General features: G+C 45.7%; 5 protein-coding genes across 14 annotated transcripts; 1 reads left to right on the plus strand and 4 right to left on the minus strand.

Moving 5' to 3' along the window:
- Nucleotides 1-36,556: 36,556 nt before the first annotated feature.
- On the minus strand, nucleotides 36,557-72,540 carry LOC142564327 (alpha-parvin-like). Its single transcript, XM_075675295.1, has 14 exons — nucleotides 71,327-72,540; nucleotides 70,033-70,384; nucleotides 63,148-63,572; nucleotides 60,959-61,218; nucleotides 59,263-59,352; nucleotides 58,862-59,035; nucleotides 57,148-57,291; nucleotides 52,785-52,900; nucleotides 49,531-49,589; nucleotides 47,230-47,249; nucleotides 43,008-43,069; nucleotides 42,855-42,923; nucleotides 41,373-41,547; nucleotides 36,557-37,021 (listed from the first exon to the last, which is right to left on the minus strand). The coding sequence occupies exons 1-14, from the start codon at nucleotides 71,365-71,367 to the stop codon at nucleotides 36,948-36,950; spliced, it is 2,061 nt and encodes a 686-aa protein (XP_075531410.1). The 5' UTR covers nucleotides 71,368-72,540; the 3' UTR covers nucleotides 36,557-36,947.
- Nucleotides 72,541-81,418: 8,878 nt separating this feature from the next.
- On the minus strand, nucleotides 81,419-120,870 carry LOC142564547 (uncharacterized). Of its 5 annotated transcripts, XM_075675572.1 has the most exons (17): nucleotides 120,767-120,870; nucleotides 115,163-115,400; nucleotides 112,003-112,107; nucleotides 111,240-111,314; nucleotides 110,858-110,935; nucleotides 106,036-106,152; nucleotides 103,942-103,995; nucleotides 103,688-103,741; nucleotides 101,130-101,186; nucleotides 100,966-101,028; nucleotides 88,422-88,448; nucleotides 88,276-88,332; nucleotides 87,583-87,642; nucleotides 87,431-87,499; nucleotides 84,194-84,253; nucleotides 83,466-83,522; nucleotides 81,419-81,659 (listed from the first exon to the last, which is right to left on the minus strand). In XM_075675572.1, the coding sequence occupies exons 2-17, from the start codon at nucleotides 115,394-115,396 to the stop codon at nucleotides 81,570-81,572; spliced, it is 1,257 nt and encodes a 418-aa protein (XP_075531687.1). In that variant the 5' UTR covers nucleotides 115,397-115,400; nucleotides 120,767-120,870; the 3' UTR covers nucleotides 81,419-81,569. The 5 variants fall into 5 exon arrangements, with proteins under 5 accessions (XP_075531687.1, XP_075531691.1, XP_075531688.1 ...); XM_075675576.1 differs by lacking the exon at nucleotides 112,003-112,107; XM_075675573.1 differs by lacking the exon at nucleotides 103,942-103,995.
- Nucleotides 120,871-123,290: 2,420 nt separating this feature from the next.
- LOC142564639 (TNF receptor-associated factor 6-like) lies at nucleotides 123,291-172,464 on the minus strand. Of its 4 annotated transcripts, none has more exons than XM_075675708.1 (13): nucleotides 172,312-172,464; nucleotides 164,004-164,256; nucleotides 162,039-162,143; nucleotides 160,936-161,097; nucleotides 151,233-151,307; nucleotides 150,121-150,198; nucleotides 137,538-137,639; nucleotides 134,655-134,738; nucleotides 132,766-132,852; nucleotides 131,120-131,173; nucleotides 130,986-131,036; nucleotides 126,529-126,774; nucleotides 123,291-123,933 (listed from the first exon to the last, which is right to left on the minus strand). In XM_075675708.1, exons 2-13 carry the CDS (start codon nucleotides 164,241-164,243, stop codon nucleotides 123,700-123,702), a joined length of 1,518 nt encoding a protein of 505 aa, XP_075531823.1. In that variant the 5' UTR covers nucleotides 164,244-164,256; nucleotides 172,312-172,464; the 3' UTR covers nucleotides 123,291-123,699. The 4 variants fall into 4 exon arrangements, with proteins under 4 accessions (XP_075531823.1, XP_075531824.1, XP_075531825.1 ...); XM_075675709.1 differs by lacking the exon at nucleotides 172,312-172,464 and adding an exon at nucleotides 168,023-168,178; XM_075675710.1 differs by lacking the exon at nucleotides 162,039-162,143.
- Nucleotides 172,465-188,096: 15,632 nt separating this feature from the next.
- LOC142564640 (TNF receptor-associated factor 6-like) lies at nucleotides 188,097-238,498 on the minus strand. 2 transcript variants are annotated; one of them, XM_075675713.1, is made up of 12 exons: nucleotides 238,352-238,498; nucleotides 230,845-231,097; nucleotides 228,879-228,983; nucleotides 227,750-227,911; nucleotides 221,458-221,532; nucleotides 220,436-220,513; nucleotides 205,620-205,721; nucleotides 202,821-202,901; nucleotides 201,292-201,378; nucleotides 199,540-199,590; nucleotides 191,799-192,044; nucleotides 188,097-188,348 (listed from the first exon to the last, which is right to left on the minus strand). In XM_075675713.1, exons 2-12 carry the CDS (start codon nucleotides 231,082-231,084, stop codon nucleotides 188,115-188,117), a joined length of 1,461 nt encoding a protein of 486 aa, XP_075531828.1. In that variant the 5' UTR covers nucleotides 231,085-231,097; nucleotides 238,352-238,498; the 3' UTR covers nucleotides 188,097-188,114. The 2 variants fall into 2 exon arrangements, with proteins under 2 accessions (XP_075531828.1, XP_075531829.1); XM_075675714.1 differs by lacking the exon at nucleotides 238,352-238,498 and having other exon boundaries at nucleotides 230,921-231,012.
- A 3,449-nt stretch (nucleotides 238,499-241,947) lies between these two features.
- Nucleotides 241,948-258,320, plus strand: LOC142564542 (uncharacterized). Of its 2 annotated transcripts, XM_075675565.1 has the most exons (10): nucleotides 241,948-242,053; nucleotides 243,272-243,531; nucleotides 246,558-246,656; nucleotides 250,119-250,277; nucleotides 252,454-252,528; nucleotides 253,736-253,813; nucleotides 255,052-255,144; nucleotides 255,851-255,913; nucleotides 256,302-256,367; nucleotides 258,001-258,320. In XM_075675565.1, exons 2-10 carry the CDS (start codon nucleotides 243,298-243,300, stop codon nucleotides 258,127-258,129), a joined length of 996 nt encoding a protein of 331 aa, XP_075531680.1. In that variant the 5' UTR covers nucleotides 241,948-242,053; nucleotides 243,272-243,297; the 3' UTR covers nucleotides 258,130-258,320. The 2 variants fall into 2 exon arrangements, with proteins under 2 accessions (XP_075531680.1, XP_075531681.1); XM_075675566.1 differs by lacking the exon at nucleotides 252,454-252,528.
- The last annotated feature ends 11,429 nt before the right edge of the window (nucleotides 258,321-269,749 follow it).

The raw sequence follows: 269,749 nt of genomic DNA on the forward strand, positions 1-269,749 counted from the left end.
GCACGGCGACGGGCTCTCTTGTCGATCGCACCGACAAAATCAGTGTGCCGACCATCGTTCGACCGGACCCTGCACGGTTTTCCATCGAACTGACAATGCGATATAGCGACAGTGCCTTCGCTTGTATATTTAATAATTCGCGCTCAAAGTGAGTCAGAACATGCCTACGAAGTTGAAGTGCACAATCTTCAACCCTCTCAAGCCGTGCACATGAAGTTTGAACCAATGTTGATCCTGTTCAGCGAACGATAACCCTGGTGCCGGCGTGTTCGGGCACCCACTACCGGCGGACTCGAACTGAAATGTAAACGGTTAGAACGAATGAAACTGCTTTTATAGCTCAGTTCTGTCCTTAGGGATTTGGAATCGACTATATTTCACTTCGCATGGCGCGAACACAATAAGCAGCAAGCGGCGACACACAGCTGTGCCAACATCTGTACGTCGCCGTACCTGCAGGCTGCCGGTCGCATTCGCTACGTAGGTGGGTGGGTTTTTACTTGTTGTTATGCTGACTCATTTCTCAATTACTTAGATGTACTGTTTACCTGTGCGTCAAACACGGAAGAAGAGGCGGTGCATTCGGTATGCAGCAGGATAAGCAACTGTCTCGCTGAGTTATACCAACGGTGTCAGTGATGGTATCCGCGTTCTCGAGAAAGAACACAGCCTATAAAGGAGCACTTAATTTATGCGAGCATAGTCTTCTCTAATAATGTTTTATGGCACGCGCAATCTGTAAGTGTGATGGAGTTAAAGAAAAATGAGACCCATAAATAAATGAACAGGAGGTAATATATTATCTGGAACATAGTTGCCGTTGTTTAAGTGGTTTGGCCGCTCATATTATTTCCTGTTTCATGTTTTCCACAATATTTTACGCTAACAATGAACTGCGTCCGTAGATGTCGACGTAAACAAGTGCACCACTGTGATAAATCCGGCGTGGAAGGCTGCTCTCGAAGAATTCTTGAATATGGGAAATGTCAAAGTAACGTTTACGCAGAATACAAAACGCGAGCTCCAATTGCAGAAATCAGCGACAAAAAACTCCAAGGCAGCCGCGGGAACTCAACGGGCCTTTACCGGCCGCAGTGTTTGCACAACAGCGCACTCAGGCCTGCTCACCCAGTAGTCACTGAGTGCTTCATGGCTTCCGGGGACGACATTCTGCCGCGGAGAAGCCATCAATAACGATTCGCGATCCACGAAACGCACAACTGCCACGCACTCAAGATGGGCGCAGGTACACAAATCAACCGGCGAAAGCCACCGGCACCCTTCCAGAACGTTTCCAGCGGCGTGCGCCAGAGGGCAACACAGGAAAATGAAAAAAAAGATGGATTTGGTGGCGACTTCGTTGTGTGTTTCGTGATTTGTCGACGCTGAGCTACAACATGCTCGTCCACAGACAGAACTGGCGATCCTTCCGGTTGCGTCAATCCTGCTTTACGAAGCTTGCTTTAAGCGTGCGCCCAGGCTGCACGTGTTATATGGACAGGGAAATATGGTCTCTTGGGCAGAGTTAAACGCCTCTGACAAAAGTTGTTGGTGTTATTGTTGAAGTCTTTATTTGAATTAAGATGTCTCCTGGGCAGAGTTAGAAGCCTGTGGCAAAAGTTGTTGGTGTTATTGTTGAAGCCTTTATTTGAATTAAGATGTCTCTTGGGCAGAGTTAGAAGCCTGTGACAAAAGTTGTCGTTGGTGTTATTGTTGAAGCCTTTATTTGAATTAAGAGGTGGACACTCTTTACGACATGCTAGCTTCATGTAGAATCACTAAGTGAGCACACAGGATACCAACAAACACCCAGAAGCGGCTAAAATTTACGAGGCACTCACTAATCCGTGAAGAACACGCGTGGAAACATTTGCACGGCCTTGAAAGAAGGGCCGCTGGTGATGGGCTTTATGTAGGCAGTAGATGTTCTGTTAAACAACCTTCGAACTTTACACGCTGAAGGGCCGGCGTCATATTTAGAAGGTGACGCTTTCGTACGGTAAAATTTGCAGTGATCAGACTGCCTTTTGCGTCAACGTACGCCTGAAGTAGCGTTATAACACATGGAATGGCGCTCGCATGGTTGAACACCGGATTTTGCAAAGCCACCCTTCATTATGTTTAATAAACGCGTCTATTTGAGTACGGGTCAGATTTATACACATATCATAAACAAATATTGAGTGGTCCAATCTCTAATGTGCTTACCCACGCGTATTTCAGTGCATGTGTGCCTTCGTAAATTTTTTTATATCTTCTTTTTGTGTTTCTCCGCTTTTTATGTTTGGCTTCATGTTTTCTTAAAAGCTTCTGGTTAAAAACAGCGCTTGTGTGTTTCCTTCCTTCCCCGTCAGTGTCAGTTTCTTGAGGGGGCTGCCGTATCCTAATCACAATAACAGCCCTGTTCATGTCTTCCGTTGAGCTTTCTCCTCGATGTACCAAGCATCAAGAGAAATAAGTGCTCTCTCTTCCTCTCCATGCCTTGACCTGACGCCAGTGACCACGCATATTGCAGGAACGGGAGTGAACTGCGAAAGAGGCGCTTGTCGCTGTATCGAAAAAAAAGAAAAAGAAGTGTCTTATTGACAAACTAGAATGGAGGGACGCGGTGGAAGTCTCCGACACTCAGACGTTTCTAAGACACAGGTGAAAGTTAAAGCCTCCGTGTCAACTCTCGGAACATGAAAGAGGCAAACGTGAAACAAAGGAGGTTTTTGTTATTCTCCCAACAGCACTGCCCGAAAAGCCACGTGAAAAATGAAGAGGGTAAGCGAAAACTGACGCCCCTTCGGTGCGGTGTGAATTGTGGTTTAGCTAGCGGACAATCAACAGGAGGGCGCCGGAATATGTTGGCTTCTCGTTGTTTTTTATGCGCCGTTGGCAGCTGGTACTGCAAGCTCAAGCAGTTTCCGGAACACGCCTTTGTCAGTGCCAAGTTCTTGGCAGGAATACTACTAGATGCTCTAGAATGAGGAGCTAAGTGGAATTCTGTTAGCTGCAGCCATTTTGCCCCTTTCTTTCGGTCATTGCCTTCTCCGCTGTCCCCTTTCCAGATATGCCTTCTTTAGGTAATACCGCGTCTACGTCCATCGCTCTCACTTTTCCAGCAGCCAGTCTCTTGCACCACACTGCTGTAACTAAGCTTCCAAGTGGCCAAGTGAACAAGCGTGCACTACTGGCTCAACGCGAGCGAGGACTTGAAGCAGGGCGAGTTAGTTGTGCCTACTGAGGGTTCAATAGATTCACCCGCACTCTCTGCACTATAGTTCAGGGGAAGCTGCACTTCTCCAATCGTTTCGCTAGCTTAGCATGACGGCGTCAACACATTTCATTTCACACAATACAGGTATCATGAAGGACGAGTCCATTGCACTCGTCGTGCCAGTGGTGCGGCGCCGGTTCTGCACGAGCAATAACTGGCACTGAACTGGTGTACTCTAGTTCACGAAGTGCAGGTTCTGCGAATGGACCTCCCAAACGAATGAACCTCGAACAAATGAAAACATCGAGCAACAAGAGAAGCGACAGCCTGAGTATGTGTTGGATTGTTTCGTGTCATCCTTCGAAGCGTTTCTCATGCTTCTTTCTGTCATTTGGTTGCGAGCTCTTATACACCTAACCAGCAAAAGTGTGGAAATATACATATCGACATATCAGCTGCCAACGTACAGCATTTAGTTGTAGAGCGCCTGTTGCGTTGGTCTGTGGGAAGACAACGCTTGAAGTTGTAGAAACGGGCCTTGAACATATTTATAGCAAAATGAGTTTCATCGTTCAGTTCCTATTCTGTATGGTATTACGCTCACTGGTGATCTGACCCTCAGAGATTTCGGACATATGCACATTTACATCTCAGAAACAAGGATACCACAAGCCATGAGCCACTGAAGGTCTTTTGAAATGGTCTACCGGGAAATAAAACGTCGCATTCACAAACATTTTCGTTCGTATGTGCTGTTTGCCTTGGCCGGCCACCTTCGATAATATTATGTCCATCATCACTATTGGCTGACATCTGCCCTCACAAAGGGTTGTAGCCTAAGAACTTTTTTTGTGAATATAGGTGAAAGTTTCCAGTTATGCAAACGTCCGGCAAATATATTGACGTGCTAAGACAAAAAGAGTTTTAATATTAAGTTATAACAACAGTATTACGACGGTTTCGTAGCCGAACTGAATATGCCACGACAGCGAGATATCCGTTGAGTGGCAGTTCAGTAAGAGTTTCGGCGGTAAAAGTAGCGACGTTGAGTTGCCTAGGCCGAAGAAGGTCACGAACCTGTAACCCATCATGATTTGCAACGAAATATCTCACAAAATATCGCCGTAGAGCTAGCAGTGAAGGTGATAAAGGGCGGCAGTACCATACGGTCAAATCGCGTTCGTGATCTACACAGCGCGCCTGGTACAAAATATCGCCATAAGGTCCACAGTGAAAGTGATGAAGGGTTACAATGCTGTAAGGTCAAGCAACTTTCCACACCTTCAAAGGTTTCGCCTGCGAACTTTCGCTGCAACTGAAAGACAGCACAACCAAACCACGCAAGATTTCTGGCATTATAAGATGAAACAAATCGTCCACGTCCTGACTAGCCACACACCTGTTGGGAAAAGAACAAATAGGCAAGCTGTTCTTTATTTTTCAGAGCGAAATCCATCAGCACTTGCTGCATTATACGACACCGATCTTCTGAACGCGGCTATCCACAGAGCTATACATGACAGATGGGGACGTCTCGGTTGCAAAATGTCATCCAGACCAAAGCTTCGGCGACATTCCCTCGCGTCAGCGGCTCCTGAATTTCCTGCAGATGCGTGGCTACGCACACTTGTCCGTTGTACTTGACCTTTGTATGCGCCAGCACACAACCACGTTGTCCATCAACGTGCCAGCTTCCCCTTCGAGCCCTAACTGCCGGTGCTCGCCTGATTCGTCTCCTAGTTCCATTGTTGTGTAAGTCGTTTGTATCGGGCGCGTCGTTTCGTTGTTTGGTCTCTGCAAACATGATACTGATTTCGACCTGTAACTACTATTCTCCGCGGCATACGTCGCTTGTGACCCATAAGAAAGCCGTCGAGAATAATCTTCACGCCTCTTGCTCTGCCCGCTCAAGTTCATTACACTTTGTCCGAAGAAACTGCTCCACGATAAGACGCCGGGTTCACGTCCATTTCGGTGTTGACGTCGTCTTGCTTCTAACAGAATGACCTTTTGGCACTCGGATTGTTTGAATCTTGTCACAAGCTGTCGCTCCTGTTGCAATGCCGCTGACCGCAGTTTCAGGCCAACCTTAAATGTCGGTCGCCTGTCCAAATGTTCTTTATTGTGCTTTTTTTATAGGAAAAATTAAACTTTAGCTTCGCATGTACAGCCATACTATCGCGCATTTTCCTCTGCATAAAACATGGGAAATAAGCTGAATTAACTGCGAGCCACAACACCTTATTACAGCCGATAGCTACTTAGGCTACTTCAATCATTTTCATCGCTTCTATCGCAGATATAATATAGTCACCATATTATCACGCTCTTTTTTCGGCAGAAGAAATCGCCTGCAAAAAAAAGCTTCATTTGTGGTCACAAAAATTTTCCCCCCGTATTCATGATTAGTGAAGTATGCGGTTTTCGGAGTTTACAGTTGTAGCTTTTAAGGCAGCTTCTGCTATACTTCAGCCAACTTTCGTAGCTTCATTTGCAGCCATAATAATTATCTTTATCGTGCGTCCCTGCAATAAATCAGACAGAAAAAAAATACCCAAGATTTGATAATGGATTCGACTACGTGTGAGCTGTCGCGCCGTTTTCAGGGTTACTTTATCGCAGCGATAGTTCTTCTGTCATCACTCCTGGCTCCTGCCGCAGGTATTTTCGTTACGTTCATGACCACGCTTTTTTCGCAGAAGTGGCCAGAAAAAAAGTTTTTGCTGCCATGGTTTGATCCAGTGTCCGCGAAGTGTCAGGTGTCGCGCCGTTTCAGGGGTTGTCGTGACGTTGTTGTCGGACGGCATGACCATCTATGGTCATGCCGTCCCGTCTTCTTCCTTGTCTTCTACAACTTCGCTGTCACCCTTGTTGAGCGCTATAGTCCTCATGATTGTCGATGTCGTTCTGTCATCCTTCAAGCACGCGGGATCAGGAAAGCATATGCCACCATAGCCAGAAAGAGCCCACATCGCATGCAGCTGTTTAACGAGGTGCTAGTGAGCACAGAAAGGCAACAACCGTAGATAACGAACGCTGCTGGTCACCCGGTATATACAGAAGTCACCTACCTCCACCACAATCTATACAGATGTTGAACGCACTTGCAGAATACTGGAGGCAAGATCCCTGTCAACCCAGTTAAAAGAATCATTTCGCAAATACATCAGAACACCAACAGATAATTTTTGGGTACCTAGACATGCAGGTCTATCAGGGAATTAATGGGCTGACGAGCTCGCCCGAACAATGCTACTCCGGGTGACATAGATCACCGATCCTACCCTGATGCCTGTTACAACCCGTGCCCCTCACATTAAGGCAGTATCAAGAAGCCAGACGATTGTTTCCGAAAATATGCGCAACACTACAACGCAGACAGGGTGCACTTATAAGCAAACACAAACCAACACTACCCGCACCTGCTGGATTCCACCATTTCTGGAGCCCAGCAGACTCACCCCCTTCCAAAATGTAAATATTGCGGACAACGACCCAACACAGAACACATACTTTGGTACTTCTATCCCACCCCACCCCACTTCACATCAGATACCCAACTCCCCGTGGCCCGTAACGCTGAGTCAAGCCTAAAAAATTCTTGCTGTGTTCATCGAATTGGCACTGGCGAACGCAGCAAGCCAGAATATGGACTGAGGGTTCCTGATTAATCTCAGAAAATCTGCGATCAAGTTTTCTCTCCCTTTCCTTGTCGGCGTTGTCCACGAGTTAGCTATCAGTGCTTTTAGTGGCGCCTAAAGATTTCCATTAAGAGGAAGCTTCAGCAAAAGACTGACTCCGATTTCCTTATTAAGATGCCTGTAAAACAGACAAATGCTTTTATAAGGCAATCACTTGACCGACTTGAATGAAATTTGATGCATTAGAGCAATGATTTTAAATTCTTGTAACATTATGAAGCATATTTTTGATCTAGGACCTCGAAGTTGATTTTCCATTCTCTTTCATTTCGCTTGGCCTTATCATTTGCACATTTCAATTAACAAAAGTAATTTCCCTAACGTTTTCCTTGGCTTCACTGCGTGTTAGCTTAGCATGATTGTGAAATCCAGCCGGATTAAGTCTCTCTTGTGCGTGTGTATGTGTGTGAGTTTGTGCGTCTGTGAGTGTGAGTCTGTGTCTGTGTGTGCTTACGTGTGTGCTGAATTTTAGTTTGCTTCAGAATAGACTGGAATCTTATGCGGGGTTGGTTGGTCGAGAGCATTGCACTTGTGCATGCCTGAATATTCCGGCACACGTGACAAAAGTGATCGCTGCGTCCTGAAAAACAGGCGCGCATGGTCACGGTAAAAAGGAAAATCGAGCACTTTGTTGGTAGCCCGTTCAGTGTCCAAGGGCAATTCAAGAATACTCAGCGCGACGAAAGCGAATGGGATCGGATGTTGGTGTAGGCACTTCTTAAGTAAATAAGGTCTTTAGGCATCCCAAAACATTGCGCTTCTCCTCTTTGGAACTATGTTTTTTAACGATTAGATTATTTCACCCATAGCTTCAATCACGAAACGTGACGCAAATGGCAAAACAAAACGAGAACAGTTGCTCATTAAAGCGAAGCTTAATTCTTTGAGAACACTTCCGTACTTTGTTGACCATGGCTGCTGTTGCTGCTTTCTCGCGAAGCAAGGTTCTCAAGAGTCTTGATGTCTTGCACGGCTATGCTGCAAAACACGGCAAACAGTTTAACAGCATCGAAAAGACCGTATCACCAAAGCTTCGCGTCATATAGGTGCTGTGCAATATGTGCGCGATTGATCTGCATAACTTTTATATGTTTTTTTTTCACCGTACGTTAAGTTTGCTTGAGGAGTAGGCGATGCAAGAGCACAGGCGTATAACCCACATAATTCACATTACTTTTACGTCGCAACAACTGCTGATGAAAGAAAATTCTTTTCATACAAGAGTGAGCCCAAATAATTTTTTGAATAAGTGAAGCGTGAAGGGGGCTGAAAAAAAATAAAGCGCACAAGTGGCCACGATGTGTACAGAATTGCAGGGAGAATCACAATACAAGCATACAGGATAAAAGAAATTTGAGAAAACACCGCACAATACACGATGATATCCTGTACTGGTGCGTAATGTCACAGATGCGCATACCAGGCCAAGACAAATATAACGTTGCAACCCAAAGGAGCGCCGATCGCTGCATTGTGTAAGCCGATCTGACAAAAGAGACGACAAAAAAAAATGCAGCATCTCCGATTTCTGTCCCTCAAGCAATAGCATAGCAACGCGTTAGGAAATTGAGAATATGTTGTTTCTTTTGCAGCCTTTTAGGTACATCAGTTCGCTTCTTCATTCGAATGAGCAAGCTTATACGCGTCAACGATAGTGCTCGTTTGTTAACCTTAAACCAAGCGACTTGAGTGTCTGCTTGTTGCCACCTCGAACAGCGCAAATTAAACCAACGCAGCATGACCGTTTCATAAAAACTTTCGTTCGGCTGTGTGGTGAAGCGAAATACGTCAAGAGCAACAACTTTATAAAATAAACTACCTGAACTTTACAAAGGCAAGGGGTTCAGATACGTTGAAAAGGCGGATGTGAAGTCGAGATTGCAGTCAACTTCTCAACAAAAGGAAATTGAAAATAGATTTCGTGGTTGCGTCTCCAAGTGAACCTTTCGTTTTTCTAACTTGAAACGTAGCGGACAAGAAGGAAACATGTGGCCAGCCTTCTCGCCCTCCCGTCAAGTCGTGTAGAGACCACATTACAGGTAACCAACCGTTACGAAAAGCTGTCACTAGCTCGGTGATGCGATGTGGGTCTTCTGAAGAACACTCGGTTCCACAAGTGGGTGGGCGCACAGAAGGAAGTGCAGCGACCCACGATGTCAGAACCAGAGTATAATTCTGCTGATTAAATCTGTGTTTAATAAACTTCGGTGCACAACAGACGACTTCCAATGAATTCGAAGTGACTTCCAATGACTTCGTTCGCAACGTCAACGTGCCAGACAGCAGTGATAAAATTTTGATGTCGGTCAAGTGTACCACGAACCGTTGAACGTTCTTCTTGTCCTTGTCAGTCTGCGGCGCGATTTTGTAATAATATGCATGTGCTAGCCGTCAACCTGGCTGTTTGGAAGCACACATGTTGTTTAAATGATGACACCGTGGAAAGCTTAGTCACCGAAAGGGCCCACAGTCCCCACTATCAGAAATAAACTCCAATGATTAAATAATGTAGAAAAAATAAACAGAAGAAAAAGGGAAGAGAGGGCAGAAAGAAAAAAAAATAGCATAGGAATGCAGCATCACCTAACTACGGCACAGCCTACAATATGCATAGCCAGAGCGCCCTGCACGGGTACATGCGAACGCCCACTGATTGTGTGCGTTGCAGGACAGTATCTATATGTACAGTCACTGCATGAATTACGAACACTATTTCGATGAACTCGATATTACTGTGAGAAGGCAGCTACTTCCCACGTTGAGGCACGAGGAAAGGCTAGCAAAACAAACCTGTCAAGCGTGTTGCTTGATTATTATAGGTACAGCAAGCAGAAATGTTAACTTACGCCGCATTATACACAGAAGATAATGCTTCTTCAATATCGCGTGGGTGAGTGCTACGCCGTGAACGGAGGCCTGACAAACGTAAAACGACGCAACAGCGAAAGGCGCGTGGCGATGCCTCGCTAAAGCTCTCGCGCCAGAATCCAGAGACGTCATGGAAGTTTTGCAGTTTCTACACGGTGCTATAGCGCCAAGTGCTTATAGGTAGGCAATGAATTGCGTAAATTGCAAACGCGAACTCTGCCTTTACTGTTTTCTTCTGATAATAGTCAACAGCTTGCAGGCGAATAAATACATGCATGCATGAGTTTTGAAAGAGATGGCAACCCCGTCTAAACTGGTCTAACATTTTCTCCTCAGAGTCCCTTTAAAATTGTCGTAAGGCTGACTATCTGAGTGCATCCACGCAATCGCGACGCAATCTCACGATTGCATGCATTATGCTGTCCGACCACGTTGGGAGCAGCCAACCAAGGCGCTGTCATAGTGCGATTGCGACGGCCCGAAGCGAAATCCAGGAAGAAACGCAGCACATCATTCCCGGTAACATATAAAGAAAGAAACGACATCAAGAAACTCTTCGTCGCCCTGTCGTGGAGTCCGCAGCACAGCGATGGTAGCGTGCGAGGCCCAGCCATATACCTGCCTCGGCATGCCCAGATGTCCAAAGTCCACTTAGCAGGTAGCCAGCCGTTGCGATTCTCCAGCCTCCACGTCGGCGATGCGAGCCTTTTCAAGAACAAGAGACGTTGCCAGACAGGTCGGCGTCAAGTACGAGGAAGCAAGAAACAACTGCGGAAACAAACAACAACATCAACGACGAGATTGTGCACCCGAAAGTCACGGATCCCGTGGTCTTCGTTCACAATGTCAACGCACCAGACAAGGCGCATCCTTCTATGTTTAGGCAGGCTCCCGGTGTACACGAGACCACCGAGATAGAGCACGGAGCTTGCTTACGACAACGTTGGCTTACTTCAGAAGAAAAAGAAAGCGGAGACGAAAGAAGCGAGCAACAGCCTGCATTTCGCTCTGGAAGTGGTTTCTTCCCCGTCATTACCTTCAATTACGCTTCTCGTGAGCGGTCTACAAGAAACGGATACGGCAGGGAGAAACCGGCGGAATTTCATTATACACGCACTGGCGACTGCCTCGTGTTGTACAGACTGAGGTGACCCCCCCCCCCCCGCTCCCACTCCCAATTGTCGAGGCTCGTCCGTCCGTCCGTGTTGTCAGTCATGGTTCCTTGGTTCCACTGACGCTCGGAGCCCGCGTTTTTCGAGACAGCCCCCGTTGACAACAGCGGTCGGCATGCGATGAAGATGGTTGATCATGGCGTGAGCAGCGTACGCATGTCAAAGTAGTAACCTGAAGAGGGATGTAAATGGGATGTCCAATGGATTCGTTTCGACACAGGCGTCCAAGGCGGAAACTGCCGAGACTGCAGAACGGCGTGGGGGCTCCGACAGAAGGATTCCTGCTTAACATACAGAAAATTTGCTTGCTTGTCTTCGTGTAAGGCAGTACAACTTGTTTGAGGGATGCTACCGCGCATTTATATAGAACGGAAACAACGCAAAAAGAAGGTCAAGAAACAGAGATAGACGCAGCGCTTACTTGCGACTTGCAGCTAAATGAAAAAGATGGAGGTCAAAGTTCAAATTTTCGAAATTCGCGCCAAAGCCCCAGAATTGGCAGTCATTGTGAGGTCAAAGATTCCGAAGCACTTTTCAAGCGAAGCTTGTATTGGCGCACAAGTGGCGTTGTAGTGGTCACGCAGAAAAACCCAGTTCCTCTCAGGGCAGAGCAGCTGTGGGAAAGGGCGGTATGATGAGTTGACAGCTGCGCCAGTGCCGGAGCGGGATTCATTAGCAAGGATTCCGCAACCAATCAACGCCGTTTAGCTTCCGCGGGGGAGGGAAATGGCAGGGAAGGGTATCGCGCGCTGCGCCGGCTTCGTTTCCGTTCAATACACTTTCAGAAAACGGATGGGACCACCACGCATTGTGTGTTCCCCCGAGGAACTGGCAGCGTTCGACGAGCGGCGGCGAGAACTCGCCCTTGAAAGGGCTCGCCGTTGGCGCGCCGATCCAGGCCTAAATAAAGCCCGACGTAGCGTGAACGCGCGCATGCGTTACGCCATCTTGTCGAGAACAACAACATCTATAGTTCGACCGATGGTTCGACGCACTGTCGCCGCCAACCTAACCTGACGCTGCCAATGCGTTCCGACGCGCTCGGCGTCTAACGACGCTCGCCCGCACGCCAATAGCGTCGGTCTATAAATGCGCCGCCCGAGCCCAGGCAATCTGACAGAAATGAGAAGACCCAAGCTGAAAGAGCGCGAGGCCGAAGCAACCCGGCACCGTTACCTGTGGGTTACTTAACCGTGACGAAGGTCAGGTGAACGGCGGACAAGCTTCGCTTACCCCCATTTTCCGGTATAGGGGAAGGGTTCGTGATTTTTTTTTGGCGGCTCGTATTTGGCTCATTTTGGTTCAGTAAAAAATTCTAGAAACTTTGTAAGTTCTGCGATTGACTTAAAGAAACACAGTGTAGTCCACCTTTAGCGATAAAGCCTTAACGGGCCAGATTAGACGACGTCAAGATGTACGAAGTTACGGCGAGGTGATGCGGCAACTTCAAGACGGCGACACCACCCGTCCCGCTTCTGCGTACTTTCTCACTTGCCAAGCCTATCATGACGATGTGTAACTGTAATTTGCTACTATGTCTTGAATAATTTATTCTCCTTTGTGTCCCTGCACACACAAACGCACACACACAGACACTCACACAAGTACGCACACAAAGAGCCTGAAGAAATTTCTTAGTTGAAGATATTTACACTGTAATAAAATGAAATGATTCAGAGTAGACTGGTAGTCTGCCATCTCGAAATGTCATCCGTGTCTTCTTTAGGGTAAAGTATGGCTAAACTTAGCGGGGAAAGTGTGGCAGAAGCTTGCGATGATCGCTGTAACATCTGACGCAATGGGCGACATTTTCGTACACTTGAGTCACTTGTAGGAAAAGTGGATAAAGTTTTTCAAGGCAGTGTTTTCGTTGATTCTCTATTACATTAGGATTTTCTATGACAAGTAAATAACTAGCTTTGGTATAATGTTTTAAGAAAATCATGACGGAGCTGGCGCGGCAAATCGAAGACGGGTTACCCCTTCACATTTCCGCGAACAGGTCCTTGTTTTCCCGACGAAGAAACGGAGAAAGAGTTTGGAAAGACCAACCATCTATCTAGTTCAGCTTGACCTAGTGTTTGCCTTTGAAGTCCCCTTCACTTTTCCGAGAAGACAGCGCCCATCAACTGTATAGGTCACAGAGTGGCGGTAATGCGGCAACAAGTTAACGCGTATATAGGTCAAGCTCGACACTAAAAAAAAAAGAAAGCCTCCATATATCATTCGATGCTCCCATAGATGTCGAATACGGGAGGCGGGGGTGGGGGTGCTCGAGCCCCCCCCCCCCCAACTTGTCCATGGGGGGAAGTGTATCCTCCCCCTAGGCAGCAAAGCTAACTCGGCTCCAATTCCCGGCTGGATTTTCATTTTACTTATTTATTTATACTGAAGACCTACAGCACCCGTATAACATTACACTAGGGGGAGAGGCAGAAAAATTATACAAACGAAATGACAAAAAAAGACGAAAGCAAACGCCCAACAAAAGGAAAACAATGCGGCTAAAAGTACAATCGGAATGCAAAGTGCTAGACAAGAGCAAAAACAGGATTGGTACAACAGTGTAACATTAAACTGGGTACATCTTACTAGGTTCACTCCATACCGTCAAAGTCGTATAAAAAATTTAGCCATACATACTGACTCATCAGATTTAGCTGTGTTTCTGGTGATATTTCTCTGCGTTGAAATGCGTTACCGCCGGTCACACGACCTTCCTATCTTATATAAATATCTGTCTACAGAATTATACAATGCGCGTGATATGACGATACACAATATAGTCGTCCGAGTACAGCCTGACGGAACATCGTTGGTCAAGGTCTAGGTCATTTATGAATACCAGAAACAATAAGAGCCTGAGTTACATCAGCAGGTGTTATCTATACACGATTCAGAACGACGCGTTGGGGGCGCGCCGCTAAGATAATCCCTAATCTGTCTAACAAGATAACCAGGTGTTCTTAGGAAATACATTTTGTACGGGAGAAGGTCATGCGATTCGACATCAAAGGCTGCTATAAAGTCTAATAAAACTGCGCCAACTGCAAACCCTTGACAAAACTCAACGGAAAAGCTCATGAATAAACTTGGCAAGTTGCGCCGCGCACAATAACCCTTAATAGAAGCGATGCTGGGAAGGCGTCAAAAGGTTGTGTTCTTGTAAACGTTGTTGGATCTGGATGACAATCTCAATTGCTGTCCCCCAGATTTTTGGACTTTGAGATGAAAACTGGAGGTTTATTTACATTATTTACAGTGAGAGTCATTAATTAACAGTCATAAAGTCATCACGGGCCGGCAGCAATCGGACGCTGCGGCTCGTGCCAAGAATCTCGAAAGAGCTGAGTGAAGGAATGCTCTCTTGCTGCTCCCGGTCTCTGGCCTTTAACCCCTCTGGTGTCTCGAAGTCACGTCACGTTCGGCCAATCGGCAAGCCCGCTCAGGTGGCGTCATTTTCGGCCAATGGTAGGCGCCCGTGCGAGTGTACGTCACATTCGGCTCAGAGGGTCGCTCCTTGGGCTCCAATTGTCCCAGGGATTACTTGTCTGCGATACTGCCTTCCTGGTCTGCAACTGCCGTCACAAAGGCGGACGGGGGGATTGCTGCCAGGGCTTAACGGTGCATTACGGCCGTCGTTGCCTCGCGGCTTGCAAGCGCTGTCACAATAGGCGGATGGGGGGAGACGGTTTGTCTTCAAGCGACCTTTCGGAGGAGCAAAGCAGCTTTGCTCGGGACCCACGTTACCTGGAACCGCGCCAGGCTCTCGCTACCCTTTCGGGAAGAGTCAAGCAGTGAATAGCTCCACATGTGGCGCACGAGGTGGGGTACGCCAATTTGTTTGGACGTGCCGCTCCTCGGGAACGTGGTAGATGTGCTTCTGCGCTACTTAATTAGGTGTGACGTGATTCGATGGGGTCTGGTGAACTCGAAGTACGCTCAGGAAAAGGTCCCGTATCTAACGTTTCAACAGATTCGTATATATCGCATGTGCCATTGTTTTACAGGAGAAGGACCTATATAGTTGCATACTTTATCAGGGTGTCCACATTTATGTGCGGGTGCGGCATTGTCGATTTTTTAATCTTGATATTTTCTGATTGCTCAATGATTTATCAAATAACGCAACTAAGAAGAGAGAGATACGGCACTTCGTTCGGGACATGTAGCATACTGTGGTAATCTTATCACGTAGTATGATTCACGGTGGTTGCCGGGTATGCAATTGTCAAATAACCTACATGCAGCTATCAGCAAGTGGACTTTGTAAAGCACCGTTCTTACTATTTTGATATTCTTGTGGGTGAAGTACTTTAGAAACTAAGCAACAAGCTCCGGCGCATAATTGAGGGCGAACCAAGGATCGAATGTATCTTAGCTCTTTTGTTTGGTGGCTATGGGCTGTTACTGAATTTGCAAGGAGATCCTTCTTCTACAAAAATGAACACGTCTTCTTGCACACTTATTTTGACAGGACGCAAGAAAGACGACACTTTGCCGAGAGTCTACTGATAATGTAATTCGCAAGGGTGGCTGAACGGGCGTGTTGGTAACGTCGCATCTTTGATTAGCAGCGCGACGATCTACACGGGAGATGAAGTGATGCCTGGTTTATGTACGCAATAACAATTGTCGTAAGTGAGCGGCTCTTTCCTGTCGCTTATCTCGCTCGCCATGTGGCGCTGCTAACCAAAGATGCTACGGGTAAGAGTCGGCTGACGTCGCGGAATGCGCGAGCCAACTAGTTCAGCATTATAACTATATATGGTTCAAATACACAAAAGTGCTTCCTTTCGTGACGTTAAAGATATGCTTGCACGACGTCAGGAAAACGTGCATGCCGTCAACCTCTTATTAGGTACGGCATAAAGTAACGTGGCAAGAGCTCTATCATAACATTTTTCCGCTAATACGTAACTTTTCGTATGAAAAAAAAAAACACTTGTGTAGTCAGCTTTAAAATACGTTAAAGAAACACGTCTGGTAAAAGATGATCCGTAGTCCCACACTAAGGCGTTTCACATAATGAGATTGTGGTTTTGGCGCGTAGAGCTCCAGAATTTAATTTAGGTAACCCGTTCCCAACAGCGCACGGAGAATTGGAGAAGGCACAAGGCAAGCAATCTGTCTCGACCTCGTACTTGACCCAAGCGCTCCGTTTCGGGTTTCTGAGAAAGCGGGCACCCGTAATCGGTACATCCGAAACGCTTTGTAGTTCAAAGAGCAACGGTGTAGAGCGGGGCAACATCTGCAACGCGTGCAATAGGTCAAACTCGGGGACTTTCCGACGACGCCCCCCCCCCCCCCCGGGGCGTCATTGGGAGCCCGTCTCTTCATTGTCCCCGTGTCCACTTCACTTGTGTCGTGCCGACGAGCGACGGTATACGGCGCAGAAGGGGGGCGAACAATGCGTGTCTCGAGATGCGCGATGCTCCCCCGAGAGATGGATCTTTTTGTCCGATGACGGGGCGCCGGATCGCGTTCGGGCTGTAGCGTCGCGCTTCTCGAAAAACAAGTGGTAGGCAGTGGCAAAGGAGCTCGCAGGAAACGCGATATCGCGGTTTGTGTGTGCGCTCGGGCCACTTTGTACGGGCGCGAAAGGCGTCGTCTTGCGAATGTGACGAGCCCCGACGGCAAGAAGACGTTCGGTTTGTCGACAGACGAATTCTAGCGCTGTTGCCATATGTGGTGTGCCCCCTCCGTATTCGAAGGAAACGCGAGAAATATAGCCTGCCCCGACAGGGGCTCAGCGTGCGCCATTGATCTCGTTCCGCGCAAGTTGCGCTATAACGAGTGGAAACAATTTTTTTTTCATTTCCTAAATACGTGCCACTCGTTTGGTCGTCCGCGTGTGGAACAACATCGACGTGTTCCACTAGGTGGAACGTTGTGCGGAACGAGATGAAGATAATAATAATATTTGGGGTTTTACGTGCCAAAACCACTTTCTGATTATGTGGCACGCCGTAGTGGAGGACTCCGGAAATTTTGACCACCTGGGGTTCTTTAACGTGCACCTAAATCTAAGCACACGGGTGTTTTCGCATTTCGCCCCCATCGAAATGCGGCCGCCGTGGCCGGGATTCGATCCCGCGACCTGGTGCTCAGCAGCCTAACACCATAGCCACTGAGCAACCACGGCGGGTAACGAGATGAAGAGCGCGCGCGATCGAAGAGCGGGATCTGCGACATTGCGCACGCGTGGACGACGAAACAACCGGCTTTTGTGTGAAGGGCGGTTAGCGTATGATGGCATTAGGTGCACTGTTTCTAAAGCTCCCCATTAGGGAGTTTTAGAAATAGCATTTCCCAAACAAGTTGGCGTGCACAAAGAGTCCCTTTATTACCATCAGTGACACCGCGCATGCGCAGAAACTAAGGCCTCAGGCTCTTTTGTGTAAAGACTGATTAACGCATATGGAACTTCTAGGTGCCCTGTTTCTAAAGCTCCCAGATGGAGAGTGTTCTTAATAACGCGCCTAAGCGGCTTAGCGTGCCTCGGGAGCGTGAAACCAATATCTAGTGTTCTTTTGTATGGAGGGTGGTCAGGCGTATGCTAAATATCAATGCGCTTGCTAGTTTCTGCAACTCGCCCATAGAGAGAATAACAGAGAGAACAGAAAGTGGCCTGGAAATTTTATCTTTGCCTAAAATGCCTGCTGCAGAAGAATTCGACCAGAGAAATAGAGAAAAGCGGCTAAAGCAATTACACTAGCTAAATGTCAATCAGTCAGTCAGCCGGCATGCACACCACTCATCACCAGCACCATTCGCCCCCGCAATCTGCATCATGTACACGCTGAGCTCATAGCCCTGTGACCTTCTTCCAAAACCCCCGTCGGCAGACAGCCAGAGGGGCGACGGCCCATTCCAGACCAGGACTGTTGGTTTTTCTTGGCCCTTGCAGAAACAAACTGTCGCTTCGTTTTCTTCTCTCTCTTTTCTTTCGCGCGAACCTGAGCCAGCACGCAGCCTGAAATAATACCGGTCACTTTTAGCGTTAGCCGAGCAACGTCATGAAAGGGCAGCTTTGTTTGCTTCAATGTTCCGTAAATATGGCACTTCGTGTAAGCCACGCGCAGACTTCAAAGGATGTTTCCGGTTGTATAGGAGAAACATTCCAAGGCTTTAACCGTACAACGGGTTCTCCCAAGTCTATTATATATAGTTAAAGATTAATCGATGTGCGAGAACAAGCGTAATAAGGTTACCAAAGCCATTTGATTAAGCGCTTTGCTGATTTCGAAGAGTGAGCGAATATTCGAAACTTTCGAATAACGAATCGAACATTGCCTTATTCGATTCAAATCGAACAGTCACCATATTTTGTAAACACGAATATTTTTCGAAAAGCTTGTGAGCATCTTAAGTGCGCGCAATGAAGCATGAAATCGGAGCAAAAGTTCGATAAATTTGGTCCCAGTAACCACAGTGGACGTAAAACCCGATAAGTTATAGTTGAGCCCACGAAGTTTGGTTCACCACAGTCGCACTGCCGTCTGGCTTCCTAGTTGTTTTGCGTTTTCTTTTTTGCCGTTTTGTCAACGAGAATTGTCAAAGACCTCGGACGACTCGCTAAGATAACTTCACTACCCGAAGTCGGGGGGGGGGGGAGGGGGCGGGGTGCTTTCCCCTCCCACCGCTTCGACAGGAGCTTGCAGAAGAGCCCGATGTGACAGCAGTGAGAGCTCAGTCATGACTACGCTGGACCTGAAACCGGGCCATAGGCTACCAATTGACTCTGAATGCAACCGTGAATGTAAGCGATATAAGGCTGCAGAAACAGACGACGAGTCTGCGCTTATTGATGACAGTGATACAGCGGATATCAGTGATCTGGAGGATCAAGGCTTCAGTCTTGTGCACCGCCACAAAAAAAGGACCGCCGGAATCCTACTGATAATTACATCTGTCACGAAAGGATGTAACATGAAAAAAAGTTAATCCCATTGCTCAATCACGGACGTTGAAGAAATTCTTGGCGCATTGCCAGTTAGTTGCCGATTTACTGCTCAAGGGGCTCCGTTTTTGGATTTACAGACAGAAAAGCATGTGAACGCCCTTCTCAGTTGCAACTCAATCTCAGGGATTGCGATATCGGCCCGAGTGCCCAACTCTTACCTGCAAAATACTTGTATTATTAGAGGAGTGTGGAAGTGCTACACTGACGAGGAACTGTTGGACTACCTAAAACCACAAAGGGTTTATCACACAAGGAGAGTCCCACGATGCGTCCAAATGTCTGATTCCGACTGAGAGCCCAGGCGAACCAACACCGTGATTTTCACATTCACTGCAAACACGGACCGTTTAAAGAAGATCAACTTGCGCTTCACAATACATGAGACCATTGACTACGTTGAGACACCACCTCTATGCATGAAGTGTCAGCGCTATGGACATGTGGACAGCATGGACATCAGCGATGTAAGAGATGCAGAGGCCCACATGATTTCAAAACACGCACGCGCAGCGACAACTTCCTTCGTGCAACTTATAGTGGTGCCTACCCAGCTGCTTAAAACAAGTGTCCTACACGGGTAGTGGCAAAAAAACGAAAGAGAACATTTATCTTGGGACCGAAGGCAATGGATGAGAAGAATAAAACGAAGAAAAAGACAGAAAGTCGCAGAGAGTCAGACGACATCAGAGGAAGCTCCAAAAGAGATACTGAATTCCCAAGCCTGATGCCTACACCAGGAACCCTGGACACAATGGTGACATCGAACAGCGAACCGGCTAAAGCAGCCAAACATTAAACGGAAGCCCTGTATACGGGAAGACTGCTGAACAAGCAGGACAGCGACGATATGTATCTGCACTGTGAGCCCATTCGCAATGCGGTGAAACAATACCACGGCAGGACTGCCAGCAGGTGCTACGTGCTCTCTTCAAAGCCCTGCGATCACACATAGAGAAGATGCCGGCGGGCTCCATGAAGGACATGCTAGGAGTCCTGGCTCTTGAGCCAGTAATTCTAAGTTCTGCCTCCTCTTAAAGCAGCTAGCAGCATGGATGCGGTCAGGACACAATGTTCACTGTCTTGTCCAAAGATGCCGCTTCTTGTACGAGTCTTGCGTGTCATTTACCTGAACTGTCGCTTTTTTTACGTAACATGCCTGCGCCAATACTAGCCCTGTCCGAGGCTGGCCTTCCAAGTTCCAGATCAATTGCTGGTTATGTCGCACATGGAAACCAGAGTATTCCGACATTTCCGGACGGAAGCGCCATTCTGTATGTCAGACGTGAAATACCACATTTCGTCCTACCAGTTCAAGAACTTTACAGCAGTGCTTTGGAGGTCACTGCTGTACAAGTGCGGTTGGGAACCCGAAGCCTCAGCGTGGCGCCCGTATATGTGAGCTCTCGTCAGAAGATCTCGGCGGGAGAAATAAGAGATCTCTGCAGCCGCTGGCCTGCTCCGAGGATTATATGTGGGGATTATAACGCGCACCATGCTCTCTGGGGTGACAAGGTGATTGATATTCATCGGAAACAAATTGTCAGTGCTTTAGATACTGAGGTACTCTGTGAATAAAGGGAAAATCAGACATCCACCAGTTCGTAGCGATTGCTACAAAGGAAACCCATACGGGTTCCTCGAAAGAAAAGCCTCATAGCTGAAGAAAAATTCGTCCTGGTCCGGGACTCGAACCCGGGACCACCGCCTTTCCGGGGCAGCCGCTCTACCATCTGAGCTAACCAGGCGGCTCCGAGGTTAGCGCTGCCATCTGCTAGCCGCCTGGTTAGCTCAGATGGTAGAGCGGCTGCCCCGGAAAGGCGGTGGTCCCGGGTTCAGGTCCCGGACCAGGACGAATATTTCTTCAGGTATGAGGCTTTTCTTTCGAGGAACCCGTTTGGGTTTCCTTTGTAGCAATCGCTACGAACTGGTGGATGTCTGATTTTCCCTTTATTCAATACTTCTCTCCACCTTGCGGGTTTCCGCAGAACTAGTACGTCGAGGTACTCTGTGTGTCGAATTACAGACACCCAACGTTTTTCCGACCACTGGCCTCTTACAGCGTCATTGATTTGACATTACACTCAGTGGACATTCTTGCATCATCAACGGCGAGTAAAGATAGAATGGGCAGCGACCATTTTCTTGTCTTCGTCAACATTGCTGGATTTCAAACCAGCGGCCGAATATCCTGTCTTGTGACGCATGGGGATACCTACAGGGACGGTCTAAGACAATCTTCTGGAGACCTGTTCACTGATATGCTACGTAGCAAGATATTAGCTAACTTGCAAGATTAAGCTACTCGACTGCTTCCCCGCTCCAGGCTTAAAGCTCAAAAATCTGAGCGGCCCGTAGAGGAGCGGAATGAAGGCTGACGAGGACGAAAAGCGACCCACCAATGAAGACAATATATAACAGAATTGACGCAGTGATTCGTCTTTACACAAGGAAACTAAGAAGAGAGGAATGAGCAGAATTTCCTGGAAGCCTCTCGGTCTTCAAGCCAGTACCAATGATATGCTGGCTCATAAATAACGTTACTAGAAAGGTTCGACCAATCAAGCCATATGAAGGCCTATAGCATTGAAGTTAGGCAAGTCGCTCGCTTTCCTTGTGAATGCTTTTGCTAAAGTATACTCTTCCGGCAGGTGGGCAGGCACAGCCAACCCGCCTCCGCCGCTATCGTCGTCTCTTATGGATGCTCCTTTCACACTGAGTTGGAACTAGCTATGAGCAGTCCCCGACGTCTCTGTGCGGTGGGGACTCGTACAGACCGGTATCGCTGACCTCATGTGCAGCGAATCTAATGGAGAAGATGGCGCGCACAAGACACTTCGTACGTCGAGCAGGGTCGGAAACTACCGTCGTACATGACTGGGTTTCGGCAGCGTCTAATTGCTCAAGGCAATGTGCTGGACCTGCTAAGTCACATAGAACATTACAATGCAGACGGCCTGTCGACACTTGCTGTTTTTATGGGTGTCTCAAACAACCATCACGAGTCAGTTACAAGCTATAGGCGTTACGAGTCATCTCGTGAACTTTATGCACATGTTTTTAATGATCGCCGCATCAGAGTTCGTCTTTGGGAGACTTTGAGCGATGAAATTGGTATATTTCGAGGCGTGCCACAGGGGAATGTGCTAACTCCTTTATTACTTAACATCGCCATGGCGGCTCACCCAAGAATGCTAAACCATAGAAGACCCATGAAGATGTTTATATATGCCGATTATATTTGCGTGTGGGTCTCCGGCTACCAGCATCGTCGCCTCGCACCAATACCTCAGGGAGCAGTATATGCCTTTAAGGGCTGTGTGGCAACGCTTGGGTTATCACAATCAGCTGGTAAATCATCATTCATACCATTTCTTGGAAGTGAAAGAAAATCTACACGCTTGAAGCTGAATTTGAACGGGTACCACATTCGACAAGTCACCAACGTCCGGTTTCTTGGCATTACCTTGGATCCCAAGCTACTCTAGCGCCGCGCTGTTGACCACGTTGTGGCGTCATCGTCAAAGAGGCTTTATGTGCTCAAGCGAGTAGCCGGCATACGCTGGGACGACTAGCCGACGTCGATGCTACGGATACATACAGCGTTGGTTACAAGTCGGATCCTATACCAGCTAGCTCTGGTGTCACACTCAGATGGCCAATACAAACACTTAGAAACCATACACAGAAAAGGTCGCCGATTGTGTTTGGGAGTCCCTCAGCTGGAATTGAACAAAAAAGTTCTGTACAAAGTTGAGTTACGCCCTCTGCGACTTCGGGCGCTTCCCAGACTCTCATGGTCCAACTACTACGTTTGAGTGAGTCTTCGCCCGGCAAAGCCCCCTTAGGACGTGTAAGTAACAGGCCGCGCTCACATTTTTTATGCAGCACTGAACACGCTTCGAGTCTTAGGGTTACGCTGTTGGAGACAAGAAAGGTAGACCCTCCATGGACATTCACGGATATAACATGCAACTTAAGTGTACCATAACTGCAATCAAAGAGCTGCATTCCAGACGCAGAAGCCAAGTCACTAGTTCTTGAACATTTGAGTACGACCTTCCCGAACCACCTCCAAGTATACGAATATGGCTCTGCCAGAGTAGATGAAGATCGCTCCGCAGCTGCATTCTATATTCCATCTCTGAGATATGCGTGATTTGGCGTGATCTGGCGCAGGACAGGGAGGGATAATTGGAAATCACAGGGAGTGGCCTTCGTCATACCGTGGACATCAAATAGCCTGATGATGATGATAGGATGAAGAAGGCTCACGCGGGACAGGACTAATTAAAGACCACAATCTTGAGAGGCCTTCATTCGGCAGTGTGCATTCCTGTAAATATGCCAATGGTGATGCAAGCATCCATGTCCCTGTTTTACTCTCACTCATTCTAACAGAGCTGAGACGACAGTTTGCGCGCCATCATTTCATCGCAGAGGTGCCGCGGTGAAGTCCCAGTTGGAAGGATGCAGTCTAAAATAGACTGCACGAGCGCATTAAGATGCCCACAGTCGAAACGGGCTTCACAAAGCGGCTGCGACTCGCAGGCGTGCACGTCAGTGCTTGCACGCTGCTCCAAACAAAAGCGCCGCGGCGTTTTGCGGCTGGGGCTCGCGCGCGGCACGGGCGTCGTGCCGCCAGAACAGCGAGGTGCTCTTCGCTCCTAACCACGGGGCAAGCCCGAGCAACGGTCTTGTGTAAATCGGGACTCGGCGCAAGCAAGCGACCGCGCGTGCGTGCATGCCAGGCGTCCGAAGGCCTAGGCGCACGCAGATGGGCCATCTGTGTTTACGCTGCCGGGTTTCGACCCCAAAGCGGACCGACCCCGAAGCACGCGCCTCGTCTTTCTTTTTCACCGGGGCAAGCTGCCTCTTTCCCCGCACCCCTCCCATCACGGCTTGGAGCTGACACGCTCCGGTTCAGGTTTTCATTGCAGGACCGCGGCTTGCACGATATGTCTCATTGCAAGCGACGTTGTTGCTACCCGTAAAAAACTACATTTCAACCGTGCTGTATTTATACGTCTTATAGACGTCCTTACGCACATTCCTGCTGTCGTCTGCGCGTAGACAATAGCCGATAGAATTACTACCGTTGTGAAAATAGACCTCGAAAGTGCAGGCTTTATCACAACTTGGGACTGACACGCCCCGGTTTAGCTTTTCATTGCAGGACCAGCTTGCACGATATGTCTCATTGCAGGCGACGTCGTTGCTACCCATACAAAACTATATTTAAGCCGTACTGTATTTAGACGTCTTATAGACGTTCTTCCGCAAATTCCTGCTGTCGTCTGCGCGTAGACAATAGCCGATAGAATTACTACCGTTGTGAAAATAGACCTCGACAGTGCAGGCTTTATCGCAACTTGGGACTGACACGCTCCGGTTTAGGTTTTCATTGCAGGACCGGCTTGCACGATATGTCCCATTGCAGGCGACGTCGTTGCTACCCATACAAAACTACATTTCAACCGTACTGCCTTTAGACGCCTTACAGACGTTCTTACGCACATTCCTGCTCGCACCTGCGCTTAGACAATAACCGATAAAATTGCTACCATGTGAAAATAGACTTCGACAGTGCAGGCTTTATCGCAACTTGGGACTGACGTGCTTCGGTTTCGGTTTTCGTTGCAGGGCCGGCTTCCATAATATGAGGCGAGGATGTTCCTATAGCTGCAAAAAAAAAAAGTTTCGAAAGTACTGCCATCAAACATCTTATGGGCGTTTCTAGGCTGGTATCTGCTTTGGTCGACGCACATATATTAAAATCCAAGAAATTGCTGCCATAGGGCGAACAGATTTCGGCAGTACCGCAGGTATTTAGATATTTCATAGTTTGCTTCTAACAAGTTTTTGCTGTAGTCAACTCATAGAGATGAATTAACCAATTAAATGAATGCGACGATAAGATCAAGAAAAACAAGCAACCCTCGTATTTATCTACAGGCCTCTGCGTGACACGGTTCTGAATGAAAAAGACGCGCGTACACGGTATTAACACTCATCTTTGTACTATTTTGTACTCGTATTTTCTTATTCACGGAGGTGTGTCAACTCGCCCAGCTACTTCTTTCCTGTGATATGGCTGCTCAGAGACGGTGTCGTTGGACCCGTACAAAAGCAGATGTAGACGGAACTGTCTTTAGATGGTCCATAGACATTTCACTGCAGATATGTGCTTTATTTTTGCGCACAGACGGTTATCGATAGAATTTTCGAACACAGAAATATAGATTTCGATACTTCGGTATTTTACAGGCTTTTTGGTTATTTAGAGATATTTGCCTTGTTTAAGCAAATGCATGCAAATGTAGCAAATCTATGCATTTAGAAGAACCGAATAAATGTCTAAGACATAATTTTGCGGAAATTCTATCCATACTTTAATCACAACAAACAGCCATCGTAAATGTGTGCACATCTTTCCTGCATGATTTGGATAGCTGAAGGCGAAGCCATTTCTATCCTTCAAAATAGTAACCGACAATATATTTATGGAAGGTTATATTCTATAATCTATATTATATATAGATTATGATCATATTAACAATTATTATTAATTAATAATTATATTTTATAAGGTTTAGACACGTTATAGAATATATTGGCTTTCCTAGACAGTATTGGTGTTGTCTACATATAAGAGTATTTAAAACTTGTAAGGCCATGAATTCGCATATGCCTACTATGGATGACAACCTTTGAAGTAATTACAAATATTTCATAAATGTACGGAGAAATTTCTGCAAAGCTATCATAACTCGGAAAATAAAATTCAGCAAGAGCTCAGTCAGACGTACCTCTGACACAGTACCATTGAAGCTAATGCGGCTTGACATTATTACTACCGATTTATTCTATTTTTACGAAAGTTGAACGAAGGACGTGATACACGATGTCAACCAAAATTTATGTGAGCTTTCGGAATCATTAGAGCGCAGTCCCGTACAGTCCGTACCACAGGATTTCCACGTGCTTTCTTATTTCTCTCCCAAGTTGGCGCACAAGAGATATGGGCGATATTTGTCGTCGTGTACAACAAAAGAACAAATTGTGTTTTGTGCTGTTTTCGGGAACATGTGATATTTGCTTCCGTTGTCGAATTCCGCTCCGCTAGAAACAATCGATGCAATCCGAATCACTAAAATAAAAAAGCTGCATCATGTACGGAGCCGCCGTGGGGTACACGAAACGTCTCGTGCGTGCTGCAGACGGTGTGGGGTCAGTAAGGCAGCTGAGTACACGACTGAATAACTGAACTGACGTAACTGGATGCGCAAGTTACGTTTATTCACGCATTAGAAAGGTTACATGCCTAACTTATGTTACAGCAATAATGGGGATCTTGCAGCTTAATTTTCTAATGGTCCACGCTCGCTATTCGTAGTGGATCTGCTTGATTTACAGATGGTGTTTGGGCACTAAGGTAAAAAGATGATTCGCCCCTCCCCCACCTCCCCTCTACTGGTGGCCCCCGATACTGCCCTGCGCCTCTTGAGCCCACATTCGTGCATGGTTGGAGCTCCTGCGCTTGCGCTCGCTATGGAGACAGACACGTTCCAGAGAACAGAGTGGTGGGCCAGTTGGTACTACGTAAGTTCAGGCAACGCGCAAAAAAAAAAAAGAAAACGCGAGGACAAGAGAAGGAAACGAAGACACAGTCCTCACGTTTTTTTTTGCGCTTTGCCTCAAGTTAGACACGTTACGTTGTGATTAAAGGGGTTGGATATCTCTCTGTATTACAGCCCGCGTATCTTGTCATTTTTGGACCGTGCGTTTCGAACATAAAGGGGCGAGGTAACACAGCCAAACAAACGTGATATTTTTTCAGCATATAACGCATTTGTAGCTCTTACAACTCCTGATTAACGCCAATTTGAGTACGACGAATTACACCTACTATGGCATAGCCGGCTCTCCCAAAGGAGGCAATTCCCGCTCGTATGGACAAGCGTGTTGAGAGGCATGCGCCTCTATTAACCTCTTCTAGCCTGTATATAGTCGCGATATTGAGCCGTAACCGAATCTGAGCTCATAAATACACACTGGACGTTTAAGCGAGGTAAATTTTTATTTCGACGTCCCGTTTGGTCAGCCAGCCAAAAACGGGTCGGCGTTTCACCATATCTGGTTCGGGAAACAACGCTTTGCGCATGACGCTTCGAAACAAGGATGAGAACTCCGAGTAGCTCGAGTAGCTGCATCCGTTCAGGTGCATAAATTGAAGTTACAATCTCTGCAATACAAGTTGTGTTAAATAATGCCACAAGACGCGAGGCGGTTAACGCGCCACGTGCCTAAGTTGGTTGAGTGTGAAAAAAAACGAACATTAAGGCACGGTTTTGTACAAGGTGCGCGCGTTCGCTTTTCTTTAAATGAGTCTACAAATCTCACGCGGCGCAGCAAATGTTGTGATAGCAGTTTTTAGTATTCTTGCCTCGCACACATGTATTTCTAACTGCAAATTCGAATGATTTTTTTTCTTTCTTCAGGTAAAGGCATTGCATCATCCGTGACGCGACAACAGCGCCATCTGCGCACCCGATACATGCATGGCCGAATAATGCCTTCTTGCCTCTGCACAATGATAGACAACGATGACAAGCGATAATGCTATAACATGTTTTCGTTACATCGGTTGCAGCGAGAGACCCCCTTTGACCGTATCTACAGGCGTTTCACGTCAACAGAACAAGTTGATTGCACTGAACCGTTTCGTCAACGTCGCACTGCTATAGCTGACCGTTTTTTTTTCCCTCAAAGTGTTATCCGTGGCCCACAGCGCCCGGCCGTTGTCCACACCGCTCAACAATGAATTGATCTGGCTCAGAAGGTCCTGTCGTCCGAGGGAAAAGGTCAGCCTCTCGCACTCGTTTGAAGCGTCGGACGCGACCTTTTCCGATGTACGTCCCATCGACGCACCGCACGACAGATCTGCCGTCACCCGCAGCCGCTGTCCATCCGAAAGAGCACAACCTGTCGCTTTTGCGAATCGCAAACGGCCGCTTCGCGAAATCGTTTGTCCTTCCAAAGAGGCGATCGCCTTCTGACGCACCCGGCGACCGCTGTTGCTTTGGAAAACACGGCCTCTGCGAAAAATACAAGATACACTGCCATGAAGTGCTTATGCGGAATACTGTCCCCTCTGCCCTTGTGCAATATATATATAGGTTAAACACTCGATGAAAAGGCAAAATGAAAGGTTGCCGTGGAATTGATAAGAATATAGGAGGACAAGAACGGAACGCTGGGCTAATTAAAAGAGACTCGCAATTTACAACGAATGGCAGACATTAGGCAGTTTTAGTATACTGCGCCACGACGATACGTACGCAGCCCGCAAGCGCTTTGCGGAACGTAGCATGTGCGTGTCACGTCAGGGCTAACCTAACCATCGGTCGAACCATAGACGGCGTTGTTCTCGACAACGTGACGTAACGTTTGCGCGCAAACAGCGCACACTGAACACTTTCTCAAAAACAAAGTTCACAATTGTTTTTCATGGATTCCCACCGTGCAGGATCCTGGCGTTGGTTCCGCAAGTCCTCTTCGCGCAGCAAGGCCAAATCGTAGGCCACGAAAAAGTACAACCTACCACTGGTCGCCTTTGACGCCGCCATTTTTCGAAACTCCCTTTTCTCGCGCTCTCCCGAACAAACGAGAACCACGAGAGCAGCACGCAAGGCTCCCCACGCACGCACGCAAAAATCGGATGCGTGCGTACGCGGTGGCCGCGCACGCGTCACGTACCGTTCGTGTTGCGTTCTGCACATGCGCACTTTGCAGAATGTAGCGATCTTACGTACGCAGTACTAAAACTGTCTATTGAACAAGAGACAGTAGAAACAACACCGAGCGCCGTATTTCAACTTTTCTACAAAGTTCTTGAAATAATGTGACGATACGCATGAAGGTTGGAACACGAGAAGCTAGAGAATATACACAGGAAGTATACGGCGTAAAACAGCCAAAAATGGGACAAAATCAGACGACACATATCAGATGTGGCGAGATAGGCAAACCCATGCTTACCTATAAAGCTACACATGTCTCGCCCGTACAAAAGTGTGCGTGCTTTTCAATATACAGGGCATCGGTCATTTCACGGGTACGCTAATGTATGCGTGTCATATAATAACGGACGTGTGATCGAGTGATAGTGAAATTTAATGAGCAGCGCATGATCAACAATGACTTGATAACTGAGAGCTAGGTGTAGCTTTTAGCACCTTGGAACGAAAATTAATACAACGACCAGTTTGGTCAATGTAAGTTTTCTTGCAAGACAATGGGTGCCCAAAACCAATGCCATTACAACCGCGTACGAACCTGGTGGCGCTGTCAACTACACAAACTTTACAGCCTCTCTGCCGGAATAAGCGCAGCCACGTCATAACCATGGGGTGAATGAACTGCGTCGATGATGAACGCAGTAGGTATACCGCGGTATTAAATTGGTCAGCGGGAAGGACATAAAGTGTAGAGATGATGCTCCGTGAATGTTTGAAGGCTCAAACAATAAGCTTTGACTTCAGTGACGTACGTGAAAAAGTCACAAAAACTTAGTTTTAAAGAATCACTTCTACATATGTTTCACTATTACTTACAGATTCTTTGGACACACCCAATGAACTTACGGTTACGCTTTTTTATTGACTGTTGTCTATAAACCTTCTGTAGAATCATATGTGGAAGCCTATGAAAGTAACGTGCAATATGACCTACAACACGGGTGCCCGTGGTCGAAGGGGCTCCGACTGTACGGCTGCGCAGACACAGGGTAAGTTACAGACCTAAACACCTTCAATTAGTGGTATTCTCTAAACTGCTATTTCGCCTGTCAGAGCCACCGCGTAGCCCTGGAACCCCTTCGACCACGAACAAGGGTGTCGCAAGTCATATTGTACGCGACTGTACGTCATGTCATTATAGCGCCTAGTGTTACACAGACGGAACTAACGGACGAAAATAAGGAACGAAACGTGGGCGTACGCGGCGCCACATTCGTCCACGTTTCGTTCTTTAATTTCGTCTATTACTTCCGTCAATGTAACACTAAGTGCAATACAATCATGAACGTCCACCATCTAGCCCCGTTCATTGCTTCACTAAAGATTTGTTTAACTTCGCGGGAAGAAAGTGGCAGATACGGCGCCGTAAAGCCGGTATCTTAAGCATACCTAAATAGACTGCAGGTGGTCGTATATCTCAGCTGTAGTCGACGGAATACCAGCTGGGTGTTGCTATGGAAACAGGACCATATATACTCCTTGCTGAACGCAACATGGAGAGAACGCAAAAAGGGGAAGGAGAGAAATGAACGGAATGATGAAAGTGCGCGCATGTACGTGGTGAAAGCACTCTTGATTTCTGCCATTGACACAGCAGCTCTGTAACGCTGCACATAACGGCCTTTAACACAAATTTAAGCGTGAACGGGAATTAACCGATCAGGTTTTTCCATAGAAGTGCTAGTGTTATCGCTGTGTGGCCAGTTTCTAAAAAAGAAGAAAAAAAACGAATAGTCTAGGTGTACGTTTAGGACTCCGAATTAAGTCACTGTTACAAATGCAACTGAACGTGGAAACGTAACAACTATTTGGACTGGTTTCGTAATTGTTGGCGTTTGCACTTATGTTTACAGAACGTCTTTTTTCTGTCCATTTTTTGTTCACTTTTTACCAGGGCGAAGTACGGTCTTGTACCCTCAGCCATACTGTTAACTTCCCACGCGCTAACCTGCAAAACTGAGTACGTTGCTAGTGACGTTGGTATCAAGGCTGGTTGTTGTAATACGCACTCTATTTAAATAAGTCTAAATACTTTTTGTGACCCTACATAGTAAAAGTAGGTGCCTAGGACAGAGATTGCAGAGCTGGAATGCTAGTACAAGGCGTACATTTACAACAGCTATCCAAAGAGCGAGAGAGGGGCCCAGTTGCTGCTTGACGCGCGTTTCTAAGTGTTCGCACGCACGGGCGCGCTATGAATTTCGGAGGCCACGAATAGGATTCGTGGCGGCGGCGCTAGATGGCGCCGTGTTCTTAGGGAAGTGCGAAAGGAGTCCCGCTGCAGTACACGCCTCATACATAACTCGTTTTGACGGTAGCAATGGGTCGTGTCTCAATATTATTGCGATAGCAATTATATGGACACTTTAGGCGAATTTTTGCCGTCGCCGTGATGTTCCCTGTACATTAAAGTATATGTATGCTATATGCCACGTCATGCTACATGACATGCGGTATATATATATATATATATATATATATATATATATATATATATATATATATATATATATATATATATATATATATATAAGGTTTTACGTGCCAGAACCACTTTCTGATTATGAGGCACGCTGTAGTGGAGGACTCCGGAAATTTCGACCACCTGGGGTTCTTTAACGTGCACCTAACTCTAAGTACACGGGTGTTTTCGCATTTCGCCCCCATCGAAATGCGGCCGCCGTGGCCGGGATTCGATCCCGCGACCTCGTGCTCAGCAGCCTAACACCATAGCCACTGAGCAACCACGGCGGGTATATATATATATATATATATATATATATATATATATATATATATATATATATATATATATATATATATATATATATATATGGTTACATTGCTTCATCCTATCACTCAAGTCCCTCATACCAGGTATTACATTCTTAACAAAACTATTCCTCTGAAATTATTCCTCTGGGCCGTCCAGTAGGTCCTCAGGGCGCTCGAAAGGCAGGGACCCAGTGAGCCGGCAACGGCGAACGGAGACCCGCGCCGAGTAACGGCAACCTCGTAAACGACGTAGGCTCTCGTCTGGGTGCGCGAGCGCCCAACTGCAGGCACAGATAAAGTTTGCTCCAATCCAATCTGAAACTTGAGAATTGCAGCCCACAAACGTCATGAAACAAAACACCAACAGCGCATGCTTCTAATCTTAAATCTTCTCAGATTCGCATAATAAAAGTGCGAAACTATAACAGAGCTCAAACCTGAAAATTATGTAATTTTATTGGCGTGCCTGTGTATTACCTCCAGGATCGGCCCAGGGAAGATGTTTCAGACACTCGATACGGAAAAGTTACCGTCCAGTCACTAAGAAGGACGTTGGCTTTAATTCTTAAATAAGATTGTCCGACAGCAGGATTCAGAGGATCCCTAGCGCAACAACTCGTTTCTACTTAGCTTACGTTTTCTTGAATTCATACAGCCACTATAGCTACGAGTCTTACACTTCGTGTGTTCGGTCAGAGGGCTAATCTCCCGGCTGCAATGCTGAGGTGACTTGCCTACATTTTCAGTGTAGAACATCGACCATGGTTTTGCACCTTGATGTACCTAAGTGGAGGGCCCTAGATTAACTTTCGACTCCCTGGATTTCTGTAACGTACATTGAGCATTTTGGTGAGCCCATGTATTTTTGCGATTTCGATCGACCCCGTCAAGTACCAACTGCTCAAACTAGAAGTCAAACCCAAATGTGACCCTGTGTTGAGAACCAGAATGCAGTAGCAGCTCGGACATTGCAATGGGTGTCTAGCATAAATGTGGGGAGCAGCTCTTTGATGCTGCTCTTTGTAGTCTATAACCTGTATTCACTGTACAGTTTGCAGTATCAAAACCGAGCACAGTATGAAAAGGTCTGGTCCTAAGATAGAACAGCCAGGGTGAAGTTGGAATGAACATATTCACAGCACACAATGAAAAAGATTGTGTGTCTTGGCAGAAAGAAGTCTTTGTACTAAAGTATCTATAAAATTAATTTTAATGTTTTTGCTTATGATTGACAACATGCACCGGATATCTGTGTAGATTACTGCTAAGGTTTCTCGCATGTTTTGCATTATTTGATTATTGGTAAGTTCATTGGAGATCATGTGTGTAACTGAAATACTATACATAGTTTTCTTGAAAATGAAATTTTAGTTTGAAGACAGCTGAAGGTAGATTTCTCTTGTGTGCTTCATTTACTGATGTACTATATATTATCCGCAATTCCAAAAGCCACTTTTGTTAAGTGTCAGACGATATGGAAGATGAACATATACTGGAAAGGAAATCCTTACATCGACACCTTCATTCCGTCTAACTGTTTGCGCCCCCCCCCCCCCTAGCTTGTCACACGTCTCTTAAATGCAAAGCATTACATCGCCTAGTCAGAGCTAAGGCCTCTGCCAGGTGATGAGCAAGGGCGTGCCAGTTTTGTGGGCCGTCTCCAGGGCAACTGCAACTGAAATACTATACATAGTTTTCTTGAAAATGAAATTTTAGTTTGAAGAGAGCTGAAGGTAGATTTCTCTTGTGTGCTTCATTTACTGATGTACTATATATTATCCGCAATTCCAAAAGCCACTTTTGTTAAGTGTCAGACGATATGGAAGATGAACATATACTGGAAAGGAAATCCTTACATCGACACCTTCATCGACACCGCCCCCCCCCTAGCTTGTCACACGTCTCTTAAATGCAAAGCATTACATCGCCTAGTCAGAGCTAAGGCCTCTGCCAGGTGATGAGCAAGGGCGTGCCAGTTTTGTGGGCCGTCTCCAGGGATAATGCAGCACGAATAGCCACCGGGCATAGTACAAACGAAAACCGGATATAGTGTGAATTAAGTGGCCCAAGTGGTAGGCACCGGACATAGTGCAAGTACCAGTGCAAATTAAAGCGGCCTGCAGTGGCAGGTGATGCATGTGAGCAGTCATGAGCTCCAACAGCAACATGCCACTGTTGTCAAGCTGTCATCCTCATTTCATTGCCTAAGTTACATTGCAATAATTTTTTGTTGTAATGTCATCTTTTCACTATCTTTTACTGTGTTGTCATCACGCTGTCGAGCCATCATCATACCATCATCATTCCATCATTGGCACGACTCCGCCATCACAAAGCTATCATCATACCATTGTGGTCATTCCATTGCAGTCATTATGTTGGACCGATTACATTGTCATTCATTTCTCCCCATGCCATCAAGGTGATTTCAACTTCATCATGGCATCGTCGACACACCATCATGGTGATTCCGTTACCGTCATGCCACTGTCATCCTACCATTGTAATAGTATCAGCATCACTGGCACCATGTTTTGTCACGCAACTGTCATAAGACTATCGTCGTCACACCATGTTTGTTATGCTGCTATCGTCACTCTAGTGCCATCATCAAGCCATTGTTATCATACCATCATTGCTATTCTTTGCACACATATGCATATTCTATACCTCTCACAAATGCTTCGCATGACATCGGTAATCATCAAGGATGGTTTTTACCTTATATTTCTTTTTTTTTGCTCCACGAGTGCCTGTTAAAGTGGCATTTGCATATTTGAAAATGTCAAGTGCGGAAACTAAAAGATAGTTGGCTCAATATACTTCAACTCCAAGTGAACATAGGTTTCTCTTCAAATTATATGAATAGTAAAATGTGATACAAAATAGAATTATAGGTTACTGTATGCTGACATATACAATAGAAACCAATTTCGAGTGAACAGTGCACTACCAACGGCCACTGCCAGTGCTCTCGTGTAAGAGAGAGTCCTTATATAACAGACACCTAGAACACCAAACAATGAGTGCATGACTGTGTTAGTGATGACCATCATGAGATTTACTCCATCCAACTTTCGAATAACTGGAATTTTCAATTATTGTTATTTACAGTGATTACATAGCTTCAATATCAAGCACCAGCAGAAAGGATTTGAAGGCAACATACACTTGTGACTGAGTTGTGTGCGAGCACTTCAATGAAGCCCAACGAGTCAACACAGTCATATCAATGGTGTGAGGTCAGAATTGACCATCATAATGTATCTCAAAGGAGATTTAGAAATACAATCATCTGCCCATAAAACTGCACTGCGCTTGCCCTGTGTGCTTCCTAACCCAACATACTCCACAAGAGATGTCGATACTGCAAAAGCTTGCTTCTGATGTGGTGTCACAAAAATGAGTAAACATAAATACATGACATGACTACACAAGTTCTCCGAGTTGTCCCAACAGTGTATTTGCATCTTAATAGAATGTGTTGCTCGCTTATAGATGGTTTGCACTTGCAGGTTATGCAAATGCACACATCAGATGTGACAAGCACGTATACACAAGACAAGCCCTAAGCTTGTCTACTTTCGTTTCCTGTCTAAATGTTTTAAAACCTGCAACTGTACTTGCTACAGTATTTCTAGACTGTTGCCAACTTTAATATGATGCAGCAACTAGTACTTCATCATCCACATTTGCAAGTGGAGGAGGTAACTGGAAATCACATGACAGACTGCATAGTACATTTCTGTGTGCTGTCACATCAAGGTGCATGTCAGTGTGCCCAAGTGCACAAAACAACTTGTGTATTTACTCTTTCATATAGCAGTTTCAAACTGATTTACTGTTCTCACTGGTGTTGAGTGATTGCTAAAGCATTCCCTCATGACACCACATGCTCCAGCAAATGCACATTACACACTTATCACGCATGTGAACACCTAAGGTGCTGATAGCACAAGCACCAACAAAGACCTCATGAATGCATGTGTAGTTATATATAGTCGATTGGAGTCGAAAAAAAAAGTGAAGAAAAGATCTTCAAGCCTATGTAATCTTGAAGATGAGAGGTGCTTCTTATCAGATTGGAAACTAAGAGCTCACAACTTACATATTATAATCATGTACACCTGGAAGATTACTCAAAGTTCCAAATAAGGCTGGACAGGACTCTGCATGTTAACAAACCTAATATAAAACACCTTGTGTACCCCTTCTACAAGATTCCTAGGAAGAACATATTGCTTTATACCAGACACATCAGTGAAAGTGGCTTCTAGACTAGGTTACCTTAAAAAATAGTTGGGTTGATCCCTCTTTCATAGGAATCAGTCATAACATGAAAATGAAGCAACATTCCCTGAGAAACTGCGTTGCACGCACCGGAGCACTGTGCTAATCTGCCAGAAACCACAGGCGTTCACAAACTAAAAGCAAAGCCGAAGGGATTGTCCGTAAATCGCTCCATGAACTTGCGGTCTGCTACTGTGAAATGCACACCATTTGCAGGTCGGCAGCTTTCTTTCAGCTTCGCTTGGCATGAGGTGTCCTGTTGCCAAGCGGTTTTAGTGAAGGTAGGAGCATTTTGGTCTGGCTCGGAAGCGTCTTTTGCAGCTCGGTAACTGGCGACGCACTTAGCTTCACGAATACGTGAGGCACAGTTCATAGTGTGCGTCAGGTATGCATGTATGCATTGTGCTTCTCATGGGCATGTCTCTCATCTGTCCAACGGGGCCCGTTTCACGACATTTGCCTGCCGACGTCACTGCCTTTCAGCTGCGCTTAATGCAGCATTGTTATTTGGTGCCGTTGTAGGTGAAGCAGTAGGCGGCAACCAGGCATCATAGGCTATTCCGATGTGGAAGAGAATCCAAGTGGCAAAACTTCGCTGTTACCGCATACCACCAGCGCACACAGCTCAGAGAATGAAACAGAGACTGACAAAGTGGCATCATCTCATGGGGCGCTAGAAAAATAGCCTTCCCTTTTCCTGATGTTTGTACATGCGAGAATTCTCGGTAGAGCCCGACATAAAACACTTTCATGTTTAAAAGAGAATTAAAAGAAACGTGACCAAGTTTCTCAACTACAACAAAGAGAGGAGCAATTTATTGCGGACCAGCCTTCTACAATAACAGCAGAAAAAAGCATTGCAGGCACAATTAGCATCATCAGTGACTAAAGGCATGTAAATAAATAGCTTATTTTATCTTCGTCTGTTATGTACAGATGTACTCGCACATCTTTTTTTACGATTATGTCATGGCAACCCTGCATCAAAATATTACATTTAAAACAAAAAAGAGTAATTCATTTGGTAGTCACTGCTTGGCATTTGCTACAAATGATTCTCATAAAAGGCACTTTAGGGTAAAAGCTTAATTAGTATTCAATGTTAAATGCAAGATGCTTGGCAGTGTGAAGCCTCCAGGGGCACAGAACCACCAGTTGCCTCTGGCCAAAGACAGGTCACGTGTCTTTATACTTTGTGAACAGGTTGTACAGCACTCTCAAGGTGGACTTCAGGTCGGCATTTACCAAATCTGAAAATAAATAAGCAAAACATGAAGTACAGATGCGGCGACCACTCAATGCTCAGAGTAGCCAGCCAGAACTACCCCAAGGTTAGCATCCTAGTACCTTCTACAATGGGTGTTCTAGATAACTTACAACACATATAAAGAAAGTGATAGCTACTAGGTGGATGAAACTACCTGTTAGCAACTTCATAAAAAGCTTTTAGTATGTTTTGCATTCTTGTTAAGCAGGTAGTAATTATTGAAGCTTTTTCTGAAGGTTGCTAACATAAAGGTGGTTTAATGCACCCAGAAGACACTGCTTTTGAAAACACCAGGTGTATTTCTCTCAGTACCCCTTTGGGTGGCATTAGTGCAATGTACACCAAGAAAACAAAAACCAGTCAGAAATATTAAAGGGACACCAAAGGCAAATAATAAGTAGCCGTGGACTGTTTCCAGAAACTTCGCAACGCTTGCTTCGTGCCAAGAAAGGACTTAGTTTACGAGAAAATTGCATCTGAAGGGTCCGAATACCTTTTTCAAAATTCAAATCTCCCGCCACGCAACGGGGGAGTGGTCACGTTGCATATGTCATCACCACCCTTTGCTGCCATCGGTGAATCAAACGGCATCCAACAGACGGCGGCACCGAGCCAATACAGAGCCGTAGATTCGCTGCTGAAGCTGCTTTTTGGTCAAGTGGCGCATACTATTAGGCCATCACGCGACATAACATGGAAGTTGAATCCTCTACTACTTGCAGCTTGTGCGAGTTTCGCGAGCCAGCAAAACCAGCGCAGCACTATGCGATAATGAAACTGCTGAAGTGCGAAAGCGTGGGCGGCGCAGTTGGGCAAAAACGAAGCCTTTTGACCACCCGCGCCGTTGTCAAGGGCGATTTTAATTAGTTCTTTTTAAAAATGAAACAGAACTGGACAAGTAGCATTTTATTTCGTCTCATTATACAATGCAATGATGTCTTTTGCAACGAGCGGTTGAGTACTGGGGACAGAATTCAACTGAGGAGTGCTTTCGTCACTGGGCAAGTACTTGAATGTCCCGGGGGGAGTTTAATCATGTCCTGCATTTACCTCAGTTTCTCGATTATTAAGGCTCTGTTCACGATTATGTTGATGCCTTAGAGATTCTCAAGCGCTAATCCATCACTTTAGCTTGAATTTAATATTTGCCTTTAGTGTCCCTTTAAAGCTGTCACTATGGTGGCTGCTGGAAGATTCCGTTGCTTCGTCGATTCCTTATCAATATCTTTCTTTGGCAGCTATGACAAGACACTCACTCACAGAGTTAGTAATATAATCGATTTACGATGCCTGTCTTGGGTGTTTCGTCTCTACATCTTGACCTTACTAAGTGCTGTAACCTGTTTCACAATGCCAGCAGCCAACTAGCCGAGCTTTCAGCAACAGTATCAGTACGTTAAACAGTGTAATTTAAGCATGAAACAGCATTTGTGTTACAATTTGACTTCCTGTTTATGCCATCATCATCCCTAGCATTGTATAACCCCATTTTTGCATTTCCAAGATGGCACAGTGGCTCCTGAGAGTCACTGTAGTGGAGGGTTCCAGATTGATTTTGACTACCTGGGTATACTTAATGTGTACCAAAAGTGTTTTAACCCCTTCCCTGCCCCGCTAATATCATTAATCCTCACCAAAAATGGCTAAATTCTATTACTGCAAAATCCTTTATAAAAGCAATGTAGAAAATATTTTAACCATTTATTTATGCCAATCTCAACTGTTTATTGCAATCGCGAACCTTGACAGCAGTACAAGAAAAGTAATAAGTATCGTTGGCTAGAAATGGAAAATGGCAAGAAAACTGTTCTAGACAAGCTGAGCTCCTCCTTTCCCATTTATTCCAGAAGTATGCAGATGAACCCAGCTTGTCCGTGGCATGGAAATGGCTATAGCACAGCTTTCTTTGCCAACCCCTTCAGATTTGGTGCGACTGCTGTAGGGTTGGTTGATATCTCGGTGGCTACATTTGTGTGTGTGTGTGTGTGCGAGTGTGTGTGTATACAAAGGCTACATGTGTGTCAGATGTGAGCACCTGGAAATGGGTTCATATTGGATCTGTATGCAGACCAACAAAGCAGTGCCAGTAAGCACACCTCTGTTCTGTGTAATAAGGAAAAAAATATGCAGATCCAATGCACGTCTGCATCTACGTGAAGTGATGCTTGAGGGAAGTGGTAATTTAAACGTTTCACAACAAATGGCGACGTGTGTGGCCATTCTTGACTGATCGTGCAAGAATGTGCTACTGCAACACAAGAGGTACGCAATGTTCAAATGCACAAAGATATGCACACCTGCCACCAGCATTTGTTCCTCAGAAAGCGTCGTACACCACTTTTGCCTTTGTGACATCTCACTCTTAAAACGGTTGCACCCTCTGGGGTGTATAGTTGTCCCCCATCAACAATTGTCACCTGCCTTGCTTGCGTTTCCTTTCCTGAAAACTCGATGCTCGCTACTTTCCTGTCAAGAATGCCGTGTCACAGTGATAACGTGCAAGCCGCTCGTGACTGGGAAGTACTGGGCTCGCAGTGTTAAAGAAAGGAAATGCGGGCAAGACAGATTATGATTACTGTTGTGGGACATGATAAGCCACAAGGGGAGTAACTTTTTTTTTAAGAGCATTCACACTGCGCATCCACTTGATTTGGCATTAGCATTTCGGCATAGCTATGAGCGATGTAGTAGAAAAGCAGGAATATTCCATGAGATTAGAGCTGTGACCATTGTGTTGGATAAATATAAACATTGAATGAGGTTGCTCGCTGCATAAGATAAAAGTAAAGACAACTGTACACATCACCGTTACTTGTAGGATACAATACACATCACTAAACTGAAGCTTCGCTTCACATGTCTTCCAACACGAGCATTGGGTATGTTTATTTATTTCTTGCTTTTCTGCCCTCATCATCAAGATGTGGCCGCTATGGTCGGGTATCACACCCACGATCTCGTACTCAGCACCAGATTGCCACAGCTGCTCAGCCACCATTGTGGGTCAAGCCATTTTAAGGTTCTCACGTCACTTATGTGCAGATATTAATATCAAAATTAGCAACTAAGGATGAGAGTGAAATGCTTTTAGAACTTTCTTTTTGTCAGTGCATGCTAAAAACTTGCGTGAGACAACAAAATGCACTAAACAGAAAGGTCACAGTGACTTTTGACTAGCAAAGTGGTATTCAATTGCAAATGAAAAAAGAAACTGCAGTAACACTGACATTAGTGCAGAATTACTGATGAACTGGTAGGTGGTAACTACAGAAACTGCATTAACTTTTTTTTAAAAGTCAGTTTCCCTTGGCTTTCTAGAAGAATAAGCTTGATATTCAACCCTAGGCAATGTATAACATAAAATCGAATTACAATACAATATTTACTACACTAGAACACAGTGATGAGCGCTGGCAACTATCAGCAACAATGCTAAGGTGGTCTTGAACTAAAAAGACCGGCAGTTGGGGCCTGTATTTCGGAATTGTAGTTTGCGCTGGCATGCAAGACTAACCCTGCAATACACTTTTTTAGGCTGCATGCTCAAACTGAAAGGAAATTTGGCTTCTTGGTGTTTGTGCCATTATGCATTCTGTCTTTGTAACAACTGTACAAAAGTACCCAAACTGAAGATGTGTAGAAGCACTGAGTACTTCACACTGCTGAAAGAAATGCACAGGCCTCAGGAGTTTATTAGAAGCAACACCAACTACTATAATGTAGTCAAACATGGGATGTCTAGCAATAGGTAAGCAGAGTTTGACATTAGCTATTGTCACCATAAGGAGAGTCACACTCGGAATTGTGGAGTTTCCATCCCAGAATTGGAATGATTCCAAAATACCAGTTTTCAGTAAGTTTTGAATTGAATAGGAAAGGAACCATGACCATTTAACTGTATGTACATGGACAGAATGGGAATAGAACTGAATTGTGCTTATTTTAGTCGGCATGAAATGAGAACGGACTGGCTTGTTTTCATTAATGCTCATTTGCTTTGGCCCAGGAAGCACTATGTGCATGCATAGGCATGCAGCTAAGGACTGACATTGCTGTCATGCTGTCTAGAACAGGAAAACTCCATGTTACCAAGGTTCTTACTCTGTGGCCTCTTGCCAGCATTAAGAAAAATAGAATGTCAATTGACTTCCACTTTAAAATCAATAGAATTAAAGGAATGAAATCGACAACACCAGTCCACAACCCTGGTCAAAGTGTGACAGCTGTCTTGTTGAGTGACAGCAATATTTGTTATCTATTAAAAAGGACAAAGCCCCCCAGCAGTGAATCTTATGTTTGCTTCAACATTTCAGGAAGACAGGCACAAGACTAACCTTCTGGTCTTGCCTTAGGTTTTGGCAGACCGGCATCCGTCATAAGAGTAAATGAAAAGGACACATTGTGGACCTTCTGGTCAAATGTTGAAGGTGTTGGAAAAAATGAATAGAGGGGTACGAAGTAGCCTTCGACCAGGCCCATGAGGAGAACCAGGTAGATGCCATCCTGAAACTAACAACAAAAAAAGACAACCTTGTAAGCTTCTACACAAAAGTTATAATGCGGTAATGTTTTCTAGCAGGAAACAAATAGCAGAGAACTGCAGACAACTAGCGTATGGGTACGCTAAAGGGAACACATATTAGCAGAGCATAAACGAATTTCTGTCTGTGTGAGGTCTGGAAATAACCACTTTGTGAAACGCAGGTGCAAAAGATGGCACTGGGTCTTCTCTACGTACTGGAATAGTGCGCTGACAGCACTTCTGCATGCATCAGCAGTCGCACCACCTGCCAAATGTTCGCCAGCTGCCTGCCTGTTCCCATTATCAATGGAACTACCTGTAGTTTTATAACCTATGTTAGTAATGTCCATGATTGGGCTAGTTGTTATGCATCATTCAATATGTAATAGCATGACTTGTAACAAGAACTTAAACTGACACCTACTGGGTACATAGGTTTACAGGAGTACAAGCGTGCAGTATAGGTGAGCAAGTGATTATTTTCATTGGCATCTGAAACTGCTATGCACTTCTTGCTTATTCCTTTGTTCTTTAATCTCAATGTGGATGTATATATTTCTTGCTTGTAATAAAGTCTCAGTTGAAAGCCAGCACTTGTATTTGTTTGCTCCTCAGTTTATGCCCTTGTCTGAAGCCCCATCATTACATTCTGAATCAGACTTTTGCTATACTTAACGGAACCTAAAATTATCTGCAGTTGAATATAACATAGTATGAATAAAAAAAAGCTTCCCCTAAACACAGAAACATTGACCTTTTATGCCAGTACATGGCTTATCTACATGCCTACCATGCTGTGGTTTATGATATCATGAACATGCCACAGCAGACTGACATTCCCAGAATTCCAGAGGCATTCCCACTGGCTACCACTTGTGTTCAATGGTCCTGCAACAAGCTCAATCTTCTGCCACTGCAGTGGCAGCATAAAGTGCCCACTAAGCCATAGTGAAATGTCTTAATTTAGAGAAAGACACTCATACTCAGTAGCAGCCTATCACTGTTCAAAGGGGGGGGGTGCAATGTTACTTTGGCCAAGAGTAAATGTGCACACCAAGCGAAAATGCTGCCATATACACAGTCCCCCTCATGCCAACTGTTTTGTGCAACATGACCACTTCCATATATGCCAACGAAAAGATTAAAAGGGCACTTTCTATAGGTGCGCACGCTTCGCTGTGCACTGAAGAAAATCTGTGTGCACCGAATTGTAACAATGGCAGCACAGAAGCTTTTCCTGCTTTGACTGCGTCAGCAAAATCGCAACAAACAATGACTGCATTCTCACACGAACCTGTGTGTCCAAGTCCGAGACCTCGAGGTTGATCTTGTTAAGGTGCTTGTTTACGAAGCTCATGAGTGACTGAAAGAGCAAATGGAAACATGTGCACATGAAACATTACAGAAATAAAGGCAGAACAAGAAGCTGCATATGTAGAAAACTAACCTTTTTCACAACTTGTAGTTTGTCCGGGGCATGGTCGAACAATGTATCAAAGGCATCTCGTTCTGCATAAAAACAGCAAACTGTGTAAGCTCTTGGCATGGAATGCGGTTGCTTGTACAGCAATGAGGCATGGCATATTAAAGGAATCTAAAAGGAATCAATCAATTAGCCAACCAATGTTCATTAAACACATTTAGTTACAAAGAAAATTATATATAGAGACAAGACCCCAGAACTCCTCTTCCTCACGGAGTTGTATGAAGGGTCCGTAGATTAACAAAGTATATGTTAAGACATTGCTATAAAGACCATACAAAGCAGGTACTTAAGTAAAACAGTCATTAAAGATAGAACATATTAGGTAGTACGAGTAAAAGAAGACAGCAAACAAACAATAACAAATGACACTCTAACACTCTTGTAAGTTGACTACAAGGCACATGAAGCAATCAGGAAATGATCACGCGAAGTAGGTACACAAGAAAAACAGTAATTTACAACAGAACATAATAAAAAGTATGTGTCATGAAAAACAGCAAAGAAGCAAAGCTTTAACTTTAGAAAGTTGCAAAAGGTTATGTAAAGCAATCAGAAAAACTCGAATCAGTAGTGAGTTGCAGCTAGAAACACACATGGTTGCAAATGTTTTGAGCATTACTGGGATTCAAGTTCAAGTGTACGAAGAATTTGAACATGTAAAACGATGCTATTGATCTGACACCGTGCGGTAGTTTGTCCCAAGTTTGGCTGCAGCAAATGAAATCAAAAAGAACCCATAATTTGTTTGAATGGCCGGTGCTACTAGAGAGTTCGCTGAAGTTGATAATGTTCGATACGGAGCTAGAGGACTGGTGAACATTACTGAAGAACAATTAACTACAAGATGATATTTGCAGGTTAGAACGAAGATGTAAAAGTCAATGCCTGACTTGGCAGACTGAATGCCTAATAGCGAATATGCAAATGATGATGAATCACATCTAAAAAGAAAGCATTGCATGCTGTGCAGAACACTGTGCCATTTGTAGTTGATGTAATGTTATACGTTAGGCTAGTCCATAAACTATGATTGTGCAAGTGATATGAATGTGAATGAAACAGTGATATAATAATAAGAGTGCTTTTAATGAAAGCAGATGCCTCAGCTTATAAAGAATTTTTTTGTACATTTTTAGCGTAATTTCGTGCATATGCACATAGCATGACAGCTGTGAGTCAAGGTAGATACCAAGAAATTTAGTCTGTTATTATTTGCAGCACGTTATGATTAAATAAAACACAGTTAGTATTAAGTAATCTCATGTTTTTAGAAATACAAACTTCAACTAGAAAGCTAGGAATACACTGCAAATTTGTAGTATATTTGCATTACTTAAGCTAGCAAAACTTGAGTTGAGTCTCAGGTCTTGTAGCTACACACATTTCAGTTGAAAAAAAAAAACCAGAAAACACACAATAGTTCTAAACACAAAAGCAAGGAAGATGGTTAAAACAAATGAAACTCCCCCTTCCTGCCTAACACTTATGAAAATCTGATGCCCAAATGCAAATTTTAAGTTATGCATTGCACTGTTGAACACTTTGTTACTTGCAATAGCTCTTCCTTGCACCCCATTCTGGCAGTACCAGTGCATACTGTAGCATGATTTACACATGCTTTCCTTTGGCAGGGGGCATGCAGGCAGTTCTCATTTCGTTTGCTCAATTGTTACTTCGCACATTGTTGGCGCCATTCTAGTTCAAATCACGACTTGCCTAAAGTGTGCTTTGCAAACAAATGCATCGCTGAATCTTAAAGTTTTTGTGAATTTACAGGTGTGCTGTTCTCTATTGTGATGGCTGAAATGGAGTGGTCTGATGATTACTTTGTGGATACAAGTCGGGTAATTGCCAGTGTCGTGGAGAAGTCTCTCATGTGATTCGCATCACTGATGCTTGCAGTGCTGTGGACAGCTGGTAAGAATGTTCAGCATTCTTACCAACATTCTTGCTAACGTTCTACATTGCTGACATTCAGCAACGTTCTTGCTAACAGTGTTCTACTATTAGCAAGAACACATAAGCATGGCTCCTACTCCATGCCATGGAAGCTTTAAGTGCCAACTTAAGCAGTCCTGCAACTCCAATGCAGTGCGAAGGGATGGTATGTAAAACTAACAGCATCTGCACCATGTTATCTGCTACCAAGTGCAGGAAGTACTGTAAGAAGAGTAGTGCTTTGAGGTATAGAGTGAAGTGACATTTGCTCAGTCCTTTCTGGTGGCTAGATGTCATAATACCTCTGGAAAGTGACAGCAAATTGCTATTACACCCAAACAAATATGCCAAGCTTCTACTGCTATTGTGGAACCCATGCCTCTGAAACTGACACCATGGCACAGACGCTGACTATTCTGCTGTTCATGTTTATGCAATGCCCACAGTCTGCTCCAGGTGGTCCCCACAGCTGACAGCACAAGCCATGCACTTGAGTGTTTATGTGGACAGAGGACTGCACTGCAATGCTAACTGCGCAACTTGGCTTTCAGCACAGGCAGATGCATTTTGTGCTTGTCGTCTCAAATGGCTTGAACTGACTGCAGTCTGCATGCCCATGTGCTTTTCATGCCAGTTTCATATCCATGCCAAACATTTTTTGAACAGCCATTAGCCATACAAGACATCACAGCCATTATGTGGCTAAAAATGTTTGCACCAAGGCCTCTAATAGTACTTGTTTAAGTGTATCTGAATGCTTGTAGAGTGGGACTGCATTGAAGTTTGTCAGAGGCACTCCTATCCATTACTCCACTATTTTCACCACTTTTCTGTCCTCCTTGAGTTTGAATTTAGTGAGTTTCCACTGTATTTGGTTAGTCTACAACGTTAAATTACATATTGGAATGTTAAATTGGTTATTGTCATGATGAGCGGAGGCTTTGTATAAAGTAGTAGAAAAAACACAATACACCAATGATTGTTTTTACTGACGCCTTTGTATTTTTGCAGCAATAATGAGCAGCATCACAAATACAGTCTATGCTTATTACAACAGACCTGCGTACAACAGACTTTCGGATATAACAGACCATATTTCTATTTTAGTTTGCTCTATCTATTTTATTAATGCAACAAAATTCACTTTAAATGAACCGCGCTACCATGGACTACGGGCTAAGCACACGAAATCTGTGGCAATTTTGTCAAAATTGGGTGTATAAAATGGACTTTTGCTGTGTCGACATGGGCTGGCAACTGACTTGCGAGGGTCAGCCGATGATCCCGGCTCAATATCTTGCGTGCGAGGGAAGGAGGACAGCGCGGTGGAAGCGTACCCTCTTTTGCATACGAGACACGGAGGTGAGGCGAGGGGAAGAAAGGGGGGTTCTACTCCATCGGCTGCTGTAAACAGTGTGGTTGCATGGGTGCCATATCTTGAAAGCGATCTGTGATGTGGACAAAGTGCCTGCGCGGGCCTAATCTTCAAAGTGATCTGCGATGTGGACAAAGTGCGCTCAGTGCCGGTAGCTTCGTATGTGCTGTGCGTTCAACGTTTAGTTCGTGTTGAAGCAAGACCGCGCAAAGGTCAACTCACTCGCTGCTGCTACCGCACTTATCTTGCTTAATTTGCTATCGCAATCGATGCTTCGCCTTTCGGGCGAAACTGCGACTTTTTTGTTTTTTTACTTTGGACGTTTATCACTCACTCCTTGCAATGCAATAAAGTTGTTAGACATCGCAACAAAAGTTTCGGGAATAAGGAGTCTCGAATATTACGGACTTCGGATAAAATGGACATTTTTTTTCCAGATTATCAGGGTCCGTTGTTATGAGAGTCCACTGTGCTACTAACTGCACTTGCTTAGGACTATGAAACATTATATCAGTGAAGAAAGACTGCTTTGTATATGAAAATAAATTTATGCCCCTAATAATCTTATGCTGCCAATGAAGAGAATAATCTACACTCCACTGATTTAATGTTTCAATTTAGGGTCCATTTAACTTCTAAAAACACTTCAGCAAATGTCAGATTCCACTTGCTATATTTATAATTCACAGTACCAACCACAAAACAGTGTCATAATCATGAGCATATTGCAACATAAAGTATAAAACTGGTTGAAATACATTTAAAAAACTGTTATCCCTTGACAACAGTATCAATAAATGGGTGCACTTACAACACTGTTTACTCCTTAATGACAAAACCACAAATGTGGAAATGCTGGTCGCCACTTACCAACTCTCATGCCAAGGTCACTGAAATAAAGAATAAAATGCTGTAAGTATAAGCGAATGGCACAAGGATTCTAGCAGTCTACAAATGAAAGGAGAACAGGATATTATAAAATACAACACTAGTTGTAACTCAAGTGTGAGATTTCAAATAGTACTTATATTGTTGCAAAGGTTAATTTAGATCCAAATTAAGTGAATAAGCCAAAACCAAGGAATATAAGCCAACATAGTGAAATAGGAAATGAAAGAATGCACTCTGGTAAGTCCCAAGTTGTTCATGTTTAATCTGTCCATGGTAGTACACTATGATGCCTCTGTACACAATTACAAGGTTGCTCATTAACTTTTCAAATTGAACATTGTGTTCTTCCATTTGGCAAGATTTATGACTAGCAACATAATATATGGAGCTGTCACTATTATAAAAACATCACAAAAATCCCTAAGCTATAGGGCAAAGGTTAAATGATCATGGCAAATACTATGAGGAGCTTCTTTGCATGTTTACCACATTCTTCTGATAAGGCAACGGTTGCATGTTATTGTCCCATTTGCCGAGATTCACAAGGTTTTGCAAAATTCAAACAATAATCTACGTTGCTAGGACTTCAGATCAATCTGAGCTCACGGAAGAATAAAAGCAAGGTCCTAGATACAATTTAGGGCACAGAACGCAATCTCTGAGAGGCCCAAAAAACACCGCAACTTACTGCACATATACACAAAATGTGAGCTGCATTTCTGGGCTTTCCCTTCATCTGATTAAGCTCAATGTTTAAGAATATCAACAGACTTCAGGTGTTATACCTCTGGCTTTTCTAAGCAACTCAACTTTGTACAAAACTGCAATCTGATGTAAAGTCTCCCAAGGGTATGAAACAGTGTTGTAAACAACAAAAATGGCATGGCAGAGACAGATCACAATAGCAGTAGCATAATGATGACACTCTGTTTAGTGATATACAAGACTGCAAAAAAGCTGTTCTTGCAGAGGAACAACGAAAATGAGTGCTGTGCTGAAAATTACTGGTGCACTTCACACTAGCTATGCTGAAAGAGCGTACTGAAGAAGGACCACATTAAAGCCTTTGCTCTCTGCTTTAAGGCAAAAATGCTCGCACAATAGGTGCTTCTACATATCCTCAACGAGACACTTCTATGTATCCTCAACGAGGCAACATAGTACACAACGTTTCCTTTGTCTACAACAGTTTTGCGTACTGTGGCCTCCAAAATACAAACACAGATGGTGCTGCTTTCAAGAGTTTGCACCATGCACAAAACCCTGCACAAGCTGAGCTCATAACTGCTGTCACAGTAAAGGTGCACTAATCCAAGCTCATGCCATTAGGGAATGTAGCAGCACATATGAAACGGAGGGTGCCTCACATAATGAATTAGCAGTCATTCCTTAAACTTCCTTACAATTTGCCTCAGCCACCACAAGCCCTAGGTAAAAAGATGGCTGTTCCCCTTTTTGTCCCAATTGCTATATCTGGAATCACATGATTTAAACCTTTCAATCCTAAATTACCAGTGCACAATGGGAAAAATGTTAATTTGTTCAATATGAAGTTGTTCGGCGTCAAACATGAAAAGTATCATGCAGGCCTCGCACACTTCGGTAGACAAAATTTTATTGCATCATTCTAATTGGAATAGCATTACTTTCATCTGTTTTCACAAAATCCAAGCGTTTTTGCCAAGATACTTTTTGCGGGTCTGTTTCTTTCAGGCTCAATAGAGATACACACTTGCAAAAAGGAGTGATTTCGAAAGTGCTTTCTCAGCCGGTATTCAGGAGGTGGTGTATGCATGTACTGAGGCCTTCAATGTTTTCACAACATTAATTGGAAGCTTAGTACCTAATCCAGCAACTAAATGCTGGATACCAGCTATGGTACTTCTGTTTAAGATTTGGCTACTGCCTTTCTGTAGGCAATGGAACCTTTTAGTTCAAGTGACTCAATTTGTAATTCCATGATTTAACTAAGTTTAACTAAGGATTTGACTAAGTAAGCACACAGCTAAATTTTTAATATAAGAATACTATAATTGCAAAATGCAAAAAAAGCTAATTAATAAATGTTTGTCAATTACCATACTTTCTGGCGCAAAAGGTGTGTCTATATACAGAAATGGTGCGACTTATATATGCTTAATATGTGATCAGGGACTCTGTAGGCACTAGACTGCTTCAGCTGAAGCAGTGAGGAGTTAATTTGGAGGTAACTAGGAGAGGCCTTTGGATCATAATGGCAAATGAAGATGACATTGATGATCCCGCAGCTCTTGTACTTACTCATATGTTGACGTCAGCTCTTCCTGAACAGTCCTAGGGTGCAGGATTCCATTGCGTTTCTGCAATCAATCAAATGCATAGCGAAAACAAAGCGTAAAGATATGTGATAAAGAAATGCAGAGAGAGGATGACCATCTCTAGATGTGAATTTGCGGTTTCATTATGTGTTTGGACGATAAAAATTGGTTTGTTGATTACAAAGTAAATAAATGGCAGTCAGCACCCATGTATGTTGTTTGTATCTTTATGTGTCCTGTATATTTGCACTGCAGAAACGCAGTTTTTAACAACAATGTACCAACTAGCCTGCGAACATTCTTTTGGAGCAGCAATAAAAGCTGGCCTGCTTGCTACAAGGAAAGTTACTCCAACACAAACAGCACCAGAGTGAAAAAATTCATTATAAAATACTATAATGGATTTCCTGACAATTGTGAGCAATACAACAGCAATAAAAACAAATTTGTGTTTGTTATGATGTATCAGGCAAATTGTATTCAGTAATCTTGGAAACGTATAAACATAAGCCTTAAAGGTAAACTAAAGAGTAGAGGTAGGCAAATACAAATTTTTTAAAGTACAAATAGAATACAAATAGTAAGTATTGAATATCGAATAGAATGTTGAATAGTCAAATGCGTACACATGCATTTACAGCAGTAATATTTATTATTAGGTACCATGCCTTTGGTGACTTACAATAAAAACAGCTATCAGTGACAAGCTTTCAACGCAAGATCACTAACTGTAACTAAAAAACTGAATGAATAGTCTCTCAGCCACTTTAGAGCCAGGCTGCAAACAAGCTTTTTAAGAAAGGCTGCTATATGATAACGTTTTCAAAAATGCTAAAAATGTGGTTGAAAAAATAGAAGTGGTGTAAAAAGCAAAAAAAAACCTACTAAACGACTTGTGTGCTGTATGCACACGTAGAACATCCATTGCAAGCAAACATCATAGGTTGTAGTATAATAGATAGAAACTGCTACCTGACAAAACTGACAAAACACTAAATGACAGACTCCGAGCAAATATCACAGGTTACCGTGTAGGCACTCCCCACAAAATTGGAAACAAACCTTGCAGTGCTCATTTTGGTTTCAGCATCGCTTCGAAAAATTGTGTTTTTCTTCATTTCTGATCATTTGCGATACTTTGTTTAGCAGACGGAAAACAGTAACCAGATTTTAACGTTTGGCTGTTGCAAGAATTTGGTTAGGTTGAAATTTTTTAAAATAGCGAACAGTTCCTTTTCGAATACGAATAGCTACTGCGTAGTATTTGATTTGCATTCAAAAGCTTGAATATTTGCTCATCAATAATGATGACAATAACAGCTCTGATATTTTGACCAGGTCAACCCTGCCATAAGCAGGGGGCCATGTAAGAACTAGACGACACACACAAGCTAAAGGTGATGATCAACAAACTTTGACGTTCACCCACCAGCTAACTGTGACATCACAGATTTTGGAAGCATCAACACAGCGCTAGTTTGTTGCTTATGAATCAAAGAAGGTTATGCTCCATTAAAAACTACACATGAACACCTGGGAAATGTTTTCTGACTTTTCCTATAAAAAGAAGAATTCAACAGATTTCAGTGATCCCGCTGGCTCTGAATCCCTTTACAGTGACAGCATGAGGCTCTCCCAATGAATGCTGCCATCTCAAGAACTTCTTTGAGATGCACAAGATATCATCATCATCATAAAAACTTTAATGTAAGACTGAGGAGTTTGGAGCACGCAAGCTCCCGGGCCCCCGCACGACCCCGCTGCACTCAAGCGTTTATGTTGCTTCGCTCCATAACACTGGCAGCCCGATCACTAGCCATGGACAGACTTTGTCCGCTAAAGCCCTGGCCACTGTCGCCTCTGAAAAACATGCGCACAGATGCCGACACTACCTGAAAGCTGTGTCGTGCATAAACACCCACGCAAATTACCGGGTAGGAAGGTGGTGTGATAGGTAAGAGTGAAATGGTGATGGCAGACAAAATTTCATTTTTGCACACGCCCAACATTCGCAATGTAAGAGCCGTGCCAAACACCAAAGTGTGCAAAGAAAAATAAAGGCGAGTGGTAAGAGAAGCACAAACATGGGCATTCATTACCAACTGAATTTTAGTCAGTGCTTGCATTTGAACTTCTTTCCTCTAATCACACACATATTTTCTTCACACACTTTGGTTCTTTTCATTGCTTTTACACTGTGAACTTCGACCAAACTGGCTAGTGTGATTCCATGCCATATGGTGACGTTGAGCAGGTGTCCTGATGGCCACAGCACTGTCAATGAAAGGACTGACAGAACGACACAATAAAACACATTCTCAGCCCTTTGTCTCTGTCACCGTACACACACACACAAAAAGAAGTTTAGTGGCGTGAAAATATCGTTATATACACTGCATAAGAATCAAATGGGCAAGTTGGCATAATGGAAAGATCAAATGCATGTGGCTGTGATCCAGACTTTCAAGACGCGACCATCATCAAAACGGCAAGTTGGGCCAGGCGACCATCATGGCTAGGCACCTAATCAGACATTGCACAAAATTACTGAGGCCTTTCACATCAAAAGAAAAGGCACTACACGTGTTAGCCAGGCAGCAGTACAACTTTGTTATAAAGAGTTTATATTCCTAACAACCACTTGCCAAGTTACTTTAATAGTTTCTATTCATTGTTATGACACTGCTACCACGTGACCTTTTTTTGCTATACCTATCCTGATTGTATATGTTTGTATTTCTTTACAAAAGACTAGCAGTGAATAAGTGCTCATGCCATCATCCTCTCTTAGTAACCCTGTCTTGTTAGCAGTCCTTTTTTCCGTCATGAAATTCACATCAGTGTGCTGTGGCTTGGATACAATGTTTGTAAGGAAATTCATCCTTAAAATTAAAATTTGAAGTTAAATGTGTAGAGACTGCACAATGGGGTTGTGATGGAAACTGCAGTGAAAGGCTTGGGATTACCTCTCACTAACTGGAATTCTTTAATGTGCACTTAAACCAACACACACCAGCAATTATGCATTCCACCACTCCTGAAACGCGGCCACTGCGTTCACTCACTCTCTCCACATATAATCAATCTTTTCTAGCAAAGGAAATGCATGTAGAGTCTACATAGACAAAGGTACACTGCGTTTATGCAACTGCTCAAGCTGATTTAATGCTTTCTGTTAGCGTGCCTTGAGATGAGAGATTATTTTTTTAAAATGTGCTCAAATATTCCCATTCCTACCTGAACAACAACAACATTCACGACCACGTTTTCTGGAAGCCTGACTGGTGCTCGGAAGTGCCGAGCCAGGGCGACCAACAGGTGAATGATGGACACCACATTCTTTTGGTGGATGCCTGAGAACAACAGAGATGAGCTTTAGTAAGTGGTGATTTACTGAAACATGTATAAGCTCCAAGAAAGAATAAAAAGAAAAACCTATGTACTTCTGGCACTAAAGTTGTACTCTAATAAAGCCGAGAAAGAAAGCAAACAGCTTACAGAGCAGCAATTTACAAAAACAGCAAACCTAGCCTTGAAAATCACAATCATGTCTTTGCTCCAACCTTTTCCCCCAACTCTGCCAAATAGGCTATGCTACCACTTAAGTCTTTTGGTCAAGTTAAGTAGAATGGGTAGTACATATACTGAAGTAATCTTGGCCAAACTGCACGGTCACTAATGGTATAATTTTCTTCATCAGTCTTTCAGTCTTTAAAAAGCACCATAGCAGATGAAATATGCCTCTGGTGGTTATCAGATACGATTTAGGCTACACCATGTCACCTCCAAGATTTTTCAGCACTCTGTGGGCATTTGCAGGCAACGCATAATCTCGGAGGTCAAGCTGAGGACTCCTGTGTTCAGAGTCATGTGTCACCTTTGAGCAAGCAGTAATGGCAACATTCCTTTCTAAAATTTAAGGTTAACAGGGTCATTATCAAATAGTCATTATGATCATCAGCCTGTTTTATGTCCACTGCTGTATGAACGCCTTTCCCAGTGATCTCCAATTACCCGAAAATTTGCCTGCAAATTTTGTTATTTTATCACACTGGCTAATTCTCTGCCGTTCTTGTCTGCATTTCTCTCCTCATGGCAGCCATACTGTAATTACTATAATAGGCCACCAGTTATACAACCTACATGTTCATGGCCTGCCCATCTCCATTTTTTCCCTCATAACCCTTTTAGCTGTTGCAGGAGCATTGCCAACCTTCGAGACCAGTTTACCAATATCCTGAATTTAAAAAATTCTCTAGATTTCCCATGAATCCTGCCAAATGCAGTTCAGTTTGTTTATTTGATTTCGGGTAATATAAATTTTGTTTCTTTTGTGCAAACAGACTGCAAACGTTATAGTTTCAATTTAGTTCTAAGTTCATTTGAAAACAATCAATTAATGAAGTCACTAGAACCCGGCTGAAATGATGTCCCAGTGAAAGTTTCTATGCTAACAACATAACCTCCTGCATTAAGTCATATTTGCAGAACACATTAGCATGCATATACTTTGTTGTCATATTCAGAAATTCTGGACATTGTCCTTGAGGCCATCTGTTGAACATCACTGCAATTTGAAATAATATTTCAACAGGCCATCCAGATTTCAACAACTTTCAGTTAGCAATGTCGAGAAGGTATGCCCTTTTAATACAATGTGTAATGACAGCACTTATTCATAACCTTCCTGCTGCATTATAGCAGTCTTAAAGGGACCTTGAAATTATCTTGATGATGTTGTACAAGTGTACTGAATCGTTAGGCTAGGTCCTTCCGACCACTGGGTGACACATTTAATCACTCCACATAATTTTTTATAAGGTGTTAAAAAATGTGCATCACTACCAATCCCAGTAGCTCTGCTTCCCTGAGCTTGAGTTTTCAGCCAACCCATCCCAATTGGTGTGCTTGGCCCAACTGGCATCAATTGGGTGAGGCTGGCTACCCCAGGTCCCATCTTCAATATTTTTCTTACATTATGCAAACAAATTCTGTTCATTATAGTTGGAATGTTGGTTAATTTGTTTCTATAAAAAATTTTAGGGGATGAGAATACATAAGGACAGCTTATCCCTACATGCAAGCACTTAAGGCACACAGCAAGTGTCGTCTGCGTGTGTTACAATGTTCTCCATGTTCACTCGAGCTGCATGGTCAGTGTTGGTCTCGAGCTTTCTTTTCACGAGCAACATGGATCGCCCTTTTATGCTGTGAGCTGCAATTATATCGAACGGGAACATGTCAAGCTGCGACATCGTGTCCCTGTGCAAGGCAACATGCGAGCGGAGTGGCTGCAGCACATCAGGCTGTCAGCACCCAATCGGCACCAGCATCTACGCGCTTGCAGCTGACACTTCATGATGAAGGATTATTGCCACAATAGACCTTAGTGTGTCCAGTATTCGGGTAAATGCAAGGGCAAGTGAACTAGGTGTTTTACGGGATGAGCGGAGGTCCAAACGTGAACCGCCTGCATGGTACAGCCATCTGGCGGCAAAGAGCTCAACCAAACACAGAGCTAATATAGCAGTTACCAAGGGCATTCTACTTTGCTGCTGGTGTAGTTTTTTGGCAGAAGCGCAATCATTCTTAAATTTTTAAAATGTTTTACACTTGTTTACAGCAATATTAGCTCTGTGTTTGGCTGGTTAAGCTCTGTGTCACCAGGTGGCTGGACTGTGCAGGCTATCAGGCTGCTCACGTTTGTTTACATTAAAGCTCTTTCATTACAGCAGTAGTAGTATGAAGGGGCTTTAGTTTACGCCTTTGCCAATCCATCAAAACACCCAGATCGCCACCAGTTACTGGAATGCTGGACACGGTTGGCACTGTGACAGGACGCTTGCAATGCATGCTGCTTGGATAGCTTTTGGTGGGGCCAGGTGGCTAGTGGAGAGGTTGGATAGACTACACGCACTGGTTCCAAGACAACTGGAAGTAGATGACATGACGTCAGATCATGATGCAGAGCCAGTGGAGGCTGAGCTCAGCCGTGATCCCTCGACGAACGAGTCGTGGAGAAAAAGCATGGTTATGGAGGAGGGTAGCTCGTAATCATCTGCAGCTCTTTTTAAGGCAAACTGCAACGAAATTTCACTTGGCTTAAGCTGACCATAAATGCCGAGTGTATACCCTCAAAGTAATCTTCGCAAAGCTGCAAGGCTGGTACATGCTTAATTTTGTTATTAGCAGCTATTAAATAGTGCCTATTCTGATGACGGGTACGCAGTAACAATTCGGATATGGCAAATATTGAAGAACCGTAAACTGTTGATCTCTCAGTTGCGCCACATGCCTAGGCAGCCAGTTGCACTGCTCGCTCATCATTTGAGAATTGACGGGTGTTTCTCTCGGCATGCATTCTCCCTGTTGCGCTCGTGATTTGAGCTGTTCCAAGAAGGCTGCTGCGTTGTGTGGTCATCGGGTGCTTGAATACGTACTCGAACACGAGCGATGGCTGTGCAGACCACAGTGAGTAGGTGAAGGCTGAACACATCTTTCCTGTCCCAGCTTTCACGGCGAAAGTGTGCACCCTGGCATACCAGGCAAGAGTGAAGTGAAGACCAGCCAAAGTGCACAATCCAGGCAGCGTTCTCAAGTATTATTTTTGAAAATGTTTCCCACCAAATTATACTGGTAGACTGTGGTGAACTCAAGACACCTAAAGGGACAATGTCCAGAATTCCTGGACATGTGTCAAAAACTGTTTTGCACTAAGAGCAAAGTGCTAAGATTAAAGAGAAGCTGATTAAAAAATTGCAAGGAAACTGGGAACCTGACCTCTCGTACAGAATGCAACTCTGTCAAAGCAGTGCCCCACCTCCCTACACTAATGTAAAATATGCGAATTATTTTTTTTTGCATGCAGTGTTATGGTGTAGCACTAAGGTATGCAGGTAAGTGTTATGTTACCTCCAAAGGAAGACTCTCAAACAAATGACCACTAGGATTCTGTCCATGGCTGCTCTGCCTATGGGCATTTGCCAGTAAATTTCAGTACAACTGTGCATAGTTGGCTGTTTAGCACCATGACCGCATTATCGTAGGTTAAGAGCTAGAGTTCATGTGTCCACTTACACAGACATTAGCTCATGCTCCTATGTTTTATGTTACAGCATACCTTTGTTTTGCTGGTTACAAAGAAGTATTTTATTTAGAGTGCACACACATCGACAGCACAGCCATCAACAACACACCTATCAACCTCTCATTCAGTATTATCTAAACTATTGTGAACTAGTATGGGGCATAACTTCAAAACTTAACCTCAATAAATTACCTGTTGACAGAAAGAAGCATGGGAGCATTGCTGTGTTAGTCATGCAGCTCACACGCAAGGATATTTCGTTCAGTCTAGAATAGTCCATACTGACATCTTGTATAATTGTAGGTTACTATATTGAAGATTAACTAAACCAAACAAATAATTTCTGTAACATCATCACCCAGAAATGGGAAGTTTCTATAATGGAAACCAATGATGGCAAATGGTCCTTGCAACCTCTACCACCACGGTAAACATAATGGTAACATATATACCTTATAAAGGAGCACATAGTATCAAAATAGGCAGTATCATGATATGGACAAATGTACTCACTTTCCACACTCCACTTGTACTGTCCCCACTTTGGAAGTCCAAGTACCTGGTTTGCGCAGTCCACAACGGTTTTCAGTTTCTGCTTCTGGCCTTCTTCTGACTGTGTCACTTCTACCACATCGAGCTTCTTCCCACTAAGCTTCTCTGTTAAAAAAAAGAAAGTGTAATAAAGTATAGTTGACAGTTTTGCGCAAGCTGTTAAAGGACACTACAAAGTAAAATAAAATGAGTCTAGGCCACTCATTAATCTATTAAAACTCATTTCTATTCATTTGGTGGAAGAGGTTTAACTACCAATGGAGAAAATGAAGGCAAAACTTCTTTTGCTGAATTTTACACCCAACCCTCTATGTCAGTACATCAGTGTGATGTCAGATTTCAACGTATCTGCTTGTGTTCTTTTGGCACAAGAAATATTCTTGCAGCTAGATAGGTTGAGTCATTGGTTTGTTTACAAAACAATGTAGACCTTTCCCACTAATAAACACGAAACTACAACCAACCTGACATCAAATTTCACACCATGGTGAGCTGATGCAGGAACTTCAGGGCGACAGCACAACCGGCCTCTTGGTTTTACATGTTTTCTGACTTATCGAGCATCTGTTCAAATAGTGGTCATTTGTCTATTGCAGAAATGTAGTTGACTAATAACAGGTTAGCTTTACCTACTCCTCTTTGGAGTCTCGTTAATACAAAACCGGTCGTGCTCAGAAAGCTAAGTGTGAGGGCGCTGTAGGAACTCGCAACCTAATTATTCCAGATGCTCTGATAATAATGATGAAAATTAGCCTAATTTTCATATGAATTAAAGTATTCATCACATATTAATTAAATACACTGACATTTATGCAGAAATCGAACTGTTTCTACAATTAACAGGGGATGCGGCATAAAAGGGAAGCAAGAATCAAACAATAATTACTAAAAGAATATGAGCTGGCACATCACTTGCACCAATACGTCAGGCAGATCTCATGTTTGAGAAACTGTTTCATGGTACCATTCCCTTCATAGTAAAATACAAGTATGTTTAACAGACTGAGACAGAAATGAGCTTATCGTCATTATCTATTTGATGTTCCCTCTCGGAAGAAGGCCTTTCTCCCTCAGGTAAAAGATGTTCCTTTTCATATTGGTTTAATGTGTACCATGCGAGTTCAATGAAATGCACAGTGGATGAAAGAAATGGAAATCAAATCCTTTACATTTAAATGCATGCCATCCATGTTGCTGCAGTGCCCACAGTGCTTTGCAATCAGGCAACAAAAGTGCCGGAGTGATTCATCACAAAGTACTGCACTCATGTCATGATGGTTCAGAAATTTCAGTGGCTATTGCTCCTGTGTTTAATTAACAATGCAATGTTGACATTAGGCTATTAGTAGCCTGCCATGATGGTGTAGTGACTGACTTTGTGCTGCTAAGCCCGAATGCACGGGATCGAACCGTGCAGTAATATTGGATCAAACACGGATCGAACACTGCAGTAATATTTAACTCACATGTTCACAGCAGCCTCTAAGATGATCAGCAACATTTTTTTTACTATGTTCAAGAAGTGATGTAGGTCCCCTTTCATTGTAATATGTGTACAAAGCTCCTCAGAGAGAGCAACATGACAATACATGATGGTTGTCATGTGAGGTGCAAGATGTCCCTAGAGCTATCTCAACCAATTCTGAGAGTTTTCAGAATGGGCAAATGTGCTTACCGAGAAGTTTCTGTAAAACTTGTCCATCAAAGAGATCCTCTTCGATATCTTTCACAATGATTCGATGACTGGCCAGCTCGTCGTTGATCCATTCAATGAGTACAGCTATCAGTTCCTTAAACTTTGGGTCCTCATAGGATGGTGGTTCAATCATGGCCCTTTCTTCCATTTCGTCTGTACAATTAAAAAAAAAACCCAACCATAATTGCCCGTGGCGGTAAACGTTCAAGACAGAGTTTACAAAACTTGAACGACAAATAGAAATGACTCGAGTTCCAACAAAGGCATTTCCCCGTAAGCAATATCAGTATCTATCGAAATGCTCACACCGACCTTAAAAAGGGATGCCAGTGTGCGCAGCAAATTAAATGACCAAAATCACATAAAGGAAGCTGTCATACCAAGGACATAATCCTGCGGGGGCAACTCCGGCAGGGTTGGACTTCCAGGCGTGTCGATTGCATTCTTCCCTTCTTCCTGGAGCTCGACCACTGCACGAACAACACAGTCTCAAGATTCAGATCAACGTTGCTTTTTTGTTCTTCCTATACACACTGTTGGTTTGCCGATATTTGACGAGTACCGCGTTTATTTGCGAGCAACTCGTATAAACAACATACATGACCATGCCAACGGCAGAACTGCTAAAGAGCGCACGATTTTCACTACAAGTCGCGCAGTTACAACAATATTTCACGTGATCTAGATTATAAACCCACGCGGTCTGTCAACATAAATACGGCTGTTGCAGTGCAGGGAGCAAAACAGTCTAGCTTTGGGGCGTGGTGCAAAAGTTTCAGTCGGCGCGAGAAGAAGTCGAGGACATCAACGTACCACTATGCTTTACAAAGACTCTTACTCTAAACGAGTACTGACTACGTTGGGACCTATAGAAACATGGGAACAAAATTAAAGAGAAGTGCTGTTAGCCAAGAACTGGCACACGACCATACATGGTCACGAAAGAGAAAGCACGTTCATACGATCGCTAGATTATGACTGCTAGCAGCGATAACACGGCACAGGCGGCTTTTTAAATGAATGAATCAGCTACTACCTTCCTTTATCTTCTTCCTCCTGCCAAGCGTCCCTAAATATTCCAAGAAGGACTCGTCTTTTTTCTTCTGAGGAGTGGCAGGTTTGGGTGACTTCGGCCGCGGGGACGCCATTTCGAGTTTACACCTACGCGGTCGGCACTTCAGGCCATAGCACACATACACGCCATCCAATGCGCCAACGCATTGGACAGGCGGCGCCATCTAGGTGCTATCTAGGAAAGTAAGAACATTGCGCGGTTGTTTCAAGGGAAGTGTGCCAATCTCGAGAGGCTGGCGCAGCTGTGCAGCTAAACTGTTTCCTGGCGCGTGAACCGAATCTTGAGTACGTCGTAAAAAATGAATGCAAGCACAGTTGCTTACAAAGTGTTAAGCCTCAGGCCCAATTAGCCTAATTTCTTACGTCAAGCCATGGAGAGCGAAGTCATAAGATACTACAGCCTGGGAAACTTGTTCACACGCCCTTTCGTGGCTGTTCTGCTTATCTCAGAACCATGAAAATAAAGAGAAGGGCAAATTTGCGACGAAGCAGTTCCACAATTCCTACGGAATGCGATTCAGAGGAGAGAGAGAGATCATCTTTATTGGCTAGAGCTATACCGTTGTCACCTCCTTAACCCCAAACCACGCACCATTAACGGCTACGCCGCTGCTGTGGGCACCTTCATTTAAACAGCTGCAGCACAGCGAAAGCTATAAGGGTCGTATAATGTGGTTTAATGCGACCAAGAGGCCAAGAACGGGACTAAGACAAGGGAAATTGAGGACGACGCAGGCGCCATACCAACAAGGTTGCCTAACAACCATTTTGTAGTGCATTTTTCTCAGGGACGTTCGAAGCAACTAGGGATATTATCCAAAGGGACTGCCCCGTACTCCACCGCCAACTGAACCTAATGAGCGAGCGATATCATTCTTTGAAACGCGCAGCCGTTTTTCGTCCCTGATTGGCTGATGCGATCCGTAGCATTCGCTTCGCCGCAAAGAATTCGCGAGACGAAGCACGCAAGTCCGCCATTACAAGGGCCTGTGCCCCGCTTACTTTTTGCTTTGGACGCATCCGCGTGGGCGCTGAGTGCGTCGTGCAAACTGCGGGCAAACTTCCTGCTCTTGGGAGGCCGAACTAACGACAGGGTCGCGACGCTGATCTGCGGTGACCGCTGTCCATCCATCGGTACGCGGACCGGTCCGATGTCCTCGTAGATGTTCTCGCTGGAGTCGGTAGAGTCCTCGGCACCACACTCCGGCAGTGGCGGCGGCGGAAGGTCTTCGAAATCGTCGGTGTCGGAGGACGACGTCATCCTGGGGGAAGACATGGCAGAGCTCGATTGTATGCAGCACACATCGGGCGGCCGTTACTGGCAGTTATTGTGGGGTTATAGAGAAAAGAAAGTTCCAGGCTCTTGCCACGATTGTATAATTTGCTCACTGACGCGCGAACATTGTATGGTTTTGCGCACTTTGCGACGGGAGACTCCCCTTTCAAAGAAAAGAAAAACAGATTCCGAAGTTTTACATGCCAAAACTGCGATTTGATTAAGAAAAGTGTCGTAGGGCAGGGGGAGAATATAAATGCAGGTTAATGTTGACCACTTGCAGTTCCTTAGTGTGCACCTAAATCTAAGTACACAAGCGTTTTTGCATAAGAACCCCATCCGCTTTTGCCGACAGTCTTGCGAAAATATGGATGATTTATACATGTTACATTCAGTAGAAAGCGTCTGAGATCAAGAACAATTAGCTGCACTGTGAGAAGCGCGGAGTGAGACCAGTGCTGTAAGACTTATATGACCGCATTATTACAGCGAAGCTTCTTTATATGGCTAGATTCTCGAAAACATTGCGTGCGTCTATCGAGCCGTGTAGACCGAGACTTTCTCCCCATACGTGGGCCGATCCCGAAGATAGTACAATACCGGGCCGCCCCACGGCGGCGGTGCAGTTCGCCGTTAAGAGGCCCACATAAACGGCGTCGCTGGTCATCCTTCACAGAGTGGAAGGACACTGAATTTTATACTTGCTAAACTGCCTGCATGAAACAACCTCTATAGGCAAGAAACAGGAAACGATCCTATCCGCGCCCCCCTTTCCGGAAAAAAAAAAATCGCACTAATAGAGACTTTTAGCGTGTCCGGTATTCGGGCAAGCGCGGGCGTCAACGTGAGCGGCCAGATTGGTGGCGCCAGCTGGTGGCGCAAAGTTCAACCACACAAACACAGAGCTAATTAATATATTCTGCTTAGCTGCTGGCGTAAATTTTCGACAGTGGCGTAGTCGTGTTCACAATTACGCCGCTGCCAAAAATTTGCACGAGTGGCGAAGCAGGATATGGTGAGCTACTGCAGTTTTAGCTATGCGTTTATCTGGTTGAGCTCTAAAACACCAGGCGGCTTCACCGCTCCGGCCGCTCACGTTTACGCCCCGACCATCCGGTAATCCGCCCAAACCGCTCCCGTTTACCGGAATAGCGTACAAGCTAAAAGTCTCTAATGACGTAAAATGTATTTAGTGGGATGTTGACACTGTCGTAGATGGGTACACGGTCACTCAATAGATGGAGGGGGGAGGGGAGGGGGCAAGGCCCATTGCCGATACACCTCCTTCCACATCTGGACGCCGCGACTTCCGTTAATAAACTTGCCTAAACCCCATGCAATCCCTGCTGCAGCAGCGCGGAGCCCCAAGTTGCCGCGCATTAGATAACGAGAGACGTGGCGACAGTTACACACAAACACCCACACACACGCATACACACGCACACACACACACACACAAAGAAACGCAGAGAGGCGAGTTGAAGTTCATTGAAGCTACGCGACCTCGGCGGCTTTCTACCAGGCGCACCTGTAGCGGAAAGGTAGTCAGGTAGTTTCGGTTGGCGAAAAAAAAAATATTTTCAGGGGCAGCTCCACTTTACGAATTTTGCTAGATCCCTTCGCGCCCCCCCCCCTGCCCTCTCGATGTAGGGAGGGGCAACTGCCCCTTCTGCTACCCCTCTCCTACCCTCGCCGTGCGCACGCTTTCGCAGGGCGTGTGACAGCGCCCACAGAGACAGTATTGCTTCTTTTCTGTTCTTCTTTTTCTCTAACCTTTCGCACTTCCCCGGTACAGGGTAGCCAACCGGAGATACCTCCTGGCTGGCCTTGCTTTCATTTCTTGCGATTTTCTCTCTCGCTAATGCAATATTACTTCTTCGATAAAACCGCGCACAGAAGCTGTGAAACCACTCACGTTTCATCCTTGCTGTCCTTGCGTGGGGGCGCACCGAGCGCCGATGCATGATCGCCAGGAGCGGCGCCACCGGGTATTGCCGCGGCCTGGTGGCCCGGCGTGAACTTCCAGCTGGTCTCGTGGGTGTCCAAGAAGTTCCCCAGCGTGGCCGACTTTTTTCGAGGACTGCTCACGTCCTCGGGACTCAAGGGGACCAGCACGACCGTGGGAGGCGCGGCGGCGAAGTGCACTACCCCGGGTCTGGAGGGACGCGCCGGTGACGTCGCCGAAGCATCCGCTGTGAGCTCAGCGCCTCCGTGTAGCCGCGGAAGCGCTTGCTCGTCGGCTGTGGCCGTCGTCGTTCCTAGGAGACCGGCGTGCGGGTTCGGAAACTTCTTGGGCGGCAGGGGAAAAGCCGGAGTCACCGCCGTCGGTCTGGCGTCTTCCTGAAAGAATTGGATGCGCGTCAACACGAATTAATTAATTAATTAGTTAACTAACCTATTAATTATTTAATTAACCGGTAATTACCTAACCCATTCGTTCGTTCGTTTAATAGCTCATGCGTTTTCTTGCCCGTTCTATCCACGTGATCAAAGTCGACGATCGATTGATGATTAGCTGTGGTGCCAATAAACAAATCAATCAATCAATCAATCAATCAATCAATCAATCAATCAATCAATCAATCAATCAATCAATCAATCTCTTGAGTTGTTGCTTCGAGCTTTAGCCTCAAAAACCTTTTTGCCAGCCATTTCGCTGACGCATCTACACGTGTTTCAAAGTTTTGCACTAGGGTGGCTCTATATCTAAACTATCTGGAATTAGGCTTTTTTATGTGGTCCAAGATTTTGTTGCAATTGGCCTTTAAAGTGTCCGCACCATCTGCACTCACACAGCGAACGCTTCGCCACAACGCGTACTTCGTTTGTGAAGCGTACCTCTTCCATAAGAAGTGAGCGTCTTGCGCCAGCTCAACATCTCTAGTTTCCTTTGATCAAACTGACAGAGTCAGGCACGTACCCAGCAGGGGGGGGGGGCAGGGGTGCCCGGGCCTCCCCGAAATTAAGCGGCATGCCCCCCACTCCCCGCCCCCGCCACCAATCCTCACATACATTCCTAAAGCGCCGCCAAATCAATGTTGAGACTTGACAGCTATTCGGTGGTCAACATTTTACGGCCTTTTTCACTCTTTTTGTATGACGGTATTTATCGGCATCTCCTGGTGTGTGAAGGCCAGTTTTCTCATCGATTCGGTGCCCGCGTGGTTAACTCGAGATGCGTTCAGTCGTCACCGTCCACTGAACGGTCACCCGCATGGCTGTTGCTTCGTTAGTTCAACCTTCTTTGTTTAGACTGGTCCAGGGACCAGGAAAGGGATTCGGTTCGTAGTCAGCTGGCCTATGCTTGAGGAGCGAGCTGCAGCCGGACAAAACGCCAGTTGAGTTTAACTTTTGCTCTTGCTTCATTATTTCCTCGAGTGGCGGCTCGCCGAGACGCTGGTAGATCGTCTGAACCCTATACCCGCGATATGGGTTAAACAAAGTGCAAATTAAGATAATGCGAAGCAGCGTCCCTCAACAGCCCCTGCAATAAACCTTAAACCCATAAGCAATATGTCTGTCACCCGTTACCTCGTCTGGTTTCTTCCCTAATTATACAGCACTTTTTGTGCAAGGAGGAGGAGGAAAGAGAAAAGAAGAAGGCAGGGAGGTTAACCAGAATAACGTCCGGTTGGCTACCCTACACCGGGGGAATGGGAAAGGGGAAAGCAAATTGGCAACTAGAAACAAGAGTCGCAACGAGTTGATAAATTAAGCCAAGGCAACAGCCAAACAGGAAGGAAAAGCGAAAATTAACAAATTTAACCATCCTTTATGAAAATATTTATGGATCAACATCTTTTTACTTAAAAAGGAAGGAGAGAAAACGCTGCCGGAAGTGGAGAACAATTCTGTGTGTTTTGAATGACACTTCTACAGTGGTCAGTCGAGCTGCTCGACGTAGCCACTTCTCTGCTGTGCTTATGTGCTTATGTATGTGTTTTTCTAACCTTCCGCGGTGGGCGCAGTACGTCTAGAACCGCAGCATCCTGCGCTCTGTGCGGTTGTACGGGACTGGCGGCCACTCATCATTACGCAACTTCCCAAATAACAATACGAGTTGGTTTTGGCACTTCACTTGGTAGAGCAGTAAACGAGGGATCCAAAAGAACTGTGATTGTTTCGCAAATATGTATTTCTCTATAACTCTTCAAGAGCTAAATAAAAACAATAAGAAAGAAGAAAAACAAAACACTATACTATGGTCGGATACAACTTAAGTCTGCAGTGAAGCCCCGCGCACGCCTTCACAACCGCCAGCCACTGTTCCTCCGCGAGGCTGCAAACAATTCGTACTTCAAACCTTTACTGTTACCCAAATAAGGCGGTAACCCCCAAAATAATATTATTAGCGCGTAATTTTATAGGTTTTCCCTCGCCTATTATAGTGGAATGGCGAAAGCCTAACTCTTTATTGAAATGAAATAAAATGCTTGCTTCGCTGCAACTATTTATTGTCGAAGTTTCATTTCAGTTGGCAGTAAAATTTCATGAGTAAAACGGGCTTAGCAGTGACATGAACTGTACCGCAGACTTTTGAAGATTTAATTAATTATGGAGTTTTATGTTCCAAAACCACGATCTGATAATGAGGCACGCCGTAATGGGGGACTCCGCAAATTTGGACCACCTGTGGTTCTTTAACGTGCGCCTAAATCTAAGTAGACGGGTGTTGTAGCATTTCGAATGGGGACGCGACCTCGGATCCCGCGACCTCGTACTTAGCAGCCCAACAGCATAGCCACTTAGAAGCAACCACGGCGGGTAGACTTTTGAAGAGTGAAATGCTCAGACTCCATGCGCTCTGTCCATGTCTGTTGCACACCTCATTGTTTCCGTCGATGAGAAGACTCTCCAATAACAGTAGACCTCCGAAGGTATCAAGTACGACACGATTTTGAAAAGGTCGCATGAGGACGATTTTGTTTGCTTGTGTGATTGGCTGGCGGAGTAAAACAACCCCGCGCGGTCGGTGTGCCTTGGTTGCCAACTGCTGTTTTTTAACTTGTATGCTACAATAGAAATCTAGTATAACCTCCTCATTCCAGGGGTACCCAATTGGATACCTCTGTTTCTAATTTTGCAATGGTTTCTAAAATGAATTGTTAGCTTCGAGACCCGTATTACTTGTTTGGGTGCTTTGCATTTTCCACTCTGAGCAAAAGATGGGGCTATGTCTTGGCGGGGCTGCCGCATAGAGAGTCAAACATGGCTTCCTCCTGCCTACACGCACGTCTTTGTCCGCGCGGTAAGTATAGTTTTATTACTTCACCCTACGGCACTTTTTTAAAAACTTGGTAGCTGTGATCACAAAGATTACACACTAAAGTCATTGCGGTGAGATGTTTAGTACGAGTTTCGCAAGAATCACAGATACTAGTCGTGTTTGCAGTTCAGGATACCCTAATGGGCACTTGAGGACTGAGTTGCTCAATCTGAATTTACAGTCAAGTACCTCAAAGATGAGGAAATTCAGGCTTTTTTGGAGCAGAGTGATGATTTGTCAGGTTGTGATGACCCAAAGTGGATCGACAACTCAGCGCAAGGTTCGGACGAATCCGATGTGGAAAGCAGCAGCTCCGATGAGCGTGATGACCAAATGAACGAGCCATCAAACACACGTTGCTTGTAGAAAACTAAAACGTACAACCGTTTATATCTTTTAGCGCGTACATGTTCAGTTCAAATTAGATATTCCCCTTCACTTTATTAAACTGCAGAATTTCTTGACCGAAAACTTTCTTCTTTTGTTCAGGTTCACCTGTGTGAACTTCAGTGGAGTCTGAGCTGATGCCATCACGCAAGAACCAAAACTGCCTTACATGTACTTTTCGGCGTACTCTCAGTGCAAGGGGAAGTCACGAGTGAAGCGCCGAAAATGCGGCGCGTTTCTTTGCCTCCAAGGTAGAAACTGTTAGCTCGAATTCCATACGTCTAAGTCCCAGAGTACCCACTTGGGTGCCAGTAAACTAACTACCTTCCGTTAGAGTTGTTTACCAGCAACAACTTTTTTTTACGTTCTTTTGCACCCTTTTGTGCTTAATAAAGTAGTTTCAACAAAAAGTTTCAAGAATTGTTGTCTCAGGACTGAGGAGGATAGGTAGGCCTTCGTTCTGCAGCTGACATAAAATAGACTGATGACGACGATGGAAACCTTTATTTTGTACCTTCCTTTGTTTATTTGTTCTTGGCAGTGTTCTTGCTGCGCTTCTTTCCTGCGCGGGTCCATTCGATGTGGTTCCTTGTTTGCCAAGTAAAGAAGAGGTGTATCTCACAGGCATACTACCTGTGAGACACACCTTATTTCATTTCTCTTTCGCCGGTTCACACGTCTTTATGGCAAATGGCGGGCGTTATTCACATTTGTTTTATTAAAGGTACCCCCCTCATTTGCATAGAAAGGTTACATTACCCCTTGGGGTGCTCCCCCACGAAAAAAAATCCTGGGTGGGAATTAGTAGTACGGTTACGAAACGATATAACTCTCTTTCGAGTCACAGCAACGGCACTGCACCAGGTAAGGGGAGGTATAGGGCAAGAGTGGAGGCGACAAATGCCTCTGAGGAACGCGCCCCGCCAACGGGAAAGCGAGAGACGCAGCTGAGATCCGTACAGCCACGCGACGCGCAGACGGAGGAGCGGAGAGCCGTAGATCACGCGCGAGGCAGCGAAGGAGCACTCGCCGCCGCGGCACAGCGGCAGTGCCGCAACAGCGGCAGAAGTCACCGCAATGGCGCTGTGTGTAGGAAAGGGGCGAGAGGATAGGCGAGAACAAGTAATCCGGGTTTGGAGGACAAGGGTAAGGCAAGATTCCCGCCGATCGCGACAGATGGCAGCAGGAGCGCAGGCAGCTAGAGCAGCACGTGAGCTTGGTTACGGCGAGGCCGACGCTGAGGCTCAACGGCCACGCAAAAAGCAGGAACGGGCGCCAAAGAGCTGCGCTATAAAAGTCAATCTCCAATCGCACCTACTTTTGCACGCCTGACGGCTCTGTACGTTATTTTTGATGGTATGCACACAATATGATCAACAGCGAGTCCACTTTTGCTATAAGTTAAACCACCCGAACAGGTGCGATTTTTCTATAACGAATATACTTCGCCCATGATTATGCGCTGTCAAACAGAGACATGCTTTGAAAGCACTACGGAATCTCGTTCTAGAAGCAAGTTAATTAACTCAGTTTAATTTGTAGATTCTTATTAACACTATATGTATATAACGATGGTCACGTAACGCCGGTATATATGGGCAGTTTATTGTTTGATGCGAAAGAGTCAAATGGCTGAATGAGCGAAAAAGCCGGCATCTGTGATATGTAGCATCGAAACGGCGGGCAAGTTCCACTTGGCTGCGGCGCCACGTCCCAAGCGCGCCACGACGGAGACGAGCAGGTGAAATAGAGCAGCTGCTGACACGATAGCGCGTCAGGTGTTGCGTGAGGGGAGAGGGCAGCCTCGCATTCGCCCTCGGAAGCCTGTGTAATCCGTCGGTTCCTTGTCAGCGCAAGCTGTGGCCTGCGTTATACCAGCGCCTCGGTAAGGCCAAATCAAAACACGGCAAGCTCCTCAACGCGCTCACCTGCCCGCGAGGAGTTGATAACTGGAAGGACTGCTCAGCGGCGTTTAACCAAAGATTAATGCTTTCGCATTCACAACTCATAAGGAATTCATACATAAGAAATTCTTAAAAACGAGAATCAGAATAAGTGTTTTGCAAAAATAATTTCTTACAATATAAGAATATTTGCGCCGTCAGTCATCAGGCTTGTGAACGGCTCAATGTAAATATTGTTGTTTTTAGGGCAGTCAGCAAAAGCACACCAAAGATTTAAATGAGTAAGAATTCGAATTTTGTACTGTAGGCAAAGGGCGCTATATTGTAAATTAGCAGAATGAGTTGTTGGGCAAGTTGGTTCATTGTATTTGGAAAGATTCGATGCGCTCTGTAGACGATCACGAGGAAGAAGACGGGACAGGCGCCTGTTCCGTCTTCTTCCTTGTGATCGTCTACAAAGCGCATCCGCCATCATCATCATCATCAGCCTGTATACGCCAACTGAAGGGAAAGGCCTCTCCCATACTTCTCCAACTACCCCGGTCATGTACTAATTATGGCCATGTTGTCCCTGCAAACTTATTTATCTCATCCGCCCGCCTAACTTTCTGCCGCCCTCTGCTACGCTTCCCTTCCCTTGGAATCCAGTCCGTAACCCTTAATGACCATCGGTTATCTTCCCTCGTCATTACATGTCCTGCCCATGCCCCCCATTTCTTTTTCTTGATTTCAACTAAGATGTCATTAACCCGCGTTTGTTCCCTCACCCAATCTGCTCTTTTGTTATCCCTTAACGTTACACCCATCATTATTCTTTCCATAGCTCGTTTTCCAAAGCGCATCCAATCTTTCCAAATGCTGTCAATGTTGGAAGAATGCAAAGGACATTTGAACTATTTTGATTACAAAGCAAAATAAATTTGCACACAGTCAGCACGCACAGATAACATATATTGCAATGTCCTTCCCATATGTAGTTATTGAGGAACAAACAACATTATTTCAAGGTGCTTCGTAGTCGTCAGAGCTTCTCTATTTATTGCAGTCCGCATTTACGTCTTTTCCTTTTTTGTCAGATTCAGGAAGCTTCTATATTTATGGTATGTATGTACATGGTTACAGGGGAATGCGCAATTTCTACTTTCTAACGGCGTCCTGGGGTAGCCGACTCTTGGTAGCCTACTTTCCCGTCTCTTCCGCCGTTATTAAACCAGTCACCAAACGTCACAGCAGCGTATCTTACGTCATCGGAGAGGAACAGCTCCCGCGAAGGCGGAGGCAGCAAGGACTCCCCCGGCGGGGCCTGCAGCGAGTCCCTCCTGACCGGCGGCGGGGGCGGAACCTTGCGTGGTGGCGGAGGCAGCTCGTAGATGGGACCCTCGGGCGCCACCTGTATGCCGACGACGCGAGGCGGCGGCGGGTCTTCGTCGGACGACGAATCTCCTCCGGCCGCCATCTGCGAGGCGGCTGTGGCGGCGGCGCTGTTGGCGTCCAGGAGTGTGGAGCGCCGGAAGAGCCGCTTGCTCACCGCCCTTATCTCCTCGCCGGACATCTTGCGACGAGGGGCGTCGCCCTCTGGTGCCGCCTCCACGAACCTGCGTTCGAGGCGCTAAGGCGTGTGGTGACGTATGTTTTGCAGAAGTGTTGAAATCCGGGCCAGTTGGTACATAGTTGAAGGAAAAGACCAGTCACATAACGCAAAGGACATGAAGGTTGTGGTGTGAACCTTTCTTGTTGTCCTTTGTGTTTTGTGACTGGCTTTTTTTCTTCAACGACGTACGTTTGACGACCTCGTATAAGGTCACGTCGTTTTCGTTTGTTTGGAGCCCAAATGGAACATTGCTTGTGGCAGAGAGTGCGATCGCTTCTTTGCGACTGGCGTATATAGGAGGGGCGAAAACCAATCGCACGACAAATTACAACGTTAAAGGAGGCACGATAGCTACCAATTCCAACGGTGGAATTGCAACGACCATCGGTGGTTCTTTACAGTGCACCAGGTTCGGCCATTAGCAGTCGTGGTGGCTCAGTGATGATGGTTTTACAGGTGCCGCTGAGCACGTGGTCTCAGGTTCGATTACCGGTCACGGCTGTTGCGTCCCGGTAAGGGCTGAATGCAAGAACTCTCGGGAGCGGTGCTTTGTGTGCACGTTAAAGAAGCTCACGTGGTTGAAATTAATCCGCACTCCACCATTACAGCGTGTCTCATACAAAACTGAAGTTTCAGGACGTTAGGCTGTAATTTTGGCTTAGCTGATTTTCTATCATAACTATATATACATGATTATGCGATTACTGATTGGGATTCACTGCGTTGTCACCTTATTGCTAAATCTCCTACTTTAAAATTAGCATTCAAACTAGCATTCAAGCATTTTATTGTACTCATGCGACTTCTTAAAAATATTGAGCATAAAATAAAGTAAGGGTAGTTTTATATTCCCACCAAAAATGGGACGCAGTTAGAGCACGACATAATTAAGGGTCTGGAGTTAAAATGACGAGCTATGCTACGTCACTAAAATGAGTTACATTACCTTTGGTCGGACGCCATAGCTTGGCGATGACAGTAATCCATGAAGAACCGCTGTGACGATGTCGGACACTCAAGCAGAACCCCGGAGCACTGCTATTTAAATATCACAACACCTTGTGCTTTGGGAACCATAGTCCAGACGCCAAGACGTGAGCAAATGTTCCCGTGGACTGGAAGACTTCCGTATAATTGTCGAATTAAACGAACGGCAATCACAGGATCAAACTTTGACACTATTAACGAACACTGGAACCAGAGTGTACTGGGGAAGCACGTTTTGGAGAGGCAGCAATGACTTCGCAGCAGAACTTCAGGGATCAACGTCACATCTGTTTGTTTGCTGCTTGTCGCTCACGCACACAAACGCGCAGTTACCTGCTGAAGCATTCCTTCGAACTCGAAAAAGAGGTGAATATTACCTATTCATATGGTACTTACACTTGAGAAATCTAGATGCAGACGTAAAGAAGAGCTTGAACCGATGCTAAGCGTCCCTGCTTATGTGTTGTTTTGAGCAGCACAAATAGGAAGACGTAAATGAGACCTCTCTATGTCGTACCTATTGTTATACATTCACATACTGATGAAAGGAGAAGCTTGAGTCGACATTCGGAGACCCTGGTGACACTACGCGTCACTTCAAATAGTAATGTCCTTCTGGTGGCCCGTTGATCGACGCGTCTCTTTGAGCCGCAACTCGCAGAAGTGGTCGATATTACTTATTCCTGTGGTAGTTATCTTTGGTAGATCCAGATGCACAGAGACAGAACCTCGACTCGACACTCGTTGGCACTGTTGAATGACGCGTCGCTTCAAGCAGCAGCGCGCCTAAGTGATGAATGTTGCCTCTTTCTGTGATAGTTATCCTTGGTACGTCCAGACGCAGGCAATCAGAAGAGCGTCGGCTCGACGCTTGGTGGCACCGTTGATTGAGGCGTCGCTTCGAGCAGCGGCTCCCAGAAGTGGTTAATATTCCTTAACCATGTGGTACACTCCGATGCAGACGGATAGAAGAGTTTCAATTCGACACACAATGGCACTGCTGAAGCGCGAGTTTAACCGCCAGGTTGCAGAAGTCTTCTTCGGTTCGGCGAAACGCGGATCAAATGCGTTGCCCTCGGTGCGTCCGTTCGGCGCGTTCGGGTCCCCAGAACAATGTTCCTGCTCCAATGTCGGCGCTTGACGTTCCCTGTTCGTCTGTTCGGGGCCAGGAAATGAACGCCGATAAGTAGTGGGACGGGCGACGTTTCCTGTTCGAGAAGAGCAGGCGGGGGCGAGGCCGTACTTCCTGCAGCTTTGCCGTAAGGGGTTACGCTGGCGGAACTAGAGCTCGTTACTCGGCAGCGACTGCTGTGCGTTGGCGTGATGCTCTCACCCCCCCCCCCCCATTTCTTATGTTTTGGTGTGTTATCTTTATCGGGTGTTGTGTAACCTTTCAAGAACTTTTTGTTATTCGTGCCAACATATCTTCATCTAGTCATTTCAATCAAAGAAGATGTGTCTGGAAAAAGAAATCAGCGTATCTAATGAATAGATGTGATCAGTGATAACATGCGTAACGTGCCTCCAACTATAAGTTAATCCGCTACACCAAAGGTTTACGTGTGAAGAAAAATCCAAAAGAAAAATTGAATTCCACCTGAAAAGGAGCATGGTGCTACTTGGCGCCTTCATTTCGGGACGATGACAAATTTCCGGTCATAGCTTCCTTTTCTACAAAACTTACTACTGTGCCCCCTATGCATGCTGTATTCAAGCAGTGCTCACTCTTTCCCTCTCTTCTTTTTTCTATTCCCCTATTCCCCTATCGACGGTGCAGCGTAGCAAACATGACATTAGTATGAATGACCTGCCTGCCTTTCCTCTCCTTGCTTTTTCTCTCTTTCTTGCTAGAAAAAACTCTGGCGCCGGTTTCTGCGGTATCTGCAAATATGGAGGTTCAGCAACCCTCTGAACGACGGCAGGACCCTGCAGCATTTGCCTATATTTTGACTCCTTTTGGGTTAAATGGCCTAGTGACTTTGCAAAGTGATCACTTTACTCAATAAATTGCCTTACAAAGGCAACAGTGTCAAAGGTGAGACATACCTTTCTCGATAAATCCCAGTGAGGGCGACGCGACACTTTATTCCATCTCACAAGTCATTTGCAGTACCGTGGTAGTTGCAGCACTGCTTAATCAATAGGAAGGCCGAATGCCTCATGAGATGTGTTCTTGCACGCCACTGCGTCTGCTAAGCGGCTGTTTAGCGGCAGCTGAATTCGTTGTATACGACGTGCATTCGCAAAGGTCCTAACACGCCAAGTATCGCTGTAACGTACCATATACCGAGCAATAACAAAAATATATAGTCCTGCCAATAATCGTGCAGTTACACGTGGAACTATATTTCCATGCGCAAGCACAATGCCTGTGTGCGCCTTGTGCCTTTGACACTGCTGTAAACGACTTGCGAGATCGAGTATAGGCTCTTTGTGCCCGCTCAGGTTGGGCACACAAATGGCGTAAGCTTCTTGATGCGCATTCCCCGTAGGGGTAACGAGGACACTTCCAGTATCTTCGCCTCTCAGATGTGCCCGATCCGAGCGAGAAAGGAACGGTCCTTACACTCGTTATATGTTTGGTTATATTTTTGCCTTTATGGTGCGTCTCACCTCGGCCCCTAGGTCCGCGGCTTGTGAGACAACAAGCGTTTCGATTTCTGTAATATCTGAGCTTGTATGAAACTGCTTTGTTCATTGAGCGTTTTCTATTCCATTGGAGGCATCCCTCTTCCATTCGGCTCTTCCCTGGCTCTGTGACCGATCCCCAACATCTGCGTATTCCCAAGCCGCCAAGAAACATCGAAAACTTCGGGAGGGTAAACCATGCCCACATTTTTTAATATTCTGAGAAAACGCGCTCAACGCTTTCTACGCTATGTCGAATTTGAGGCAATTCGACTAGTTCTTACGTAAAAGAACATTCTGGGACCGGGGCCTCGTCCGTCTGCGATGCAGAGACCACAAAAACGCTGCCATATTTCTCGAGATCCACCAGCCTGTATGACAGCTCGGGACCGACTCAATGATAAACACTTCATTGCGCATGCGGGCTGGAACTTCGCTCCTTTGCCCTGAATGTAGAGTCCCTTTCTTTCGATTTCACAAGTGCAGGCTTACTAACCCGGGCTCAGCCTAGATAACTTCACTGCCTTTCCCTTACAGCCACAGCTTCATTGCAAGTCCGAACATTTGAGAAAGCTTAGTGCCGAATTAGCGACAGCAGTTGTCATTGATAAATGGAACGTCACCAGTTTATTATTGTATAAAATATCCGGCCTTGGTTAGATTTCGCCACAGTTCTTACTACGTCACCAATAGCCTATGCGGGACTTTCTAGGTGGCGTTGGCACCTGTATTTCAGTTGCATACATTTTTTCTGACATGCGAAGCATGCGATCTTGCAGAAAAGGAACAGATAGATATTTTAAGATATATTTCTAAGCAAACTTATTGCCCCTTGAACGTTCCTTTAATATGGACAATAACTCACTGGTCCGCCTTAAAAATGGACGCTGACCAGCTTTTGAGCTTGCATAGTTGAGCCAGCGTTGCCCAGTAGAGTATCCGAACGAACCGCAATAGAATTCGGAATGACATTCAACTCTAAACATCGCTGTATTCAGCCTCGATGCGGAGTCTTACGACGTGTTATTCAACGACCAAATAAATTTTCAGGAATGTTAAGAACCGCCTAAAAAGCTTTTGTAGCCTTTCTTGAGTCAAACTCGCTTGTAGGTCGGAGCAGGATGAGTGGGGTGAGCCGACCGTTCCTATACGTTCAGCGTTCGTTCGTTCAGGGTTTGAAAATGCTTACGCCGCTCGTTCGCACTCTTCATAGTTTCTACATCACTGCGACGCGCAATATAGCTGTTCAATAGTGCAACAGTGAATCTAATTGAACGTGCGCGTTTTATGTGCCGATTATCGCTGCTGCTCTGTGGCATCCTTTGCCACATGGCACGACCTTCACTGCCTCAACGATGGTAGTCCGACATATTTACTCGGGCTTACATACAGCAGCTGCCTAGACTTGACCCTGGTTTCTCGGCGTATTGAAAGAAACGCGCAATGGTTTCCAGACAAGGAATAACATGGAAGCGACCATATTACTACATACCTGAAGATCAAGGGGCTATTTAAGTGCTCCTCCACGACCCACCGGCGAATTGACTGGTCGGCGTTTCAGTCGCACATGGAGGAAGTGTGTCAGCGAGGGAACCCTTCAAGTCTGGAACACGAGATTCCAAAAAGCCATGCAAGAGGCTACATGCAATTTTCAGCCTTTCTCGAAATATGAAGAAATTGAAGCCGGACATCAGCGACTACGAGCGATTTGCCGGGGGGCTGAAAGAATATACGGGAGAACTAAATCCATCCATGATCTCAGAGAAGCAAAGCGGATGCAAAAGAAAATTCAGCGCCGCATTGATGCACTACAATATCTAAGATGGAAACGTATTTGTGAGTCGCTGGATACCTGTCAGCGATATGGATATGCAGATATGGAGAACCGTACGTGGACGTCGCGTATCAACGAAATAGCGTGTTCCTTTCAAATCTCTCGCTTTGCACCAAGGTCACAGTGAAATTGACATTGCTGAGGAATTTTGCTCAAGACTTGCCTGCTTGCAACCCCAACGCGCACTTAAACCACGTGCCACTCCTGTGCTTCCGTATTCCCGCATGGAGGGAGGGAAAGAGAGAGCCAGAAGGCAGGGAGGTCAACCAGAATAACGTCCGGTTGGCTACTCTACACGGGGGAATGGAAAAGGGGAAAACAATAATTAGAGGGAGAGAGAGGAGGGAAGGACAGAAGGAAATTAGCGGTGAGTTCGCTGACCCGTGTGGTCCAATAGTAATTGCGCTAATAGTCACAGACGTTCACACAAACCCATCGTGTTCAAGATGAACAAAAGTGCCTTCATCGCTTTATGGGTCGACGAGCGATGGGGGCGGTGTTCCAGCAGCAGCTGCGCGGAAGGCTAGCGGCGGATTGTCCAGTTTTTGGAGAGCGTTAGCTAGTTCTTGGCTTTCTGGGGCATATCGTGGACAGTGGCACAGCAGGTGGTCGATACTTTCTTCGGTGCCGCAGACCTCGCACGCAGGACTGTCGCTCACTCCAATTAATGTAGAGTATGCCTTTGTCAAGGCAACTCCTTACCAAAGGCGACAGAGAAGCGTAGCTTCACGTCGGGGAAATCTGAACGGAGGTCGGAGTTGCAGTAATGGGTTTAATCGATGCAGTCGTGTAAGTCTTAAGTTTGGCGAGTTCCAATCGGTCAGTGAGAGACTGCGTGCCAGGTGTCGAAGCGGCCTTGCGGCGTCTGTAAATCAGAATTAATGAATGTAATGTTTTCGGTGGAGGAGCTTGAAGTGGCACTGGTGATTTGCAGGCGCTTCTCGTCACCTGGGCCGGACAGGTTTGCCTATGCGGCGCTCACCAACATTGTACAGAAAGCCCGACTCATGCTGCTAAACCATTACAACGAGTCTTGGCGCAACGGTTTGGTCCCACGTGAATAGAAATACAGCCGCTTGGTTCCACAACTAATGCCTGCTAAACCACCGTTAGATTTGTCATCGCACCGCCCCATCGCTCTGGCCAGTTGCACAGGGAAAACAATGGAAAGAATGATGTTGACGCACCTGGAATAGTACCTGGAAAATTACAACGTGTACCCAGATGCTATGGCTGACTGTCGGCGAGGGCGCTCATCCAAAGGTAATGTCATCGATTTGGTGACGTTTGTTCAACCTCAAAAACGTCTGAAACCACTCATTGCGGCATTATTCTTTGACATAAAAGGCGCCTATGAAAATATAGCGCGTTGTGCCATTATTGAGGCTCTGATTGAAGCCGGAATCGGTGGCCGCACTTTTGAGTGGCTGTACAGTTATTTGACCAGCCGGCATTTCTTCGTGATGACCGAGGATGGCGCCACGGCTCAACACCAAACATTGCGTGGAGTACCGCAAGGCGGTGTGTTGAGCCCGACGCTTTTCAATTTAGTGCTCTTGACCTAGCCAGATGCTTGGCCAACCCAGTTCGTGTATCAATCTATGCCGACGAAATTTGCATTCGGGCGTCAACTTTAACACGACTGCAGGTACGAGGAAGGCTACAAAAGGCAGCTAGGTTAACATCACTGTACTTGCGAAAACAGAACTTAGAACTGTCTTCAGAGAAATGCTGCCTTGTTATATTCCCTCGGAAGGCAATGAAGCGTTACACTGTAAGTGTCAATGGGCAAGCAATTGCAAACTCACGTAAACACCGCTTTTTAGGGGTAATTATCGACCGCGACCTATCATGGAGCCCGCAAGTTTCATTCCTGAAGAAGAGGCTAGTGAGAATAATACATCTCAAATTTCTCGGCGGAAAGTCACGGGGCACATCGGTGCGGTCAATGCTGCACCTTTATAGCGCCTTTTCCCTCGGTTTCACAAGATACAGCTTCCCTGTGCTCGGTAACACCTACAAAACAAACCTGCGTGCACTCCAGGGACTACAAGCTCAAACCCTAAGGACGTGTCTCGGTCTTCCGAGGTGTGCGTCTACAGCGGCAACAATTGTCATAGCTCGAGATCACCCAATATCAACGTACTTGGCAACCGACGCTCTCAGGTCGAATGTTCGGCACGTTGCCCGACTACCTTCTCACCATCTTGCCGCTTTACCCGCAGAAAGGCCACACACAACCTTCAGTCGTATAATTGTTGCCAATCGTACCTCGTTGCCATCGAACTGCATGCCAGCAGCAAGACCATCCTCACTTTTACGGTGCCTGCACAAACCTGAAATTCGCCTCACCATCCCAGGAATCACGAAGAAGACTAACATGCCGTCGTTTTCCCTGAAGCAGGTCACATTAGAACTTTTTCGTGAGGTACACAGTGGCTGCGTACACGTTTACATCGATGGTTCAGTCATACCTGCAAGTTCAGCTGCCGCTTTGGTGATACCAACAAGATCCATCAAGATACAGCTAAAAACGTCACATGTATTATCAACGAAAGATGCTGAACTTGTAGCCCTGTGTGCGGCTCTTCATTTCGTTCAGGAGGAACCACACCATGCATGGTAAATCTTCTGTGACTCTAAGGCAGCCATACAGAGTGTACTCTCAGCACTGCGCCTAGGATCCCATGAACAGCTCGGCGCAGATATCAGAGAAGTCCACCGAATCGTTGACGAAGCACGTGATATAATATATCAGTGGTTGCCTAGTCACTGTGGCAAACGTGGCAATGATTCAGCAGACGCAGCTGCCCGATCTACCCATTACGGCGTGAACTGATCTCCCCCTACACACTTCAGTTAAAATACGCCCTTTTGCAGATGATTGCGTTTTATATCGTACAATTAAATTTGCTACTGATCATGTTGTCCTTAACAATTATTTTGCTGACTTCTGTAGCTGGTCCAAAGCATGGCAAATGAATATCAACTTTTCCAAAACTGTATCCATGTCCTTTACAAGACGCTCATCCCCTTCCTTTTTTGCCTATGCCTTTAACAATATTACTTTAAATAAGGTCTTCAAATTCAAATATTTAGGTATCCTACTAACACACGATTTTCCATGGTCGAAACACATTGAGGTCACCTGGACAAGGCCCTCAAATGACTAGGTTACTTACATCTTGCTCCTCAATAAACTAAACTTTTTAGATATAAAACCCTCATCCTCGAATTTGGCTGCGTTGTACGGAACCCATACAAATACTGGGACGTTACAAAGCTAGAATCAGTGCAAGAAGAGTCAGTGCATTTTGTTTGTAGGGGATATGACAAGGAATTTTCGTCGTCTAACACCCTTCCCATACTTGGTCTCACTCCTCTTGAAGAGCGTCGCAAACTTGAATGCATAAAATTCATTCACAAGTTAATCTATTCTCCCTTCTCCTCTCTAGGTAACCACTTGACTTCTTCCAAACCCTCGTGTACGAGGAGTCTGCATGCTCTAAATATCTCAACCTTTTTTGCCCGTATTGATACCTTTAAACAGTTTTTTTCATTAACAATTAAAGTATGAGATCAATTACCGGGAAACATCCGTTCACTATGACTGAAACAATTGACGCCAGCTTTATAAATGTTTGTTGTTCATCCCACTTCTGCAATAGCCTCACTGAGGCTGGAGTATAAATAAATAAATAAATAAATAAATAAATAAATAAATAAATAAATAAATAAAACTGCGTTGCCATTACTTTTCGAGAGCCGACGCAGCGAAAAAACTTTCCGCACTTGCACGTGACGTGACATTAGCTCAATGGAATTCATCCGAGTTCAAAAGTGCACGCCTTCATACCTTGGACGATAATTTACAGCTCCGCACTTCGCCCGACTTGCCACGGCGAAACTGTATCCTTCTCATGGCTTGGAGACGCATATTCAAATGCGTACTCCTTTCTTATCGGAATGGCCAACAGCCCACTTTGTGACTTCTGCGGATTCAATGAAACAATCTCGCACCTTTTTTGTGAGTGCCCTCGTTTCAACCCGCAAAATGCAGTCCTCTTAGACGCCCTAGACAAACTGGACAAGCGCCCCATGACAGAAAACAAGATCCTTGGAAACTGGCCTACGCGAACATCAGCGCGATCCGCTATGAAGGCGCTGTTGTGGTACTAAAAAAACACGGGACTTGCTGACAAATTGTGACTACACTGTGTGACGTAGGATTGTACGGTGACACTGCGTCACACTACAACGCCTTTGCATGCTGCGTGACAGTGCCCACAAGCAGTTGGTGTGTATCGTGTATGTGTGTGTTTTTCTTTCATTTTTTCCTTTTTCTTATCCTTTTCTCTCTCTCTCACCTATCGCATCCCTTTGCCCCCTCGCCCAGTACAGGGTAGCCAAGCGGAGATAATAGGGAGTTTTAGAATAGGGGCCCCAAACGTTTTGGGGCCCCAAAGAAATAGCGAAATAGCGTCGAAGCCACTGCGCATGTGCAAGACGCAAACTGCCTTTGGGTTTTGCGTTGGGAACGCTATTTCACCGATTTAGCGGGAGCCCAAATAGCGGCCCCAAAAGTTTTGCGTCGGCAAACATGGCGGCACCCATCGAAGCGACGGCTCTAACCTAGCACCAAACTGGGTTCGATTAGCGGTAACGCGTGAAGTTTGCAAGCTAGGAGAAGTGACTGCGGTTATCGCTTTCTCTCAACTAGCGTGTGTTATGAAGATTGACTCATTAGATGCCGCTGATTTTGAATTCGATTGTGGATTTTATGGCTCGTAGGCCTAACGCGGCTAAGCTTGGCTGGTGAAGGCACGGAAAGTTGGGTTTGTTGCTGAAAACTAAGCGCGACTTATTGTTTGCTGCTTGAAGAATAACCTCTAAATTGTAATTAAACGCGAATACACGCAAGTCGAACTTACTATTCCTATCATAAAATGGTATATTTTATTTAATTATTTCTAATAGCTTTTCTTAGACGCCGTAGTGGCGCTGTCAGCGCAAGACGCTATCCGCAAACGCAAAGCCCTATTCTAAAGCTCTACTGCGTGCCCCAACGCCAACACTCGCAGAGCTCTTTGTGGCCCCAAAATATTCGGGCCCCTATTCTAAAACTCTCTAATCTCTGGTTAACCCTCCCTGTCTTTCCTTTGCCTTTCTCTCTCTCGCTGCTGCTGCTGCAGGTCAAAATGGCAATGAGTACAATGGCGCAGAACGAAGTAAGCGTAGCACATGTAGTAATAAAAGGTTATTTCGCACATATGTAGCAACGCGGTGTTGAGAGAATCTCGGCAGCAGGAAACAGTTATGTGAAATCGCCTTGAACGCGTAACCGCAAGAAAGGGAAATCGAGCACGTCCAGTTTGCGCGGAAACAGCAAAAACAACTAAACAAGAAAAAAAAAAACGACAACCAACGTCGTAACAAAAGGTAAACGCCTCACAATCGGAATGACCGAGTGCGGACCGAAGCGGAGGCGCTGTCATTTCCACAAGACATGCTAGCACTTGCAAGCACGATATCGGCTGAAATGTCAGGTTTCTAGATGCGCTAACAGACACAAAATAAGGACACCGCAGGTTTCATTCTGGTTGCTTTTATTTCGCGTCATTGTTAAAGTGAACGATGATTAAAACGAAGTTGTCGGTAGAAAAAAACTCACAAAATAATTTTGTTTCTTCGTAGCAGGCTTGCAGCAAACATTGTGTTGATCGCAGTGCTCAAGATCAGACTATTTGGAACCCCCGCGACCCTTCTTGCCTTGACTGCGCTCCTCTTTTTCGGCAACCATGTTGTGCAAATGATGGAGGTTCTTGCTAATCTGAAAAAAAAGAAGTTTGGCATTTATTCAGCTTGCTGCAAGAAGCTGTCAAGAAAACTACAGTGGAAGATCGTCATGGTTGCAGAAACTCTCGGGTGCGTGACCAACATGAGTATCGCGATTTGGTAGAATTTCTTGAATCGAGAATCCCGGCAAGTAGGCGATATAAAAGAAATATGTAGCTGAAGCTGAAACTTCAAACAAGCGCATCGATGCTTGCTACATGCATGACTAACTGCACAGATTCCAGGATTCCAGATATGCGTTTTTTTTAAAGTACATTGTACGTTCTTAAACCATAATATATCATGATTTACGGTGTGCTGTAGTGGGGTCTCTAGGCTTTCTTTTTTTAATTTTTGCGCATACTGCATAGAAATTGTGTTCTAGGACTATAGCTGTGTCGCGACTCATTAACTATTAGAACGAATATAACAGTTAGAACTCGATCTAAAGAAGCCAAATTTTACGAAGTTCCCGTTCTAACGAAGCAATTTCCATTCGCTCGCAGGTACCAGTAAGTTTCAATGTTGTCATTAACCCTAATCAACGAAACTACTTGGCCGAACTCGATTTAACGAAGTTTTTCCTGAAATAAATGAGCAAAAGAAGCGGTAATTTCTAATTTTGACACAGACGGGTTTTTCTTCGTGCGTGCGCTCTAAAGCTATGGCGTTAAAATATATAGGTGCCCTAGTCACACCCTTAGCTTTATTTTGACGAGGAAGCACCTCGCACCCGTGCACGCAACTGCGGACTAAACACCGCCTCGGTATTAGTGGGGGTGGTTCCTTTCTTTTACTTCATGGTTTACGGGACAGATGGCTGGATTAGCGACAAATACAATGCAGCGGTAGCTTTTGCGTGTCGCTACACTACAATTTTAGATTTCGAAGGACCGAAAGATTTCTTTCTTGATTTTACGAACTTGCCGACTGAACTAAATAATTTGAGCGTTTTCCTGGCTTCGTTAAACCGAGTTTCAACTGCGATCATTAAGTGCTTTTTCCATGGCTATGACGTTATCATTCGCAAACCACTCCTCGTTTTCTTAAATTATGGGGTTTTATGTGCCAAAAACACTTTCTGATTACGAGGCACGCCGTAGTGGAGGACTCCGGAAATTTCGACCACCTGGGGTTCTTTAACCTGCACCTAAATCTAAGTACACGGGTGTTTTCGCGTTTCACCCCATTGAAATGCGGCCGCCGTGGCCGGGATTCAATCCCGCGACCTCGCGCTCAGCAGCCCAACACCATAGCCAATGAGCAACTACTGCGGGTCTTTCCTTTAGTCGTTTTATAGCGTTCATAGACCAAAATACGAGACAATGCAGCCGCGATCTTTGCAGTTGATAAACAAACATTTCAGGACTTTACACGTTGCATATCTTGAAAGTAAACAAAATTGTATGCCTCCTCCGTAACTTATAAAACATTCAATTATGCGCCGCACTAAAGCCTCGCTTAACTAGATTCCAACATGGTCGACGGATCTGCAATTATTTTTTTTTTGCAAACATGTTTCACTCACTTAGCAGAAACTGCGTTGAACGAAATTAAGAGCGTACAAACGACTTCATTTTTGTTTCCCCAGCCCCGCAATGTTGGGCTGTTAGACGAGGAACTTCTACCTTTTGTGCGAAGATTTGTGTGTTTTTTGTCAGATTAAAGCTGTCATAAAACACCGAACGCATGCTCAAAACCATTATCATTCATACTAATCGACCGTACATTGCCGTACGTTTGGTTTATGTCCAAAGTGACGGCGCTTAAGCGCTAGAGTAAAGAAAAACAAACTCTATACCTCTCCCATCTGTTCGAAGAGTGTCTTTGTGGCATCATGTGAATACCGGCTGTGTTGCTGAAAAAAAAAAAACTCTTTTAACGACGTAAGCCTGACGTCGATCAGTATTCGGCACTATTACTCAAGCACCTTTAACCGACTAATTTATCGATTATTAGGCAGCAATAATGTACGAGGAGAAGATATGTCTCCTTTTGTCACGAATTACGACATACGGTGGATAACTGTGTGAAATTGACATAATTTTATGCCGAGGTGATGGAGGCTATTTAAAGCAGGTCAAGGTGTATTGGATGATGTTTGGTGCATTCTCTAACGAGTCATCATAAATACGGAGTAATATAGTGCCAACGCATTCTGCAGTCAATCATGCTGCGTTTCTTAAAAAAAAGAATTCAATTGGCACCTCAAAGTGGATGGAAAAGTTATTTATTGGCTACGAGCATTACGAGACAGGAAAAAAGACCCTTTCGCCATTGCCGATGGCACACGGCACTTTGACCGCATTGTAAGATAGGGTCTATACTAACATGTTTCCGGATTGTTTATTCGCTGTCCTCCTGCGCACATTCCACGCCAAAAAATACTCGAGGGCAGCCAGTGAAACAAAATATTTATACAATAATGAGCACTGAACATCAAGGCTAGTATGTCACAACACTAGGGAAAATTGGAGATGCTAATTGGCCAACCATTTTCGAGTAAGTAATTTCCAACCTTTTCCTCACCTGCAAACTGTCGACTGCAGTGGAAAACTTTTCGTTCATACATTTCATTGACTCTTCAACCTGTGCGGCGTGAAAAACGAGAAAAGGACTCAATATAAAAAAAGTAAAAGTCGTCGTTTTACATAGATGCATGTGCTTCGCGAGACCAGTGCTGTCAGCCCTAAGGAAACTTGCCTAGATCTATGGATTTTAGGTTCTGTTTGTGAAAAAAAAATACAATACGTCAAAATCTAGGCAGATGCTATACTATGACATGAAGGAAGGAAAGACTCGGAGATGTGAACAACACCTGCTGCGACGCATCTATTACGAAACCAGGAACCACCGAGGCCCCTGCGTGTTTTGATAAGGTCACCTCAAATTACGTTCGCATTTGCCCTTATCATGGCGCATCAGCACAATGAAGGCATCTCCCAAAGTAAATGACAGTAAATGACAGTGTGCGGATGCCTTGGGCTCGCTAACGAAGCAATGCTACTCCACTATTGCCATTCGTAACTCTATTTGTGCTGCCACATTCTGCTGTCCAAACAAACGTATGCTGTCCAACAAAGCCGTGCACACAAATCTGGAGCTAAGTAGACACATATTTAGAGACTGTGCTGGGCACTACAAGGTGGATGTGGCGCTAAGCAGACGACTATGAGCGCGTTTATTAAAGTTTACTGGGAACCGCCAAAAGGTGGATGAACTTTGGACACAGTCCCGGTGGTCACCTGTTTGGGCGAGTTTTGGCACAGTGAAAAAAAAAAAAAGATTGGCCCCGCATCTGCGCGCTTTACTGCCAATTAGTTATAAGCGTTCAAGCGTGGTGGTGCTACATCAGTACATGACATGCAAGAAAAGTTTATTGCAGCTCTTTTACATTGAGCTCGCGAAGTGGTATACCATTTTGACATTGTTATATTCGCTAAGAGAGGTCAGGCGCTCATTTTCGTACAAGTCGAATAACTTTTCGTGTCAATCTTGGTTCGAATTCGCATTCGAACAGCCAATGTCCAAATTTGTTTTGAATGTAGGGCAATGTATACGCGACGTAATCATATTTAAGTGTTACGGAATTTTTAAAGTCGCCTGTGGCAGACAGCATAACCATTTTCCTCGAGCTGGATTATTCGAAGAGATGGGCATTACTAGCACATAAGATCGAGACACATATTCAACTAATTAACCCAAAAATTTCGAAATTCCTAATTAATTGGCGACGCATATGGCAACACAGTTGGGAATTCTAGCCGGTGAGATTGCAAGACGTATCCACTCGAAATTAATTGTCATGCTTCAATGCAGAAAAGAGCGTTTCGTTAAAAAGTAAGTCGAACTGCAATGCATTTGTATGGAGAGTTTGATGGCGCATATCTCTAGACAGCTGTCATTCTGGAATTTAATTCCAAGTGGATGCGCCTTACAAACCTAACGGACACTATTCGGAAATTGGAATATCTGTAATAAATAAATTAATTAGGAAGTTAATTAATGGGATTTTGTTAACTAGTTGAATATGTGTTTCGATTTCTCGTCCAAGTAATGTCCGCCTCTGTGAATAATCCAGCTCAAGGCTACAATTATGTCTGCTGCAACACTAGATGCCTAACAATTAATGAAACTTAAAAAGATTGATCACCCCATATAAACTTGCTAACGTGTTCTGTGTAAATATCGCTTCGAGGAGAAGACTGTTGCTAAAGGGATTATTCACGTGACCGTCTCTGTGCGCCATTTTGTAGTCTTGTTCATGTCATCCATTGCGATGAAGATAAGGAAATCGAGATACAACGCAGCCCCATATTCGCTGTTCTAACTGTACTACAACATTGTGGCCTCGATGGCTTGCCTACCCCCATGCTCACGGACAACTTCCTGTGGTAATGGAAAGAAAGCTACAGGGGTTGAGCTTCTGCATATCTGTTACCGTGCCGAATAATGCGGCAAACTTTGATAGCGTTTTCGATTTCTCGGAGAATGTAATGAATCACGCTTTCTTCCATGTGTGAAGGTGTCACATTTGCCGAAACAGGGAAAAAAAGGCAGAAAAAAATTAATTATTATATACATTGAGCAGTGTACAGTGTCTCATTTTGCTGTCGTAAATAGGGAGTGTATGTTTACTCTTCCGAAGGTAAAGGGTCTGTCTACCGCTCGGAACATGACCTTGGATTTTGCTGGGAACGAGAACATTGCGTGTCAAATTGACGGAAAGTAGCATGCTTGTATCCCGTATACAATGAACTATATTTTTAACTTCGCTCTGAAAGCGGTGCAAGAATGACGTGGCGTCGTTAGACTGGGAAACAGTACAACCAATTCGTGTACTCTCCCGAGAGTTGTTGTGCTTGAATACGATAGTGGATGCAATTCTGCTTGAAATTGTGTTTTATGCTCTTCTGCTAACTTTCCTTTGCGGGAGAATATTTTTTTCCTGTTTCCATCTAGTGCATGTTGAAAAGTGGCGCCGCCTTGTGCAAACAAACGGAGTCATGGTATACAAAGTGGTGCATTTACGCATGGCCCCCGAGATCGCCATCGCATTCGCTAGTCAGTGTTGTCGGGCTCCAAACACAATTTTAAGAGGAAACTTCTGCAGATTAAATAATTTTTTTTTCAAATGTTTCTACTCGCTTGCGAGAGAAACCACTGCACGTCTGGGCACTACGAATAGTAGGCTTTCTATTGCACTAGGAAATAAATTGTGCAACATTTTTCCAGGAGAGCTCTCACATGTACGCTTTTTTCCTCAATAGCTTCCCAGTCACGCAACAGTTGTCCTCAACGACTTGCTGCTGTGCCATCATTCCAGCTTGAGTGATGTAATAATTTAATAGTTCAAAACCACCTTAGAGGTAACTTTCAAACAACATTTGCCGTCTATTTGTACAACCTAAACAATAATATACTAACAGAAAAACAATTTACAAATCGAAAAACCACACCTTGATAAGATCTTAGGGGAAATCTAGAGAAGCTTTAAATTCGAGCTATGGAAAAACTAGCTTCGGAGGTTGGCAGCACAAGACGACGCTGTCTAATTTCTGTTAACAGATCCGCTTCCCCTCCGTAGTTGCGACTTTTTATTGGCTGATTTGAGCTGACTCTGCTTTTGACCTGCAACAAAATTCAGCTGCCGCAGGCACGTATCGAACCCATGACCTCGTGCTCGACAGGAAAATTCTATAGCCACTGAGCTACTGTCGTACGTAGCCGAGCACGTTGAATTCAGACAGTTTAGAGGGTGCTTACCGCATCCAGACGAGCTTTTGTATCTTCATTGATAACGGACAAAACTTCCTGGAGGGAGCCGTGACATTGCTGTGGAATAGAGAACGGGATTGAATTGCTGCGCGCTTACTGAAACACGCATGCGCTTGGCAATGCATAGCATATTCCCTTACCTCGAGATCCGACACCGTCTTTTCCGATTTTGCAATGCGTTGTTCGCATTGAATTTGGACCTGCAGAAATATTTACCAGGTGCATGATCTTTGCCTTTTAAGTAGGTTGGGTATAAATAAATAAATTATTCTGCTCACGCACGAAAAAGCAAATACTATTGCACATTTCACGCTACATGCGTGCCAATTTGCGCGAACAGCTGAATGTCTCTTACTTTAAAGTAATTGTTATTGTTAATAACTTTGTTTAGTGCATGGATGCCTTGTACAGCTCTTACGCGTAGTTATAAGTGTTCAAATTAGAATAATTCATAATTATTATACAATTAGTGCACTATCCGTATACTACCAGGGCACCAAAACTAACTAACTAACTAACTAACTAACTAACTAACTAACTAACTAACTAACTAACTAACTAACTAACTAACTAACTAACTAACTAACTAACTAACTAACTAACGAACTAACTAACTCACTCACTCCCGGGCTACCTTTCTTCATTACCAAGGAGCCCAATCGCACATTTTCCTCAAAGATATTTGTGTGGTGGTAATGAAGTACGCAGTGAGCTGGTCTATATCTACCATATCGACATAAGGGCGTGTAAGACTTTGACGAGAACGAACTCCGAGCAGACACACAGATGTGCGTTACAAGATATTGACCAAAAGACACGCCAAGTGGCCTTACGTTCCTCATGTCTCCTTGGATTGTTGGCACTGCAACTTGGAGCATCTCCATCCCGCACTGCAAAATACGCGGTGCATATATCAAGCCCTGTAAACGTCTTTGCTAGTTAAACGTCATATTTCTTTCAGAAAATGGCAGAAACTTACTTTTTCTTCGTTAGCCACCTTTTTAAGCTGCAAGAAAGAAAGGAGAAGGAATGAAATGTTCGTCTATAACTGCGTTTGTCTGCAACCGAGTCGCGTTCGAGAAAATGCCTAAGAAATAGGTCCTGTTAGATGCGGACGAGCGATTAGCATCGGTCAAGCTATGCGAGTGCAACCACCAGCCGTCGCATTCGAATTCTGGTGCACCAGTGTGCGCGGACCATGCCACCGGACCCGTCAGACAGGATGGCTATCACGCCCTCGTGTGTCGCGCGTGGAGCTTTTGTTTCCCCCTTCTGTGCGACGCTTCTCGAAGGTGTACCTGGAGATCGGCACGGTTCGAGGTAGTTGACCTTAGTCCAGAAAAAATCTGCTTTGCAGTACTTGAAGGTCGTTCAAGAACGACCAGGCGAGGATGCAACGCCGGGCGGATGTGGCCATAAGAGGATAGGGCCCAGGGCCGAAGATGACGCCACTTTCACGGGCCCTACGATTGGATGGAAATGACATCTGTACGGGCTCGACGAATGCTCGAAGACGACGTGGCCCCGACGGAATGAAGGTGTTATAAGCCAGAGAACCATCGAAAGGGAGAGACGTTCTCGCGACGGGCCGCAGCGTACGATTTGCTGCCGGCCGTCAATGAACTTTTACTCTTATTGTACCTGTTTCTAACCCTGTACATAATGTTAAATAGACCTTCATTTCTCCAAGTTCCCCCTCAACGTCGGCCAACTCCCGCACTCAACGGTAGTATAAATAGTCCACACAGATGAAATGTAAATGCATACGCTCATATGACTATATACGGAGAAACTAGGCTGAGCTCATTGGTAATAGTTTCTTTTTCTTTGTCTTTGTGTAGCGTATTGATTTCGATTAGCACAGGATAAAGCAAGGTAGATCGAAAAAAAAAAGTTTTCATGGCCCTAAGCTGATGGCGTCGAATGTTACGGTTGAGTAGAGAGTGTGAATTTGTGCTCGTCCACATGGTCACGTTCGCTTTCTGCTGCTCGTTTTCAGAGCGCGCGTAGCAGTCAAAAAGGTCACGAGTTTAGCAAGAAGTCAATACCAAGAGCAGTGCATTGAACTAAAAGTTTCGGGCTTGAAAAAAAAAAGAAAACGTTGTAAACGGCTTGGGAAATAACATATAAGCGCTGCTGTCCAATACACCGAGCATGGATGTTTTCTTTGAACATTTCGGAGTGCTGAAGTTCTTTAAAGAAGGGTTTTACTCCGGCATCATAGTTTTAGGAATATTCCCGAAGTCCATATTCATTGTGGGAATGTCGGCTTTGGACGCATGTACAAATGACCTACAAAGCCCAGTGTATCATAATGATACGCTGAATTTGATGCGTTAAACCTCTCATATAAACATTAGAAACTGAATATAGAGCCCATACTTGCGTTCTTGATACGCTGGAGGGAGTTTGCTGTTGCGGATGATTCAGGAAACTAATTGCTAAATAATTGCAATGCCAATTAGTTTATAATTGATTATTGCTTCACTGTTTTCTACCTGCCTATATACTTTCTATGACGAGAAATAAATGTGAACAACTTGTCTAAACTTTTTTGGATGTAAAATGGTGTTCGGGCATTGTGGGGTAAAGGCCCACCCCAACAAATTTTACGTTACCTAAATGGGCAAAAAAGTGTAGTAAATAGTGGCCGTTTTTTCTATGTTTCGTAAGTATAGGAGCATTACAAAGAATTGTTGACCCCCTAGTTTTCTATGCGTGGTGGGACGCTTGCCCGGTCCCCTCGGTAAAGTAAACGAGTTGGCTTCTTCATGTCTCATGACTACCAGGGCAGGTAACGGGTGAGGTGTACAAAGTTGAAACTGAGTGGGTTAAATGGGGCCTTGTCAATAAATTACGTATTCAACTGCTCTCGAGCGTCGTGAACAGGTCTAATCGGAGGCACTGAGTTTAGCTTGTGCTCGAATGGCAAACTTCTCCGGGAAGTTTTATGCCTGTGTAATAAATAGTTTTTGTAAAAAAAATGTAATCAAGTGTTAGAAAGTGTTCCACGGCCGCTATCTACACTTCCCAATGACCCTACGCAACTGTAGGTTACTCTGGGTTTATATGGAAGACGACGAAGTGTCTTCTTGTCAGAACGCTTGTTTCTGTGTTCTCTTAATTTTTGGTGAAATCTTCGCCTTTCGAGGTGCCTCACCTCCCCGTCTTGCGGCCATGGACGCGGAGCATGCCAGAGGCCCACCTGGCCAGAAGTCATCACGGCTGTCAACCGCAAGGAAGCGAGTTGGCTCCACCAGCGACACCGAGGACACCGAGCTGTACTCTATGTCGGAAGACGGCTCATCCGACGACGGCTTCATACCCGTCCGGAGTAAGAGGGCGAAGCGAAAGATCGCCAACACAGCGCCGTCAACTCCTGCGAGCACTACGACTATGAAGTCAAGGCCTGCGCGCTGGCCACACGTCATCATCTTTATGCCGGAAGAACCATCAAGCAACCTACGGTTGCTGAACAGGCAAGCCCTATCCATTTTTCTGGAACGTGCGGTGCCGGATCAAATTAAAGACATCAGAATAAACCCACGCAACAATATACTCGCCATAGACGTGTACAACGCGAGTGCGCTTGGAACACTTCAAGAAATCACAGAGCTAGGCGGAATCAAAATGCGCCCCTTCATCCCGATCGACGACACATCGATAGCTGGTGTAATTTACGACATTGATATTGCCATTCCCAATGATGATTTACCTAGCCTCATCAAGCCGGCACACGAAGGCACGATCATCACGCAAGTGCGCCGTCTTGGGAATACGCGCTGCGTAAAAGTAATTTTCAAGGGAGATTGCATACCATCCTACGTTAAAGTCGGACATTTTCGACATCCGGTTCGACCATTCATCCAGAAGCCGCTTCAATGCCATCAGTGTTTCAGGCTAGGGCACGTCAAGGGCGTGTGTCCCAACTCGCTACTGTGTCCCCGTTGCGCTGAACCTCATGCGGAAGAGACCTGTGGTGCCACAGTTCTGAAGTGCGCCAACTGTAGCGGCCCTCACGTAGCCTCGTCGAAAGACTGTCCCCGTATCAAGAGGGAGCGCGCGGTTCTGAAGCAAATGGCCAGAGACAATTCGGCCCACAGGGAGGCAGCCGAAGTAGTCCGGCGTCGGCGTCGACGTCGACACCTTCGTACGTCTTCAAAGAAGGCGCATGCGCGAAGCGATAGTACCCGCTCCACTACGGTACCACTTCCTCGCGCCGCGAAAGGGCCCACCACTTCCACGAGGGAATCAGATAAGACTCTTTCTGGAGAGGAATGGCCTACGCTACCGAGCCGCTCCCTTGCTAAGGAATCTCAGCAGGTCACGGCCCCACCGGAGCCTTCTCCGGCCATTGATGATTCGCCTAAACGAGATGGTCAAGTCATCTCGGTGCTACGTTCCCTCATGGAGGCCATCCGAACGATTTTAGTTGAGATGGGGACACCGTCTGCTCGAAGCGCACTTAAAGTACTGGACGCCTTAAGCCCAGTGCTTGAATCCCTCAACTAGAAAGATGGCTACCCATACCCCATCCTTCCGAAAAGAAGTCAAGGCAGCGTCCGTCATGCAGTGGAACACCAGAGGGCTAAAATCCCGAATTTCAGATTTCCGTCAGTATGTGTACACCAATGTGTTTCCACTCATCGTCATTTGTGAGCCCAACTTGTCGAAACCAATCAGACTGTCAGGGTCCGAATGTTTCATGTCATCAACAAATAGTGCATGCAGCAAGATCATCGTTTTTGTTCGACGTGAACTCACCTATGTTTTGCAACCAATTGCGCCCCACGAGACAATCAGTATATTTGCATCACAGTTAAAAAGAAGAAACTCTTGTTTACTCTCATAGGCGTGTATATATCGCCTTCCAGCAATTTCGACACTATAAGATTAGCGGGTATTTTGAGTGTTTGCCCCGCCCCATGGGTCATCATAGGAGATTTCAATGCACACCATCCAGCATGGGGAAGTACAAAGACAAATGCAAGAGGACGAAGATTATCAAGCATCGCCTACAACTATGGCCTTACTCTCTTGAACGATGGTAGCCCCACCTTTCTTCGAGGCGTGACATACGGCAGCTGCCTCGACCTTGCTTTCGTCTCCAACTCTCTCGCCAGATGTGTGAAGTGGTTTCCAGATATTGAGACACATGGGAGTGATCACATTCCCACCTATCTGAACATCAAAGGCTTGTCGTCTAGATCTGGCCCACGGAATACCATTCGGACGATTCAATGGGCCAACTTCAAATCTGATATGGAAGATGCCTGCAGTGAGGGCCTACCCTCTGGGTTAGAACAAACAATTAAAAATACGATGCGAAACGCCACTCGCATGCTGACGGCCTCTTACACGCGAAACGACTTCGACATAGAATTAGAGCGACTTCGCGCACTTCGTCGCCGGGCGGAACGTCGATATCGGCGTACTAAATCAATCCATGCCCTTAGGACAGCCAGGAGGATACAAAAGAAGATTCAGCGTCGAAAGGATAGATTAGTGTCTGAACGTTGGGCAACGTTTTGCCAGACGCTCGACCCCCGCAAGCCGCTGTCTCACATTTGGAAAACGGTGCAAGGTCTGCATTGCCTTCCGGAACAGCGTTTTCCATTCAAGGCGCTCGCGCTTTTCCAAGGGCGGCAAGACATCGATGTCGCAGAAGACTTTTGTGCGCGGATGGCAGACCAAGCGACACGTCCAGACCCTCCAGCCCGAGATGACGTCCCCCATTCCCGTGATATCCGCATGGACCTTCCTTTTTCAATGGAGGAGCTCGAGGCGGCACTAGCTCTCTGCAGGCGCTCATCATCTCCGGGCCCAGATGGTATATCATACCGAGCCTTGTGCTATCTCGGAGAATCCGCACGGATAGCACTATTGAGTCTCTACAACACCTCATGGCAGGAGGGAAATGTTCCTGACGAATGGAAAGTGAGCCGCCTGGTGCCAATCTTGAAGCAGGACAAATCCCCGCTAGAGCTCACCTCTTACCGCCCAATTGCGTTGGCCAGCTGTGTAGGAAAGATAATGGAACGAATGATCCTTGGCCGCCTGGAATGGTACCTTGAATAATACAAGATTTATCCGAATTCCATGGCTGGTTTCCGCCGTGACCGCTCTTCCATCGACAATGTAGTTGATCTCGTTTCATATGTCCAGCACGAAAGGTCCCGTAAACGTTTATCTGCAGCTTTATTCTTGGATTTGAAATGGGCATACGATAACGTATTACATGAGGCGATTCTCGACGCTCTTGTGACGGTTGGCCTAGGTGGTCGAGTATTTTTGTGGATTGCAAGTTACCTTTCTGCAAGATCATTCTATGTGCTAACTGACGATGGCCCAACTACGCGACACTATACCAGTAGGGGCGTTCCTCAAGGCGGTGCTCTCAGCCCGACGCTATTCAACCTCGCTCTTATTGGGCTTGCTGAACACTTGCCAACTACCACCAAAATTTCAATATACGCAGATGACATCTGTGTCTGGACTTCGGCAGTCACACGTCTTCATATACGTGCACGGCTTCAAAGAGCGGCTACTTTGACAGCGAGCTACTTGTGTGAACGAGGTCTGAACATATCGCCAGAAAAATGCGCCCTAGTGGCATTTACTCGCAAACCAATGACGCCTTATGTCATCTCAATCAATGGGCGGCCCATTTCCTACGTCAGAACCCACAGATTTCTTGGCGTAATTATCGACCGAGACCTCAGTTGGAGCCCGCACGTGGCCTACATGAAACGGCGCCTGACAGCAACCTCCCAGTTGTTTAAATACTTGACAGAAAAGACGTGGGGGATGTCAGTAGACGCAATGCTGAGACTCTACAGAGCTCTCTCCCTCGGTTTTTTAAGATACAGTCTACCTGTACTGAACAACACCTGCAAGACAAATATTCGTGTTCTGCAGGCAGCACAAGCTCAAGCACTCAGAGTTTGTCTTGGTTTGCCCAGATGCACGTCAACTGAGGCAACTATTGCGATTGCTCGGGACCATCCAATGCAAACTCACATCACGGTGGAAGCGCTGAGAACGCATATCAGACATTTTGCACGTGCCCCCTATCACTACCTTGCAACACTACCTTCAGACAGGCACCAAGCATCATTCTCTAAAGCTATCGTCAAGTACAACGACAAACTTCCCTCGGGCTTCACCGCTGCATCTAAAACCTCGATACCCCCTTGGTGCCTTGACAGCCCCACAGTCTATCTCAGTGTACCAGGAATCGGGAAAAAGTCTGATTTGTCGTCGCCTGTGCTGAAACAACTGTCTCTGCTTCATCTGCACGAGAGGTACGCGAACAGTGAACATATTTATACAGATGGTTCCACAAACATCCAGTATTCGTCCGGTGCTGTGGTCGTCCCAGCAAGAGGTATTACCATCAGCTTTAGGACTGACCACCCAACGACATCTACATCTGCGGAACTAGCTGCTCTTCGCGCTGCACTTTGTTTCGTCAATCGGGAACCACCTCGACAATGGTCAATTTTCAGTGACTCAAAGGCAGCCCTACAATCTATGCTATCAGCTCTGCGTCGCGGGCCATTCGAACAGCTCGTGCTCGATATTAGATGCCTCCTTCATATATCACATGAGAAAGGACATCACGTGACGTTTCAGTGGCTGCCAAGTCACTGCGGCGTCATAGGAAATGAAGACGCCGATAAAGCCGCTCGGACAGCTCTTGAAGACACACAGGAAGAGGCCATACCACTTTCACGTCCGACGCAGCCAGAAGCCTTCAAGTGCTTGCTCGGGAGATCACGCTCTCTCTATGGTGCACACCAAGCAGCCAGACCAACCGCAGCAATCATCAACACGACCTGCCCTCATTGATGCATCTGTGTATGCCAACTGGACTCCGCCGAAGTGAGGCCACCCTGCTTTATCGCTTATGGCTAGGGGTGGCCTTCACGAAATCCTACTCGTTTCGCATTGGTATGGCCGACAACGCTCTCTGCAATGCCTGTCTTTGCGAGGAGACGCTGGAACACATTCTGTGCGACTGTCCTGAATATAATGTTCAGAGACAGTCCATTGCGTCCGTTCTAGCGCACCTGGACAATAGACCATTGTCAGTTGCAACCATTTTCACATATCGCCGACAGAAGACATCGCAGCTGAAGGCGACGCAGGGACTACTTCGGTTTATGAAGGATACGGGCTTGGACAAGCGGCTGTGACAGTGATGTCGCGTACCGCGCAAGAGTGACGGACTGTAACTGACGATGTGTTTGCTGTGTTATGTGCTCTCTCTCTCTCTCTCCTCCTCCCATCTTTCATCCCCCCATCCCGCTCCCATGTGTAGGGTAGCAAACCGGTTACGCTACACTGGTTAACCTCCCTGCCTTCCTTCTCCACTTTTTCCTTCCTTCCTGGGTTTATATTTTGCAGGAAGGGGCCCATCCTAAGTGCCATTTGTGACAAAATTCTTACGTTCGCGGCCTAGTTAGAAGCGTCAGAATTAGTTAACTGTCGCTTTTTTATTTTCATGCGATCACACCCCTTCGCAGTTGGTTTCTCCGTGGACCTCGGTAGACTAAATAACGTATAGCTTGCTTAGATCTTTCGGAAATAAGGGTCACGTTATGGGTGATGATACACCTTTCGCAGGAGATTGCGTGGGCAAGCGATAAGTAGTTTCATAAGTGTAATGTTGCACGAACAAAGCAGATTTTTTGACGCTTTTGGGGAGAGCTGTGAACGCTACCGAGATCAAATGAAGCTACCATCATCCTGGTGACGTCGAAATGGTGATGCAGGAGGAATTATGGCCAATGTTCTGTCGAATTAAACTGCACGCGTGGATTAATGCCCTAGCGAAAATTCCTTCGCAAGTGCTGGAAAGTGATATGCGTTGGCAAGGCTTCAAAATGAGCCGTAAGATATGGGCAACGTATTCCAGTACGCTGTTTGAATAGGGTAACTGAGACTGGCATTGAAACCGCGTCGGGGATGGTTCAGAGGATGTGTATACATCACAGGAGCACGGCTGAGAAAGGCGACGCGGGAAACTCGTTTGGACCTTTGCACCGTGTCGAGTGTGCAAAGTGTCCTCCAGAGCTCCCTGGGCATCGCCACATTAGCCTCTTGAGAGGTGTAAATATCCGTGACACCCCTCAAAAACAATGCAGAAATTGCAGCGCTTACCTTCCTACTAACCTTCAAATCAAGAGGTAAGCTAGATAGAATAGTAGAGAGGAGGGAGAGAGGAGGCAGGCGATGGGTAGAACCACCACATTCGCTAAACGAATCAATAACGGCATCGCCACTCTTCGCTCACAGTTCCCATGCAAAGAGGGGAGGAGGCAGGTGACTTGAGAAGGCAAGGAAACGCCACTTCTATAGACACGACAGCTGTTGAGGGCAAGCGGGAGGAATCAATTTCAAGGTACGGTACGGTACGTTTCTCATATTTCTGAAAAATAAGCACTATGCAAATTTGTCAAGCGGACAACTTACGCAGGGCTTGCAGGAGCAGAGCCGCATACAAGCGCACCGTAGGGTCGGGTCTAAGCAACACTACGGAAGCGGTCACACGTCAAATCAACACTTCTGTGGCCGCCGGGGTAGCTTTGAGGCTATGGCATTGCTCGAGGTAGCGGGTTTGACCCCGACCAGGCAGGCGCATTTCGACGGAGGCGCAGTAGAAAACGCACGTGCACTTAGATTTCGGGACACGTTAAAGAACCTCTCGGTGTCAAAATTAATCTGGATTCCGTTACTACGGCGTGCTTCATAATCCGATTGTGCTTTTGGTATGTACAGCCCCACATACAATTCAAATTTCATACTTCTTCCATTTTTACTTCCACCATGGAGGATGCTTGTCGAGAGGGCTTGTCCTCTCGATTAGAGGAAGCAATCAAGTCTGCAATGCTACACGCCGCGCGCACGGTCACGGTTTCGTCGAAGCACACGGAATTGGATATAGAGTTGGAACGACTTCGTGCACTCCGTCGCCGTGCGGAGCGGCGTTACCGGCGTACAAAATCCATCGAAGACCTTAGGACAGCCAGACGACTACAAAAGAAACTTCAACGTCGCATGGATAAATTGGCATCTCGACGTTGGGCAAGATTTTGCCAGTCACTAGACCCCCGAAAGCCACTTTCCCACATCTGGAGAACCATACGTGGTCTACGTTCCTTCCCTGAACAACGCTTCCCATTCAAAGCGCTGGCGCTCTTCCAGGGGCGGCTAGAGGCTGATGTTGCAGAAGACTTTTGTGCAGGGATCGCTGGCCAAGCAACCGGTCCAGGCTTAGGAGCCCCCAGTCGCATCCCTGCTTCACGTGACGGCCGCATGGATCTTCCTTTCATAACGGAGGAACTAGAAGCGGCTCTTGCTCTATGCAGGCGTTCTTCATCCGCGGGACCAGATGGAATATCCTACCGCGCCTTGAACAACCTGAGTGATGGCGCACGGAGAGAACTGTTACATCTCTACAACTTATCTTGGCAGGATGGCATGGTTCCCGAAGAATGGAAGATAAGCCGCTTGGTCCCTCTCCTGAAGCAAGGCAAGTGCCCACTTGAACCCACCTCATACCGCCCAATAGCGCTGGCCAGCTGTTTGGGAAAGATAATAGAAAAGATGATCCTTGCCCGCTTGCAGTGGTACCTGGAGCACTACAACATGTTACCGAATTGCATGGCTGGTTTTCGTCGAGATCGCTCTTCAGTAGACAGTGTTGTTGATCTCGCTACGTACCTCCAGCTTCAAAAGTCACGCAAAAGATTATGTGCAGCTTTGTTCTTGGCTGTCAAGGGGGCATACGATAACGTATCTCACGAGGCTATCCTCGATGCTCTTGAGATGGTTGGTCTAGGTGGTCGAGTTTTCCAATCGATCTCTCATTACCTTTTTATGAGATCGTTCTTTGTCTGTACCGGTGATGGTAAAACCGCACTACACTACACGTACCGAGGTGTTCCTCAAGGTGGTGTACTAAGCCCTACCCTATACAACCTCACACTCATTGGTCTCGTTGATCATCTGCCAGCAGTGATCAAGATATCAATGTACGCCGACGACATATGTATATGGACCTCAGGTGTGACACGTCCTCAGATACGTGCAAGACTTCAAAAAGCTGCTACTCTAATAGCTATATACCTCCGCAACCAAGGTCTTGAAATCTCGTCAGACAAATGTGCACTGATGGCGTTCACTCGCAAACCAATGACACCCTACGCCATATCAATGAATGGCCAGATAATTTCTTATGAGAAGACTCACAAATTTCTTGGCATAATCATTGATAGACATCTCTCATGGAGCCCGCACGTGACCTACTTGAAAAAGCGTCTGACAGCAATCTCCCAACTTTTCAAGTTTCTGGGAGGAAAGACTTGGGGAATGTCAGTGCATGCAACGTTGGAATTGTACAGGGCTCTTTTTCTGGGCTTCTTGAGATACACTTTGCCCATACTGACCAACACCTGCCAGACAAATCTTCGTGCTCTACAGGCTATTCAAGCTCGGGCTCTCAGGGTTCGTCTTCGTTTTCCAAAATGCACATCGATAGCAGCGACTATTGCGATTGCTCGGGACCAACCTATACAAACACACATTGCGGTAGAAGTGTTGAGAGCGCACATTAGGCACGTTGCCCGTGCCTGTTCCCATCATCTGGCAACACTACCGTCAGAAAGGCCGCAGGCAGCATTTTGTACTACGATTTCGGAGTATTACACCTGCCTCCCGTCAGGCTTCACCCCCGCAAATAAGCCATCGATTCCTCCATGGTGTTTGGCTCGACCCGCAGTGCACCTCACCGTACCAGGAATCAGGAAAAAATCTGAGCTGTCATCACCTGCTCTTAAACAACTAACTCTGCTCCTTTTGCACGAGAGGTACGCCGAACACGTACATATTTATACTGATGGATCGGCAACTCTCCAGTGTTCCTCTGGAGCCGTGGTCTTCCCAGCGAAAGCCACCACCATCAGTTTCAAGACATGTCACCCAACGACACCGATGGCCGCGGAACTTGCAGCCCTTCGCGCTGCACTTCGTCTCGTCAGCCAAGAGCAACCTCGAAGATGGTCAATATTCAGTGACTCGAAGGCTGCACTGCAATCTTTGCTATCGGCCCTGCGGCGCGGACCAAACGAACAACTGGTATTTGAGATTAGAGAACTCATTCATACCTTAACTGAGAAAGGAGACCACGTGACATTTCAGTGGCTTCCAAGTCACTGCGGAGTCATAGGGAACGAACACGCTGACCACGCTGCTCGGTCGGCTCTTCAAGGGGACGAAGAGGAGCCGATACCGTTATCAAGGACAGATGCCGGTCGAAAACTTCGAATGATCAGCCGTGACATCACGTTCTCCTTGTGGAACGCTGGAAGTTTTCACGACTACCGACTCCACAATCTTGACTACCCTCTACGCCTTTGTATTCCAGCTGGACTCTGCCGTCGCGAAGCTACCCTGCTTTGTCGACTATGGCTAGGGGTGGCTTTCACCAAGTCTTTCGCTTACCGAATTGGATGGGCCGACGACGCCACGTGTGAGGACTGCGGTAACGAGGAGACTTTTCAACACCTTCTTTGTGACTGTCCTCGATATAATTTGCAGAGACAATCACTCGCAACCGCGATAGCGCGCTTTGACCAAAGACCTCTCACAGAGGAACTTATTTTAAAATACCGCCATCACAAGCCATCGCAGCAGAGGGCGACGAGGGCACTGTTGCGGTTTTCGAGGGCGACAGAATTGGACAGGCGGCTGTAGCCTGAACAGATGTTGATAGTGCGGCAAGTGTCACTGTGCTGTGCGATGACAGTATTCGGTGCCAGTGACCGATTGTGATTGTGTGTCTACGCTCCTTCCTTTCCTTATCTCTACTTTGTTACCACTTTACCTCCCCCTCCCCTCTCTCCCCATTGTAGGGTAGCCAACCGGATCTTTTTCTCTGGTTAACCTCCCTGCCTTTCCCCTTTCCTCTCTCTCTCTCTCTCATACTTCTGCCACGACGCGATGTGCCATCTGAGACAATGACAATGCTCAACCCTCTCAGAGGTTACGAAGTACAGCGCAGAACAGCGCCTCAAGCTACAATGCAGACAAACAGCAGCTGGTGCGCGCAAGTTAACATTTAGCATCGAGTCACCACTCTCGTGTTTGTCTAAGCGTTGAAGAAATTAAAAATTTGCCCTTAACATCATCGCCACTCACATTCGATCAACGCGAAGAGCACAAGAAGCTTCGCTTGCATCGATTGCCACAGTGCGTGGGATCAGCATATTGTTTTTTCTGTGCTTGTTGCACTTCTTTCTCAAAGAGAGACCGTATAGTTTCTTTGAGCACCACAGGACGAAGCGACGCCCTGATTGTCTCCTTTCGCTTTCTTTCTTTTTTTTGATCTCCTAACCCTCTTTTTCCTGCGTAGCGTAGTAAACGGGAAGTGCGTCTTGTTGGCCTCCCTGACTTTTCTTTCATTTTCTTTCTCTTCTGGCTATAACAACGTTTCAGAGATCGCGTAGCGTTATTCTCACCTCTGTTACTTCGTTTTCCAAATGGGATATCTTCGAGAGAGCCTCTTGCAGCAGACGAGCGAGCTACGAAGTTTAAAAAGAAACAAAAGCGAGAGAGGTAACACGTAGAAGATTAACACTAAAACGTAGTATCAGCAAGTAAATAGCAATGGAAAACTACTCACCTCGGAGGATTCGGTTGAAGACACAGGATGCTCATTCCTGTTAGGGTAGACGCGGCTCTAAGAGAGAAAGAAAAAGAAAGAGTGTTAAGTTTATTTATTGATGTTGGCATTTGCTTGAATTATCGCGAGCGCGTACGGATTCCTAAGCAATGAAAATCATACAACTACGTCTGAGGACAGAGGTCCCTAATATAAACCAAAGATTAGGTTACATTTCACTTGGCGATTAGGTGGTGATGTTGGAATCATGTGCTTCTTGCCCCTCCACCTCACTTCTACGGGGATTAAGGTGCCATTACTGATTAAAATTGCTTGAAAGAAATTCTTATACACACGGAAAAGCCGAAAAAGAAACAAATAATGGAGAGAGTAACGTTGCAACTATGTACAACGTTGAGAAAGAAATTGAACTTCAAAGGCATGCGCAGTAAACGGCAGATTTAAACAGCGTCACAGAAGGCCCATCAATAGGACCACAGAACAGAGGACTGACTAACAAGTAAGGTTTTTTTGCTGTGCCTCGAAAGCTGGAACACATTTAGATTTATGAATAGGTCCCAATGAACACGCTATTAACACTGTCAGTATTAGAGGCTAGGTCGAACGCAAGAAAGAAATTCCGCGCGCGGAACGTACTGCCGTCCTTATATATATATATATATATATATATATATATATATATAGCACATCATTCGCCGCTGCTCTAAACTTGAACCGTTCTTGTCTCCGCTGATCATAAAAAGGAGAGGTTAACAGAAAATGTAAGATCACCTCATCGGGTTCACCACAAGAACATGATGATTTGATGCGCCCTAATTTAAGTAAGAAGTCGTTAGCAAACGTTGCGCACAGCTTGAGGTTTATTTACAGAGGGTCTGAAGCAGTCAGCATCCATATAATGTTCCTAGACGTGACCATTTTATTCGTCTACTCTTAGAACAAGAAATGGACATTTGAACACATCCACTTGTGAGCTGCGGGGTAGTTATTGCAATTTCAATTTGCTAGCGTTAATTTACATGTTATATTCCCTTCATTTAAAGCGACTAGGCTACAATGATGGTTTTAGCTCTGGTTGCTAGGACGAATATTTAGTGAATTTTACATGTTAATTTGTTTGTACACCACCTGTTCATTGTAAGTACAACCTCCTATTTCGTATCTATCTATGAAGGTCTCGACTAATGCTGACAGTGGAGGGTTCTCCGGGACCCAGTCCAGCTTCCATAGAACAGCTCTTATCCCTGTAGTCAACCTCAATTTTGCTGTAAAAAATAAAGTTTGAACTTGAAGCTCAAGAACAGTACGGCAGTTCGTGCGACGTAAAAAGTGGTCCTGGTGTGCGAAGGCGTGACGCGAAGTTCAAACTGTCCTTAAATGAACTTTACACGAGCTATTTTTCAACCTGTGACGCGCCTAGGAAAAGATGTCCTTTACGGGTTACTTTTGTTGGCAGGTAAATAAAACTTGCATCTAGCTGAACACGTCCAAGTTTTTTGGTTTGGTTATGATGGCGTAAGTATGCAGTTGTATGTGCTAATAGTAGTTTGAAGCCGTGTGGATATATGTAGCACAATGCGTTGGCGGGCTAGTTGGTGCGAATCCATGAATACTTTGTTTAGCGCAAAAAGGTTTATAAAATTCTCTTGTCATGTGGCAAAGTGTATGTAGGGCAGTCAGGCCGCTGTGTTAACGAGCGCCTTAGAGAACATGAGCGATCCATACCAACAGGCACAGGTTCGCATTTGGCTCAGCATTGTAAAACATGCAAATGCAAACCCATGTTTCGTGATACCACAATTTTGAAGAAGAGTCGTGACACCACCGCCCGAGAGTTATCAGAAGCATTTTTCATTCAGTCATTGGGGTCACTGTGCATTAGTGTGCCTTCCTTAACCTTGTACAGCGCTGAATTTGGTTTTTTGGATTCTGTCGCATGAGTGCGCTCTTGGGATCGGATGTTGGTGGCTCCACCGCATGGTGCTCACTGCGCATGTTCCTCTGGTTTGAGCGGTCTATAAAGGAGTGACGCAATAAAATGATGTCAGTTGAGAGTAGCGCCTTGTCCTGTCGTCTTTCTTGTGTCTGTCTTTTTGCGCTAAACAAAGTATTCATGGATATATGTATATTTATCATTCTCAATAATCATGTATCTCGATAATATGTATCTCCACATTTCTACATCCGTATATTTCCATATGCCTATGTTATATTTATCCGTATATATGTCACACTATCTCGCTATATATATACGTCTGCATATTTCTCTAAAAGATAGATTTGATCGACCAAAGCTTGAATGCTATCTTCTTCACATGAAAGCATACGCCTAATTATTAGAACTAATAGCGCGCATTAAACTACTATGATACCAATAGTGTTACTACAGTAAGAATAATCTTACTAACCAGATGTTCTAACAATAGCAGTACTGTTTAACAGAATTACTAGTGTATGTCCTATTACAGCTATGGAGCTCAATTTTTGCATCCAACATGAAAACTGGTCGTGACGTAATGACGAAACTGTAGTGCATAAAAGAGCGGCGTTGTGCTTACTTCGAAAGGACTGTGCTCCGCAGTGAACTCGTTAACTGCACGCGACATGCCAACCTGCGAGTCGAAGCAGAGAATTAGCAAATAACGCTTCACCAGCAAGCAATGCCTATACTGAGAGGTGCTGTTGGATGCACACACTCGTGACAGGAGCTTGTATTTTTGCTCAGGGAGATCTAGACATCAAGTATCGAAGAGGCAAAAACGTATTTGAGCATCGGACTTGTACATTTAAGAAAGCTTGGTGAAACTCTTACGTCATCGAAAGGGTCCTGCCGCCCAGTGCCATTGAAGCTCTTCGGAATTTCTTGCTGGAATATGACAGCAAACACCCGTTAAAGCGAGAATATATGTTTTAGATTTTCAGGTAAAAGCAAGACCCACAAAGTCACTTAACAAAATTAAAATCACAGCAGGAGACTTTTAGGGAAAAGCTTGCTGTTATGGGCTCCCACACACATAAAGAATCAATCAATCAATCAATCAATCAATCAATCAATCAATCAATCAATCAATCAATCAATCAATCAATCAATTTTAAAAGTACCTTGTCACCTACAATATTAAAGATTAGTTGGATAATGGCAACCTGCTGTTCATGATCTGAGAATGCCTGCCAAACGCACCCCAGCCCATTCTTATTCTTCTGATTATTTCCGTCTCATGATCCGGATCCGCCGTCACTACCTGCCCTAAGTAGATGTATTCCCTTACGACTTCCAGTGCCTCGCTGCCTATTGTAAATTGCTGTTCTCTTCCGAGACTGTTAAGCATTACTTTAGTTTTCTGCAGATTAATTTTTAGACCCACTCTTCTGTTTTGCCTGTCCAGGTCAGTGAGCATGCATTGCAATTGGTCCCCTGAGTTACTAAGCAAGGCAATATCATCAGCGAATCGCAAGTTACTAAGGTATCTCCCTTAACTTTTATCCCCAATTCTTCCCAATCCAGGTCCCTGAATACCTCCTGTAAACACGCTGTGAGTAGCATTGGAGATATCGTATCTCCCTGCCTGACGCCTTTCTTTATTGGGATTTTGTTGCTTGCTTTATGGAGGACTACGGTGGCTGTGGAGCCGCTATAGATATCTTTCAGTATTTTTACATACGGCTCGTCTCATAACCTCATAAGATGGCACGCAATTACTAACGTTGTTTTAATTTTGTAACCTTGCAATGCCTAAACAGAATTCACGTCGACGAAAATTGTTGCAAATTGTTGATATTTATTCCTGGACATGGAGAGTACATCTGTGAAGAAGAAATAAAGAAACATACTTTTATTCAGTCATAACCTAATTACTATAATATATAAGTAACTATAATTGGTGTGCTATACTTACCACTGAAATTTTACTCCACCCTATCAATAACACAACTAAGGGCTTTCTATTTAATTTCCCATAACCTGAATTAGCCTTTCGAGACATCGAATTCGGCGTAGCATATTTGACGTATTCTGCATTTAAGTTAATTGCACACTATGCACACCGATCGCCCATCTATTTCGTAAAGAGTGTCGGAAAGAAAAGTAAACACGTCGAAGTTTCGCCCGAAAGGCGAAGCATTGAAGGCGATAGGAAATTTGTAGACAGCTATACGAAGCAAGGCTGTGTGAACTAATGATGTTATGTTGTGTTTACTGGTGCAAGAGCCAGATATGGCCAAAGAGCGCCACGCAAGATATAATGTGGTGATAATGATATGTCAGTGCAATGGGCAGATGTATTGCAATGGGTAGACGTTACATGGCTGTAAAATGGTCTAAATATCAGTCATTGTAAAGCACGCAAAATAGATAGGCATTAAAATAATGCGCATGGCAATGAGGTGTGCTATGAGTGCAAAATATGTTACAGAACGATCACAGAATAAAATTTAAGATTACGGAGCTAGCACTACCGCCTCACGAGGGCCCTTAATCTCAATGGCACGGAATCCGGTGCTCTACAAAAAGCTGCCTAAACTTGTAAACATCCGCTTACTAACTAAATTGACAAGCATGGTGTCACGCGTGCAGGTGAGCATGAAGACATCTCACTCGATGACGTGGAAACTCGCTGTGCAAATGCTGGAGTGAGGAAGCGCGGTAGCAGCGGCGAGCGAACTGACATTCGCGCTGCGCGAACTCCGCTACCCCTCCCCCCCACCCCCCTGAGCGCACGAGATTGAGCGCACGAGATTGAGCCACGATCAGCGGCAGACCCTCGCAAGATTTCACTTGCACGTACAGCATACGGCGACGATGTTATCGGGCTTGGATTTTATGCGGAGTATCATGGTGAAGGCAGAAATGCGCCAGCTGTGTCCCATATTATTGCTATCACAACAAAAAAAGCAAAGGGATATTCACCTCAGGGAGCGACACCTCGCAGGGGAGGCTGTCTTGTTGCTTTCGAATACATTCTTTCATGTGACCTCTGATGAGTTTCTTGGGCATCTCATCGTTGCACAGGGGGCACACGCTAACCTTTAGAAAGGCCAGAAATAAATAATATCAAGAAGTGCCATCTCAGATAAAGCTATACAGGCTAGCAGAACAAGCAACGTATGTTATTCAGTTTAATAGAGAAGGACCAATATCTAAGCGACATGGTACGCATGCAATATGAAGAAAACAGCGCATGGAGCAACATAGCGGGGAGAACAACGGGACACGTGCGGAAATCACAAAAAAAAAAGCCTTGCGGCAAAACACGCCTACACCCGCGCGTGCGCAATGAGAGGTGAGTATACGGAAAGGCCGTTAACGTAATCTGATATAATCCGCCTATACCCTCATACATCCTCCTTTTCTCCCTTAATTACTATTATAGTATCAGTATTTCTTTAGAAGACAGGGCGATAGATGGCCGGCTAAAACAAGTCGCTATTTCGCATGATGAACTCTGCTTAAGTGATTTCACGTGTTTCTTGTTCTTTGTGAGCAAGCAACAATTTTGTACCCTTAAAGGGGCACTAAAGACAAATATTAAGCCGAAATAAAGGGATACGTTATCGCTAGAGAACTTTGAACGCTTCAGTTGAGTATTGAGAACAGATGTCTAGTAATCGAGAAATTGAGGTAAATGCAGGATACGATTCGAGGCTCCACCAGGACGTTCAAGTTCAAGACCGACGATGGTGCGATGCATAATAGTTCTGTAACCAGTACACAACCATGCACAATAAAAAGATAACTGCATTGCATCATAAGACAAGAAAATGCTACTTATTTACTTCCATTCCATTGTTAAAAAAAGTAACTCTTTTGACGTTACCCTTCACAACGACGCGGGCCATCTAAAGGTTTCCTTTTCGCTACACCGGCGCTTTCGAGTTGCAGCAGTTTCGTTATCACGCAGTCTGGTGCCGGTTAAGCTGGCTCACGCGAACTCACGCGAACTGCAAGTGGCGGAGAGCGAGGCTCAGCGCGAATAACTTCGAAAATAGCGTTTACGATTCGGCCCGTGCCGTATCCCCTTTTGCGCCGTCTGCTCTGTCCCAATTGGCTCGTTTTATGACGCCGCTTTTGCGTTTCGCGCAAGAAACCGTAGCACCGGCTGGCGGGCGCCGTTCTACTCGCCGACCGCAGTAAAGGGCGGTCATGGCGTATGCATTATCGGGACTGCGGGTGATTCGAATTACGCCAGAGGTATGCGGGCACTTCAGAGGCGATGCCATCCTAAACTAAGTATCTTCTCAGCACAAGACAAGCGCTTTGAGATTTCTGAAAAGTATCTTAATAGACCGCGTTGACATATTTGCCTTCAATGCCCTTGTAGACCTCGGTCTGCTCGCACAAGCGCGACGAGCAAACAAGCGCGAATATCGAAGTTTCTTACTAATAGTCCACGCTCGGCGCGATCTCCCGTTAATACAGTGGCCGTTTCAGACCAGGTGCACTCTGTGTTGCCCTAAACTAACTCTGCACGTGTTTCACACTGCGCGTGTAAGTTCGAGACCGAAAACTGCGATATGGCGCGCTGGTCGTCATCATCATCATCATCAGCCTGGTTACGCCCACTGCAGGGCAAAGGCCTCTCCCATACTTGTCCAACAACCCCGGTAATGTATTAATTGTGGCCATGCCTTGCCTGCAAACTTCTTAATCTCATCCGCCCACTGTTACGTTTCGCCTACGACGCGCGGTTTAGCCGGCGCGGCTGCAACAAAGCGGCAGACATTTTGGCCCGTTCGGCGTCGCCGCTACGCCTCCCCGCCAAGCGCGTCCAGGCATGTTCCGATGCCACGTGTCTTCATGTGCGTGTGTGAGTGTATGTGCATATTGGTGCCCACGCTTGTCGAAGCGCGGCAGCCGGGGAGAGGAGCTCCCAACAACTGTGAAGCGAGGGGGTCTGACAGGCGCCGACACGACAGTGTGAGCCACCTTCTCCTCCCCATTGTGCCCGACCGGCGGCGACACGACAGTGTGAGCCACCTTCTCCTCCCCATTGTGCCCGACCGGCGGCGACACGACAGTGTGAGCCACCTTCTCCTCCCCATTGTGCCCGACCGGCGGCGACACGACAGTATGCATCACCTTATCCCATTGTGCCCGAGCGGCACAGTCACGTGCTCGTCTATGGAGGGGTTCCTTCTTGCCCTCAACTGCGAGAGTATAAAAGCAGCTGCCCCCGGACGCCAAAGGAGGGCTCCGATTTCTTCTGTTGAGTAAAGTGCACTCCCGTCTCTCTACTTCGGTCAACCTGACCGCCAACTCTTTGCGATGTTAGAATAAACAAGCTGTTTTATTGTTACCAGTCGACTCATGCTTTGCCGGGACCTTCGGATGCTTCCAGTTGTACCCCAGGCCGCCAGGCCAACGCTACCCTTGGGGCTTGCGACCCAGGTGCAACAACGGGCGTCAGCGCCGAGTTCCCAACAACTCGTGCCAGCGGCGCGATTACAACACCACCTAACTTTCTGCCGCCCCCTGCTACGCTTCCCTTCCCTTGGAATTCAGTCCGTAACCCTTAATGACCAGCGGTTATCTTCCCTCCTCATTACATGTCCTGCCGATGCCCATTTATTTTTCTTGATTTCATCTAAGATGTCATTAACTCGCGTTTTTTCCCTCACCCAATCTGCTCTTTTCTTATCCCTTAACGTTACACCTATCATTCTTCTTTCCATAGCTCGTTGCGTCCTCCTCAATTTAAGTAGAACCCTTTTCGTAAGCCTCTAGGTTTCTGCACCGTACGTGAGTACTGGTAAGACACAGCTGTTATACACTTTCCTCTTGAGGGATAATGGCAACCTGCTGTTCATGATCTGAGAATGCCTGCCAAACGCACCCCAGCCCATTCTTATTCTTCTGATTATTTCCGTCTCATGATGCGGATCCGCCGTCACTACCTGCCCTAAGTAGATGTATTCCCTTACCACTTCAAGTGCCTCGCTGCCTATTGTAAATTGCTGTTCTCTTCCGAGACTGTTAAGCATTACTTTAGTTTTCTGCCGATTAATTTTTAGACCCACTCTTCTGCTTTGCCTCTCCAGGTCGGTGAGCATGCATTGCAATTGGTCCCCTGAGTTACTAAGCAAGGCAATATCATCAGCCAATCGCAAGTCACTAGGGTATTCTCCATTAAGTCTTATCCCGAATTCTTCCCAATCCAGGTCTCTGAATACCTCCTGTAAACACGCTGTGAATAGCATTGGAGAGATCGTATCTCCCTGCCTGACACCTTTCTTTATTGAAATTTTGTTGCTTTCTTCATGGAGGACTACGGTGGCTGTGGAACCGCTATAGATATCTTTCAGTATTTTTACATACGGCTCGTCTGCACCCTGATTCCCTAATGCCTCCGTGACTGCTGGTCGCCATATATAGCGCCATACTGCGCACCAGGCGCGTGGAGGGTTGCGAAAATAACGAACGCTATAGACGGTGTGCTGGCTACGCTGCAGTAGCGTTGACACTCGCCAACAAGAATGCATTTAGTGTGAACCGGGAACGCAGATATGAACTTCATCACACCACCCTGCTTCCTCTTCACATCCTACCTCTGTTATTCCAACAAGTGCCTTGCCCAGCGTGGAGTTAGATATTTGAGGCTTCACTGAGGCTGACTTCTCCACCTATTCTGCCGAGGAGTACCCTACTCTCTCTCTATACTTTAGGAAAATTAAGTTGGATATGAGGGGCCGGTAGTTCACACAGAATGCTCGTCACAGGTGTGGGACTCGAACTTCCAAGTTCGATGTGAAACATGTGCGGAATGATGTTCAGAGCTGGGTTTAGGTGGTGGACTGCCCGCTGCCCTGCTGCATAGTGTACGTAGGCTGAAATGACATGCGAAAGGGCACTTTACCAGACCCCATCTAAACTTTTGGTAATACATCGTGACGATTATGATGTTTATCGACATTCCCTTTGAAACGGGGCGGGGACAAATGTATCCTTAGCTTGTTTGATTTATGTCTACTACATCTATCGCTATCTAGCATTTTGACTGTCAGATCTTGATCTCACCTTGCGCATTTAAGACCTATATCAATATACTGTGCCTTTACCTACACTCGCAGTGACTCCGGTTCTACCAGTCGCTTTCCTGCTTCCAAACAAAGGAAGTGGTAAAGCTCCATCTACAGGGAGCGTTTTACCGCAAAGATTAAAAAAAGATACTTCATTATCAGAGGAGGTAATCGATTTTGAAATACGCCGCTTGATGCTGGAAGGCGAGCTTCACTGCCAACCTGCAAACGTTGCCACGAGCAGCGCCCTGCGACAAGCCATGTTTGCGTCACGAGCCCAGCCTTCGGTATTTCTTTCCTGCTTTTTGTCATGCGCGACGCACTTCCGGCAATGATTCCGCGTGTTTTGTATTGGATGATACGCTTAAGTCACGTGCCACAATTGGTGACGTTGTAGGCAGCGCGTCTGACGTAGAGACACTTATGCGTGCGACATCGATTGCCCTGAAGGAAGCGCACCTCCTTCGAAAGGAAGGGCTCACTGGCTTTCGCTTATAACTTCAAATGCTTTGGCGTCGTGCAGCAGTTCGAGGCTTTGGAGACGCGATCGTAAGAGCGCGCTCTATAAGCAACCTGCTTGTCTGTATGCAGTGACCTAACCCGGTGAGGATGCGGAATTCTCAAAAACTTTTCGAGCAGGAACGCCTTGGCAGGCTCACGTAACGAAAAGCATATTCAGGAGAGGTTGGCACTTCTAGGATGCTTGTATGCTTTACCTTTACAACGATGGCTCCTTCTTTGTCAACCGAGTGTGCGGCACTTTGTTGCTTTGCTGATGGTGGGGGCGAGCGCACCTGCCAAAAATATACGCACTCGTGCTTATCTAACAAAGGGCGACACGAAAAGGCGACAAGTTCAACGGCAAATCAAGAAGTCAGAAAGCACGAAATATTGAAGATGTGTGTCACTGCTTCAAGGATAAAATTTCTCTGATGGGGAGCATGTGAAGATGCACAGTAAAGGAAAAAAAAGTCTAACCATTTTCGACGGCTGGAAATGTTAGTGCAATGACAGCAACATTTAAAGAAGTGACAGTTTTGCTGGCAACAGCGACGTATCGATAATCATTGTCTTACGATAAAAATTGGAACTTATTACCATGGCGTAAGAGCGTGCACTCGACCCTTCAGTTTTCTTAGCGACCTCATTACAAGAGCAGCGCTTGAGGTGGGCCTGAAAAACAACAACAACGAATAAAATGGACTTTTTTAGCAACAAAGCAATGTTATACTTTACTATTGAGAGAAGTGGAGCAGGGAGGAAGCAACAACGAATAAAATGGACTTTTTTAGAAACAAAGCACTGTTATACTTTATTATTGAGAGAGAAGTGGAGCAGGGAGGAAGAGATAAATCAAATTTAGTCCCTGAAATGAACACTTAATTTCGCAGTAAAATATTACCGAAGTCATGCATGACTATCTGGTTATGACTAGATTTGTAGGCTTACTCGACTACACCTGCGTTATTTTATTTAGGAGGCTTCTGGTACTTTGTAGTTTATTCACTGCCGACGATAAAGTATGGTATACGTTGTACGCCTAATCGCGATGCACACCTCTGGAATGTAAAATCTCGTGTAAACTTGGCGTATACGAGGCTTCTCGTGTCCTTGCAGTGAATATTAAATCATTGGTGTAGCTTACTTCGCGAAGAAAGGGAACTAATATTTCGTGGGGTTAGATCTCGTGCGGCAGATCTGGTTGGTCGGCTGTGGCGCTCAGACCTAGCACGTGTCTCATATCTGACCCCCGTTCCGAGAATTTAAGGTTCGCCCGAACTGCTTTAACGCGACAGATTGACTGAAAATGTCGACGAAGAGGTGTTTATTAGGTAAAATATTGTAAATGAAAGTTTCGTACCTTTAGGGCGTTGAAGGTTATGACTACAGGTTCACGTTCACTCGATTTTGGACAGATGACTCTCAATTTTTTTATTTTTTCTGGTGCTGAATAATCTGCCGTAAGCTTTGAAAAAAAAAACGTAAGTCACTGTTACATCGACGTCCTCTTGTCCAGCAAGAAATCATGGTTATCTAAGATAAGCAGCACTTTCTGATTGAGCTCAGACCACGAAGTCATCGTTACAATTCGGAGCGCAGAGTTTAAGAGAGAAAGTAGGCAAAATGCATGCTTGTTCTAGTCAATGTTCTTAAAACGTCCTTGCGAATGCATTCTGCAACCGACACCGCACACGATGCACACACTGTGTAATTATTCCCTGGGAACTGTTCTCGCTACTTGAAGTAGGATGAAACATTTGGTGCCGTTGGTCAAACAGTACAGTGCTATCAGCGTTCTAATTATTGATAATTAAAAGAACAATTCTTTTCTTGTGCTGACACCACCGCAGTGTTGGAACCCCTCGACCATGACCTAAATGTTGCAGCTCACATTGGACGCAACTGTAGCACAACAAAATTCAGCAACGCGGCTTTACGAGGGCGACGGCACACGCAGGCAGCTGCCGGCATCGGTAAAGTCGGCATAGCACGTAGGAACATTCGAATGCTATAACGGTATGTACCGCGTGTTTCAGCTAACACTCTCAAATTAAGAAATACCTGTGTGAGATAGCATAGTTGTAGTTCATGAGCTGGCTTATTCTAAGAGATGGACATTGCTTACTAAAAAAATGTGTGAAATACAATATCGACTAATTAACAAACTTTCACTAAATAGATTGTTCAACGAATTACCGTATGCAACATACTGCAATTTACGCATTCTAGCCGAGGACTTCGCATGGAGTATCCACTTGGAAAGAATTCTGGGGATGACACCAATTCCGAGATATTAATTTCCGAACTTTGCGGAAAATCAGATGTGTTGGTGTTCCAGTTACTACTGTGCTTCAAAACACAAAATGACAGTTCTGTTAAGAAATTAAGTGGAACGGCAGTGCATGTTTGCTGCAAGTTTGACGGCGCATATCTCGCTAATGGTGTCATACGCAGTTTTTTCAAGTGGACATACCTTGCAGGCTCACCTGCTAGATTTTGTAAGTTGTAATATTTGTCATAAGGTAATCAGTTTAAAATAATTAGTGATTTCCGTTAATTAGACAATAATGCATTTCAAATTTTGTGCACGTAAGGTCCGTCTCGTCGAGTAGACCAGCTCATGGGCTAGAATTGCGCTACCTGCCACAGGGAAGTTTTAACGTATTTCGAAAGTGCTCGCTGAAACGCCCGGTATATAGAAGTACCAAGATTGGATATACTCGAGTATAGCTTTCCCGAGAATACAGCGAACACTTTCAATTAAAAAAAAATTACCTGTCGAAGTTAGCAGAATTCTAGTCCATAAGCTGGTCTGCTTGAAGAGGCAGACATTAGTTTCACACAAAAAAAGATGCATAACCGACTAATAACAAAAATGCAATAATTAAGTTTTAAACTAATTATCTCACGACACATATTGAAAATGCAGAAATTCTAGCGTGTGAGACCACGAGGCATATCCACTAGAAAATAATTTTGTGGATGACACCATTTCCAAAAAATGCGCCGTCAAACTTGCTACAAAAATTCACTGTCGTTCCACTTGACAAACTATCGTTTTGTGCAGTCAAACACAAAAGTAACTGGAACGCCAATGCATTTCTCTGCAAAGCTCTCGAATTAACATCTCGAGACTGGTGCGATCCTGAGAATTCGTTTCAAGTGGATCCGCCTTGCGAATTCTCCAGCTAGAATTTGTCAATTGCAATATGTGCTCTTAGGTAACTAGATAAAAAAGCTTTAGTGAATTTTAGTGAATTAGTCGATTATCCAGTTCAATTTTCTTGCGAGTAACGTCCGCCACTTCGAGTAGACCAGCTCGTGGACTAGAATTGGGCTATATTGCAAGGGCAATTAAAAAAAATAGAAAGTGTTCACTGAAACACCCGGTATAGATACTCCGAAAAGCCTGGGTATGATGAAGAAATGGCACCGGGTACAGTGAAACGTTTGTAAATCCTTTGCTAGCTTTCAGGTAGTCGCAGAACATATTCCGAGGACTTATGAAGGACGTGAGAACTTCATGGCAGCTTCGTTGTCTTCGACGTACGAGTTGTTTGTATTGGCACACATTTGCGAAGGTATTTCTTTGTTTGACTTATTCTGCGCAAGTCTTGAACCAACCAAACAGAATATAATAGTGAAGCGGCTTTCGAATATACAGTCGAATTTCAAATATTTCGGGACTTCCCAACAAAGTAAAAAAATATATACTAGGGGCCAAGTTCTCATTATTACTATTAGGGAAAAGGAGTAGTCTTCACCATTATAGGGTGACTAAATTTCTTTTATTTTCATTTTAATAAATAGAGTAAAATAACAGTTGCTTTACATTATTCGATAACTGCACGCTGTTCACGATTTGACACCCGGCCAGTTGAGTGCATAGCATTCTCAGTGCATAGCAAAGTGAGTTGGCATACAGCCGAAACAACGGAACTATCACGATGACCACAACTGATGGGAAATGAAAGTCGACTTCATATATACGGGTTGTCGCCGCTTTGCTCGGAGCTAATCGCATTACCGCCGACAGTCATTGTGAGGTCAGTTCTGTCGTAATTCTTTTTTGAGGTTAGCTAGGCCTAAAGTAGTGCGCATCACTTTAAAGGAATGAAAGCGTTACGACATCGACCAAAATACGGCCTTACACAAACCAAGGCCACTAATTAGTGCACTGCCAGCAGGCGAGACAATCATTTTGAATGACTGAACATTGTCCCGCAGAAGTTGGCTGCAGCATGCACTCTACGAGGAACTGGTGCTCCTGTACAAAGCACAAAGATTGTGCAGCAAAATAAATTCGTATCAGTCACCATTTGCGTTGGCCCCGTTGTCCATGCAAACTCCAATAAACTTTGTCATCGGACATGTTTGAAAAGAAAGTCGATTCAGTAATTTGATAAGCAAATCCTGGAATAAAAGGAAATTCGAACAAGCGGCTTTTCGATTCGTATATACGAAGTTGCGGGTGTGTGCGCATCTCTAGTTCTTACAGCAGAAAATAACTTTCTCCTTACCTGCCAAGTTTCGTATGTCTTTTCACAAGTAGCGCACGTGAAGGCCCTGTCTCGCTCACACATGGCACGACAGGACTTGCAGTAGCCATGGCCAAGCAAGTCTCTGTACAATCGGGCCGACACGTTGTCACACTGAATACACAGTGCATCCTCCGGCAAGTCATCGACGAAAGTAACCCGCAGGTCCTTGGGGATGTCGTATTCGAAATCTCGTAGCAATACGACGCCTGACATGGCTCTGCGCAATTAGAAAAAAAAAGAGTTACGGCTCATTATATGAGTGACGCAGTTTTTACCTGGTGCACAATAAAATAAAATTAAAAAAAGTCAAGTGTAGGTAAAATACTTTCCCCTTCTTCATACTTGGTTGTTCGCTATCTTCTTTTTTTAAATGTAAATGTACTGTGGTAGTGCTACGTGGAAGGTTGTTTAGCCGTGCTGTTTTCCGTACGCAACCATCTACAGTGGCGAGCAAAAATCGTGAAACCACAGATCCGGCATAAAATTTGTTTGTTTGTTCGCTGCCTCAGTGTGAAGCTGTGTAAGAATCAGCACAATCCACGTCTTCGCGTTCGACCAATGTAAACAAATTGGCAGAATGCCACGTTGCATGACTATGACGTAAGTCGTTTTAAATTGTTTGGTGATGCCGCGTGGTCCCTTGCTTTTGTGCCCGAGAGTACATATATATATACCAGATTTCCGTTTACTTCAGTAATGTAGTGTTATAACTGTTTCCTGTATTCTTGCTGCTTCCTTTTTCTTTTTTGTACCATCTTATCAGTATGCGCACATTTCAACTTCTAACGGGCTACTGAGAACTCCCAGAGCTCAAAGGCGAGTGAGCGGTTTCTTCCTGGCTCTCGTTACCCTCCTCACAGGCGCTCTCTCCTCCTCGCAGCGCATTTTTTAAAAAGACAAGTGCACACTGCGGCAGCAGCAACGTCAAGTTGGCGCTAGTTTTTTGTTTTGTTAAGGTACCCTAGCGATTCGCCGCTCTACTGGTACACGCTGTGGCCGCCGCACGGGCAGCGCCAAACATGGTGAACTCAGTTGATCGACGATGACAGGCAAGCGAGACGACGAGGAAGAGGTGGAAGTGTGACTCCAAGACGAAGGCGCGCCAGCAGACGCAAATGGCATTGCGGTCCTTCGTACATATGGACCAATCTACAGCTTTGGCTCCGGTGAGGCCACATGCGTGGCCCGCTTGGCGACAGGAAAAAATGAAGAAGCGACTGAGAAAGCTCGACGAAGAGTGCGCGATGTAAAACCAGGTGGGGGGGGGGGGTACGGGCCATATACGACATATTACAAGTGCAGACAAAAGTAATTGGAACACGGGAGCTGTGGCCGAACTACAGGCCACTGCCCCCTGGCAGCCTCGCAGAAAAAAGAACTTAAAGTTTAATTCAGGGTATATCGGGCAACGGTTAAAATCGGATTGCGCACTCGCTATCAGGGATGGCCTGAGCGCACGCTTGATTTGATCTCTACCTTCTCCCCGAGGCTGCTAGAGGGCAATGGAAGACGACTTGGCCACAGCGCTCGTGTTCGAATTACCTTTGTCCGCACCTGTACCTTAAAATGGGAGCTTACTCCAGGACATATAGCGGGAAGCAATTCCTTCTCGTCATCACAGACCATTTCAGCAAGCGGGTGGAACTGTTCCTACTACGATAGCTGTCGGCACGCGTAACCATGGGGAAGCTGGTCGAGGTGCCTACACGGTTCGGCTATCCTGAGCAGTTATCAGCGGAAAATTCGTCCTACTACACTGCCAAACTCTTCGCACATCAAGCACGTGCTCGTTGCATTTGCGGAGACGCACAGCGACTGGGGCACATGCCTTTCTGAAATTGGGTTTTCTTTTTTCTTTTTGATTCTATCTATCTATCTATCTATCTATCTATCTATCTATCTATCTATCTATCTATCTATCTATCTATCTATCTATCTATCTATCTATCTATCTGTCTATCTGTCTGTCTGTCTGTCTGTCTGTCTGTCTGTCTGTCTGTCTGTCTGTCTGTCTGTCTGTCTGTCTGTCTGTCTGTCTGTCTGTCTGTCTGTCTATCTATCTATCTATCTATCTATCTATCTATCTATCTATCTATCTATCTATCTATCTATCTATCTATCTATCTATCTATCTATCTATCTATCGATCATGACATGAACATCATGACATGTGGCATGTGTGTCATGTAGGTCATTAAACAGCCGCCTACTTGGTGCTCTCATGGTCGTTTTGTTAACTTGGTAGGTACCAAAATTGGCATAGTACGACAGGAATGTACGACGAACATAAATGGTCGGTCATGACAAGAGTATCATCACCTGGTGTCATGTAGGTCATAAAACGGCCGCCTACGTCTTGGTGCTCTCATGGTCGCTTGGTTAACTTGGTAGGCTCCCCGCACACTGCTTCGCATAACATCGATTCCCACAGGGCGTGTGATCTGCGGGTTCTCAAGTAGCGACAACATTTGAAGTACCTCGGACAGCGCTGGACTTTCGACTGGAAGTTGTTCCCTGTTGGAAGTTGTTCGCCATGCTTTTACAAGCGTGGTATAACGTTGTTAACGGCGAACTGCACGGCCAGGCTAACATGTTTCATTCTCAATAATTATGTGTTACTGTTCACGTTTTGTGGAAATCATTCTCATTATGCGGGAGAAGCTTTCTTAACGTATGCGGTGCCGGCAATGTGCAAATAAACTATACTCTCGCGCAACTTTCTTTGGCTATGGAGCGAAAGCTACGGGGGCGTAGCTTCTGCACATGACTGTATTCCTACGCCTGTAGTCCGGGCGCGCTCGGCACCGGTTCCGTTTTCTCCAACCTCGCACAACCTCTTTAGTGAAAGCATGTACAGTTAACTCGGCGTGAATCAATGTTTGTTCACTTCCGATATGTACCAAGTTCTGAACAGCGAGCCTCGCAGCTTGCGTCGGAGCTCCAAAGCAGCCGTAGGGCGTCGGTTAGAACTTAGACGCGCAACCGACGCTGGCGTCGGTTGAACCGGCGCAGCAGTCGGCTCGCTCGCTCACTCCTTTGTACATGCTGAAGGTTGCGATCTCCAAATCGGGTCGCTTGGCTTCCGCTTAGACGCTGCAAACACATTTTTTTGTGTGCTTCAACAATCTTTTGTTGCTGAAGTTGGTCAAGGGCCTCTCAGGGGAGTACTTGATTGGCAGGACAGCGAGTGACAAACACTCACCAAAAGACACGGGCGCCATATTGCGTTTGATGAATGTGCAAAACGTGCGACGGTTTCGGGTGTGCGAAAACTCGAAAGAGCAAACTAAAAATACCGATAGCTGACTGGTGAATGTTACGCTTCGTTTCAGATTAGGTGCTGCGAAAAAGAAAAAAGAGTATCGTTTTATATTTCCCACGTAAGAAAACATGAACGAAACTGCGGGACTACTTGCAGCAGCGTTGAAAGAGGCGCGCTTGGTTTCCGTAGCCTTCGCTTCACGGCCAAGAAACGTTGTCCGCGAGTATAGCTTCTCGGTTTCCGGCTGTCTGCCAAGGCGCGTGAAGGACTGGGCATTTTACTTGCGCGGTCAACACGAACACTCACACAGCAAAGTCACTATTAGAACACACTACATTTCGTAAAGGCATTGTCGCACGGAAACTACGAATGTAGCAGGTTCATGCAGCATAAAACGATTTAACAAAACTTGTTGCTGAGCCAGTTGGTTCGCGATTTAAAAACAAAGGTTACGGCGCTAAGCAGACGAGGACGAAGTGAGACACAAGCGACATGTATACGGACAAATAACGAGCTACTAATCGAGCTACGAATAACGGGATATAACGAGCTACGAATCGCCGAAAATGAGGCCGCGAAATCGTACAAGAGCCGTGCGCTTCGCCAATCACGGCCACAACAAACACCGGTGGCCGCGCATGGCGACACATGCTGCACTTGTGCTAGATTATTGCTCGCACGTACAATTGTGGAAGACTACCACAGTATAAAAATGCTTATGTACAACCCGAAGGTGTTTACACCGCCACAGAACATGGCGGACGGCACTCGCTGGGAGGGGGAGGATGCGTAGGGGGATGATGTGTCTACTTAAAACAACAACAAAACAATCCTATTCAGGGATTTTATCCAGTGTTACAATACGCATCAGGATTTCTACAGAGGCGCATGACCCTTGCTTCTCAAGAACATTTAGACACGCACGTCTAAGGATATCTGACAACGGTTACTGACGGTTACATAGTTGGAGTCCGCCGGCAATTGCTAACAGGGGTCTTTGCTGTGATGAAAGTTGCTGAAAACAAGCGCGAAAGGTGGTCTCCAAATCCACGCCTGCACTTAGAAGGCGCATGTTTCGCTGGCTAAATGCAGCGCAAACGATTTCAGGAGCCAGAAATACGTCATAGACGTCGAGTTTTGGACACCACCTATACGTTTGCCTACGTCACTTTTTTGGGAACACTTGTCGATGGCACTCGCGGAACGCGAAGGGGGAATGGAAATTGAAAAAAAAAGTGTACGGCAGTGCCCGAGGAACGAAATTTGAGCGGACGTCCGTAAGTCTCTAATGTCGAAATCATAGCTTAAGTGTGTATATTGTGCTTACGACATGGAAATATCTTGAAGCTCATCGGTAACCGTTAAACGTACTCGCCCTGTATTGTACACATAGTCGACAGATTTTAACATAAAACTGCTTATATTATGCCAGGCGTTCTTTATGTCTCTGCGTGGATGTTTCACTTTGTAATAAAAATACACTGAAAATAAATTAAGCTTTTTTTCATGTACAGTCCTTCAGCGACCGGGTAGTTGCGAATTCCGGAAGCGACTGTAGAAATGATGCGCGATAAGCATGGGAGTTACGCGAAACGAAGACGCACATAATCCTAAAACGACTCACCCACACTATAGATCGCATGGCATACACAGTGACACGAGATTGGTTAGCGCAGAAAAGTATCACAGACAGTTCTGAGTATGCTTTTTTCGGAGGAAATCTACGCAAGCTCGCGAATTCCAAGCATACCACGTCGCTCGAAGCGCATCCGTCTAAGTTGTTGGCAAGTGCCGAACATTTCTTCAAAACAAGCAAACAATTATAACTCAAAGGACTTGGTTGAAATATTCTAATAAAACGCGCCAAGAAGTACATGTTAAGGTTAAACGGTTGAAGATGGCGAAACGCGGAAGTCCGTCAAATCCCGTATGGTTTGACGCTACTTGTGAAGCCTGGATTGCGAGGCCTAGTCTATGCAGTTGAGACAGGACGGCAAACTTGAATGTCTTGGCCTCAGAAAACGTGAAGTCAAAGTTAATGCAACGGCTAAGCATTCGTCCTTGTTTTTCTTTCTAACAGAATCAACGTTCGCGCGCAAATTTTTCAGAAAAGACAAACCGAGTCTCGACGAAATTAGAGCGTAAGGCCTTGCTTCTAAATCTGTCCGTGCTGAACGCGTGACACTGCCTGCGAAGTGCTGTTTTCGTGCTCGACACTAATCAATGAGCAATTAGAACAATTTTACATAATAGAAACCGAAGCTGGCTTGCAGCAGTCACGTCAATTCGCTAATGGAAATTGAGAGAAAACAACGACGAACCTTTGCTCTGTGGAAACGATGCGTCAATCCGGCTGGCTTGCCTAGCGGTGGAACCAAAGCTGCCCGATACGCGTTGCCATAGAAACGAATGATAAGCACAACCGGAGGTGTTTGTGTTATATTCTTTTTTTGTCGCTGAACTGATAGCGCTCGGAAAAGCACGAAAGGACGTCGTGTACAGAAGGATTGCTTATAACTTCTCGTTTGTGGATCGTCGATATTCTACCGAGATGAAAGCTCTGGGACGCGGCGCCTCTGGTTGCCAAGTCCTCTTCCCATCTGACAACGGTACCGAGTGTCGCGTCTGGAAGCAAAGCTTGAACTGCGGTGTTTTGAACTGTATGTTGTGCCGGGCTTCTTACTCGGTATTTAGGAACGGGCCGCGACTGAACTCATCGCTGACTCCCCCGTGTTTACCACTGTGTAAGCAGCATGGCCAGTTGACTGAGCGAGAAACTGCTTTTCAGCAACACTCCTCGCTCAATGAATTTATGGGACGAGGAATTTATTGAGAAATACCTGTGCTCTGCAGTGGTTTCGATTAACTGCATAGAGCGCATGGGTAAAAAAATTCTCTCAGGTATCGCTGAGGAGAACAGAGCTTTCTACAAAAAAGAAAAAGAAAACCCTAAGGCACTGCGAACCCTTCAACTACTACATGGAATTAATGGGTATTACATGAATCTGGCTTGTCTTCATGCTTGTGGCTTCAGAATTTCTTATGGCAATATTTATTACAGTTCGTCTTTCTGCATGAAAAATGACGTACGACAGTGTGTTCAAACCTGCCATCAACGCCAAGTTGCGAATATTAAGTGACATCCGGGAGGACAGCGAATGGTCATGCCTGTTTACTCTCAACGAACAAGATTCTGAGCTTGAAAGAGTTAAGTGCTCAGCCTCAACTTTGCCTGCTGTTCGTGCTGCTTTCGTGCACGAGTAGCATTCGTGCCGGTTTTCGCCTCACAAGGACGTCCTTGGTCTGCGAAGGTGTCTCGGATGAACTAAGGCCGAGGCACGGCGGAACTGAAGGCGGGGGCAGAATGCAACCATTTTGATGTAGCGCCTCATGTCGTGCTCTACAAATATATGGTATGCGTACAACTTGCCTACTCGTTCAGCTGAGTACGAGATGGTTTATTCCATTCTGATCAGGGTGCAACACAGAAACGCCCACATGGTCTTAGGATTGGATTCAAGCATATCCTACGGTGCGTGTAATTAAACCTTATATGCCCTCACTACGACGCAGCTGAAACTTTGTTGTAGCCCACTGGCAACCTTGGCAGGTTTAGCCTGAATTGTCTATTGCACGGCCAAAGCACTTAAACCAACCAACTGCAGAACTACCCATACTCTTCATATTTCAAAATACGTATTAATCGGCTAACAGCAGAGGTGGTCGCTGACTGTGACGTTACCTATCGACAACAAAACAAGCTACAAGGGAAAACTGTTCAGTCATAACTTTTAACTAAAATCTGGGCACGCACGGCGTGCACGTGGCCAGCAAAGCCATATTAACAGTTTTGAACACTCCTTCCCCTTTTTTCTTTTCCGAATATCTTATTCAAGCACTTCTAAGCAGGCTATGGCTAACGACGAGTTTTATCCTGCATCTTAGGGGTGACGCGTCAATCAGTTTATCTCCCCCACCGCAGCTTTGGTCGAATAGTCGAACACATATCGCTGCTGCGGGTGGCACACGATTTCCGCCGCCGGATACCTACTGGTGAAACGCGTACACAAGCGCGCTCTCGGCTTGGTGCTCGGCTACTACGGCAATTTGAAACACTTGGAAAGACACCTACCTATTGGGACGTTGGTGGCATGGGACTGCCAGGGTCCTTTTATGAAGTCTTGGTGCGTCGTTTTTGCCTTGGTTCTTGCACAGTGAGCACCGCCGTCTGAACAAACCTCTCGCAAGCAATTTACCCCATTCGCACTAGACACCCGAGACACACCCTGGACACCTGCCTTGGGGTTGCTTGTACCATAACCAGAGGGTGTAAACCGCTCGTGGAATCGAATTCCGCAGCCGAGCCTTGTGCACTACCCACCCTGGGCACAGGCTTATTCTCCTCCTCTGTCTTAATACACAGTGTGGGAGAGCAAGCTGCGTGTGCATATGCGTTGCTAAGGGAGGCAGTTGCTGCCCTGACGAAGACGAATCTTCGAAACATCGGCCTCAATGGCATTCCTTGTTCTACCAGTGTAAATAACGTCAAGGCTCCGTTTCTCTGTGAGCTTCTCTTGTGTCGGAATTTCCTCTAGTAATTTGTTTCTGCAAGAAAGTATGACCCCAGCATGGCCAGATGGTGAAGCGGGGTTCTGTATCTAATGAATGAACAACACTGATACACGACAAGAGGACTTTCTTTTTCTCATCAAGTGGAACGTTGCAATTGAGACAGCAATGAGCCTCGCTGTTAACTGGTCCTTGCCCAAAACCGAGCGCATATTTTTTAAAAACTCAAGATTTAGGTACACGCCAATGGTTTGTTGTGCATCATGAAGGAGACAATGCGGGCAAGTAATTTTATTACCAGTCACATAAGGGGACGATCTGGTGTGGTTGCACGTACACAGGCGTACTTCCACGTCTTCCCAAACAAGCAAAGAAGTTGAAAACAAGCTACTCAAGGTTAAATAAAGCGCCAGAAATAGAGCACACAAGCATTGCATATCACACTACCGATTCACTGCAATGATAACTCTACGCTGAGAACAACTGCCTCACGCATAGCTCCAGTGTATAGTGCAGTGTTAAAAGCGTAACTCCGTAGACCTAAGTTGAAACAATAATTGTCCCTTCTCGAGGAAGTGCATGCTACCTAACACTCTCTGAAGAAGTTCTTCATGCTGTCGAACTTCGTTTTAATAATCGAAGTCAGAACGTGCCGTGCTTTCCAACGACAAGAGTAAATAGACATTTAATAAAGCGGAGGCACAACAATCTTCAAGACGATGCAGTTCTGGTAGAGGAACCCTTTGTTCTCGTTCTCCAGAAGAGGAATGGGTATGACTTGCAAGTAGTCGAACTCGGGGTTCCGTTGACCCGATGCTGGTTTCTGGAAGCAATCGGCAGCGTGTCCTGCTGTTGCCGCGTCGAGTTCGAAACATCGCCTGGCGCCTTCGTCCTGCTGGTTGACAAGCACCAAAATCATCTAGAAGAGGTAGAACGATTGTCTTAGTCCTGGCTCTTGGTAATGAACACTGTTTACTGCGGAGAAGCTCATTCAAACAGATCTTTTTGCTCTTTGTTTCCCGTTAGTGCAAGGAAGCCCCTCCGGCTCGAGCCAAGTCATTGGCCTGCAGTGTTTAAAATAAATAAATAAATAAATAAATAAATAAATAAATAAATAAATAAATAAATAAATAAATGCAAAGTACGGTACATTTTGGAGCGTGCAACGTCAAGTGCAGCAGCATTAAATTTGCAGGTATCCAGCTAGCACGCATGCGTTGTAAGATGGCAACTGAAGGATGGGAACTGAAAATATTGCGCTCGTTGAATTTTCCAGATGACAGGAGATGGCCTAAAGGAATAAAATGCTGCTAGCAAAGCCTGTTGGTGCGGTCAGAAATCAGCATGCGTTTATACACATGCTGCTGTTCTTTAGGTTAACGATCGTTAAGACAACGCAGTTCTCGCAACCAACGAATGCAGCCCTGTGAACATCGGACGAAGCATTTTCTCGATACGTTGTCAGTGGCTCTGTCCTGTGACGTCATAGAATGTTAATAAACGCAAAGAAACATCTTTCCCTTTGTGTCATCTAATCAGGCGCATTTTAATACGAAAATTGTACGACAGTATCTCTCCAAGATAATTTTCTCCGTACAGAACATCGCACCATGAGTGGGGATATTGAAAATTCAATGCTTTAGAAAATTACTATGTCGAAACATGCATTTACTGTACAGAATTGTGGATGCGCCTTTTTTGTGCGATTTTAATGTTACTTTAGAAGAAAGCTTGTTGTCGTCTCAAATGCACTGTTTGTCACCACCAGGAGGGTAGGCCTCGTCAGGCATATACAGCCTTTGGCCTCCCTCCTGATGTGGCGCTGTATGTTTGGATGCTGTATATGAAATTGAAAAAGGGAATAAACTTCTTTTCGTACTGTGCGTATGACGATGTTGTACTACTTTCTTCCCTATGGCTAGGCGTCGTATTTCCAACTTTGACCGATTGTGATTGTGTGTCTATGCTCCTCCCTTTCCTTATCTCTACTTTGTTACCACTTTACCTCCCCATCCCCTCTCTCCCGAGCGTAGGGTAGCCAACCGGATCTTTTTCTTTGGTTAACCTCCCTGCCTTTCCCCTTTCCTCTCTCTCTACCAAAGCCTACGCCTTCCGCATAGGTAATGTTAGACAACGGAGTGTGAATACTGTGGGAACGAGGAAACAATGCTTCTTGTTTTGTATTAGTGCCCGCAGCACCGTGCACAGATCTACGTCGCTCTACGTCGCGCGCAACCTGTTGGGCAGTCGGCCTCTATCGAAAGAAAGAGTTGTGCAGAATCGGCGCGACTTATCGCATCAAACCCCCGCGTAAGCGCTACCGTGCTTCCTGCGATCTATACAGCCTTTATGCGCACCTCCAAATGAGAACAACGTTCCTCTTCTTTTAATTTTTTGACCACAACACTAAAGCAGAATTTCGAGCCGTTTTTATGTGGCAGTGAAGGCCGGCATGTGGCATCGTGCTCGACACCAAATGTAAAGAAAAAACGGCCATAGTCAAGAATGTTTCGCATTGAAATGTAATTAACAATGATTATAAAACAAAATTTACGTTTTACACAACGTTTGAATAAATTACTGATTTTGCGCGGTCGTTTAGCCAATAATCTGTTGTAGTCATTTCTTCGTTTTAACAGATTCACGTTGGAGGTCAACCAGGGGTTTGTACGACTGGGGCGGTGGAAGCTGGCGGCGAGGTCCAGCAACTCGGCCTACGTGGGAGCCCCTAAGCGACTGTAGGACAAGGACATCGATTGCCGACCATCCCTAATAACCGACAACAAACATACGGCTAGCACTTCGGAAGGGCGTGGGAAGCCGCTTACACACTTTCGTTGTCATTGATCAGTCATTGCTGAGATCGGCATAAATCAGCGAATTAATTATCTTTTCTCTGTCTCTCTGTGCTCTCTTTCAAACTGCAAACTTTCACTGGGTTAGCCTCCCTACCTTTCCTCTTTCTGTATCTCTCCTTCTATGCATATTTCGCTGATTTGTCCTTTTTGTCAGGTTGATTTAATGTAATAATAGTTCCACAAAATTTTCAATATTGAGCATTGTGGGTATGCATGTTCTGTACGTGATTTGCTGCTTAGTGAAAGGTTCCTGAACCTTAGCCAAGTAAACCAGTGTAATTTTTATTGTCCAGTTCCCTTCGATTTAGTAATAGTTAAAGTCGGAAGAAATTCCTTTGTTATTTGTCAGGCAAACTTGAGTATGATGATTTGCCGTGACCTGGTCTTATCGGAAGCAAAGGTGACGCACTGCACCTGTTTCCGAAAGGGCCAACAGCTGAAGAACTGACTCCATCAAGAAATGGCAGAGCCTGCACAGTTAAATTTATCAGTGCTATAGCCTTTCAAAATATTGTACCGGAATACTAACAAGTGTGTTGCATTCCCACTAAAGAAGGGGATATCGTCTTATTAGCACAACCGAACATTCACAGCTCTTTTCATAGAACGCGACGAACTGCTTTCCTAATCGCAGGAAAATTATATGCGACGTTCACCTTGTTCTGGAAGGGCCAGGGAAGCATGTCATCGTATTCGCCGCTGCAAATTCGGCACTTGAACGACAGATGTTGCGGTGACGTCAATGAGGCAGCACGGGTGAATCCAACGGTGAACTCTACGTAATATCCCGGGGTGTTTATGTACAGTGCCCGCGTCGATATTTCCTCATTGGACGCCATTGCTGCCGCCTTCAGGGCAAAGTATGGCTGCACTTTCCAGACATACTCGAAACCTGGTGTCATCTGCAATGCAGTATAAGAAAAGTGTACCTTTAATAAAAAAAATACACCGAATCTTCCTACAGAAGGCGGGCCTTATGTCCACTACTTTAGGTATGTTTCCGGTATACTATGCAAATGAAGTGGGACTGCGTATGATTTCAAGATGTTTTCAAACCGAAACACAAACATGGGGCATATATGGCAACGTTTCAAGAAACGTTCCCACGGGAGCTCTTACAACTTTAGTGAGTACTTTAATGTTAGCATGTTTGCAGCTTTAATCGTCAGGACAGCCCACGCAGGTTCTACTCCGGTACTCGATTTTTGTAGCATCGGTAAATGCTATCTGTAAAATTCGACAAAAGTCCGAATTGGGAGTCTCACGTGCACATTTGTTCCTGTAAAGTATGACGCATAAAAATTGTTTAGTCAATATCTGCCGTACTTTAAGAACACCACGTAAATAGGCAATTATCAAACGGCGGTGCATTAGTGTTTTTCTCAGCCGCAATAACATGAGGCAAACACAGTCAGGTTACGAATGAAAAAAAAAAATTTGGGGTTTTAAGTGCCAAAATCACTGCACGAGTCATGCCTTAGTGTGGAATTACGGATTGATTTTGATAATCTGATTCTCAATATTGTGCATTCAACGCACTGCACACACGGCGCGTTTTGCATTCTGCCCCCCTCGGAATGCAGCTGCCGCGGCAGAGAATCGAATCCGAAACTATGTACCCAGCAGCGCCACGCCTTAGCCACTGGGCTAGCGGGGCGGGTCAGCCAGCTCCTCTGAGCTGCGGTGGCATTTACTTTGTGACAAGCGAAGTTCGTCTCGTGGTGTGTATTGAGGAGACGCGCCGTCATGCGTAAAACAGCTGGCATCTCAGTAGGCGAAGACTTCTGGAGATCAACACGCTTGTCACGAAAAAAACTAATTGAATATGGAAAATCTAGCGGTCAACCTTTTTCACTGCGCTTTAACAAACAAACTTATCAACAAAAAGCGCTACATCTACTGCGCATCCACAGATAACGTTTGTGAAGTTGACTTCCCTCGTGAGTCACATGGTAATCGCAACCCACCTTCAAACAATACTGACAATTCGTCTGCGTAGCTATCTTCCCGCCATGCAAATGATGTGTCTCCTTTTTACCAATGTACGGAGTGTGCTCAACAAGCGAGCAGCAATCTCGGCACATGTTGATTCATGTTCCGCTGATATTGTTATTCTATCCGAAACATGGCTTTCTGCAAAAGTTCAAAGCAGTGAAATCTTTGACTGTGAAAAGAAATACGCTATTTATCGATATGACTGCGATGTTCGTATCGGTGGGGGTGTCTTGATCGCTGTTAATGAAGAGTTTCCTTCCTCAAGTGTCCCAGTCGTGTCAGCTTTAGAAGTGGTGTGCGTGCGTATTACCATTGACAATAAGGATTGCATTTTTTGCGTGTGTTACAGACCCCCAACTGCACCCCGTTCTTTCTGTGATGAACTTCATGACGTCTTAAATAATATAGTTACGCGATACCCCACGTTGCCTTTTTTTCTGTTAGGAGATTTGAACCTTCCAAACATATCATGGCACAGTGGTACCGCCACTATCACAAAAAAATTCTTCGGAATGCGCACAGTTTCTTGGTGTTTGTTCGGATTTCAACCTCGCACAACTTGTTGATGAACCTACTCGTACTACTGCAGTTTCCGCTAATATCCTTGATCTCGTTTTTACCAGTGCACCTGATCTGGTTTCCAAACTTACATATATCCCTGGTTTAAGTGACCACTTGATTATTCATTTCACTTTGCGTGCCCATGTTTCTACTAAAAAGAGCTTTAAGGTTGTTCGCGATTACAAGCGCGCCGATACGGCTTCTATCACGGCAGAAATGGAATCATTCACAGCCGCTTACATCCCCGGTTTTGACGAACGCTCAGTTGAGGATAACTGGCAACTTTTCCAAAATAAACTACTGTCTTTAATTGACAGTTATATACCTCAACGAAGGATACCCTCAAACACTAAATCACCATGGTTCAACAACTCTCTTAGACGCCTGCGCAACAAAAAGAAACGGTTATTCCGCCGGGCTAAGCAATCAAATCTCCCCGCTCATTGGTCAACGTACCGTCAAGTGGAAAGTGAGTACATCCAAATGTCTAGTAACGCTAAAACTACCTTCTTGAATGTTGCACTGCCCTCGTTTCTTCAAACGAGTCCGCGCAAGTTTTGGAGTGTTGTTAATGGCACTAAAACAAACATTGTACTCTTAACTTACCCTGATGGCACCAGTGTTCCATCTAATCAATGTTCTAGCGTTTTGAATGAGGCGTTTGTCTCTTTCCTTAATGCCAATATCATCGTCGATTTACCGAGTGCACCAAGTTCAAACTTCCCTGTGATGGATCCCATAATAATTGACTGGGTTGGTATTAACCGGCTAATTAATAATCTGCAGATTTCGTCTGCCAGTGGGCCTGATAGTATTAATTCAAAAATATTGAAATGCACTGAGGTGTTTTCATCTGTTATTCTTTCTAAAATTTTTGCGCAGTCGTTGCAGTATTCTTCGCTCCCGTGTGACTGGAAGAAAGGAAAGGTGGTTCCAGTCCCAAAATCAGGCAATGCGCATGCTCCCGAGAACTACCGTCCCATTTCATTGACAAGCATCTCATGCAAACTTTTGGAACACATCATTTACTCTCATCTTGTTGAATTTTTGGAAACCAATTCATTTTTTCATTCCTGTCAAAATGGCTTCAGAAAAATTTACTCGTGCGAAACCCAGCTAGCTTGCTTTACTAATGATCTTTTTGCTGCATCTGACAATAACTTTGACGTTGACTGTATTTTCTTGGACTATGCTAAGGCCTTTGATACCGTAACACACGATCTACTAAACCTTAAACTCGATCAGCTTAACATTGATCCTTTAATATTAGCCTAGATTAAGGACTTCCTTTCCAATCGAACTCAGTACGTAACTGCCAATAACGCTTCCTCTGCTTTTTCATCAGTTACATCAGGGGTCCCGCAGGGATCCGTCCTCGGGCCTCTGCTCTTTCTAATTTATGTTAGCGATCTCCCTGATTGCGTGAAATCGTCTTCAATTAACCTATTTGCTGATGACTGCGTAATATATCATAGGATTAGTGACCCCGCCGATTCCACTAAACTACAAGAAGACCTTAACAATTTATCTAAATGGTGCAATGCGCGGAACACGAAACTAAACGTAAATAAATGTAAATATATGCGCATATCACGCCGCTCTAACAATACTGACACACGCATGTACTTTCTGAATAGCGCTCCTCTCAGTCAAGTCAATTTTTACAAGTATCTCGGCCTTTACATCACTCACGATCTATCATGGCACAAGCATGTTGAATTTATAACTTCTAACGCTAATCGCACGCTAGGCTACCTACGCAGAAACTTTTACGCCGTTCATTCATCTTTAAAACTGACGCTTTACAAAACACTCGTTAGATCAAAATTAGAGTATGCCTCGGCCATCTGGGATCCCCCTCAAATATCACTAACCCTCTCCCTCGAAGCCATTCAGAACGGCGCGTGCCGCTTTATTCTATCTAATTACTCTCGTCATGCTAGCGTAACACTCATGAAGCAAACCCTTAACATACCGGAACTTTCAGTACGTCGTGCATACAGTCGCCTCTGCCTTTTCCACAAGATTTACCAGAACCCGGTATTAAAAGCAAAACTTCTTACTCGTCCTTCCTACTTTTCATCCCGCAGCGATCACCTTCATAAAGTTTTCGTGCCATCTTGTCGCACGAACGCGTACTATTAGTCTTTTTTACCTCGCACCTGCAATGACTGGAACCACCTCCCCGCATCGGTCGCTACTATTATAGACTCATTGGGTTTCCAGACTGCTGTTCTCCATGCCATCTAACAAATGTTTTATTCATTCATCTGCATATTTTTCTATGTATACGTACCACTCCTTTATGTAGCGCCTACGGGCCTTGAAAGTATTTAAAATAAATAAATAAATAAATAAATAAGTAATTGTTCAACAATCGGAGCCAGTGCCGAATGCTGAACCGCTGAGAAGCACACCGTACACGATAACTAGCTTGAATGCTTCATCGAAAGCCTGCATGCCCTCGTTCCCTACCCGATGCTGCCACGACACCGAACTACAAAAGTGAAAAAAAAAATCACGATTATCTTGCAGAGAAGGTTGACTGAATACATACGGGGCCCAGACGTAACTCACGGTCGAGGCGTTCGACAGCATCTTCCGTCTCCTGAAAATAACAGGACGTGAATGGCCGAAAAAAATTAAAAACGGCCGACAAGCACCTGGCTAGTGTTTTCGATCTTTACTTACAGCAATCCGGTGTTCAAGCTGACCACTGTTCTCGCTTTGTTTCGCTCTGAGTGCCTGGCAAAAGAGAAAAGCGCTTACACTTGAGGTTTTGCGAAATTCAATGATTGGGGCTGTTACGCCAGGGTAGCGTAAGTTCAGAGCGCTGCTACATGACTATGCTACTAAGCAGTAGTAAGCAGTTGAACATATTTTGTATACAGCACTTCTGTATTCGAAGTGTGCTAGTCATGATTATAGTCACGGACACACTTTTGAGGCGGAATGCACAAAGAAGAGGTCAAGCGAAAAGAATCTGCCCAAGTCGTCCATCCAGGGAAGGAATCTTGGAAGAAAATGGTGGAATTCTACCTGAAACTCGAAAGGGCAGTTTCACCCTTTGTTCACCCTAAATTCAATCTTTTAAGGCTGAATTTTTATTTATTCGCAAAGTTTTATATACTGGAACATATTATGTAGTTATTATGTAGTTAGTTATCTGCGTGGGAAATACCAGCCGTTGTTGTCAATTATATATGCCTGTTTCTTTTAAATAAAGGCTTTAAACTTGCTCTTGTGGTAGAGCATATGGGAAAAAAAGCGAGGCCTCTTGTGAGAAAGTTTGTATCAACATAAATTTCTGCTCGGAATTTAGTCGGAGCTGCATTTTTTTAGTCACATGCCCTAAAGGAGCTTCCGGGCATCACATAGGGGAGAGGGGGTTACAGAAAACATAGGGGGTTACAGTGAAGCAGGTGAATTGTCAATAACAGTAACACAATGAAACAGACAATAAATGACCCTCGCGATTACAAAAAATAGTACAAGGTTGTAGACATAAGGATTCAGGCACAACTATTAATCGATGCTAAACGAACTATTCAGCATATGTAGATGTATCGTGGTTTATTATAGACACGACATCGTGTGGTAAAGTATTCCAGTGACGGATGACACGAAATAGTGGCGAGTGGTTGAGGTGGTTTGTACTTGCATGCTGTATTACAACATTGACAGGGTGATGTAGGAGCAGGCAAACGCGATGGGCAGGCTGTATGCAAGAGGCCGCCAATAATGACTGATTATGATAAAGCTTGTGAAAGTGAGGTTATAGTGCCAGCAGTCTTCTTTCCTCTAGTGATGGAAGATTTAGTGATGCTATCATATTAGTGATGCTGGAATGACATAAGTAGTTCCTTATAAATCGGGTAGCTTTATTCTGTAGAGTATCTAGTTTATTAAGTAGCTCTTATGTGGGTTCTGAATGAATGACGCCTATTCTAACTTAGAGCGAACCAGAGAGGTGTATGTCACAAGTTTTGTCTTCGAGTTGGCTTGATGTAAGCAGCGTCTGACAAATCCGAGTGTTTTTTATGCTTTAGAAGTCATTACATCAAAGTAGGCATTCCATGTTAGGTCAGAAGACAGGTGCACGCCAAAGTACTCAAATGAATAAACGTGTCTGCTGTGCAATCGAGAAGTTGGTTGTACAAACTAATAAGGAATGGAAATACCGTTAGGTCTACAGACGTAGAAGCTTTGTCGGAGCCCTGTAATGAGCGCAAAGGCACTTCACTTGGGTGTCAATATTCTAGGAAATTACTGCATCGGTTGTCTGAAAACTAAAGCTTCACAATAGATTTTTCTCTCTTCGAAAGTGGAATACTTACTTGAAGCTCGTTCTGTAAGGTCGACACTTGCTCTTCCAATTTAGCTCGCAATGTTCTCTCAGCGTTGGCAGATTCCTGAAGTTGGGCCTAAACATTGCAGAGATATGGAAAAAAAAGGAGGGCGGAATTCCTTAATCATAATCTATGTATCTAACAACGCATTTTACAAGCTATATCAAGTGTAAATTTAAAATGCACTTTTCACTGAAGTTTAAGAAAACATTCAAGTGATTTCGACGTGCTATTGCTTCGCCTATATGCTCGAGTTGTTCCAATTTGTTCCACCGGCAGTCTTTATTGAGGGCGAGCTCCACCATTGTAAAAGCTGGCGCTGCCGTCGGCGTGACGTGACACGAGGGATCACGTGAACACAGCATGTGCGTCGGCTGCTTCAGATACGCCGAAGCGAGCTGAAAATGAAAGTTTGAAGTCCCACCTGCGCTGCGGTTATGATTACATGGGGAGGTTTTCCCACTTGGGGTGTCCACTTGACAACACTTGAGAGCACTATAATAGGTAGTGGCTGCCTTTGAAGACATGCAACATGGTAAGCTACAGCTCGGTGCTGCAATGCCGGAGGTACACAACGGAGCACGATGTCAGGCTTCACACAGACCGATGGGACAAGAAATTGCGTGAAGCTTGGATCGGGAAATTTAGAAACGGCAAACAGTCATCGGCTACAACTCGGGTGCGTAGGAAGCACTTCCGTAAGATTTGTGCTACGGCGTCGGTGCTGCGATGTTCAGTGAGCAGCAGGAAGCGCGCACGGAGACATTCGCCTGCATGCGCTGCCCGGCTAATGTCGTGAAGCTTTGAACTATGAACACTTCGATGTTAGACACTGGCAAGTTCACCGCAATGGAACGGGAACGATAAGAAGCACGTTAAAAAAAAAGGCATGACATATGCTCATGTTTGTGTTCTCACAAACAATGAATGTATACTGGATTAAGAAAAAAGAAGCAGCGGAAAATTTCTCGCTGAGAAGACTGCTAAACATACAGTACGATGTAACATGAGAAATAATGAGACGTCCAATGATGTAGAAGAAACGAAAAGAAATATATAATCGTCAAGACGGCACATCGCAAGTCGCCGTAGGTGTCGAAGTCCCGAGTTATAACGAAATAATTTTTGAGGAGCTAAGATAGTGTCCAAGGAGCAATGGTTGCCGGTGCACTGTCAACTGCTCATACTCTGCGACCTGAAGTTCACAGCACGGTGCGAAAACGCACTCGCTGCGAAACATTGTGCGGACATGAACGCAGACGCGTAGCCGGTCGCAGTGAACCTGTGTGATCGTTGTATTGAAGCTTCATTCTGTTATGCTTCATTTTTTATACAGATAGCCCCATCATAACAACATATTTCATAGTTCGCTCTCGGCCATTCCCGACCTTCCACGCAAAAAGCCGGTTCGAGTGGCTCCATTGCGTCGACCGCGCGCAGTTGGCGTTCACTTTACGTATTCAGTAAGGTTATATCGAGATAGTATCTGTAAACCATTCTGTGCATTCTGTTTGCCCAAGATTACTATTTTGACAGTAAATAACTTCGGTCGTTTCGAGAATACTTGCAGAAATGTCCAGGAGGGCACCCACGCAGTTTTTGTTGAGTGCCGACAGCCAAACCTATGAGGACCGCTTCGCGTTATCGCTCATACTACGCAAGCAAGTCGCTTCCGACAGATGGCGACTCCGTAAGTACTTGGCACCAATAGTTACGTTGGATTGTAAGGCCAAGGCGAAGTAATACTTTGACGCTTTAATTATGCGCGGCACTTGCTATATCTAAGTGCAAAGTGTTTCATTTTCATGAGAATCGAAGCTAGGAACATTGCAACAGTTCATTGTTATGGAACACTAAAAGATTAAAATAATACTTGCCATTTTTCTTTCCATCTGTTGTATCGTATCATCGCATGTTCCCTTGACAGTATTCAATATTTGAAGGAATGAGTTCTTACGGTCCTGAAAAGAAAGAAAACACAGACGCCACTGAAACATTTATATATTGAAAAAAAAATTGCGGGAAAGCCATCTGAAGCGTTACATACATCGCAAAGTACACGTCCAGTTTCAGATGAGATAACACGGGAAATAAGCAAGTCTTCGTATTAACCAACTGGCAAGCCAGCCGCAATAAAATTTCCTTTATTTCTGATAAACACCATATTATAGCGATTCGAATTGCAGACGATTCAGAATGCAAAGGACTTGAGGGAGAATTGGCCATTGAAGTGTCATAGCATAATTTATTTTCTCATCCGCTACTTCTTTGTCTGTGAGAAGACCCAGGAATTGACCGTGCATTTGTTTTAAGGCGCTAATAAAAATTCTTGCATTTGGGAGAGAAAGTTGATTTAGAACCTAAATTTTGTCTGAATATTGCTGAATATTGTTAAATTTGAAAAAAAAATGCATACACGAAGCTTACGAATCTGTAATTCTGCACCACAAAGAAATATCGCAATTATGCAGCATACATCACTTAGGACTGTCAAAGCGGACAACTTTATTAGTTTACACCTTACGAGAACATATAAAGAATGTTTACAAGAGTCCGACTTACATATTAGTAGTGTATTGAAGAGCCACGTACAATGCATCAATTTTCCCGCTTTATATGTCCTATCACACGCAATTAACCAGATTGATGTACCTTTTTTTATTACTGAGTTGCGAAGTTGTAAACTTAATAGCTTAATTTCCTGCATTCTTGCGATTTATGAACAACAAGCCTTGCGCAGTTATATAATGAACGCCAATGTCCTAAATAACTGACACTATTCCAGGGCAACGTTATAAAATCGTTTGGTCACATTCGCTTATAACAATCGATGGCTCTAATGTTACATTAGGCCAACAGTAGCCTCTTGAACGGTTAATAATTCCTCGGGGATCAAAGAAGTTAACCGCCCGATTCTACACCCGGAAGTGCTTTCGAAGGAGTTCTTATGTGAGCGCATTTATGATGAAACAACAAAGACGTTTCGCCCATTGTGCGTTTAAATGGGTCAGCAAGCATTCATCGTTTTACGCAAGAATGTCACAGTATCCATCTAGCGATGAATGCGGACGCGCTTAACATGTCTAAAACCTTGGGTTTAGGCGACAGTAGGGGAAAACCATTTTCTGCTTCAGTGGAGGCTACCGTAAGAGACGGCTTGAAGTACTGTGGTGCAAAGCGCTGCCCACAACATGCAGTGATGTATTTTGGGTAATCCAGTTCAATGTTTAAAAGTATGTAACGTTTTTTTTTGAAAGTTGGTAGGGGATTCAACTTCTAGATATCGTCCATGAAAAAGAATGTCTTCCTTACGAAGTTCGGTGTGGGAACGGGCGGCGTCAGTGCACAAGGTGCTCTCTCACGCCTTGCCCGAGAGGAATAGGAAGAGAATCAGGCTACTTATTTTTTTTACTGCAATATAACAGGGATGGGCCTCGGTTTTTTTACTGCGCATGCCCATGGAAACAGGCCACATTTTTAGACGGCAATACTTTAAATTCGGCCCACATTTTGAGACTGCAGGTACAGACGGGAACGGGACACTTCTTTAGACTGCACCACCTTCCAAATATGCCCACATTTCTAGAACGCAGGTCCGGGATTGGCCCTCGAAAACAGCTGGAAACAGAGCCACCCGGTACGAGAAAGTCGGAGTGAGTGAATTAGTGAGTAAATATTTTATTTCAAAACAAGGTATTGATGGAGGATCTTCTTGTTAGGCAGTCACGAGCCCCTGGGCCCGGGCGGCTTCTTCAGCTCTCTTGATGACCACGGCCTGATGGTCAGGGTCGGAGCTGAGCAACACGGCCTCCCACTGCTCAGTATTACTTATTTCGTGATTTGTGTGATTTCCGGCGGGGCACGGCCACATATGGAACAGATCAGCTTTTTGCTTACAATGCTTACATGTATTAGGGCATTGGTCCGGGTAGTAGTAGTGTAAGGCTACGGGGTTGGGGTAGGTGTTCGTCTGAAGTCGTCTCCAAGCTACTTGTCGCTTGTTAGGCGATTTGTGTGCTGGCGGCTACACTGCCCTGGCTAACCTGTAGTGCTCAGTTATTTCCTGGTAACTGACCATGCGATTCCTCTGATCCTAGCGTGAGCCGTCCGGGTGCTCGGTTGGCGAGTCCTCGAGCGGCGGTGTGGGCGGTATCGTTGCCGGGTAGGGAGGAGTGTGCTGATGCCCAACTGATCTGGATTGGTCGTGGGTGTTGGTTGGTGTCTACTATGTGTTTTATGGGAGCCGAGACCCGACCTTACGCAAGATTGCGTACTGCTGCTCTGGAATCGCTAATAATGTAGTGACAATGTGTGGAGGCTATTGCCAGAGCGGTAGCCGCCTCTTCCGCTGTTTCGGAGCTTCTGGAGTAACTTCCCAAGAAACACGCAGTCATCAAAATACGAAAACGATAAGAGGACGTGTTTGGAGCATGTGCCACCACTCAGTTTCCAAGGCGATGCTCATGTCATTATTGTCATCGACATTACAACACAGACACACAACGCAGGTGCGTAGCAGTTGTGATTAAGGTTTACAGGTATAAGGAACGTTTTCTTTTGCCGAAAAAAAGACGGCATCTGCCAAACGGCTTCTGTTCAAAGACTGTTCCCCTGGTCTTCGCATAATTCCGTGAAGCCACACGAGTAGGCTGTTTTTCTTACAACGAATGAACACTTCGTGGCCGTTGCGGATAGTATCGCTGCTGCTGGGGAACGGGCGACTGCGGCAAGCTGTAAAAGCAGAGTTCGATACACCTTACCTCGTTCTCTTTTTCCAGGCTGCAGATTTTCCTAGCGAGGAGATCGTTGTGGCCGTTGCGGCGACCGTCCGCTTCGTGGCTCTCCATCTCTCGCCTGCTTGCCTGTTCCGAGAGACGATGCAACTTATCAGACAAGTGCTACACATGGGGAGTATGGCTGCTTTCGCATGCGGCTCGCACGAATTGACCTCGTGCGTGAAGGAGGGAGTTAGGAGAATGAGATCAAAAAAAGCTCATTGTTGGCCTAGTTGGTTCATCGTACTCGGGAAAAAAAGATGGGTCAGCCGACATTTCAACCAGCTTTATTTCATTCAGAGTCAGCAATACAAGCACATTACCCAACATGTCGAACGAGGTGGCACATTCACTATGAAAAAAAAACTACGTGTAAAACGGCGAAATATACACGAAATGATGGCCTCACCAAAACATGCTTTGCAAGAACCTCTACTAGCTAACAAGCAAAGTAATTGACATATAGCTCACACATGCATTCGTTACCATTAGGGGTGATATAAAACCTCTAATTTGCCGCTATCCACTCACCTTTGTCTGTTCGCGCAGTATCTTTTCCTCAGGAGCACTAGAGTTTCATGAATAGCGTATTCGCCAAAGTGGTCAAAATTATCGTTTAATCTTGCTCTGACGAATCTATTTATGCTCTAAGGAGCCTCATCTGGCTTATGTTGCCTTTCCGTGTGCTCAGTTCTCTTTGATCTGCGTAATAAGCACTACGATTGTCATGAATAAAAATTAGGCCAGAAACTCCCCACTGGGGAATTCTCATGTAGTGGGCAGCATTCTTTGCAATCATTACTCATGAAGCCTAGACTGTACACTTGAAACCAAAGATTGTTGTATTTCAAGAGATAAGCAACTACAAGTAATAATGCGTACACTAGGACGGTCTCCCCAGAAAACTCATTTTTACTGCCAATCTGGTGTTTGGCAAATGAAACAAATGCTGCGCTGTAGCGCTTTTTTTCTCGCATCATTTGCCTGTCGACAAGCTCTCGTTCGTTGCGGTCCGACATCCGAGATTCGGATTGCACGCGCAATTTTTGCGATGCCAGGCATGGTCTGTGGTCGCCTGACGCAGCAAGGCAATTTAGGAGCTTCTGACATTCCACAGAACGGTTGGATCAAAGTACACTTTTTGACAAGCTGCACCCTTTGGGGTGTATATCTGCCACACAACGATAATCGTCTTCTGCCTTGCTTGCGTTATGGTCGTATCAATCGTCACTTACAGCGCATACATAGACGAGGGACAAAAAGGACGACGAAGACAAGCGCTGACTTCCAACTGATTTTTATTTTGAGAAACAAACGTATCTATGCTGAGACACCAAGACAAAAGCGCCACCTACGAGCCACCTACGGATGTACGAGCCGCGAGCTAATAAGCCTCAGTTATCCTATGCATCTGCCCATTCAAAACTCGTTAAGATAGGTATCGTTCAGGCTTGCTTGCATAGCGCACTAAGGACCTGTCATGATTTGATAGAACCTAGTTTCAGTTCGCAGATAGCTCGGCTGAGGGCGGCCAGGTACCCAAGCAACCTTCTTGTCTCAGTCTCGGAGAACTTGCGTAATAAGTTTAGCACCGATCCTCACAGCTTTGAGCCTCAGGTACATGATCGAAGAAACAGAACAGCTGTTATCCCGTATATTCATGGAATCTCCCACAAACTTAAAAAAAGTGATTCTTTGATAGAACGCTTCTACGTTTGTCTCCGCTTTTTCGCTTTGTTTCCCTGTATTTCTGGGAGCTGCCGCTCCCTCCTTGCGGCAATGGATGAAGAAATCTCCGAGGACTTTCCTGATGTGCAGCCGTCAGGTCGGCTAGCGTCCAGGAAACGTGGAAGTGCGTCAAGCGATACAGACAGCGAGGCCACTGAGATATGTTCGGACAGCTACGACTCGTCGGACGATGACTTCCAGGTTGTGATGAGTAGATCAGCGAAAAGAAGACTACTGCAGGCATCTTCGTCGCCAAGTGCTTCTACCGTGAAGAGTGCACCGCTGCGCTGGCCGCACACTGTGCTCTTTATGCCCGTGGACCCGCCGACCAATTTGCGGCTCCTCAACAGGCAGGTTCTCTCTTCCTTACTTGAGAGAATCGCACCAAATCAGATTAAAGACGTGCGAATAAACTCGCGGAAGAATGTCCTGGCAGTTGATGTTTTACATCCAGGCACCCTACAACACCTACGTAATATAACTGATATCGACAATGTAAAGGTGCGATAAATGATTCCCACAGGCGGCGATGGTACTGTGGGCGCCATTTATGACGCCGACGTTGCCATTTCTAATGACTTGCCAACGCTGATAAAGCCAACGACAGAAGGCAATTTCATAACAAGGATTTCCAGATTGGGAAACACACGCTGTGTGAAGATTTTGTTTGAAGGAGACAGCCTTCTTTCCCGCGTCAAAGTAGGACATGTCCGCCATCCAGTACGACCATTCGTACCGAAGCCTCTCCAGTGTTTCAAGTGTTGCAAGATTGGCCACGTGAAGGGTGTCTGTGTGAACAACGTCGTGTGCCCGCGGTGCTCTGCGTCTCATTCAGAAGACGCCTGCAACGCACATGTTCTAAAGTGCCCTAACTGCAGTGGTCCTCACAAGGCCTCATCAAAGGATTGCCCGCGGATGCGGAAGGAATTCACGATTCTACAACGAATGGTGCGGGACAATTCAACGCATCTAGAGGCTGCTACCGCTGCTCGGCGACGTCGGCATCGACACCGAAAAGGTTCACGAAATTCCGAAACTGCAGATAGGTACACGCCAGCTACCGCCAGAAGGACTGTCGCATCACCACACTGCGCCACCAAGACAGATACAAGGAAAGCAAACAAAGCGGGGAGGCTCGCCCGTCCTGAAGAATGGCCTGAGCTACCGAGCGCACAACTCCCTGCTAAGTTACCTCAAAACGCACCGACTTCGACGGCTTCTGCACCTGTTGAAGCGACGCTGGCTGATGATCTCCAGGCCATCAACATTCTGCGGTCGCTCATGAATGCCATTCGCGTTATACTTGCCAACATGAAGTCTTCGTCTGCGCAAAGCGCACTACAGGTGCTGGACACTGAGTCCAGTACTTGCAGCTCTTGGTTAAAATCATGGCTCTCCAGAAGCCATCGCTTCGTGACGAAGTCCGAAACGCATCGATATTTCAGTGGAACGCCAGAGGACTGAAGTCACGCATGTCGGACTTTAGACAGTTTGTGTTCACGAATAAGTTCCCAGTCATCGTCATCTGCGAGCCCCTATCAGATAACATCAGACTGTCCGGGTATGAGTGTTTCATGTCCGCCACCCACGGAGAATGCAGCAAGATCGTCGTATTCATGCGACGTGATCTTACGTATGTCCATCACCCAGTGTCGCCTGACCGAGAAAACCAATACGTATGTCTGACAGTGAAGAAAGGAAAGCTCACTTTCACATTAATTGGAGCCTACATATCGCCCTCAAGTCGGTTGGACTGCGAGAGATTACGGCGAATCACGACGGCGACTCCGCACCCTTTGGTGATTACTGGAGATTTTAATGCCCACCACCATCTCTGGGGAAGTTCTAAGATCAACTCGAGAGGCAGAAAATTAGTGCCAGTTGCCTCCGAACAAGAACTGTGCTTGTTAAATGATGGAAGCCCCACCTTTCTGCGTGGAACTGCCTACTGTAGCAGCCTGGACCTGACCTTTGTTTCGCGCTCATTCACTAGAAAGGTCAGGTGGTTTCCGGATATTGAAACGCGGGGAAGTGACCACCTACCCACTTATCTTAGGGTTGAAGGGTTGACAAACTCCAGGTTAGCCGGCGTCACACAATGTATCGACTGGCCAATGTTCAAGTCAATTGTCGAAGGCGGCTGTCGTGATGACTTGTCCTCTAGCCTAGAGGACATCATAAAAGGTGCCCTAGAGGTTGCGAAACATTCGCTCCTGAAAACGTATACACGCACCGAATACGACATCGAGCTAGAGAAGCTTCGTGCAATTCGTCGTCGTGCAGAGCGAAGATACAGGTGCACGAAGTCTGTACATGACTTGAGGTTGGCCAGAATAACTCAAAAGAAGGTTCAGCGTCGCATGGACAAACTCGCATCGCAAAGATGGAAATCATTCTGCGAATCTTTGGATCCACGAAAACCTTTGTCTCACATATGGAGAACTGTTCGTGGTCTCCGTGGAACCCCTCAGCAGCGCCACCCTTTTAAGTCTTTGGCCCTCCACCAACAATGCAGCGTGATTGACGTAGCGGAAGCTTTCTGCAGGAGGATTGCTGGCGAAACTAGTTCCGCTGGAACAGCGACGCTCCACCACTCACAGATTTCACGCGACCCCCGCATGGATAGTTCTTTCTCCTTGGACGAGCTCGAAGCTGCACTGGCCTTGTGCAAGCGTTCATCTTCACCAGGACCCGACGGTATAACCTACCGTGCCCTATGTAATCTTGGCGAAGAGGCTCGAAAAGTGCTCCTGCTCTTGTTCAACAGCTCCTGGCAGACAGGTACGGTTCCCCAGGAATGGAAGACCAGTCGCCTAATTCCACTGCTTAAGCCTGGCAAGTCGCCTGTAGACATTGCATCATACCGACCAATTGCGCTTGCCAGTTGCATCGGAAAACTAATGGAGAGTATGGTTCTAGCACGGCTAGAATGGTACCTCGAACATTACCAGGTATATCCAGATGCAGTGGCCGGATTCAGGCGTGGCCGTTCTTCCATAGACAACGTTATCGACTTGGTGACGTAGGTCGAGCACCAGAAGTCCTGCAAAAGATTATCTGCTGCCCTGTTTCTGGATGTTAAAGGAGCGTGCGATAACGTAACGCACAAAGCGATTTTTAACGCGTTAGAGGCAGTCGGACTTGGCGGCAAAGTGTATTTCTGGATGAATACCTATCTCCATAAGAGATCCTTTTTTCGTACTTACCGAGGATGGCCCGACCTCGCAGCATTACAGTAACTGTGGTGTGCCTCAGGGCGGAGTACTCAGCCCAACGCTCTTCAGTCTAACACTAATTGGACTCACCGACATCCTGCCAGGCACCGTTAGGCTCTCCATCTATGCCGACGACATTTGCATTTGGACGTCGGCTGTGACGCGACTGCAGCTTCGCGCGCGGCTTCAAAAGTCAGCCACTTTAACATCATCCTACCTTAGAGAACAAGGACTTCTTATATCATACGAAAAGTGCGCAGCGGTGGCATTTACCAGGAAATCAATGTCTCCATACGTGATATCCGTCGACAGACACATGATCTCGTACAGCACGAGTCACAGATTTTTGGGGGTGGTGCTTGATAAAAATCTCTCCTGGACCCCTCATGTGAATTATGTCAAAAAACGCCTGACAGGAATTTGCCATATGTTTAAGTTCCTTGCAGGAAAGTCCTGGGGAGTGCCAATACACACTATGCTGCAACTGTACAGGGTCCTCTTTATTGGATTCCTACGGTATAGCCTACCGGTCATGTCCAACACCTGCAGAACTAACTTGAATATAATTCAAAGCATCCAAGCCCAAGCCCTCAAGATATGTCTCGGTCTACCGCGGAGTGCGTCAACGACTGAGGTTATTGCAGTCGCTCGCTCAAGATTTCACTATTAAAACACACATTATCATTGAAACAATGCGTGTGCACATACGACACTTCGTCTGTACTCCTACCCACCACCTAGCAAGTCTCCCAGTAGATAGGCCCCACACGACATTCAGTGCGACTGTCTTCGCGCACCGTGCCTCTTTCAGGTCAGGTTACACACCTGCGGCAAGGCCTTCCATTCCTCCATGGTGTATGCGCCGTACTCAAGTGAACCTTATAATCCCAGGACTTCAGAAAAAGTCGGACTTGCCATCATCAGCGTTCAAGCAACAAACTTTACTTCTCTTGTACGAGAAATACAGCGACTGCACACAGGTCTGCACTGATGGATCAACTACATCAACCAGTTCCGGCGGCGCTCTAGTTATACCAGCAATGAGAATAACCAAGCGGTTCAAGACTTCCCATGTCACTAAGTCTACAGCTGCAGAGCTCGCGGCTCTCCGCGACGCGCTTCAAGTGATAAATGCTGAAAGTCCTAGATAATGGGCCGTCTTTTGTGATTCAAGGCCGGCCTTGCAATGTGTGCAGTCGTTTCTCCGACATGGCACTAACGATCAGCTGACGCGCGAAATCGCGGAACTTGTCCATCACTTAATAGAAAAAGGCCATGATATCTCTTTTCAGTGGATACCAGGTCATTGCGGTATCATTGGAAATGATGACGCCGATAAGGCAGCTCGGATGTCAAACCAAGAAGACCGCTGCGTCCCCATTCCTCTCTCAAGGACCGACGCCGCGAGGCAACTTGGCATTCTAGCACGCACGATCTCCTTGGCAGAGTGGAACACCGCCCATACAAGGCGCACAAGACTGCACAGACTAAACCAGTCACTTCAACTCAAACCTCCAGCGCGTCTACACCGACGTGAAGCGTCTCTTCTGTGTCGGTTACGGCTTAGAGTTGCCTTCACGAATGCCTACTCAGCACTAATTGGAATGGCTGATACTCCTGCATGTGATGTTTGCGGATGCGAGGAGAACATTGACCACTTATTGTGCCATTGTCCGCAATTTCAAGCACAACGACAGTCTTTGTCCAACACATTGAGGAAACTAGATGATCGTCCTCTGAGTGAACAGACCATATTAGAGCACTGTCCCGACCGATCATCGGCTGAGAAGGCAGTGAAGGCACTTTTGTGTTTTCTCAGAACTTCTGGTTTGCTCGAGCGACTTTAACTGAAGTGCTGTCCGTACACGTATCTACACCCTCTCTCCCTACTTTCTCTTCCCCTTCTGCCTTCCCCCAGTGTAGGGTAGCCTACCAGACTATTGACTGGTTAACATCCCTGCCTTCCTGAATTCTACTCTCTCTCTCCCCACAAACTTAAAAAAAAATAGGACAACGAGCAGGTATCGACGTTGTTTTCTGTACTCAAAAAAAAAACTTGCCAAAGCTTTGTGTCAGAACCAATCCTGTTGCTAACGTAGTATTTGCAGTATTAATCACAGAAAAAGTATACAGTTTGTTCGAAAGGCGTTGTTTATAAGATACCCCTGAAATGCGGTAGGTCTTATATAGGACAGACAGTCTTTACGTTAGGTTACAAGAACACAGCTATAAAGTGCGCAAAGGGCGGGAAGGCTTTCTAGGTGTTCATTGCGCATAATGCGGCTGCGTCCCGATTTTTGATGAAACCACTCTCTTAGCTAGGCATTCTAATGAATGTACCAGACTTATCATTGAAGCAGCAGCGATTGCCGATGGTGACTCAGTTAGTAAGCCATCAATTGCATTAACAGACAAAGAACTGGTTTTTCGAAGGTCGCACATGCGCTGTCGTTCATCTTAGGTCATAAATTTTGAATGCATACTCATGTCGGGTTGACGCTTTGTAGGTGGCGCTTTTGTCTTGGTGTCTCAGTATATATATGTTTGTTTCTCGAAATAAAAATCAGTTGGAAGTCAGAGCTTGTCTTCGTCGTCCTTTTTGTCCCTCGTCTATGTATGCGCTGTAAGTGACGACTGATACCAGGGAATGCTTTGTCATGCTGATAAGGCGCATGCCGTTCGTTACTGGGAAGTGCAGGGCTCGCAGCGTTAAAGAAAGGAAATGCGGTCAAGACAGATGACGTTTATTGTTGTGTGGCAAGATGCAACACAAAGGATGTAATTTTGTTTTAGAGTGTAGGCTGCTCAAAGCAGTGCGGCGTGCGTGTCCATGGACGCATTCTAGGGCAGATCGCTCGAGAAACGATACTGCTTCACACTCGGGAGCACATTTTTTAGACATCGGTCTATTTGCCGAGAAGGATGCACGTTGCACTAGTGTTACAAAAGCGAGTGCCAGGAGATGTGCGAAAGGTTATCTGCATGGCATTAGGTAATCATGCGAGGTTGGAAAGAAATGTGACAATATCTGCGGAGCTGTTTTGCCTGCACTATAGGACAGTTGCAGGCTTTGGGGTGTATACTTGCCACAAAACAATAATCGTGATCTGTCTTGCCCGCGTTTCCTTTCTTTAATTCTGTGAGCCCAGTACTTCCAAGTCACGAATGGCATGCGTGCTTTCAGCAAGACAGGTGATTCTCGACAAGAAAGTAACGAGCACAGTGTTTCCAAGAAAGAAAATTCGGGCCAGACAGATGACAATTATTGTTGTGTGGAAAATATACACCCCAAAAGGTGTAAACGTTTTAAACACTGTACACACTCTTAAACGGACACTAAAGGTTAATATTAAGTCAACGTGGACTGTGGAAATACCATCCCAGAAACCTCGAAACGCTTGTTTCTTGCGAAGAAGAGACTTATTTTAAGAGAAAATGCGTTCTGAAGCGTCCGCGAACATCTAGCGAAGTTCAAATCACCCGCCTTCCGAATGAGGAGTGTTGACGTCATGGTCTCATAGTGACGTTGCGCCGTCGGTGAGTAAAACGGCTCCCGTAGACGGCGCTACGGCTTTTCTGCACAAAACGCAAACGCGCGGCCAGAAACAGAGCCAAGACAGAGCCGACAGCAGCGCGAGAGCGGAACGATGGTGGCTAGCGGCAAGGAAAGCGCGCGACAATAAGCTGGTTCTTTATTTTATAACGCCAACTTCAACGATCGTTGCAATGGACGACCTGACAACGACACATTGGCTCGCGATGCTGGGCTCGAGTTCAGCGATTTAAGCACTGATGAACGTGACCTGCTGCTGAGGGCTCGCGCTGCCGGCGTTGTTGCGTACTACTACGACGGCGGCCTGCTTTGAGAGGCACTCCACGCGAGTTCAGTAAGTCGGCGTTGAAATCGTAATCCTCTGGACGAAATTGCGGCGAGCACACTACGTGATTTTTCGGCTCTTTGCCAGCGCGCTGTGGCAGAGGTACGGCACTTAACCACTTCGAACGGAGAGGTTCGCTCGTTGGCACACAGTGATAAGTAACGTTGGATTCGCCGCTGCAACTGCCCTTGGCCAAGTTCCGCGGACCGTTTACGCATCCCACGACATCACATGGACGTGGCATTCTCGCTGCTCGTTCCAAATGCAAGTTTCGCGAGCCATCAGGACCACCGCAGCACGATGCGATAATGAAACAACTGAAACTCCAAAGCGCGCGCGGCGCAAAGTCGAGCGCGCAGAGTCGAGTGAAAACGAAACCTTTCGATCACCCATACTACTGAAGGGTAACGTCAAAATGTTATTTTTTCTGAGAATAGAACAGAAGTAGAGAAGCAGCATTTTCTTCCGTCTTATAACCTAATGAAATTATCTTTTAAATACGAGTAGTTGTGTACTAGTGACAAATTATGATCAGGAGTGCCTTCGTGATCGAGCTAGTGCCGAAATGTCGCTGGGGGGTCTCAAATCGTGTCATGCATTTACCTCAATTTCTCGGTTACTAGAGCTCTGTTCGCGATTATATTGACGCCTTAGACGTTCTAGAGCATTGCTTTATCATTTTAACTTGACTTTCTCGTAACCTTTAGTGTCCCTTTAGTCAAAATTACACCCTTTTGCCGCACAACAATAATCGTCATCTGTCTTGTCCGTATTCCCTTTCTTTAACGCCGCGAGCCCGGTACTTCCCAGTAACGAACGGCTTGCGCGTTATCAGCATAACATAGCACTCCCGACAGGAAAGTAGCGGGCACGGCGTTTTCAAGAAAGGAAACGCAAGCAAGGCCGATGATTATTTGTGAGTGGCAGGGATACACCCCAAAGCGTGTAACTTTGCCTAAGAGTGCAGTCATAAAGAAATGTACACCCTTTGAGGTGTATATTTGCCACACAATAATTGTCATCTGACTTGCTCGCGCTTCCTTCCTTGAAAACGCTGCGCTCGTTACTTTCCTGTCGAGAATGCCCTGTCATGATGATAACGGGCATGCCGTTCGTGACTTGCACTCTAAGAAAAGCTTACACCCTTGGAGTCGTATTTTGCCACACAACAAAAGACGCCATCTGTCATGTCCACATTTCCTTTCTTTAACGCTGCGAGTCCGGTACTTCCCAGTAACGAACAGCATGCGCGTTATCAGCATGACATAGCATTGCCGACAGGAGTTTTAAGAAAGAAACGTAAGCAAGGGAGATGATTATTGTTGTGTGGTATATATACACCATAACTTATATATATAAGTTTTTAGAGTGTCGTTGTTCCGGGCTTACCGTGTTAAAAGAAGGAAATGAGGACAAGACATATGATTATTGTTGTGTGGCAAAAGGGTGTAATTTTGCTTATACACGCGGGGGTACTCGCGAACTTACATTAACGTGCGATAGTATACGTGCGCTAGCGTGGTGTAATTACTGGCTGGCCGCCTGTGCACCCGTACAGCGATTCAACTGCTTCAACTGCCGTAGAACGCGCACGCGTTATCTGGAGATCGACGGCCGATAGACCAACTGCAGGCACATATTAGCGGAAATCCTTCCGCGCCGACTTGCAACCGGTTATCACATAAGCTAGTCGCAAATATTTTTCACGGGCCCATTGTTAAAGTAGTTAGGCCTACTCAGCGTTGCTTCGTAGGGTGTCAGTGACTAAATTTACGGTTTGATTCCGAATGGGCGCATATCTGTTTGCAGGGCCTGCACAGCGCTCGAAAAGCCAACAAACCTCTTCTTCAACGAAATACTGTGTACGGGATGGCACTGGTAACGTTGTTCATGGCCGTAATCTTTGCGACATAAGAGTACAGCGGCTACACGCCCCGGACGCCTTTCATAGGCTCACATCAGCCTCTTCTCGCATCTTGGAGCAACGCGTCACAAGACTAGCTTTGCATTTACACGTCGAGCATGAAAATGTCATGCGACTATAATGCGCAGACCGTGCTTATAGACACGTATTTGCAGGGATTGCGGGTAAACGCGGAGTGAGTGGGGTCTATAGCACGAACTTGCCGTGGCGTTCCCGATTTCAGAATCTTCGACCGTTATTAAACGAGACCGAACCTCACAGTGAAAGAAATCAGCGACGATTACGATACTCCCTAATACGAAATTTGAGCGCAGCTCCATATGCGTTTTCATTTCGCGATATATTCAGGCATCACACCGATCACCGCACCGACTGGCAGAGCCCCGACGAGCGGCGCTATATATAGACCGGCCACATAGCTGCCGCTTCCCGGCTACTGCCGCTTATGCAACCGTAATCTTTACCGGGAAACGCTTGCGGCGAACGCTATGCGCGAAGGCTTTCTGGTTCTTTTTCTTTCCCCCTCCCACCGTCTCCATGCAGCTGCTGCCACGGATGCGCGGACGTGAGCGCCATCTGGTGGTAATTCAAAGCCGCTTCCTCAGCTTTCCTCATCATGCTACCTCTGCACCTCTTCCTCCGCTTTCCTCCTCGCGCTCTCTTTCGCTGTCGCCGTAGTCCATCCCCCGCTGCACTCCGCGTTCGCTTTTTCACCATTCGCTCTGCTAGTTCACACGGTTACGCCGAGGGACAACGCCGAGGCAAACCGACGGTCAACACAAGAACGGGCGCCTCTGAGCTGAGCTCTAAAAGGTGTGTGCCCTTTACTGTCGGCGTCGACCACGGTCGCCCTGCGCTGTGCTTGTACGATTGCGCAGAGCGGCGAGATCAAAGGACGTGATGCCAGAGCCACATTTTTGTCTGCCTCGCAAACTGGGTTTAACGAGCTCGACAGTAATCTACACAACGGGCCTACGAACAAAAATGTTGAAATCCTCGTGTTTTCTTGACGAAAACCTGCAAGGAATACATTCGAAGCCATAGAAGATTGCCGTTAAGCACAGTGTGGCTCACTTTGAAACTGAAAAAAAGAAATTACAACACAAGTTCACTATTCCGTCAGGTTCTAAGGGCCCCCCCCCAAAAAAAACAAGCAAACTACTTGCCTTCATTCATTCAACACAAAATGTTCAGATTTTCAAATGAACTGAGCTGTATGATCAGTGCAATCATGACAGTAATGTGGCGTGATTAGTAAGACTAGGACACACCATACTCAATTTCAAGCTCAAACTGAATTTCCAAGTCACTCGTAACTAACAAATTCTTGTTACGCAACGAAATAAGAGTGCCGCGCGTACATGAGACTTCTTGTTCTTTTGTCGTAGCATTCCATTGCAAATCCATCATTCGGTATTAGCACAACTTTAAATAAAAATGCCACATGACTAGAACGCCCAAAACTTTAGAGAAAAGACAACAAGCAAACGTCACAGGTTGTCACGTAGGCTCCCGCCGCGGAACAGAATGCAACATTTCCGTTATCTATTTTGTTTCAGCATTCCTGCTAAAACATTTATCGTCGTTTTAGTTTCGATAATATGGGATATTTCATTTAGCACAGGGAAAACAGAAATAATACTTTACCAGAAGGTTATTGAGAAATACTTGGCTAGTTTTTAATATACGAAAATACGAAATGGTTCATTTCGAATACGAATAGATAGTGTATTCGATTATTCCCCCAAACCTAATTCTATCATATCGGCAGTCACACTCAAGTTCATTCGCAAATCTTTAGCAGCATGGGAACTTTTTCTTACCCTGTAGTCACAGCCCAATTGTTTAAACGAACAGCCGACAGGCACGAGCTGACACACAGCCATGTGTTGCCGCTCAAGCTGAAAAGGATAGGGAAGGGGTACACGTTATTGAAGAGCAACCTCGCCGATTCTACTTTCTGGTAAATAGAAAAATATAAACATGCTCGCTTTGAGTTCAGAGAAACAACTGTCATAATTATCGCCTTCTTATGGCGATAGCTATGTCTTTTCTGAATGTGCACTATATTCACGAAATAAAGATTATTATTATTATTATTATCTTCTTTCCCGGTCCTCTAATCGATCTGGCTCGACTTTCAAAAGCAACGAATGCTCGACGCGAGAAGAATTAACAGAGGGAAGGGTTTGCGCCTTGACCATATTATTCGGTTCTTGATCGTTAACACGGGGTTCGGCCGCTGACTGCTTATTTTCATTGCGCCCCATGGGAATGCGGTCTTTTGCGGACACACACACACACACACACACACGCACACACACGCACCCACACGCACACACACGCACACACACGCGCACACACGCGCACACGCACACACACGCGCACACACACACACACGCGCACACGCGCACACACGCGCACACGCGCACACACACGCACGCGCACACGCACGCACACGCACGCACGCGCACGCACGCGCACACACACGCACACACACACACACACACACACACACACACACACACACACACACACACACACAGAGAGAGAGAGAGAGAGAGAGAGAGAGAGAGAGAGAGAGAGAGAGAGAGAGAGAGAGAGAGAGAGAGAACAATTTTTCAGGATAGCTACAGAAATCAGTCAGTACACTCACGGGCTCAAAACATGTTTTAAGCACTAAACAGGAGAGTAAAAATAAAATATGAAGCGAGAAACTGCGACGTGCCGAATTATCATTGCCGTTGAGAAACATCTCGGGATTAACAGCACAAAATCAGACGAAGACAAGGGAAACACAGAATAAAGCGTTCTGCTTTCCTCTGTTAGTATATCCGTAGTGCATATTACCAACAAGCCAATGGTTTCAAGCATTCAAAACAAAGAAAAACAAGGAAACAAGCTAACAAAAACATTCTTCATAGCTATACATCACCTCCTCGTGGGTCTTGAAATGCTTTCCGCAGTGCTCACAGGTTCCAGGACGCTGGTCACAGTTCGCTTCGTGCCTCTGAAAAATAATAATAAAAAAAAGGAACGAGTGAGAGAGGCAAACGGGATGCGCTCCAGTAAGTACAGTGTTTCCTTCGTATACTTGACTGTGGCGCGAAATAGATTTCGTAGCCACTTCAAGAAGGATGATACCAGATATGGCATTCCGGTTGTCTTTTCGGCTCCCAATAGGTGGCTCCATTGTGCGCCCGGTCCACACGCTATGGCCCACGGCGCTGCCAGAAGCAGCCCACCAAATCTTTGAGGGACTGTGTTGAAGGGGTGGTCTACGAGATACCCCAAGATTGTGGCAAGTCTTATGTTGGACAAACGGGACGTTCTATTATTGTTGACAGACGGAGGGAGCATGCTAATAGTATCGGTAAGTGACAATGCGCATCTTCCTGGGCACTGTAAAGCCTGCGGTTGTAGGCCATGCTTTGAGCAAGTATTGATTCTTGGAAAGAGTAGGCGCCAAAGTGCAAGGGAGTTCTTGGAACCGTTTAATATTACAAAGAAAGGGCCTGATTGCGCAAGCGATACGTCTATCCTATTGTATTCTGCAGAGATGTGCTTTATCCAAAGTATGTTATCATGATAATATTGTTCTATGTCACACCTTGGCTCTCTGCTCGGAAGTTGCCCTTTTTTTCTTTACGTTCATTCAGACTGTCATCCATCAGTTGGCAGTATGGCACTTCACTGTCTTCTTTCTTCCGTCGGTTTTCATGAAATTTATTTTGCGCCACAATTAAGTTCACCTACAAAATCTATGCACTAACTTGACCAAGAAGCAGTCCTTTTGAGTACAGTGCCTTATGCTGGCGACCGGTCAATGAGTAATACATTTTATAAGAGCGAAAGAGATGGTTATGCATGTAAACAGCGTGTTGTTTTCATGCCTACAGTGGAAATTGTCAAAAGAAACACCGCAGGAAAAAAAGAAACAATGCGTTGAAAACAAAGTGGTTTACAAAAAATGATAAAAGGAAATTGGTAGGTTTGTGCGGTTATTGGTAGTATACGTAAACTGTTGATGTCCCTAAATACCGTGGGGAAGTCTAGGCGCCGCCACGCCCCCAACTTTCTGAGAGCAGCTGGCACATATTTTAGCGCGGTCGTCGCACTCATCATGATCGTCCAGAGCCCCAAAAGTCCGGGCGAGCTGAGAATGGGAATAAGTGAAATAAATTGTAAAGACGCAGCTAATTGAGTAAATGAAATGGAATGGAATGCATTAGATGTAATGTAGACAATACGGCGCTTTTACGAGTGGAAAAAGACTTGGTTTCTTATCGTATGAAGTGGGCTGATCCTCGAGACAGTGCAATCTACGGTCCCGTGGTTCACGTGGTGGGGATCTCCGCATCCTGCCATGGCACGCGCTTAACCGCTGCTCTGCGAACCACTGTGAGGAAGAATAGCTCGCTAGATTTAAATAATCACTTCCTGAGCGCTTCTCTTCACATAGATTTGCACGTGCCCGTTGGATCTGCATAATTTTAAAGCATTCATAGTCTCTCTTCCCTCGGTTTTGCGGATGCCGATGGACGCTTCCTACTCTCTCACATGATTAGCCACTACCGGACATTGTTCAAACGGGCTGTGGATATAACGAAAACTGAGAGGGGTCTGGGCGCCTCATTGCTTTTTCAACAATGCACAGGAGGCCCTGTCCAGGGAATGGGCTTGCAAGTACGTTCAAGAATGGCCGGTCTCTTCTTTTTTTCGAGGTGTGTGAGTGACATAGGAAATTTGCGTTTACCCTTTGACATGATTGAACGTGCAAAAATGAAAATCATACTTACCTAAGCAGCCGTCTGGAGTGCACCAGAGATTATAAGTCTCCTTTGGCAGGCCGTGAGGGAAGAGAAAATGTGCGCAAGTACCACGTCTAAATAACGCCTCATTATTTATCAAATTTTTGCGGAGCCTCCAGGCCACAAAAGAAGCAACGGGGACATCAAAGTTGGAATTCGGGCTTGTCATTAGGCTATTGTTTCATAGGACCGAATCACGAGCACACATGTATTTCTTAGTGCAGAGAAAAAGCAGGACAGAAAGAATGCCATACGCCCTTGTGTACTAGGAAGCGTAAGACACACCCACCTGGCAGTCAATGTGCGTATGCGTGGGCGTAAACAGTCGTCATGGTTCTGTCATCATTTTATCGCCTTCGTTTCGATGTGATCAATTCTTTGTTGCTAAGCTGTCGTCAATGTACGGTCGTCTTCACTATGCCGTCATCATTGCGTTGTCGTATTGTCACTTGAAAAAGTGAGTACCAGCGAAACACAAAGGACGTGCACACAAGGAAAAGGTGTCAGACTTGAGCGGATGCTGGACTTTCAACTGTACTTTATTGGGAGAGAGAGAGAGAGAGAGAGCAAATGATAAATTCACATTGCGGCACATAACCTCCGACGCATGCGCATCTTCAGCTCCTCCCAATAGATGTGTGTAGATAACACCTCGAAAGTACATTGCTGCGCAAAAACAGCCGACACGTGTGAAACTTCGGGAGGAGCAGAAGTTGCGCATGCGTCCGAAGTTATGAGCGGCAGTGTGAATTCCAACAAAATATAGTTGAAATCCCAGCATCCGTCCGTGTCTAACGCCTTTTTCTTATGTGCGCGTCCTTTGTGTTTCGGAGGAGGAGGAGGAGGAGGAAAAAACTTTATTCTTGTCCTGTACAAGGTGTTGCCACCCGCCTGGCTAGTCCCATGTTGGGACCGGGAGGTCAAGCCTCCTAGCCCTATCACGGGCGTACTGGACAGCCAGGACTTGAGGGATATGATCTGGAGATCTTATCATTCCTAAAAACCGATTCCGGGAAATGCCAGGGCCGAGCGACCCACACTCCCAGAGCATATGTTCAAGCGTGCATATCTCCTTTTTGCATGCTTTGCATATAATATTCATGTCTGCAATGTCATACCATTCCTTTATTTGTGCAGGTGAATAATAAGACTCTGTTTGTAATTGCCTAAGTGTAACTGCTTGTGCTCTGTTTAGTCTATAGTGAGGGGGTGGAAACTCCCTCCTTCCCATGTAGTAATGTTTTGTAATTTCATTGTATGTAATGAGGGTATCTCTCTAAGTTCTCCAATCCAGCAGAATCAAAACCATATGTAGAAGCGGCCCGGTCTGTAAGGTCGCGGGCGACGCTGTTGGCCGATTCATTTGGATTGACAGGAATACCATCAAGTGAACCAAGGTGCGCCGGGAACCAATAAATGAAACGCGTAACATTTGTTTGCCTTTTGTTAATTATTTTCGCAGCCTGTGGGGCAATTTTTCCCCTATTGAAAGCTCTAATAGCTGTTTTCGAGTCGCTATAAATTTCTGTAAATCTATCGTCTGTTAGTGCCAATGCAATGGCAACTTGTTCAGCGACTTCAGGTTTGCTAGTGTAGACCGTGGCGCAGTTGGTGCAATTGCCCTGATGATCCACTACTGCCGCCGCGAACTTAGTTCGATCGTTGTAAGCAGCCGAATCAACAAAGCAGGCTCCTCTGCCCCCTTTATCCATTTTCTTGATTAACGCCCTGGCTCGCGCAACTCTCCTGTTGATGTTATGTTTTGGGTGCATATTCCTGGGTAGCGGTGCGACAATTATGTTGTCTGCGAATTCTTGATTATTTTAGTGTACTGTGCTGGATCCGTAATCGGGTTGATCATAATCTTGTCCAGGATTGATCTTCCCGTGCTGGTTGTAGATAGTCTCGCTATTTGTGATGTTTCTTGAGCCTCCGCGATCTCCATGGTCGTGTTGTGCATTCCTAACTTGAGCAATTTTGCAGTGCTGGTTCGAATTGGGAGCCCCAATGCGCTTTTAACAACTTTCTTGATCGCTGAGTCAAGCTTCTTGAGTTGAACCTGCGTCCAGTTGTACATGGCAGCGGCGTATGAAATATGACAGAGCACGAAAGAGTTGATTAACCTGATGAGGTTATCTTCTTTCATGCCCTTGTGTCTTCCTGCCAGGCGTCTGATCATCCTGCACGCGTTATCCGTTTTAAGGGTGATTTTCTTGACCTTCGTATGGTTTCCACCGTTTGCGTCAATGAAAAAGCCTAGTACCCTGATCACGTTGACTCTGGGTATATTGGCACCATTTTCTGTATGTAGGTGTATATTGCTTTCCGATAGAGGTTTCCAGCCCTTAGGCCTGCCCCCTTTTTCACGTCTATAAAGTAGCAACTCCGATTTATGTGGGGAGCACCTGAGTCCAGTGGGTCTCAGGTATTCTTCCACCGTCTTGATCGCTTCAGTCAGTGCGTCCTGTATCTGCCCTTCACTGCCACCGGCACACCATACAGTGAGATCATCAGCATAAATAGTATGGTCAATGCCCTTAATGTTGCCCAGCTTTCTGGACAGACCAATCATGCACAGGTTGAAAAGGACGGGAGAGATCACCGATCCTTGGGGGGTTCCTCGATCTCCGAGCTGAACCACTTCCGAGTTTGTGTCTCCGACCTTTATCATCGCCGTGCGTGCTTCAAGAAAGGATTTGATGTATTTAAACATCCTCAACCCGAGTCCAATGTCTTCTATTGTTTTGAGGATGTACTCATGCTTGATGCTGTCGAACGCTTTTTCCAAGTCTAATCCCAGTATAGCCTTAGTATTTCTGGAATATCCGTCGAGTATGTGGTGTTTAATTTGCTTCATGGCATCCTGCGTGGAAAGTGCGGACCTAAAACCCAGCATGTTGTGGCTGTATATATTATCCTCTAAGTGGTCCTTTAGCCTGTTAAGGATTGCGTGTTCAGCGACCTTCCCCACGCATGATGTAAGTGATATTGGCCTTAAGTTGTCCAAGCTTGGAGGTTTACCCGGTTTCGGTATTAGTATAACTTGTGAAGTTTTCCATTCTTCTGGCACTTCGCCTGAGATCCATGCTTCATTGATGAAGTCTGTCAGCGATTCAATTGACGGCTCATCGAGATTGCTAAGTGATCTGTTTGTTACTCCATCAGGACCGGGGGCTGACTTTCGATTTAGTTCACTTAACACCCTCCGGATTTCGGATGTGCTGAAGGGTTGGTCGAGTTCAGGTTGAGCGGCTCCCCTGTATTTTGATTGAAGTGGCTGGTCCTGCTCATTTCTAACTGGTAGGTATTTGTCAATTAGTTGTTTGGTTACTGTTTCGATGGGCTGATCCTTAAGGGCTATGTGTATAGCTCGGGCAAGGCTGTGTCTCTGGTTGGATTTAGTGCCTTTTTCATCCAGCAGATGCTTGATCAAGTTCCACGCCTTACCGTTCCTTATTTGCCCATCGATTGACTCACAGAACTCGTCCCACTGTTGCTGGCAGAGGGTGTTACAGTATTGTTCGATTTGTTTATTAAGTTCTGCGATTCTTTTCCTCAGTCTACGATTTAGTCTTTGGGCCCGCCACCTTCGGGTTATGGCTTCCTTGGCTTCTATTAAGTGGGCAAGTTTCGAGTCCATTGCCTCTACATTAGTGTCTGTAACAATTCTTTTGGACGATGTTTTAATGTCCCTTCTGATGCCCTCACACCAGTCTCTGAGATTGAGTTTGGTGGTTTCTTTTCCGCTTTGGGCTCTTAACTTACGAAAAAGGTCCCAATCTACGACCTCGAATTCTCGAGTTCGGCCTTTCTCTACTTCCAGTTTGACTTCTATTACGTAATGATCGCTGCCAAAGTTCATGTTTGTGTTAGTCCATGAAACATGCTCTGTGTTCTTAATGAACGTAAGGTCAGGTGTGGTGTCTCTGCAGGCAGAATTGCCAACCCTTGTAGGATGTGCCTTATCCGTGATTAAGACCAGGTCTAGCTCATCCGCGTGGTTCCACAGATTCCTGCCCTTGGCATTCGTAGTAACGTAGCCCCATAGCTCGTGGGCTGCATTGAAGTCTCCTAATATAATGAGAGGTCTACTTCCAGCTAGATTAGTAGCCTTTTCGAATAATCTCTTGAAGTGTTGTTTCTGGTGTTTCGGATTGCTGTAGATGTTGAGTACGAATAAGCTATTGTTCCTTTGATTTTTGTGTGAAGTTGGTACTACAACCTCAACCATGAGGTACTCTAGGTTTTTGTCTACGATGCCTAATTCATGTGGGATGTGTGTAAGCTGCTTATTTACAAGCAAGTACAGGCCCCTACCGAAGGTTTGACACTCTATGGCTCTGTATCCAGTGAGCGTGACATATCCATATCCTGTCTCTTGAAGTGCGATAATATCCGGTTTAGACTGAAGTGACCTAAGGTATTGCTGGATGATATTACGTTTGTTATTGTACCCCCCGCAATTCCACTGCCATATTCGAAATTCCTTCTTATTATGAGCCATATTGTATATTCATCTCCCCCACCTGGGGAGTTAGTGTAGCTCTGAGGAATGACGACCCGCATTGTTCCCTTACGTCCATTGACATAGTCATCATTTCCAGGGTTTTGATTCTTTCGCCAAAAGCTTTCAGTCCCTCCTTAGGGTCATTCAGTGCCGTCTGTATTTGGCCTACATTCATTGTTAACTGTGAGACACTGTCCATAAGCATCTGCATGTTGTCTTTGAAAGACGCCAGCGCTTGTTTGACTTCCTCCATCTGTGTTTCAGTGTTCTTGAGCTTACTTTCAACAGCCCTACGCTTGGCTGACATGAGTCCCTCACCAGCAGGCGCGGGGACTGGGGCTTCCTTGCGTGTATTAGTGCTATCTTTGTTTTCTGCTTGTTTAGCCTCGCTTAAGAGTTTCCTTATTGCCGTCATCTCTCTAATCATGTTCTGATTCATTTCCTTTAGTTCTGCATTCTCTTTCTTGAGTCTTTCTATTTCACGATCCTTACTTTGCTCTGGGGGTGGGTCACAAAGCATGGCACTTACCGGATCGGTACGCGCGTCGTCGGCCCAGATAAGTCTTGTCTTATTGGTGTCCCGGTGAGGAGGCGTCTTGTCCGCTATGGCTGTTCCCTTGACTTTGTCGGCCCACGTGGATCCGTTGCTTCCTTCCCCGGGTTTCGATGCAGCCTGTTGACTCCGATCTCTTGATCCGGATGGCGGCCTGGAATGGGATCTGGATCTGGGTCGGGATCTGGACACGCTTCTTCCCCTGGAGCGCGAGCGACTGCGGGACCTGGACCTGCCACGGGACCTTGATCTTGGCTGCGGGTCGTTATTCTCCTTGTTGATGCTGGTTGCTAGTGCTCTTTCGTTTCTCCGTTTTCTGACCACGTATGGAGTTGTATAGCGCTGCTTACACATTTTGTCCGCCGTTGGGTGTGGGCCACCGCACAGTTCACACCTGGGTTGGCACTGATGTTTGTCAGACAGATTCACTGCACCACAGCCTCGGCATATTCTCTCTTGTGGAGACGGGCACACGTCAGCTCTGTGACCGAGCCGACCGCAAGCGTAGCATACGTCGACTTGTTTCCTGTATAGTGAGCACCTTACAAGGACCGGGCCGTATCTGACGAAATTCGGAACCTTGTGTCCATCAAAGGCGATGATCACCGTCCCGGTATTCTTGATTCTTTTAACGGCGAGAGCCAAAGGGTTTCTTGAGTTTACTATGTTCTTCTCCAGCTCCGTCGGGCCATCTGCTAAGTCAACGTTCCTTATCACTCCCTTGCACGTGTTGTGAGGTGCAGCCTCATATGCATTGATCTCGAAGCTGCATCCATCCAGGTTAATTGACCTTATTCTCACATATTTCTCAGCATTCTCTCGTTGAGGCGTACTGGCCACAATTATGTTTTGGTTGACGTTCGGGCATATGATGTCTGATGCAATGTGGTCCGAGCTTAGACCAGCTGCTTCAACGATGGTTTTACCTATCTTGGTGGAGCCAATCTTGCTTATATTGAGGCCGCCGCGTGGTCGGAGTATGATTTTAAAGTGTTCTTTCGGCAAGTGTGGCATTCGGGACGCCCTGGCGACCCTGTTCTTGACTCGACTGCCGTTCTCGTATGTTCTAGGCGACGTAGCCATATGAGGCCTAGCTCCAGTTGAATTGCCGCTAACAGCGAATCTGGTCGAAATTCGCCTAGAAACTGCTGCCTGCCATCCGTACTCTTCGGTGCACTCGTCGGGAGGTAGTTCCTCCCCTTCCATCATGACTTGCATGTCTGACTCGCCTCCAATTGCCACACTCAGGCAGCACCTGGCCTAGCGCGGCGGCGATGGTGCCGGCTCAAAAAGTCTCTTAAGATGCGAATAGTTGACCCACCGTAGAAATCCTGGTGTCGCCGTGATCCTCTCGATGCTAAGCGTCGATTGATGTAACCGAACCAGGGATACACTGATTAACGGGTCGAAACCGATGTTGAAAGCGGGAGTCGATCTTTTTCCATGTTCTTCGATGCTTCTTCTTCTTCTTTCGTCTTCATTTTTCAAGTTCATCATGCACCAACTGGCCCAAGAGCTTGCACTAAATCCCATCATATAGTTCTCATCACACCTTCGTCCTAATACTTTCGTCGTGTCGTCATAATCATAAAGCCGTCGTATCACTCTCGTTATTTCGTCGTCATCAAGCCAGGCTGGCGTTGCGGCGTCGTCATGTAATCAGTGTCATGCCTTCGTACCTTCTCCTCAAGCGTCGTGGTCTCTCCATCATCATCACTCCATCATCGTCATTCCAGCTTTTTCGCAATTCAGTCCTTTAAGCGTCGTCATTCCACCAACGTCACGCGTCGTTGTCCTCATTCTAGCATAGTCATTACACTGTCACTTCACCGTCATCATTGCTTCGTCGTCATGCGTGGGATCTGCATGCCCGAGCGCCAAAATTCATGTTGGCGAGGTCTTTCTCGCTGAAGATGTGTCCAACTTGGCCATGTGCTCTATGCCTGTCGATGCTCGCTAACGAACTATCATTCTTCGCGAACTGAAACCGTCCCTTAAGCCGATTTCACCAACGCGGAGGGGGGGGGGGGGAGTTTTTTTCGCGACTACATCACAATAACCTTTACCTCGTCCTTTTCTCCCCGTATCTATTTCATATGTATCCGAGTGGGAGGATACAGAACGCCAGTAAAGGCAGACCGGAATGGTTATACTTTAAGGAAGAACCCGCGCCAGCTGGCCGTACGATGGTCAATAACCAACTTTAGCGTGGAACAGAAGAACGCAAAAGGAGGCTTGGATAACGGACAACAAATGCGCGGCCCCCTACCTGCATCACGCAGGGCTGCATGCTTTCATTTGTTGTCTTCTTTGAGCAATGTTTTACGGCACATGATACGCAGTGTAAAGTTCCCGAACGAAGACAACGGAAAACATCAATGACTAAACAGAAAGACAGGACAGGCGATGACTAAAAACTGTCGATTTGAAAGTCAGAGGTACGAACAATCAGTTTGCGCATAAGCGCGGCATTGCGTCCATCGAATCATTAACATTCATGACTAGAAACAAAGCACGAAGAAAGTACGAAGACAGTGAAGGCATAGAACAAGCGCTTTCGTATCGACTGTTTCAACATCCTTTTGGTGATGTAATCAGTTTAACGTAACTTATAGTCCCCATTAGCGTTTTGTTTTTCTTAATGTATTCCACGAATGCAGTATCAATACCGAGTTCGAGATCTAGTTTGCCTAGCAATTGTCGAACATTTTTGAGTGCCAGGAATCGGGGGCTTTATTGGTATGGTATGCAAAATAATGTGCCTCACCAGTTTGTCGCGGGCGGCAACGTCCACGCCACAGAAATTGCATTCCAGGTATCTCATGGGGCAGTCGTTCTTCATGTGGTCTCCTATGGTTTTGATATCCTGCAATGTTCCGCAGAGAGTGCACGCCACTTTTCCTTTCAGGTTGCAAGTCTTGTAGTGATCCTGCAAAGTAACAGTTCATAGCGCTCGAACAAGAAAGAAAGATGACTGCAGGGAAAAAAAATTAGTGGCAGCTTAATGGCAAGTTAGCGTTGCGTTTGAACTTCTCGGTCCGTGTTCGAACTGTACGCGGGTTCGGCTAACTAGGGTATGACTAACATGGACGGAGGTAGGCCAAAATTTTTGGCGCCCTGAAACGCTTTCACACGCCGTGTATGGCCTGTAGTGACCTCGTGCAGGCGTCACTAGACAGCCCGTAAAGAGAAGGGCCCGTAAAACGAAATCAATTTTAGGTTTCAGCACTGACGTTGCTTTGCAAGTTTAAGATTTAATAGCCTGAGAAGATATAAGATAAAAGGCAAGCACTCGGAATGTTATGCTTCATCAGGTACGTTTGTGGGCTGCCATTCTAAAAATGCTGGGTAATTATTTAGTTAGGAACGAACGACCTGGTATTGGCAGCTTTAGTGATCGAATAATGTCGCAAGGAACCCGCATATACTGCTGCGATAAGCATATGGCATATATATGCCTAAATATACGTGTAACCATTGTGTACATGTACATATTGAACATCATTTTATATACGTGACAATTAGTTTATGTGCAATTGTGCGATTCCGTTGGTCTACGTGGTTATATGTTAGTGAGTGAGGAGTCGGGCACTACTTCAGAAACGTGCCGTGTATACAATGCTTCGTTCTTTGTACATGTTATCGTCTTGCTGGAATTGTGCCGTGATTGTGACTCAGTGTTCGTATCGTCTCTTGTTGAAATAAACTTTTTGTGAATACGGCGACACCTGGCCTCGTGGATCCCTATAATCGCTATAGTAAAAAAAAATTAAGAGGCGTGGACCGTTACGACGATGTCTTGGGCGTACAACCGTAGTAACCAAAGTGGTTACGATGGTTGTTTGCAGGTAAACGAAGATTAATACTTACAAGAACGTCTCGTAATTTGCCGTTAAAACGGCAAGTCTTCGTTCGGTTAGGACAAGCTGACTGCGCGTTCTCCAAGATGGCCCATTCTTCCACATTTTTCTTCATCTGTCCGAATAAAAATACGTTTTGCAATGTTTTTTTTTCTTTTGAAGCAGAATATAAATTTTAACCGCTTCTCTGTTAGATAGGTTGCAAATATTGAAAGGGATCGACAGCCGCCAAGGAGAGCACATCATGCGATTCTAATGAAAATGAAATCACCACGATATATGGAGACAGAATCGAGCATGCTGTTCGCGGTTTAAGTACGAGTTGGAATTCTTCATTTTCACAGGAGGTCGCCAAACACGGTAGGTCATGCCTCGTTGAGGGGAAACCTTGGCGCTATAGCGGCATGCTTACCAGCGGAACATCAGATTGCTTTAAGTAGGTCGGCTGCACCATATTTATTGTTTGAAATCGTAGCCTTTATACCGTATATGCGTTTGAGCGTTATTTGCTTATTACGCTGACCTGTACACTAACGTATTTGAGGCAATAGTGGCACCATTTGCGGCGACCATTTAGTCGGTGAAGAAAGAAGGCTTCTCGGCTCTGCCATTGCCGCTGACAGCTCGCATTTCCGACGTCACCGCGAATTTATTTCGTCAACAAGGCTGCCATTCTAAACGTTACATGATAATGCCCAGTTGTTCATAATGCTCCTTTTTATTAAAATTTTAGTAGAGCATGCTTTAGGAAGCACATTGTAATGAAAAATATTCCAAGCGAAAATTGTTCGATATCCGTGGTGAGCAAGACATATTTATTCGCAAACTATTAGACAAACATTCAATATTGAATTTGATTCAGGCACGATTCGATTCATATTCGATTCAATCTGAAAAGCTACTATTTGCATACCCCCTATTGAGCAATAAATAGAATGTAAAAATATATATATGCGGTAAGCATTTGTAGAATAAATACCAGCACACTTATAAACAATGCAGCAATAGAGTAAAGATAGCAATACGAAAACCAACAGTAGGCGGGAAAAGTTTGATGAACTTCTGAGGAGGAACTGATAAGTTTGTCCTTGAGATCAGTATTACTTCACTGATGCGCAAGTAGGTTTGACAAAGTGTGCTCGATCGTTTGTTCACCGCACATGGTCCTGCAAGATTATAGATAGTTTTGATGTGACGACGTCACGAAATCACCCTTCGCACTTTGCCAGCACCCAGACATGGGGGCCACAATGACGCCTGTGCACCCTTTCATCACGCATACATGGTTCTTGCTTTTTGACGGTGACCGACGTTTATAAATGTTATCGATTTGCCGCGCCCGGTGCAAGACACATTTGTAGTGCTGTCACTTTGATTGTTTATGCAGCTTAAAGACGTGACAGTACCCTAAAATGGCACCCACGATGCCGCCGTTGCAAGTCATCTATGTCTGCCCCATCCCAGGGTGTGTTTCGATACTGGCCAGCATTGTAGACAGTCTACGTCCAGAGCTAGAAAGCTTCGAGCTCAAGCAATAAAACATACCAGGAACCAACTGGAAGATGTCTCCCTGACATGACGTTGTCTCGCGTGCTCCATAAAAAGCAAAGAGAAGCCCATATTACCGCTGTATTTTAATAATTTTTGCATTGAAACTTACGAAAAACAACTTTGCGTGTATTAAGCGCGTGAGAAAGCGTCACTACGTTTTCTTTTGAGCAGACGACCTTCTCGCCGAGCTTCGAAGCCTTCTGCTCAGCAGCCATTTTGCTTGAACTGCAAAGCAGCCCTCATCGTTTTCGGCTCCGATCATGTCTCCGCGAAACTGTCTTGTGCCATCTCTGTCAGAATTGCAGCGAGACTTAAAATATCTGCCGCCAATTTAGCCGTCTACTAAGCGGAGTACGTGGAATGTTGCAATACAGCCTGAGCGTTTCTAGCTGCGTCTTCGGAAAACCGCAGTGTCAACACTCACCGAGCTTATGGGAGCATTCCACTGGCAAATGCAGCACGTGAACTCGTTGCTGCTGTCTGTGAGCACTTCGGCACACCTCAGGCAGTAGACGTGGTCCTTGCCGTCCTTGAGGCCAGCCGCTGTGACACAATTGCACGTCGAGCAGATGAGCTCCGGATGGAGCCTCTTGGCAAATGGCACATCGATCTCGTTCGGGAAATCCGGATGGTCCCGCAGCTTGTAGACGTTCTCGTAGGTCATTGTGAGTCGATCGCTAAAGAAAAGAAAAGTATGTTAGCGAAGCTGCACTCGTGACTTGGCTTTATACAGCAAACTCACCCTTCTTTCATGCTTTCAATTCAAGAAGCAACTACGCGTCCACGTGCGCAACCAAATACACGGAAAACCTGTGGACTATCAGTGAACAAGCCTGATATTTAGCTCTCCCCTTACCCCCGACAGGAGAAAGGAAAACGAAAAAACAAAGAATCGCAAGAAAACGCTTCATCGAAAGAAATATTCGTCTATGTAACAATTGCCGAGACCACAGCTAAACAATCTTAGATATTCATTAACACGCGCCGCATTTTACATCAAAGAAAATCCAAATTCGTTGCAGAATTCACCACGGTTGAGGTCTTTTATAGGTAGCGCATAACATCAATGCTGAAAACCAGTAAATGTGTGATAACTGCAATAATATTTTGCTCTTGTTTCTTCTCACAAGCTGCTTTGTTAAGGCCTGGTAGCACGTGCTTCAACGGCAGAACTTAAGGCTGCAGATTCATGTCCACTTCGATGTGTTCGCCGAGATCATTCGATATTGCTCTGGAATTTTGTGGAAGAAGCCATTGGCGCCGATTAGGTTCAATTTCGTGACGGTCGGCAAGCGCTAGGGTAGTAATATAATTTGCGAATGATCGATAAAGTGGAGGGGGTGGGCGGGTGGGTGGTGGCTCAACTTGTAAGCTGAACCATCACTTTTGCGTTTTTAGCGCACGAAAAGGGACGAGAGACAGTGGCAAGACGCGGACACAGCGCTAACTTCCAGCAATTCTTTTTTTATTCTACTAAGCTGCACACATGTGTATAGGGAACAGGCAGCAGCGCACGCATGCGCATATGCACTGGTTCCAAACAAATAAGACAGCAACGAGACAAGTGTAATGGAAAGTTTTTTATTTATTTATTTATTTATACATACTGCAGCGCAATTTGCGCTAGAGCAGGAGTGGGTTAAGAAAAGGTACAGAAAATGCAATGGAATATACAGCGGTAAACACAAGTGAACACTTTTAAAGAGCACTGATGAAAGGAAAATACACAAATAAACACAAGCGAACACTTATACAAAAGAGCACTGATGAAAGAAAAAACACACAGGAAGTTATACAAATATGCCAGGCATGGGTGAGCACGATTATGCATCTGGGATGGCGGTTGTAAAAACTTGGGATGAGCATGAGCGAATGGATCCAGGTAATGAATTCCAGTCTTCGATTGAGCGGGGGAAAAAGCTGAATTTGAACATGTTAGTACGCGCGTAGTAGGGTATCAAGTTTAGGTCATGATGTCTTCTCGTTGATGATCCCGGCGCGAAGTTAATGTAATTATCATTTGAGAGCCTAACTAAAGAATTGACAATGCAATGCAGGAATCTTAATGATTCGACACGGCGACGAGAAGAGAGCGTGTTTAGGTTCAAGGAAGAAAGGAAGAAAGGAAGAAGTGGAAGAAAGAAGAGGGCGAAAAGTCGCGATCGTAACGATGACATATAAATCGCACAGCTTTTTTCTGTATAGCTTCTAGTTTATTAATCTTTATTTTATTTATTATTTATAAAATTTATTAATCAAGTTAAGTTGATATCGAAGATGAAAAAGGCGACCATGCACAGCCAAAAAATGTTTCTAACTGCAAGATTGGCTATTCATGGTCGCCTTTTTCATCTTCGATATCAACTTAACTTTCCATTACACATGTCTCGTTGCTGTCTTATTTGTTTGGAACCAGTGCATATGCGCATGCGTGCGCTGCTGTTTGTTCCCTATACACGTGTGCAGCTTCGTAGAATAAAAAAAGAATTGCTGGAAGTTAGCGCTGTGTCCGCGTCTTGCCACTGTCTTTCGTCCCTTTTCGTGCGCTAAAAACGTAAAAGTTATGGAATACCAACATGCCAAAACTTACGCTCTTTCTAAACCATCACAATGTCACCCGTTGAAGATGACATGCATCTTCAGCTAGCGTGTACCACTCATCCCCATACGGCATTAAAGAGGCGAGTGGTTACAAAGCATCAGAGCAGGTACAAAAATACATTAGTGCATGACAAAAAATGCTTATAACTATATAATTAGAATAACAATACAAATTTAGCTGTGATTAATAAGCAAGTACAAAAAATACAAAGGTCTAAATTATAAACACTTAAAACAATTTGCACCCTTTGGGGCTTATCTTGTCCCACAACAATAATCGTCATCTCTCTTGCCCGCGTTTCCTTTGTTTAACGCTGCGAGCCCGCTACTTCCAAGTCACGAACAGCTTGCACGTTATCAGCGTGACACACCATATTCGACAGGAAAGTAGCGAGCGCTCATTTTTCAACGAAGGAAACGCAAGCAAGGGAGATGACGAATACTATTGCGCGACAAATATACATCCAAAAGGGTGCAACTGTTTTAAGAGCACTTGTTACACGAAATTTTTCCTCCTTATAGGAGGATAACTAAAGGCCGACAAAAGAATTGGTTATCATTGATGGTTATGATGTCATCGGGAAGGTGGTTCTAAGGTTGCATGGGGCAAAATCATTGGTGTTAGAGTGTCACAATGTGCGATGCCAACCTTGTGATAGGGGTCGACACGGTTGGAGAAATACTGGGGTCTATATAATGAAAACAGGAACAGCACAACACAGGACGAGCGGGTAAAAAGTACAGGACAGAGCGCTGACTAGCCACCATATGCTTGCAGAACCAGCATATGAAGACATCATTGAATGTGACACACAGAACAGAAAAACAAGGATAAGAAGGATGAGTGTCAGCTACGGAGATAATCAGTTCTTTTGTTGAGAGCGTGAGGGATGCAAAACAAAAGAACTGGATTATCTCCGTGGCTGACGCTTATCCTTTTTTTTCTGTTCTGTTTGTCACATTCAATGATGTCTTCATATGCTACTTCCGCAAATAAAGAATTTGGTTGCTAGTTAGCGCTCTGCCCGGTGGTCTTTACTCGCTCGTTCTGTCTTGCGCTGTTCCTGTTTTTATTATAAAGATGAACCTACCAGCCGCATTGAACATACTACTGAGGTCTAGCGATTAGTTGTTCACAAAGCAAAGAACTACGGTACAACTTGTGAAATAGACTCAAACGGCATGTTTTACGACGTGACGCAAGAATAACGAGAGGTAGAGTGCTTTTCATCGATGTTATGCATGTTGATATTATATAAAGAATGAAACCAACGGGGTTATTCTCTACGAGTTCGAGCGGAGTAATTACGTTGTTAGGATAGGGATCCCACACAGACGAAGCGTGTTCAAACTCGCAACCTACTAATGTTCTACAGAGTAATAATGCGGAAGGTGCTTTGGAAAAGTTCTCACATATGCGCCCTGACAGTTGATTGACATCACTAGCGACGTATTCAATGGGAAGCGCCCAAGATTGATTACAGGTGATATGAATACCAAAGCACTAATAAGAACTGACATATTCAAGGGGGTCATTGTTTAATATTCTTAGTGCGTATTGATTAATATGTTAATGGACTGCTAGAACTTCTAGATATGCGGATGACATTACATATGTTAATATTAAAATCCCGTTGCCATGTATTCAACAAACTGTTATGGTATTTAGGTCAGATTGGAGGCGGTAATATTCACAGCGTGTTTACAGGAGGTATTCAGAGACCTTGATTGGGAAGAATTGGGGATAAGAGTAAATGGAGGATACCTTAGTAACTTTGATTCGCTGGTGATATTGCCTTGCTTAGTAACTCAGGGGACAAAATGCAATGCATGTTCACTGACCTGGAGAAGCAAAGCAGAAAGGTGGGTCTAAAGATTAATCTGCTGAAAACTAAAGTAATGTTTAACAGTCTCGGAAGACAGCAGCAGTTCACAATAGGTAGCGGGGCACTGGAAGTGGTAAGGGGATAGATCTACTTAGGACAGGTAGTGACTGCAGATCCGGATCATGAGACTGAAATAAGAAGAAGAATAAGAATGAGCTGGGGGTGCGTTTGGCAGGCATTGTCAGATCATGAACAGCAGGTTACCATTATCCTTCAAGAGAAAAGTGTACAACAGCTGTGTCTTACCAGTACTCAGGTACGGGGCAGAAACCTGGAGGCTTACGAAAAGGGTTCTATTTAAATTGAGGACGACGTAAGGAGCTATGGAAAGGAGAATGATGGGTGTAACGTTAAGGGATAAGAAGAGAGCAGATTGGGCGAGGGAACAAACGCGAGTTAAGGACATCTTAGTTGAAATCAAGAAAACTAAATGGGCATGTGCACGACATGTAATGAGGAGAGAAGATAAACGATGGTCATTAAGGGTTACCGAATGGATTCCAAGGGAAGGGAAGCGTAGCAGGGGGCGGCAGAAAGTTAGGTGGACGGATGAGATTAAGAAGATTACAGGGACCACATGGCCACAATTAGTACATGACAGGGGTATTTGGATAAGTATGGGAGATGCCTTTGCCCTGCAGTGGGCGTAACCAGGCTGATGATGATGATGAGGAGGTGGTAACCGTCCTCATTAGTTATCTTGCGAAATATGATGCAGCTGTGAGCAAGAAGGTTAATGTTGGAAGAAATAGTGAAGTGAGGTTGTTAATGTAAGTTAAATTATAGAGGTCCAATGACTGACACCTGTGGTACACCCCAATGTACAACAGTAGGGACGAGATATGACCGCTAGCTTTGCCATATTGCACGCGATTAGTCAGAAAAAAATTCAATCCGCTTAAGGAAATTGCTGTCTAGATTTCATAGGGTCAGCTTGTACAATTTGTGACAGGCCTTATCGCAAGCCTTGCCGAAATCTAAAAATAAGCAATCGGCACACGATGAACGATCCAAAATGCGATGTAATTTATGCGTGAACAACATAAGCTGGGTCTCGCATGAAAATGTTTAACGCAATTGATGTTGTGCTGACGTGAAGAACGAGTTTGATTCGAAAAAGCTGATTGGTTAGGTTCGAGAAGATGTATTCAAATAGCTTGCAACAAGTACTGCAACAACATTTCGGAGCCGCAGAAAAACTGCTTCGCGCTCGCCCGCGACAGAGAGCAACGACGTCACTGCTGGTGCAGCTTATCCAACACCAGCTAGGTAGCGCAAGGCTTTTCACTGCGATACATGTCGTCATGTTACCTGGCCTGACTGCCATAGAAGCTAATAGGGATGCTCCCGTGTAGGCAACAGAGATTCTGACGTAACCACTTTCATCACGCCAGCCTTGTCAATGGAAATTTCGGACCAGGCAACGTGGCTTCATGGATCGGAGTAAACAGGCCTTGTGCTATGCAGGTAGCGTTGGCTAATCGCGCGCCTCTTTTCCCCTTTTTTCGCGCATGCGCATGGGGTTGCGCCGGCAGAGTTTTCGGCGTACAGGTGACCGACAGACGGATGGTCAGACGAATCGGCTAGACATATACAGCTTCGTTGTAAAAACTCAAACGTGAGAAATCACTGCTACTCCGCAATGACGAATACTCGAAATTGCTGACCTGATGGGGTGTCTTGATTTCAGACAGCCCAAATTACTTTTTCATTAGCATGCGAAATATGACTTGGGATTGCACTGCAGTGCACTGAACGCCTTTCGTCTTGTAAACGACAAGGTGTGAATATCCCCGCTTAAACCATACATTTGTGCGTAACCGTCAGAACAAACGGACGCCGCAATGCCAAACAAAGCAGCAACAAGCAGCCAAATTATATACCTACACTGAGAATGACTAGGCAGTTGGGGTGCTGCGTATAGCCGACTGGTCACTCAAGTTTGTCTTTCACAGACAGAACCAGAGACTCGCATTGCAGATACCGAGTGGTCACTTGTTTGGGTGAGTTTAGCCACAGAGGAAAGAAAAAAGAAACGTTTGGCAGGAGTAACGCCCTTGCAACACGAGAAGGCGAAAACCCCCTGCCCATTTGGTGCGCTGCAATTGGACACTTGCCTCAACGCTTCCTTACAAAGGACTTGTACGCACTCATGCGTGGTGCTGTTACGTCGGCACATCACAGTGTGTAAGAAAAATACTTCATAATTGTGTCGTGAAGGTGCACACCCTTTTGACATTGCTCCACATTCTATCATACGGTGTAGTTTAGTGGCAGCTTTCTCCCAATATCAAATAAGGTTCTGCGTGAATCTGGGCACTTTGACGTTCAAATTTGTTTTGCATGTGGAACGAGTATGAACGTTCCGACGTCTTGTTCACTGAATGTAGCTTAAGCAGGAGGCTGGTTAGCACGGATTGCACTGCAACATCATTTCATTTTGAGTAGCGACTGAATCATTTAAAACTTCAATACTAGCTTGTAAATAAATTCAAACTAAGTTTTCAGTGTATTTGCATGACCGGACTCTGAGTTTGGCAGCACTGCGTCAAAAAAAAAAAATTCAGCGGTTTCACGTTAAAAAACCACAATTATTAGGCACGCATTAGTGGCGAATTCCGCAATAATTTTGACCACCTGGGGTTCTTTAACGTGCAGCCAATAGTAGTACACGTGTGTATTTTGTATTTCGGCTCCATCGAAACGCGGTCGCAACGGCGGCGATTTGCTCCGGTGCCTTAGCAGCGTGACGCCAAAGTCACCACATAACAGCGGCTGGTGACGTCACGTCAGAGAGCACCTGCGCAATCGATAGAGGTTAGATGAACGATACCTGAAAACCCCAGAAAGGGGGCTGAGAAAGCCTCGCTTTGAAAATGTTGCAAATCATTCACAAGAAAATACCAACACCTCACAAGTACATAAAGTTACAAAAGTTTGCTTCGTGCTGCATCCGTAGCTTTAGTTGCGTTCTTATACTTTAACTTCGTGAAAACGGATTGCCTCCATCGCTTGCTACGAGCTAACATGACCCTCGCGTCTTGAGAGTGCCTTACAATCGTGTTTGCTTTGCTGTCAAGTTATATCATCGACCATGTATGCCGGTGTCGTGGGCTATATGTAGTCACTCGTAATGTGCTTCTGTGTTCCTTACATTTTTTTACAGCGCTGGCCATTTCTGTGACTACCAACGTAACTATATTTCTCATCCGCTGTTTGATACGTCGGGTTTATACGAACAAATAAGTCTGCTTGCTACATCTTCAGGTTTTCAACTGCATCGGTGCCAATTAATTGAGGTGTTCTGTAAAGATCAAGAGATGCTGAAGGAATAAGATTAAGAAAAGATACGAACATTACTTTGAGCTAACTTAAGCAGCTGCCGTGTCAGATATGTAGGCAGAATATTGTAAATTGATAAAGCGAATAGCGCGTTCGACAATAATCTCTGGCTGCTATAAAAATGGCGTGGTACTTAAAGAGTAATTGATGTCGAGTGTCACGTGTCAAAACGACGACATGATTGTGGGGCACGCTGTAGGGGAGCGGGGGTGCCGTGGGCTTTGGGCTTATTCTGACGAGCTGGCATATTTAAGTGTGGACCCAATACGCGGCACAGGAGTGTTTTTTTTTCATTCCGCTGCCATCGGAATGCGGCCGCCGTGGCCGGGATTCGAACCCGTAACCTCGAGCTCATCAACACAACACCCAGCCACTGCGCCGTGAGCCCCATAAATGCGAAATTAAGAATCTTTCACACGTTGATTTTCATTTTATTTTTCGATGCTCACACTGTGTACTAATCTACAATGTAAATACGTACAAAAGACAAAGCACTACTACAACGCTTCGCAGTCGGGCTGTTTACCTTTAGTTTACCTGCCGGTGACTTGAGTTTCGAGCTTTCTAGCGCCTTGAAACCGAAACTACAACACTCGGAGCTGCGAGCCATCGGTGAAACACCCTTAGTGATTCAAGCGTGCTAGAATGCCACCGGAAACCATCGTTTAGAGTTTAGTGATCCGTAGCACACAGCGATGTTATTATGCCCTGCGATTCGCGAACCGTCGTCGTCTCTAGCACATTCCGATTCAACGCCGATAACGAGGACCACACCAAGTATGGCTGCCAGTGAGCGACACTGCAAACATTGCGAGCGAACCTCCCATCTTGCTTAACCAGATGCACTGCGATAGGTTGCCGTCCACCGAACAGCGCGCTTCAACGAAATTTGCACAAACTCACCCTCGTACGTCGTGCACAGGTGTAGAAAAATCCCACCCAAGGACAACGCTGACAGATTACTGGATCAAGCACACGGCGCTGGCAATGTATGCCCGTTCGCTGCGTTTTCCAGCATGCAGGCGTCTCGTCGCAGCGGCGGTGCGGTGGCGTTGATAAGATACGAAAACAACAAGGAAGTTGTTGCCTCGGCTGCAGGAGTGAGGCGTTGCCCGGTGCCCGTAAAGCACGGGGTACGTCCCGCCATCTTTTATCGAATGTTGTATTCTTGAGAGACAAAAACAAGTTTAACGGACGGGCATGTTCAGTTTCATAACGCAAGAAAAGTACTGCATACATCAACTAGTGACGCCTGGATGAGACAGAAGTGCCACTGAAATAGCGATGGGGCCCAAATATTAAGAAGAGACAGGCAACTACGCGGAAGATTTCAACTAGACGTGTTTCAACTAGAAGCCTGTTCTGCATCTATTTTTTTTACCGGAAAGGGCGGTACGTAAATCGATTGACTCGCAAATCGATTTAATAATTGTGGTAAGGTGTTGCCGACCTCATGTAACGTATAACTTTATTCGTGAATTGGGAAGAGCCATTTAGAAAAATAATGCGCGCGTTGTCTTTGAAAGGACCTTATAGATCCCGAAGCGTCTTGTCGGAAACTTCTGCAGCTCATCCGTAGTGGAGCAATGACTTCAGTATGCAGGGGACGCGGAGTAATAGTGTAAGTCGCCAAGCCTGCTTAAAGTTACCTTCCTATCCTGGGTACCAGAGTACCAGCAGCGCTTACTTATTAGCTGTGACGTCCTCCTACTGAGCGCGAGGTCGCTGGTTCGATTCCCCGCCACGGCGGTCGCATTCCGATGGGGCCAAGTTGAGAAGCGCTCGTGTTTTGCAATTCGCATGCGCATTAAAAAAAATACACGCCGGTTCAAATTATTTGGTGCACCAGCGATGGTTCTGACGGAGAAATAGAAACGAATCTCGAAGGCTACACTTGTGATGAAAGCACGCGCCGAAAACAAGCGCAGAGCCGGTAACGGGTCATGAACGCGATGTTTTGGACAGGACCTAAAACGTGGCGACTACTATGCGTTTGCGCCCCTGCTATCACTTTCGGCGAATACAACCCTCGCAAATGTGGCCTCCGAGATTAACTTCGCTAACTCAGAGGCAGCCGTGACCAACGTTACTAGACTAGGTTCAGTTGTTGAACTCTCCGTAGGCGCCGTACATCGCGGGTGCACCCTTGTCTTGATTTGCCGCCAGAGGGCGGGCGCAGGTAGCACTACGTAGTGTTCCTGTATATACAGGAACACTAGCACTACGCGGGCGCAGCTCTGTGTTGGCGGAGCTCGGCTCGGGTCCTCCGACTTCGCAACTTACGTACTCAGCAATTCTAGTAACGTTGACCCTGACTGCACCTCTTCGATTATCCGCCCCTGACAGAACCGGGCTGTCCCTGACGCTGCATACGCAACAGTTGTTGGCTGATAGCGCTCGCGTTGATTTGGCACGTTAAGTAGAATCAATCCAATCCATATCAAAGCAAGCTGAGGGATGCCAGGTTGTAAATTTAGTGAGTGAATCGTCCCCTTTTTGCCACTGAATTCTGTGATATGATAGTTTGAAAAGAACCAATGGAACTTGTTCAGGCGTGCTGAAGTATTACTCAAAGTGCGTGGTATAATAATCTGCGACGAGAAGCCACCTCTGTTAACGACTTACGGCCTCCTTATTATTCGCTAGGGTGCACAATGGCCGTCAAGAGAGTTCTAGTGCAGGTCAGTGTCATACTTAGGAATGTTTTATCTCCGCTAGCTACTCTTGAATTCGAAATATAACAAAGAAACCTGAAAGGAAGCTACGAACCGGACAATGAGTGGTGGAGTGAAATAGTGCGCGATGAAAAAAAAAATGCATCTGTATTGGAAACGAGATTTATCGTATCATGCTTGAGGTATGAGGGCGTACATGTACATTACTGATGGACATGGGTACAAACAGTGAATTCACTTTTTTAAACAGAAATAACCCGTCGCATATAAATTGAAATCTGATATCTTATCACGTATTTCAGTCATTGGATATTTGTGCTTGAGCCAGCTCTTCCTTGCGACACTTAGTACCACTAAGCCCTTTCGTACCGGGCATTTCTGTTTAGAAGCTAAATCCTTTTGAAGCCAGTTTGCTTTTTTCCCACGAAGATGAAGAAGAAAGGGTAAACTGGGAGGTTAGCCACTGTATAGACAGACTGGCCACCCTGTGAAGTACGTAAACGGAACACGAATAGGCAATGTACGATTTAAGGTTGATAACTGTAGATCAATAAGAACGATAGAGTGGGTGCCAAGAGGAAGGAAATAGAGTTCGGCATGGCAAAAGATTAGATAGAGTGCGACATTAGCTAATATACTGGCACAGGAAGGGTTCGTCTAGCACGTAGGGATAGCGGTAATCAAATATCTCGGGTAGAGAACTGCACTTTGCAACGCGCGAATACTTAGTGTTTCTGCAGGTTATTGTTAATTGCCTGTATCAAGGCATAGGAGTCTTTATGAAGAGGAGGAGGAAGCCGAGCAAGACTAGGTGTGGCGGACAAAAAAGAAGGAAAAGTATAATAAAATGGCGGACCAAACAGTCCGCCCCATTCGCGTTTCTTGCTTTGATTATTCTAAAGTTTTGCCCTACCTGTCGGCGATTCTGTCAAAATGCTGACCCTGTAGTCATATACCCTTGAAGTGAGGAAAGAAAAGTGCAGGAGGGATAAAAATAATAATCGCGAAGACATCAAGAAACTGACATCTGGGGCCGAATCTTATAACGGTTCGGGATAGGAACCGTCCGCTTCGCCGCTTACGTCATTAGATGTGCCACTCCCAAGCCGGCGGTGGAAGAAGGGGAGTACGCGACCAATAGATGAGAGGGTGCCACCTCTGAAGTGTACGTCGTTATATGACGAGCTAATCGAGGAATCGCAGAATGTTTCTGCTTGCGAAATGAATGTAAAATATAAATTAAATATTATACGCCAAGTTTTGAAGTATAGACTTGTGGTGTCGGGCGTTCACGCAATGCAGAAGTAATTTATTAATGTCATTATTTTTCATTCTCAGTCCACAGGCGGTATCGTAAGCTTAAATGAGTTGGTCACGGAGTTGGCAGAGCGCAGGGCTATGTCGTCTGCTACCAGGAGCTCGCACGATGCACGCAACAGGAACGCACTACCAGCACTTCTCAAGTAGCTAGCACGACAAAACCGTGAACTGGTTCTTAGGGACACCTTTACTAGCCGACTTTATCAATTTTCCTTCTTTTTTCGCCCTTCGTCATCGGCTCGGACATGACTCGCTCGCCGCCGCGCTGCCGCTATCCCTGCGATCTGCCCCATGGTGCGTCGCGTGATAGAAGCAGTGGAACTTGAATCGAACATTACCGTATACGGGCCCTGCATTGCCTGCGCGAAGTCTAATCGAAGAGTGTGGTGCTGACGGTGCGCGCTGTGCCGTGAAATTGAGAAACAAAGTATGGCACTCCCGAACTAGAGAAAAAAGGGCAGCCAAATAAGAGAGCTCCTCAATACCTTCCCTTCCTGACTGTATAGTTTTATCAGCCGAACGAAGGAAGCGCTGAAACAGTCTAGGTTGAACCCTTCTGAATGCTGAACGGCGATCTGCGAGCTATTTGCACTGGCGATAGCACTGGGAATTCGATCTCACCATGCAAATATCTCCTTGGCATTGACTTTGAAGCTGAAGTCACGGCAAAGCTGACCCAGCCCTTCAACCGGCCAACACAGTAACTGCGAGAGCAACTTTGTGGACAATGCCGGCAGCAGAGGTCTAGGCAATTCCAATTAATGCTTCGCGTCCGACTGAGCTCTGGGAGCTGCAGGCCGGTGCCGATGAACCGCAGCGCGCAATATCCCTTCCTCTGCGTGCAATGGCCACTCGTACGCTTGCACCCGAGTCTCCTCCATTTGATAGCGTAGCCTGCAAAAGGTCTACTTAGAAAGCCAGATAGGGCGGTGCAACTCATTATCCGTCACTTCTTCGAAAGCATATCGCATTTCCAGCCGTGGTCGACACCGAAAGAGCAACGCCAAGCAGACGACGAAGGCAAGCAATAGCCTCCGAAGCAACCAACGCACGCGCGCACGACGCCCGCACCAAGGTAAATATACCTGGTAGCGAAGCTTCCATAGGAGCCCATACGTTCAAAACATGGCGGTCCATCGGCGGTCCATGGGGCTTAGCGCCATGTGTATGTGGTGGGAACACTTCCGGCGGAAGAAAAAATAATGTGACGCCATGTCCGTTAAAAGCAGAAGTGACGTCATTTTGTTTTCGAAGGCGCGAAATTTGTTTTGTTGTTCTTCCTTTGGAGCTATATATTCAAATGCCCCGCCATTCGACTTGATGGGAGTTTCGAGCTTTCAGCGTGGAAAGCGATGCAGGAAAAGGCCAGCCGTACGGTTGTCGAAATCGCATCTCTGCACAGAACATACTTTCTTTGGAGGCCGACGAAAGCTTTAGGTGTCGAGTGCTGATCCTATTGCTGGATGCCAAGCCCGTCGGGCAGCGGAGTCGCACGAAAACAACTACACAATTATCTGGCGGTCGTAACTCACTACTTTTGACTGAACAGATTAAGAAGCAATGAAGCTACCCGCGTCACCAAATTCAGACAAACTTCGACAAGCAAGAAAGCACAAACTGTGAGGGGGGCGTATTTCAACAGGTGATACGAGTGCACCTTTCTGCCCATTTCAAGACGTGCATTGCATTGCGAGTGATAGTGGCGTCAACGCACCCTGTAGCGATGGGCGCTGAAAAGAAATGCATTTATTAATAATAATAAAATTAAACTTGTACTTTGTTAACTCGTTACGAATATATAAAATTGACTAGGAACTTTATTTTCGTTGAATGAATCAACTGTGTCTCGTTTGAATTAAAAAACGCGTTTTTCTTTCCCAATGTTTGTTCCCTCCAAACCTAGTCGCGCTTCAATCGCTGCTCCCATAACCCCCCATGCTGATGTCGGTGACAATCTGTACTGAACCGCTTTTCGCCCGAAGCTTCGCGACCTATATCAATCGACCTTGCCCGCACGTCTCCGGGGACGCGCGACCGGCGCGCGCGGCCAGGGTCACAAGCCAACAGCCAAGCCACAGCAACGGAACCCAAAGCGGACTACCCCTTCTCCGGTTCCTACGACCGGTTCGCTTTGAAGATGATTGACAGATGCGTGACGTATTCGAAAATTGCGATACCGCCCCGCTGCCTCTGACGACCTGTGACGTAATCAAAATTTGGGCCAATCAGGTGAGGCCAAAGGAACGGTTCCCCAACCGAACCGTTATAAGATTCGGCCCCTGGGCGCCGAATCTTATAACGGTTCGGAAGGGAACCGGTTCACTTGGCTTCATCTGATTGGTCAAAATTTTGCTTGCATCAGAAGCCGTCAGAGACAGCGGGGTGGCACTGCTAATTACGATCACGTCACGCATCGGTCAATCATTTCCAAAGCGAACCCGTCTTTGGCTAAGAGCGGAACCGGCGCTTTGGGTTCCGTTGCTGTGGCTTGGCAGTCGGCTCGCGACCCTGGCCGCGCGCGCCGGACGTGCGACCCCGGAGACACGCGGGCGTTGCGCGCGCTGGCGTTGGTTGCTTCGGAGGCGATTACTTGCCTTTGTCGTCTGCTTGGCGTTGCTCTTTCGGTGTCGACCATGGCTGAAAGTGCAATACGCGCTTGAAGAAATGACAGATAATGAGTTACACAGCCCCTGCCGGCTTTCTAAGTAGACCTTTTGCAGGCTACGCTATCAATTGGAGGACACTCGGGTGCAAGCGTACCAGCTAGTGGTCATTCCACGCAGAGGAAGGAATTGCACGCTGTGGTTCATCGCCACCGGCCTGCAGCTCCCCGAGGTCGGCCGGAAGCGAAGCATTAATCGGAATGGCCTAGATCTCTGCTGCCGACACTGTCCACGAAGTTGCTCTCGCAATTACTATGTTGGCCGGTAAAACGGCTGGGTCAGCTTTCCCGTGACCTCCGCTTCAAAGCCAATGCCAAGGAGATATTTGCATGGTGAGATCGAATTCCCAGTGCTATCGCCAGTGCAAATAGCTCGCAGATCGCCGTTCAGCATTCAGAAGGGTTCAACCTAGGCTGTTTCAGCGCTTCCTTCGTTCGGCTGATAAAACTATACAGTCAGGAAGGGAAGGTATTGAGGAGCTCTCTTATTTGGCTGCCCTTTTTTCTCTAGTTCGGGAGTGCCATACTTTGTTTCTCAATTTCACGGCACAGCGCGCACCGTCAGCACCACACTCTTCGATTAGACTTCGCGCAGGCAATGCAGGGCCCGTATACGGTAATGTTCGATTCAAGTTCCACTGCTTCTATCACGCGACGCACCATGGGGCAGATCGGAGGGATAGCGGCAGCGCGGCGGCGAGCGAGTCATGTCCGAGCCGATGACGAAGGGCGAAAAAAGAAGGAAAATTGATAAAGTCGGCTAGTAAAGGTGTCCCTAAGAACCAGTTCACGGTTTTGTCGTGCTAGCTACTTGAGAAGTGCTGGCAGTGCGTTCCTGTTGCGTGCACCGTGCAAGCTCCTGGTAGCAGACGACATAGCGTGGCGCTCGGCCTACTCATTTACGCTTGCAATACCACCTGTCGGCTGAGAATGAAAAAGAGTGACATTAATAAATTACTTCTGCATTGCATAAACGCCCGGCACCATGCGTTTATACTTTAGAACTTGCCACATAATATTTAATTTACAGTTTACATTTATTTAGCAAGCAGAAACATTCTGCAGTTCCTCGATTAGCTCGTCATACAATTACGTACACTACAGACGTGGCACCCTCTCATCTATTAGTCGCGTCCTCCCCTTCTTCCACCACCGGTGTGGGAGTGACACATTTAGTGGCGTAAGCAGCGAAGTCAGCGGTTCGCAACGATAGTTCGTTTTTCGAAACGTTATAATATTCCGCCCCTGCAGACACGGGCCCCATATTGTGTTTGATGAATGTGCAAACCGTGCGGCGGTTTCAGGTGTGCGAAAACTCGAAAGAGCAAACTGAAAATACAAAAAAGTACTAATAGCTGACTGGTGAATGTTACGTATCATTTCAAATTAAGTGCTGTAAAAAACAAGAAGAATGTGGTTTTCTATTTCCCCTTTAAGAAAACCTGAAAGACACTGCGGGACTACTTGAAGCAGCGTTGAAAGAGAAGCGCTTAGTTTCCATAGCCTTCACTTCACAGCCAAGAAAAGTTGTCCGCGAGTATAGGTCCTCGGTTTGCGGCTGCCTGCTAAGGCTCATGAAGGACAGGGCATTTTACTTGTGCTGTCAAGACGAACCCTTACTAACACAGCACTGGCACTATTAGAATACACTACATTTCCGAAAGGCATATCGCACGGTAACTACGAGTATGGCAGCATCATGCGGCCCATAACGATTTAACGAAACTTGTTGCTGAGCTAGTTCATTCATTGAAATAACTTTATTCATTGCCCTGCGATTTGGTTGGATGGGCTCGGACCCCGCCACGGTTGCGGCCAAGGGTTGTTGGCCCTTGGCGGCTTCCTAGGCTCGCTGGACGGCCCAGAGTTGGTGCTGCAGGTCCGAGCTGAGTAACGCAGACTCCCAGCGCGAGCGGAGGCTGTCGCTGTTGGAAAAAAAATAAGTTATGGGGTTTTACATGCCAAAACTACTTTCTGTATATGAGACTCGCCGTAGTGGGGGACTCCGGAAATTTTGACCACCTGGGGTCCTTTAACGTACACCTAAATCTACGTACACGGGTGTTTTCGCATTTCGCCCCCGTCGAAATGCGGCCGCCGTGGCCGGGATTCGATCCCGCGAATTCGTGCTCTGCAGCCTTACACCATAGCCACTGAACAATCGCGGCTGGTTGTCGCCATTGGAGGCTTCATCACCGTTATCCTGTATCACATCCGTACATTCCCATAGGATATGACCGAGGGTTGCTCTTGAGTTGCAATGTCTGCACTTGTTGGTTCGGGATTTAAAAACAAAGGTTGCGGCGCTAAGCAGACGAGGAAGAAGCGAGACACCAACGGGGGACACGTATGGACGAATAAAGAGCTACGAATTGAGCTGAGAATAACGGCCTATAAGGAGCTACGAATCGCCGAAAATGATGCCGTGAAATCATACACTAGCCGTGCGCTTCGCCTAAACACGGCCACAACAAACACCGGTCGCCGCGCTTGGCGGCGCGAGCTGCACTTCTGCTAGCTCATCGAGATTTTTTTCCTCCTGCTCTACATATTACAATTATCAAGGACAAGCGTGTTTTAGAAATGTCCATGTACTACCCGAAAGTGTTTACACCGCCGCCGAACGTGGCGGACGGCTCTGGCTGGGAGGGGGAGGAGGCTTAGGGGGAGGATGTGTCTACTTAAAACAACAACAACAACAACAACAACAACAACAACAACAACAACAACAACAACAACAACAACAACAACAACAACAACAACAACAACAACAACAACAACAACAACAACAACAACAACAACAACAACAACAACAACAACAACAACAACAACAACAACAACAACAACAACAACAAGACCAACAACAACAACAACAACAATCAATCAATTTAGCGATTTTAGCCAGTGGTAAGGTACGCAACAGGATTTCTACAGACGTGCATGACCCTTGCTTCTCCAGAACATTTTGGTACGCACATCTAAGTATATCTGGCAGCGGTTATTGACGATTGTACAAGTCTGAGCCCACCGTCAATTTGCAAACAGGGGTATTTGCTGTGACGAAAGCTGCTGAAAACAAGCGCGAAAGGTGGTCTCCAAATACACGCCTGGAAGTCCGCACCTTCTGGATATAAAAGGTGGATTTTTCGCTGGCTAAATGCAGCGCAAACGATTTAAGTATCCGGAGATGTGTCCTAGACGTCGAGTTTTGGACACCACCTATACGTTTGCCTACGTCACCTTTTTGGCAGCAGTTGTCCACAGCACTCGCGAAACCCGAATGGCGAATGGAAATTGAAAAAAAAAGTCTACGGCAGTGTCCCAGGAATGAAAATTGAGTGGACATCCGCACGTCTCTTATGTCGAAATCATAGATTCAGTGTGGATATTATGCTTACGACATGAAGATATTTTGAATCTCATTGGTTACCGTTAAACGGACTCGCCCTGTATTTTACAAATACAGTGCGAGTCCGTTTGAGATGATGATGAAATACAAATCATCATCATCATCATCATCATCATCATCATCCTGGTTACGCCCACTGCAGGGCAAAGGCCTCTCCCTTACTTCTCCAACTACCCCGGTCGTGTACTAATTGTGGCCATGTTGTCCCTGCAAACTTCTTAAACTCGTCCGCCGAACCTAACTTCCTGCCGCCCCCTGCTACGCTTTCCTTTCTTTGGAATCCAGTCCGTAGTTACCCTTAATGACCATCGATTATCTTCCCTCCTCATTACATGTCCTGCCCATGCCCATTTATTTTTCTTGACTTCAACTAAGATGTCATTAACTCGCGTTTGTTCCCTCAGCCAATGTGCTCTTTTTGGTTTATGGTTATTTATGGTTGGGTGGGGGAATGTATTAACCTGTAGAGCTCGGAGGAATCGCTCCTGCTCTCTAGGTAGTGACTTGTGTGGGGGTGCTTATGTTCTGCGGGTTAGGTTGTAGTGTTGTGTGATGTCTTGGTACGAGATTAAAGGGTGCATGCGCTCGGGTTCAGATTCCTCGGCGTCGGCTCGGTGGGTCAGATCTCGAGCCACGTGGTTGGCGACTTCGTTGCCAGGAATGCCTTGATGAGCTGGCGCCCAGATGATCATGACTGATCTCGTTGGCGGCTTTTGATTGATGATACGGAGCGTAGTGGTATGAATTCTGCCGCTGGCAAAGGTGCGGCACGCCTAGTGGAAGTCGGTCACTATGACTTCAAACTCTGTTTGGGAGAGCGCGAGAGCTATGGCCGCATCCTCGGCTTGGAGGGGATAGTTTCGTGTGAGCGAAATGCTGCTCTATTGTTCTTTGTTGACGACTACGGTGGCTGTTGTGGCTGCGCGTCTGGGGTAAGAAGCCGCGTCCGTGTAGGCTGTAGAGGGTAAAGTCCCGTATACCTTGTGTATGGCCAGGGCACGGCCTCCCTTTGCTCTGCGTGGTGCGCTGGGTGCATATTGCGAGGTAGAGGACGTACGGTGATGTTGCTGTGGATGGTATGGGGTAAGCTCACAGTCTGAGGCGGCGGATGGCTCGGAGGGGCAGAGAGCCCCAGGCGTAAGAGAATGGACCTCCCCGCTTCCGAAACCGCCAGCCTTGTTCGCTGACTGGATAAATGTGCCTCGATCAGCTCGTCGGCCATGTTGTGCACACCTAGTCGTAGTAGGCATGCTGTGGACGTACTGACTAACAGGCCCATCGCCTGCTTATATGCCTTTCTGATCATTGTGTTGATTTTCTTTAGTTCCGTCGCGTTGAGTAGTGCGTATAGAATAGCGTAAGTTATTCGAGACACGACGAAGGCTTGGACAAGCCGAAGCGTGTCCGCCTCCCCCATGCCTCTTGTCTTGGTTGTTGTTCGCCGTATCATGTGGTTAACTTGGGCTGTTGTATTCTTAAGCTTTTGAATTAATATTGTATTGGTGCGATCCGACTGGAAAACCATTCCCAATATCTTTACACTCTGAGACGGAACGATGGTGTATTCATCCAGTTGTATGTTGATAGTGGGCGAGTCGTATGTGTGCTTCTTTCGCCCACACTAAAGCTCGCATAGCATACAGAGTGACACGAGATTACTTAGCGCAGAAAAGTATTATAGACAGTTCTGAGCATGCTTTTTCGGAGTAAATCTACGCAAACTCGTGAATTCGAAGCATACTACGTCGCTGGAAGCGCATCCGTATAAGTTGGCAAGTGCGGAACATTTCTTCAAAACAAGCAAACAATTATAACTCAGAAGACTCGGTTAGAATATTCTAATAAAACGTGCCAAGAAGTTCGTGTTATAGTTCATGCGGTTGAACATGGCGAAACATGCAGGTCCGTCAAATCCCGGCTGGCTTGACGCTACTTGAGAAGCCGGGCTTGCGAGGCCAAGTCTATGCAGTTGAGAGAAGACGGCAGGCTTGAATGTCTTGGCCTCCGAAAACGTTTAAGTTACAGTTAATGCAACGACAAAGCTTTCGTCCTTGTTTCTTTCAAACAGAATCGACGCTCGCGCGCAAGTTTCTCGGAGAAGACAAACCGAGTGTCGACGAAATTAGAGCGTAAGGCCTTGCTTCTAAATCTGTCCGTGCTGAACGCGTGACACTGCCTGCGAAGTGCTGCTTTCGTGCTCGACACTAGTCAATGAGCAATTAGATCAATTTTCCATAATAGAAACCGAAGCTGGCTTGCAGCAGTCACGTCAATTCGCTAATGGTAATTGAGAGAAAACAACGACGCACCATCGTCCTGTGGAAAGGATGCGTAGATTCGGCTGGCTGCCATAGCGGCGGAACCAAAGCTGCCCTATACGCGTTGCCATAGCAACGAATGATAACCACCACCGGGGGGGGGGGCGGGTGTTAATGCTATATTCTTTATCCTGTGGCTGAACTGATAGCGCACGGAAAAGCACGAAAGGACGTCGTGGACAAAAGATTGCATATCACGTCTCGTTTGTAGATCGACGATATTGTACCGAGCGTCGTGTTTGGAAGCAAAGCTTGAACTAGGGTGTTTGGATCAATATGTTGCGCCAGGCTTCTTACCCGGTATTTAGGACCGGCCGCGTTTTTACAATTGCTAGTAGGTACAGCGAGGCGTGGCGCTTTTGACGGCGTTCGACGTTTCTGCGCCGACGCGATTAAGAGCGGGTGTGAGAGAAAAAATCTGGGGGCCTTTGCTCCTCGAATATGTGACTGTGCCTAGGCACTAAAGTGGAGAAGTTTCTTTGCGCGTGTAGCGTGCATTTGTCCCTAGGCGTGCCGGCATGGCTGAGGGGGGGGGGGTCGAGTTTGTTTACGCTGCGCCGCTGACTGCCCGCGCGGTGAGGCAGTCGGTGGGCACGGACGCCCCATTCGGTGATCACTGTCTCTGAAGGGGAAGGTTCTGACTGGTGTTCTATAAGTCGCGGCTCACTTTGTTAGTCGCGACAATAGATTGAATTTTTTACAAGCACTGCTCCAAGAGGGCACATGTCACCGGCAAATGGAGGCCTCAAGAGAGCACCTGAGGTTATCATAAAGCAGGCGGCGCAGGATCTCCGGGGCACCCAAGCGGTAGCGGAGGGATCAAAGCTGGAAGCAGGGCGGCCCGTGGGTTGGGGCCGTGGAGGCCGAAGCGTCCCTCTTATGTCCCCGTTGCCGCTTTGGTGTGCAGGAGGCGCCGCCAATAATGCGAAATAGTGGCACGTTCTTTTAATTAGCAAACAGCATGATTGGATAAATATAATTGCGTCGAGCCGCCAACTTGCGATACTAGGTTTAGTACTACGGCGCCCCGCGACTTGTGCCGGTGCACCTAGGGACAAGCGCATACAACACGCGCTAAGAAACTCCTCCGTAATGCCTAGGCACAGTCGTACATTCAAGGAGCAAAAGTCCCCCCATTTCCTCTCTCGCACCCGCTCTTACTCGCGCATGCGCGCAAACGTCCGTCGTCTCCGCAAGTGCCACGCCCCGTTGTACCTACTAGCGATTGGAAATACGCAAATGGGCCGCGACTGAAATCATCGCAGACTTCATCGCGTTTACCACTGCGTAAGCCCCATGCCCAGTTGAATGAGTGAGAAACTGCTTTTCAACAACACTCCTCGTTCAAGGAATTCCTGGGCCGAGGAATGTATTGAGAAACACCTGTCTTCCGCAGTTGTTTCGATTAAATGCTGATTGCGCATGGCTAAAATATTATCTCAGGTATCGCTGGGCAGAACAGAGCTTTCTACCAAAAAATAAAAAAAACACTAAGGCACTCAGAACCATTCTACTATATGGAAATAATGGGTACAACATGAATCTGCCTAGTCTTCATGCTTGTGGCTTCAGAATTTCTTCTGGCAATATTCATTACGATTCGTCTGTCTGTATGAATGATGACATACGAGAGTGTGTTCAAACGTGCCATAAACGCCAAGTTACTAATACGAAGTGCGCTCCGGGAGGAAACTTTGCCTACTGTTCGTGCTGCTTTCGTGCACGAGTAGCATTCGTGCCTGCTTCCACCTCACAAGGACGTCTTTTGTCTCCGAAGGTATCTCGGACCAACGTAGGGCGAGGCACCGCGGAATTGAAGGCGGGGCCAGTTTGCAACCATTTTGATGCAACACCTCGTGCCGTGTTCTACAAATTGTATGGGTACAACTTGCCTACTCGTTCTGCTGCTGAGCACGACATGGTTGATTTCATTATGATCAGGGTGCAACACTGAAACACTCGTTGTCTTAGGATTAGATTCAAGCATACCCTCTGGTGCACGTAATCAAATCTTACACGCCTTCACTACGACGCAGCTTGTAGCCATGAAACTTTATGTTGTAGCCCACTGGAAACGTTGGCACGTTTAGCCTGAGTTGTATAATGCTACGGCCAAATCACTTAAACCAACTGCGAAACTCTCCATACTCTTCACGTTTCACAACAGGGGGTAATCAGCCAACTGCAGAGGTGGTCTGCCGACTGTCGCGTTACTTATTGAAAAAAAAAACTGATTACAAGGCAACACTTTGCGACCACAAGAACAAACTAAATTCTGGGCACGCAATGGAAGCAAAGTCATAATAACAGTTTTGGATACTCCTTCCCCTTTTACTTTTTGAAATAGCTTATTCAAGCACTTTTTAGCAGGCGATGGCTAACAACTTTTATCCTGCAACTTGATGGTGACGCGTCAGTTTGTCTCCCCCACCACAGCTTTGGTCGAATAGTGGAACATCTACGGCTGCTGCGCGAGGTAGACGAGTGCTGACACCGGATACCTACTGGCAAAACATGTGCAACTGCGCTCTCGTCTTGGTGCTCTGCTACTACGGGAATTTCGAACACTTGGAAGGACACCCACCTATAAGGATGTTGGTGGCATGGGACCGCTAGGCTTCTTTTGGGACGAGGATTGGAGTTTCGTTTTTGTCTTGGATTTTACACGGTAAGCACCGCCGTCTGAACAAACCTCACGCAAGAAACTTACCCCTGTCGCACTAGACACCCGTGACACATCCTGGACGCCTGGCGTGGGGCTGTTTGTACCATAACCAGTGGTTGTAAACCGGTGGGGTTCCGGCAGTGGAATCGAACCCCACCACTCCCGCAGCTGAGCCTTGTGCACTACCCACTCAGCGCACCGACTTATTCTCCCCCTCCGCCTCAATCGACAGTGTGGGACAGTGAGCTACGCGTGCGTAAGCGTTGCTAAGGAAGGCAGTGGCTCCCCTGACGAAGAATAGTCTTCGAAGCATCGGCCTCAGCTGCATTACTTGTTCTACCAGTGTGAATCACTTCAAGGCTCCGTTTTTCTGTGATCTTCTCTTGTGTCTAAATTTCTTCTAGTAATTTCTACAAGGAAGTAATTTCTGCAAGGAAGTATGAGCCCAGCATGGTAAGAGTTTGAAGCGGGGTTTCGTATCTAATGAAAGAAAAATTGGAGGACGCTTAAGCTTCGCCTTCAAGAGTGGAACGCAATAGCGTTATCGAGGGTATTGGGGCATCCTGGTACAGGTCCCCGCACGGCCCCAATGCGCTCAAACGAGACGAAGGGGAGAAGCGGGCGAGTGGCGCGCCACCTGTCGGGGCAGCGCCGTACGTTGGGAAGAGGGGGTCTTCTGTGTTTGCCGCAAGATGGCTCTGCGTGTGCGCCAAGCGCGGAAGAAATGTAGCGGAAATGTACTGTGCTACTCGTTTAACTGCGACTTCTGTAATTTACATGCCTATAATTGCCGATATACACTGCAGTATAACTTTCTACGGCACGTTTATGAGGCAACACCGCATTCACTAGAGGCGCTTTTGTCGCGCTTTGAACCATCGAACTCATGGCTGAGTGGTAGTGTCTACTCACACTCCGGAGACCCTGGTTCAATTCCCACCCAACCCATCTCGCAAGTTGTTTTTATTTATGAATTTCCTTCCGCGATTTCTCGCTCACGGCCGACGCCGCCGACGCCGCCGACGACACCGGCTATTCTGCGACACGAGCTCTTTAACGCTGTCACCTTAATAACCCTGATACAAGACAAGAGCGCTCTTTGGTTCTCATCAAGTGGAGCGTTGCAATTGAGACAGACAGAAATGGGCCTCGCTGTTGTCCGGTACTGGCGAAAACCGAGCGGACATTTTTTAAAACTTAAGGTTTAGGTACACGCCACTGGTTTATTGTGCATCATGAACGACAGAACGCGGTGAAGTTATGTTATTACCAGTCGCCTATGTGGAGGAGTTGGTGCGATTGCACGTACACAGACGTATTTCCACGACTTTCCAAACAAGCAGAGATGTTGAAAATAAGTTGCTCGAGACTAAACAAAGCGTCAAAAATAGTGCACATACGCGGTGTATTTCGCACTACCGATTCACTGCAATGATGACTCAATGCTGAGAACACTTGCCTCAAGCAATGCTCCAGTGTATAGTGCACTGTTCAACGTGTAACTCCGTAGACCAAAGTTGAAGCAATAATTCTCCCTTCTTTAGGAAGTGCATGATACCTAGTACTCTCTAGAGTAGTTCTTTATCCTGTCGAACTTTGTTTTAGTATTCGAAGTCAGAACGTGCCGTGCTTTCTCACAACAAGGGTAAATAGAAATTTAATGAAGCGGAAGCACAACAATCTTCAAGACGATGCAGTTCTGGTAGAGGAACCCTTTCCTCTCGTTCTCCAAAAGAGGAATGGGTATGACTTGCGAGTAGCCGAACTTGGGGTTCCGTTGACCCGATGCTGGTTTCTGGAAGCAACCGGCAGCGTGTTCTGCTGTTGCCGCGTCCAGTTCGAAACATCGCCTGGCGCTTTCGTCCTGCTGGTTGACAAGCACCAAAATGATCTAGAAGAGGTAGAAGGATTGTCTTAGTCCTGGCTCCCAGTATTGAACATTGTTTACTGCGAAGAAGCTCATTCAAATAGATCTTTACTCTTCGTTCCCCGTTAGTCCATGGAAGCATCTCATGCTCGAGCCAAATAATTGGCCTGCAGTATTTAAAATAAATAAATAAATAAATAAATTTATAAATAAATAAATAAATAAAAAATAAGGCAAAGTATGGTAGTTTTTGGAGCATGCAACGTCAAGAGCATCAGCATTAAATTTGCAAGTATCCAGCTAGCACGCGCGCGTTGTAACACAGCTACAGAGCACATACGGTAGCAAAGAAAAAGTCCGCCTTGTCAAGAGATGAGAGCTGAAAATAATGCTCATGTTGAATTTTACGGACAGGAGATCGCCTAAAGCATTAAAATGCTGCTAGCAAAGGGAGTTTGTGTGGTCAGAAATCAGCATGCGTATAAACGCATGCTGCTGTTCTTTAGCTTAACGATCGTTAAGATAACGCAGTTCTCGCGACTAACGAAAGAAGCCCTGTGAACATCGGACGAAACATGTTCTTGGTACGTTGGTCAGTGGCTCTTTCACGTGACGTGATACAATGTTAATAAATGCGAAGAAACATCCTTGCCTTCGTGTCATCTAACGAGACCCATTTTAATACGAAAATTGTACGATAGTATCTCTCCGAGATAATTTTCTCTGTACAGAATGTCATGTGTGCGCATATTGCAAATTAAATGCTTTTCGTACTGTACCTATGTGCCAATGTTGTATTACGTTTTTCCCTATGGTTAGGCGTCATATTTAGCAGTGCCTACGCCTTCTGCGTAGCGAATGTTCGACAACGGAGTCTGAATACCGTGGCGACGACGAAAAAATGCATCGTGTTGTAAGCCAGTGCCCGCAGCACAGTGCACAGATGCAATCGCTCTACGTCGTGCGCAAACGGTTGGGCAGTCGGCCTCTATGGAAAGAAAGAGTTTGACAGAATCGACGCGACTTCGCGCATCAAACCCCCGCGTAAGCACCACCATGCTTCCTGCGATCTACCAGCCTTTGTGCACACCTCCTAATGATAACGACGTTCCTCGTCTTTTAATTTTTTGACCACAAGACTAAATCAGAGTTTCGTGCTATTTTTATGCGGCATTGAAGGACGGTATGTGGCATCGGGCTCGACATGAAATGTAAAACGAAATTCACAAAAAACAACCAGAGTGGAGAATTTTTTGCATTTATATGTAATAATCAGTAATTATAAAATAAAATTTACATTTTTTCCGCACAATGGAATAAATTACTCATTTTGCGTGGTTCTTTAGCCAACAATCTGTAGTTGTTGCTTCGTTTTACCAGCTTCACGTTCGAGGGCCACCCGGGGTTTGTACGACTGGGGCGGTGAAAGCTGGCGGCGAGGTCCAGCAACTCGGCCTACGTGGGAGCCCCGAAGCGGCTGTACTAACACGACTTCGATTGCCGACCATCCCTAATAACCGCCAACAAAGATACGGCTGGTATTTAGGAAGGGCGCGGGAAGTTGCTTGTACAATTTCGTTGTCATCGATAAGTCAGTTTCTTAGATCGGCATAAATCGGCGAACTGATCATCTTTTGTGCCCTTTCCAACCGCAAACATTCATCGGGTTAGCCTCCCTACATTTCCTCTTTCTGTATCTCTTGTTCTATACACACTTTGCTGATTTGTCCTTTTTGTCAGTTTAATTTAATGTAATGATTGTTCCATAAAATTATGGGGTTTTACGTGCCAAAACCATTTTCTGATTATGAGGCACGCCGTAGTGGAGGACTCCGGAAATTTTGATTACTTGGGGTTCTTTAACGTGCACCTAAATCTAACTACACGGGTGTTTCGCATTTCGCCCCCATCGAAATGTAGCCGCCGTAGCCGGAATTCGATCCCGCAACCTCGTGCTCAGCAGCCCAACACCATAGCCACTGAGCAACCACGGCGGGTGTTCCATGAAATTGTGAATATTGAACGTTGTGGCTACGCATGTTCTGTACGTGACGTGCTGCTTAGTGAAAGGTTCCTGAAGCTTAGTCAAGTAAACCAGCTAAATTTTTATTGTCCAGTTCCGTTCGATTTCGTAATAGCAAAAGTCGGAAAGAGAGAGAGAGAGAAACTATTTGGGCCATTAAGGGTTTAGCGTTCGGTCTTCGTCTTCATCGCTGCAGATGCTTGACCACCTTAGCAGGGTTGGGCCCCTAGTCCAGGGCTCCACTGAGCCGCGCTGCTTCGCTTGCGTGCTGCACCATTGCCCTTTGGGCGGCGAGCTCGCAGCTGGTGAGCCGGCTCTCCACTGCTCCGCACTCGGGGTTTTGTGTTGGTGGAATGTGCAGTTATGTTTACACTCCCAGGTTATACGGTAAAGCGTGGGGGTTGCCCCACACCACGGGCAAGTGTTCCTAAATTGTGTAGGATATATCTTGCTTAGTATGTGTAAGTTAGAGAAGGTTCCCGTTTGCAGCCTCCGCCAACTAGCTGCTTCTTGCTGTGTTAGGTCTTTGTGTGGCGGGGAGTATCTAATTCTCTTGCCTCTGTGGTAGTTCAGTAACTCTGAATAGCCGATCTCCACGGTGAAGTGCTGTCCCAGGGCGTGTGGCCGCTCGACTCGGTACGTGATCTCGCGAGCCAAGCTGTCTGCCCTTTCATTTCCTTCTATCCCCGTGTGTGCCGGAATCCAGATTAGTTTGTGGGTTGCGGTGTGTCTGAGGTGTTCTGCCTTGCGGAGGATAGCTGAGGCAGCTCTGCAGATTCTACCCTTTGTGTAGTTCCTGCATGTCTCTTTTGAATCCGTTAAAATGACCACTGATTTGTCTTTTCGATAGCCCTCAGCCGCTGCCAGCTCAACAGCGGCTTCCTCCGCTTCCACTATCCTGGCGCTACGTGCAGTTGCGCAGGTGATTAGCTTGCCTGCGTTGTCAACCACTACCGAAGCTGCCTTAATAAAATTAGTATGTCTATTCCATGGATACAGTGTTGCATCCGTGAAAACCGTGTTTTCTAGATTGGCTAAACGCCTTTCCACATAATCTGCCCACGCCTGCCTTCTGGCCGCGTGGAGATTTGGATTCATGTTTTTCGGAAAGTCGGAACAAATTCCTTCGTTATTTTTCAGCCAAACTTGAGTATGATGATTTGCCGTGACCTATTCTCATCAGAAGCTAAGGTGACGCACTGGACCTGCTGCGGAAAGGGTTAAACGCTGCAGAACTGACTCCACCAAGAAATGGCAGAGCCGGCACAGCGAAATGCATCAGTGCTATAACCTTTCAAAATATTGTACCGGAATAGTAACGAGCGTGTTGCCTTCCCACTATAGAATGGAATAGCCTCTTATTGGCACTTCCGAATATATATATAGCTCTGTTTTCACAGAACGCGACGAAGTGCTTTCTTAACCGCAGGAAAATTGTATGCGATGTTCACCTTGTTCTGGAAGGGCCAGGGAAGCATGTCATCGTATTCGCCGCTGCAAATCCGGCACTTGAAAGACAGATGTTGCGATGACGTCAAGGTGGCAGGACGGGTGAATCCAACTGTGAACTCTACGTAATATCCCGGCGTGTTTATGTACAGTGCCCGCGACGATATTTCCTCAGTGGACACCATCGCTGCCGCCTTCAGGGCAAAATATGGCTGCACTTTCCAGACATACTCGAAACTTGGTGTCATCTGCAACGCAGTGTAAGAAAAGTGTACCTTGAATAAAAAAAAAATACACCGAATATCCCTACAGAAGGCGGGTATTATGCCTCCTATTTTAATTATGTTTCCTGGACTCTATGGATATGAAGTGCGACTGCGTATGATTTCTATATGTTTTCAAACCGAAGCACTAACATGCGCATATATGAGAACGCTTCAATAAGGGCACATTCACGGTGAATCCGCCCGTCCGTTCCGCCTTAGCCCGCCCTCGTGCAGACGCCCAAAGGCGGGTGGTGTCGCAAAATTCGACGCACGCTCAATCCGCACGAGCGGATCGCACGCGCACTCCTATTGGGCGACGCGACCTGTTGACAGCTGGCAACCGTTCGGCGGAGCAAAGGTGTTCTAGGTTGTCTACTACCTTTGACAGCAGACATCACCTCCTTTACGTAAAGGTGGCGCTGCAGCCGATGACACTGGCATTTTGAAGATATGATTTCAAGTTTCCGCGTCACGGTGAAAATGCGACTCTAGGCTGCCACATCCTGTTCTGCAACCGCATGTGTTGCATTGGCACCGTCATCCTTTTTCGAAACACTGGAGTCATCTTATAGGCACCACCTCTTAAAGATCTATTGCAATCGCATCATGTCGCAACATGCGACGTATACTCTGACGATTATTTTCACTGCGCGCGGCCTTGACCGGTTGAGCAAAATCTCTCGAATTACCCAACGTGCTGCGTTCTACGTCACGCGAAAGTGATAGTGTTGCCGGAAGCGATTCGTCAGAAATCCCCGTGTTCGGCGCGATGGCGCAGTTTCTGTAGTGCTCGTGACAGCTTGGAAAAATACGGAACACACGCATATCTGCTGCGGAATACAGCTGTGCAGGTCGCCAAGACACACCTCTTTACCATGGAGCACGAGTGTGAGGCTCCGAGTACAGCTTGCTAATATGCTTGCATTTGCTTGCCCATGCTTTTTTTCACTCTGCCAACTTTAAGAAAGTGCTTAAAGCATATGGATGCATGAAATGCACTTTCCTTTTCTTACATATATAATGCCACCAAAGTTGAGGCATCAAAAATGCATACTAGAATTTGAATAATTGCTGCTTGTAAACTTTCCAAACAAAACATAACTTTAAATGATGTGCTCAGCGATGAAGTTCTCACCGTGTGCAAAAAGGTTGTGCATAAGTGGTTAACTTGATGCAGCAAGGAATTGAAGGTTAAGCAGTGAGTGTACGATTCATTAGGACAGGCTTAAAGCAATATGTATGTATAGCGGTGACCTTATGCAGGTATATGTATACTCATGAGATGTTTCCAAGGGGAGTATATATATTAAAGCAAATAATTTACGTTGCTGATATGGGAACTTATTTTGAGTGAAATAGAACAACTGCATTTTTTCTCGCCAGCTTGGGTGGCCAATCTGTGCCCACCTTACTACTTAACATACCTTATTTAACATTTCAACAATGTACAAACATTACTAAAGCGCACAAAATTAAGCAGTACCCCGACAGGCATGCTCCTTCTCTCACCTATGGCAGCAAATAAGGATGATCGACTTGAGACTGTTTGATACTGTCAGCATTATACATGCATGTTCTATTCTGATTCCTCTACATATAAAAAATAAGCTCACAGAGGATGCACATGATCCATGAACTATTGTAAGCTCCACTCAGGTTATTTGAGTTAGTTGGGCATGGGCTGCATGTTCTTTATGTATTTATGCATTGAAAATCTAGCTAGCTGGTGCACAGTGACATATTTTAGGAAAACGAAAAATACATAGCATAACATAAACAGCTGGCCAGCGCCTGTATTTTATTTGAAAGCAACCAGAGATTAGCAAATGACTTAGTATGAGTTCAGTGACCTCTTGTGGTGTGAAAAGGTTGACGTAGTTCGTGGTTCTGTGCTTGTCTTTCTTCATTAGTTGCTGCTTTAACATGCACATGACAAAGAAATGAAGGCTCACACGGCGGAAGACCGGGCCACACGAAAAGTGAGGAAACACTCATTGGCATTTTTTCCTTGCATAACAAACCAGCAAATAGTTCCTTAGGTTCAGTTTTGTGAATAATGCACAAGCTGTTCTGCGTAAAACTATAAGATTGTTGTGCTCCATTATCTATTCACTATTCGGGTGGCCAAATGATTGATACTCCATTAGCACTGTGAGAGCACAGAAATTTGCAGTCAAGAGGCCGTAGTGGCTCAGCCTCTGTGCCAAATGTAATATTGTTCCAGAAGAAAACATGCATATTGGTGAATTTGGTATGCATTCACATCTACTATTCAAATCCACACCCCCATCACAAGTAATCTTTCATTCTTTGGCGCATTGCTCACCATTGTACAGACTTTGTTTCAGCGCTGTGTGTGTGTGTGTAGTAATATAACTTGGTAAATCAAAGCTGTGGTTATTCAGTACACTGAAAGAATCTTTGTGTGTGGGTTAGGTAACATAATGCTCCTACATACGAGTCAGTTTAGTATTATCAGCCGCTTTGTTTACCAGTTCACTGTTACGTCTGAACTACACGGTGCCACTGGACAATGCTGTATTCCTGCAGGCACGCTAGAACAGCCTGGCTAGGCACAAACAACCCTTCACATCGCACTTAAATTAAGGTGGTGTAGATTTGCTGCCAGAATGTGCTTATAAGCATAACTGCCGAGCATTCAGAAAAAGTATTTGAAATGTAAGGGTGGATGCCCAGGTTTGCAGGTCTGACATTTTACATTTATAGAGCAAGGACATATCGATGGACAGGAAGGACACCACACAAATCTTCGTGTTGTGACCTCGCAGTCACAATTCAAGTAGTTTTTTTGTGGTTTTTAGCTATAACCATGTGAAGCAATTTGTAAATTCGAAACTGTATTAAGTAAACTGAGACACCATAAAAAGCAACAAAACACTAAGGTGTACACATTTTTTCTCACATCAGCTCTTTGTGGTGCAGGTCAAATATGTACACACGCTATTTGTAACTGAAAACAGCTTGCATTTCACATTTAGAGCTCAGAATGTTCAATGGAAAAGATTTTTAGTGTGTCAGGCATATATACGGTACCTTGTGCCAAACATACTATCTCTGTGCAAAGCATTGGACAACTTGAGTAGCACATTTATAATTCATAATTCACATTCATTTTTCTTTATGCCAATATTTAAAAGGCAAACAGGTTTTTGGCATCACAAGTCTCAATCTTCCACATAGGGCATTTATTGCATGTTTTGAATGTGCATTAATTGCCCATGGTAGATCGTCTAGTTTTAAAATAGTTTGCTCGACATAGTTTTACTTGTATATTTTTGAACTTACCCATAAGTTCTCTGCGCGACTTGTATATCCCTCCTTCAGTACCGGTATCTGTGCTGCGCCTTCATTAGCGGAGTAAATGTTGTGAAAGCTTTTAATTCAGAAAGTAGGAAGCCTATCCAATATAAACAAGAAACTTGCAGGCAACGTAATCGCGACAAACGAGCTAAGATGGTGGCACTATTCTACTTGTTTCGCGCGTGATAGCACAAGTGTTCCAACTTGTGCTGCTGGATGCTTGTGACCGATATGCTCGGGAATGTTTGGGTCATTCACATTTCAAGGGATGAGTAACTGTTACATACGTTCAACATCTTCCTCTGCCTATATTAGTGACTTAACTATATGTGGCAGGTTTAGCTGTGGGGTTATTGGTGTAGCTGAAGTGATGTATCACACATAGTTTCCGCACACTACCCGATTGGCGAAAAACATGCAGGAATTGGTCCTTGAGCTATTGGTTCAGTGGTGGCTTTCCACTAAACTGACTGTTGAAGAGGCAGATTTCACTTAATAGAAAAGTCCGTGTGAAAATTAGCCTAGAACTTATGACGCCAAATAGTCACCATGTGTGACTGAAGAACAACACGTGACAGAACAATGAGCAGTGGAATTCATGTAACTAGTATACAAAGAATTGCAGCTACACTCAGTATTTCACTGCTGGTATACTAAATACAAACCTTTATACGAGATGTTCGGATGGCATTATTAGAAATTGTGCTGTTTGTGCGATATTGTGCGATATTAGAAATTGTGCTGTTTTATTCACACACACATGCACCTAAATGCAAGGTACACATACATTTGTGTTTACGTGTTACTGTGTGCATCAAATCAACAGCATCACTTATACAACAAGCCATAAAGACAAATAATTTTTTCGTACCAGTCTAATTCTTATTAGCTACGCAGTGATTTTTTTCTCACATGCAGCAACTGAACTCCGTGCATAAGTTAAGCTAATGTTGCTAATATAAGCTAGACATGGGTGTCATGCCCAGAATATGATAAAATAAAGAAGTGACCATGTGTATGAGCCTAAAATTGATGGTTTGACAATATCTTATCTGGCTGGGTAGTAAATTTCTGTCAAAAACGAAAAATTCAGCATACTGGCAAAGCAGTGTGGCTAACATAATATAGGGAGCAGACACTCTGCCGGCAGAGTAAATTGAAAATTTTGCCAGCAGTTCGTCATCATTTGCTGGCTTCGATCACATAACTAATGCTGGCATAACTATGAAAATTTGCGTTCAGGATAAACTCATAGCAGAGAATAGCACGTTTTATGTTGTGATAGCAGCTGACTTCTCAGGGGCCATGCACTGTGGCCAAGAACATGCTAAAGAATGACAAGAAACGATGTCCCCCTTTCCATAGTCTGGCAGCGGAGCTGAAAACGGTTCAGTTAATGAGTGGATCCGTGCCCTGTGCAAAATAAAGATCAGTCAGATAGCCACTTATAGCGTCCAACATACTACACCCACGAATGATAGGTAGCAGTAAGCTTACTGGCAAATGGAAGTGCTCCGGAAAAACATTTAATGGACATGCTTTGCAGGCCCAAGTCAGTTTAATGCACATTATTTGCTAATGACTGCTGGCAGAATGAACACGAGGCAATAAAATAAAGCACTTATCAGGCACATAGTGCAGGTACTTGTGCTATTGTTCGCTTTAAACTGAAGGCTCATGCCAAAACAGGCGACACGAACCAGATAATCAAATAGGGTGGATATACAAAGTAACGGCAAAGTCTCGCTTAACCGATTCAGCCTGGATTAGTAACGTGACCATGGCTAGCCAGTGAGGAAGAACACTGGGCAAAATTTCTCTCACGCAGTTCCGCTGGCTGCTAGCAGAATATTATATAACACCATACCTGTGACACTTACTTACTTGTTACTACTCGTCCTACGTGTTCATTTTTACACTCATATTGCTTTTTGTCAGCAAATGTAAGATGTTTACTTAATAAGAAGGAAGTATCCAGTTCTTACCTATAACATATTCATCTACCATGCCACTAGTGTCTTCAGAAACAGACTGTGCTTAGCCACTAGTCAAGAACAAGCAGCTCGGATCTTTGGCTATGTAAGCTGCTTGCATCACAATATATAAAGCAATTTACTTCGTGAAATCTAGAAATTCTTGCTCTTCACACTAATGTCCACATTATGAAAATCAAGGATGCCAGAAATTTGCATACATGACATTAGTGCTCTCAGGCGCGTCCACATTTCAGGACAGCGCTGAACATCTTGACGCGTGCAATTAGTATGATGTTCCCTAAATTCCCCCCCACCGATAGAAGCATCTTCAACCGTGCACTAACAACTTTTGAAACAAACAGTCGATGTACGAAGCAGAGAAGGCCGGTGTGATAGGGCTTATCTGTAAGGGTACTAAATATGAAAACGCGATCGGCAACGCTTCTGCACAGTTCACTTCTGAGCACACGCACATCGCGTAGAACGAGCACTTCTACACCCAGCAATGCTGCGACACATCGCACATACACATAACGCTTTGTAGCTTGCGAACACATTTCGTAACAGCAAGAACACAGCTCGAACGTCGCGGCCACCCCGGCGCATCGCAGCCGGCAAAACGGCTCACACGCAGTATAGCACACGCGGAATGGCAGCGATAACGAGGCGATAAAAACTGATCGCTACTGATCGTATCATTACTTCCGGAAGTTGCGAAGGGCTGGCGTTCACCACTTCGCGGCAATGATCCGCATACACAAAACAGAAACCAATCGTGTTCACTGGGTGCGCTAATCGGACGCTGCTTATTTCGCCACGCACTGAACACGTGTCCTGCTCAGAATGCACGTGTATGTGATGGACTTCTCGTTTGCGACACGCACGCGAAGCATGGAACAAAAAATCACGATGTCGACGGCTTCAAATATTTCTTCCGACGCTATCGTATTTCTTCCGACTCTTCCTGCGCTCCGTCTGTTTCTGTCGGCGATCGCACGCAGTGACGATGCCTGGAAGGGTGCACCGGCTTGCTGCCTTCAGTGACTATCTCCTTCGGTGCCAGATAACTCTAGTAAAAATCATAAGGAGAAAAATAGACTGTTCCTGACGCGGCTGTAGATTAGGCCTTGGGTACCCGCTTCGCTTCGAGCACGCGCAATGTTTGCTGTGAGGACAGCCGACACCGCCCGCCTCAGAGCAGCCAATAAGAGACGAGCAGGTGCGCGGACGGGAAAGGTGCGACCGCTCGTCGCCCTCCACTAGAGAGCCATCAGCACGTGGGCGGATGAGGGCGGAACGGACGGGCGGATTGACCATATTTGGGCCCTAAGCGTTCCCGGGGTTGCTCTAAGACTTTAGTAAGTACTACACTGTGAGCATGTTTGCAGTTTTGTTAGTCATGACAGCCCACGCAGGTTGTACTCCGGTACTCGATTTTTGTAGCATCCGTAAATGCTATCTGTAAAATTCAGTAAAAGTACGAATTGGGAGTCTCACATGCAGATTTCTTCCTATAAAGCATGACGTATAAAAATATTTTCGTAAACATCTGGCGTACTTTAAGAACTCCACGTAAATAGCCAAATATGTAACGGCCGTGCATTAGTGTTTTTCTCGGCAGCAATAAAATGAGGGAAACACAGTCAGCTTATCAAAATAAAAAAAGATGAAAAATTTGGAGTTTTAGATGCCGAAAACACTCTACGAGTCCCGCCTTCGTGTGGGACTACGGATTTATTTTCATAACAATCCGATTCCCAGTATTGTGCATTCAACACACGGCGCGTTTTTCATTCTGCCCCCCCCCTCGGAATGCAGCTCCTGCGGCAGAGATAATCGAAACAGAAACTATGTACCCAGGAGCGCAACACCTTAGCCAGTGGGCTAGCGGGGCGGGTCAGCCAGCACCTCCGACCTGCGATGGCATGTACTTTGTCACAAGCGAAGTTCGCCTCATGGAGTGTATGTCAGGAGGCGCGCCGTCAGGCGTAATTGTTCAACAACTAGAGCCAGTGCCAAATGCTGAACCGCTGAGAAGCACGTGGGACAGGGTAACTAGATTGAGCGCTTTGTCGAAAGCCTGCATCCCCTCCCTCCCTACCCGATGCAGGCGCGACACCGAACTACAAGGGTGAAAAAAATCACGATTCTCTTGCAGAGAAGGTTGGCTGCATACATACGGGGGATAGATGTAACTCACGGTCGAGGCGTTTCACAGCATCTTCCGTCTCCTGAAAATAAAAGGACGTTAATGCTTGAAAAAAAATTAAGAACGGACGAACAACCACCGGGCTAGTGTTTTAGAACTTACAACAATCCGGTGTTCAAGCTGACCGCTGTCACCGTTTTGTTTCGTTCCGAGTGCATGGCAAAAGAGAGAAGAGCTTACACTGGAAGTTTTTCGAAATTCAATGATAGGAGCGGTTGCGTCAGGGTAGCTTAAGTGCCAAGCGCTTCTACATGACTATGCTACAAATCAGTAGTAAGCAGTTAAACACATTTTGTAATCAGTACCTTTGTATTCGAAGTATGCTAGTCATGATTATAGTCACAAACACACTCTTGAGGCGGAATGCACACAGAAGAGATCGATCGAAAAGAATCTGCCCAAGTCCCCCATGCAGGGAAGGAATCTTGGAAGAAAACGGTGGAATTCCACCTGAAGCTAGAAAGCACAGTGGCGTCAGGTGCTATCCCTGTTTCAGGCTGAATTTTTCTTTATTCGCAAAGTTTTCTTTACTTGAACTTATAGTTAACTACGTAGTAAAAACCAGCGCTTGCTGTCAAATATATATGCCTGTCTATATTAAATAAAGGCCTAAAATTGCTCTAGTCGTAGAGCATACGCGAAAAGAAAGCAAGGCCTCTTGTGAGAAAGTTTCTACCGACCTAACTTTCTGCTCGGAATTTAGTTCGATGTGCGTTTTTTATTCACATGCTCTAAAGGGCCTTCCGGGCATTACATAGGGGAGAGGGGCGTTAACGAAAACATAGCGGGGTTACAGTAAAGCAGGTGAACACTCATTAACAGCAACATAAATGAAACAGACAATAAATTACCCTGGCGTATTTAAAGAAATAGTACAAGGTTGTATACATAAGGATTCCGACAGAAATATTAATCGATGCTGAACGAACTGTTCAGCATATGCACATGTATTGTGGTTTATTATAAACACGACGTCGTGTGGTAGAGTATTCCAATGACGGATGGCACGAAATGGTTGGGAGTTATTGAATTGGTTTATACGTGTACGCTGCATTACAAGTTTGAAAGGATGATGTTGGCGCAGGAAAATGCGATGGGCAGGCTTTATGTAAGAGGCCGGCAATGACGACTGATTATGATAAAGCTTGTGAAAGTGAGGTAGTATTGCCAGCAGTCTTCTTTCCTTTAGTGATAGAGGGTTTAGTCATGCTTTTATATTAGAGATGCTGGAATGACGTAAGCAATTTGTTATAAATCGGGCAGCTTTATCCTGGACAGAAGATAGTTTATTATTAAGTAGATTTGATGTGGTTTCAAATTAATGACGCATATTCTAATTTAGAGTGAGCCAGATAGGCGAATGCCGCATGTTTTGTCTTCGGATTAGCTTGGTGTAAGCAACGTCTGATAAATCCGAGTGCTTTTTATGCTTTAGAATTTATTACATCAAAATGGTTATTCCATGTTAGGTCCACAGACCGATGCACGCCGAAGTACTTAAATGAAGAAACGTGTCAGCTGTGAAATCGAGAAATTCCTTTTACAATCTAATGAGAAATGGAAATATCGTTACATCCACAGATGTAGAAGCTTTGTCGGAGCCCTGTAACTGGTGCAAAGTCACTTCACTTGGGTGTCAATATTCTAGGGAATTACTGAATTCGTTGTCTGAAAACTAAAGCTTCTCAGAAGATTTTTCTCTCTTCGAAAGTGGAATACTCACTTGAAGCTCGTTCTGTAAGGTCAACACTCGCACTTCCAATTCAGCACGCATTGTTCTCTCAGCACTGGCAGATTCCTGAAGTTCGGTCTAAACGTTGCAGATTAGTGGGGAAAAAAGGAAAAGGGAGGATTTCCTTAATCATAAACTATGAATCTCCCAATGCAATTTACAAGCTGCGTCACGCTTAAATTAAAAATGCACTTCTCACTGAAGTTTAGGAAAACATTCCAGTGATAGCGGCGTTGCTCTCCTTTCATTCTTTACTCTCATGATCTCTCATACTTTCCATATATGCCCGAGTCGTTCCACTTTGTTTCACAGTCAGTCTTTAGGGGGGGCGAGATCCACCAGTGTAAAAGCTGGCGCTGTCGTCGGTGTGACGTGGCATGAGGGTTTACGTGGACACAGCAGGCGCGTCGGGTGCTTCGGAAACGCCGAAGCAAGCTGAAAATGAAAGTTTATAGTCCCACCTGCGCTGCGGTTATGATAACGTGGGGATGTTTGCCAACTTCGGGTGTTTACTTGACAACATTTGAGAGCACTACAATAGGTAGTGGCTGCCTTTGAAGCCGTCCAACATGGTAAGCTATAGCTCGGTGCCACATTGCGGGAGGTACTCAATGGAGCACGGTGTTAACCTTGCAGCGCCCCGAAAGGGCGCTTCCGTGCGCGATGCCAAGAGCGCATGCACGAGGAACCACGTGACTTTTCTTCGTGTGCTTCGGAGTGAATAAAAGGTCAGTTGTTTGGGACGCTTGTTGCTTACACTCGCTTAGCTCAGCCTAGCAGCGCTTTCCAACATTGGCGGCCCGGACGTGATCATCAGCCACCGGGGTTGAGCATCAACGCCGCTATGACTTCGACGTCGACGACGGATGCGGACTTGCATGTAGACCCGTAGGCGGTCACCGTGAACCTGTGTGATCGCTGCATTGAAGCTTCCTTCTGTTATGCTCCATTTGGTTATACAGACAGCCCACTATAAGAACATACTTCATAGTTCGCTTTCTGCAAATGCCGATTCTTCAGGCAAGAAGCCGGTTCGGGTAACTCCACCGCAGCGACCGCGCGCAGTGGGCATTCACTGTACGTATTCAGTAAAGTTGCATCGAGATAGTGTCTGTAAACCATTCCGTGCTTTCTGCTTGACCAAGATTATTATTTTGACAGTAAATTATTTCTGTAGTTTCGAGATTACTTACAGAAACGTCCAGGAGGGCACCCACGTAGTTTTTATTTAGCGCCGACAGCCGAACCTATGAGGAGCGCGTCGCGTTATCCCTCATACTACGCAAGCGAGTCGCTTCCGACACATGGCGACTCCGTAAGTCTTCGGCGCCAATAGTGACGCTGGATTGCAAGGCCATTGTGAAGTAATACTTTGATGCTTTAATTATACGCCACTTGCTATATCTAAGCACAAAGTCTTCCAATTTTATGAGAATTGAAGTTATGAACACGTTTCAACAGGAGTGATACGAAGAATAGTTCATTGTTATGGAACACGAAAAGATTAAAATAAAACTTGCCATTTTTCTTTCCATCTGTTGTATCGTCTCATGCATTCCCTTGACAGTATTTATTATTTGAAGGAATGAGTTCTTACGGTCCTGAAAAGAAAAAAACACAGACGTCCCTGGAACATTTATATCTTGACAAACGAAAAAAAATTGCGAGAAAGTCGTCTGAACCGTTAAATACACAGCAAAGTGAATTTCCAGTTTCATATAAGATAACACATGAAATAAGCATGTTTTCGTATTAAACAAGTGACAAGCCAGCCGCAACAAAATTTCCTTCATTTCAGATAAACATGCTATTATGGCGACTTGAATTGCAGACGATTCAGAATGCAAAGGACTTGACAGAAATAATTTGCCATTGAAGTGTCCTAGCATCATTTATTTTCTCATTCGCTATTTGTTTGTCTATGAACAGACTCAGGAATTGATCATACATTTGTTTTAAGTCGTTAATAAAAATTCTTGCATATTGGAGAGAAAGTTAATTGATTTATAACCTAAATTTTATTAAAAATTGCTGAAAATTGTTAAATTTGAAAAAAAATTACATACACTAAGTTTACGAATCGGTATATCTGCACCACAAAGACAGATCGCAATTCTCTAAACTACACCACTTAGAAGAGCCAAAGCGGACTTTATAATTTTGAGTCTTAGGTCAACGTGTAAAAAATGTTTGCAAGAGTCTGACAAGGATATTAGTAGGGGATTAAAGTGCGCGTTACAATGCATCATTTTTTCTGCTTTATATGTCCTATCACAAACAATTAACAGAATTGTGATATCATTTTTTATGACGGAGTTACGAAGTTGGGAACCTAATAGCTTCGTTTTCTGATTTCTTGTCATCTTAAACAACTTTTACAATGCAACTGACTTCTCAAATCGAAAATCAGCTTCCAACACTAACTAGAATTTAATGTTTTCATTGAACTTCAACAACCACCAAATCTGGTGTGAGGGCAGCCGAGGAAAATGATTTGTCCTTTTCCTGCTTTTTAGGTGGGAGCCCCCTAGCTGAAGTTTACTCGTGAGATACTTTTCAGTATTAAAATTAGTTGGTTTAGACCAGCTCTGGGCCGTCCGGCAAGCCGAAGATGCCGCTCGAGTCCAAGATCATCGAGCCGTCACCTGAGGCCACCACATCAAGAACTGCCGGACTATTCTTTACTAAAGTTTCTTCTTCTTCTTATGCTTAGTGTGTGGCTTAAACCAGTTTAATTTCTTTTGTTTTTACGATCCTATAGCCATCTAGAACACCTGATTTTTGTGTTTGTGGAAAATGTCACCTTTTTGTGGCGTGCTCGTGTTTCCTCAATGAACACGTTTCCACAATTTTCGAAATAACTGCACCTAGCGACCACAAAATCAATGGCGGTGCCGAAACCAACGTTTTCTACTTATACACCCGATCGAATAAATCTATGCGCAAACACAAAACACGTGTTTTCTGCTTATAATAGACCAACGATCCTAGCGCGGTAATATTATAAACACCAATGCCCCAAATAACTTACTGTTCCAGAGCAACGTTATAAAATGGCTTACTCACATTCACTTATAACAAGCGGTGGCTCTAATGTCAAATTAGGCCAATAGTAGCTTCTTGAACGAGCATTAATTTTTCGGGGTTCAAAGAACATGAGTGCACAATTATACACCCGGAAACGTGTTTTTGAAGGAGTTTTAAGTTTGTATGTTTGAAGGAGCGAGCAAAGACGTTTCCCTCATTCTGTGTTTAAATGGTTTAGAAAACATTCATTATTTTCCGCAAGAATGTCACAGTATCCATCTAGCGATGAATGTAGACGAGCTTAACATGTCTAAAACCTTGGGTTTAAGCGACAGTAGGGATAAACCATTTTCTGCTTCAGTGCAGGCTACCGTAAGAGATGGCTCAAAGTAGAGTGGTGCAAAGCACTGCACACAACATGCAGTGATGTATTTTGAGTAATCCAGGTGAATGTTTAAAAGTATGTAACGATTCCTTTTTTGAAAGTTGGTAAGGGATTCAACTTCTAGATCTCGTCCATGAAATAATGTCTTCCTTAGGAAGATCGGTGTGGGAACGGCCGGCGTCAGTGCACAAGGTGTTCTGTGACGCCTTGCCCGAGATTAGTAGTAAGAGCGTCAGATTGCTTAATTTTTGTTTACTGCTCTATCACCGGGATCACCCCCCCCCCCTGTTTTCTGACTGCACATGCCCACAGAAAACGGGCCATATTTTTAGACTGCAATACTTTAAAATCGGCCAGCATTTCGAGACTGCAGGTTCAGACGGGAACGGGCCATATTTTTAGACTGCACCACCTTCCAAATACGCCCATATTTCTAGAACATACGATCTGCGGGTTCGGCCCCCGAGAGAAGCTGGAAACTGACCCACCCGATACGCAAAAGTTGGAGCAACTCGCGAAGAAACATGTTGTCATCGAAACAGGAAAACGATAAGAGCGAGTTGGGAGCATGTGTTACCACTCAGTTTCCAAGGCGATGCTCACATCATTATCGTCATCGACACGACCCCCCCCCCCCCACAGACACACAATGCCGATGTGGAGCAGTTATGATAAAGGTTTACAGGAACAAGGAACTTTTTCTGCCAGAAAAAAAACGGCATCTGCAAAGGCTTCTGTCCTAAAAACTATTACCGTGATATTCGCATAATTCTATAAGGTAGCATGAGTCGGCCGTTTTCGTTAGAGTGAATGAGCTCCTCTGTGGCCGTTGCGGATGGTGTAGCTGCTGCTGGGGAATGGGCGGTGAATGCGGCAAGCTGTAAAAGCAGACTTCGATACACCTTACCTCGTTCTCTTTTTCCAGGCGGCAGATTTTACGAACGAGAAGATCGTTGTGGCCGTTGTGGCGACCATCCGCTTCGTGGCTCTCCATCTCTCGCCTGGTTGCCTGTTCCGAGAGACGATGCAACTTATAAGGCAAGTGCTACAAATGGGGAGCACGGCTGCTTTAGTATGCGGCTTGCACGAACTGACTTCGTGCGTGAAGGTGGGAGTTAGGAGAACGAGATCAAGAAAGCTCATTGCTGGCCTAGTTGGTTCATAGTAATCAGGAAGAAAAAAGATGGGTCACTGCGACATTTCAACTAGCTTTACTTCAATCAGAGTCAGCAATACAAGCACATTACCCAACATATCGAACGAAGCAGCACACATTCACTATTAAAGAAAAATAGGCGTACAACGGCGGAATATACACAAAATGATGGCCTCACTACGACATGCTGCGCGACCTCTCCTCGCTAAAAAGCAAAGTAATTGACATATTGGTCACACATGCATGGATTAATCTTAGATATAGCCTCTGATTCGCCTCTATACTGTGATCTTGTCTGTTCGCGCAGTATATTTCCTCAGGAGCACTAGAGTCATGAATAACGTATTCGCCAAAATTGTTAAAATTATCGTTTAATCTTGCTCTGATGAATCAATTTATGCTCCAAGGAGCCCCACCTGGCCTTAGGTTTCCTTTTCGTGCGCTCACTTCTCTTTGATCTGCATAATAAGCACTACGATTGTCATAAATAAAAATTAGGACAGAAACTCCCCACTGAGGAGGAGCTCTTGCCTCACTACAAGTAGTGAGGCGTGTCCGCGTCGGCTCGGCCGCTTTATGGGAGGTTTTGACTGGATTTTTCTTTCTTTGGTGCCGAATTCTGTGATAAACGGATCCACGAAGTTACATGCTACACCGGAATATAGGACATTTTTCAGTGAGTGGACTGTATTTGATTTTACGGCCTTTCTCGTCTAGACTACGCCGCCGGAGGTGTTAACCCTTATCGCGGAACCCACCGTGCTCGTGGGCCGCGCCGGTTCCCCGGCCACCTGACGCTTTTGTCATGATGGAATACGCTGTAGAAGGCGAAGACATTGCTCCGGAAGACGTTTCGGAGGTTGTTGGCTGAAAAATTAACACCCAGAGGAATTCTACGAACCAGCCAAAGCCATCACACGGCGGCAACGCTGTTAGCACTAACGGCGGGTTGGGACCCAAGAACGGCAAAGTGAGTCCAAACTCGCCTGCTAGCGTGAAGAAGGGTATCATCCTGCGCGGTAAAATGCCTCCACTGCCGAAAAATGACATGAAGATTATCGTCAAAATTAGGGGAGGTCTGAATATTGCTAAAATTGGTGCGGCCGCGGTGGCTGATGCAATCACGGCTGCTGCTTCCATAGACGAGGTAAAGCGAGAAGCGGACACGATCTGCCCCAATCATCAGCAAAATATTGGGGTAGTTAGCACGCCGGAAGAAGAAAATACTGCGAAGTACATGAGGATCAAGGTATTATGCATTGCTGAGCACATGCATGAAGCTGCGGCATATCGTGCGGCGCCGCATGAAACGTGCAAGGGAATCATAAGAAATGTTCCTCTCATCGAGGGACCTGAAGCGCTAAGTCGCAAGATTGTTAACCCGCGTAATCCTTTGGCCCTTGAGGCAAAACGCATCAAGGAGTCGGATACGGTCATCATCGCCTTCGATGGATGCAAGGTTCCCAACTACGTTCGTTATGGTAACGCGCTGGTTAGGTGCACGCTTTACCGCAAGCAGCTTGATGTTTGTTATGCTTGTGGAAAGCTGGGACATCGCGCTGACGTCTGCCCCTCGCCGGAAGAGGTGGTATGCAGGGGCTGCGGTTCAACCAATCACGGTGAGGCCCACCGGTGTACGCCCAAGTGTGAACTGTGTGGGGGAGAGCATATCACGGCTTCCAAGGAGTGCCAGCAGCGGTTCCGTACCCCATATGTGGTCCGGCGCCATCGTTTTGAGCGGGCTATGGCGGATATCAAGGCGGAGGATGAAGAGAAGGGAGGCTTCAGGTACGTCGAAAGCCAGTTCCCGACGTTGGGGAAGACACTGGAGACTGGGCAGGGACAAGATCGTGGGCGTCGACGTTCAAGGTCAAGATCAAGGAGACCAGGCAGAGCATCTCGCAGCCGCTCCGGTGGCCGGTCTGGGAGCAGATCGGCGTCTAAGGTGCGCTTCGAATTGGACGGACAGTTGGGAACTGAGACTGCGCGTGGACCCATTGGGAAGGCGGGACGGGGTGTGCGCAAGAGTAATGTGTTCCAGGGTCGACTAGGAAGGGTCCCAGTGGAGAGGCCAGTGGTGCTACCTGGGTGGAGCGCACAAGTGCTCGAACGGAGATGCCTAGTTCGGTAAGGCCAGAGCATAGCAATAATGAGGCGAGATTCAAGAGGCTAGAACAGGAAAACGAAGAGTTGAGAGAAATGGTGAGGTTGCTTAGGACAGAAATCTCGGCCCTTAAGGGTGTGGCAGGACCTGCACCGGCCGAGAGGGCAATGCCTGAGCCCATAGAGAGCATGGATTTTGCTGATTTAGGTGAGGCTCGTGGGTCGCGCCCCTCAAAGAGGAAGGCCATGACTCATGAGGCGGAGCCTGCGTCGATGAAGCTGAGATCTGAGGTGAAGGAGATGCTGTCGAGTGTAGATAGTGTTAAGCAGGTCAACGATGGTCTCGCGCAGCTGAATACGCGTCTCAGAGTGGCTCGGCTCGATCGATGGGAGGTTCAAGGAGCTGCAATGTAGAATAGAGGTGTTCAAAAACAAATCCAATCCAATCTGAGTGTCTGTCCCCTTCTTACGTCGGGATCTCAGTCGGCCGGTTCCTCGACAGGGAAGTCTCAGGTTCAGCAAGATGGCTCGCAGCAACTGCTTCAACATGGCGCGACAAAATGAGGCTTTTTGTGTGTGGCAATGCAACTGTAGGGGGTATGCTCGTAAACGGGCGCCTCTACAGAAGTATGTTCACGCGTGTAAGGGTAGGCCGCAGGCGATTCTACTGCAGGAGACAATGACGGAAGAAGTTTCTCTGACGGACTACCGAACCGTCTTCGGCGGGTCCAAAGCTCGGGGGACATGCATTCTGTTGGATAGCAAACGGACGCAGGTGGTCCATGATCTTAAGATACCTTTCAGTTCCCTGGAATATGTCATGATTGAGGCGATTCCTAACCAGGTGAACAAGAAAAGCGTGTTTATTCTGACCCCGAGGGACAGGGTGCAGAGATTCAAGCTGCTTCTGCAGAAGGCTTCTAAGCTTTCCGGGGACCACCCGCTGATCGTGGCTGGGGATTTTAATGCTCCGTATCACGTGTGGGATTACAAGCATGACACTGTTAAAGGGAGAGACCTTTGGCAGAACGCTGCGGAGTTTGACCTTACGCTGAACACTGACCCTGCCTTTCCGACACGTATAGGGACGTCGACGTGTAGGGATACTACCCTTGACCACTGCTTTGTAAAGAACGCGGCCAAGCCTAGTTGGTGCAATCTAGGTTTGGCCACTACCTAGGACCACTACCTAGGTTGACCACTACCTAGGTTGGATCACTACCTAGGAAGACCTAGGTAGTGATCATTATATTAACCAAGCCGTTTCTGAGGTTGAGGGTAGGCTCCCTAGGGAGTGAACGTTGATAGATTGGGATAAGTTTCGGATGATCCGGGAGGAGAGATGAGAAAGGAGGAAGGAATTCGAAGGCCTGTACTGGCCGTCCCTGGAGGATTGAGCCACCCAGGTGAGGGAGGATGTAAAGGAGGCTACGAAGGATATCACTACGGATGTGGAGGTGGATAGTGTTGATAGCAGGCTGGCCCATCTGATTGAAGCCAAGCGGCCTATGCTGGCTAGATGGAAGGGGCAGCGGCTTAATCGCAGGCTGCGTAAAAAGATTTCCGAGCTGAATAAGCTGATTGAGGAGCACTGTAAGCTTTTGTCTAGGCAACAGTGGGATGGGGTATGCTACTCGGTGGACGAGGAGGTGCGCAACGGGAGGTCGTGGGGCTTGCTTAAGCATTTGCTGAACGACTCCGATACGTGAGTTAGTCAGGGGCACGTCCTTGCTAGAGCTGTGCACGAAGCAGTGGGGTCTGCCTCGGAGGAAGAGCTGGTTGAAAAGCTGGCCAACAAATACCTTCATGTTGCGGACCCGGATGCAATTCTGACGGAGCAGGCCTACACGGGAGAGGCGAACTTTTCCCTAGATGAGGACTTTTGTGTGGAAGAGATACGCACGGTTTTGCATAAGCTTAACAGCAAGTCGGCTCCTGGACCGGACGGGATTTCGAACAAGCTTTTGAAGAATCTGGACGATAGGTCAATCAAGTACCTTACCGGGGAGGTTAACGCTATTTGGAGAGACGGGGTGGTTCCGGAGCAGTGAACGGCAGCTCTCACGGTGCTGATTCCCAAGGCTGCCAAAGTCTTGAGCATTGATAACTAAAGGCCTATTTCACTCACTTCATGTGGGGGCAAGGTAGCCGAGCATGCGGTGCTTAATCGGCTTACAAGGTGCCTTGAGGAGAACCAGGTCTACCCCCACACTATGATTGGTTTTCGGGCCGGGCTGTCGACTCAAGACGCAATGAAGCTCATCAAGCATCAGGTCAGTGATGGAGATGGAAGGGGCGTTAAGGCCATCCTAGGGCTGGACCTGGAGAAGGCTTTTGACAACATTCGTCACTCTTATATTCTTAAGTCCATTTCGGATCTTGGCCTCGGCGCGCGCTTTCATGACTATGTCAGGTCCTTCCGGTCAGGCAGGAAGGCTACCTTGAGGGTTGCGGAGCTGGAGTCATAGACGTTAAATCTTGGAGACAGAAGCACTCCTCAGGGGGCCATCATCTCGCCCACATTGTTCAATCTGACCATGGTCGGATTGACCAAGAAGCTCTCGGAGATTGAGGGTATTAAGCACACCTTGTATGCAGATGACGTGAAAATACGGTGTCCCGATGGTAGTGAGGGCTATATCGAAAGTGTTCTGCTGGAGTTAGCGGATGTAATTGAGAATTATTTGGACCCGATGGGGTTAAGGTGCTCCCCCTCTAAGTCGGAGCTGTTACTGTACAGTCCCACTAAAAGGGGACCCAAGCCAAGGGGATGGATTTATTTATTTATCACAATACCCACAGCGCCCGTAGGCAACAGCGGGGGGGGAAGGAAACAAAAAACCAATAAATAAAGCAGGCAAAACAAAACATATACCCGGAATGCTTTCATACTGGCACATACAGACAAAAACACAAAAACACTATCTTACTTCAGCGGGCGTATACAGTATGAAAATACATCATTTGATAGAATCATTGCGACATCGGATGGTAGCTTGTTCCATTGGCTTATGGTTCTGGGGAAAAATGACATTTTAAACGCTTCAGTTTTGCAGGCTATTTCTTTAACCTCATTTTCATGGTCCAGCCGTTGAGAAACGTAATCAGGCTTGGAAAAATATTTCCCGGGATTTATACCTGTTCGAGAGTGGAATATGTTATGAAAGAGTTTCAGTCTGACATATTTCCTGCGTTGCTGTAGTGGCTCCCAACTGAGGCTTTCTTTTGTTTTTGAAAGACTGAAATTCCTAGTGTAGTTGGAATAAACAAAACGAACGGCTATGTTTTGAATTCTTTCTAAACTGTTCACGTCACGTGCCGTCCACGGATCCCACACAGCACACGCATAATTCAGAACAGATCGGACATTTGATTTGTACTATGATACCTTTGTCTCCAGTGGCAACTTTTTTGCATCTCTGCGCAGGAAACCTAGAATGCGGCATGCTTTACTTGTGATATGATGAATGTGACGGCTCCAAGAAAGAACAGGTGTGAAATAAACGCCGAGATGTTTGTGCTCCTGAACCGATATTATCATGGTTGAAATTAAAGAGTAACAGAAGTCATGAGGGGTTCTTTTCCTCGAGAAACGCATGTGAACGGTTTTTTTTTCATGTTAATGTGCACGTGCCACTTGTTGTACCCCTCATTTACCTTGTACAGGTCATTTTGTAAAACATTGCAGTCATGGGTAGTATGAATAGTCCTGTACAAAACGTAATCATCGGCAAATAGCCTGATTTGCGATGAAATACTCGAGCAAATATCGCTTATATCGATAAGAAATAAAAGTGGTCCTATGACGTATCCTTGGGGCACTCCAGAGGACACATCAACTTCACGGGATGTTTTGCCATGAAGCACAACTTTTTGTTTTCTTAAATTTAAGTATTCTTTTATCCAGTTAACAACCGTACTGTTTATATTATATATTTCTAATTTTTCTATAAGTAAAGAGTGAGGGACAACATCGAACGCCTTCGTAAAATCTAGAAACAAGCAGGCAACAGAAAAACCCTTATCCAAAGCTCCTGCTAAATCATGCGTCAGCTCAAGCAACTGTGTTGTACAGGAAAATCCACTGCGAAATCCATGCTGCTGGGGGCTGAGCAAAGAGTACACGTTCATGTGGCTCATAACATTACTGTAAAGCACATGCTCAAGTATCTTACATGGAACGCTAGTAAGCGAGATAGGCCGGTAATTCAAAATACTACTTCGCGGTCCACCTTTATTCACAGGGACGACATTGGCAAGTTTCCAGTCATCTGGTAAAGATATTTCTAGTAAAGATTTAGTAAAGATTACACACAGATATTTGGACACCTCCCGTGGGCACAAAGAAAGCAGTGCTGGTGACAAAGCATCAGGCCCAGTTGCTTTAGACGCATTCAATACTCTGAGAGCTGCCTCTATTCCTCGTTGGTCGATCACGATATCGTCCATGGGCTCACCCACCACTTGGGTGGATCTCGCCACAGTGTTTTGAGTGTCAACACTAGCAGCATACAGAAAACTGAAAAATGAGATAAAGCACTCGGCTTTTTCAATGTCGTTATAGATGGTAGCACCATCGCTATCAAGAGCAGGTATTGATAATACATCTTTACTGTTCATTTTAAAGAATTGCCACAGTTCTTTTGGTCTTTTCTGTATGCGCAGGTGGAACGTGCTAAAGTATTTATCTTTGGCTGTCTGCGTGGCTACCTTCATCTCCTCAGTTTTGTTTTTGAGTTTGTCTTTAAGCTTAAACGAAGGGTTTTTCTTATAAGCAGCGTAAACGTGAGCTCTCTGCCTGGTCTTGCATTTCACCTGTCGAGAACACCACGGCTTACTTTTGCTGCGCCGCGTCGTCATAACCCATGATGGGACATATCTTTCACGCATCTCGAGCAGCTTGTTCTTAAATACTTCCCATATTTCTTCCATATTCATGAATTCAGCCTGTGTCTCAAATACATCATAGTAGGAATCTAGAGCCAGGGTCATTTCACTGGCACGTGCTTTTTGATAGCTATAGATACGCCGTGGACCACTGTTAGCAGCTCTCACATACTGCAAATTCATATCGCACAATACAGCTTGGTGGTCGCTTATGCTCGGCAGCACTACTGTAGAACGCACCGCCTCTGGGGTGTTAGTGAAAAATAAATCTAAAACATTTTTTGCTCGTGTGGGCTCTAGAACTAGTTGTGTTAGCTCGAAGAGGCGACATATCTTCAACATTTCTTTACTTGACTGGCTGCAAGCGCTGGAACTGTGATCTGCCAGAGACCAATTGATTTCTGGAAGATTAATATCACCGCCTATAACTAGATAATCGGTGCTCACTGTTTCCATTGCGGCTGTAAGCTCACCTAGAATATTAACTTTGCTTCCAGGTGGGCGATAGAACTAACATACCGACAGTGAACTGCGGTTCTTCAATCTAATCTCTACCCACAACATTTCATTTTGACTGCATTCAATGTCAATTTTCCGGGAGCACATTGTCGCATACACCAAAATAAAAACGCCGCCCCCGAAACGATTTCGGTCCTTACGGTAACAAACAAAGCCCCTGGGAAATGCTTCATTATCCTCAACGTCAGCATCGAGCCAGGATTCAGATCCAAGAACGACAGTTGGTCTACACATATCAACGAGGCTAGAAAATCCCCGTGGGCCAGCTGAGCATTCAGCTTCGTACAAGAAATGGGTAGATAAGATCAGGGTTCTGGGGGTGATGATTGAGTCGAACGGCGCCAACACGCTGACGATCCAGAAGATCATTGCCAAGACAGAAAATGCGGTACGCCTAGTGAAGAGGGTGGCCAACAGGCAGACGGGGTTGAAGGAGGTTAGTCTGATTAGACTTATGCACGCATTTTTATTGTGTCACTTTACTTATGTGGCGGCCATGCACAAGTGGAAACGATCGGAGAAGGAGAAGCTTGACAGGCAGATTAAGAAGATCACGAAGAAAGTGTTGAGAGTGCCAATGTGTACCAGCACCGACTGACTCCTCCAGCTGGGAATTCATAATACCTTGGATGAGATAGCTGAGGCTCAGGAGAGGACACAGATGGTGCGTCTCTCTACGACTAGCGCGGGTCCGCAGATTCCGAGACAGTTAGGTGTTCCTCAGGAGATTTCGCCGCTTCACGTCGGTATTGCCTTGAAGGTCCGTAATCGGTATCATCATCATCATCATCATTATCGTCATCATCATCATCAGCCTGGTTATGCCCACTGCAGGGCAAAGACCTCTCCCATACTTCTCCAACTACCCCGGTCATGTACTAATTGTGGCCATGTTGTCCCTGCAAACTTCTTAATCTCATCCGCCCACCTAACTTACTGCTGCCTTCTGCTACGCTTTCCTTCCCTTGGAATCCATTCCGTAACTCTTAATGACCATCGGTTATCTTCCCTCCTCATTACGTGTCCTGCCCATGCCCATTTCTTTTTCTTGATTTCAACTAAGATATCATTAACTCGCGTTTGTTCCCTCACCCAATCTGCTCTTTTCTTATCCCTTAAAGTTACACCTATCATTCTTTTCATAGCTCGTTGCGTCGTCCTCAATTTAATTAGAACCCTTTTCGTAAGCCTCCAGGTTGCTGCCCCGTACGTGAGTACTGGTAAGACACAGCTGTTATAAACGTTTCTCTTGAGGGTAATGGCAACCAGCTGTTCATGATCTGAGAATGCTTGCCAAACGCACCCCAGCCCATTCTTATTCTTCTGATTATTTCAGTCTCATGATCCGGATCCGCAGTCACTACCTGTCCTAAGTAGATGTATTACCTTACCACTTCCAGTGCCTCACTACCTATTGTAAACTGCTGTGCCCTTCCGAGACTGTTAATCATCACTTTGGTTTTGTGCAGATTAATTTTTAGACCCACCCTTCGGCTTTGCCTCTCCAGGTCAGTGAGCATGCATTACAGTTGGTCCCCTGAGTTACTAAGCAAGGCGATATCATCAGCGAATCGCAAGTTACTAAGGTATTCTCCATTAACTCTTATCCCCAATTCTTCCCAATCCATGTCTCTGAATACCTCCTTTAAACACGCTGTGAATAGCATCGGAGAGATCGTATCTCCCTGCCTGACGCCTTTCTTTATTGGGATTTTGTTGCTTTCATTATGGAGAACTACGGTGGCTGTGGAGCCGCTACAGATATCTTTCAGTATTTTTACATACGGCTCGTCTACACCCTGATTCCGCAATGCCTCCATGACTGCTGAGGTTTCGGCTGAATCAAACGCTTTCTCGTAATCAATGAAAGCTATATATAAAGGTTGGTTATATTCCGCACATTGTTCTATCAACTGATTTATAGTGTGAATATGGTCTATTGTTGAGTAGCCTTTGCGGAATCCTGCCTGGTCCTTTGGTTGACGGAAGTCTAAGGTGTTCCTGATTCTATTTGCAATTACCTTAGTAAATACTTTGTAGGCAACTGACAGTAGACTGATCGGTTTATAATTGTTCAAGTCTTTGGCGTCCCCTTTCTTATAGATTAGGATTATGTTAGCGTTTTTCGAAGATTGCGGTACGCTCGAAGTCATGAGGCATTGCGCATACAGGATGGCCAGTTTCTCTAGAACAATCTGCCCACCATCCTTCAGCAAATCTGGTGTTACCTGATCCTCCCCAGCTGCCTTCCCGCTTTGCATAGCTCCCAAGGCTTTCTTTACTTCTTCCGGTGTTACCTGTGGGATTTCGAATTCCTCTAGAATTCTCTCTTCCATAATCGTCGTGGGTGCCACTGGTACTGTATAAATCTCTATAGAACTCCTCAGCCACTTGAACTTGAATCGGTGTCACGTCAAGCCTGTTCTCAGGAACATGCATCCGTAGCGAAATGTGGTTAGGAGAAAGGCCCGGGGGGCTTGCCTGCCGAGACTCATTCGTGATGAGAATCAGAAGGTTGGCTTCGTGATGCTTGTTTTAACGAGGAGAGGAAGGTGTTTACCATAGTTGTCGTGGACAAAGAGGGCACTGTCGCTAACGCTGCTACCGTTCGGGCTGATAGGCTAGATGTCGCGGAGCAAGCGGCTATTGCGCTCGCCCTGGTTGACAGGCGCAGACTTTTTGTGTATAGCGCTTCAAAGTCGGCTGTTAGGGTCTTTGAGAAGGGCTCGGTAGCTAAGGTTGCTTTTAAAATTATGCAGACATGTGAGATCTCTCAACACTACTTATGTTGGTTCCCTGCTCACCTTGGGATGATTGAGGGAGCCCCTCCGAATCTCAATGAGTCCGCTTATCAGGCAGCTCGAGACCTTACCCTCCGCTCTGCCCTGCGCCAGGCCGTGGCGGTACTCCCCGAGAACAGACTCTCCCTTTCCACATACAATGAAATCACAAAATATTACTTTCTTAATCACAGGGTTTACGGTTTGCCGCATGCTAAACTAAACAGAGCTCAGGCACTTACATTACGCTTACTACAGACTGGTACTTATCCTTGCCCACGGAGACTGAACATGTTTTATCCGGAGAAGTATATAGAGCCTTATTGCCAAGATTGTGGTGCTTCAGCCAAGCTCGAACACATGCTCCAGTCTTGCGAAAGAATTGAAGATTCGGCGATCAAGGATGCGTCCAGGTGGGAGGCTGCACTTCGCAGCCCGGACCTGGATGAACAACGCTCACGACGTGGCCGTGAGGCTTGGCCTTCCGGTCCCGACGTGGGAGCGGCCGCTTAGTGGTTAATTATTACTACTTGCAGGACCAAATAAAGTTTTCCATCCATCCCCACTGAGGAGTCGTAAAGTGGAGCGCAGAATTCTTTGCAACCATTACTCACGAAGCCTAGACTGCACCCTTCACGCCCAAGGTTATTGTATGTCAAGAGATAAGCAACTACAAATAATAAAACGCATACTAGGGCGTTCTCCCCAGAAAACTCATTGTTACTGCCAATATTGTGTTTGGCAAATGAAACGAATGTAGCTGTAGCGCTTTTTTTTCTCGCATGATTTGCCGGTCGACGAGCTCATGGTTCGACAATCCGAGATTCGGATTGCACGCGCAATTTTCGAGATGCCAGGCATGGTCCGTAGTCGCTTGACGAAGCAAGGCACTGTAGGAGCTTCTGGCATTCCACAGAACTGTCGCATGAAAGTACACTCTTAGACAAAGGTACACACTCCCTGCCTTTCTCTGCATTATTTTGTCTCTCTTTGGGGTGTATATCTGCCACACAACAATAGTCATCTGCCTTGCTTGCGATTCCTTTCTTGAAAACGCCGCGCCTGCTACTTCCCTGTCGGGAATGCTACGTCATGCTGATAACACGCATGCCGTTCGTTACTGGGAAGTACCGCGTTTGCAGCGTAAAGAAAGGAAATGCGCACTACACAGATGACGTTTATTGTTGTGTGGCAAGATACGACCCAAAGGGTGTAATTTTGTTTTAGAGTGTAGGCTGCTCAAAGACGTGCGGCGTGCGCGTCCACGGACGCATTCTAGGGCAGATTTCTGGAGAAACGTTACGGCGTCACTCTCAGGAGCATAATGTTTAGACATTGGTATATTTGCCTAGAAGGATGCACGTTGCACAATTGTTCCAGACGCGAGTAGCAGGAGATGTGCTAAAAGTTATCTGCACGGCATTAGGTAATTATGACAGGTTGGCAACAATTGTGACAATATCTGCGGAGCTGTTTTGCCTACACTACAAAAAGAGTGGCACCCTTAGGAGTGGATATTTGCCACACAACGATAATGTTCATCTGTGTTGCCCGCGTTTCCTTCCTTTAACGCTTCGAGCCCGGTACTTCCAAGTCACTAACGGCATGCGTGTTATCAGCATTGGCAGAGCATTCTCGACAGGAAAGTAACGAGCGCAGCGCTTCCATGAAAGAAAATGCGGGCAAGACAGTTGACGATTATTGTTGTGAGGGAAATATCCACCCCAAAGGGTGTAAACTTTTCTTACAGTGCACACTCTTGAACAAATGTACACGTTTTCACGTGTATATTTGCCACACAGCAATAATCGTCGTCTGTCTTGCTTGTCATTCCTTCCTTGAAAACGCTATGCTCGCAACATTTCTGTCGGGAATACCCTGTCATGCTCATAACGGGCATGACGTTCGTGACTTGGAAGTACGGGGCTCGCCGCGTTAAAGAAAAGAAATGCGTGCAAGACAGATGACGATTATTGTGTGGCAAAACGGTGTAATTTTGCTTAAGGAAGTACACGCGTGCATCCTCATGAACTTATACTAACGCGCGATAGTACACGTGCACTAGCGTGGTATAATTGCTGGCTGGTCGCCCACGCACCCGAACGGTGATTCAACCACTTCAACTGCCGCCGAACGCGCATGCGTTATTTGAAGACCGATTGCCGGTAAACCAACTGTACGGACATATTAGCGGAACGCTTTCCGCGGCGGCTTGCAGCCCGTTATAACATGAGCCAGTCGCAAATATTTTCCAAGGCACATTGTTAAGGTAGTTAGGCTTACTCAGCGTTGCTTCGTAGGGTGTCAGCGATTAAATTTACGGCTTGATTCCGACTCGACGCATATCTATTTGCAGGGGCTGCACAGCACTCGAAAATGCAGCAAACCACTTCTTGAACGAAATACTGTCTACGGGATCGCGCTGGTAACGTTCGTGGCCGTAATCTTTTCGACATGACAGTACGGCGGTTACTCATCCCGGACCCTTTTCATAGGCTCACCTCAGTCTCTTCTGGTATCTTCCAGCAACGCGTCACAAGATTAGCTTTGCATTTACACGCCGGGTATGAAAATGTCATGTGACTCTAGTGCGCGGACCGTGTTTATAGACGCATTTGCGCGGATTGCCGGTAAACGTGGACTGAGTGGAGTCTATAGCACGAAGTTGCCGTGGCGCTACCGATTTTAAAACCTTCGACCGTTAGTAAACGACGCCGAACCTCACAGTGAAAGAAATCACCGGCGATTAAGGTACTCCCTCATTCGAAATTTGTGCGCAGCTCCATGCGTGCATTCATTTCGCGGTATATTCAGGCACCACACCGATCACACCACCGATCACCGCACCGACTGGCAGAGCCATGACGCACGGCCACACAGTTACCGCTTCCCGGCAACTGCAGCTTATGCAACCACAATCTTTGCCAGGAAACGTTGGCGGCGAACGCTATCGCGAAGGCTTTCTGGTTCTTTTTCTTTCCCCCTGTCACTACCGACAAGCTGCCGCTGCCACGAATGCGCGGACGTTAGCGCCATCTCGGGGTAATTCAAGGTGGTTTCCCCCGCTTTCCTCCTCAACATTCCTCAACACCTCCTCCTCCGCTTTCCTGCTCGTGCTCTCTTCGTCATCGCCGTATTCCACTCCCGCTGCACTCCTCATTCGCCTTTTCACCATTCGCTGTGCTCGTTCGCTCGGATACGCCGAGGTACAATGCCGAGGCGCACCGACGGTCAACGCAAGAAGGGGCGCCTCAAAGCCGCGCTCTAAAAAGTTTGTGCACTTTGCTGTCGAACATAGTCGACCTGCGCTGTGCTTGTACGATTGCGCAGAGCGGCGAGATGAAAGGACGTGATGCCCGAGCCACGTTTTTGTCTGTCTCGCAGATTGGCTTTAACGAGCGGACAGTAATCCACAGAACGGGCCTACGAACAAAAAATGTTGAAATCCTCGTGCTTTCTTGGCGATAAACCGGCAAGCAATACATTCTAAGCCATAGAAAATTGCCATGAAGCAGAGCTAGTGTGGCTGACTTTGAAACTGAAAATACACAGTACAACGTAACTTCACTATTCCTTGGGGTTCAGAGGCACAAGAAAAAAAAGAAACAAGCAAAAGCACTTGGATTCATTCATTCAATGCGAAAATTTCAGATCTTCGGAATGAACTGAGCTGTATGATCGGTGCTGTCATGGTAGCAATGTGGTGTTGTGATTAGTAAGACTAGGACACACCGCACTCAATTTCAAACTCCAACTCAATTTCCAAGTTACAAATAGCTAACAAATTCTCGTTACGAAACGAGATAAGTCCCGAGCTTGAGTGAGACTTCTTGTTCGTTTGTCGAAACATTCCATTGGAAATCTATCATTCGGTATTCGCACAACTCTAAATAAAAATTGCTACTTTACTGGACTGTCAAAAACACTGAAAGACAAGAAGCAAACGTCACAGGTTTTCACGTGAGCTCCCGCCGCCGAACAGAACACAAAATTTCCATTATCGTTTTTGTTTCAGCATTCCTGCTAAAACATTTATCGTCCTTTTAGCTTCGATAATTTGGGATATTTCGTTTAGCAGAGAGAAAAAAGAAATAATATTTTAGGAGAAGGTTATTGAGAAATACTTCGTTAGTTTTGAATTTCTGAAGATAGAAAATAGTTCGTTTCGAATAGGAATAGTTGATCTTTCGATTATTCACCCAAACATAATTCTATCATATCGGCACCCACATTCCAGTTCATTCGCAAATCTGTAGAAGCGCGGAAAGTTTTTCTTACCCTGTAGCCACAGCCCAATTGTCTAAACGAACAGCCGACGGGCATGAGCTGGCATACAGCCTTGTGTTTCCTCTCAAGCTGAAAAAGACAGGGAAGGGGTACACGTTATTGAAGAAGCAACATCGCCGATTCTACTTTCTGGCACAGAGAAACAATAAAAAAGCCCACTTTGAGTTCACAGAAACTACTGTCATAATTATCGCCTTCTTATGACGATAATAATGTTTTTTTATTTTTGCTACTTTTATGAAATAAAGAATAATATCATTATTATTAATATTGTTATCATTTCATTCTTTCCCGGTCCTATAATCGATCTGGCTCAACTTCCAGAAGCAACGAATGCCCGACGCGAGAAGCATTAACAGGGGGAAGGGTGTGAGTGTTGACCACATTATTATGTTCTTGAGCGTTAACGCGGGGTTCTGCAGCTAACCCCTTTTCATTGCGCCCCATCAAAATACGGTCCCTGTGGCCTGGAGTCGAACCCGTATAGACTTGTGCTTAGCAGCAGAACAGTTCAGCCACTGAGCCACAGCGCCGGCTTTAAAATGTTTTCTAAACTTTGTCAATGAAGCAAACACGCGCGCGCGCGCGCGCGCACCCACCCACCCACCCACTTACCCACCCCCCTTCCCCACACACACACGCACACACGCACACACGCCCACGCAGACACGCGCACACATGCAAGAAGAACAATTTTTCAGGATAGCTACAGAATAAATCAGTACGCCCTCGGGTTAAAAGGGAAAACATGTCTTAAGCACTAAACAGGAGAGTAAAAATTAAACATGAAGCGAGAAACTGCGACGTGCCGAATTATCATTGCCATTGAGAAACATCTCAGGATTCACATCGCAAAATCAGACGAAGACAAGGTAAACACAGAACAAAGCCTTCTGCTTTCCGCTGTTAGTATAACTGTAGTGTATATTACCAACACGGCAATGGTTTCAAGCGTTGAAAACAGAAAACAAACAAACGAGCGAGGAAAAACATTCTGAATAGCTATACATCACCTCCTCGTGGGTCTTGAAATGCTTTCCGCAGTGCTCACAGGTTCCAGGACGCTGGTCACAGTTGATTTCATGGTTCTGAAAAATAAAACAGGGAGCGAGTGAGAGGTCATCATGATGGGCGCCACCGAGGGCAGTGTCTCATGCTGGCGACTGGTGAATAAATACTTCATTTTAGAACAGCGAAATCTATGGTTATAGACGTAAAGAGTGTGTTGTTTTCACGCCTGTAGTGAAAATAGTAAAGAAAACACCGTAGCCAAAAAAGAAAGAATAAGATGCGTTTGAAACATGAAGAGTGGTTTACAAAAAAAAAAGAAAAAAGAAATTGGTAGGTTTGTGCGGTTATTGGTAGTATACGTAAAGTGATGTCCGTATAAACCGTGTGGAAAGTCTAGGTGGCGCCACGCCCCCAACTTTCTGAGAACAGTTGGCATATATTTGAGCACGCATGGTAGTCGCCTTTCATCGTGATTGTCCAAAGCCAAAAAAGTCCGGGCGAACTGACAATGCGAATAAGTGTGTGTGTGTGTAAAAACATTTATTGTAATGAGGTCCGGAGGCTCGGCTTCTTAAGCCAAGGCGAGCCGCTCCCATGTTGGCACTATCAGGCCAAGCCTTTCAGCGACATCATGGGCCCTCTGGACGGCCCTTAGTTGTTCCTGAAACAATGGGCTTTGAATCCTTTTCTCTTACTGCGTCCATTCTTCAACGAGGTTAGGGAGAGTCGCGGGATACCCCGCCAGCATATGTCTGATTACAATGATGCCATTACAATCGTTGCAGTCCATCTTAATCTGCCTCTCTGGATATATTTTATTAATGGTGTACGGTGTGGGATATGTACCTGTTTGCAATAGGCGCAGTGAGACTGCCTGAGCCCAGTTCAGTTTTGAATGTGGCAATGGGAATCGCCTGCGTCCTAAATAGTAGTGTTTGGTAATGTCATTGTATGTTATTAAATGATATCTAGATTCCCTGGCTTGATAGTGAATGGCTTGGTTCTGACTGTCACGGTTAGCAAGTCCTCGTGCCATGTCATGAGCAACCTTATTGAGGTTTATCCGAATCTCGTCCACTTTCCCCATATGCACAGGAAACCATCGGATTTCAGTTCTTATAATCCCAATGTTTTCAAGAAGTTTAGCTGCAACACCAGCTATGTAGCCTTTATCAGAACACTTTATAGCGGATTTTGAATCACTGTAAATGCAGGCCCACTTATTACTCCTGATGGCTAGAGCAATTGCCACTTGTTCCGCCACCATGGGGTCCTTGGTAAAAATAGTGATAGCATCTTGCACCTTCCCTTGATAATTTGAGACAATGGCCGTATAAGCTTCTTTACCTTTCACCCAGGCTGCATCAACTATAGCTGCCAATTGGTTCTGCTGTTCTATTTCCTGCAAGAATGCTTTAGCTCTTGCCTTTCTCCTTTCGACATTATATTCTGGATGCATGTTTCTGGGGAGAGGGTTGGTTCTGATCTTGTTCCTAACGTCAGTCCTTAATTCTACTTCAGCCTCTATTGGGCTCCTTGATGTATTCAGTTCTGCACCTATTGCCTGTAATACGTTCCTGCCAGCTCGTGATTTTGTCAATCTTTCGTGTTGTGCTAGCTGTTGGGCCTCCGCGATTTCTTCCATTGTGTTGTGCCTCCCTAGACTCATGAGTTTGTCAGTTGCAGCGTTACTGGGTATCCCTAGGGCTACCTTAACGAGCTTCCTGAGCATCACATGAAGTTTGTTAAGTTCTGCCTGCTTCCATTTGAATAATCCAGCCACATAAGTGAAGTGACAGAGAGCAAAGGCATGTATTAGCCTCAAAGCGCTGTCTTCTCCTATGCCTCTGTGTCTATTGGTAATTCTCCTTAGTAACCTAATAACTTCCTCTGTTTTATACGAGATATGTTGTATTGTTCTATAGTTAGCATTGTTTGCGTCTATGTGATACCCAAGAACCTTGATTGTTTCAACTAGCCTGACTGCGGATCCTTCATGAGTGTATAAGCACTCTTGGCTCATCTTCCGGAATGTAACCTCTTGGTTTGCGACCTTTTCTGCGATGTTTAATGACCAAGAGTTCTGATTTGGCTGCCGAGCATTTCATCCCCATGTCTTTCAGTGTGTTCTCTACAACATATAAGCTTTCCTGTAATCTGGTCTCTGTCTGTCCTACATTACCCTTGGCACTCCATATGGTTATGTCGTCGGCATATACCACATAATGTATACCCTCAATTTTCTCTAGATTTCTTGCAACCTTGAACATTACTAAATTAAATAGCATGGGCGAGAGCACAGCCCCTTGTGGAGTGCCCCTATTTCGCAAACTCTTAGCTTCTGATTTAAGCTCACCCAGCATGAGTTGCGCAGTTCGATTTCTAAGAAAGTCCTTAATCATGTTAAAAAGTCTCTTACCTAACCCCATCTCCGAGAGGAGTATTGCCTTATGCTTTATACAATCAAAAGCTTTTTCCACGTCCAATCCTAAAAGAGCTTTCGTATGCGCTGGGCTGGCCTGTATAAGTTGGTGTTTGATCAGCAGCATAGCATCCTGAGTTGACAGCCCGGGACGAAAGCCGATCAAGTTGTATAAGAGGATGTCGTTCTGCTCAACGTATTTAGTGAGTCGATTTAGGATGACATGTTCCATAGCTCTACCTAGACAGGACGTCAAGGAAATAGGACGGAGGTTGTCCAGAGTTAGTTTTTTTCCTGGCTTTGGTATGAGGACAGTATTGGCCACCCTCCATTCCTCTGAGTATACCCGTTTTCTCCAACACTCATTGAATTGTTCAGTTAGATAAGAAATTGATTCATCATCCAGATTTCTTAATACATTGTTAGTTATTCCGTCAGGCCCAGCCGCCGATCTACTATTAAGACTGAAGAGCCGCCCTCACTTCACTCTCAGTGAAGTCCCGGTCAAGTTCTTCACATATGCCTCCCGTATATTCGGGGCTCTCGTCTTCTTCGTTTGGTTGTTTAAGTGGGAGATAGTTGGCTGCGAGACTATTCATGATATCCTTCTGTGTTTTATCTTGGCTTTCCTGATGAACCAACTAAGCTATAGCTGTTCTCTTGTTATTCCTTGTTTCATTCTCGTTGAGCAAGTGCTTGAGGAGGTTCCAGCTATCTCCATGTTTGAGTCTACCATCAGCCGAATTACTGATCTCATCCCACTGTTGCTTCACGAGGGTCTTCGAGTGATCATCAATTTCTCTGTTTAATTGCGCTATGTTTTGCGCTATTTTTGAATAAGTGAAATAAATTGTAACGACGCAGCTAATTCAGTAAATGCAATGAAATGGAACGGAATGCATTAGATGTAATAGAGACAATATGGCGCCTTTACGAGTGAAAAAGACTCGGTTTCTTATCGAATAAAGTGGGCTGATGCTAGAGACAGTGCAGTCTGCGGTCCCGTGCGCCACGTGGTGGGGATCTCTGCATCTTGCCATTGCGCGCACTTAACCGCTGCTTTGCGAACCGCTATGAGGAAAAATAGCTCACTGGATTTAAATAATCACTTCCTGAGCGCCCCTATTCACATAGGTTCCCACATGCCCGTTAGATCTGCATAATTTTAACATGAAGCACTCATAGCCTCTCTTCCCTCGGTTTTGCGGCTACCGATGGACTCTTCCTGCTGTATCACACGATTAGCCACTACCGGACATTGTTCAAACGGGCTGTGGATATAAAAAAACTGAGACGGGTCTGGGCGCCTCATCACGTTTTCAAGAACGCACAGCAGGCACTATCAGGGGTCTGGTTCTTGCAAGTGCGTTCAAGAATGGCTGGCCTCTTTTTTTTCGAGGTTTGTGATCCACATAAGAAATTTGCGTTTACCTTTTCACAAGGTTGAACACGCAAAAATGAAAATCATAATTGCCTAAGGATCCATGTGGAGAGCACCAGAGATAATAAATCTCCTTTGGCAGGCAGTGAGGGAAATGAAAATTTGCGCTAGTACCACATCTAAATAACACCTCATTATTCAGAAAACTTCTGCAGTGCCTCCAGGCCACAGAAGAGGCAACGGGGACATCAAAGTTGGAATCCTGGCTCGTCCTTGGGCTATTGTTTCATAGCACCGAATCACCAGCACACATATATTCCTTAGCGCAGAAACAAGCAGGACAGAAATAATGCCATGCGCCCTTGTGCATCTAGGAAGTGTAAGACGCAGCCACCTGGCAGTCAATGTACGTATGCGTGGGCGTAAACTTCAACAGAAACATGCAGTCGCCGTGGTTCTGTCCTTATTTCAACGCTTTCATTTCGATGTGATCAATTCTTCGTTGCGAAGCTGTCTTCAACGTACTGCCGTCTTCACTATGCCTTCATCATTGCGTTGTAGTATTGCCACTTGAAAAAGGGAGTGCCAGCGAAAAAGAAAGGACGCGCACATAAGGAAAAGACGTTAGACACGGCCGGACGCTTGACTTTCAACTGTATTTTATTGGAATTCACATTGTCGCACATAACCTGCGACGCATGCGCATCCTCAACTCTTCCCAATACATGTGCGTAGAGAACAACCCGAAAGTACATTGACACATGAAAGCAGCCGACGCATGCTTAACTTCGGTAGGAGCAGAAATTGCGCCTGCGTCCGAGGATATGTGCGGCAGTGTGAATTCCAATAAAATACAGTTGAAAGTCCAGCGTCCGTCCGTGTCTAACGCCTTTTCCTTGTGTGCGTGTGCTTTGCGTTTCGCCGGTACTCTATTTTTCAAGTTCATCATGCACTAGCTGGCCCAAGAGCTTGCGCTAATGCACATAATGTAGTCCTCATCCCGCCTCCGTCCTAATTCTTTCGTCGCGTCGTCATAATCATACCGCTGTCGTATCACTCTCGTCATTGTATTGCCATCAAGCCATCGCGGGCGTTGCGTCGTCGTCATGCAATGTCATGCCTTCATTATACCTTCTTGTCGTGGTCTCGCCATCATCGTCATTCCGTCGTCGTCATTCCAGCTTCTTTGCAATTCTGTCCTTCCAGCATCGCCATGCTGTCAACGTCACGCGTCGTCATCGTCAGCATTCTAGCATAGTCATTCCACTGTCACCTCGCCGTCGTCAATCCACTGTCAACTCGCCGTCGTCATTCCACTGTCAACTCGCCGTCGTCATTCCACTGTCAACTCGCCGTCGTCATTCCACTGTCAACTCGCCGTCGTCATTCCACTGTCAACTCGCCGTCGTCATTCCACTGTCAACTCGCCGTCGTCATTCCACTGTCAACTCGCCGTCGTCATTCCACTGTCAACTCGCCGTCGTCATTCCACTGTCAACTCGCCGTCGTCATTCCACTGTCAACTCGCCGTCGTCATGCCATCGTCGTCATTGCTTCGTCATCATTGCTTCCTTGTCATGTGTGGGATCTGCATGTCCGAGGGCCGAAAATTTATGTTGGCGAGGTGTTTCCCGCTGAAGATGTGTCCAACTTGGCCATCTGCTGTATGCCTGCCAACGGTCGTTAAACAACCATCATTCTTCGCGAACTAAAACCTTCACTTAAACTAATTTCAACAGCGCACGGGGTAACCTTTTTATCGTTACTACATCACAATAACCTTTACCTCATCTTTTTCTCCCTTTATCTATTCCATATATATCGGAGTGGGAGGATACAGAACGCCAATAAAGGCAGACCGCAATGATTATTCCTGTAAGGAGAACCTGGGCCAGCTGGCGCACGATGGTCAATAACCAACTTAAGCGGGGACCAGAATAACGCAAAGAAGTCTCGGATACCGGACAACAAATGCGCTGCCCCGTACCTGCATCACAAAGGGCTGCATGTATTCATTTGTTGTCTTCTTTGAGCATCGTTTTACGACATATCATACGCAGTGTAAGGTTCCCGAAAAAAGACAACAGAAAACATCAATGACTAAACAGAAAGTCAGGACAGGCGATGACTAAAGACTGTTGATTTGACAGCCAGGCGTACCAACAATCATTTCTCGCATAAGTGCGGCATTGCGTTCATTGAATCATTACCATTAATGAATAGAAAAACAAGCACCAAGAAAGTACGAAGACAGTGAAGGCGATAGAACAAGCGCTTTCGTCTCGATTTCTGCAACATCTTTTTGGTGATCTTATCAGTTTAACGTGACTTAGAGTACCCCTTAGCGTTTTCTTTTTCTCAATGAATTCCACGAGTGCAGTATCAATACCGAGTTTGAGATCTAGTTGGCATGGCAAGGCAGTAATTGTCGAATATTTTCAGTGCCAGGCATCGGAGGCTTTGGGGCGGTATGCGAAATAATGTGCCTCACCACTTTGTCGCGGGCGGCAACGTCCACGCCACAGAAATTGCATTCCAGGTATCTCATGGGGCAGTCGTTCTTCATGTGGTCTGCTATGGTTTTGATGTCCTGCAAATTTCTGCAGAGAGTGCACACCACTTTTCCTTTCAGGTTGCAAGTCTTGTAGTGATCCTGCGAAGTAACAGTTCATAGCGCTCGAACAAGAAAGAAAGAGGACTGTAGGAAAAAATTATTGTCATCTTCAATAGAAGCGCGAAGCATCTACTGCGAAAGCACAGATTAGCGTGGCGTTCCAACTTTTCGGTCAGTGTTCGAACTGTACTCGGGTCTGGCTAACGAGGATACGACGAACGTGGACGCCGGTAGGCCAAAATTTTCGGCACCCTGAAATGCCTTCACACGCCTTGTAGGGCTTGTAGTGAAATCTTTCAGGCGTCACTACACAGCCCGGCAAGAGAAGGGCCAGTAAAACGACGTCACTTTGAGGTTTCAGCACTGACGCTGCTTTGCAAGTTTAACATTTAATACCCTCAGAAGATTTAAAATAAAAGGCAAGCACTGTGAATGTTATGTTTCATCAGGTATGTTCCTGGGCTGCCATTCTAAAAATTCTGGGTAAATATTTAGTAAGGAACGTACGACCTGGTATTAGCAACTTTAGTGATCGAATAATGTCGCAAGGAACCCGCATATGCTGCTGCGATAAGCATATGGTATACGTATGCCTAAATATACGCGGCACCATTGTGTACACTTTATGTATTAAACTTCATTTTATGTATGTGACAATTAGTTTATGTGTAACAAGTGCGATTCCATTGGTAAATGGGTATATGTTAGTGAGTTAGGAGTCGGACACTACTTTAGAAGCGTACCGTGGATACTGTGCTTCGTACTTTGTACATGTTATCGTCTTGGTGGAATTGTGCCGTGATTGTGACTCATGATTGTTCGTATCGTTTCTTGTTGAAATAAACTTTTTGTGAATACGGCGACAATTGGCTTGGTGGATCCCTATAATTGCTATCGTAAAATAAATGAGAAGCGTGGTCCATTACCACGATGTCTTGGTCGTACAATCGTAGTAACCAAAGTGGTCACGATAGTTGTTTGCAGGTAACTGAAGATGAATACTTACAAGAACGTCTCGTAATTTGCCGCTAAAACGGCAAGTCTTGGTTTGGTTAGGACAAGCTGACGGCGCGTTCTCCAGGATGGCCCATTCTGCCGCATTTTTCTTCATCTGTCCGAATAAAATAGGTTTTGCAATGTATCTTTTGAAGCAAAATATAAATTTTACCCGCTTCTCTGTTAGGTTGCAAATATTGAAAGGGACCGACAGCCGCCAAGGAGAACACATCATGCGATTCTAATGAAAATAAAATCACCAGGATATATAGAGACGGAATGGAACATGCTGTTCGCGGTTTAAGTAGGAATTGGAATTTTTCATTTTCACAGGAGGTCGCGTAACACGGTAGGTCGTGCCTCGTTGAGGTTAAACCTTTGTAATAGAGCCGCATGCTTACCATGGGAACAGCGGATTGCTTTACGTCAGTCGGCTGCACCATATGTATTGTTTAAAATTGCAGCCTTTACATCTTATATGCGTTTGAACTTTATTCTATATGCTTATTCTCTGGCCTGTATACTAACGTATTTGAGGCAATAGTGGCACCATTTGCGGCGATAATTCAGACTGTAAAGAAGTGCTTTTACTCCGCTCTGCCATTGCCACTGACAGCAAGCACTTTTGATGTCACCGCAAAGGATATTATTTGTCAACGAGGCTGGCATTCTAAACGTTACATGATAATGCATTACCAACTGCCCAGCTGTTCATAATGCTCCTTTTGTAGTTGCAGTAACGCAACCTATATTAAGCACATTGCAATGACAAATATTCTAAGTGAAAATTGTGCGATATTAGTGGTGAGCAAGCTATACATTTATTCGCTAACTTTTTCACAAATATTCAATATTCAAGTTGATTCAGGCACGATTCGATCCATATTTGATTCAGTCTGAAAGCTACTTTTCATACCCTTATAGCAACAATTTAAATGCATAAAATATATAGGGTAAACATTTGTAGAATAAATACCAGCGCACTTATAAACAATGCAGTAATAGAGTAAAAACAGCAATACGAAAATCAACAGTAGGGGGGACAAGATTCAGCAACTTCTGAGGGGGAACTGATAAGTTTGTCCTTCCGACCAGGATTACTTCACTGATGCGCAAGTAGGTTTGACAAAGTGTGCTCGATCATTTGTTCACCGTACATGGTCCTGCAAGATTATAGATAGTTTTGATGTGACGACGTCACGAAATCACCCTTCGCACTTTGCCAGCACCCAAACATGGGGGCCACAATGAAGCCTGTGCACGCTATCATCACGCATGCATGGTTCTTGCTTTTTGACTGTGACTGATGTTAATAAATGTTATCGATTTGTCACGCCTGGTGCAAGACATGTTATTCGTGCTGTCACTTTGGCTGTTTATGCAGCTTAACGAAGTGACAGTACCCTAAAATGGCACCTACGATGACGCCAGTGCAACTCATCGATGTATGCCCCATTCCAGGGTGTGTTTTGATACTGGCCAGCATTCTAGATAGTATACGTCGACAGCTAGAAAGAAAGCTTCGAGCCCAAGGAATCAAACATACCAGGAACCGCGTGGAAGATGTCTCGCTGACATGACGCCGTCTCGCGTCTTCCAGAAAAGGCAAAGAAAAACACATAATATCGCTGTATTCTAATAATTTTTGTATTGCAACCTACGAAAAACAACTTTGCGTGTATTAGGAGCGGAAGAAAGCGTCACTGCGTTTTCTTTTGAGCAGACGACCTTCTCGACGAGCTTCGAAGCCTCCCGCTCAGCAGCCATCTTGCTTGGACTGCAAAGCAGCCCTCATCGTTTTCGGCTGCGATCATGTCTTCGCGACACTCTCTTGTGTCGTGTCTGTCAGAATTGCAGGGAGACTTAAAATGTCTGCCCCCAATTTGGCCGTCTATTAGGCCGAGTACGTGGAATGTTGGAACACAGCCTGAGCGTTTCTAGTTGTGTCGTTGGAAAACCGCAGTGTCAGCACTCACCGAGCTTTGGGGAGCATTACACTTGCATATGCAGCACGTGAACGTGTTGCAGTCGTCTGTGAGCAGTTGGGCACACCTGAGGCAGTAGACGTGGTCCTGGCCGTCCTTCAGACCAGCCGCTGTGACACTATTGCACGTCGAGCAGATGAGCTCCGGCTGGAGCTTTTTGGCGAATGGCACGTCAACCTCGTCCGGGAAATCCGGATGGTCCCGCAGCTTGTAGACGTTCTCGTAGGCCATCGTGAGTCGATCGCTAAAGAAAAAAAAAAGATATCAGCGAAGCTGCACTCGTGAGTTGGCTTCATACAGCAAACTCACCCTTCTTTAGCGTTTCTAATTCGAGAAGGAACTATAGTCGGATACAACTTTGGAAAAAGGGGGAGGCCCCGTCCAGATGGCCGAAGCGCAACGTCCGATTGCCTTCGAGACTAAAATAATCCCTCTCAAAAATCGTGCTTCTGAAACGCGCAGTTCTCGGTATAAATAAAGACTCTTGTATTTTAATGACTGGTTTAGTAGAGCTCTCATGTGCTACAGCACATGCCGGATCGCGACAGAAAAATAACCCCGTGCCTTTCACAACGCTGCCCGTCGTCTGCTCTTTAACTTCATTGCATGTCAAGAAAGTAGAAAAAGCAGCTCTGCATGGCTTTTGTGCTTGTTTACATGTACACGGCACACTTACTACTCCTGTTCCGAGCTTCAAATGAATCAGTTGATACTGAACAAGTACTTATATAAAACAATGCATTTATCGCAACCATTACACTCTCAAGATTCTCGGCGTCAGCGAAAGCACAGTGTTCAAGGTGAGGAGAGAGGTCAAAGTTTCGCATATTTCGGGTGGCAAAGTGTCGACGCCCTCGGGAATGCACCCACGAAATGTGGAGAAAAGAAGGCGCAGCACGAAGTATTACACGTTGTGTGCGCCGAGGTCGTGTGCACGATTTCTTTCGCCGCAACAAGATACCGACGGTTGTGACGATCACTAACGAGTTCTCGAAGTGTATATGGTGTTATGTTTCTGCCCTGGTATTTGCCTGACGCAAGGCCAATGCTATGGTGTATCGACCGTTGAGGCAGCATTCATCCCCGCATGGTGCCTGCTTCGGGCACACGACTACGTGCACCGCTCGGGTTTCCTCGCGGCTGCACAGCGTCCACGACGGAAGCGGCCACCGGATCACGCACTGCTATTCGCACTGCCTGCTGCAATGTAACCCCCCATCCTTTGTCCGGCGGCGCCCACACCACGAACGACTACCGCTGTGTTCGGGACGATTTCCAAAGGAGGGCTGTGTTTCGACCCCGTGCCTTGCAGTTGTTTCCCTTTGTCCTATGGGGGCCATAAAACTTCCTCGGCGCACCGTTCTCACCGACCGCCAGATCGGCCCGACGTCGCAGCGCGGTTCGAGGAAGCCCCAGCCACCAACAGTGGCGTTAGGACCACGGAGGCTGCACGGACCCTCTCTCTCTCTCTCGACCTTGTTTCTTCTTTAGGGGCTGTCTGGGGAATCTGGGGACTGAGGGGTGTTATTTAAGCAGCTTGCAGCTGCTCTGTTGGTCTCCCTCCTGATAACGACCACAACATGTAAAAATTCTATAAAGAATTCTTCGCCGAGAAAGCTCTCCTCGTCTCTGACTCTGCGTGAAGTGGGGTCCAGACCTCCTGCCGGCCACACATACCTCGGCACACGCAACAATGAATCTCCCATCACTGAAGCGGTGAACTGTGCGTCACCTGCTTGTCGAGATTAGATTCAAGCACGAGAAGGGGAGCCGCAATTTGCTGCTTATCGACCAGGATGACATCGCTGAATGGTGGAATCGCTACCTTCTTGACGTGGAGCGCTTCAGGCGGAAGGCTGAAAATCTTTTTCCTGGTCGAGACATGGGTAACGGCGGGACACACAGTGTCGATCGTGTGGACAGACATCGTGGTGCAGAAGCGCGGACGCCTATATGCTCGAGCAAATGGCCTGTCGACGGGTCTGAAACAACCTTCTGGAAAAGGCCAGCGCCTGATTGTGACGCACATCGGTAGCGAGGATGGCTTCGTTGACGGCTGCTTAGATAGATTCCATGGCCAAAAAACAGGCAACTACCACGAAGAAATGGACGGCAATCGCTTCGAGGGATGGTTCATTGATGTTCTGCAGAAGTTGCCTGCTGGTAGCGTCATTGTTTTGGACAATGCACCTTACCATTCCCGGAGAGAAGAGAAATTGCCGATGACAGCTTGAAAGAAGGAAAAAATACAGGAGCGGCTCAAAAGCAAAAACATCACATACAGCGAAAGGATGATTAGAAAGTAGCTGCTTGAGTTGGTAGCATCTGTAAAGCCACGCTTTCTGAGCTACATCGTAGACAATGCAGCTGAAAGGGCTGGTCGCATTGTATTCAGGCTGCCACTGTACCACTGCGAATTTAATCCTATCGAGCTCGTGTGGGCAAAGGTGAAAAATGGCATCGCTGCGGACAACAGAGACTACAAGCTATCCACGGTCGCAGACGTCTTGAGGGAAAAATCAAGCACGTAACGGCAGATGACTGGAGGAAGAACGTTCACCACGTGATGGACCTGGAGGTAAAATTCAGGCTTGATACGCTTGGAAGTGACCGCATCCAACCCATCATCATCCAAGTGGGTGAAGATGACAGTGAAGAAAGCGACTCCGACTGCGAGCTGTCCGGCATTGAGCCATTCGATGAAGCATAACAGCTTCTTATTAACAAAAGAACAGCCCTTATTAGGGCTACCAAAATTTTGCCGGTGGGTTCGCAGCATCCAAGCATTCTCCCGTGACCTCTCAAATAAATAAGCAGTTCATTTGGTGACATATTTCTTTTAATGGAAGCCCAATTCTTAAAGAGCAACGTCCTGCACAGATCGTAATAATATTTGGGGTTTTACGTGCCAAAACCACTTTCTGATTATGAGGCACGCCGTAGTGGAGGACTCCGGAAATTTTGACCACCTGGGGTTCTTTAACGTGCACCTAAATCTAAGCACACGGGTGTTTTCGCATTTCGCCCCCATCGAAATGCGGCCGCCGTGGCCGGGATTTGATCCCGCGACCTCGTGCTCAGCAGCCCAACACCATAGCCACTGAGCAACCACGGCGGGTTGCACAGATCGTGCTCAATATAAGAATTGGCATGGAAACGCGCTGAAATCCTGGAAAATCTGATTGCAAATACAGTTATTAACCCTGAATAACTATGTGGGGCCCAAAATGCTCATTCGGGCAGCAGCTGTCCAGCTTCAAACGAAAAAGCAGTAGTCAACGTAACAGTGACAGCCACTCTTAGCAGCCTGCACGCCAAAGCACATTGTGCTTTGCATGCAGTTGTGCTGCCCCTATTGCTTTTTCCAGCCCGTTGAGATGAATAATGCCAATGTCAGAAGGCCCAAAATACTCTATTGGGCAGCCACCTACGAGCATGACGGGCCCTGTGATGAAATAACAGTCATTGGGGCAGGCTTCAGAGGCACCTTTAGCATCTGCACTTCAAAGCGCAGCCATGTAGTAGCCATTGTAGGTGAAGCCGAAGTAGTCAATGCGAAATTGACCGCCACCTTTAGCAGTTTGCATGCGAAAGCACAATCATGTGGTCGCCATTCATTTTGGTTACCTGGCCCAGGCAAGTAATGCAAATAAGAGAACAATTATCTAACACCATTAGCTTAGTGAGGCCCAGAAAACTCATTTGGGTAGCTATCAATAGCAGTAGTTGAGGGCACGCTTGAAAGGCACCATTAGCAGTGTGCACATCAAATCACAGTCATGCCACAGCCATTGTTGTAATTGATTATCTGACCGGGAAAGTAACACCAATGTAAGCACAATTATTCACCCTGAATAGCTCTGCTAGCATTGTTTGTACTAAAAGATGCTGAGTGATGTTGAATGTGTTTTATTGAGCTAATTATTTAATTCACAAGCCATCGGCATAGCGATGGACGGCCAGGTTCAGACAATGACATTTGTGAAGGAATAAATGGTGAAAGTTGCAAAATCTCTCAGTTCACTGCTTTGCTGGGCTCCATTCATTGAAAAATGTTTTTGCAACGACGAAAGCGTTAGACAGGAAATGACACCACACTACACTATGTTATGCGTGTTAAAAAATTGTGCCATCATATGTGATGGGCAGTGAAACCGCCTGTTTACTAAGACTGAATGCATGAAAAATGCAACAGCATAGAAAGGTGTTGCTTCGCAATATGCAGCCTTTCATGTGCACTTCTGGCGAGCTGCCACATTTACTGATGCATAAACATGAACATAGGTAAGAGGCAAAGTTGCTGTGCAACCCACATGACGCTTTTAAGAAAATGTATCTCTAAACCTTTCCGTTTTCACAGGCCATCAAAATTTATTTTGAGCAAGTTGGTTAATCATATTGCAGAAACAACACAAGAAGCAAGGACAGAAAGCACAGTGAGTAGGGAGATTGAGAAGACGAGGTAGACCAGTGGCAAAGGTTTTAATGTGATGGAAGAGGCAAGCCCTCCAATGTACAGGAGTCAGTGCTTTGAATGAGATTCGTTCATGAAAATGTGTAAAGACTTTGATGAAAAAAAACTAGCAAAAACAAATGCTAATATAAAATAAAAGGACAGAAATATGAGTAAGCGCAAACACGCATGGAAGCAGGCACACAAACGCGAAAACTAAGTCAAACTCAAATATAAAGAAATGTAGGAAATAAAAAAAAAATGAAAAACGCAAGAAAACATACACACATTTAGAAACAGACCTGGGTAGAGGTATTGTAGGAGCGGGTTCACAAGCTGCTGTGCCTACCTTCTGGTATGTTATTTTTTAACCGTTCTCTTAACACTGTCTTGGGAATTTTTAATTGCAACATATCACGAGAATCGAAAAGCAGCGCGAAGCTGTGTTGTGGGAAACCATATCGAGCTCTGGCAACAGAACTTATGCGTGACTGTGGCACAGCACGCATTCTACAGCTTGCGCGCGCGGTGGGCACTGGTGGAAAGCAATCAATCGACGGTGCCACACAACGCACGAGCACCGCCGTTAGACGCTCGGCCATCTCACTGCTGGCAACGATCGTTCACGCTAAGTTGACGGAGAAATCTTTGCGTTGGAGGCTTCTTTTGCAAATATTTTCTGTTGAGACGCTCGTAGGTTTGTTTCATGCGCGCACGCTTTTCTCATTTCTTTTGGGAAGGGTTTTGCTCCATCACTTCACCCCGTCCGACGAGAAACGCAGCGACACAGTACACGAACATACCCGCCGCTGACAGTAGGCACCAGACTTTGGCAAACTTTTGTCGTCGTAACTTCACTAGGGAGCGAAATAAAACAGACATGGAACAAACAGGCAGGATGTGTGTTTGCAGCGGTCGCTGTGGGATCCTGTTTTCAGACAAAGCATAGTGCAGTGTCAGCGATGCTCGCGGCAATGTTTCTTCGCCGGATCACGGCTTAGAATGAACGCACGCGGCACAAATGCCGCATCGTAAGCTCGCAGTAATATTTCCGGCATGATAAACAATCACAGTTTGGGAATTCACTGTGACGAAGCGTTGACGCGCACAGCTGACGGGACTAGGCCCAGTTCGAAGCCCAGGCGGCCATCTTCTCCGACGGCGGGGTCACCGGCCGTGCGGTGCATGACGTCGGTCCAGAATGCGCGCCCATTGGTGGATGTTCGTGTGCATCCGCCTCGGAGGAGTAAACGCCCCCTTTTTTCTAAAGTTGTATCTGACTATAGGCATCCACGTACGCAACCAAACACATGAAAAACATGCGGACTCTCAGTGACCACGCCTGATATTTAGCCCTTCCCGTTATCCCGTACAGATAAAGGAAAACGAAGAAAGAAGAATCGCTAGAAAACGCTGCATCAACAGAAATATTCATTTATGTAATAATTGCGGAGACCACAGGTAAACAATCTTAGATATTCATTAACACGAGCCATATGTTACATCGAAGAAAATCCAAATTCGTTGAAGAAAATTCAGCCCGGTTCCGGTGCCCTCAGACTTAGCAGCGTAACGTCAATCACCACATAAGCACGGCGGGTGACGTCACGTCAGTGAGCGCGTATGCAATCGATAGAGGTTAGAAAGGGGTTAGAAAAGCCCAGAAAGGAGGCTAAGAAAGCCTCGCTTTGAAAATGTTGAAAATCACTCGCAGGAAAATGGCAACGCCTCACACGTACATAAACTTACAAAAGTATGCTTTGTGCTGCATCCGTAGTTTTTGTTGTGTTCTTATACTTTGACTTCGTGAAAACAGATTGCCTCCATCGCTTGCTAGGAGCTAACGTGACCCTTGTGACTTCAGTGTGCCTTACAATCGTATTTGCTTTGCTATGAAGTTATATCATCGAACATGAATGCGCGTGTCGTGGGCTTTCTGTAGTAATTGAACTTTGCTTCTGTGTTCCTTATATTTTTTAAGCCCTGGCACATTGCCGTGACGACCTACGTATGTGTTTCGCTCATCAGCACTCTTGAATCTCAGGCTTATACGAGCAAGTAACGCTGTTTGCTACATCTTCAGTTTTCAACTACATCGATGCTAATTAATTGAGGTGCACTGTAAACATCGAAGGACGCTGAAGCAATAAAATTAAGAAAAGCGTCGAATATTAATCTGAGCTAACTTAAGCAGCTGCCGTGTCAGACATGTAGGCACAATATGGGAAATTGATAAAGCGAGTGATACGATCGAAAATAATATCTGGCTGCTATAAAAATGGTATTGTACTTAAAAAAGTAATTAATAAGGGGTGTCACGTGCCAAAACGCTGACATGATTGTGCAGCACGCAGTAGGGGACGACGGGGGGGGGTGCCCTGGGCTTATTCTGACGAGTTGGCTTTATTTAGTGTGGACCCAATACGGCGGTACAGGAATTATTTTGCATCCGCCGCCATACGAATGCGGCCGCCGTGGCTGGGATTCGAACCCGTAGCCTCGAGCTCGTGAACAGAACACCGAGCCACTCCGCCATGAGCCCGTAAATGCGAAATTAAGAACCGTTCACAGATTGATTTTCATTTTATTTTTTGATGCTCACACTGTGTACTACTCTACAATGTAAATACGTACAAAAGGCAAACCACTACTACTACGCTTCGCGGTTGAGGTGTTTACGTTCAGCTCACCTGCCAATGACGCGAGTTTTGAGCTTTCCGGTGCCTTGAAACCGCAACAATAACACTGAAACACTCTCAGAAATCGCTGAAACTCTTCACGATTCGAGCGTGCCAGAGTGCCACCGGTAAGCGTCGTTTCGAGTTTAGTGATCCGTAGCGTTAATAAGCCCTACGATTCGCGAACCGTCGTCGTCTCTAGCACATTCCGCTTCAACTCCGAAAACGAGGACCGCACCAAGTATGGCTGCCAGCGAGCGGCACTGCAAACGTTGCGAGCTAACCTCCCACCTTGCTTAACCAGATGCACTACGATAGGTTACCGTCCAGCGAACAGCGGGCTTCAACGAACGTTTCACAAACTCACCCTCGTATCGGTAGCACAGGTTTCGAAACAGCCCACCCTGGGACAACGCTGGCAGATTGCTGGATCAAGAACACGGCGCCGGAAATAAATACCCGCTCGCTGTGTCTTCCAGCATGCAGGCAATGCAGGCGTCTCGTCGCAGCGGTGGCGTAGTGGCGTTGATAAGATACGAAAACAACAAGGAAGCTGTTGCCACGGCTGCAGGAGTGAGGCGTTGCCCGGTGCCCGTAAAGCGCCGAGAACATCCCGCCATCTTTTATCGAATGTTGTATTCTTGAGAGAAAAAACAAGTTTAACTGACGGGCATGTTCAGTTTCATAACGCAATAAAAGTACTGCATACATCAAATAGTGACGCCTGGATGAGAAAGAAGTGCCACTGAAAATAGCGATGGGGCCCAGATATTAAGAGACAGGCAACTACGCGGAAGATTTCAACTAGACGTGTTTCAACTAGAAACGTGTTCTGCATCTGTTTTCTTTTTACCGAAAAGCGAGCTACGTAAATCGATTGACTCGCAAGTCGATTTAATAGTGTGGTATAGTGTTTGTTGCTGACCGTACACAGCACATAACGTCATTTGGGAATTCGGAAGAACCATTTACGAAAACAACGCGCGCATTGTCTTTGAAAGGACCTTATAGATAGCGAAGCGTCTTGTCGTAAACTTCTTCAGCTCATCCGTAACGGCGCCATGACTTTAGTATGCAGGGGACCTGAAGTAATAGTGCAAGTCTCCAAGCCTGCTTAAAATGACCTCCCTGTACTGGGTACCAACGTACCAGCCTCGCTGACTTATTAGCTATGATGACATCCTAGTGAGTGCGAGGTCGCGGGTTCGATTCCCCGCCTCGGCAGGCGCATTCCGATGGGACCGAGTTCAGAAGAGCTCGGCTTTTGCAATTCGCATGCGCTTCAAAAAAAAAAAAAGAAGAAAAGAAACGCGCTGGCTCAAATTATGTTGTGCCCCAGCGATGGTTCTCACGCAGAAATATAAACGAATCTCTAAGTCTATACTTGTGATGACAGCACTCGCCGAAAACAATCGCAGACCCTGTAACGGGCCATGAACGCGTTGTTTTGCACAAGACCTAAAACGTGGCATCTATGATGCGTCTCCGGCCCTGCAATCACTTTCGGCGAATACGACCTGCGAAAGAGTGGCCTCCGAGATTTGCTTCAGATGGAGCCGCGACTTCACTTCTTCGATTATCCGCCCCTGACGTAACCTGGCTGTTCCTGACGCTGCATGGCAACAGTTGTTGGCTGATAGCTCTCGCGTTGATTTGGTGCGTTAAGTATCATCAATCCAATCCATGTCAAAGCAAGCCGAGGAACGCCAGGTCGTAAATTCAATGAGTGAATAGTCCCCTTTTCGCCACTGAAATCTGTAATATGATAGTTTGAAAACAATCAACGGAGTTTGTTTAGGCATGCTAAAGTATTACACAAAGTGCGGGGTATAACAAACTGCCACGAGAAGCCACCTCTGTTAACTACTCACGGCCTCCCTATGGTTCACTTGGGTACACAATGGCCCTTAAGAGAATTACAGTGGAGGTCAGTGTCATACTGCGCAATGTTTTATCTCCGCTAGCCACTCTTAAATTCGAAAGATAACAAAGAAACCTGAAAGGAAGCTACGAACCGGACAGTGAGTGGTGGAACGAAACAGTGTACGATGAAAAAAATCCGCCTGGATTGGAAACGAGATTTATCATATCATGCTTGAGGTATGAAGGCGTACAATACTGATGAACATGAGCAGAAATACCCAATTCGCTTTTTAAGCAGAAAAAAAAAGTCACGTGTAATTTCAAGTCTGATATCTTAACACGTATTTTATTCGTTGAATTTTTGTGCTCGAGGCAGCTCTTCCTTGAAACACTTAGTACCACTAAGCCGTTTCGTACCGGGCATTTCTGTTTAGCAGCTGAATCCTTTTGAAGCCAGTTCGGTTTTCTCCCATTAAGATGCAGAAGAAAGGGTATACTTGGAGTTTAGCCAGTGTGTAGACAGACTGGCTACCCTGTGGAGTACGTAAACGGAACATGAATAGGCAATGTACGATTTAAGATTGATAACTGTAGTTCAATAAGAACGATAGGGTGGTGCCAAGAGGAAGGAAATAGAGTTCGCTACGGCACAAGATTAGATAGAGTGTGACATTATCTAATATACTGGCACAGGAAGGGTTCGTCTAGCACGTAGGGATAGCGATAATCAAATATCTCGGATAGAGCCCTGCACTTTGCAACGCGCGGAGATTTAGTGTTTCTGCTGGCTATTGTGACGCGCCCGTATCAAGACATCGGGCTCTTTATGAGGAGGAGGAGGAGGAAGCCGAGCAAGACTAGGGGTGGCGGACAAAAAAAGAAGGGAATGTATATTAAAATGGCGGACTAAACAGACCGTCCCATTCGCACTTTTTACATTAATTATTATAAACTTTTCCCGTACCAGTCAGCGATTCTGTCAAAATGCTTAGCCTGTATCACACCCTTGAAATGTGAAAAACAAAGTGCAGGAGGGATAAAAATGACACAATCGCGAAGACATCAACAAACTGACATCGACGCAATCGGTGGAAGACCGCGGATTGGTTTGGCTCGCATCGCGTCTGTTTTAGTACGGACATGATATCTTTCATTTATTGATTTGTTATTTTCTGCGTTAAATGAAGGTCGACACCATCCACACCTTGAAAAAAATACAGGCAAGCGCCAGCACTTCAGTGCAAGTTAACGAAGCTCAGGAGGCCGAAATTTACCCTTTGTTGCCCACTTCTGCGCGCTTCATAATCAGATTGTTTTTGGCGCGCAATATACCGGAATTTAAACAAATTTTTTCCCATTACCAACACCGTAGGCTTGTCGTTGCCGAGCTATCCTGAGAACTTTAAAGGGCTGGTAAGAAAGACAACGTATTTTACAAAGTTGTCTGGTTAGGCAGCGCATTAAAAAATAAAGAACAGAAGCTTCTGGTCACCGATGAAAAAGTGAATTGGTATTTGGGAACCTAAACAAGGGTTCTTTGTTCACTATCGGCTTCGTAATCGTGAACAAAGAATCTGTGTTAGCTAGGAAACGTCATTGGACATTTGACTTAGTTGAAGACTAGAAGCCTGTCTTTTTTTCAAGCAGTTTGAAAAGAGAAGTTTTGGCACGAGAGTAAGCATGTTCACAAATCAGTAATAGCATGATACTTAGGAAAGGAAGGCACTAAAGAACTAAAAATATCGCCGTCAAACCGATTTATCGATGTATTACAGCTTTACTATGGTTCTGCACGACCACAAGTGCTGTGAAACGACCTGTCAAATGTACAAAAGGAGATGACGCTACAGGTAACGCGCATACGATGATAACTTTCCAACGCCTCACAATGGACGAGTTAATTCTTCACCCCAAAGCATGGACGCGTCGATAGTTTGATAGAGCGTGCGAAATGCTGTCACCGGTGGCGTTGATAGCAGACGGCAGCCATGCGCGGACCAAAAAAAAAAAACAAGCTCTCTCGGAGCTCTTCGGTTACAGCGCTATCGCATTTTGTTACCATGGCTACGAAGCCGATAGGCGACCGTGCCAACAGCGCTCCTACTTCCTTTTAGACAAACATAGCCACAGCGCACTACGGCTGCTTTCAAGGCGGAGTCATCGCGTTCCAGGTCACGATTCCTCCGTTTCAGAAGAGCAAGTACGGGTAAGTACGGTCAACGTTATGTAAAGCAAAGCCGCTGGTGACCCACGCGAAGACAGACGACCGCGGAATGCTGAAATGAAAGCTTTGTTTCGGGATAACGATGGAAGCTGGCTCAGGCGTAGTATGCTCCAGTCGAGGTTTTGAAGGCATGCAGGGGAGGACAATGTGAATACAGAAACGCGTGTTTGAGAATCTTCTGAGATAGTTACGCAGGCTCCAGGTGAAGGATCTCCGATCGACATTCCTGCGAACAGGATGTTCTTGTGGGTAATGTTCAATTATCGCAAGATACTTTCGGTTCGCTGTTGTAGGCTTAGAGCGTACAGCTAGGTAAGCTACTGAAATAAAACTGGTCTGTCTTTGTGTCCGCTCTTTGCTTTGTTGCGTATTTTTTCGCGCCATCTACAATTACGCAAAAGCATTGATAAGTGGGCGAGTATTGTCCACTTGAACCGTGCTCGAAGCGGCTTGAAAAGTGCGATATGAAGGGGAGAAGAACAGGTCAGAGGCTGAACCATGCATCGAAGTCAGGTTGCCCTGTTATCGATCTTACAACATTTTATTAATTCGCTGTAATAACTTCAGATACTGAAACCAGACAAACATTCTGGCGCGTTCATCCATGTTGTTCGCTAAGCTGATCAGAATATCTTGCTAATACAATATAGTTGTGAGCGCTGTCCTTATTTAAAAAAAGTGATGTACAGATTCGCACAAACTGGGCATGTAATACTGGTCAGCGCTCTCTTCACTAGTGCTGCACGTTTCATTGTTTGTGTTGTTGTTAAGGGCCGCTAACTGCTCTTTCCTTTAAATGAAAAGTTCCGGAGTTAAAGGGAGTGCGGCTACTTTCACAGAGGTTTGACGAAGGGGATGCTATCAAGAACAAAGCTCTCGTTATCAAGTTCACTGAGGGTGAGTATGTGGGCTAGATGGAACAGATGCATGCTCTGAAACCGCTTGCTGGAAACGACAGCAACACGAAAAGGGCACCGGACGAGTGACTTCGAACAACGGAAGTTTCGTAAAAGAACGCCTACATCGCATCTGTGGTCTTATTGGAAAGCATCTGGCTGCACGCCTTTATTCAAGCGACACAAAATTATCATGCATAGAGATCGGAAAGTGCGTGCACTTATAGAAGCTTGTCACCTTAAATGGTGACACGATGATGGCGCATTCGAAGCCGCTGCTTCTTTTCTATCGTTGTATCTATAGGCAGTGAAGAAGCAACTAGAACAAAGATGACCGGTCGTAAGCTGCTGGTCAAGGACCGCAACAGAACTTTCGAAGACAAGCTGGTTACATTTGCTGCAGAAGTTCCGGGAAGAGTGTTGTGTGCCTTGTGCGGAAATATTTCCTCAGAGCTTCTGGCTGACCCCAAGGATCACTTGTACTGTCGGCCATGCTTGGGAATGCTGGACAATGACGGACTGATTGACTGTTGCGTTGACAGTTCGACACATAGGATTGAAGACGTGAGTACTCCAGTCGTTCAGAAGGCGTGACTGTGTTATTTTGACATGAAATTATAATCATATATTGCATTTCTATTATTTGGATCAAGAATATGGTGTTTGTAAGCCTCGCTGGCTTTTCTTTTTTGACGTGGTAATCGGCCATGAAATGCTTCGTCATCGTGAAATACACGTGGAGTACTCGAAGTGAATATGTTCCAATTAAGAATGGATCTAAGTTGCCGTCTGTAGCGTTCGCAAACATTCGTAGGCAATCGAATGTCGCATAACACTAACTTGGTTGAAGCAGAAAAGGCAAGCCAGAAAACATGAGAAGCTGCGTTCTCAACCGCCCACATCTCACGCTGTCGGCATTTCGTTTAAAGAAATCCCAAGGTTGATATTTACACGAATGTTACGGCACTTGATTAGATGAATCGGACTGCTGATGTTTACTTCAGATTTAGTGTGAAGTGTTAATGATGCTCCGAAAACTGAGAGCCTAAAATGAACCAAATGTTCGTCCACTAGGCATCTTAAGTTCCCGAGGGACTAAATATCAGCCGATTCTCGATCTGTAGAAGCAAAAGCTGATACTTATTGCAAAGGAACCAGTAAAAAAAAGCCGAAGGAACCACGAACAAGAGGTTTATTCAAATCAGGAGCTCGTGTGATAATGAAAGTGGGGGGTTTCAAGACATTTGTTCATCAGGAGGCCTATATTACTCCTCATGCCATAATTTGGGACGGCGCAGATTTTTGTTTTGTTTCGATGATAATGCAGGAACCGCATACCCGGGGACACAATCCCAGCGCTTGAGCGGAGAAAAATTCACGTGACTGTTGGATAATGTAGCATTTGCGTGCCGATCCATTGCGGTTATTGGCAGGGGTATATGTGCCCGGAGCCAGTCAATCTTTATTACAAAAGTGCCCACGATTATACGGAAATTATACTCCGTCTTAATAACTTCGATGAGCGGCGAAGCCCAGTGACCTTTTTAGACGAAACATAGCGACTTTTCTCGTTATCAGCAGTGTGGAGCGATTTACTTTATCGACGGCATAGTGATTTGCGCGAAGGAATTTTCAGTGACTCCCACCCTGGAACAAACTTGGAGCACCAATTCTTTGCAGTGCCATCTAATCTGGAAATAGGAAAATGGAAATAGGAAAATGGAATCTGGAAATAGGAAATGAACCGCGGGAGATGCAAATACAAATGGCACGTTGTGAATGGTGTGAGCTGAAATTGCCGTTATATGCTTTGAATACGCTGGGCATGCTTTCGAATCGCAGCTGGTAAAAAAGAAAGAGAAATTCTTAGATAAGTTTGTCCATAACGCCAGCCAGTATACGACGACAGTCACGATTATACCTGTCGTGGTTGTTTGTAACCTTACCCAAATTGCAGACGTAGCCAGGAGTGCTCGCGAGGGCACATAAATGCTGTAGTCCTTGTGTACAACTCTTGCCTCGTTACATTTTCCTACCAAGTTGTCGCTTCAGGTGCACTCTTCACTAAGAGCTGAACATGTCTCTGCTACATGCTCGATGTAAACGCAAAGAAAGCGACGTTAGGCATCTTCACTAAGCCGGTTAAAGCAATTAAACTAGTAACCTGCTGTTTTAAAACATTTCTCATCAACTTTGTGGAAAAGTGACGGTCATTAGGAAGAAAACTGAGCTCACATTTCCTCATTCCGAATCTGGCGATAGAACCTCAGCGAGATAGAACTCGCTGTGCTAGCGTGCTGGCTAATGGCGCTGCACTGCTGAGCTGGAGGTCGCCGGTTCGACCCCGACAGGGGCGTCCGCATCTCGGTTGGGGAAGGGGGGATGCAAAACAACGCTCGTGTATTTACCAACAAGGTTTCAGACAGGATAAGTTGGTGTTCCTTGTTACTGTGAATTACAGCTCCCGCCGGCACAAGTACAGGAAAAGACCAGCGCTTGTTCCCGTCTTTCCTGTCGTCGACCCGACATGCGGTGTGATTCACGGTAACGTGTGTCTTTAGGCTTGGGTGCACGTAAAGCAACCCTAGGTGACCGAAATTATTTCGGAGTCCCCTCTCACGGCACGCCTTATGATACAGTCGTGAAATCGGCACGTAAAATCGCACAATTTTTTTTTCTATATTGCGCGGTTATAGAGCCCGAAAAGTCGAAACTTGCTGCGTGGCTTCTGTGGTTCCCATAGTATGCAATGTTTTCATTATTTACCGAAGAACAATTAACTAGGCGCACTTTGGACATGGTAGATTGCACGGGTAGATGCCGCCTCGAAGTTCGTGACGTCATAGCGAGCTGGGGAGGGAACTTCAAGGCTCTGTCGCCCCCTGTCGTTCATATTTTGTCTCTTCCGTATCACCTAGCCGCTTCTCAGAACAATAGCGGACGTTTTATTTTTCTGTTGTAGAAGCGTAATTAACCTGCGAAGCTTGACATAGTGGTTCGGCTCAGCGTCCAATTTAGGAAGCTTGGGTTTTCTTTGACGTGGCAAAAAATGATAGCTGCTAGTGTTAAGAAAACATGACGCAAGCGCAGTACGACCAAGTGGACTTCTCGCTGTCATGCAGCACGTTGTGCTGCGTCTCAGTGGCGTTCTGAATGCTTGCTACCAGATCGGAGCGCTACATTTGAGGGTATAATAAAAAAAATCTTAGCATATAGGTTTGATGCCCTTTGAGAAACTCCCATTAGTCTAATCTATATCTCACCTTCCGCTTTGCTACGGCTTTTCAGTAGCCCAAGGGTTGTTTTGAGAGATTAGACTACCAATTAATCATCTATTTCATGCAGAACTTCAAAGGTGTTTGGCACGTTCCCTCTCTTTCGGAATAGTCCTTTTAAGCTGAGCTTAGCTATCGAGACCGAGTGTGCAAAATTTGCAAACTTGCAGCGCGACGGGTTCAAGCGAAAAAAAGAACCGAATGTGTGATCTTATCGCATCTTGCACCTTATTAAAGTTTGCATCCTGCTAAGGAAGCTTTAATAACTCCAGCAACGAGAGTACGTGATGATTTGCATACGTGCTGTTCCTACAGATGAAACACAGGGGCGAGAGATTCACGGAAGCTTTGGAGTTGTCGGCCATGTGCCCAAATGAAACATGCAGCTATCAGGCGACACTTGGAGAGGTGATGGTGAGTATTGCCGTGAGAATTTTTGCACGATAGCTATTCCTAATTTCAATTACTGCGAACAGCAGTTACAAGCTAGAAAATGGGCCGAATCCTGCGTATTCGGTCGTCACGCTTCCATCAGCCTAGTCTCAATTACCTTCGCACCTCAGAGTCGTTAACTGTGTAAAAACCGTTGCCGGTCCAAGGAAAACTACAACTACGCTACGATGACAACCACAAATATAGGAACACCGCGGATTAACCGAAGCACTACAACGGTGACGACAGTTGCAGTGACGATGACGACGACACAACGATGCCATAAAGATGACGCCGGCACAACAGCCTAGCCACAAGACAAACAATGCCATGTTTGGCATCGTTAAAGGGAAGCTGAAACACTTTTCGAAAAAAATGACTTCTCTGCGGCATTCTACAGTTTTGAGTCCCCTGAACGCGAATATCTGGTTCGAAAAGGGCGGAAACAAACGCAAGCGGCTATTGTTTCATGAAAAGGCGCACCAGCGCCTCAGGACATCGCGCCAACGCCGCTGTTGCCCGTGATTGGTCGGGGCCGCTGTGACGTCATTCGCGGCAGTCGCCGGTCGGCGCCGCCGTTTCAGAGCTTAGCACGCTGTTCTGTTCTGGCTTCATAGCTGAGTTGTAAGCATTATGGAACTTTCTCGCTGTCTCGGACAGCTTGTATTTTCGCCGTACATGTTCGAACCGACAGCCGATACGGAAAACGATGGCGGCAACGGCGGCAACGACGATGTTGAGTGTGCCAAAAGCGAGAGCGATGTGTGCACCTTCTCGCGCGTTGGAAATCTTAGCTCGTACGTATGTTGTTGCTGTTTTTTCATGTAGCTGCACGTTCCAATGACGGGATAAAAAATGCGCTAAGGTGTCAGTGGGAACTTGCTGCTGGAAGAATGCCGAAGCACTAACTTCTCATTAGATCTAAACACGGGTGCAATTCCGTGATGTCAAGCACCTTGCCGCTGCTTGTCTAAAGTCCCGTGGTTTTTTTAGCGTTGATACACGATCGCGAACATAAGTGCAGCGTTTCAAAGCGCGCACATGCAGTGCTGCGAGGTACAGTCACGGAAGTTGCTTATCATACACATCTAGAGATAGCCAGAAGTATTATATGTGCAATATTCATACTATGGTTCGACGACTTTGCGATTGTGGCTCGATCAAGAATCGGTATGCGTGCTCCATGCTAGTGTTGACATGAAGATATTAGGCAGTTTTAGCACCGCCGTGTGGTAAACACGATAACTGCACCCGTACGTCGAATGTCACCAGGCAAGCCTATACTCCATTTCATACCTCAGGTGCAACGCTGTGGAAGCTACGCACGAAGTCCGGTTCCCAAAATTTATTACTGCGCGCGTTTCCGTCTATGCTTCGCAGCGTGCCAGCGGCGTTTGCTCGCGGGAGCATGCACGTGTAGCTGCCGCGACGGGCTGCAATTAAGAAATGCCGAAAAGAAAATTGATTTAAAAGAACGTGTTAGCAGCCGTATAAGTACATGGATTGTTTCTATGGGTAAATTCTTTTTTTTTCATTCATATTCATATATTTCATATTCATTTCATTTATATTTTTTCATTTCATTCATTTCATTTTTTTTCATATCATATAAAAGTTTTCTCAAAAATCGGGTCAAGAAACACCGAACTTTTTGTAAGTGCGAACGCAGCCACTGCAAGAAGTATCTCAAGCCTCCACAGCGTTGCACCTGATGTATGAAATGGAGTGTAGCAACGCTAGCAACAACGCGTTTCCGCATTTGTCATAAGGCTATCCGGCTATCGCGGAAATTGTCCGAGCACAGCACAGTTGATTTCGTCGGCACGAACTTATCTCTCCTCACCGCACGGGCCCACTGCGCTGCAAGCTTCTTGTCCTTCGGGAACCTGTGAAACACCACATCGTCTCGCCCGCCTGTGTTCGCGCAGCCGAATGCTGCACAGAACGAGGGCATGTTGGGCGCCCTTGGCTGTAGGCACTCATGCAGCACAGAAGGAAAGAACAGTTTACGAAAATCGGAAAAGAAAACAAACGTGAGCGGCGGCGGCGGCAGATCTCTCGTAGCGTCGTTCAGTAAAGCGCAGTACGGAAAGAGGCATGCCAGCACATGCCAGCACGCCGGTCCGGCAGCTCGGTCCCCGCGAATGACGTCACTCTCGCCGGTTCTCTCCTCTGGCAACCACCTCACCCGGCGCTCCGGGATGCGATGGGGGCGTGTCCGCGGGGGGGATTTAGAAAGCGATTTCCGCCCCTTATATTAACAAAACGAAGAAAAAAAATTCGGAACTGTAAATTATTAGGTCTGTTCTTCCCATTCCCAGCAATTCATGGAAATTGAAAACCGTTTCAGCTTCCCTTTAAGTTCTTTACAGCACAACTTAGTAAACGGCGCTACAACACCGGCACGATGAAAATAACGACGACAGTGACTGCCCCCCCCCCTCTCTCTCTGTTAACGCTATCGGCGGCATGACTTCAAGGAAGGACCCCAAGGTCGGTTCCGCGCTGAAGGAGCCACAGCCAGTGCCTTTGCATGGCTTGGCAGAAGCAGAGGACGAATGTGCGAGAAGTGCTGAATGGCCGAACAATGCACGGGAGAATTGAGGGATCATGTGACAACGAAAATGTATGTAGAGACGAAGACTCGCCATGAAATATTTATCACCCGTCGGGCCGCGAGTGCCCGATTTTCTAGATGTCGAAGGCTTCGTGTAACGCCATTCATCAACGATAGCGGAAAGGTATAGAATAACTATAAGAGAGAAACGTTACGTTATGCAGCTCCAGGAGCTGGCATCTCCCAGATGCTGTTCGCAGTAACTGACTTACGAAAGTGCAGGCTAGGTCATTGTCGTTTCTTTGTTCAAATAAGGTGTTACTTGTGCTGCAAACCTCCAGGAAGAAAAATGTAATCGTACGTAGCATTATTACTTATAATGCCAAAACCGTGTGTTCATAGAACAGTTACTGCTATTATACCGGACAATTAGCACCAACCCAAGCATATAATTTCCGCATAAATCTTGCATCTGAGTCCAGGTGCGGTCAAACGTTTACTGGATCCGACAAGAAGGCTGAATATCTTCAGAGCGTCTACGCACACCCTGGATTCCAAGTGTGCTACCTGTACTACATTGTACAGGGCCTACACAGTGTTGCTTTGCGTTGTGGCTGCAAGCTAAGACTGGGCTTTTGTCCAAAGTATTCTCGGAAAATGCATCCCGTATCTGTTTGACCGCATTTATACCGTGGTGCGATTACATATGCCCTAAAAATACACATAGAGTCATGCAAGATCTTACTGGTCATGGGAATCGTTCGAGTTTTTTCATTTATAAGGCTCTCTCTAGTGTATTACCGCCAGTCCACTTGGCGTTGGCATGCCCAAGGTGCGCATTTATGAATCATGTCTGAAATGCTACATTTCTTTTTTTTTTCCTGAAGGGTCACTACAAAAATTGCAAAGTTAAGACGGTGAAGTGCCCGCTATGTAAGCAAGAGGTCAGTACCAAGCTGCTGCATCCGCACATATCCAACGTCTGCGAAGAAAGACTTCTCAGCTGCCCCTTCTGCCGTCAGGAGGTAGCGGCCCGTCAGCTGGAGGCAAGTTCGATGATGCACGCTGCCCCATAGTTAGCACTCGAAATTTTACTGTCATGTTAATTATACGAACACTCCTTGCGCTGGCACCCTCGGCTGCATGTCCCGAAATCAACATCCCAGTCCCAGTTAAAATTGGGGAAAAATTAAAATAAATAAATAAATAAATAACGAGAGGATTTACGCGGACAGCAATAACAGCATGTTGATGGAAGTTGTTCGTGCTAATAGCTTTTTCGTTTCGCGCAAATGATGTTGATTAGATGATTTTTGGTTTACCTGCCTAATCCATAAGCAGTCGATGCAAAACTTGTTGCGGATGCCGAGGTAAGATTGATGGCAGAGTTTTAAAGGCAGCTAGGTAGTGTGTCGTCGTTTTTTATTTTCGCCGAAGAAACATTCCGCGCAATCGAAAATACCACAAAAAAAAACACGTCCGCCCGCCAGGCATTGCTGCGCTCTTAAAGATAAAATAAGGGCTGAACATATCACCCTAGGAACGAGTGGTCACGCTATCTTTCCGAAGGGTCCTCAGGTATCGGCTCGCGTCTACGGTTCTTATCAAACACGAAGCCTCGTCTTTCAATGCGCCGTAGAAGAATCAACATTTGGGTACGTTGGTACCGGTTGAACGTCTGAACGAGCAGCGCAAGAGACAAAAACAGAAAGCAGGAAAGACAGTGGACAGCGCTACACTTGCAACTAACTTTACTAAAAATCATACACATAATTAAGTATTTCAGTATGCGCAAAATGCACAGCGCTCTAAATGACGAGGTTTACGTTTGAGGCTGTTGCCATAATTGGCACACGGACGCGTTGTCAAGTGCTATTTAAAAAAAAAATTGAGGCTTTTTTCCCGTAGGAAAAAAGAACCACACGAGCCCTGGATCGACCTGGTATCGGTAGTTTCTAGAGATCTTCCATTCTTGCATTCACGTGTCTCGAATTAGGTAGAATATTTAAAAGTTAGCAAATTAAATACCTGCGGAAGAATACAAATGCCTGTAGCTTAATGATGCCCAATAACACACAGTGATGGCCATTCGCGTAAAGGTCTCCGTGAGTGTGCGGATAAACTTTATTTCCGAGACAGAGCTGTTTGGTGCCCGGAGATGGGCGGCCACCCTATACCAGGCAGCCGTGGCCCTGTGCTTACTGCCTAACTCCTGTTCATCAGCCGTAGCTGGTACTGAGAACTTAGTCTGGTCATCTAAGCCTCCCATTGGTCTTCCGTTGGCGCCTGCAGGGGCGTGTGTTCTCGATGCATTCTCAGACCGTGCGATAGATGGCGCTTGGCGTACAGCGAAATTGGCAGTCTCTTGTATACGTTTAGGGATAAATCGTGTGCAGTGTAGCGTGCCCGGGAGGTGATCGCCCGTCTGAAGTAGGTGTCGTATGAGAGCTTATTCTCTGTTAAGCTTACAGTGTGGTGCAAGGTATTCCCACCTTCTCTTCTTACAATTTTCTGGAATGCGTGCGTACTCCGTATATATATATATATATATATTTAAAGAATTGGCGACGTTTAGTTGAGCTAGTCGATATAAAGCAGTCCAGACCACCTGCAAGCGCTCTGCGGGCGGTGACAGAGAATCGAAAAACTGGCGTCACATTACAAAGAGCATGTCTCTGTCGAACAAGACTCGCTCTGCTGATACACTAGCACGCGAACGTAGGATCGAGAAGACAGTTTGTAGGCATCAGCAACACTTCGCGGGGCGCTGCAATGTTAAATAATTTACGCCCTCAAAGGTGAATAAGGGAGTGAATTATTTTACAGTGTGGGTACGGCGTACCTGCTGCTACAACTTGGGAAGGAAGCAAATGAACTAGGAGGGAGCATTGCGCCACGCACGTAGCCTTCGCAAGCCAAGCTTGCGTAGTTAATTCCATCCAAGATAATGTGCGCTAGCTGCGTCTGCTTTTTGCTACGAGGGGCGAGACCTATCTGCAGACGTTTGATCCCAAAGAGAGGCGCCAAAGAAGCGTATTATATCTACGAAAAGTCCGCACTGTCGACCATGTATGCTTCGAAACTGTCGCTATAGTCTCAGGGTCAGCAATAAGTGGACGTCTCTTGGAAGTTCATTCGAATTATTTGAGCAATAACAACACGTTCCATACTTGCGGTAGCTAACTCTCCCGATGCTCGTCTGCTGCCCTATCATATTTTCAGACTCACATGGAAGACTGTGATCAAAGGCCGGCGACTTGTGATCATTGTGAGACGGAATTTGATACATTTGCAGAGGTAAGTGGAAAATAGCGTGACCTCGAGTAGACCCCACAACCAAAGTGATTTTTATTCCAAAGGATTCTGCTGCTGTAGGCTCAGCATATGAGCTACTCGGAGCAATTCGGCAGGAGAGCGTAGCGAAAGAACCGGCGGACGGATCTTTTCGACGTGTGTCTAGACGCTCACTAAACATACTCCAAGATGCGCCGTTAGCTTCAGAAGCTAGAAAAAAAATTGATGGATAGAATTCTGCTCCTAACTGACCCCTTCAACTGCGGAGCCAAAGTAGTCGAACGTTATAAGGTACCTTAGTTGATCTGTTACACAACGTCTGGTTTACAGTTTCAGTTCTAATTTCAGAATTTCGATGCAGGAACAACACCAACGACAGACACGAAATATACATGCAAACCCTACATGTTTACTCCCAAGGAGAGAAGGAACGTAAAATTACCAAGCGTCACTACCTCTACGACATCAGAACTTCAAAGCTTATAATGTCTGCCTTCATCTTTACATGATCACAACCGCACCCATTCAACGGGATCATACCGAGTGACCCTCAAGCATCTTTATCCTGTATTAATTCAACAAGCGTGAACAAAAATTATCATTTTCTAATATATGAAAGAAAAAAGGTACATAAAATGCTAGAGACGGTTTGCCTAGGATAGGAGTAGGGTAGCCTCACTAATGATGATAACATCTCTCTCTCTCTCACACACACACACACACACACACACACACACACACACACACACACACACACACACACACACACACACACACACACACACACACACACACACACACACACACACACACATATATATATATATATATATATATATATATATATATATATATATATATATATATATATATATATATATATATATATATATATATATATATATATATATATATATTAACACACACACATGTGCGACTAGGCGTATATTGTTACAGAAAGCATACATGAATGTACACAAATAACAATCATCATTCAATTTTGTCAAAAACAAACGCTGCGAAATCTCCCGCGCGAAAGCGCAGCATCTCTATTTGCACATTTCTCCGGTTTACTTGAAATAACCTGGCAATATCTACCACGGTGCCATGACGGTGGCAGCATAACACCACTAATCAATCGGTGTCGCTGCACGTGACTCCAATGCATAGGAAGTGCCCTAACCGGAACTATTAATATTTTTCTTTTTAGCTGAGGGACATTCACTTGGCAGTTTGCCCTTCAAAACCTGCGAAGTGTCGCTACGCTCAACTGGGATGCCGTTTCCAGGTAATGACCTTGATAAACCTCTTCGTCGCCACTGGGACTGCGCTCAGTGTGTTGGCTGCCACAAAAAACTTCCAGGCGTGCTTTTCTCCGGACCGAAAATTGACTAAGGGAAACTCAAGCATTTTGCTTCGTAGTTTACTCGGAGCACCTGCGTGCTTTCGACGTGTATAAAATATAATAACTCCTCGTGCATCGAGCGCGTGTATGTTGGTTTCGTCTGTATTTCTGTATGTATAATAAATCCTGCATCAAAGGGTTATTTAACTGCTTGGCAAGACTTCTGCGAGCTAGAGGGTCCTTGTTTTCTAGCGAAGCAATTATGCCATTACACTGCACATCTTGCCGATAGGCAAACGTGCGCAGTGCTTGAACTACCACTATCGCATACTTTCTTTTAAAGAGCTGTATAGAGGTTTACAAAAAATAGGGAATGCATATAGGAAATCAAATAACCAAAAAATGCCATTCAGAACGACGGACTTCGCTACCCGCTAAATAGACCGAAAGTGGAAGTGTCTTGGAACTGCGCATGAAAACATGAAAAAGAAAAAAAATAATCCTTCGTAAGTCTTTCCTAATCTGACCAACTTATACATCAAAGACAGCGTATTCTGATGCCCTTCGTCGCAAGTTTACCAGGGGTATGTTGGCTGCCTGTTCAAAGTGACGACTCATCGCCGACGCCCCGGTCATAAGGGCTATTTACCACACAAGCTACGTTGCTGGACCATGCCATCAGCTTTCGCCCCCTCACCCGTATAAATTTCAAACTGACCTCCAGTGTGGAGGAGGAGGGAGGAAAGAGAAAAGCAGGAGGCAGGGAGGTTAACTAGAATTATGCCTAGTTGGCTAACCTACACCGGGGGAATGGGAAAGGGCAAAACAAAGATGACAGGGAGAGAGGAGGGAAGGAGCCTACAACATGGGAGGGAAGAAAAAGAACATACGCGACGTCTAGTTCAAAGAAAGACCACACAATGAAGATCGGTAACTTCATGTTATGATTGTTGACCGTTACGTTCTAACGCAAAACTTTGAATGCAGGTTGCGTGGCTGTAGCTATTCTTTGATTGACATTTGATGCCGAGCCCACCGCCACACGCAGGCGTTCGCACCGACATGGCAGTGGTTTCGAAACTCTTTTAAACAGCTTCGCTGCAAAAGGGCATATTCTTTAGCCGAGTGCATGACTGTGTCAGTGACACGTAAAAAAACATCTTTTCTGCTTGTTTTCTCAGGCCTGTAACAAGGAGATGGAAAAACATGTCGGCTCGTGTCAATACGTGACGTCACTCATCGACCGAGTTCTCAATCTCGAAGCCAAGGTGCAGGTAATGAAAGTGCAATAACGAAACTGATGTGGCTTCGTCCCTGTTACTTGCTTGTCGTGGAAGGCATGCGGTACTTTTATTTCGCCATCGGTTTTATTTATGTTTCTCAGACGGAACATTGATTAAAGTAGGATTTGGGTTTTGTTGTCGCGGTATAGCACTTTCAAGATATTTGCTGGCTGTGTATTCTGCAAAATGTGTGGTAATTTTGATCACAAATTTTGCTGATAATCGCCACAAACTTTGTGATAATGTAAGGCCCACTTCGAGATTGATTCGAAACTTATTGCAAAGACTTTTTAACTTCTTGCAGCGGCTTAGTCGTACTTCATTCCGAATCAAAATGCTTAATACGTTCATGGAAAATTTGCAACGTGGACGTAATAATATGCAGACAGGAGTCTCATAGTCGCTAAATCTACCGGGACCCGTGGTTATCTAGTAAAAATTGTGAAAAAATAAAAGCAGCAATACACACATAAAACTTAGTTCATTTTTCTAGAGTATGTTAAATGACAACATATTAGGACACAAGTGAATATGATGAATTGTGTTTGAACAGCAGAAAGTGCTAGGTAACAAAAACCCGGAATGGCCTAAAGTGGAATTTATTGAGAAACGAAAGAGGTCTTTAATGATTTATGCACAATGTGTATGACCTTGCTCTGTAAGAATGCGAATGTAATACAGAATTGCCATGGCGTAGGTATTGGGAACGGAGAATGAGCAGCTGAGGCAGCTGATTGCGGAAAAGGAGGAGATATACAAGGTGAGATATCGCATGCAGCGTTCACTGTTTTACTTCCACATTCATGCAACGCAACAATGCTCATACGCAAGCACAACTAATGCTGTCTTGTGTTCATCACATCGCGTAGACTGAAAAATATTGATATTGCAACAATATTTTTAAGGAAGCCGCAGTAACGTTGTGCTGCAGGTGTGCCTCGTTATACAGCTCAGAAAGTAGTAGACCGCATTCCGCAAAACGTAATAGGTATTTTCTATGCATCACCTACCTGAAATAAAAAGGTTCTACAGCTTACAATTATCAGCTGAAAATTTCACATTTAGAAGCATCGATTGAACTTGCCACCTAAAAGCACACTGGAAGAAGTGCACTGCTTTTTAAAAAAAATCTATTTCTTTTACGACAGAAAAAGGATGACTACTTTCAAAGAAATGTGCAAGAAGACCTGGAAGAGCTGCGTGCAGAAATTGTGGTACGTATGGTTGAGCAAGACCTTGTCTTGTATCGTTACCTCTTATTGTATTGCATCAACGTTTAAGTACGGCATTTTCCGAAGCTAAAGTAAGACGACAGGTAGTTAAGTTTAGACTAGTAGATTCAATTCTGATAACTTTATTTTTAGTCCTTTATGCCAATGAGTTACCATTGGCAAAAATGAAAGCTCCTCTGAGCGTATCTTTCGCCCCTACATATTTTAGGCATGCCACTCACTTTTTGACCGATCCCCCGTTGTGTCTATGCGCCATAGTATTGACTTCAATCACCATCAATAGCACCCGGCGATTATTACGAATAGGTAGTTGGCACGGCAGAAGTAGGCATGCGATTTTTTCCCTCACTTCCAGTGTAGGGTAGCAAACCGGGTGCTCGTCTGATCAACCTGAGCGCCTTTCCTGTCCTTGCTGTCTCTCACTGACTCACTTGGTCTAATGGTTATTGTAGGCGCAGGAGGGCTGGAAACATTCGTTTATTAAAAGGATTGTGCTTTTGTTTACGCATATTTTTTTGTTACGAAGAGATTGAGGTATCGTTTGTTTTAGCACTGAGTAATTTCGTGGGAAACAAGGCCAGCAGCCTGGACGCCTGTAAGGGTAGCAAATGTGGCAGTACTGTCCTGTGTGCGAGCCATTCAGTAAGACGGAAGCCCCAAACCAGCAGCCATGTTCCGTGCATACAGTGTTTCGTACTTTGCATATGTTATAGCCCTGGTGGAATTGTGCCGTGATTGTGACTCAGTGTTCGTATCGTCTCTTGTAAAAAAAAAACTTTTTTCTAAACACAAGAGGGAAGTCTGGAAGGGCTCGCAATGAAAGCATGTCTTTAAAAGATACAAAACAGGACGAAAAAAAAGAAAGAAAGATAGCAACCTGCTGTAGGTGGCAACAAAACACAAGCCGAGCAAGCGACACTGCTCACGGTTATGATCGTGAATGTTCTGCAACCGCGCCATAGCCATAAGCGGCGGCGCTGGCTAACACCCCTACTGCTAGATCTAGGACACATGCACAAATATATCCAAGGAAGTGGAAGAAAAAAAAACGACGGTGCCACGGTACCCAAGTCAGTAAGAGAATAGCGCGCATAAAGCGGATATGTGGGCTCGGTTTCCTACGAGCAGCGAGTTCTTGTCTTCGTCGCTTTTCTTTGACATTCTTACATCCTCAATACAAAAAAAAAATATCAATTTACCTGATCCTCTTTTATTTCTTTGTTGTTTCACATAAATCGAGTAGAATCAAATCATGTATACTATTAAGACAAATTACATTGTTTGGGGTGCATTTTCATTAAAGAAACAATCAACATTTGTCTGGCTTGCCTTTCCACACCTGGAAACTCTGCGCTCGCTACATTAATGTCGAGAATGCTACGTCACGCTGGTAACGCACATGTCATTAGTGACGTGCAATTCGCGGGTGGACAGCGTTAGAGAAACAAAAGCGCTCGCAAGGTAGATCTCGATTATTGTTTGGGAACAAAACTCCAGAGGACGTGAACTTTCCTTTCACAGCGCAGTCTTGTGAAATGAGTCTGGAGCCCAACTTCTGTACTGCAGAGCAGTTTACGATGACGGCTCGCAATTTTCGATGCATTTTTTTTTGCAGATTGTGCAGAACAGAACGATGCAGAACGATCCGATGACTGAAAAGAGACTTCGGGAGCTTGAAGAGAAGCACGCCCTCCTTGAAACGCCGCTAGAGGAGCTCTTGGTGGAAATAGCAAAGGCGAAATAAGAGGCCAGTGTTGCACTAAAGACACGGTAATCACCCAGTGTGGTGACTATAAAGTTACACTCGTTTGTTTATACAACGAATGCCCATTAGTGCGGTCTGTTTTATTATTTCTGTATTGCACGACCGCATAAGCATTGAAGAACATGTTCATGAGCTGTCTTTTTTCTGAATAAATTGTGTTGTGAAAAGTGCTGAATACTTCATTAGTGACGGAAGTGTGATGTGGTTCGTTCTTACTTCAAGTACACGTGATACCTGCGGCAAAAAAAAAGCGTATGTTCCTCATCCACCGTGATGATCATGAGATGGGGCGCTGGCCAGCACTCCACGGTTTAGTTCTAGTAGATAAATACCCCAGGAAGTCTGAGAAAACGGCGCCGCAGTAGCTCATCTGGTGAGAGCATCGCAAGCTTAATACGAAGACGGGGGTTCAAGCCCCACCAGAGGTCAGTTGTTTTTTACCCACTTTGATTATATTTATAATTTATTACAATTAGTAAGCACATGTAATTTCCCCTATGCTGGCCTTGGTGTCCTCGTTTATTGCCTTTTTTTATGATGTCGCTAAAAATCTGTCCCTCGGTTTTATTTTCGTTCTTTCCGTAACCTGGTAACGTATAAAAGCTAGTTCCGCATCAAGAAAAATTAAGACAATCTGTAACATTTATTTATGGCCATGGGGAGTAGACTCGTACAAGAAGATGGAAATATTACTTGGTTGATAAATTCGTGTAGTAACTATTTATACCTGCCGTGGGGGTGTAGTCGCGTCCAGATGCTTAGCCCATGAGTGCGGGATCTAGTTTCAGCGACGGTGGTCGCATTTCGATGAGAACGAAATGGAAAAACGCCCATGTATTATGCGTTGGGTGCATGTTAAAAAACTCTGGTTGTTAGAATGAGCTCCTAATCCACGACTACGACGTGCCCCATAAGCGTATATCATGGTTTTGGGCACAGAATAATCCAGAACCTAATTTAAAATACTAGTTATGTTTAATATGGGGCAGAAACTTGGTGACTGACAAAGAAGCTTGAGAACAAGTTAAGGACCGCGCAAGGAGTGATGGAACGAATATTGACATTAAGAGACAGAAAGAAAGGGGTTTGGATCAGTGAGCAAACGGGTATAGACGATACCTAAAGAAATTGACATCAAGAGGAAAAAATGGAGCTGGGCAGGTCATGCAGTGCGCCGGTTAGATAACCGTTGGACCATTAGGGTTACAGAATGGGCACCAAGAGAAGGAAAACGCAATCGAGGAAGACAAAAGACTAGGTCGAGCGATGAAATTAGAAAATTCGCGCGCGCTAGTTGGGATCGGTTGGCGCAGGACAGGGGTAATTGGAGATCGCAGGGAGAGGCCTTCGTCCTGCAGTGGACATAAAACAGGCTGATGATGACGATGATGATGATGAGTAGCGGTTTTACTGAACAATTAAAACTCGATTACGGCATAACAAAAACGACACTAAAGGCTACGTATGTGGTTGTCCGTGCCTACAATCGACCTTTCAGCATGAAACTCGGCGTAGCACAAGTGATATGCTGGGTATTACAGGGTTAGAAACAACTTCGAATGCATTTCCGAAGGTGTATTAAAGAGAGTAAAAAAAAGAATCTTAAGCGTGTGAATTTTTCTTTTACCGTATACACTTTCGTGCACTATGATTCAGTTACTTGATGAAAAGCCGTGATTACACGGTTTTCGTACTTTGATTCGTGTTTTTTTTACAAACACCGTGGGCAGCGTTCCAGGTTACTGTTTCTGCACTCACACGCTGCTTGTCTGCTGTGTGGCATAAAGTTGACGCCGCAGTGAGTGTCTGAAAGAAAAATGACTAACACGTTAAGGCATCGGAACATCGAAAGCAGTGTAGGCTGCCGAGGAGGTGAACTTGAACTTATCCTGCTGAAACTAAACTTGGGTAGGCAGCGCATCATTTATGATAGGTGAACGCTGAAGTAGCACCATAGGTCAGCAAAAATATGGAACGTCCTCATAGAGCGTTTTCTGCATAGCAATGACTCAGACTTGCCAGAACACTTCTTAGCCTGGATCACTCTTGCTCATGCTTATGCTCAAACCCTCTGAGACGCACTTGAGCTCACTGAGGCTCAGGCTCACAGGTCTGTATGAGTCTGAGTGAGCCATCTCGTGAATTAGTTTCACGATATACAGGGTGTTCTAGTGAACAATTTCAAAAATCCTAAAATTTGCCTGTGGCAGATATCACAATTCTACTCCGCGAGCTGGTCTACTCAAAGAGGCGGACATTACTTGCAAAAAGTGGAAATGCATCATCGACTAATTAATATACATTCACTAATTAAGTTTTTAACTAGTTACATTGTGGCCCGTATTGTAATTTACAAATTCTAGTTGTAGAGTTCGGAAGGCGGATTCATCTGGGACGAATTCTCAGGATGACACCATTTTCGAAATATTGTTTCGTGAAGTTTGCGTAGAAATGAATTGGCGTTTCAGTTAATTTGTAAATAGAAACGGCGTTTTATGCATTAGAGCACGCAAGTAACTGGAACGCCAATGCATTTCTCCGCAAAGTTTGGGAAAGAATATCTGGAAACTGGTGTCGTGCGGAGAATTCATTCCAAGGGGATCCGCCATGCGAACTCCAGGACTATAATTTGTAAATTGCAAAAATGGTCCCTAAGATAATTAGTTAAAAACCTGATGGACTTATTTTGGTTAATTATTCGATTATACATTTCAACTTTTTGTGCAATCAGTGTCCGTCGCTTCAAGCAGACGAGATCATGGACTAGAATTGTGCCATTTGCCGTAAGCAACATATAAAATTTTGAAAGTGTTTTCTGAAGCACCCTGTATATGTCTAGCACAATGACTTAGTGGGTTTTCTGGGAAGGGAGCTTGAGTTTGATGCAGCAGATGATTATGAATGGGAATGGGGCGTTCCTAAAATTTCAGGCTGGGATCACGCTGTATCAACGGGAGGGGGATGTCTCTGAAAGCGGCGTTTGTTTTATTCAGGGCCAGGGCAGATACGCCATGATAGTAATGAGTTTACAGAGCTAGGCAAGCCATTTCGTCAAAATATTTAGCTTGTAGTAGCAACTCATGAGGTGAAAAATTGATGGCGCATACGTCCCGTGGAAATGATGGGCGAAATTATTGCTATAGACAATCTTTCTTATGATGGACGTGTAATTGGTGATATGTGTTTTATATGGTACGGTGACTATTAGAGCGAAGCTTTGTTTGCCTCCTCCTCCACCAAATTTCAATCTGCTGCATCTAGCTGCGGTGTTGCAAATAACACAGTAATTTGGGCCAATGAGTATGTCCCCAAATAGACGTGGACCACTTGTTGTGTGCAACTGGACGTGTAAGCCTTTATGTTAATGCCCCGAAAAGGGGGTAAGTGCCATTATGAACGTGTTCATGTATACAGACAGAACAAGAGGCAAGGAGTGATGAAGTCGGCCCGAGACGCAGCTTAATGTGGAGGAGCAAGTAAAGTGAACAAGATTGGAGCAGAAAGTGTATTGAGCGAGGAATACGGAGCCATACGCAGCAGCCGGATGAATATGGTGGGGAAGTGAGAAGAAAAAGCTTCGCTTATTACGATTCCCACATGTCCGTGAGATCCGCGAATTTTTTATCTTCGTTCGGTCGTTTCCCCTGCGCAGTTTTGGAGGTATGTCGCCCGCACTTGCTCCAAGCGAGTGGTGTGGGCCTACATCGGACGGGGCGCCATAATTTTATTATATCTTTAGGCTAAATATCTTTGCCGTCACCTTGGCACGCACAGTCCGTGGGTCTGACCAGGAATGGGCACGGAGCAATACCACGCGCCCAGAGTCGAAAGTGTTCGTTCGGAAGCCTACTAAGTGGTACATAAAGTATATGTTTTTTTTTTGCCGCAATTGAACACACACAAAAGGAAGACACATAATTCGTACCCTGCAATTTTTAGATTTAAGATTAACATTTCATGACGGACAAGCTTGTTGGCAGTATTTCCTACGTGCCAGGAAAGGCTTGCTGCCGTATAATTCATGCCATTCCAAAATTCTCAAGCGTGGAATCGCTATGCTCTGCCTGGAGTCTGCCCTCGAAAAATCGTGTACACACACGATGCAGGTCTCGTTCAATAATCATATTAAGCGACTTAAAGCAGCACGGTTCCCTGACTCGTTGGTGACCTCAGTCACCGAAAGCCCTTTACGGAAGGTTAAAGGTACCAGCGCCACTAGGGAGGAAGAAAGAGCCAGAACCGTAAGACCTGCAGTGATTCCTTATGTTCACAGGGTCTCCCATAACCTGAAGGTGGCAGGCCGGTATGGCGTACCCATTGCCTTTTCTGCGTCCGTCAATCTGGGGCCACTCTGTTCGAAAACCACACGCGAGGAGACCTGTTCGCAAGGCTGTGGCAAGAAACATAGCACGTCCTAAGGGAGATGCTCTACGGGCGTGGTGTATGAAATTCCCCTTGAGTGCGGCAAGTCCTATATAGGACAGACAGGACGCTGCATAAATGAACGATCCAGGGGACACGAGCTAAATCTAATGAAAGATGGCGTGGACATTTGCCTGCGCACTTCAAGGCCTGCGTGTGCAAACCACGTTTTTCTGAGATTAGGAATCTTGGCAGAAGTTGATTTCAAACAGCACGTGAACGAATGGAAGCTTACTTTATAAAAGAGAAAGGTACAAATTGCATTAGCGATACATCTATCGTGCTCTATATATCGGAATCTAGATTGTTTGGCCGCTGGGTAACGTAGATCTGTGAACAGCCAGCGCATGCGTGTATATGTATATATATTCATGGGTCACAGCCGAAATTAAATCAGTTGGAAGAGCCGCCCGTATTGTCTTTATGTGACTTACTTTTGCGTGTGTTCAATTGCGGCAAAAAAAACATGTCATTTAGCAAGCACCAACTAGGCCAACAAGCAGTGCTGTTGTAAGTGTAAGTGGCACAAGCTGTCCGCTAGGCCAGACAGGAGCCAGACGCAAGTTTGGTATTAGGACACATACGTAGTGGCCTATTTTGCTAGCGGGAAAGACGGCATTCTACACATAAGTAGTAGGCCATGCTTGTAGACAACTTGTGTCACTGGGTATGCGAAAGAGGTTTTCGGAGTCACTAATAGTCGTCACAAGTCATTGGTGGTAATTTTTGGTCATTACTACTCATTATCACTCCTTGAACACATAATTTATAAACACATTATCACTTTTCTCGAGTCTAATAACATTTTGTGCAGCGCTCAGCATGGAATTCGTAGTGGTTTTAGCAGAGTGACTCAATTAACTGAATTTACAAAGGAAATCAGTTTTGCTCTTGATTTAGGTCATCTAGTGGATGCGCTCTTCATTGATTTCTCCAAAGCATGTGATACTGTACCACATCCCAGACTATAACATAAACTAAGCCTTCTCCTTAATAACCCTCTTTTTGTTGATTGGATCCGTAGTTTACTCTATAATCGTTCACTGAACGTTTCTTTTAATTCATTCAACTCTCCTGACGCAGTATCTTCCGGAGTACCCCAAAGCTCTATTTTAGGGCCAGTGCTTTTTTTGTTTATATTAACGACATTAACAAGCAAACTCTGTTTCGGCTAAAATTATATTTTGCGCTGACGTCTGCGTTCTCTACAATGTCACTTCTACACCTAACGATCATAACACTCTCAATCAATCTTTTATAAGTTTTTGTGAATGGTGCAAACTCTCCTACATGAACATTAACTTAAAAAACAACAGTCATGTTTTTTGACAAGCATACTATATGTTCATATTTCAAGTACTCCTATAAATCCACTTTTCTGCAGCGCGCATAAAATATAAGTATTTGGGCTTCCTTTTCACTCCAAGGTTATCCTGGTGAGAACATATTTTAACAACTTGCAACACAGCACTAAAAAACTTGGTTACCTGACCCGCACCCTACGTGTTGCCCCGAAAGAAACTAAACTCATTGCATACAAAACACTTGTAAGACCTATTCTTGAACATGCGGCTTGTTGCCTTCCTGCGATATTTTTGTCTTAGCAGAGGCTTAATTGTATTTTTTGGACGAGAAGCTATCCGAGGCGATGTCAGATGGCACGCCATCACTAGCGTCTAGCTGCATCTTCTCACTGCGTCTAGCAGGGATAAAGTGTAAGGCTCGCAACACAGACATGGAAATATCCGGTTTCTGTTTCTCCAACAGCGAGCCAATGGACTCTGACAATGACTACACCGTCGCGGAGGGCAGGCGAATGAAGAGAAAATACCGCAAGACAACCAAAGACGTGAGTGAGCAGGGCCCCAACAGACCGCCTACTCCGACTTACAGGATTGCTTTTGTGCCTCTCGACTTGTCTAAGAATTCAAATTCTGTACACAGACAGATTCTTAACAATTACCTTGGTAATGTGGCACTGAAAGAAATTAACGAACTGCGTTTTTTTAATCTGTTTTCATATGGCGTGATGACGCTTCGGCGGACACTCCGGCGGTCAGGTCTGCTGGCACAAACATCACTATGAGCCTAGAAAGGCTTTCTCCTTAAAAACTTGTTGAGAGCCTTCAGACTATCAGGCTGATGACAAGGATCAGGCGAAGGTCCCAATAGAAGCTTTTCAGTTAATGGTACAACGACAAATTTTAACAAGGTGCCTGTGAGCGATTTTCTCTGTTCATCAAGTCGCGGGCAGATGCACAAGAGGTGTTCTGTAGTCTCAGGAATACCGCATTCCTCACAATTCGGACTGCCCGCCAGGGCGATGAGATGTAGGCAGCGCCGGGTGAAGGCCACACCTAGTCGTAGTCTGTGCAGGAAGCTTGCATTGCGAGCGGCGAGGTTAGAAAAAATTGGAAGAAGAAAAAAAACAGGAGCTGCTTCTGCTCCTGCCATCTGTCCGAACGGTTCTCAGGTCTTTGTCTCGCTGACTCACACACTGTCGCAGTCGACCCGGTCCCTATACTATGATGACACCTGGCAGCTACGCTGAACACTCGCTGGATGTACACACCGGCTGTATTGTAACGTATGAACACCTTGCTCCCAACTTTATGGTTGCTCAGTGCCGCGATGCTCGCGTCTGGGTGCTACATGAGGCGCAAAGCTTTATTGTTGCTGGGGCTAGGGAGGGGGTGGGGGGCTGCTTCCCATAAAACCAGAGAATCGAAAGGGGATCCACAGGCGATTTCCTGATGCCACGTCCGAAGTGACCGTCGCTATCGAGCTGTGAAAGCACCGTCTCAATTTGTCAGTCAACATATGATGGACCTCCTACCAGAGCATTTCGTTCATTTGCCATTTAGACTTCAGAGGAAGCTTTAGCTCAGGTCCAACTCCGACGCGGCCTATTCAAGTAAATGTAAACCGCCAGAACGCTTTTACGAAATGACCCCTGGACCGATTTTAATGAAATTTCTTTCATTTCAGAGACAAAGTTAAATTGTAGTGACTGCTGGAAGCGAAATTTCTATTTACGGCCTGAATTCTGTGAAAAGGATTCTGAAAAAATTCGAAGGTACGAAAAACACAGACGCACGAAATTTATAAAAAAAAATAGCTCTGTATCAAGCACAGATATCGTGGTTCTGTAAACGGCACCCATAGATCATTAAAAGCGCACAACTTCGATATGTCAATTTATATCTTACGTGAAATTGTTACGTTGTGTACAAGGGTTCTGCAAAAGCTGTAATTCCATATTACTTAACTATTTAGATTCATATGTAACATATCAATTTTGTCCGCTTTAGATGTACTATTAGAAGCAATTCATAGAACTGCGATATCATTTTTCCTTGCTAAGTTTGACAGTGGTAAACTTGATACTTTCGTTTTCTGAGCATTCGCAATTTTTGCCAATTTTAAATAAAAAACTGACAATATAAATAAAGAATTTGAAACCAGCGGTCGCTAGATTTTAAGTTTTCCTTTTCAGTGCAAGAAACATCCCAAAATTTGGCGCAGCGGTTGCCGAGAAAAATGAATTCTACATTTACATGCATTTAGACAGGAGCAGCCGAGCTAAAGCTTACAACTGTAGCCAGGTACACGAGCGGGCTATTTGGCAGTTCATCTTGTTGAACAGTGCGAAACAAGACATGTTGAAGAAGGGAGAAGAAGAGAAACGTTTTTTTAATCGTCCCCGCTTTGAGCTGTTCTTTGTTTCTTTTCGCGCTGATTAAAAAATAGACTTAAGCTACTAATTGTAGCGGACGCCGGCTAGCATTCATGTTCCATGAAAAAGTGGCGAAATGCCAAATAAAATTTAATATAAAGCTGCGTATTATTCATCCCTGAAAATACCATTCGAGTGTTACAATCGCGAAAGTAGGTGTATATGAGCCAAATATATTAAATAGAAAGAAACATTTGTATTTAACGGCCAAATTATATTTCAGAGAAGTCGTTAGCATTAAGCGACGAAAAACATAGCAGCAGCTCTTGCCGCCTGTGAAGGCCGTTTCAAAGCACTTCCAGGGAGAGAGAGACAGACAGACAGACAGACAGATATATAGATAGATAGATAGATAGATAGATGAGAGAGAAGGAGAAAGAGAGAGAGAGGGAGGGAGAGAGAGATACGTTTATTAGGCCCGCAAATTTGCAAGGCTGCCATGTTCATCTGAGCTACGCGTAGCTGCAGGACTCAGATTGTGGCATGGAGATAACCCACGTAGGCGTGTACATGTTTTGATCACTTTGGACACTAGTTTCCGGGATGTTTAAGTGCTAAAAGCTGCGTTGCCAGCCGGAGCTTGCTTTCCCTGAAATGAAACTGATTACGTGTAATTGTTTTCTGAAAAAAACAATTGAATTACACTGAGCATTGCCGAGTAAACGTAGTATTTGTTAACTTACAATGTTACCTAGAAATGTAACTGATTACAATTAATTACGTGTAATTTTTTACGTATTGGTCTGGGCGTGAGGCTGATCACGCACGCGAATCTGTACGTTTCGCAGCATCTCGTCATTGCTTCATACCAGCTCTGCATAGTTGTCACTGAATTTTAGGCAGTCGATGATCGGGGGCCGTATACCTCCAAATGTAAAGAAATTGTATTTTCGCAAATCAGTACGCAAACGCGAAAAGTTGTGGCTCGGTCAATTACACAAGAAGGCATTGGTAATGCATGGCCTATGAGTACTGGCAGCTTGCTTTGCTTGTTGCACGCGCCGTAATATCTCACAGGCAATGTGCAGCGAAAGAACAATAATTCGAAGTAAAAAAAGCCCTATGGCTGAGAAAAGCCTAATGGGCCAGCAACATGAGAACGGATTTCGGAAACAGCGTCAACTTATCATTAATACGTTCGTGTTCAAGAATCACGACTCAAATCTAGAGCAAATACAAGTATCTTTTGGGAACGACAGCAAGAAACCGGCCAGGACGATGACTTGATACATTTGAAGAGGGTCGGATGTCGCTTCGAAGGCACCGCCATGTCAACACAGTCAACCGATTGTCTTCCGCCGGTTCTGTTCTGCCGACGCGCCGCTGACACGGCCATCGGCGGGCTGTCTGCAAAATGTTAGTGTGGGCGCAGTGTGAGAGGGGGCGCCGAGAACACAGAGACAGCTGTCGCGCGAAGTCGGCAGACAAAGATAGGCGTCGTGTCGCCCTGTGTGACCACGACTTTAGAATAGCGTACGAGGAGTACCAGCGCAACCGTAAATTTTGCTATCGCTTTCAACGCTTCGCCTGCGGGTGTATGTACAAATGTTTCTTTCAAGCCTCTGATAATTAACTGACGCACTTTGATGAGCTGTCTGTCACACGATGACTGCTTTTGTTCGCAAAAGCAGCGCAGACTGAGTTGTTGACGGCCACCGTACGTTCGGCCATTTCCAACGCGAAAATCGTTCTAACGTTCAGCCTTTTTAAAGCGTTAGCTTCTCTTAGCTTGGTCTTGTTGGCATTGGCAGCGTCGCGAACGAGAAGGGGCTTCCATTGGTGGAAGCGCACGCGACGCCACGAGCGGTTCCACCAATGAGATAATATCGGTTACAGTCTCCTTCACCACCACCAGATGGTGTTGTGCTCCGCGCAACAAGCGGATGGCAACCCCTTGAAAATGGTGAATGATACGTGTAAGGAACATTTATGCATTAGCTACACGCGGGAAAGAAAGAAGACGGGGCTGGAAGCTGCTTTTCTGCGGACAGTTGGTTATAGCAAATATAAAATTTAAAAATTCGATTGCTTCGATTGTAAATGATATTATTTAGTAACTTACCTATAGACAGTTAGTTTTCGCAGACATCAAATTAAATATTTGTTTGGTTGTATTGCAAATGATAATATCGAGTTTGGAAAGTTGGGCCACGTCATATTAGCAGGAATTATATATAAATGCGCAGGTGGATGATTCTGATTCTGTGCGAACAAGACAATATTGCGGTACCTAATAGCGGGACATAAAAATTGTAACAGCGCAAACACATGCAACCACAAAGTATCAAGGTCGAGACAGAGAGCTTGTGTCTCGTCCTTGATACTTTGTGGTTGCATGTGTTTGCGCTGTTACAATTTTTAAGCCAAGTATGCACCAACTCGCCCAGAAAGAAGTTCTAATTAATAGCGGGAATAGGTGTCATGAAAAGCTGACTTGGCAATACGGAAACTGGCGGTCATATCTAAACTAAGCCTGTGTCTGCAAAACAATTTACGAGCGTCTAAAGAAAATGACTATAGATGAACAGAAAGAAATAGCCTGGATAGCGACCACAAACGTTAATCTTAAATTATGGGAGAAATACCGATGCAATACAGGGAGCAACAGCAATAGAATGCTTATAATTCAAGGAAAAACAATAGCAGAGATCACAAAGGGCGTGGGAAAAAAAGAGGGTCTTTGTTACAACATGTCTGTGATTCCAAAGAACTGGTGGAGGTCATGCAGCTGGAGATTAAATTAAACATTAAATTATGGGGTTTTACGTGCCAAAGCCACTTTCTGATTATGAGGCACGCCGTAGGGGAGGACTCCGGAAATTTTGACCACCTGGGGTTCTTTAACGTGCACCTAAATCTAAGTACACGGGTGTTTTCGCATTTCGCCCCCATCGAAATGCGGCCGCCGTGGCCGGGATTCGATCCCGCGACCTCATTCTCAGCAGCCCAACACCATAGCCAATGAGCAACCACGGCGGGTCAGCTGGAGATAAAACGGCTATGAGACTCCTAGAGTGGAAAGAGAAAACCAGGTAAGGGTAGGAAAAAGGAAATGAAGCACGCTGTAGAAGCGCGTTAGAATGTGTCTAAGGATTAGAGAGTTACCAAAAAGTGGGCAGTACGTGAAGAAGAACTCGTGAGCAAAAGTATACGGACCACAGGGTCACCGATAAGATAAATTACTCTGCCATTAGCATGCGTAAACTGAAATTGACGAGCTTCTAGACGGGAAACATCCCAATGCTAAGTTTGGACTGCAGTCCTATGTTTCAATTTCCATTCAGAGACTGTGTAAAAAAAAAAGAAAGGTTTTATCGCGCAATCCCTGGTCCGTATACTTTTGTTCACGCGTGTACCTCGTGACCCAAGTTGGTCGGACGGTCGCTTTCGAAATCTGGTTCCCCCTGAATAGCAGCCCGGTGCCCTCCGTATTCGACTATG

Source organism: Dermacentor variabilis, chromosome 11 (assembly GCF_050947875.1).
Source record: "Dermacentor variabilis isolate Ectoservices chromosome 11, ASM5094787v1, whole genome shotgun sequence".
Taxonomy (NCBI): domain Eukaryota; kingdom Metazoa; phylum Arthropoda; class Arachnida; order Ixodida; family Ixodidae; genus Dermacentor; species Dermacentor variabilis.

Bases quoted from the DNA above. Each gene is read 5' to 3' on its own strand.
- LOC142564547 (XM_075675572.1), bottom strand. From the start codon at position 115,396: ATGTCAGGCGTCGTATTGCTACGAGATTTCGAATACGACATCCCCAAG. The intron at 103,996-106,035 runs GTGAATATCCCT...GTCATATTCCAG, and splicing joins GCGAGGTGTCGCTCCCTGAG to CAAGAAATTCCGAAGAGCTT. The intron at 101,029-101,129 runs GTGAGTAGTTTT...TAAACTTCGTAG, and splicing joins CTTCAACCGAATCCTCCGAG to CTCGCTCGTCTGCTGCAAGA.
- LOC142564542 (XM_075675565.1), top strand. From the start codon at position 243,298: ATGACCGGTCGTAAGCTGCTGGTCAAGGACCGCAACAGAACTTTCGAA. The intron at 252,529-253,735 runs GTAAGTGGAAAA...TTTTCTTTTTAG, and splicing joins AATTTGATACATTTGCAGAG to CTGAGGGACATTCACTTGGC. The intron at 256,368-258,000 runs GTACGTATGGTT...TTTTTTTTGCAG, and splicing joins AGCTGCGTGCAGAAATTGTG to ATTGTGCAGAACAGAACGAT.
- LOC142564327 (XM_075675295.1), bottom strand. From the start codon at position 71,367: ATGGATTACTGTCATCGCCAAGCTATGGCGTCCGACCAAAG. The intron at 70,385-71,326 runs GTAATGTAACTC...CCTCGAACGCAG, and splicing joins GCTATGGCGTCCGACCAAAG to GTTCGTGGAGGCGGCACCAG. The intron at 57,292-58,861 runs GTAAGCACATTT...TTTTTTTAACAG, and splicing joins AGTTTTACAGAAACTTCTCG to AGAAGCTTAGTGGGAAGAAG.
- LOC142564639 (XM_075675708.1), bottom strand. From the start codon at position 164,243: ATGACCTACGAGAACGTCTACAAGCTGCGGGACCATCCGGATTTCCCG. The intron at 162,144-164,003 runs GTGAGTGTTGAC...TTATTCGGACAG, and splicing joins GGAATGCTCCCATAAGCTCG to ATGAAGAAAAATGTGGAAGA. The intron at 150,199-151,232 runs GTGATGTATAGC...TATCCTTTTCAG, and splicing joins ATTTCAAGACCCACGAGGAG to CTTGAGCGGCAACACATGGC.
- LOC142564640 (XM_075675713.1), bottom strand. From the start codon at position 231,084: ATGGCCTACGAGAACGTCTACAAGCTGCGGGACCATCCGGATTTCCCG. The intron at 227,912-228,878 runs GTAAGTATTCAT...GTTACTTCGCAG, and splicing joins GCAAATTACGAGACGTTCTT to GATCACTACAAGACTTGCAA. The intron at 199,591-201,291 runs GTGAGTATTCCA...TTTTATTTTCAG, and splicing joins CCTTACAGAACGAGCTTCAA to GAGACGGAAGATGCTGTGAA.